The 257,723-nt window shown below is 38.7% G+C and overlaps 2 protein-coding genes and 1 long non-coding RNA gene across 8 annotated transcripts; 2 read left to right on the top strand and 1 right to left on the bottom strand.

Moving 5' to 3' along the window:
- The first annotated feature begins 394 nt into the window (after positions 1-394).
- NFIL3 (nuclear factor, interleukin 3 regulated) lies at positions 395-14,794 on the top strand. 4 transcript variants are annotated; one of them, XM_071580031.1, is made up of 3 exons: positions 395-590; positions 1,521-1,646; positions 10,893-14,794. In XM_071580031.1, the coding sequence occupies exon 3, from the start codon at positions 11,079-11,081 to the stop codon at positions 12,450-12,452; it is 1,374 nt and encodes a 457-aa protein (XP_071436132.1). In that variant the 5' UTR covers positions 395-590; positions 1,521-1,646; positions 10,893-11,078; the 3' UTR covers positions 12,453-14,794. The 4 variants fall into 4 exon arrangements, with proteins under 4 accessions (XP_071436132.1, XP_071436130.1, XP_071436134.1 ...); XM_071580029.1 differs by lacking the exon at positions 1,521-1,646; XM_071580033.1 differs by lacking the exons at positions 395-590; positions 1,521-1,646 and adding an exon at positions 2,158-2,307.
- Positions 14,795-45,139: 30,345 nt separating this feature from the next.
- AUH (AU RNA binding methylglutaconyl-CoA hydratase) lies at positions 45,140-158,677 on the top strand. Of its 3 annotated transcripts, none has more exons than XM_071581587.1 (10): positions 45,140-45,422; positions 54,028-54,095; positions 54,193-54,280; positions 83,860-83,946; positions 98,866-98,958; positions 99,881-99,937; positions 152,930-153,007; positions 154,753-154,803; positions 156,558-156,605; positions 157,494-157,581. In XM_071581587.1, exons 1-9 carry the CDS (start codon positions 45,206-45,208, stop codon positions 156,584-156,586), a joined length of 768 nt encoding a protein of 255 aa, XP_071437688.1. In that variant the 5' UTR covers positions 45,140-45,205; the 3' UTR covers positions 156,587-156,605; positions 157,494-157,581. The 3 variants fall into 3 exon arrangements, with proteins under 3 accessions (XP_071437688.1, XP_071437687.1, XP_071437686.1); XM_071581585.1 differs by having other exon boundaries at positions 45,143-45,422; positions 152,930-153,117; positions 157,494-158,677; XM_071581586.1 differs by lacking the exon at positions 83,860-83,946 and having other exon boundaries at positions 45,142-45,422; positions 152,930-153,117; positions 157,494-158,677.
- Positions 154,436-165,972, bottom strand: LOC139685066 (uncharacterized). Its single transcript, XR_011700019.1, has 3 exons — positions 165,945-165,972; positions 155,903-155,986; positions 154,436-154,508 (listed from the first exon to the last, which is right to left on the bottom strand). It is a non-coding gene; the product is annotated as an uncharacterized lncRNA (long non-coding RNA).
- Positions 165,973-257,723: the final 91,751 nt, after the last annotated feature.

Below are 257,723 nucleotides of genomic sequence, written 5' to 3' on the forward strand. Positions count from 1 at the left end.
GGCAGCAGCCGCAGCGCGACCCACGGGCGCGCGCCTCGGGAGCGCAGCTCCCACACGCGCGCGCGCTCCGGGCTGAGGGCTCTGCCCGCGCGCGGGCACGCGCCGGCCCCCGCGGCAGGGGCGCGCGGGCGGGGCGGGGCCGCGAGGGGCGAGCGCCCCCCAGCGCGCGGGCGCCGCGCCGGTTACGTAAGCGCCGGCCCCCCTCGCGCGCCCCCCCCCGCCGGCGGTTATGCAATCGCCGCACTCAGACCCGCCGCGCGGCGCGCCGGCCCGCGCCCCGCCCCGCCCCGCCCCGCGCGCTCCCATTGGCCGGCCCGGCGCGGCGCCCGACGCCCATTGGCGCGGCGGCGCCGCCAGTCACGCGCGGCGCGGCGGCACGCGGCTATGAGCCGCGCAGCGCAGCGCTGACCTACTAACACACATCCCTCCGCGCCGCCGCCGCCGACGCGCGCACGGCCGCCCGCTCCGCCGCCACCGCCCGCCCCGCCACCGCCACCGCATCGCCGCCGCACCGCTCCGCATCGCAGCCCGCCTACCCCCGCGGCCCGGCGCGGGGCGGGGGATGCTCGGCGCTCCGCGGTGCGCTGCAGGTAGGAGGGCAGGCGCTAGTACGCGCGGTGCGCGGGTATAAAGTTGGGGTGTCCGCCCGGCGCATCGCTTCGGCCCCGGGCGGGGGGCGGCTCTTACGTAAGGCGAGCCCCGTCGGCCCCGGCCGCCACCGGGCGGGGAGGATCCGCCGGCGGGCGGCTCGGCGGAGGGGTGTCGGCCTGGGTGGCAGCGCGGGGGTGCGGGCCGGAGGCTTTCTCTGGCCGGGCGAGCTTCTTCCTGGCGTGCCTCGCTGGCCCCCGCGTGTCTCCGCAGCGATCTCGGGCAGCGCCGCCAGAGCGGCTCGCCCACGTTGCATAATGTGCCTGCGGGGAGCAGAGCTGCCCCGAAGGACTCCGTGCGGGGCGGAGGACTGGATCCCGGGCAGCGCCAGTCGTGCCTCGGCCACAGAGCCACCGGGAGCTGCTGCCGGAGCCTGCCGGCCAGAACTATCCCCCCGCTCGGACGGCGTAGGGCAATGTTCCCCGCCAGCAATCGGGATCAACGGCAGCGACCCGGGACTGGGGCTGCGGTTGCCTCTGCCAGCCCTTTCCGTCACTTTTTGTCGCTGTTTTTTAGGCGCTGCGGGACCGATCTCATAGTAGTTCCTGGAAATGTTGCATTATGTAACGAAGGAATTTGCTGGCAGCCGGGTTGGGAAGAGAGAGCTAATTATGCGATTTTATAATATCCCTACAAAGAAACTAGGACAATCTCACCTCGAAAAAAAAAAGCCCCCCAGACCCGTAACTGTAACAGGATTTGTTAAAGTGTGTTTAGTAAGGGAAGTAGACAACTGGATGAGTGGGGAGACGAGGCGCGCTCGCTGGGTGCGTGCCGGGTGCCTTAAAACGAGATTTGTGTTGGGTCTATATTTAGCCCCATCGCGTTTTAGCAATTGTGGCTTCAAGTGCTATTTCTGGTCTTTTCTCCAGAGCCGTGCATGTGTAAGACGTTCGAGGCATTTGCTCGGATTTTTAACTCTACGCTTTCGGAGGCGTTTTAGATGAGGCTGTATTTTTAGAGAAGGCGTTCCACCCAGCCGCCCTGCCATCTCTCCGGTACAGGTTTTCACTGGGGGGGGGGGAAAAAAGAAGGGGGAAGAAAAAACCAAATAAATAGGAACTGCTTAATTTAAGGAAGGAATGCGTTTATAGGACATCATCTCCGCCGCGCTGGAGGGGAGCGGCCGAGCCGTCCCTGCCGTGCCTGGCGGGCAGGGGGCCAGGTGCCCGGCTCCCCTGGGGCAGCGAGCCGGGCCCCGGGGGCAGCCGCCGGCACTAGGTCAGTGTGACATACCCGGCGGGCGGGGGAGCGGAGCCGGGGCGCGGAGCCTGAGCATTCCTCCTCGCCCACCTTCTCCTCCCCGAGGCTTGCGGGGGTCGCCTTGCCTCCCTTCCCCGGCGGCCGATGGGGCGCGGCGGCGGCGGGCGAGCGAGAGCTGGGGGCGCTGGCGCTCCCCCTCAGCTCTTTGTTCTGGCTGGGGCGGCGGCGGCGGGGCGGGCGGCGGGCTGAGCTGATAGCGGGGGCCGAGCGGAGGGGGAGTGGGCCGGGGCCATGCGCCGCCGGTCACGTAGGGGGCCACGGGCCGGGCCGAGCCGAGCCGAGCCGGGCAGGGCAGCCTTTGTGGCGGGGCGAGGTGCGTCCCCACCTCACTGCCCATCACCCCCTCAGTCCCACCGTCTCCTGCAGGCAGAGATCGCCAGACAAAGGCCCTCGCAGGTAGGCAAGAGATGAGCGGTTTCGTTCGCTTATACATAACGAAAGGCAACAGAAACATCATAAAAAAGAAAAAAATATCGCGGTTGCCCAGTTCTGTTATTTTTCCCAAGTCACTTCGGCGTCGCAGTGGCAAAGCCGTGCCTGGGTGTTCTGTATTCCTGGGTCAGCTTGTGCTTGTGTCCTCGATGGGACCATAGCTTGAAAGTTGCTGGCGTTAACTTGGCTTTCAAGATTAGGTGATCGTTTGTGGGGGTTTTTTGGTGGCTAAAGCGATTCTTCTAGTAGGTAAAACTAACATCACTGTGCATCTGACCAAAACCCTCCAAATTGTGTACTCCAGCCACAGTCTTCATGTTCATTGTACCTGACATACGTAATAGCAGCAAAGTATTTTAAAAATTTAATAATCTTAGTATTTGCATAAACCTTTTGCTACTTGATTATTGAGGTCAGGTACAGTCTTGATTGTGAGGCTGTTTTGGTGGTACTATTATGTTAAAACACTTTTCCCCCCCTTTTCCTTGTAACTTGAATGATTACACCCGGTTTCATTTTGTTTGCTCCTGTGTATGTAACCTACTTTGAGTCATCTTTGACCTCCTCAGTAATTAAGTCAATCTAGAGCCTTGTTTAAAATACTGCTATGTGCATTGCTTTTATGGTCCTTATTCAATCAAAATGTTGACTTAGATAGGAAACTCAAATGAATAAAAATTTGGGGTTTTGGCCCAAAGACCTGATTTAAAGCAACAAGCTCAGGGACTGCTGAATAAACATCTTTAATAACATTGGCACTAACAGTTATTGTTACTATAATTCTCACAGATGTCTTTTTTGAAGTTCTAATGCTCTTTAGATAGAATATCTTGGCTCTACTTTCCATTTTTATGTACTTAATATTTTTAACTCATGTTCCAAAGGAGTCTTACCCTAACTTGTAAAGTATCCTATTTCCTGGATTTGAATCCAAAGCCACGAGTTTCTGCTGTTTTGATGCCTTTTTTTTCCTCTCTTCTTTATAAGAAACTGATCTCAAGGTGTCAAAAAGCTTAGTCTTCCCATGAGCAGTATGAACTTACATGACCTCCACACAGCTTATCTCTTCTTAAGAAGGAACAGTATTTGCCTTGCTTTGGCCAAAATTTGTAGAACATGCATTCTTTCTTTTGCAATAAAGTATAAATAGAATCTGAGAAAGATATCAGTACAATGCTGCTTTTTTCCAATCCTTTATCTTAAAATAAAACTCATGAAAATAAACCATTAGCTCATTTTAAATTAACTTATTTTAACAAATAGTTATGCAAACTATCCTTATGCAATAGGTTTTTTCCAGACAGCAATCTTACTGCTGTTATAACATCACTGTGATGCAATAATATGAACAATAAAATCCTCTGTTTGAGTCTTATTACACTGTTAAGCAATGTATCTGACTCATCAGCTTAATTGACTCTTCTAGGTGACCTTGCCATGATTATTACAGCCAGTTATGAGATATAAATGTGCTTAGGCTATGTAATAGAAAAAAAATGCAAATAGATGGCCAATTCCTGCAATCCATACTAAAAGAAAGTGACAGTTTACTTCCATGTTAGTATTTTACAGTATTAAAACATTATTTTACAGTATTTCAAAACAATTATTAAAAAAAAGCCACAAGGTAATGTGACTGTGTAATACTGATGATAAGCTGTACTGCCAAAAATAAAATTGTGTAAGCAAGGGCATACTTGGACTTGACTGAAAATGTGATAGAAACAGAAGCAACATTCTTCAAAAAATGTATTAGAAGGTAGATCTTCTTTACTGAAGTCACCTTAGATACCCTGTATTTTTTCCTAATTCACAAGTTGGATTGATGCATGTCCAAATTAGCATACTATGAGACTGCATCTGGTGACAGATATTAAACAAATTCATTTTCTATCAGAAATAATGCCTTGTTTCAGATAGAACGTTGTTCCTTTTCTGGAGTTGCTCCACCTTGGTGTGATTTTTCAGTCTGTCCCAAAGTATTTAAATAATTAACTGTTTTTTGCTACAGAGGTGTCTGCACAGCAATATAGGTACCACTGCTGCAAGACCTTTTGCAAGTGGAATGTAACCCAATAAACAAAATTATGCTCAGTATGGGCAGTGGTTGGGGCCTTCTGACAGAACTGGATCTCTAAAGATTGCTGTTTCTGTTCCATTTGCAGTGAGTGATAGATCACAACATATTACAGTCGGTGTCTATTTCATGTATTTACTTCAGTTGTTATATAACAAGATGCATGTTTAGAGCATCAGTTTGGATTAATTGACATAATTCTTCTGCCTTTAAATAGAACCATATAAATTTAGGTCAGCTGAAGGTCTGGTCCATGCTTGGGATTTTAAGAACACAACTCAATAGGAGAGAGCTATTTGTTGTCAGAATAATTAATATTTGATTTTGGGAGGGGGAGGTGAGGGTTATGGCTTGTAACTAGGGCAAGGCTGAGATTGTATTTCCAGAACATGGTTGCTATTAAGTTACAGCTTTTTGCAGTTTAGTTCTTCCTGCTGTCAAGTAGCTACTGAAATGAGAAACATACTGTCATAGTACTGTAACTTCACTAACAGTTGTTGCTATTGAGGCTTTAGTAAAAGTACTGGAAAGCGATATGATATTTAAATTTCATATTTATATGCACATACTGTATCTATTACATATAAGTAATGAAATAGTTACCCAAGTCGTATATACATTTCATTTACTTCTCAGTTTTAAAATTCTTCTGGGTGCTTTGAGTGATATTCTTAGGTCTTGTTTTGCACCCTTTAAAACAGAACAATAAGCAGCTTATTTTGGGAAAAATAAACAGATCTGATAAAATCATACTGTCTTCATAAGGGAATGGAAAAAAATACAGGGCAAACTTGCACCTATTAAGCTTGACCAACCTTTTGAGCAACAACAACCCTTAATATATATTTTGTGCTCTCCAAATAATAATTTTATTTGCACAATTTGTGTAATTTACCTTTGGTATGCAGGCTGTACTTTAATGTGTTAATAAGTACAAATTAAGATAAACAGTAACTTAAGTAAATTTTATAACAATGACAGTTTTTTGTAAAAATTACATATGAGATCAGCTTTCTGGGTAATATGAATGTACAATAGTGTTCCAGCTGGCATGACAATCTTACTCATTTTTTCCTTACATTTGATTTAACAGCGTTATAATAAATGATTGCTGGTGTTCCCAATGGACTATATTTTGTGGACATAACCTGTGTTTCTTTTTCCTTTCAATAAGATGATCAACATTTTAGCAAAAGTGGGTCATCTTGTACAAAGCTATCATCATCATCCAGTGTTCCACTGACCTAATTACACATTGGTCCTGAAACAGTAAGCACTTAAGATGTCCATGAAGTTCTAAGAAAAGGTAACTGTGTGTAGGATCAGGATCAGTAGTTTTGCATTGCTCCATGCTGTTGTAATGGATTCATGGTCCTTATGCACATGACTATATAACAGCAGTGAATGGTGGTAATGTTTGAAGTGTAAATGCTTTTCCATTTTGTGACTGTCGATAACCTGCCATCATAGCATAAAATGCAGTCACCTAGTTTTTGCCCCAAAAGTTTTAAGTTCATTTGCTCTACATTGTCCAGACCCTTTTGCCCACAAATCTGTCCTAGGGATAATACCAATCTTTCAGTGGAGCCAGCAATGAAAGCTTTTCTTCAACAGGAGCATAATTTTACAGATTGTTTTAGATATAGGGCAAGAAGGATTATGTTGCAGGATTTCAGTGGGCATTAGTAAGCCTCTCTGTTGGAGAGGGTTTTTTAATCATGGGAGACCTCAATGGTGCAGAATTTCATCACATAATTTTGTCTGTGAGAAGCCGTACAGGTAGAACATGTCCCAAACTTCTCAGCATTGTTTACACAGGCTGCATATGCACTGCCTGAGCTTAAACGCAGCCTCCTGTCTCACGTGTGCAGTGAGAATGGTATTTTTTCTGTGCCTCATAAAAGTATCAAGACAGATAGCAACTGTTCTTAGAACACTTTGAAGATAAAGTGCAAACTACATCCTTCAGTTTTCCAAAATTTGGAATGCAAACTGGTTACTGGAATGTACCAACAACTTCTACAGGACAGGAGCTCTTTTAGTACGTAGACAGGTGTTCAAGATCAATACTCTGTGGCAGAATGGTGGCAGTAACATAATAATGATACCTGTGCAAAACATGGAGAACAGAAACTAAAAATAAGCAGAGGTGTCAATACAAGCTTCAATTGTTTTTCTAGAGTGTGCTGCCATATAGTGGTGATGGTGATAGAGGTGTGGTTCTTTAAAACATGAAGGTGTACTTGGGTATTATTCTATTTTTTTTAAGGCCTGAGATTTTTTTTGAGGACATGGTAACATAAAAGTGATTTGTGTTTAAGCATCCAATGTTAGAGGTGGGATTTCATTTAGTTTCTTAGAATCGCTCTCAAAATGTTGGAGCAGTAGAATTAAACACTTATTTTGTACTAGAATATGCTTGAAAAATTAAGCGTGGAAATAGCATGAATTATTTTGTTAAATGTGCAGTTATTCTGTGGGGAAACTTGCATACATGGTGAGACCTACATGCATTCTCTAAAGCAGAAATTACTTATGTAATTAAATTATACAGAAGAGAGAGAGGAAAGATTGTGGCTCTGTCCTTCAACCTTTGAGACATTTCAATTATTACAGTGTGAATGCAGAAGTCCCCAGGATCAAATCTTGAATGTGCTATGTTGTCACTTAAGTATTTTTTAAGTCTGTGGATAAATTAACTTTTTGTGATTTCTGCATACATAATTTCTTGCTTTAATAGCATGAGTCCTATACAATAGTGTCATTAATATTTGGATCTGGTATTGTGTTCTGCTTCTGTTGAAACCAATGGCAAATTTGCTGTGGGAGCAAGACTGGCTCTGTAATTAAGTTAATAGGGTCGAGTGTTATTACACTGTTGAATTGGCACTCAGTGCCATTAACATCAACCAACCAAATGTTGGTTTTATAACACTTTATGAGGGAGTGATAAAGCAATTGAAAAATTAATCATAAGGGAAAATATTGGAATTTGAAATGTAGTCAGAGGAATCATTACAGTTCATTAATTTATGTGTAAATACTGATGTTTTCCAGTGGAATTATAAAATTCAAGTGAAGTGGCGTGACTAGTTCCATTAAGGGCAGGTTGCCATTATCATCAGATGGAATTTAATTTGTTTGCAGACTCAGCATTGGGCTGATCCACATGGAGAAGTATTAATAAGCAAGGATTTCTACTCCTATTTGTAAAGCTGCAATTCCAGTTACCGTGATATGGAAAGAGTTAAAAATCTATTTTTGTTTTGTTAATTTGCTAAAGTAATAGCATTAGCTCTAACTGCATAAATAGCAAACTAGTATGACTGTGTCAGTGGGTTACATGTCTGTCCTGACAGCCTTTCTGATGGACTCTGGCAGAGAGCAAAGTTGAATACTGCATGCAAAAACATGGTAGTTTTGATACATGCTTAATGTTTGCTGTAGATTGTATTCTACTTACGTTCTGTCTGTGCCAGGAACAACGTGTACAGGAGGGAGAGTGGCCAAAACAGAAGTATCAGTGCTACAGTGAGCAGATTGTGTGCTGGAATGGCCCAATCTGCTGATGTCCCATGGAACGGGGGACATGAACCACTCTGCAGCTTTTTGTGCTGTGTGCAGTTCAGTGGTAGTGGTTTACATGCAGTGAGTTTTTATTGATGACAATATTAATGAACAATGTCATTAGTCTACATTCATTTAGGAAAAAAAACCCCTCAATCCAATAATATTTTCCTAATTATTATTACCATTATTAGTATTTTTCCTAGACCACAGTGTTGGACAAACACTGATGTGGAATCACTTTCAGCTGGAGACCATTACAGCTTGACAGAGTCAGAATTCTTATCCTGAAACAGTCTTGTTGAAGACTAAACATACTGGGTTTGTATAGGTATGGTTTTGTTCTTCTAAAGCATCCACTGATTATACAAGTCCTTTCTGTTGCTGGCATTTCAAGTACATGTAGATGTTCTAGGGTATGTGGCATATAGGTATAATAATGGATGCATACATATGAGCTTCTGTTCTTGGAGAATAAATGTTTGTGTTTGGGTTTGAATTTAGCCATCCAGTCTGTTAAAAGTGGCAAGAGTTTTGAATTGGTAAGGACCTGAAATTTCACAAAAGATGTTTTGAACCCTTTTTACCTAAGTGAGAGTTGGCTGAGATGCGTTCTAAGACACAAGTGATGATTTCCGAGGTATTCTTACATGTTACACTGTTGCCTGCTGTGTGCCATAGAAGGTGTCTGCAGTTCCTCAGAGACCCAGTAGTTGCTGCTGGTATGAGTGAATACAGTAATTGTAGTATATCCAGACAAGTTACTGATCAGTAATCGTGCATTCCCACTGCTACAGAGTAATGAAATCACAGCATTTTTCTGTTAGTGTAAAGTGATGTTACAGAGACCAAATACTCAACAAATGTGACAAAAGGTCAAGTGGCCTTGTATTCTCTCTCCTTTTTTTTTATTCCTTAAATTCTGTATGTTCTACAATGACTTTTTAAAGTGTTAAATTGCAGTAGGTTTAAAATGGCTTATATATGAATTGAACCATTGATTACACTTAGCAGAGAAATGGACAAAATGGCTATTCAGCTGCTTCAGTAAATCAAATTGTAGCAAAAGTTTGACAAACAGATGTTACTTTGTTGTGGAGCTTATTTTTGTTTTGCAGTCTGATCCAGCTCCTATGTAAATTGAAAGAAAACTCCCTTTTACTCCAGTTAGAATTTTGGATCAGGGTCTAACTGTGTAATTGCTTGTGTCTTAGAGGTACTTTTCTTCTTTTCAAACATGGCAATTTGTGGTGCTGCCTTTGCACTAAAATGTTAGATGCCGTCTTTGGTGTGGCTGACTTCTAACTCTTTTTCATTAAGGCTGTATTAACAAAGACAAATAGTTACATGTCAGAATTAACCGTGGATTTTAGGAAATTCTACTTAGTTGTTCTTTTAAATGTGCTAATTTTTTCATGACAGAAGAGTTGGCATGGTTTGATGGAACAGAACACAGCTTGAAACCTTAGTCTTTATGACCCTGCGTAATTGTTATTACATCACTCACTCCACTTTGCCTTCTGGAAAAGGCAAGAGAAACTGGCAGAATACAATTCATTAATTCTTTTATAACTTTCCTGACTGATAATCTTAAAATTAGTTTCATTAGTCATTGTAAAAACATTCCCAATAAATAGAGACATTAATCTGAAGTGGCTGGTGTTTGTGTGTGGGTTTTTTTGTTGTGTTATTTTTTTCTTTTTTTTTTCCTTTTCCTTTTTGGTGGTTAGTTTTGGGTTTTTTGGTTGTACAGGCAAGAATGATTGCTGATTTGATAATCAGTTCTATAAAAGCACTTGGCATGCTACATTCATTTTACCGGGAACATGACTGACTGGAAAATGAGATACTGAGAAGTTATATCTCAGATCAAGACCTAATGATCTTATTAGAATAAATATTTTTGCCTTAAGAAGGACTAAATACAGCAAGTGCTAATTTAAATGCAAAATTCATATTTAATGATTAAAATGTCTGAAGCTAAAGGTTAGGCTAGTCTCTATTAATAGTAAGACTTTTAGGTTTAAACTTTCACTTCAATGCAAACACAGTTTTCTGAGGTGCACACACCTACCTTAATGGTATTAAACTTTACTTTTGGCAAATTGTCTTATGTCAATGCAAATTATGAATTAAATGTTATTTCTTTAACGTATTTTTCAATACTGACTTTAAAATTTTCTTTCTAAGACACATGAAATAATTATGTAATTTTTTGTCTATATTTTTCAATTAAGTATTTGCTCAAATTATGTGTGTGAACTTGCTAGTTTGAATTGATGTGACTGATCTGAAAGGCATTTTAAAGTTACATGTGGGTATGTGTAACCATATATATACACACACACACACGTATATATATTTTTTTACAGGTTTCAAAAGCAGAAACCAAATGTTTAATAGCTTGAATGGTGGTATTTTAAGACAATAGAAAGCACTCCAGCTTCTATAAATAAGCTTATGTTACTTTTAATGTATGAAGGACCCAAATACATTGCATTTCTAAGTCATACCCGACAACTGTTTCAGAAGAGATGCTTTAACGGGGAACAAGATATTTTCCAGTGCCGCTCATCAACATGCCTAATGTCTTGCAGCATTAAGTGTTGGAAGTTTGTTTGGTCAGTGATGCCATGGAAACTTCTGTGACAGCATTACAATAGGATCAAACTCAAGTATTTTTGATTGATTTTTTCCTTGGATCATATTGCATTTGTCTTGAAAGCAAATCTACTACCTAGGTATCATAGATTTTAGAATATTAGTTACTTCAGTGTTGGAGTGTCTTCATATTGTAGCAGGTTTAATAAATCAAGTGCTAGTCTAAGCTAGTTATCGAAAGCTACTTTTATATATCCCAAACCAGCAATTCCTATGTAGTAATGAAATTCTCTATTTATTCCAGGTTTTTAAGAAGATTCCCATTGAAACTACTAAGAAAATTGATTCTAAACAATTCTGTCTGAGATGAAAGAAAAGGAAGAATGTGTGTGGATTTAAAATTCCTGTATTTATCACGTTGTGGAGTAAGAAGTATTGGGGAGATAACTTTCTCTGTTGCTTATTGTAGATTTACTACAAATTGTTTCTGATGCAGCTGAGAAAAATGCAGACCCTTAAAAAGGAGCACGGACCTGTTGACACAAGTAGCAATGTGGACAAAATCATGGTACTTAAGTCCACCTTAGCAGAAGTATCTGAAGAATTGTCTACAAATGAAGATATACTACTTACTGAAGCAAGTAGTGGAAAAAGCAAATCTTCAGCTTGCCGGAGAAAGCGAGAATTCATTCCAGATGAAAAGAAAGATGCTATGTATTGGGAGAAAAGGCGGAAAAATAACGAAGCTGCCAAAAGATCTCGTGAAAAACGACGACTGAATGACCTTGTCTTGGAGAACAAACTAATTGCACTGGGAGAAGAGAATGCCACTTTGAAGGCAGAGCTGCTTTCTTTGAAGCTAAAGTTTGGTTTAATTAGTTCTGCAGCCTATGCCCAAGAGATACAGAAACTCAGTAGCTCAACAACTGTGTATTTCCAAGACTATCAGAGTTCCAAATCAAATATTAACTCATTTGTAGATGAACATGAACCATCTATAGTTGGTAGCAGTTGTATTTCTGTCATTAAACATTCTCCTCAAAGCTCAATATCTGATGTGTCTGAAACGTCAACTGTAGAACATACCCAGCCAAGTCGTATACAAAGCAACTGCAGAAGTCCTGAAAATAAGTTCCAGATTATAAAGCAGGAGCCCATGGAATTAGAGAGAGAGCCAAGAGATGACAGAGGTTCCTATAAAGCATCCATATACCCAAACTATGTGGGAGCTGCCTTTAATGTGTACTCACATTCTCCTCCTCTCTTGCAAGTTAATAGGTCCTCCAGTAATTCCCCAAGAACGTCAGAAACTGATGATGGTGTAGTTGGAAAGTCATCTGATGGAGAAGATGAACAGCAGGTTCCTAAGGGTCCAATTCATTCCCCAGTTGAACATAAAAATGTTCATGCAACAGTTAAAGTTCCAGAAGTGAATTCTTCAGCTTTGCCTCACAAGCTTCGAATTAAAGCCAAAGCCATGCAAGTTAAAGTGGAAGCAATGGATAATGACTATGATGCAACACAGAAATTGTCATCGCCCATTGACATGTCCTCAAAAAGACATTTTGAGCTTGAAAAACATGGTGCACAGAATTTGGTGCATTCTTCTCACACTCCTTTCTCGGTTCAAGTGACTAACATCCAAGACTGGTCACTTAAACCAGAGCTCTGGCATCAGAAGGAACTCAACGTTAAAATTCAGAGTGGTTGCAAAACTGGAGTTATTGAAATAAAAGACAACATCTACAATGTATCTGAGTCAGAGAACCTCTATTTGAAGCAGGGCATAGCAAACTTATCTGCAGAGGTTGCTTCACTTAAAAGACTTATAACTACACAAATCTCTGCATCAGACTCTGGTTAAGTTACTACTGAATCGGTTTAAAGGATGTCATTTGCAGTAGATCAATATGTTTTGTATGATGCTGAATTTTCACTGGACTTGTGATGTCATTTCACTGTAATGTTCACATAATGTCTGATTGGTGTCTTTTTGTGCACAAATTATTATGAAGACTAGGTTGTGTTATGATCACTATGCCTTGAGTATAGTCAATTAGCCTGTACAAAGGCTGTATATAGTGAACTTTATTTTCTTTTTGTTCTTCTACTACAAAGCGTGCAAGTTACCAGTTACAATAAAATATTGGTGACAAACACAGAACATCTACTCCAGTTCAGTTGATTTTATGAACTTGTAAATAAGTTGTTAATTAAAAACTGGGTTTTTTTCTTACACTGTGCTCAACTTCACTTACATTTTAGGTTTTTACAGCCTAACAACCAAATTACAATTTACAACATGTGTGATCCTTCTGGCCACCTTTTTCCTTAATATGTTTTTGGGAAGAGAAGTAAAGTGAATATTTATAAATGAAACAGTACCAGTTTATAGCCTTAGCCTTCTTTAACTTATTTATTAGAAGAAGTCAACTAAACCCATGCAAATTCTAACCCAGTAACTAAGATCACCAACCTTTTTTTTCTCCTTCAATTTTAAAAGAGACAGTAATGAGTTTCCTGAATGTTTTAGTGTGAAAACCAATTTTTTCAATATTATAACTTGGTGTTCTAGGTGAAATTAGTTAAGTCAGATCTGTGCATCTGCAAAGTTTTCAGAGCCTTCCAGTGACAGAATCAGACAGCACCACCTTTGCATACCTCTTGTATACCAGCGTTTTTCCATGGTAGGCTGTGGGCCACCTGTAGGTGAAGGATAAGGCTACTGCATCTGTAAACTCTGAGCTCTACTAGGCAAATACACAAAGGCTAGGCAATAGCAGTTGAAGAGGTAGAGGAGATCATCTGCTATTTTAATTCCCAGTATGGGACTTAATTCAATTATGTATGAAGTAAGTCTTGCCAGCAATTTGGCCTTGGTTTCAATGGCTTAGTTAACTGAACTGGAATACTCTTGCTAAAGGGCATTTTGCTTAAATGTAAAACAGCAACTATGTGAAGAACTGCACAATCCAAATACTGCTAGCCCTTTACAACTTATGCAGAGAACATGTTCTTCACTTGATGACTGGACAGGACTGTGGTGCTCTTTGCCTTTCAGAACAGCCATTCAACCATGGAGTCTAGAATTGCATCACATATCCTTGGTTTGGCTTACCAAAGTCTTTCATTTTAAAATTAAAAATAAATTATAAATAGACATGGCAGAGATTCTTTTCATGATACTTCCCCTTTCTTTTAACATACTAATAAATCAGACTTAAGAAATAAGCTTTTTCTGAAAAGGCTTTTTATTAATTTCCATAGTGTAAAATGAATGGAACCTTTCCGTAGGCTTAAAATACTAATTAACAAAGTGATATGTAGGTATTGTTTTTCAAATTCGTACTTGACATGAGTGAGAGGAAGTATGTCAATTTTTTGGGGATATGAAGAGGAGTCTGAGTCACTCCTGATAGCTCTGAAGCTTGGTCCAGCAGTCAAGGCAATGGCAGAACTCCCTGATGTCAGAGAGGCCAGGATTTGATTCTGTGCCTTTTCAGGAGCTGATGATTCAGTTGTGTTCTGGGAGGACCTTTGCACAGAAATCACTGGTACTTTCTGAGCTTTTTTGAGCCTTCTAACTGCTGTGCTGTATTTGTGGCATTCAGAGTTAATAAACTGCTATTCTTTTTCCATGCCTTAATAATACAATAGACCCCATAGCTGGGCTCTGTATGTATTTGGTAATTAACATAGATGACATTTCAATGTTACTGAAAATAAGCTCAGGATTATTGCATGAAATGTAAAAATTTGCATTGAATGATGGGGATATAAGACATGAGGCAGTGATTCTACTGTCTCTTTGCTTGCTAAGTATCTTCTGTAAGCAACAATAAAGTTCTTTAAATATTTTGCGTATTATTTATCACATGTAATGTGTTCAAGGAGAGGACTTAAACTCTCAGTGTTGCCCTCTGTGAAAGCCTAGATCTATTGGGTTTTTTTCCATTTCTTGTTAGAATTGTTTGTCATAATGGAAGAATGTTGTCCTCTTTCTAGCTCATTATATATTTTGTGTATCTGTTTTGTGCAATTAATACTTAACAGTAATGATGTAGTTGATTTGTTGAAGGATGTCATTGCAAGAAAGTTATAGCATGGAGCTTAGGAGCACAATCAGATGTTATTTATACTCCCTTTATACCTTAGTGTTATGCTTCATTTGAAGAAAGAAATAAATAATTTGTCTTTTGTTCAAAACCAGTTCTAACTACAACATGCTTTTCTATTATGTTCATTGTCATGGTCCAACACAGGGGTGATAGCTAAGTGGATGACAAGTCTTCCTGTGCTGAAGTTACTGTTTCTGCAGCTAATATTTGGAATATCTTCCCCAGGCTTGTTAAAGTTACAAAAGGCAGGAGTATTGGTGGTACCTATGAAGCCCGTTCTTGGCTACAGTTGCAAACCTGAGCTGCCCAGCTGCTGTAAATGAGGTGTAGATGACCTCCTCACTGGGAGACCCTCACCCTCCTTGCCCATCTTTAGCCTGCTTCCCTTTAGGATGTGATATGGGAAAGACAGTCACACTGAGGGTGGAAGGGAGAGAATGTAGCGGGACTCCCCTGCTCCAACTTTCAGCTAATACATAGTGTATGACTAGAGGCGGTGTGGAAGCTGTGCCCAGTGACATCAACTGGTGGCTAATGAGCACTGTGAATTGTGAGTATCAAGTCCTTTGTTAAATTTGCATAACTTAATTGTATATAAACAGGGATATGTTCTATCAATACCAATATTTTGATAGATGTATATAGAGATGATGTGTGAATATGCCCATGTGTATACTGAGCCCATGCATTATGATTTTCTGAATAGCCTCAACTTTCTGCCTTCAGTAAAACTTACCTATTACATGAGATATATTTAAATTTTATTAATAAATGTGCAGCCAAATATCCCCTTATTCATGATAGGAGACAGCCAATTCTCATTATTCTTGTCTCATTGTATCAGCTGTTTTCATTATAGCCCTAATGTCTACTTGAGCAGTTTATGAGACTAAAAACATTTCTGTGGAACTTGAATGTAAAATAAACATATTTCTGAAGTTTGAGTAAAATACAAACTTCTAAAAAGCTTTTCTACTTGTTAGTATGTAAATGTGCCATTTAAAACCATGTACAAAGAATTTAGCAGGAAACTCACAGAGAATCCAGCTAATATGGCCTTTTTTTATACCATATTGTTTTGAAAATACGTATATAATTTATTGCACAATACAGGTTTGGTAACTACAAGAGTACAACAAAAGAGTTATTGGTATTTCTTGCGTAAAAATGAATAGCACATATTGTTCCATTACAGTGTCAAATCAAAAGTTAAAAACACTAGGCCAAATCCTAGGGATTTTAATTCAGTGTTAAGTTCTACTTTCCTTAATAAAGTAAACTTTTTGTGTGCAATAAGGGACTTACTCAAGATAAGTAACGTTACCAAGATAGAAGCTTTACAGTTCACTCCTGGCATGGACTCCTAAGACTAACTCCTTTGTGACACAACAGTGGTGTAAAGATCACTTTATTCATATCACTGGAGTTGTAGGGATCTTATATATGGAAGAGAAGGCAGCCAGATACTCAACTATTATTTATCCAATGGCAACTCTAAAAGACTTGGTGAATTATTAGCAAAAGGTCAGAATAGAGGCTTAGTGTTTATTTGCTTGAAAGAGAAAGGCTCAGAAGACATTTTGTTTTATGACTCCAAAAAATAGCTGGAATGCATCTATGCTTTTTATGAGTTGACCAGCTATTACCTGTGTGCCAATCTTGCTTGTAGTAATTCTTTTTCCTATGGACATTATGGAGCATCACAAGATTACAAACAAGTGCTTGGAAGGAACAATTGGCAAGGCCTGTAGCTCTGCCATGATTTTATGTGAGTTTTAAAATCTCAAAGGCAAGCATCCTCCCTGCTTCTAGTGCCTTTGAAAGAGATCTGATCTGAAAAACCTGCATCAGTCCAAAGGTCCTGAGGATGCTAAATGGCAATCTAATACTACCAACATTCAGATAACACGGTCAGTTTCTCGTCCACTGTCTCTTACTCCCCCTATAAATTGATGTACAACTCAAAATGTCAGCCTATTGTTAAGACTTACCCGTGCTATTCAGGTGCAGGGATATGCAAATGCCTAAATGGCATTTGTAAGTTAGTAACTTACACATTTAAAAGAATCAGGCTACCCTGCTCTCCTTATATGCTGGCATTGGTATGCATTATGTCTGTATTTCTGAGGATGGTACTGAACAAATTTCTAACAATTTGGATCTCCAAAAATTCTCATAAATTTAGTATATAAATATACTGAGGACACGTTGCAGTCATTTCCATGGCAGTTGTGTTATACAACCCTGAAAGATATTAATGATTTGTATAACAATCAGAAAATACCAAAGCATAATATTCTATCACATCATATAACTGAAAAGATGATAAAGTCCAATGAGAGCCATTGTAGCAGAACACATTTCTCTGTGTTCACGACACTATACACATCAATAGACAATATGTGCGTGAAGTATTTCGTTCTCATTGTCAAAAAAAGATGTGGTGACATCTTTTTAAAAGCTTTGTAGTTAAAAATGTGAACAAGCAAACATCAAAAATCTTTGTGAAGCAAAACAATGTTGGACAAGTGACAATAACAGTTAACCAACATATATGACCTATCTATATTTTATAGGGCTGAAAGGAATTGTTTCTATTTTCTCATTTTCTGTAAAACTAACAAGGTTACTGTCAGAAATGCAAATTTTACCTTCTGTAATGAAATAATATTTAAGTCACTGAAAAATACAAAAGTAGGAAAAAGGCAAACAGTGGTTACTTGATGGAATGACATGCAGTAGAATGGAATAAATCAAGCTGTCAAGGACCTACAATGATTATCTAGTCCCACTGCCTGAACACTGCAGGGTTGACTAGAAGTTGAAACCCATTATAGAGGTTATTGTCCAAAAGGCTTCTTGTAAGGCACTGACAGGCATGGAACCTCCCCAGTGCAGCTTTGAACGATTCCCACATGTCCTGTCTCTGGATACTAGGCAGTAAAAATCAGCACCTCCCTCTCCATTTCCCCTCCTCAGGAAGCTGTAGAGAGCAAGAGGTCACTCCTCAGCCTCCTCTCCAAACTAGACAAACATAAAGTCCTCAGCTGCTTAGCCTTTCATCTGCCAAGCATCTGCCAGAGAGGAGATGAGCAGAAGAAATACCAGCACCAATGCTGGATCTGAAACAACATCAGTAAAGACTGTGCTCATGGGCCACAGCGTGGTTGCCTTTTCCTGGCTGCTCACCAGTCAGGCAGCCCAGTGCATGGGCTGGTGCCTGGTGGTGTCCTCCCACAGGAGCAGAACTTTGCACTTACCCCATTGAACTCCTCAGTGCTCTTGCCTTGTAAAGGTACAGACCCAGGGTGATGCAGAAAGCAACACCAAATCATGACTCCAGGCAGGAGGACGGAATTGGCTGCTGCCATAACAAGGCTGCGCCAGGCAGTGCAGGCTGTTAGGAGAGCAGAGACTTAGAACATGAGGGCAGAGGGTGGCATGAGCAGCCTGGCATAATGAATGGTGGGGCATAGGCTGTAACTAGAGACCCTCGCTTCATCTGGAAACCTCTGCCCTGTGGCCAGCTACAGAAATGGGGGTGGAGCTGGGCAGCACTTGCCTTTGGGGAGAATAATGAGGACAGCAACACCACCTGCACTGTTCATAATATTGGGACTTTTTCTGAGTTTCATACATTTATTTTATTTGGATAGTTAGCTCTCAAGGGCTGAGAGCCTTTGGGGGCTGGCACATGCCCCAGCTGATGGCCCAATCCCAATGTGGCCAATCCCTGAGGCATCCTCCAAGGTCACCCATGGAGTACCGTCCTCTTGTTGGCTGGAGAGCTGTAGGGCTGCTGGCCCATTCTTTGGGGGTCACTGTGGCCACTTGGGGAGGGCTCACTGCCCCATTGGGAAACGGAGGGCCCAGGAACAGACTCTTTTGGCTCCTGAGGCTCTTTGTGCTCCAGCAGCAATGGCAATGGAAGCAGATAGGGGTCTGCTGGGATTCCCACCCATGGCAGTGAAGGAGGTGTTGGGGACCTCATCCACGGTGCAGCTTGCAGGGCTCTCAGAAGGGCTGGAACCTGGGCAGGAAAATAGAGCTGCTGGACCAGCAGAAGGCTGGCCTGCCTGTTGCACCTTCGAACAGCAGCACAGATAAGCTGTTGCAAGAATGTCACTGTGGTAAACTCATTTTCATCAATTACATGGTTGTTCTGGATGTCCATGTCAGTGTCCTTCACTGTGGCTGCTTCCATCCAGTTGTTCATGAAGATCTGCCTCAGCCTTGTTTGGACCCAGGGTATCAGAGTATCTAAGAGGCATGGGTACTTCTGGAATAGCATCACCCATTCTTCAGGCTGGAGAATGCTCACAGAAGGCCTGGGCAGTCCTCCTGCAGACAGTGGTTGAGGTGCTTCAGGGGAATGGAGGTCAGGGATACCTGGGTGTCTGGGATCTCCTCTCACCTGGTGAATGATGACTGATGGTGTCTCAGTTAGTGCAATGACATGCTCTATAGAGTAATTTTCTCCCCCCACTGAGTGTAAGGTGAACAGAGTCTTCCTTTTGCTGAGGGGACACTCAGGTGTATTCTCTGCCCACCACAGGATGCAGGTGTAACAGGACTGGTGGAAGCATGGCAGTATGTAGCTGACCTCCTCCCAGTTGTCCAGGCAGATGGAACAATGGTTTTCTATCTCTGTGGCCATGCTCTTCACTCATTGAAGTGGGCTAGGGGGATCCGGAGTTATGAGTTGCTCACTTTTAACAGCTCTGCATCAGCAGATGTCACTCTAGAAAGGGAGGAGGCACCATAGCCATTGCCTGGATCCAGGAGTAGAAGAAATGCCCCAGTCCCTCAGCAAGCAAACCTTCCCAACTCTGTGGGATGAGGTTTCCCTTCCCAGCTCACCTCTGCTGTTGTGAGCACACTCCCTGTCTGTCCTGCCTGCCTGAACCTGGCAGGGAGGGGGAAAATTCTCAGATCGCTCTGGAGTTGAGCACAGAGGAGTGACAACTCTCCTCACACAATGTCAGCATCAAATGTCTCACTCAGCACTCCAAACCTCACCAAATGTTCAGCTGGAGTCATAGAATCATAGAATCATTGAATGGTTTGGGTTGAAAGGTGACCTTGAAAATCATCTAGTTACAACCTTCTGCTGTGGGCAGGGACACCTTTCACTAGACCAGATTGCTCTGAGCCCCATCCAACCAGATCTTGAATGCTTCCATGGATGGGGCATCCAAAACTTCCCTGGGAAACCTGTTCCAGTGCCTCGCCACCCTCATAGTAAAGAATTTTTTCCTAATACCCGATCTAATCCTACACTTTTTCAATTTTCACCCATTCTCTGTTGCCCTGTCACTATATACTCTTGTAAATAGTCTTGCCCCATCTCCCTTCAGGTACTGGCAGGTCACAATTAGGTCAGCCTGAAGCCACATCTTTTTCAGGCTGAAAAATCCCACTTCTCTCAGCCTTTCCTCATAGGAGAGGTGATCCATCCCTCTAATTATCCTGGTGGCCTTCCTCTGGACATGCTCCACAAGCATTCAGAGCTGGATGCAGTGTTCCAGTTGGGGTCTTACTAGAGTAGAGAGGCAGAATCCCTTCCCTCACCCTGCTGGTGACACTGCTTTTGAGGCAACCCATGACACAAGTGTCTTTCTGGGCTGCAAGAGCAGAATTTCCAGGGCATGTCCAGCCTCTCATCCATCAGCACCCCCAAGCCCTTGTCAGCAGTGCTGCTCTTGCTCTTTTCATCCCCCAGCCTATATTGATACTGGTGGTTGCCCTCACTCAGATGCAGCACCTTGTACTTGGTCTTGTTAAACAGCATGAGATTTCCATGTGCCCACTTCTTGAGACTGTCTAGGTCCCTTTGGATGGCATCTCATTCTTTGGATGTGTCTGGGCATGAGCTGCTTGAGTGAAACTTGTTACCCAGTTATAGGCAGTGAGGGATGCCAGGTCACAACCCACCCCTGCAGGGGCACAATCTGTCACTAAGAGACATCACAATGGGCCATCAGTGTTCATGGATTTCTGTTTCAGTATATGTATCTGAGCTTACTGCCACACCACTACAAACTCCATCCCCCATCTCTTGCCTTATACTTGGTATCGATGTCTAATGCCAGTCACTGAGGCTTTGGCTGTGTCTTCTGAGGGTCCTGTCAGATCACTCTGGCCATGACAGACATGTCCAAGCATATGCAGCAAGACAGTTCACTCAGCAACATCTTGTGCCTCCCTGGGAGGCTCCAGGCCAAAGTCCCACAGGCTCCCCACACACTACACACTGCTGACCAGTCCTCTGGACTCCCCTGATTTCTCTCATGATGAGTCACAGAAAACACTTGGCTCACTTTGATGGGTCTTCTGATATCTTTCTTTCCTAGACAGAAGGCACAAGGGTGATTCCCCCTGCTCAGTACCCATCAGACCTCATCCAGGCACTGAATGGTCTTTCTGGTCCCAGAGAAGATTGACCAAGAAGAGGGGCTCAGGGCTTTACAGCAAAAATGCTCAGTTGGGATGTATCTGGTTCAGCCTGCAGCAGACAAGGCATTGGGACACCTCATAGCACACCCTGGTGCTTCTGGAAAAGGCATCAAGGGGATAGGGACAGCCTCATGAGTGGGTGAGAGATGGTATATGGTAGGTAGGTATGGCCAAACTTTGCGAATGAAGATTTGGGCAGGGCTGTCCCCACGTGGGTGTGCCCTTCCAGCCTGCACAGTGGATTTTAGGTGAGGCTCAGCGTGCGCAGAACTGGCCCCACCGTTTAAGTCCTGAGGTTCATCTGCCACGGCCGAGCGAGCTTGGACGGTGACAGTGAAGTCCTCAGGACTAGAACCTACAGAACCCGGCATTTCCCAGGAGGTCTCCCATCCAAGTACTAATCCGGGGCCGACCCTGCTTAGCTTCTGAGATCTGACGGGATCGGATGTCAGGGAGGCATTTAACTGCCCGTGAGAGATGGTGGCATCTCCTGAAACTACAGAGGTTCACACTGGAGATAAGGAACCAAAAACAAAATTGCTGTGAAAATCACAAAGCACTGAAGTGTGCAGCCTAGAGAGATTGTGGGATCTGTGAGCCTGGAGGTCTTCATGATCTAAGTGGCCACAACTCAGTCACAAGCCCGTGAAAGGATGCTGGCTGAAGTTCTGGAAGAGAAAGCATTGACAGTGGAAAACACAGCAAAGGTTTTCAAAGGAGGAACAGCTTCCAGAAGGTTTTGACTTTCTGGTTTTATTTGTTTCAGCAGCTTTGACAAATTTTTAATTAGTAGGGTAATGGTCACTAACCAGAGGCAAAACAGCTCCCCAGTAAACACTTCACACTCAACATGGGGGTGAAACCAAAAAGCGCTTTATTAATGAAAGCGCTGACCTATAAATGGTCGGTTAGGGGAGGTACTTGGAGCCGGGTAGAAATTTAAAAGGGATTGGGTGAAAAGGGTTTCAGCAACCATTAAACATCCAATAAGAACAGAGTCCTGGAAAGAGGAGGGAAATCTGAGGGGAGGGCTTTGGAATTGGATGCAATAGGGTGAGGAGAGGGACAGAACGGATAACTGACAACCTGAATAGCCAATTTGGAAAATTCATCAAGTGACAACAAAATTAATCAATAGGGACTCAGGGATTGGGGCAGGACGGGCAGAAAAGGCAGGGATATTTCTGGGGCAGTCCTGTGGTGTAAAGGAGAGCACTCCGGACTCTGAATCCCAAGGACCTGAGTTCGAGTCTCAGTGGGGCCGTCCCCTGGCAGTTCAATGCCTCCTGCCATCTGATCCCGTCAGATCTCGGATGCTCAGCAGGGTCAGCCCTGGTTAGTACCGGGTGCTGTGACAGTCCCGAGGACTTCACTGTCACTGTCCAGGCTTGCTCTGCTGTGGCAGATGGACCTTAGAACTTAAACAGTGGGGCCAGTTCTGTGCATGCTGTGCCTCACCTAAAATTCCACTGCACAGGCTGGAAGGGCACACCCACATGGGGAGAGCCCTTCCCAAATCTTCATACATGAAGTCTGGCCATATATACATTTCTGGTGGCTGTGCTGGCAGAGTCACAGGGACTATTTCCCTGGGCAGGGCCACACTGATCCAGACCCCCCGGCAGTCCCCAGACCTGCTGTGTGGCAGCGACTCTGGCAGCAGTGGCTGTGTTGGCAGCGTGGGGCAGGGGTTGTGCCAGGCAGGGCTGGCCGAGCCCTGGAGATCACCCCAGCGCCTAAGCAGTGCCATGGCTCATGAGGAAAAAACATAGGGGGAACACATGGAAGGGGAATGAATGTGGAGTGTGGAAACCATAGGGGAGTACAGAACTTTCCTGAAATCAAAACCTGTTCTGGTTTAAAGGTAAACTGCCAGGAGAAGTGAACCCAACACAAAAGGGATTATAAGTCAGAGTAACAATTTAATCAAAATATTACAATAAATGCAATGATACAAAGGGAAATTAGTTTTGCCTCAGAAAAGCCAGAAGTATAACCCAGCACCCTGGGACACAAACAGAATGGTGTTTGTTAGCCCCTCTGCTGAGACTCTCCCTGTGGTTTCCCTGAATCCAAAGTACAAAGAAGGGAAAAACCTGTTGGTGCAGATGAAGGTCGCAGTCTGGTCAAGAGTGGTGGTCGCAGTCCTGTTGAGGTTCCACTCCTCCTCTGGATCCAGTGAGTAGTCCATTGTAAACAGTTCATGAGAAATGGCATAGAGGGTTTAGAATACACAGCTTTGGTCACACCCACACAGTGATAAACTGGGCCCAACTTCCTGAACTAGGACAAAACTGTACAGAGAAAATGCAGAGAAAACAAGTCTTGTAGAATCCAAGATGCGTTTCAGCGCTGTCTTTCCCTGGGGTCCATTTCACAGCGTTTTCCCACAGGAGGGAATAGGATAGTTCCAGTTGTCATGGACATAGAACACTCATCTAGACCAACTGCCTGATCACAGCCTACTAACAGTTAAAGGTCATTATTAAGGGTGTTGTCCAAATGCTTTCTTTTACGGCACTGTCAGGCATGGGACATTCATCACCTTCCACACAGAGAAGAGAAACACTTCTGGAGTCTGAATTTTTTATAAGCCACTCTGTTTTGCCATGTCTCTCATTTTCCTAACAAGGTGTCTTGGGTTGAGCTGGCAAAATGCCAACTGCCCAATACAGAGTCAAAGTCTCCTTCCCCCATCAAGAAAAGGGAGAAAGGAAAAACAACCGGAAACTCAAACCAGGTTTATATATTTATATAGAAAGGAGAAAATGAAAAGAAAACTGCAATATAGCACACACTTACACACGTTAAATACAACAAAAATTTTCTACCTCCCACTGAAAAGAGATTCTATCACTCTAGATCCATAAAGTTCCTCAAAAGACACTCAGCAGGGCAAAAGAGAGAGAATAACAATAAAATGTTTACTTCCCTGAACTCAAACAAAAAGTGAAGTAGCAGTGGGCAGCAGCCAAGTGTCCCTTCAGCAAGACAACAGCTGCATATCTTGCCTCTACTTCAGCCATGATGGAACAAAGAAACTCCTCCTACTCTGGCTTTTATATTTTGAGATGATGTCGGAATATCATATCGAATACCATTGGCCAGCAGTAGTCAGATGTCAGCTGGGCCAGCCCAGCTCAAGTCAGCTGATAGTCTCAGGCCTACTCTGAAATCCAAAGCCTAAATTTAGGCCTACACCTAGCTAAACGCATAACACTAGTGCAAGAGTATGATTGAGAAGAAAACTGTCCTTGTTAAAAAATGCTACAAACTTCTCACTTTTATGTATTATGATCATACTTGATGTGATAAACAGTTAAGTAGCATGTCATATTGTACAAAAATCTTCTGGCTCTAAGAAGATTACAAGGAGGATGAATTCTAGTTGTAAGAAAAGCCTGAGAGACTCCTGGTGCCATTTTATCACCATCTGTTTCAATCTATGTTACATTTACTAATCTGATATTTTCATTCACTAGTTTGCCTCATGTTTTTGTTAACTTTATTTTTCTTCAGATAATCCTGGTCACATCAAATTTATGTGATAATGCTCCTTAAGGAAGATACTTCTTTTCTGTTCACAGGTGGCCTTGAGATTACAGAGACACTCCAGAGACTACATGTCAGTCTCCTCTCTGTTTATAGTGTATAGACATCATGTCTTCATAAGTGACTGTAAATGATCTTTTTCCTTGAGAGGGCATTGGAGTATATCAGGACTAAAACACATTCCTGCTGTTCTAGAGTGATTAGCATCTTCCCCAACTCTTGACTAAGAGGCTTTTCTTTCCTGTCCACTCCCACAGGCAGATGTCCAAAAGTTTCCCACTGTATCAGTAGTGAACTACCTGAAGCTGTTTCATTTTCCCACCCATTGCAGTTAGTTCAGATTCCAGATGCTCAAATTTTTCACAAGTTGCTAAAGCTAACTCCTGAAACAAGGAAACCTCAGGGTCATTAGTTGAGTCCCAGGAGCAACCTTTGACTAAAATCTGAAATTGGGTAAGGCCAATTGTCTTCACTTCAGCATCCTTGCTGAGTTTGAAATGTATGTTTCTTCAGCTACTTGTATTTTTATTGTCTTTATTGGTATCTCCTCAAAGAGCATTTACGTGTTCTAACCATAAATGAGTAATCCTAGTTAAATTAAAAAATACAAATACAGTTGACCTACTTGTTTTTTCCTGTCCTACAGACCATATGTCTCAATATGAAGTTGAATATTACAATGTGTTCATGTATTAATAGAATGCCTTCAGTCTCTATTTTCTCCTGTGTAATGAGATAATCTCAATTCTACTCACTTACTGTTACTTTAATTTGACATAAATTTTCTCGCAGTGATGTATTACCAGAATTTACACCAGATTAAAGAAAAGAGATCCAGCCTTTAACATGGATCTCATTTTGTTATGGTAGAACCTTTTTGTGTGATGTAATAGGGGTGCCAGAAATGGGAGAATGTCAAAAGGGAAAGCAACAAGAGCGTATTCTTCATTGTGCAACTGCGGTTTCGCCCCTTGGGCTGCAATTGCTATTTTTTATACAAGTTTTCCTTTACAGAATGTGGTGTAAAAACTGGCTTATAGTACTGTTTTCTTGGATTGTCTGCCACATGTTTGAAAATGCTTGGCTCCAAAAATTGTTAGTTAATTATCTTGTAGTTACTTCATAGGAAAAAACCCCCACTTCAGTTAGAACAGGAAGCAAAATGTGCTGCTTAGAGAGGCAGGTACTCCTTAGAGAGGTACTCAAGCATTTGGACACAAAGCAATTTGGTTTTTTTTTTTAGAAGACTGTATGTGCACAATTTTTTCACTCACTCATTTTGCAAAGATCCCTCATTCAGCTGAAGCCAGAGTCCCAAAATATTCACAGGGCAGTTGACCGCATGTGGCAAATGGTGGTTTTCCTGAAATGCAGCAGACTTTCTTATTGGAGTTTCAGTCAGAACAACTTATGGTTATTAAAGTACTCAGGTAAAGGAATAAAGAAGTAAAACTACAGATGCCAACAGTTTTTGTTTAAATTAAAGGATGAATAGAAGTCCAAGGACAGTCTGCAATTTAATAAAAAGATTACTAAATCTGAGACATAAAAAGAATGACAGGTTACTGGAATAGATGTTTTTCTTGGAAATGATAGTGTAAGTATTTGCCTGTCTGTCTATTTATAAGATGAAACACAACCCAAGCACATTCTTGCTGTGCAACATATTAAGTGTTGCACAGCTTTTCAATACATAGGTAATTGTGAAATACATTCAAAAGCTGCCATTATGAACTGACCCAGTTTTGCCTAAAAACTTGTCAAAACTGCTTAGGTAACTAGTGATAATTACTAAAGAGGCTTGTTGTTATATCAGGTTTTGAATATGTGTTGAAAAGAAAGTGTTTTGCACACACTGGTGAGTAATTTTTGTAAACTGAAAGTGCATTTCTGTAGCACTCCGAGCTATTTTTTCAACAGTTCAATGCAGAAGCAGTGTCTGTTCAAAACTTTTGCTAAATTTATGTGTTAGTACATGTCTGAAGCATTCACTAGAGAAATAAGAGCTCTTCTGTTCTTGTCTGTGACCATTTTACCACTCAAAGGTTATGGGAAAGAACATTTAAATGCAGTAAAGAGCAACAGAATTTTGCAATGAAATCAAAAGAATTTCCTTCACTGTAGCTGATTAAGTACAGCATCAGTCAGAAAGTTAAGTAAATATACAGTCATAATAAAAAAATCCTACACTGGGGGAAAGACTCTTTTAGTTCTTCTTATAAAAAGAATTGCTAGATGGCAAGTCTCATTCTCTCAAGAACTTTGTTGCAAACTTGTGCTCAACATTTGGAGCTTATCCTGTCAAGTAGAAAGTACAGCAAAAGGCAATATTAGAGAAACATTTCAGTTGGTATGAAAAATGTCACTTGAAAATGGGCTTGGCTTTTAATTTAGAACATTGTAAACACAACCGGAGAAACTAGTTTTGATCATTTGCCAAATATTGCAGAAGTATTTAGACTAATAAATAGCCTTCTATAACAGGAAGTGTACTGTATATTTTATGTGTTCCCACAATTTTTAAGAGAAAGTCTTATCCCTTCTGTTTCACAGATGTTTATAGAGAAAAAACCCCAACATATACTATTATAAAAAAAGCATTTAAATCATCAGCTAAAGATTTAGGGAACATAAAGAGTATATTACAAATAAGAGTACATTTTAATTAGAAGGTTTTTCTCAGTGATTAATCTTTCAGACCTCAGGTTAAAGTCGTGCCTTACTGAATAAAATAAGATGTATAGTTAAGAAAATAATAATAGGATCCATCATCTCATTATTTTCAAGGTGCACATTGCAAAGTAAGGAATATTCCAGCTATGAGCAAAACCTACTAGTCTAATTTCCTATGCCATTATTGCACTCTGTGGATCAGATCTATGACTATACGCTGCACACTGTATTCTGTCTCATGCTGCTGTTACCAAGGATATGATGTGGATGTAGAGCTAAGGGTTTTGTTTTCTAAACTTTGCACTGGACTCTCCCTTTTGTATCCAAAATGTGCCAGGAAGGAAGCAAGCCCAAACCATTGGAGAATTGTGTCTTTGTGAACTAGGACGTCATGACACCAAACAACTTCTATGCTTTTTAGATATGACAAAAGCACTCTTACCTATGTTCCCTTACCATTGGACTTGAAGGGCTGATAGTATGGAAGAAGAAAATAATAATTCCAAACATGAGAAGAATAATTCTACCTGTAACCCTCCAAACAAGTTGTGGGGAGGGGCAGGAGAGTGTGGAGGTGTGCATGTGTGTGGTGCTTGTACGATCAAGGAATGTATGATTATCTGTTTTTCACATGACAAAGATGTTCTATGGCTAACAGAGGTAACTTTGACTAAATTCTGCAGAAATTTGGTGCTACTTTGGAGAAGTTACAGAACAGTATGCAGACTGCTCATCAATTTTCTGGAATGTGTTAGTAATAAAGTCCTGGTGCAGATAGCAAAGTATGCACTAGTGAAAGACTCTTTAAAGTTTGATTCTTACCAATGAGTTTGAGAACCATGAGAGTGCAAAGCAAAGTGACTTATGGAGCATGATGTGACAACTGATCACATTTAAGAAGAGATGAGTCAATATTGTATAAAATCAGCAAACTGGAAAGAAAAAAAAAAGCAGAAATCAGAATGAAAAGTCAGAAGAAGTAGAAGGCTTAGGAGACCTGGCAAAGAAGTGATACTGAGGACACAAAGCAGAACATGTAGGAAGGGAGCAATTTGCTTAATGATGGGTTTCACTGGCACTGAATATAAGAAAAGCACACGGAAGTTGGAAACTAGGCTCAGTAATGCAAGAACATATGGAGGTCTGATTTAGAAAATGATCAAGATACATCAACAGGAACAAGAACATATATGCACATCAGCACTGTAAGGCTGAGAATTGAATTACTTCTCTGTAACAAGACAAAAAGGAGGAAATAATGATAGATAATGCACACAAAATTCAAAGGTTTAATATTTTTGGATTAGTATTCTCTAATAAAGTTAAGGCAAGCATGAGGCCAAGACAATATCTGTGCAGGACAGTTTAAGAGTACATGGATGATCTGGATGCGTTCACGTTGGCAGTGACCAAAGAATTTCACCTTTGGATTCATACAAATTTAAATGAAGGGTTGATGAGATTCTTGCTCAAACAATCAATTGAAGATATCTCAGATATTGCAGTAGCTATTTTTGAGAAATGAGGGGAAACAATCTATATGCAAACACTAAAGTTAGTGAGGAAACTGATGAGAATAAACAGGAGTTCATCATGAACACAATCTGTTTTACTCTACTACAGTGCTTGTTGGTCTTGGGGCAGGGAAGAATAAACAGGTGGTATCTATCTCGACTATTGTAAGGGTCTTTTGTCTCACAGAACAGATGCATAGTAGGTCATGGGGGTGTGATCAAGATGAAATTGCTAAAATGAGGATGCATAAGCAGTCACAACATGGTGAGTTGTCAGTTTTCAATCTAAATGAAAGCTGGACCAGTTGGGATTTTGCAGAGGCCTGCACCTAGTTACATCTGTTAAATATTTTCAATAAAACTATGAAACTGTAATAATGTGCTTACTGAATTTGCAGATAATCTGGAACTGAAAGAGACTGCCTTTAAAGTGGAAGACAGGTTTAAGATTCAAAATAGTGTTGGAAAAATTGGATATGCCACTGAATGGATGATACTCAACAGTAAAGACATGATAGTATATTCAGCCTAGAATGTTCCATGGCACAATGTGTAGCAAGTGGCTTACAAGAGATCTCTGTGGGGGTGACCTGTGATTTGTAATGGATTACCAGTTAATCATGAGTTAACAGTATCATGATGTTGGGAAAAAAGCATACTGGGACACACAAAGAGAACAGTTTAAAAGACATAGATTGAAATTATGCATTATTATGGCTTTGGTTGTTTTCAGTTTTGGACACTATACTCTTGAAGAACACAAAACAAAACGCAAATTAATAGCAGAGTATCCATAAAAGGGCCGTGAAAATGATCTGCAAGAAAAACTGGGAAAATTGAGGTTAATTATCCTAAAATAATGGAAAGACTATTAAATTATACAGAGAAGATTCTTCATGCAAAAAAAATGTTGCTGCAAAGATTAAGGTAATTCTTGTCTATTCAAAGGGGTTAAGATGAGAAGGAATATGTTTCAACAAAAGCAAAACATGTTAGAACTGCACATTGAGGAAAACTCACAGAAAGGGCTGAAAAACACTGGACCAGATCACTTGTGAAGGCTACTAAGTCTCCATTGATTGACATTTTTAAGAGCACCTTAGATGAGGATCTGTCAGGATGGTCGTTTTTTGGGAAAGGGGATGAATAGGTCTGTCCTTGAAGTTCCTTTAGACCTTCCTTTGTGCAGTTCTGTAATCTGTCTTGGTCCTTGGAGTTGCTATCTCCTTAGCAAACCTCCTCTGCCTCAGAAGCCATGTATAAAAATTAATCAGTATTTGCAAATGTACTCGGGAAGAGTGCTGAACAGATTCCTGTCTTATGAGTACAATAAAAGAACTAATGTTTAGATAATGGTCAAGGAATTCAAGCAGTTATCTGCAGTTACGCAAACCTTGTGTCCCTACTTAGGAAAATACAAGGCTGCATGTGGATTTACCACAGCCAGCAATGCCACAGACTCACAGAATCACTCAATATCTGAAGCTGAAAGTGACAGATAAGGATCATTGAGTCCAACTCCCTGCTCCTTGCAAGACTACATAAAACTAAACCTTATGACTGAAATATATATAGTAGTGGAGATGCCACAGAAGTCACTGGTGTGTAAAAAAAGGAATCATATTCCCAGTCCTTACTAAAACAGGGCAAGATGGTTGTATTACTGACTGCCTTCCATTAGAAGTCAGTATTTTACTCATCCCCATCTTCAGTTTATCAAACCTTTTCTTCATTGCAACTTACCACTATCATTACAAACAAAAGTTTAAAGAGTGAAGTTTAATATAATTGGATGACATGTTTTATTTTTATAGCGTATAAAAATACATATAGAGCCACTATGATTTGCTCTGGGCCTGACTTCAGCCGCTACAGAAAATTTACTATGCTCTTATAAAACATGAAAATGTCAGATAGTAGTTTAGCTACTGAATGCTTTTTAAATTATGGTTCTATTTCAGAAATATACATTTATCACAATCACACTTTTTGGAACGGATTATTTAATGTATAAATTATTTTCATCAACTTTTAGGGTTCCTATCACATTGTGACCTGTATCTTATTCCTACCCAATTAAATGCTTTGTCACGTCATCAATTCCTTTTTGAAATGCCACATCATTGCTACTATTATTTTATTGTATAGCAATATGGTAATATGGGAAGAAGATCCAATCTGTTGAACAATCTTGAGCTCATTGGATCAAAATTTGCATACAGATATAAAAGCAAACTTTAGCTAAAAAATGCAGAGAAACAGAAAATTGTTATATTTCATATTTATAATGTGAAAAATGTGTACAGTCCAACAAAGATGTTTGTGAAACATTAGCTGGATTGTAGTAGTAAAAATATACATTAATTAATTTGGAAAATACAATTATAAAGACAAGACATTTTAAATTCCTCTCAGTAGACAATATTTTATTTTTTTCTGAGTCTTTTCCTTACTTTGATTTCAGATAATGACCCTGGAGTTGAAAAAATACAGTTAAGCTGCATCTGCCATCAATGCAAAAGGATATAGTCTTCAATATTTTTTCAGGCTAACCTAAAAATTGTTAAAATATTGGGTTTTTCAGTTGATACTGTAGTAATTCCCTTACTTGTTTCCACTGAGATGAATCTGTTTTTTTCCTGATAATTAAAATACAAGTTTTCTTTTTCTGCCTGTACTACATACCACCATAACCACAGATCTGCCTGGAGTCAGTGTGTTTCCTTGCTAGTTATATGTCACCCTTTTTCAGTCACCTTACCTCTTAAGGAGCATTGGTTTCTCAGTGTGAGAAACTGAAATTTTCTAAAAATAAGACCTTTTGGTGTACTCAGATGAAAGCAGCTAAATTCCATAGTCATTTCCAAATGCAGGGGATTGAAATTGCAATACGTCTTTTTAGTAACACTATTTATGAGCACATACATCTAAATTAGCCTAAAGACAATGGAGACAGAAGAAATATGCAGAATTCAGACTAAAATGATACACAAAAAAAAAAAAGAAAAATTTTTTTGGGGGTGGAATAAAGTTAAATTTGCTCCTAATGTAGTAAAAAGGGGTATAGCCATTGAGTCCAGTGGTACCAGGATTTCATTGTGTTTACATTTTGAAACATATTCAGTAATTTTAACTTCATCTGAAGGAACTGTGAAGATCTTCAACTATTTTTTCATAGAGTTGAATGAATAAAAAAGTTGTCTTGTATGAATTGACCAATAATAGTCCAATTTCAGTTGCCTGAATTTTTTAATTTAAGACCATAAATTAATGAGTTTACAGTGTTTTGTAATAAAAATTCCCAATGTACATAAAAACTGAAAGTATGTATTTTCTGTCTTGTAAGTTTAAAGATAGCACTCCCCCTCTCCCTGATTTTTTGCTGTTATCTGCCAAGTCTTGTAAGAAGAGTTACTTTTTTGAAATCTTTGAAACTCCTACATATATAAAATAAAATAATTCAGTAGCATTACAGTCTAACAAAAATTATAGCGCGTAATGTTAAGGCATAACTTAGGAATTTAATCTGAACATGTTATGAAACCATTTAAGGAAAAAAATTGTTATAAATGCATGTAATTTTGCCTGTGTAATTCGTCATTAGAAGAGAGAAATAAATATGTAGGCCAGAGGTGAAAGTTCAGTTGTACAGAGTCCTTTCCTGTATTTTTAGCACTTACTCGTAGGGGAAAATGCCTAGTTTCGTGGCCCGTACTGGGAGATCAAGGACCTTGGCTGGCTTCCCAGGAACTTGGCTGTATTCCTGGGAATTGTTACATAAACAACACTGGTTTATCTGTATTGTTTTGGTACATTCTGAACATAAACAAAAACAATATGGCTTCCTACTGGATGCATGTATTAACCCTTCTATTGACTGTCTTTTTGAGTTCAGACAGCTTTCCTGTGCCAAGACCTCAGGAAAATGAGTACAGCTACTTTTCCTTATCTGAGTTTGATTTTGGTTTTGATTTTGATCTTGATTTTGACTTTGATTTTGAGGCACATGACCTCATAGAGTAATTACCAGATCTACCAGGGTTTCATGCTAACCCAGTTGCAAACTATTTATTAATGACGTTGGTAGCTAATACTGTGGTAAACCTAAGGGAACCTGGTAACTATATTTTTTCTGTTGCTTTTTTGTAGAACCAGCCAAACTACAAAGGTGACCTCATGAGGACATGCCTTAAAGAGGGCACTTCCTGGGGGCAGGGAATATGGAGTGACCTGGGCAGGATACTAGGACGGTTGACACCCCCTATCACCTGGGATTTCACCCCAGAACAGGTGCTCAACCCTAACAGACTGATGTGTCATTTGAGGAATGGATGCCTTTCCTATCCTGATCAGAACCAGCAGCTGCTTGCCCTCTATTGGGGTTTGGCCTGTGCATACCAAGCCACAATACAATACTCCCAAAAGGTTATGGGGGAGGCAGAAACCCAAACTGAAGAAGAGGCAAGGGTTCAAACTTCAGAAGAGGTAGGAGCCCAAACTGAGGAAGAGGCAGAAACTCAGGTTATAGAGATCCCGGTTATGGAAGAGCTAGGGACACAAAACGAGATGGAAGTAGAGACCCAAAGTGTTGAAGTCTCAGGGACCCAAACTGGGATGAAGGACACTAAAGATACTCTCACTGAGATGGGTACCCAGACCATAAAACCTGGAGTTGTTATTGTTCCTGTAGTGAAAAAGAACTCATGGACAAGGAGGTCTACAGGAGCTGGCTGACTAGACACAGAAGGAGCAACAGCAGGAGAAGGTGAGGGGTTAGGGCTAAGTCCTTTGACAGGTGATGCAGATGCAGAAACTTATCTCTTTTGGAATTTCCCTGGGAGAGGATGACAAAGTGTTATGCTCTTTGTAGTAACAGTTTTGCAATGATGTCGCAGCTTTTGAGATCAAACTGCATTTGTTTCTTTTCATTTGACCTCATGAAAACCCTGTTACCTGTGATTCCTATATACAAGGTTTTCTTAGAGAGTCAGACTAAGGGAGACAAACCAGGTCACCTACAAATTACCCAAGAACTTTACAAGTCACTTATAACTGACAAGCCCAGTGCCCCGAAGAATTAATTGATCTTTCACCTTGTTGCTTGAAAACTTTTATGAGGTGTTTGGACAATACAAATTGAGAGTTTAAGTGAGTTTCCTAATTCTCTTCCCTCCATCCTTGATGTTTCTCATAGGTTGTTATGCCACCTCAAAGCAAAAGATTTTCCCACATTTATCTCTAAACTCAAGCAACTTCTTCTTGTGAGAGGACATGACTGGAACTGATGCTAATAGAGCATACAATGTTATTCATATTATTTCTGAGAATCTTGGACAGCTTGAATTAATAACTTGTTACTTTAAAGCATCTCATTGCTCTGCTGAGGAAAAAACCCAACAATGTACAAAGACAGCACTTTGTTTTGGTCCTAGTCAATATTAAGAACGTTTAGCTTTAACTGCAGTTTCAGAGTGGAAAAAATTAAGAGATATTTGCATGGACCTAATTGCTGCTATGACATTGCCTCAATATTACCAAATGTCACCACTTTTATCCAAGACATACCTGTATTTTATTATGGCTTATTTCTAAATCATAGGCCCTCCAAGACGAAAATACTGTATCTTAGCCAGTTTGCATGACTTTTGACAGAAAGGTGAAAAGTCAGGAAAAGCCACATCCATGACATTCCAGTGATGACACGTAAGTATAGCTGGCATATCTTTCAAGGCAATTAATAGCCTTCAAGGCAAATCCTAGAAATTACTGGGCCATTTCAATTTAAACTTGGACAAAGCCAGAGGCAGGCATTCACCATAGCAAATCTTAGTCTAAATTACAAGTGTAAACCTTTTTATAATGTGGATAGGAGGACAAATGTAGGCAGCATCTGACTGTAACATGAAATAGTTTTCTGCTTTTGCCCTCCAAATATGGAAAAGAAACAGTGTGTCTGGATAAATAGCTCTGTGCCAAAGCCATCCTCCAAGTAGTTAAATGTCTTTCATCTATTCTGAATCCCACACAGTTGTAAATTTAATAAAGTGATTATTGAAAGAAGTTTATTCCTGGCTTCCAATTAGATACTAGTACGCTAATCTTAGGTAGCATAAATGTCTATTATGAAGCTGGCATATGTTTGCTATCAGCAACTTCTGACTGCCCAACTTTATAATATTGCCAATAGTTTCTTTCGGTGGGATCCTCCATTCCAGTGGGTTTTGGATTGGGGTCTTAGATGTGCAGCCATTGCTAATACAGGCTAATTATTCATATACTACACTAAAAGGAACACAAAGTGGTTTATAAATTTATATTGTACAATAATCTAATGCAGAGAAACAAGAGAAGACAAGAGTATATTCCTTTTTCTTAGATCTCCCAGGTCACATGCAAACGGTGATCCTCCACCTATTCAGGTGCACATTCCAACTATCTCCTGGCTCCAAGTCTAGGTGAGATCTGGACATTTTTACCTGTAATAGAAAAGGGTTACAACAGAAAGGGTCTAGAGTATTCACCTCCACCTCCATCATTTATGAGGTTCCTCTGCAAGATATACCTTTAATGTAAGCACTTTTCCTCTGTTACTATGTAGAAACAGTATATTCATCAGTTTTCTTAGACACAAAAAGTGAACTTTACTGCTACAATCTTCAAAAAAGTGAGCTGGATATCAAGACAGAGAGCCTTTCAACATTTAATTTCAAAGACATCTCTTCACTCTGCTCTTGGAATCTCCACAAGAAAAGGTAGAGATTTTTAAGACTGGAATATCCAAAAAAAGCAATGTAAGTAGCAAACAATCCAAGCTAGTCAATAGGGAAATTGTGAGGAAAACAATATACTTTTAAAATTTTATCCTATTCACAAGGCTATTTAGTCCTACTATGAAGAAAGAAATTGCTTTGCTACTTACTGGGCATTGACTAAAATATATTCAGAAAGTTGCAGCAACTCTTAATTTTTTTAATTTCAAAATTGCTATCTTCAAATTGTTGTCATTTATCTCTTCTTTACCTTTGGTGCTAGTTTTCCATTATAAACGTTGTAGCAGCTGGTTACATTCTATATTGGGAGTGGGAAAATAGTTCACTTGGTGCCATTGAGCATCTTACAAGCAAATTTTTACTCAAAGACATACTGTATCTGACAAGGCTGACAGACCACATAATACAGCCAGTGGGAAATTTTCAGCCAACCCATGTAATTGAAATCTTAGACACAGTAAAAATTACTAAAAAGATGCAAAATCTGATCTCAGAGAAATGTTCTTTGTGAACATGCCAATATTAATTTGGATAAATCTTTAAATGGTATTTCAATTAACGTTTCTGGTAATGAATAAAGAGTGTATGTACCAACACAATTAAAACATTTGTTTTCCAATTCTTTCTATTAAGAAACCCACTTATCTTCACTTTTTTTCCGCTATTTTGTCTGCGTTGGTGTATGTGATAGTTCAAGGTATAAAGGTTGAGAATGTTTGGTTTTATGATACACTTGCACATGTATTTTATATACAATTCTAAAGACATCACTCTGTATTTGAAAATTTCCTCCAACACACTTAATTAATAAATCACTTTACTCTTTGTATATCCCTGTGTGCTTTTTCCTTTTAACTTGTTACCTAAGCTTTGCTATTTGAACAATGATTATCTCTAGCCTCATTTTTTAAAAATATTTAAGCATGTCATGAAGTTCTGATTTTGTGACATCAGTCATTTCCATGGCAACAAACAGATGCTTTAAACATAATACGATGAATACACGATTGAGTAAAGGGGAAACAGACCTATGGGCAAACAAGATTTAATTAGAGCTTTTGGTGTTCTGTTAAAATGATGGAGAAAGGAATAAAAATGATGAATACACTTCCACTTTTTAACATTACAGTTCTACATGATGGTCCATACACCACGGTTATTTATTTCAGATGTTCACAGTATTTGACGTAACCTCTGTGGAACTCAGACATTGCCAAAAGTTTCAGACATATTCATTAGTCTTGTTCCTGCGTATCTAATGCAAGACATGGTGGGTCTTCATGACTTGTTGCAGTTGCACATAAGGTCAGTAAAGATAATAGGCTCTCATTGGCTCTGAAAAATCATGCTTAAAACACTTCAGGTTGGACTCTGAAAAACTGGAACGCAGACAACTGTTGGGAAATATGGCTGTAGATTAATTTGTCTTAGTAAGTTTATTTAAAAAATGCCACACATTTAATATATTGAGTCAAACACCCTTTTCTTTCAAAAAATATTTTTAGTCCAGCACAAACTTACTTATGCATTTAAAAAAATGGTCTGTTATCTCTAAATGATATTCCTTTTATCTAAGTTCTGTTATTATGAAGTGTCTTGAGTATAATGCAGACATACGGATGTGGATATCTGTTGGGTCAAATTCTCCCCCTGTGTTTCTCAGGCAAAAGGCTACGGATTGCATAAGAAATTTTACTAAAAATCTCATTCCAGGGGCAAAACAGACCTCAGTGGTTCCCTCTGTTCCCACCTCATGCCACAGTGCGTAGCTTAATTGATGCTATACTTACAAGGCTCCTGGTGACACTGAGTGCACAGATGCTGTTGTAGTATCAAAACTACAGAGAAAACTACAGAAGTTTTATGCTGTCATTAAGCTGTGATATTCTATACTTCTGTGCAGTAGCTACTGGAAGGATTGTCAATTCTAATCCTCCTCTGCTCAAGATGCATGAATCCAAACAAGTGAGCTTCACTGGCAGAGGGTGCTGGATGAGTTCGTAGAAAGATGCCAAGGATACCTCTGTATCTCCATTGCAAGAAATATCAATCTTGATGTCCTAATTACAGCCTCATTAATACATGGATTAAGTAAAATACAATTAACTTTCCCAATATACATAATTGCATTAAATATGTATTCAAGTGTTCACAGTTTGCTTGCTCTTAGAAACATCTTGGGAATTTCTTTCACTATGTAATTTTACAATACTGTTTGAGAGCATGGGAACATCCCATTCTTGTTCATAGTTTTACTTCTTCCACCTATTGGTAGACAGAATATGCCACAGGAAAATGACATGTTTGAAAGAATTCAGTGAAGAAGGAAACCATACCCTTAATTTTTTTCAGGTATACTGTTGAAACAGCATATACGCTGCAAAATTTCTGAAAGTTATGAGCCATTTCTGAAGTAGAAGGCTGTGGGCAATATTAGTTTAACATTCTGGAAATTTGTCTTGAAAATCCAGTTTATGTTCTTTTAAGTCTTCTACTTCATTGAGGTGCTTAGACACAGGTTTTTTTCCTCTTTGCCAGCTGCTAGTAGGGCTTAGAAGAAGGATATATTGTGTTCTGCTTAGCAAATAAAACATACTTCACCAGGCATAAGACAACTGGAATATAGTTTCACCTTCCAGACAAAGTGACGTATGCAAAAAGATGCTAGAAATAAAATGTTAACTATGACTCTGCCAACAGGTTATAATTTTTTGTAGATATGTTTTCTTTAATTGATGTATAATTTTCACAAATTGCAAAAACTGATTCCTAGATAAGATCCTATTTTTAAGGATCTATAAAAACATGTCTTTAAGGAATACTAAGAAATTAGAAACCTGAAAATTACTGTGTTGGAAATGGCTTTTCACTGACACTGGTGAGTAACTATATCTGACCAGCCACTTAGTGTATGCTTTTATTTTCACATACTAGTTGTTAGGTTCATTTTCCTTGATCTTAAGGATTCTGTTTTTGTACACAAATGATTTACTCTGAGGTGACTAAGTAGAAATAAAACTATAATGCATCCATTTTGACAAAACAGAGTCCCTAGCTTATGTAGTTTCCCAGTTCATCTATGCTTGAATCCATGGAAGATGTAAAGACTGTGATTATTTAACCTTTTATTCTGTCCTGGAAATTCAGGTCATAAGGTCAATGCATATTCAGGACATTAGAAGATTTCTGATATAGGACTGAACAAGCCTTCACTGAAAATGCTTATTCAGCTTATCACAGTATCTTAATTGCATAAATATCTAAAGAATGAAGAACGCAGGAAAATATAGTTAAGGTTATCATGTGAAATGTAACCGAGTCTAATGAAACCAAATAGAAGATCAAAAAAGGTTCCAGTGTTTATCTCATATGGCATGAAAATCAATGTGAGGTTTTCTTAGGAAGAACGAAATAAATTAAGTAGAACTTTGCACAGCATACTGCTAATTGTAAACAACTAAAAGGAAAAAGTAATGAATGTAAACATGTTTTACATCATAACAGCTTACAATTTTTCTCCAGAGTTATTTGTACCTAATGCATCACACTTTTCAAGCAGTATGTATGCAACTGATCTTCTTCAAAAATGCTGCAACTTTTAACCAAAAAGTAACCCCCTTAAACTTAATATAATATATACAGAACATTGACTCTCAGCTCAGTTTTGTGTATAGAAAAAAACCCCTCAGACCTCTCCTACCTTCCCTTCCTGAAAAAAAAAATTAACTGAAGAGAAGGGAAATGTAATTATGCCATACAGAAAGGTAATATACACCTTAACTCCTGGTTTTCTTATGGAGAGTAATAATGAGTTACTACTAACAAAAACAGGCTATGAAGTGCTGTTGATTTTTCTATGACATTTTACTAGTTCAACATAAAATACCAGGCTTCTCTTTGCTCCTCCTCGGGACCTGGAGGTCATGACAAATACACTGCCTTCAAACAAAGCAGACCTTCTAGGTAAGTTCTTTTCACTAGAAATCACATTATGTGTGGACAGAAGCATTACAATATTTTTCATCTCCTGATTGAAATGGTGACAGAAATTTTTGTTTCATTGAGAGTTCTACTATAAATGTTATTTATCACCTTAATTGAAAAACTTTTAAACAAAATGTTATTCAGATAAATTTTGCCTTTATTTCACCAAATGCTTGTTTAGTCAAAAACCCCACTCTGCATGTAGATGCTGCTTTTATGAAGAATAGTAATTCTTTGTTCCTTAGTGCTTCCTTCTGTGGGCTAATATCTGTTTCATCATTCTAGATAGCACGGATTTGACAGGAGTGTTTTACTGCCACCTTAGCAACAGCCCTTCAGCAGCAGCCTTTTACCACATAAAGGCCCCCTGAAAAAATTGGTAAATCCATTTTCTACTAGAATTTCACATCAACTATCTTAAATCAAATGCCAGCTACATTAGAATTGTTCTGTCTGGTTTCTCTGCTTCTTTTGCAGCTTTCACTAACCCATATATACGACAGGAGAGCTTGCCCTGTCTATTGCCAAAGCAAAGATACCTTCAGACAAGATAACATTAATGCTGGCTCTCGAGTTATTCAGAAGGATACAGATATGAAAGGAGAGTATTACTTCAGACAAAGTTTTGTCCAGAAGCCTGATCATGAAGAAAACAAATGATTTTCACAATCTTTATAAATAGCTGAACAGGGTGCATTCACTGTAAGCTCAGTGATGTTGCAGCTGGTGTGCAGTTTGCCTGAAGGCATAGTTATTTATCTGGCTTGGTAAATGTCTGATGTGTTGAACTACTTTGAAAATACAAGAAAGCTTTTTAAAAGCTTTGGCAGGAGGAGACATATCACCATGAAAATACATGGGAGCTGTAATTAGATAGATTCAATTTTAAAGAATTTTCACTGTTTGTAAATTCTCTGTTTTCAACAACTCTTCTTTCATCTAACTCCACAGAAATAAATGCTCTTATTTCATGCCCATTTGGGATAAACTGTGTGCCCTGCCTCAAAATAAAGCATTCTGTACATTTTCATTACTAAATATCTGCCCAATTCTAGTTAGAAGAACCCAAGGTACCTAGGTTCTGACTTTCCAATATTACAGTTATAGCTCTGTGCTCATTTACACACGCAAGAGGCCTTGCTCAGCCTGTTTATGTTCCTGTAATTCTTTTAGCATTTTGTCACATTTGCCATTTGAAGAGAATGGGCAGACAGTTCCCATTCTCCTGTAATTGGCTCATGTATGCCATGTTCTTGTCCACTATACCAATCCAATGCAATTGCCTCCATTTTCAAGATGCAGGAGTGTAAGCATGGAGCTGACATGAATGCAAAGCCAAAATCTGCCCTATGCTCCAAGACATGAAGGACAAACAGGTAGAATATTCAATAGGTGCTGGGGTCAGGTAACAAGTGCTATGTAAGGAAAATTGTAAGCATACTCGCATAGACTGAGTTTAAGAAGACTAATTCCTGAAAAGTAATTTGTAAAACATCATATGTCGTGGCATTAGAATTTCAAAGCTGTACTGAGAAGAAAGAAAACAGACGATGTAAGCAAACAGCTGCCTGCAAAACATATAAAATAGGCGCAGTGCCAAAAAGGGAACATGCTGTCTGTGCTACATCTTTACTACTATTAAATACATAAAAATGAGTGGCATTTCTTCAGCAATCTCAGTGTTAAAAAATCTAAAGGCTTTAAAACACCTTAAATATCAAGACTGGAAGGTAAAGTATGCTAGTTGCATAACACAGTAATCAGGAAAACCCTGCCATTAATAAAAAGCAAATATGTGAAAACTAGAAGAGACAAATGCTCCTGGTGGGTGGTGTGAAATTGAAACAACCTTCATAAAGCAAGTTAGAGAATGAGTAGAGGTAACAGACCTCACTCTCAAGTATAATAGTCCTTTTAGAAAGACAACTAGTTTTGAATTTGCAAGAAAGACAACGATTCAGTTTGAAAAGCCAAAATTGGGTGCTACATTTTTCCCCTAAAACCTGTTCCCTTTCCATTTTATGCATTGACACTGCTATGCTCATCCAGAGAAAATGAAACTATTTGTTACACCTCATCTACATGCATAAATGTAAGAAAATTAAGGCAACGTAGAACAAGGTGAGATTCCTTGTGTTCTGCTTCATTGTACATAATGTATGCACCTTTTCATTGTTAACTGTAAAATTGCAGATTAGTATAAATACACATGCCTTTATTTCAATTATTTATTAGCATTTTTAAAAACACTAGATCCCTAACTGAACATCCACAAATAGTTTCACTCTCTTTCGTTTTAGGTACTTAATTTAGATCTAGAGTTTAGAAGCCATAGGCCTCTGTTATACTTCATTTAAGAGGGAGATTGCTCCTCTAGAAAATGAATCATGGCAGGTACCTGCACTGAAGCATCCACAATAATGTTATGAAGAAACTTCTCTCCACTAACCACACAGACAGTCTCCCAACTTCTGCACCTCTGAACGGTGCTGCATAACTGTCCTCACCCCAAACCCCAAAACCTGCTCCCTTCTGGGTCAGTTGGGCTTGATGATCCTGATGGGTCCTTTCCAACTCAGCATATTCTATGATTCTATGTTTTCAAACAAAAGCTGTAAGCTAAGCTAAAAACATATGCTGCACATTTCCCCTTTCAGTTTCAGTCCAGAGCCCTGTGAGAACCTTCGGTCTGATTTAAATGGGCTTTCCAAGGCAACTCCAAATGTAGAATTAGGGTGAATGACCTTCAAGTTTTTTCCCTTGTATGACTGAGTGACCATATTAAATCTTACATCTGAGAGCAGAGAATTTGATGAGCTATTCTCCATCTACACTTGGTTCTGTTTTCATTCATGCTTCTCCGGGCATAAGGGAGGCCAAGACAAGATTTATACAGTTGTGGTAAATCAATTTATTTTACCCATCACTAAGTATCACCACATTTTGGATTTTTGTGTGCAACAGTAATCAGGCTACCAAACAATGTCATATGTTATGTACTTTCAGTTGCTCCATTTTTTTTCTAATTAGGATACATGTTTACATAATAATCTGTATGTCAGTAACACATTCCCTCTGTAACCAAATGGGCTTTCCATGTATTACTTTTACTTCAGAGCTGTGGTGTTAGAACCAAACCACAGTGAAAAAATCAGAGGACAAGAGAATATGGAAAACTTTGCTTTTATCCAAGTCTGAATCATGTTTGAATGTCAGTGGAATGAGAGGAACCGAATATACAGTATTACAAAATACAGTGTAATATTAAATGACAAAAATAAAACAAACTTACATGCATATCATGCAGTTTTACGCATTAACAGAGAAAAAAATACATAGAAATTAATTTTATTTTCATTTCTTACACGAAGAAAGTAAAACCAAACAGTGGCATGTAAAAGAAGCTTGTATTTCTGAAATTCTTTCAGTTTTAAAAACAATTGTGGGTGCTTTTACAACAGATATGAGGCTGTTGGGCTTGCTTTCATTTACTGACCTCTGCTCAGGAAAGTGTTCACTAGTCCTTGACTCTGGGAACCATTCCAAATGACTACATGTCTGCCTTCAATTTAAAGGCAAACTTACAGTGCTTCAGTAAATTTAGTTCTGCTTTTAATGCCTTTTTATCTTCTCCTGTGTCTTTTAGAATAGAGTTGTCTCTCTGTTTCTATTGATGTAATTGGATATGAAGTTTCAAAATTCCTACTCATAAAATAAAATGTTCTTCAACTGTGAACAAATTTTCCAGGACAGGCACTCTTTACTTCTTTCTACTGGAAAAGTCTTTAGCATACTGTGGGCACTACTGGAATGGGCTGTGAATCACAACCTATAGCCCTGTTGAAATAGTAAAATATAATAAATGCAGACAATAGTCTGCCTGTTCCTCCCTGTCCCCCCTTCTCCATTTGCCCTTCATGGTGTTCCACAAGAACAAATAGGACATTATTTTTAGACCTCATTTCTCCAGAAGGGATGCATGGAGGAGGTGCTGAGCAACAGCATGGAGGAATGCTGTAGCTAGTTTTCCAAAACAACAACCAAAGTGGCTCCATCTGAGCCTCTGCACAGACGCAGTACAGCTTTAGTCCTTTGATTAAACACACTGAATTATGTCAATGATAGGGGGTGGCTCAAAGGCACATTTTCAATTCTCAAGACCTAATTCTTCAAAGGAAATAAACTTGAAGAAGACAAACTTCACAGCTTTAAGAGCCTCATTACTGTCCTGAATAAACTGTAGCTGTAGCAACCTTTCCCAAGTCCTATGTAAGGAGTCAACTTCTTTTATATCTAATATATGTACACATACTCTGACCCAACAAATGTTACTGTATTGACACAGGGATGAGTGAAATTTCAACTGCTGTTTTGCAACAGCTCGTAACACAACTCTAATCATCAAACCATACTAATATGATCCTTGGTTTTGCAAGACAGTGGTAAGTCTGAGTGCCCCAAAAGAGGAGTGTGGCCAGTCCAAGCAGCCTTTAGGAGCTGCCTAGTTTCTGTTATTTACCATAGTTACTTTGTTCAGTGCTGATGACACGACTGGGCCTGGCCATGGATGTGATGTGGGGGAAGAACCAAGTGCTGTGAAGTACACATACATTCACTCCGCTGCCACCTCACACAGTGAAACAGAGCCTGAGGACACTGCCATGGTGGGATGCTCCTGAGTTCACTACAAATAAGTGTGCCACAAAACTTCCACTAGCATCACAAACTGCTGGCAAAACTAAGCATCTGCTTCCACCAATGATAAATCTGTCCACACATCTGTGTATTTCAAGGTGTGTGTGCAAAAACATAGAATCATAGAATGTTAAGGGGTTGTAATGAGTCTTTAAAGATCATCCAGCCCCAACTCTATGCCATGGGCATAGACACCTCCCAGTAAATCAGGCTGCTCGAGGCCTTACCCAGCTCGGCTTTGAACAGTCAGCACCGAGGCATCCACAGCCTCCCTGGGCAACTTGTTCCAGGGTCGCAACCACTGTCATAATAAAGACTTTCTTCCTAATATCTAACCTAAGTACATCATCTTTCAGGTTTTACCCGTTACTCCTTGTCCTATCTCTACGGTTCCTGATGAAGAGTCCCCTTCAAGCACTGGAAGGTTGCTGTGAGGTCTCCACACAACCCTCCTTCTTCCAGAGTGAACAGCCGCATCTTTCTAAGCCAATCTTCGTAGGGGACGTGCTCCAGTCCTCTTACCAACTTCGTGGCCGTCCTCTGGATTTGCACCCACGTTCCATGTCCTTCTTACGCTGAGGACCCGACAGCGGCCCGCAGTGCTCCCGGTGGGGTCTCACGAGCAGCGCAGTGGGGCAGAGTCCCCTCGCCCTGCTGGCTGATGCAGGGGAGGATGGAGTTTGTTCGCTGACAGTGTCGGGTCTGCGCCCCAGGGCTGTTCGTGCCCGTCCGTGCCCGCTCAGGCCGTGCCGGTGCCGGTGCAGGCGGCGCGGGGGGGGCGGTGCCGTGCGTGCCGCAGCGGGTCACGTGGGCGCGGGCCGGGGCCGGGGCCGGGGCTGAGGCGGCGGAGCAGCCATGGCGGCGGCGCTGCGCGGGCTCGGCCTCCTGCGCGCCCGGCTCAGCCTCGCAGCTGCGGCCGCCGCGACCTCCGCCGCCCGTGTCCCGACAGGGCACCGGGCGCTGCCGCTGCGCGGAGGCGCCGCCGCTCTCCCCTCGGCCGGGAGGAACTTCGCCTCCCAGGCGAAGGAAGAGGAGGAGCTGCGCGTCCGGTACCTGGATGATGAGCACAAAGGTAACGAGGGGAAAGCGGCCTTGGCCCCGCTGCCCCCCCGCCCGGCCGCGGTGACCCGTGCGGGGCAGGGACAGCACGGCCCTGGGGAAGCTGCCCCGCGGCGAGGGGCGGGAATGGAGCGGCGGCTCCGCCTCCGCCTGTGCCCGCGGGCGGGGCTGCGCCGCGGGATGCTCAGAGCTGCCAGCAGCGCTTGGCAGAGCTGGGGCGGCCTGGGACGGCCTGGCCCTTCTAAGAATCAGTGAACGGTTTGGGTTGGAAGGGTCCCGTGCCGTGGGCAGGAACACCTATCACCAGACCAGGTTGCTCAAAGCCCTATCCAGCCACACCTTGAATACCTCCATGAATGCGGCACAGCTCTCCTGGGAAACTTATTCCAGTGCCTCACCACCCTCACAGTAAAGATTTTTTTCCGAATGTCTACTCTAGACCTGTGCAGTCTTTCAATTTGAATGCATTCCTCTTGTCCTTTCACTAAATGCCCTTGTGAATAGTCTTACCTCATCTTTCTTGTAAGTTCCCTTCATGTAATTGAAGGCTGCATTTAAGTTATCCCAAAGCTTTCTCTTTTCTAGGCTGAACAATCTGAATTCTCTTGTAGGTGAGGTGCTCCATCCTCTCAAGATCCTGGTGGCCCTCCTTTGGATTCACTCCAACAGGTCCATGACCTTCCTGTGCTGGAAACTTCAGAGCTGGATGCAGTGTTCCTGGTGGAGCCCCACCAGAGCAGAGGGGCAGGATCCCATCCCTTGCCCTGCTGGTCACACTGCTTTTGATGCAGCCCAGGATACAAGTGGCTTTCTGGCTTGCAAGTGCACATTACTGGGTCATGTCCAGTCTCTGACCCCCCAACATACCCAAGTCCTTGTAAGGGTTGCTCTCAATCCCTTTGTTGCCAGACTGTATTGATACTGGGGACTGCCCCAACCCAGCTGCAGCACCTTACCTTTGGTCTTGTTAAACTGTATGAGATTCTCATGTGCCCAGTTCTTGATCCTGTTTAGGTCTCTCTGGATAGCATCTCATCTTTCAGGTGTGTCAACTGTACCAGTGTTCTTTTTCAGACTATTGCAGTGCACGTATTGCGTGCATGAGGTGCACCATTCTGAGTTGTCATCTGTTGGCCCCTCTGATTGGGAGACAATTAAGTTCAGCACCAAATGGCCGAAGTTGCGCTGCTTCTCACAATGGTTTTATGCTTTTGTTCAGGGGCATACAAGGGCACAGAAGTTGTATTGATATTTTCTGTTCCAAGAATTGTGGCTTTTGCATTCTCTCCTCTCATACCTCTTTCCTAATAATCATCTTGGCCTCCTCCTTGCTTTTAATGTTGCCAGTTGCTACTGACCTTATTCTGTTCAACTGTACCAAGGGTCTTGTTTTACCACCTGGTTAAACAAAGAAGGAAAATACGTGCTTCACACAGTGATCTTCAGTCAATGCATCCCAGCATGTACACTGTACTTCCTCTTTTGGTTTGGTGCTCACTAATTTTGAAGGTGTTCTTTCTTTGGAGGTGTTTCACCTCCTTTGGTGTTTGCCACTTCCTGCCCATTTGGGTGCATCAGGGCTAGGAGTGCTGGAGAAGAAGTAAACCCATGCTCTGTTCCTGAGGATTTATTTTTATATCCATGATAGTCTACCTACTTTTATGGAGAGGGAAATAGTGTGGAGTTTTGTTCATCTGCAGCACATGAATGTCTTTATATGGAACCACCGTGTGTGTTGAGATGCACAGCGGAGTTTGCATCTTTCAGCATGTTAACTCAGCTATTTCAGACCTGCTGCAAATTCAGGCTAGCATCTGTGAGCTGAGTATGCCTGTATATAGATTTGTACTTTAAAACTTTGAATTTTAGCATGTGGCTTAGAAGATTATTCTTTTTCCAAGGGAAAACTGAAGTTTTGCTTTCATCTGAGGGCAGGTTTTTGTCATTATTAAGGGTTGATTGTAAAGATGATGTAATCTGGTCCTGAAATCATTGGTTGTTTAATTGCAATTCTGTTTTCAGCACTTTTCAGTTCCTTTAAGATGTACTACTTTAGTTATGTTTTTCCAATCAATTGTGGAATTAAGTCTTCAACTTCTGTTTTGATTTTTTCAGGATTATTTTAAGTTGAGGAAGAGGCAAGACAGGAGTGAAGAAGAGTTTGTAAAATGTTGGAGGAGTTTTTTCCCTTGTTTATTTTATGCTTTGCCAAGAAGTGGTGGAATATATAATGATCTTACATGGTACTCCGTTTTTATTTCTACTGTTACACAACAAACAATAGTCTTAGGTAGTGTGTTCCAGCTGTTGAATCAGCTAGGGATCATTGTTTTTGTAATGTTATGAAGGTGTTTTGTACTGAGAATCTAACCTAACGCCCCGAAGCATGAAGATAGTATGTTAGGTGATAGGTGTTAAATCAACTGTGGCTATTGTAAGACAGGATTCAGTTAATGTGTTTTTAATTCATGAATTCTCTTCAGCAGAGGGGATTTTTTTTGGCATTAACTTTCAGAAGGACGTAGAAACAAATACTGGTTGTTAGAAAGGGATAAGAACAAGGGTCTAGAAATAAGCCAGAAGGAGGCATAAACTTCATATGCCTCTTTCAGCTGCACAAAGAGCAGACGTTTCTGCAAAAGAAACATGTCTCTGCTTCCTCCCTATGCTGCACACCCTCCTCCTCATCTTGTATGCAAAGGTCATCTCTCTGTAATATCCCTGCTCAAGGAGGACACGAACTCTTTATACTCTGCTGCGGTCTTTTTTCCTCTTCTCCAACTTAACATTCCTTTTTCTGCCTTTTATGTTTGCCCAAGAGGGACCTCAGTGCTGTGGCCTCATCATAATTTCCAATACATACTTCTGGACTCCACTCAGGGTGAAGCCTGTCCCTCTGACTACCTTACACAGCACATACATGCTTGTTCATGCTGTTGTTTGCTCTTGCAAATGCCCAGTATTTCCACACTGCTTGGAAAAGGATGTCCAGGTGCTTTTACAGCTGAGGATACTGCGGGGGTGGGGGGCAGGAAAACTGCCGGTAACTGCCTGATGTACAGGCACATGTCTTGTAGCTGTAGACAGATCTTTTCCTGCAGACAAAGTAGCAAAGTGTTCTGCTTCATATCACTTTCAAGGGATTTGTATACCCCAGGTTTTGGGAAGATAAACATAAACTAAAACGATACTATATTTGAAAGGGTTGGTTATTGAAATTTTAACTCAAGACTTTCCAGCTTCCAAATTTAAGCTGAATGAGGATACGAAAGATGTGAGATTTTTGAAGAATGTGATTGTAAAATACCTGTGTATTCTGCACATGTTGCGACCTGTGGAGCTTTTGGTATCAGTTGTCTGTGAGTAAAGATGGCTGTCAGTACATTAGTATTTTTAAATTAAGTATATATTATTTACTTTATTTGAGATGCTCTTTGATTATCAATGCATTACAGCTGTTGACATTTCAGAACTTTTAGCCATGTTGCATTAGTGATCCCATTACAAATTTAAATGAAAGCGCTTTTGCTTGTTAAGTTATAGATGGAATTATAAGAAATATCTTTTTAGTCTTGACTCCAGTGTTGTAGTATCACTTGCTGGAATGTGATATTTGTAAAATTTAGGTTTTACACTAGATTGACTCATTACGCTTAAATTTCCCAGCTGGTTTTAGTTCACTTTAGAGTATGTAAGACAGCTTTTGGTCCTCTTCAGTTAGAATTTTAACATGCATAGAATGAGCAGAACAAATATGGTCTCGGTTGAAGTTGTTTGCTTACAACAGCAGTTGGAAACTAATAGCAAGCTGATAAATTGGAAATACTTCCCCTTCTTCTGATATCTTTAAAGCAGGGCTGAGCAGGTGAGATCATCTAATTTAAAAAGTACAGAGAAAAATTAAAGCAGTATTTAGAGATGAAACAGGCCCATAAAGGGGATTGCAAAGAGTGTTTTGATGTTTTTAGAAAGTGCTATCTAGTAAACATCTGTGTGATTTTGCACTTAAATACTTTATGATAAGGTGATTAATGGAAGCCACCAGAATTGTGCATGGTAGGCTCACTGTATGTTCTTGTTTTACTTAAGAAACTCTTCTAGAGTAATAAACATCTAAGACAACTTGCCTGGCTTGGTTTATCTGAGTAGTTAACTCAAAAATAACTTAGCTCTCTTTGGTCCTTCTCTGACCTTCTATGTAATTCAGACTTTTTTTGACTTTTTTAATTGTGAAAAAATTACATTTGTGTGTATATTTAATACAAATAAATAAATGCAGTTAAGAATTCTTTAAGTACTTTTTATGCCGATGTAGTGAATCTTTCTAGCTCTGACAAAATTACTAATATGAGTGTAGAGACAGGATTTATTTGTAAGTAATTAAGCATTTATGTGTTTCTCCCAAATATTGAGGAGGAATATTTTGATCACTAAAAAGTACATGACAGAAGAGATGAAAATGATTATTTTAAGTAAGATTTCCTGTGTGTTGATATAAACTATAGTTAAACCATGATATAATCACTTCATGTTTTGCAAATCTTCAATATAGTCCCCACTATGAAATCAGGATGTTTCTGGGATTTTACAGGTATTTTGAAGCTATCTTTGAGATATAGATATATCTTTATTTCACTAAAAGACATTTTTTGTTTTTATTAAGCATTAATTTTGTATTTTTTTCTATTAAACATGGAGAATTATACCACAGGCAGCTTTTTCTTTTGACCAAGGTAACTTATAAGCAGAGAACATAGTGTACATTTGCACGTGTTTCCTCTGATGGTTGGCTGGGAAAGAAGAATACAGGAATATGACTGCTTATATTAGACAATACTGGGGATCATCATTTTGGAGTGCCTAGGCAGTATGGATAAAGTTGGGTTCAGTATGTCGATGTAATTTTTAATAGATGCACATTATGTGCTGAATTGTGTCCCAGAAAAATGCGGGGATGGCTCCCAGGAAAAACTATGAAATGAATACTGAGTTTAGCATTATGTGAATGCTTAATCCTTCTTAGTGTATCTGCCACATTTCTGACACCAAACGAGTACTGGAATTATTGTCATATTACTACTACTACTACTGCTTGTAATGGTTACTTGTCAATATTTTTTCTTTCTCAAGTAGATTTTTCAAACAGGGTTTTTTAAAAGATTTTGGAAAGCACATCTATATGTGTGTACTTTAGAAGGAATGAACCATGATTAAATGCTTCACATGACAATGTAACTGGTGTTATCAAAAAGTCCTGGCAGTCGGGTGACTGGAAGAAGGGAAACATTATGCCTATCTTTTAAAAAGGGCAGAAGGGAGAATCCTGAGAGCTACCAACCCATCAGCCTCACCGCTGTGCCTGGGAAGGTAATGGAATAGATCCTCTCGCAAGCTGTACTTAGGCGCTTGGAGGACCACGGGGTGATTCCAGACGGACAGCACGGTTTCACCAAGGGCAAGTGCCGCCTGACCAACCTAGTCATGGACATCAATGGCAAGTGGTGTCCCTCAGGAGTCTGTATTGGGACTAGTCTTATTGACTATCTTCATTGATGACATAGACTATGGAAGTGAGTGCAGCCTCAGCAAATTTGCAGGTGATACCAAGCTGAGTGGTGCAGTTGAGTTGTCACACCTGAAGGATGTGATGCCATCCAGAGGGACATGGACAAGCTCAAGAAGTGGGTCCATGGAAGTCTCATGAGGTTTTAATAAGATCAAGTACAAGATGCTGCACCTGGGTTGGGGCAACCCTCAGTGTCAATACAGGTTGGGGGATGAACTCTGAGAGCAGCACTGCCAAGAAGAACTTGGAAGTGCTGGACATGACCTGGCAATGTGCACTTGCAACCCAGAAAGCCACTTGTATCCTGGGCTGCATCAAAAGCAGCCTGACCAGCAGGGCAAGGGAGGAGCTTCTGCCCTTTTGCTCTGATGATGGGACCCCACCAGGAACACTGCATCCAGCTCTGAAGTTCCCAGCACAGGAAGGACATGGACCTGTTGGAGCAAGTCCAGAGGAGGCTGTGAATATGATTTAGGAGCATGAAGCGCCTCTCCTATGGGGAAAGACTGAGGGAATTAGGATTGTTTAGCCTGAAGAAGATCAGGCTTCAGGGTGACCTATTGTGATTTTTTGGTACCTGAAGGGGGACCCTATGAGAATTCTGGACAGGGACTTTTTGCAATGCCATATAGTGATAGGACAAGGACTTTAAGCTGAAAGAGAGCAGGTTTGGCCGGATATTAGGAAGAAATTCTTTACTGTGAGGGTGATGAGGCATTGGAATGGGTTAACCAGAGAAGTTGTGGATGCCCTGTCCCTGAAAGTGTTCAAGGCCAGGTTGGATGGGGCTTTGAACAACCTGGTGTGGTGCAAGGTGAGCTTGCTCATTGCAGTGGGCTTGGAACTAGGTGATCTTTAAGGTTCCTTCCATCCTCAGGATGCTCAGGTCTTGTAGTAGTGACATATCAGAACAAAACTGATGGAAATGTGAATTCAAGGAATGTCTTTTGTATACATCAATGCAATATGTAGTTTTCTCTTGCAGACCTTTTATGCTTTTCCTCTTGCATTTCTTGCTTCATCTTTTTTTTCCTCCTGCTTAAGAAATAGAATGGCTGAGTAGGTGCTATCTTTATCTCTTTCTTCTGGAGAAGGAAGCAGAAGTAAGAAGAATCAACTTGTAAGGATCACCCCTTTGTAGGAAAAAACATTGAATGTGCCTTAATGTTAATCACAACTTTCTTCTGAATAGATGATTGTTGTTGTTGGAGCAATAGTCCTTGGTCTGTAGTGGGGAGAAGAAAAATTCAAGTGTCATTAAGTGTCAGTGCTGTTAAAATTGATGTGCTTTTGAAAAGGACTGTATTTCCTCACAGCAGTATGATTTGGGATAATAGCATCTCTAGTTTTTTCAAACATGGGGTTTGTAATGTGCCTGAAATTTTCAAAGCAAAGTGAGGTCAAGGGGTCTTTTTGTTGCTTTAAAGTGTAGTGCTGCACATGCCTAATTTACTTAAGTAAATTTACATTTACTTAATGTTTGAATTTGGAGAGATTCTCCTGAAGAAATTGTGGCAGCAGAAAAATACTGCACCACCTCTCCTTTTTGCTTAACAGAACAGATTATTCTGTAAGTGCAAAATAATGACCCTTGCATGTGGTCCTGTATGAATACCTCCACCCATGGGGATTAACAGGTGGAATTTTGGTTTATAGAACAAGGGAGTGAAGCTCATTTGCCTTAGCCTGGCTCCTCTCCCCTTTTTGGAGGTATCTGTACATAGGAAACAAGAAAGAGGCACGTATGCTTTATTACCTGCATTTGACACCATTTTTATTTGAATCTTGAGAGTGATAGCTGGCTAATGGAGGACTTTATTTTTCGACTTGGTAGCTGCAGAAGGAGTAGGAGCTCTCTTTGGTCTTGTCTTGTGTACATGCATATGCACATAGACAGAGGAAGAGGCAGGGAAAGGGGACTCAAGAACTCATGGGTCAGTCCTTTTGGAGGACAGGTTTTCCTGAAATAAAAGAAGTAGTATGCACTGAGATGACAAGGAGACTCGGAGAGCCAGATTTTGTACAGATTATACGTTCAAACCTGAGTGGTGAAGTAGTAATCACCTGGGCAAATACTGAGTTTGTGGAATTTGTTTTTTCATCTTGTAAGTACTATGGCAGTACTATGGGCATTTTTTTTAAGATAGAGCTCCCTTTTTGCCTTTCATTTCTGGTCCCTGTCCCAGTCCTTTTTCTCTCTTTAGCCCTGCATTCTCTGCACAAAAAGTCCTGATGGATAAAATCTTATCAGGGCTCGATCAGTCTAATAGGATTGTGTTCTGGTGTTTCAAATTCAGGAATTGTGTTGGGTTCAGACAGTAATTGTCTAAAAGATTGCTATAGGCTTAGTAAACTTAGACATTACCAAAATAAACTTTTCAGAATTTTCCTGTTTTATAATCATGCCTCTTAAGCTGAGGGGGGCTAAATAAGGACAAACAAATCATATTTGTACTGCAACGTTCAAACCAATGTACGTGTAATCAGTCAGAGAGACAACCGATCTGTCCAGACTAAGGGAGCTGTGAATAAGTCTTTGGAGCTGTGTACCAAGGATTGAACTTGGTTTTCATGTGTTGGAGGAGAACTACTGTACGATTTTCCCATTGCTGGTATTCTTTTTATGTTTGTGACTTCCTGGTACCTTTCTCATAGTTGCTAGTCTTAGTTCAATTCTTTAAGAAGTCTCTGAGGACATGTTATCTAAATATGGAAACATATGCTTTAAAATTGAGCATCTTTCCTGGTTACATGTCACCACTTCACACACAAACATGAAATTTGTGCATGCAGTTGTGTAATTCGACATTCATCTTTTGTAAGCACGGTTTCCATGTGAAAATGTTACAGCCATATTTTTGTTCTTAAAATGTGTAATATCTGTTGAGCACTGGAAAGTTTCTTTCCAAGAGTCAGTAGTGATTTACACTAGTTTTATTTTTTCTTTGTGGTCCTTGATGCCTGTTGTGTAATTTCAGAATAATAGTAATTTACATAGATGAAACATACTTTACTACATTGTAACAATAATGCAATTTTTCTTCCCCTCCAGGAATTGTAGTGCTTGGATTAAACAGGTCTCATGCCAAGAATGCACTTAGCAAAAATCTTGTAAAAATGGTAAGTGAAAAGAATAGTTTTTAGTATAAAGGTGAAATACTGGAATGAAGCACTTTAAAAAGTGTTTGGTTATTCCCCTTCCTCCTTTTCTCTATAGATGTCAAAAGCTGTGGATGCTTTGAAATCTGATAAGAAAGTACGAACTGTTATATTCCGGAGTGAAGTCCCAGGGATATTCTGTGCTGGTATGCAAACTTAATTTTCCTGAGAAGCTGGAAGTCTGTATCTCTTATTGCACAAAAAAAAAAAAAAAAAGAAAAGGCCCAGATTCCAAGGAAACATGTCTTTTTTTCTTATACAAGTCTCAGTAGCAAGCAAAACATTTTTGTATGATTTTACTCAGTTGTTGACAAAATCCGAATATTGGTTTTGTTCTTTCTGTGTCATAAAGTATTTCAAAATATATAATAGTTTATTCATGGTGGTGAAAAATCATCTAATTGAACTCCTTGAAAATCTTGCATGTACATGAGAATAACACTGCACGCCATACAGAGGCTTTGTAGAAAGCTGTATTTTAAACACGTTAAATTGAGATGTTAATTAAAGAAACATACGTAAACTTAAAATTTCATTATGAATATGCATATTACTGCAGGCTGAATGTTTCCCAAATTAAAAACAAATCAAACAGGAAAACGCACACCCCAAACCACATATCCAGTAGTACATGCATCTTGCCAAAGTGCTCAGGAAAACAAAAGCTCTCAAGTACCAGGGGCTGGGAAACAATTTGTTGGTATATCAAGGTCAGTTCATGCAACAGTGTTTTTCGTGGATATCAAGTGAATAGTCTTCTTATTTTCAAATGTTTCAACCAGTTCTTAATTTAATTTAATTTAAATCCATTTAAAACTGAAACCAGAAGTAAGTTGATTTGTCCTTTCTAATGTAAAAATAGAAGTGAACTGTCAAAAAAGATACCAGTTCTGAAATTTTTCATTTATCTAATCATTATGCTAGATAGCACCACAAAACATAATTATTTCAATTTTAAATACATAATAGTTCTCAAATTTTTTATATATGTAACATACTTTAGCACTTTAAGTTGAATTTAAAATTTTTGGTTGCTTTCAATAAGTCTGTTTTCATGTGAAAACAGTTTGTCACTTACAAGATTCGTGAAAAGAATTATCTTGATAAAACAGAGTAATCAATTCTGTACTTAGTAATACAGATAAATAGGTTAAATGTGTACGTATTAGTCAGCATGTTTAATTTAAAAATGGTATTTTGTTTCAAACCAAAAAACTTTAAAAATCACTTACTCATAATCTGAGGATAAAAGGTTTTAAAACTGTAGTTTTTAAAGTGATGAAGAATGCAGCATCAGAGCAACATATGCAAATGGGGTTTCAAGTTAGGTGTTACGTACTTCAAATAAAAAGGTGGCTGCTAATTGACATTTATTATCAACTGTTGTGTTGTTTTAACTATTTTTTTATTGAACATTCTTGAATTTTCTGATAGTGTTATACAGGAAATAGGAGAGCAGGAATAATGATTTTGAGGGAGAGAATTTCAGGTATGCTATTAATGTTGTATTTATGAGCTCCAAGTACTTTTCCGGTATTCTTTGTTGGCTGACTATTCAGAGCTGATTTGGTATTAAGTTTTAACATAGTCATTGCTTCCTTGTTTGGCTTAAAAAGAAAAGCAACTAGAGTATGTTCCCCCCATTTCCCCCAATATTTTCCCTTTTTTTTCCCTGATTTTTTTTCCCTATTTTTCCCCAATATTTCCCCCATTATTTCCCCCAATATTTCCCCCCATTATTTCCCCATTTTTCCCAATTTTTTCCCCATTTTTCCCCCAATATTCCCCCATTATTTCCCCCAATATTTCCCCCCATTTCCCTCATTTTTCCCCATTATTTTCCCCATCTTTTCCCTGATAATTCCCTGAATTTTCCCCTATTTTTTCCCCTTTATTTCCCCCCCATTTCCCCCATTTTTCCCCCATTTCCCCCCAATATTTTCCCCCATTTTTCCCTTGATAATTCCTCAAATTTTTCCCTATTTTCCCCCCATTAGACAAGATGCAAGGATGTTTTTATTGGACATTAGGAAGGAAAATTAGCCCTGAAAAGGAAACTGTGAAAGACAAGGACTGGATAGCTGTATGTGAACCTTAATCCGAGGAGTAGAGATGGGGTGTGGACTAGGTGTCTATAATTTTTAAAAAGTAATGGGTAAAATGAGGGTCCTAAGATAGGAGATTCTGGCAGCTGAACCACTGAAATAAAGAATGTTCCAATAGTGGTAACTGAAATTCAGTGTGAACCAGAATATTTGAGTCAGGCAGTGAAAACAGGCAGAAAAACTCAGTGGATGGATGGATTGCTTCAGTAGATGACTACAGAAAGTGTAGTGGGCAACAGCTTAGGGAAGTAGGATGAAGGGAGAAACATGCTGGATGTAAGAAGACATTTTCTGGAGGGGACTTGTTCAGGAAATTCATTGGAACAGAAGAAAGTGTTTTCAATCTTAAAGGAGAATGTGTTGTTTCATGAACACTTAATTTTCTTTAAAAATGCCAGGATCATCTTGTGGAAAAAGTCACATTTTCTTAGGCATTACAGTGCTATTCAGTTAGGCTAATTCTGGAATGTTTATTTTTTTGTGTTTCCTCAATTATGTTTTGCTTGCATGTATGGGAATGTATGTTTTTAAAAATACATTTTTATGATTTTTTGGACCACCATCTCATGTTTTACAGACTGCATATTGAGAAACTTTGTCCTAGAATGTAATTCCCTTTCATGTGTGAAATGAAGTCCAAGATCATTAAATCTTGCTATTCCTCAGCTATCAACAAAAATCTGTGAAAACCACAGACCAAGTGTCTTGTTTCCTTCTAAGGCCTAGTCCAATAAAAATGGCATTCAACTGTTTTTCATCAAATAACAGTGTGGATGGTTAATAGATTTAAACTCGGTTGATGCCTGATGTGGATTTGGGTATGATTCCAAATTACAGAATTGTCACATGGTGAAGTGGGAGGGAAAAAAAAGAAGGAATTGTATAGAAGAATACAGAGATGTGGCAGAAATCATATCCTGTCATTTCTACATAAAAAGTCACTTTGAGTCTTTTACTACTGTTTTCTCTGAGTCTCCTTTTTTATATTCCATACATCCATGGATGCAGAAAGTTCCTCATTAGTGCTCTAGTGCTGATCAAAAACCACACCTGGAAGTCAAAGAATTGCTTGGCTAGGGTTAAGGATGTCTGTCTGTGAGGGAACTCTTGTCTATGAGTAATTATATCTATGAAGGCTTCTTTTGCTTCCATTAGAAGTGCTCTGGCACTGAGTCACATCTTGGCTGCTTTTTTTCTCTTTTCTGAAACCAAGTAAAAGTATTGGCCTTTCTGGAGTGAACATTTATGACCAGTCCTAACCTATGTAGGTCGAGTCTGTGTACATGTCCAGTTCTGCAGCCAAAGCAGGTGAGTCTGTGCAGGAGTCTTTTTATTTCCTGTCAGTGTTCCATTGTTGAGGAAGGCACAGGCTTGTGCATGGAATAAGGCAGGTATCCCGTGGGTAAAATGTCAGTGGTCAAGTAGTCATGGGTTGTGCTGTGTTCATGCAGGGAGCTGAGTTACATTAAGATAGGCAGTTTGAATAGCTTCATTTTTCATTATTAATGCAATTTTAATATATGTATATATTAGTAATATTGCTTAGGAACTTTTTCTGAGCAGATTTTCAGGATTTTTCACCTTCAAAAAAAATTCTGGAAGTGTGCCATCCCAATACGAATGGGAGATACAGTACTGAGAGGAAGGGAGGAGGGAGTGTTCACAAGTTGTTGCAAAATGTACTTTTGGAGCAGAAGTGTGTTCACAGAATGGGTCACGTTAAAAGGGACTACAGAGGAGTCATCTGGTCCAACCTACCTGCTCAGTCAGGGTTGTTCTGGAGACAATCTTACAGCTTTTTCTGATTCTAACAATATGAAGTCTGAAAGAAGGTAGAAATAAAATACATTGCCCAAAAGTTACTTTTCTTGGTTTCCAGTATTGATAATGGCTTTGGTCCGAAGAGTTGAACAAGCTAATATTGCACCTTAAGACTTCTGATTTCCCAAGGTTTTGAATAAAAGGCAAAATAATAGAACTTCTAATTTTTATAGAAATTTACATTTGGAAATGTTTTGGCAAGCTGAAGCCTGCTGCTTTCCTTTTTTTTTTTTTTTCCTCTTCTCTCTCTCTCCCACTCTTGTCAGGGTTTTTGATGATGTGAAATGCAGATTATGCTATATTTTGCAACTGGAAGTTATGGGTACTTGAGATCAGGTAACATTCTTTTTAAACAGCATTATGTGTTGGTGGTTGCAGTGATTAAAGGAACAGACTACTTTTATATTCTTTTCCTTCAGCCTTCACTCGCTGTTCTTCCTTGTGCTGTTGTTTCCCTTAGGACTGTCATGTTCCTTCAGCCCTGTTTTCATGTCCTGTCAAGAAGGCAGTTGCATGTGTATTGAAAAAAGGTATTCCTCATGTGTTTGTCTCAGACAGTAACTTATTGGCCCATATTCATTGGTTCAATGTACAGCTCTTGCTGATAAATAAAATACATGGTTACTGTTTTACCATGAAGAATAGATCCTCTGGTGCCTGGCCAACCAGAACAGTTGCTTAACTCTTACTGTCCCAGTCCTGTCAGAGATTGTTTCTTTCCTAGTAGTCCACATGTGAGTTGTCCATTTCTCTACATCCATCCCCCCTCTATTGATACACAGAAAAATTTTGTCATCTCATACAGGAGAAGAATAAATTGTTGTGATTCTCCAGAGGAGCACACAACTTCTGGATTTCTTTTTGTATGGCAGAGTTAGAAGAGCTTTCTGCGACAAGAACTTGTAACTTGAGATGTTTGTGGTAACTGTGTTTAGAGTAAAAGTGTTAAGGACTGTCTCTTCCATGTTGCTTTTTCAAAGTGAACTGGACTAACTGCTTTGTATATGGGTGCATACAAAGACAGCAAGCTTTGGGATCGTGTTTATTTGATGTATTTCAAAAAATGTTCTTTGTAGACCTTACTTCAGGAATCTTTGAGTCATATCAGAATACAGGCAGTTAACATTTTTTTGGTTGTTTTTGTAAAAGCTTTTCAAGACAATTTGAAAGATTGGGGTATTGCAGCTCTTTAAACCACTTTGACCTAAAAGTTACTGCAGTTTGGCCAATAAAGCCCTCTCTTGGAAAAGGAGAAGTAATCTTTTTGCCAGCAAAAATTCATCATTTGAATCTGTGGTGTGAGTACAGCCAACTCAAATGCGTTTTCTGTTGTCACAAATTGTCTGCATCAGAATTTTGTTTCCAGCAGGGCTGAATTGGCTGTATGCTGTCTAGTTCCCGGCTGTCACTTCTAGCTGGTATCGTTTTTCTGGCAGAAGTTTGTGAGGCAGACAAGCCTGGTAAGACAGATCCTTGAAGAGTTCTTTGTTTATGAGCTTTTGAAGTGAAGGAGTAGAGGAGTTCCATTATAGCTCTTAAATGCTTGACCTACTCCTATTTTCATAGAGCTAGCTGGAGTAGTAGGGAGGTATTGCTGTGGGTGTAGTCTGCTTTTTGCCTGCAGTCTCTGTTAAGTGAGCAAGGAGAGAGTGGGTATTTTCTCAGGGCATATTTTGTCCTCCATATTCCAGCTCCTAGATAGACACATAAGAAAGTGTGTGTATTACTTCACTCGTCCCTTTTGAGGATTCAGGTCACACATGAAAAGATTTTAGTGTCTTCTGAATATTTTTATTGCTGTACATACATTTCATTCCCTGAAATAAATGCCTTCTGATGTAGGCTGTAGTTAGGTTGTTTCCTCTGTTTTTCTTTCCAGGCTTTCACCAATGTTCAGATTCAAACTGCTGCTAGCTGCTTGTATACTACTGGGCTCAATGACAGTTGTGTTTCCCCTAGAGCAACATCAGTTACATGAAATGTGGCAAGTTGGTTGGCCTTGTGTCAGCTGTGTTTTGTGAGTGTGTGCATAGTAATCTGTTAAATTTGGATTCTACAGCTTGCATTTGTCTGACATAATGTAGTCTACTTCTTAACTTTGTTGTTGTTTTTCTTAAAGGGCTAATTCTTGCCATGATTTTCTAGAGCACGTGCTGAACAACTGAACCAATAAAGAGTGCAGTTAGGATTGTTGCTTGATCCCCAAGTCTATAAAAAAAAATCCCAGTAAGAAAAGCTGGTTTAGATCTTTCTTTAGGAAGTACCTCAGTTAACTCTAAATACTCTTCTACCTTCTACCCTGACAACACATACTGAATTTAAGAGGAAATTGGAATGACAGTGGATTTTTGCAAGCTAGAAAAGTTAAACAAAAGTTTCCTCTCAGCCCTCTGTGTGTCAGAGCTGCTATGTACGTAGGTGATCACTTACATGATTCTAATATTGGAATGTGGTTCATATCGCTTTAGCATGTTATGTCATGCATGTTATTTTGCCTAAGTTTACTTTAACCTTGTGATTACCTTGTAGAATGAGCTATTGGAAGATTAGCAAATAAAAATCGCTTTTAGCTAATGCAGCAAATGGTGGTACAGTAAATAGCTGTGTGCTAAGTTATGCTTCAAAAATAGAAAAATATGCATACACCTTTTAGTTGCTGAAAAAGTAAAAATGGGAGGTTTTCAGGAAATCTTTCACTAAGAATATGAGAATATAACTACGTTAGTTTTTTTAATCTCCAAAAGACTGGTCTGTTCATGTTGAAGAGGCAGGCACAAATAATGGGATGGGAAGTTGGTTGGGACTGTTCTCAACAGTGCTGTCCTTAAATCAGCATCTAATCAGCTGTGGATTTTGGGCTAACAATCACTAGTCTGCCTTCTCATTGGTCATTTCACTTGAGAAATTTACAGAAATGATAGAATTTTTGTTTTTTCATTTGTTTGGCTTTCTGAAAGTTATTCTGTAGTTGGTAATAGTTTTTAAACTAGTGTATTGAGTTTGCATGGACCTTTCTGAGAAGAGACCAGGAGCTGTCCTGGTACTGGACACCAGTGAGCTGCAGCTGACTCCAAAACAAATCCGTGATTGTCCAAAGCTGAATCTGTAAGTGGTGCTGTTGGCAACTCTGTGATAACATATATTAGAAAGGGTAGAGAGTCATGTGCAGCAGCCATGAGAGAGCAGTGAGAAAAAATATGAGGGTAACAGGCCTGCAGACACCAAGATCAGTAGGAAGAAAGGGGAGGATGTGCTCCAAGTGCCAAAGCAGGGATTCCCTTGCAGCCCAAACAGAAGACCGTAGCAAAGTAGTTTGTCAGCCTGGAGCTCATGATGGGCCACACTAGAGCAGATAAGAGCCCTGTGAAGAGCAGTTTCCTGGCAAGAGCTGTGACCTGTGGAGAGCAGCCTATACAGATTTTCTGACAGCTGTGGCCCATGGGAGACCTGCGCTGGAGGAGTCTGTTTGTAAAGGACTGTACCCCATGTAAAGGATGTCTGCTGAAGCATCTCTTGAACTGTGTCCCATGCTTGTGAAGGACTGTATCATGTCGAAGAGATCCTGTACTGAAGCAGGGGAAAATTGTGAGGAGGAAGGAGTGACAGGCACAAAGTGTTTATGGTCTCACTGCAAGCCCCATTCCCTATGCCTGTTGTGCTGCGCAGCAGTGGGGAGAGGTAGAGGAGTTGGTAAAGTTAAGCCAGGAAACAAGGAAGAGTGGGGCGAAGATGGTTTTGTTTTGTTATTTGTTTCTCGCTATCACAGTCTTATTGGCAGTAGATTAAATTTACCTTTCCTAAGTCCAACCTGTTTTTCCCATAATGGTACTCCCATAATCACTCCCATAGTGAGTGATCTCCTTGTCCTTATCTCGATGCATGAACTTTTAATTGTATTTTATCTCCTGTCCTGCGGAGAAGTGGAATTGAGAGACCATCTTTGTGGGCACTTGGCAGACAGTATAAGTTAACACTGTTGTTACGGATTTTCTAAAATAAGACTGAGGCAAGACCTCTATTTTTGAGGAACTATGAAATTGGGGGTGGACTGGTTATATACAGTCTCAGAGAAACTTGCATAAAAATGGGCTAAAGTAAAAGTAGTCAGGAAGCTTTCCATATGAGTTGAGTAGTGACCAGTACTGTACAGAAGCTGAAGTGGAATGATTTCAACAGAAGACAATAAATCTGTAGCTGTTTTGTTCCTTTTTTCTGTTCTGTAGATGAGATGTAGGATACTTCATCATGCTTGTGCATGCCATCTGTTTAGATGTCTCCCTTTTCCTGCATTGTGTACTCTAAAGCCTTGTCTATGAAATATTGTGAATAATTCTCTAATTTTGAAGTTCTCTAATGGCAAGTTTAGTTTAGTTACTCCTTTAGTACCAGGAGAAATTTATAAAAATATTAAATTTCTATCTCAGAGGGACTTGATTCTTTCACTGAATGACAATAATTTCAGCTGAAAGTGCTTTCACCTGCCTTGTACTTTGCTCCCATGTCAGAGTTTTTCTTAGGACCTAGTGGAAGTAGAGACAACTTTATTCATAGCCATATATTTATTGCGATTGCATAAAACTTAAACAAAAGTGTTTCTGGTAATTGGATGTATTCATCTGGGATGCTAGTTGTGGATATATCCGTGCAATTTTTCTTCCTTTTTTTATCTTGAATGAGCTGTAGACTGTAGCTAACTGTGATTTTTGAGCACAAAATAAATACCAAATTTAAGATCAAGCCACTAAAGAAAAATAAATAATGAAATCCAGCTAAAGAGACATCTTTTTAGCAGTATTTTTCCTTGATTGATGAAACAGAACATCTGACCATTCCTTCTTTTGTGTCGCTTGTGACATCTGATTAAAAAAAGGAAATGTAAAGGTTCATTTATTCCAATAATTTAAGCATTCTTTTTTCTCCTTCCTCAGTAGAATTGAAATCTTCTTGAACTTGAGATGCATGCTATTGCTTAAGATTTATTAAAAAGACCAAATCTGTCAGAGTTGACCCTGCACTTATGTGGTGAGACTTGACAAATAGAATCAACATTTTTGTGGACCCTGACTTAATAGGAGTGATTGAGATAGTACTTTACTCGTATAATACTTACCAAAGTCTGGACTCTGTAATGCAGTCACATGGAACTACAGAATCTACTTCAGTTACTTGAAATGAGGGGTTATTTTCTGTGATGGATATCTGTATTTAGAACTAATTCTCAGCAGCAGAGAGCTACACTATACTTGGCTTAAGTGGGCTGGGAAGTATAAAAGCAGAATTGAAGTGTATCTTTGGATATTGCAGAACATAGTGAAGTTGTGGTAGGTTTTACTTGCTCATTAAAATAATATAATTTTCAAAAAATTGCTCGGTTTTAGTAATTTAGCGAATTGTCTTTCGCTTTTAGTCCATTACAACAAATGTACACAATGCAATACTTTCTAGAAATACTTATTCCTGAAAGCCACCTAAAATATGGAAAACATTAAGTTGTAGGTAAAAGAGATATTTCTGAGGAGATGGCATTTGATTAATTCTTTAATTTGTCTGGAGAATGGTAACAGGAAAAAAGAACGACTTTGCCAGTGCCATTGAAAAATATAAAAGCATAGGAAAAATGGATCAAATTGAATGCCTGTAATTGTTGTGTTGACATATTATGTATTAAATAATTTATGTTCTGGAGAAGTAGTCACAAAGCATAAATATACTGGTGATAAGAAAAATTTGTTTAGTTTCTGTGTATGGCAGCTGGAGTAGTTCTCACCTTATCCACTCTTTTGAGTAGCTTTACAGAAAACCTAGGGAGACAAATTTCTGAGGGAAACACTTGGATGTTTTTGAGTTCCCTTCCTACATCTAGTTCATACTAAGTTGTGCAAAAATTGTGAAAGTGCAGCTTGTTTTTTAGTGGAAAATAGAGAGTGTCCTAGTTCATCAAGCTGGGACCAGTTTATCACTGTGTGGGTGTGACCAAAGCTGTGTGTTCTACACCCTATGTGTAATTGCTCATGAACTGTTAACAATGGACCATTTGCAGCAGCTGCCCAGGGCACACCTGACCACTCAGTATGTAAGCTGGGTGTCAAATAAGCCTGTGAGATAGGAGCTGTGATAACTTCCCTCTGAGAAGTCGTTAGCACCTCCACACCCAGCCTGAGGGGTCGTGTCTGCTAATGAGCCATCAGCGATTCCAAAAATATGCCATGACTCACAGAGTCAGATCACCCATTGTGGAACTCCCCGCCCTCGGGTGCATACTGGGCATTCCCACCTGAACCTGAGGGTGTTTAATCTTGGAGTTTGGAGACTTCTGATATCACTTGCAGGATCCAGAGGAGGACCAGAACCTCTACAGGACTGCGACCACCACTCTCAACCAGACTGTGACTGTCATCTGCACCAATGGGTTTTTCTTTCCCTTCTTTTGACTTTGGACTCAGGGAAGCCACATGGGGCTCAGCACAGGGGCCAATGAATATCATTGTGTTTGTGCCCCAGGCTGCTGGGTTATACTTCTGGGTTTTGTGCATTAAAACAAATTTCTTTTTGTATCATTGTATTTATTGTAATATTTTTATAAATTGTGACTCTGATTTATAGTCTCTTTTGTGTTGGATTCATTTCTCCTGCCAGTTTACCTTTAAATCAGCGCAGAGGTTTTGAGCCTAACTTTAGACCTATGACTTTTATAGCAAATGACTGAAAATCATTTAATTAATGAGAATAGATATTAGCTTACAAATGAGCAAGTCAGAGAGGAACCCGAACAGCGGGAGAGCCTCTGCAGTTTTGTGAGATGCGTGAAACTGACACAATACTCAAGAGCTTTTGGATTGTTACAGAAATGATATATAAATTTTCTGAGTAGAAATTTGTAGTGACTTGGTGTGCAAACTTGACCCAGACTGGAGCTGTGGAGAAGGACCTTCAGCATTTAATCAAAGTGACATTTTATCAAAATCATTATGAAGCAGTGAAAGGTACCTCACTTGAATACCTACAACAGAGAAACACACATACAAACCTTACTGAGTGTTACAAGAAATTTTCAAATAGTGAAATTTTTTTGGAATGGATTTTTCCAGAATAGACTAAATTAAAATGGAACAGGTACCAGATGGATGCAGAACATTTACACTGGGAAAACTGTTCAGCAGTGGATGACCTTAGGTAGTTGGACAATTTGTTTTCCCTGTTGCTCTTATAAAATGACTTTGCTTTCTGGATATAAAATATATAAAAATTTTTATTTCAATATTTAGAGAATAACCAGAAATAGTTCTGCTCTGTATTTCTTTGTCGTCTTTTTTTAATATGCTTCTTGAGGGCTTGGTCCACAGATGTCTTTAGTGGTGTCACTAGCTCATTGCCACTTTTGTTGCTTGGAAATATGTCTTTAATGGCTATATTATGTATGTGCTGCAACTACAATGCAGTTAATTTTAATTTAAAAAATTGTTCTGTAGTATTTCTATCACATTTATCCAAACCCACATTTTCTGGGTTACATGGGTAGATGAATTCCTGTGTTTCATATTCTTGTTACAGTTGGATTTGACTTTTGGAATATAGTCCTTGTGGCACTGTTTAAGAGTAGTGCTAAATTTCAAGTATAGTTACTCAATGAAATGTATCACACTTCCCTACCTCCCCCTTGCCCCTTTTTTATCCTGTATCACTGAAGCATGAAATTAGATGACTATTGGCATACATGACACCATCTAAGAAATTTCTCTTATAGCCTGTGGGTTAGAGATGTGTAGATGAACTTGACTGTCATAAAAAAAAGACTTAACTGGAAACTTGCATAACCATCACCAGACTGCTCCTGGTGTCTGGATCAGTGTGTGAGGACTGTGGGCTTCAGTGCTCCTAAACGTTTTGATTCAGTAGGGTAGACTAGTGGGTAGGATGCTGTATCTGAAGAGTTTTATTTCTTGAAGTGAACAAAAATTGTCTTGGTTATGATTGGGATTCTCCTGTTCTGGAAAATCCTTAATATGGCATAATTTGTCCTCTTTAGGCAAGCTATAGGCTATATTGATTCCTGCAGGTGTACTGAATCTAGTTAACTATTGATTTAGTATTTAAAGCTACAGGAATATCTGTGCAATCATCATTGATATCTTTTGGCTCTGAAGTCACAGGGCAGTTCAGGTGAGTCCTCTGATATCCTTATGTGTGTCAGCTTTCTGTACCTCTCTGTAGGTATTTTGAAGTATTGGAGCTGTTCTGCTTGTGGTTGCCGTGTGCACTAACAAATGCCATAAGTACGAGTGGTCTTATCTCTAGAACTTTTACTGGGCACAGCTGGGGCAGAATTCATTTTCCATATAGCAGCCCATATGGTGTTGTGCTATAGATTGGTGAACAAAACAGTGTTGAAGAGATACCAGTGTTTAGTTGTCAGCTGAACAATGCTTGCACGACATCACAGTCCTCTCTACTTCTCACTTTGCCAGTCAGTCAGCTGAGGGTTGGCAAGAGGCTGGGAAAGTGCACAGCTGGAACAGACAATTTGAATTGAGAAGGGGAATATTCCATAATGTATGACATCATACTCAGCAGTAAAATTGGGTAGTTGTTTTTCCAAAGTAGAACTTACTCAGGACTGGAGAGGCATTGGTCTGGTGTGGTGAATGATTTCTTTTGCATCATTTGTTTTCTTCCTTTTTTTGCCCCCGTACTTATTAAACTGTCTTTATCTCAATGTGCAAGGTGGTTTTTCCATACACAGCTACTCCTCACTCCCTGCCCTTGCTTTGCTTTTGTTGTTCCTTTTGTCTTCTCCATCCTGCTAGTGCACAGTGAGAAAGCAGCTGAGTTAGGGCTTATCTGCCATCTAGATTCAAAACTATGGTTTTGTCTGACATAAAAAATGAGATGTGGAGTCATTAGCTGGATTAGTTCCAAAAATGTCCTGTAATGAATACCAGCATTGTTACCGTACTCCTTTTTAGCTTTGCTAGAGGGATGCTTGAAGCATGTTCCAACAGGTGTTGTAGCGCTGGAAGGTTTTTCTTTTTTCCCATTCTGTTTTCAAAGTGCAGTGATGAACTAAGAATATATTATTTGGGGAGGTGCTTCTTAGCTATTTTTAACCCAAAAGTACCTTTAATACTCTTCAGATAGAAACACAGGTTTTGGAGAAGTGCTTTTTATGTCCTTCTAGCCCTTCATGGTTAGCAGTTTGCATAAACTTTGAGAGGTTATTTCTTGGGATTGTTATCCTCACTGTTTTACATGTGTACATGTCTTGGTTTGAGATAAGCAACTGCCAACCCCCCCAAGCACAGAGAGAAAAGCCTCCCTCCTAACACCAAGGAAAGGGAGGAAAAGAGGGGGGAAAGGAAAAAAAAACACTTCAAACCACGTTTATACTAAAACTACATATATTTTTACAGAAAGAAAGAGACAATTAGAAGAGAGTACAAATAGACACTCACACAAGTCTGGAACAACAAGTTTCCCACCTCAACTTCATAACGAACACAAATTCTACTGTCTTAACTACACATTACTTAAGAAAAGACTTATTCCCCAGGGAGACAAACTCAAGCAGAAAGGAGAGACCCAGAACAACACATTTTACTTTCCTGAGGTACCCTGTGAGCCAGTGATGGGCCTGGTCCTCTCCATCCCCCCTGGGACAGCATCGTGCATCCTCCCAAGAGGAGGGCTGAGAAGCAACTGCCTTAACCACTCCCACACTGGTTCCTCCTTCCCTGGAGATGATGTCATAATGTGGTATGGAATACAAAGTTACTGGCTAGAAGAGGTCAGCTGTCAGCTCAGCCCAGCTCAAGTCAGCTGACAGCTTCGGCCTAGTCCAAACGTCAGAGCCCAAATCTAGGCCCACCTAGGTGAACCCATAACAGTACAATTCCATTTTTTACTGGAATCTGAAAGGACCTAAGAGTATTAGGTATTAGATTATGAGTTCGAGATGTATTCCTAAATTACAAAATGTTGTTTGTCTGTCTTTCTTTATAGGCCTGCATCAGCAGTGTGGTTTTGCTTTAAGCCTATTGTTTCAACTATCCTCATCTGAAATGGAGAAAAAGTTCTCTATATACATTTAATTTTTTATCTTTATTTTTTTGGGGTGATCTCTTGAGAGCTGAGTTGGCATCCTGACTGGCATAAAGACAATTCAGGAACTTTATTTTTCCAAGCCACTTGCACATCTCTATAATAAATACATTTTTATATTCCCAAGACAACTTTGCATATTTATTGCCCAGAAAACATACAGGACTGTATTAGATAGAATTTTTTTAGTATCAAGTTGTCTGTGGTTTGGTGATTATAACAGGTTAGTAGGGGTGTTTGATTGAGTCCAAGATTGTCCCTGAAGATGTTTTAAGACATGTGTAGATGTGGCACTTAGGACATGGTTTAGTAGTGGACATGGCTCTGTTAGGTGAACAATTGGACTCCATAACCTTGGAGGTCTTTTCCAGCCTAAATGATGCTATGATGCTATGATGCAGACCCATTTTAATATGATTGTGGTGGAGAATAGCTATTTTAGTTCATTTTGGTTTCATTATTTTCATCATCTTCAAATCCCAGTTAAGGGAGAGCAATTGCTTGTTTATTATGTATAAATTCCATGTCTGTCATAGACTGTCTTGCACCTCCTCAATAGCTGCAAGCTTCTTTTCAGGTGTTGGCTAGAACTTTTACTACACTTTCAGGACTAGCACATGGATTCATTTTTTTGTCAGAAATTACACTCAATCCTCTGTACTCCATATAAAATGGTTTAAAACCTTGTGGTTTTGAAGTGACTGAAACACGTGAAGATCACTTTAACAGAAAGGAACAGATTATTGATATACCCTGGTCATATTAAATTGGTAAGGGTAACTTTTGGCTGGCTAGTCCTTTGCTACCCAGGACATTGCTGGTAAATGCATTTGTTCTTAGGTGAGGAACTTAATTATTTTTACCTTCTGTTATGAACTTCTGGACTTTTGACTTTCCCACTGCACTGTCTGAGGTCCAGATCTCTTCCATAATTGTTAAGTCAAGTTGAGCAGTCACTTCCATTTGAAATACTCATGTCATGTCTGCGGGTATTTGGCATGGTGCTTTGTGAAGAAAGGATGCTGTTTTCTTCACAGTTGTCTGAGGCAGGTTGTCATTGTACACAGTGTTAAGTTAAATAACCTTTTACTCTGGAGTACTGAGTGCCTGTGGCACCTCATTTCTTTACTGGTGAGGAAACTGAGCCTGCTTTGCCATTTATATCCTTGGCTGAGAAAACCTGCTGTCAAAAATAATTTGATCTCATATGCTTGGTGGTAATGTGTCCTGGAAATAGAATGCATGTGTGCAACACATGGAAAAAATAGTTATTGCATGGTAAAGAATTCTTTTCCACTTGCTCTTGAAAAGAATAAATAAAATGATCGTGTGACAGAAGTATTTAAACACATCTGAATCTATGGCACTTTTCATCTTCAGAGAGTTTGCAACAGTTACTTTCATACCTGCTTTTATAAATGGTGTCAAATAGGTCACACTGCAAAGATATGTGTATGTGTGTGCTAATTGTTACAAATATGGAAAAAAACGTCCAGTAAGTAAAAGAAATGCTGCGACTTTTAGTCAGATCCTGCCTGTTTTGACAAAATGCAATCCTCCCCCCCCTCCAAATCATTTAATGATAAGAAGTTGCAGGTAGGTAGGTAGCTGTTTACAGTGTCCCTCAGCATCTTACAGTGTAATGTAGGTAGTTTATATTAATTGTGAAGCATCAGGGGTTTGTAGCATATAAGAAATTCACATCTAAAATAGGATTTTGTTGGTGTTTTACCTTGTCTTTATGGGATTCTTTTCACCAGCTGGAACATGCTGAATGTGTGTGGGTGGACATGGTTTTTAAGCGATTGAGCTCTGAGCGCAAATATCACCAGTCTATATAATTTGTTAAGCCCCGCCAGGTGGCAAGTAATATTCCAGTGTTGTATCTCCTTTCATCTTCTTTCTTCTTTTCTCTAAAGTAATTTGCTGACAAGTCTATTGGATCGTCTTTTAAAAATAGAAGAGATCAAATATCTCTGGAGTATCTTAAAATAACAAGCCCTTAGAAAATGGAATTGAGTTTACAATATTAGTGCTGAAAATATGTTCAGTGAATGGGAGATTTTGCTATTTGCAAGCACTTTGATTTATTTTTCTTACTCAGGTTGAAGCCTTTGGTGACGTTGGGAGTAAGGGGAAGACCTGCTTGTGAGCTGCTTAACGTGGTGGTGTGAGAAATAGAATTACAGCTGCTGGTTTCATGTCTTGACTTTTGTGTCAACAAAGGATAATTAAGAGGTGTTCCTACTCATGTAACTACTTACTTGTCATTACTTTCACACAGTACTGTTTAGAATGGCAAGACTTTGGCCTTAAGTGCTGACCCCGTATTAATATGAGCCAGAGATGTTTGTACAGCAATACCAGCCATTTTAATGCATTTTTTTTGTAGTTCTAGATTTAAGCTTTCCAAATAGACCACAAGTGGCAAAAGCTGAGCTCTCTATCTTTTACTTTGAAGACTTTTCTTCTTCAGTTTGAGTTTTCTCACAAATATCCTTGTTCTTCTTACTTGCTATAGCTTGAAAAGGTTTCTAGTCAAACTCAGTTTTGTCATCTTACAGTCTTTCTAAGGCCATTGCTTCAAGTCTTTCCTCAACTTTGTTTGTGGTCTGATGTATGCATCAAGAATGATCATTTTGCAACTGGGAGACAACAAGACATGATTATTGTTGCAGACATTCTTTACAAGATGTCTTTATTTTTATGTATATATGTATGTATTATTTACATGCTGCCTTAAATGTTCCATTGAAAGTATCACTTGCTGCATAGCTGCACAGAATCCAGTGTCATTGGATCTTGACCTGCTGAAGTTTCCAGCTAGTAGACCAATATAACTACGTCTGCCAAAGAGATACTGGGTGATGCCCTCAAAATTAAGGGGTGGAATGAAGGGTAGTGAAAAAGAAGAAAAAGGCTTTCGCCTATGCCTTTGTCTGCATTCAGGTAATCTCATGGTTCAAACTGTGGTTTTTCTCTGGAAGAACTCCTCCTTTCTTTAATTGGATGTATGCTTGAGTACTAACTTCAGGAGTTCTTTAGAAGAAATTCTGACTTTCTCCTTTTTTACCACAACAACACACTTCCTCCTTTTCTATTTAGAGCTCGTAAAACTGGGTGTGCTGGTGTTAACTATTTTTGTACTTACTGTTAATCAAAATAGATAAACTTAGCAATATCAATTTCTTTTAACATTAAAAAACCCTATATGCAATGATGAGATATATGATATAGGCAAAGTATTTGAATCAGTCATCTGTAATAGTGCTATGAAAGATGTCCTTTTGCGTTTGATTACTGAACTTACTAGAAGTCAAAGTGGAAGAAACAGCAGGTTGCTGGAAATTTTGAGTGCGTTCATGTCTTTCTTGAGATGAAAGGCTTAGTATTATTTAGTAAGAATGTTCGATCTGAATATTCATTTAAGGTTTGAGAAGAAGGATAAAGAATCTCAGCACTAGCAAGTTTCTTAGGAATGTCCTGTTAGGAATCAGAAGATAGAAAACTGTGTGTCAGTTGCCATTATAGGTGTTAGATATTAGCAAAGCTATTGCAGTGGATGCGCAGGTGTGGTAGTACATTAATACTACTTTTTCAGTAGGTAAAATAGCCATATATTCTATTAAGTAAATTAGTTTTAGTTCTTTGTTTAAAGAACAAAAACTCTATTGCCGATGTCTTGAGAGGATTTTGTCATGGAAGGTGTAGAATAAATAAAATCACAATTAAGGATTGCACCATTAGTTTGGAGCAAAATAATGAGTAAACAATGCAGCTTTTATGCTTGTCATATTTGAACTTTGCTATTCTGTGTAAGAATTCAGTTATGTTGAATGTAAGGGTCCTCCTAGTGAAGGTTGAATTTGAAAGCAAAAGGTAGTTGGAGGAAGTTTGGTGTTCAGACTACCAAAATGACTAAAGAAGAACTTCTGTAATCCTGTTATGGAAATAACATAGAAAAATAAATGATATAGGAAATAACTTTTTTGTTTCGTTTCATTTAAAAAGAAAATGCTCTAAATTGAATAGTAATTGCAACATATAGTGTTTTTTATTAAATGCTGGTATTTATCGTTACCATGATGTAAACTCATGGTCTTGTCCTGTAGCTGGGATGTTTTATGGGGAATTATTCTAAGACTGGGGCAGACAGGTTTGTCAAGATCTGATTGTTCTAAAGGCCTGTCCTTGTGACTCCTGGCCACTTACTAGCTGGCCTTCACTACTGCCACTACTGTCTTCTCCTTCTGCATCTTTTCCACTGATTCTATATCTATCTGCAGTCTTCGTGCCCGTCTTCTTCTAGTCCTGATTTGTTAGCCTGGCAGAAGTCACTAGAAGTGAGACATAGCACAGAATCAAAATTAATATTACCTTAATCTACTGTTTGGAAACAAGTAGCTGTGCTATTCTTGTACCTTTCCACCAGTACTGGTGTCATCTAACCCCAGCTAGCAACTAAGCACATGCAGCTGCTTGCTCGCTCCCTCAACAGTGGGATCAGGGAGGGAATCAGCAGAGTAAAAGTGAGAAAACCTGTGGGTTAAGGTAAGACAGTTTAGTAGGAAAAGCAAAAACTGGGCACACAAGCAAAGCAAAACAAGGAATCAATTCACTGCTTCCCATGGGCAGGCAGGTGTTCAGGCATCTCCAGGAGAGGAGAGACCCACCAAATGTAGTGGTGACATGTGAAAACAAACGTGATCAATCCAAACACCCCCAACTTCTTCCTTTTTCCCAGCTTTATATAGTGAGCATAATGTCATAATATGGAATATCCCTTTGGTCAGTTTGAGTCACCTGTCCTGGCTATGTCTTCTCCCAGCCTCCCATGGAGCCCCAGCTTCCCTTCCCAGCGCAGCGGTATGAAAACCAGAAAAGGCCTTGGTTCTGAGTAAGACCTGGTTAGCAATAGCAAAAACATCTCTATGTTAACAGTGATGTGTTCAGCACAAGTCCAAAACACAGCCCCATACTAGACACTGTGAAGAAAATTGACTCTTCTCCAGCCAAAACCAGCACTACTGATCTCATTCACGTGTCATGGAGGAAAGTTCATGAAGACCTGCTGTGGTAGGGCTGTAAGAGGATAGAAACTAGAGGGTGTCTGAGACAGGTACTGGATGATGAAAGTTTCACAAAGAAAACTGATTGATGTTTGGGAAAAAATAGACTTTGTTTTTAAGAGGTGAGGTTAATATCCTTATAATGATTCATTTTTTTCCCCCTTCTGCAAATGAAAATGAATTCAGGAAAGGCATGTGAGGTGTATGATGCCTTTTTTTTTTTTGCAGTAGAAAAGGTTAATAGGAATATTGTTGGGTGTGTCTAAATTTAGAGCTGGACAGACAGGATGGAAAAAGAGCCAGCTGACTTTAATCTGTATCTGGTCTGAATTAGCATAAGCATTGGAAGGGGATTCTAAAACTTTTGTATATCACGTTAGTAATTTATGTTCAGGATTCCTGGATTTGAAGTGGAAATGTGTGAATTTGCACCTGGACCTTTCAGAAAGGCTTAGAATTCAAAAGCTTAAAAGAATAAAAAAAATAGGGCAAACCCCTCTTCTCCTCCAGAGTTGTACTTCCTGAAATATCCTATTTGTGGGAACTGATATAGCAGGTAGTTCTCTAGGGCTTTAAATATGCTGCTCTCTGTGTAAATTATTCCAATATATGTAAGATAATATATAGTGGTAGAGCTATACCACTACCATTTTACCAGAAGGAATGTTTAGTACTGGCATCCTGCCACAGGCTCAAATACATAGGAATTGCAGACATTTTGTTTGCTCTTCACAATTTGATGATTCTTAGGAATGTTTCTGTGACACAGAGGGGATACGTCCGAAAAGTGCAGATATCAAGCCATGCTGAGAAACTGTGAAAGTAAGTCTTAGATGGAAGAGTATCAGTATCAGTTTTGTCTTAAAAATCATGTTCACATTTAAGTAAACTTGAGGAATATACAGTCTTACATTAAAAATATTAGTATTATTTATTTAAATTACTCACTTACGTAGGAAACATGCGTGGCATCGTGCATGCCAAACTGTGTTTCCCTCAACTAAACTGACTGCAGGGAGCATCCTTCTCATTTCATTTTGAAATGTAGAATACACCTTGCATTTTATCACAGTCACATGCAAGTGCATTTTCTTTGTACTCAGTGCAGGTTGTGTTTGCAAAGATTTGTGTCTGTTCAGGTGTGCAACAGAATTGGTGGTTACTATTCAGTAAAGCAAATGATTATGATAGAAAGTAGATAGTTACTCTTAAGTTACGAAAGGTGGTTTCTCTTAAATTACTAAAGATGCTTTGAAAACCTTGTGCTAACCATATGTTATGAGCTAATTTCTTAGCTGAAATGTTATTTAACAGGCAGTTATGAAAAACATATCATAATCTCCTTAGTAGGTTTGTGTAACAGTACCAAAAACTTAAGAGATAACCCAGTTAGATAGGCATAGGTTTGTGCTTTCAACCAGTGCTGTTTAGAGCTCTTTGACACTTCACAGCCAGCTCTTTAGTATATTAATTCACTGTTACAGTGGGTCTCGTGGTAGTGCACTGCCTTTACTTTTAAAAGTACAGTGCATACTCAGATTTCTTCCTAATCCCCAGAAGCATATGTACACTTACTTGTAGTGATTTTGAATAATTCTGGATTTTTACAGTGTGATGACTTTCTAAGTAGCTTGCGCATTTCAAAAATTGATTTCTGAATACTTACACGTAACTTGGAGTTCTCCATTGTGTTGTATATGAGAAGATTTTCAGCATTTGCTTAGTATTTTGTAATATATTACTAACTTCTTTACTGTTCTGTTTTTTGTTTCCTGCCTTTGTTGAAATCATTAAAGTTTTTTTTTCCTCTGGGACAGTTAATATTCTTTCTAGTAGCTGGTGCAGTGCTGTGTTCTAGATTCCATGTGAGAAGAACGTTGATAACACACCAATCTTTTTGGTTGCTGCTAACTAGTGCTTACCCTAAGTCAAGGATTTTGCAGGTGCACAAAAAGCTGGGAGGGGCAGAGTCAGAACAGCTGATCCAAATTGACCAAAGGGATATTTCATATTCTGGAACATCATGCCCAGTATATAAACTGGGGGGGTTGGCTGAGAGCTGCCAGTTGCTGTTGAGGGATCATCTGGGCATTGATTAGTGACTAATGAGCCATTGTGCATCACTTGTTATTTTTCTTGAGTTTTACTTTTCTCTCTTTTTTTTGTTGTATCAGTTATTGTTGTCATGATGATATTGATGATGATTATTCTTATTTTCATTATTAAATTGTTCTTAACCCTTTTTCTCATTCTCATTCTCACCCCATTGGCAGGGGAGGTGGACTAAGCAAGAGGCTACGTGGTACTTAGTTGCTGGGGTTAAACTGCAACAGAAATATGCTAAAATGCAGAGATTAACATAAAAATGGTTGTCTTGTCTATTTAACTTAGAATTAAAAAATAAATATTAAGGAAAAGTTAAGTAAGAGAAGATGTGAGAGTTTGAATAAAGCCCTGTGAGGACTTAGACTAAATGTTGTAGGGTCTTTCTTCCAAGGAAAGTTTCAAGGTTTGCTATGGGAATGGCAAAGTTTATGTGAATCTTAGATTTTTATTTATCCTTAATAGCAAAACAAAGAAAAAGAAAAGATGTTGTGCAAAGCCGTGTTTTTCCGATAATATATTGTTCTCTTATCTTTGAGAAAATGATTTTTTGATATAAATTTTATCTGTTACATGCACGTTTGATTTAAAATTTAAATATAAAATCTCAGAGAACAGAAAATTTAGAGTTAAGTTGTAATGCTTTGTAATGTCTTTTCAGTAATACTCATAAAAGGAGCTGATTCTTTGAAGCAAGTTGCTGGTTGTTCTTCTTTTAGTTCATATTTTGGTACTATTTTTTTCACTTTTTATCCTTAATTTTCAGATCTCTCATACCTCACAACTACAATAAATGACTCTTGATGAAATGATGTGTTATTTCTTACAGTTCTGAATTTGTAACTGATTTACAACTATTGACAATTTGAAAATATTTAGGAATACACTGGAAAATATTTAGGAATACACCGGAGTATATTCCATACATTTTAAGTTTATTTTGTGTGTTCTGTAGCTTTTAAACATTTTAGATTTGAATATCTACTTTTTTCTTTAAAAAATAAATATTTTTGTGTTTTTTATTCTCTTGAATATCCTTTTGTATTTTTGGAGGAGTTATTTATTCACCTTACGCTTACAAAATGAGACAGACTTTCTAAGTGCTTAGTTAGACAGAGGTATACTAAGGATGGAAGAAGCTCAGCTGGAGTTTGACTGGGCAAAAGGTGTCAAGAGTAATAAGAAAAATTCCTCTAGGTATGGTAGTAGCAAGCATAAGGTCAGGGAAGATGTAGCTCCACTGCTGCACAGGACTGGAAGCTTAATTATGAACAACACAGGAAAAGTAGAAGTATCCCATTTTCTCTTTGCTTAAGTCTGCTTGGGAAAGGTCAGCTCGCAAGTCTCTGTGCCAAGAAGCAACAGCAAGTAAGCAGCAAACCACTCACACTAAAGGAGGACTGAATTAAGGTCCAACTGTACCAGTTGAACACATACACATGAACAGGATCTGTTTGGATGCATCTGAGTTGGTCCACCATCTATCTTATTTGAAAGATCATTGAAGTGACTGGGAAAAGGCAAATATTATACCCATCGGCAAAAATGAAAATTTGGGAAACTTCTGACTTCATTCTCAGGGCAAGTTATGGAATGGGTGTTTATGGAAGTTGGGAAGGCATGTTAAAGACAAGGAAGTGTCTGGGAAAAAACAACTCAGATTTACCAACTGTGAATTGTACTTTACTAAAATAATGCTTTCTGTGATGAAACCACTATTCAGTGGATGAAAAAAGAGTTATGAGTTCTGTCTGCCTTGACTTCAATAAGGCACTTGATGTGTTCACCTGTAGTATTTCTATAGACAAGTTCTAAGGTACACTCTGGACATAGAGGCTGTGGAAAGTGGCTCACCTGTAAAGATCAAAGGATAATGTGATGTTAATGGCTCAAAGGCAAACTGCCAGGTGATCCTTGGAGTGGAGCTTCTTGAGGGTCAGTGTGGGCTCTGGTAGTGCTGTTGAATATGTTTGTAAATATTCTAATGACAGGATCCAAACCCTTGCTTGAGTTTGCAGATGACTTCAAAGCCAAAGTGAGAGAGAGGGAGATGTGTGGGAGGGAGGAGCCACCATTTGTTCAGCAGAGCTTGACAGCCCAGAAAATTGGACCAGCAAAAATTGCATGAGTTTTAACAAAGATAAATAGGAACTGCACCTGGAGCTGTAAATTTCAGTGGCAGAACAGGCTGGGAACAGACTGGCTAGGGTATAGCTCTGCTGCAAAGGAGACCTGTGGGTTCTGGAGGACAGCGAGCTTAACATGAGCTAATAGTGTACTGTGGCAGTAAAGAAGGCAAACAGTGTCATAAACTGCATCTGGAAGAGAACCATCAATGGATCAAGGCATGTGCTTATTCTACTCAGCACTTAGTAGACCAGCATAAGGTGATTAGAGGGTTGGAGATTGCTGAGGAGGGAGACAGAGCTGGTCTTCCTGTGCCTGGTAGATTCAGAGTAAAGTACTCTTTTTGCAAGGGTGTATACAGTGGTGGAAGAAGAGGCAGTGGGCACAGGTTGCTCTAGGAGAATTGCATCCATATTAAAGAATAAAAGGAAGATTTTTCCATTGTGGGAAGGTTAATTAAGAATTAATTAAGAATTAAACATAGGAATAACTTTCCCAGAGAAGTGGTGGAATCTCCCCTGCCAGCAGTATTCAAAGACGTGGACTGACACTGGATAACCTATCTAGGGCTGGGCATTTAACAGAAGGTTGCAGCAGGTGATTCTCTAGAGATTCCTTTCAGTTTAGATTTGTCTGTTATTCTACCAAATGGGTGGTAATTTCTTTTGTTGCTTTTTGAAAGGTTGTCCAAACAGTCAGTAGTTATGATGCATTCTGTCCTTGATTGAGCAAACTGAACCCATTTGTATTCAAGATACTTTGTAAAGTATAAAACATTTTTCCTTTATGTGGACTACAGATTTCTGTAGTCACTGACATTGTTTTGTGCTGTGATTTGTCAAGTATATAGCTTTACACACAGAAAAATGTTAGTTGAAAGCAAAATAAAAATAATTAACATACATGGTGACATTATTATAATAAAATGTTAGTTGAAAACAAAAAAAAAATTAATCTACGTGATGAAACTATTATAATAAAATTTAAGTCATGCTTTTTGGATTTTTAGAAGGACTTTAAGGCTATAAACTGGAAGCATATAACAACTAAATAATATTCATAACCTGTTACTATGTTAACAAAGTTTTACTTGTGTTAGACTAGACACTATCTCTAGAATAAATACAATTGTTTTATGAGATGTTGCAGTTGCTGTTAGTTGGGAGTTAAATTGTCCTAAATAGATTTCAGGATGTAAAAGCTTTATGTCTGAAATTCCTGGAAATTTGGACAAGTATAGGTAAATCTTCCTTGTTTTGAATTTGTCTACAGTGTATGTATGTACAGCTTCCTTTTGGAGTATTCCTAACCCCATAGAAGTGTATTGAGATTCTACCAATGATTTCAGCTGAACTTGGATTTCTTGCAATGAGTTCCCTAAGAGATGCACGTATCTTCCTTTGAGGAGAGATATTTATAGGTACCTTAATGGAATTTTTTTTGGTAGTGGTTATAAGTTAATCTGCAATTTATGTCAAAGTTGGCCCTTTGCCTCAGTATTTTATTTACTTATATGTAGAGAAGGAGCGATACTAATTCACAGTCTGCTAAATTGCTTTGTGTGGGATTATGATGTGGAGTTCTTAACCTTTTAATTGGCGAAGTAGTGCATGTTTTGTACTACTAGCTGAAAGCATTGTAAGTTGCCTTCCTAAATTCCTTAACCTGTGTGTTTGGATAGGGGATGCCTCTGCATTTTGCTTTTTTCATTGTTCTTATTTCTGGGTGACAAGATACAGAAGAATTGGGTGTAGTGTCTTCTGATACTCTCTGATGTCACTTCTTTATTGAAGTTTCATTGTCTTGACAGAATTGGTTGATTTGTTTGGTAAGATCAAAGGGCAAGCTCAAAATAACATTGCTACGCTAAGAATGTAGTACTTTATTCTATCTCAAATGTCTGTGCATGTGTCACTTCCTTTTCTCAGACAGAAGACACTTCAGGAACCTTTTGACACTTGGTAGAATAACTTTACTGTTTAATTTTGGTGTGCCAGCTTTCTAAAAGGCTTATTTTTAAAAACAAATAATGTATTGAATAAAGTTAATTTTTTAAGTATCACATATAAACCATTAAATTTTATGCCTTTTTTGTTTTGAGATTTTCTGGTGTGTTTTGTAAGTAATATAGAACAGCGTATACAAGAAGATTTCTAGGCATTTACAGTATTTGGAAAGTGAGGCTTATACAAAGATGTTGGAACATATTTTCCAAAAACAACACGTAGCTTTTCAACAGTATATAAATTCTGTTTAGAAAGTTTGTGAAATATCCAAAAAAGGCAAGAGTCAAGAGAGGTCAGAGTAATCACTGTAAAACTTGATTTCCTTTGATGTGTTCTCTAAGTTAAATAGCCATCCTTGTCATACATACATACAGCTGGAAAAATGCTTGTGAATAACAGCAATGTGCCCATCTTGCTGCACTGCCCTTCGCTTTCTCAAATAAGCATTTTCTCTTGTATCATTGTGAAATGGAAGTCAGACACATGCTGTGAATACTCTTTCGACTGACAGTGTACAACAGCCAGCTGTGGAGAGTAGCCTAATGTTTAAAACCATGGAAAAAGAAAGTTATTCTGACAGGGTTTTCATGCTTAGAAGAAGTAAGGTAAAAAAACCAAAACCACCCAACCTTACTATTTTCTTCCATTATTGGAGAAGGGAAGTAAGAAAGTGATGGATCAAAGTCAAACAGACATTTTCTGTTGGTTTGACAAACCTCAGTAGAAGTGTAGGTGGCCTTAAAACAGCATACAATCCTCCTCACATCAGTTTCAAGCCTTGATCTGGAAAGACTGGTGTAGGTACTTGCTGCACAGCAGGTCTCTGAAAGACTGCTGTTCATGCTGGTATTTTTCAAGCAGACTCCTACCAGTTTGCTGTGTAAATCTGAAAGTGATACTTCTGTGAATTAAATTGATTCTGTAAGAGTTTATTCATAAGTGAAGAGTAACTGACCAAATCCTAATGTAAGCTGATGACAACAGTCAATGTAGTCTTCCGCTGTGACGCTTCTCTTTTGTCCTATAATAGCAGACAGTAATTTGAAAATGGCATTTCATGATCTTTAGAAGGGAGTTAATAAAATGCTGGGAGCAGAAAGGTGAGAATTGGGAAGCATGACTCCTAAAATCATCGTTAGTTTTGACTAGCTTTTGTTACTACTTTGAGCAGATGAGAATCAATTAGCATCGAGATGCCGGAAGATGTCATGCGGAGAGAACAATCATTCATGCTCCACTACAAACTGGATGGATATAGGGACATAATTACACTGTGTAATCAAAACTGCAACAGTTAGTTTGCCTCAGCTCACTGGTAGCTCAAGTTTGCCCTTTCTGTCTTTGGTAGAAGGGCTTAGAGAGCCCTGTATTCAGTGTGGTTGGGAGTAATAGACCCACAGTACAGCTCCTGGAGTCTGCTGGGAGTAGATGTAGGAAAGCAAATGAGTCTGACATGTCCACAGATTTCAGCTGTGGCTCATGGGAAAGTTGCAGAGGTTCATTGTGTCAGAGTTTTTGTGGTTTGAAAAGCTTATCTACTTTCTTGCTCTCAGCAGTTGAGCAAATACTATTTTCAGCTACTTTGAAGGAGAAAACTTGTGGTGAGAGGAGAGGTCTTTGATTTCAGTAGCTGAGAGAGCAAAGTCTCTGGTTCAATCTGCAGCTTACTTCGTGGCTATCCTCAGGAACTTCAACTTTTCTACTGCTGACTTGAGAACAGATTTTGAAGAAGTTTATGAATAGTTCTCTGCTATATGGGTCACAGAATTCTTCAATAATTCTTTGACCAGTAGTCAAATCTTACAACAGGAACAAAAGTATTAAGTTGGTGGCAGTTCTTCTTCGTGTGAACCAGAGGATTCCAAGGCGTATGTTCTTTTGGAGTGTGGTGAACGGCTTCTGACTAAAATTCTCCCCTCTGAGAAAGCTGCAGTTACCATTACTGTGCCTTGGAGAGCTAAAATAGAAAAAGGGCTACAAAAAGGACTCATTCCACTTCCTTGGCATTTATACAGGAGAAACACTCAGAAGGGGAAATGTTAGATTGTGAAAGTTAGTTATGGTACTAAGATCTGAAATTTTTTCACAGTAATTAAAATCACTACTTTTAAATTAAAAGGTACATTTTAATCTATTTTTATGCACAGTTTTTGTTGAAAATGTAATAGATTGCTGTAAAGGTCTTCAAGAAAATATATATTGTAACTGAAGAAAGAGGGCTGCAGTTTGTGTGGTTTTTATTTTAGAAGGGTTGAGGTTATTTTGGTTGAGTCCTATTTTTCCATTAATCTGAATAAATAAAAACTTAAAAATTGTCTTAGTCTTATATTAACAGAAGATTTTATTAACAGTAACACTAGGTTCTTCTTTGTAATGCTTTTCAAGGGTATGCCCAGTGAACAAGAATTTAAGTGTGTTGGATTGCACAACCAAGTAATTTTTTTGTGAATAAAGCACATGGTTTCTTGTTGTTGTTATATAGGCAATGATTTGGATGGAGGTGCAAAGCTAGACCCAGACATTAACTGATATAAATAAATTATATGTTTTGCCTTTGCACAGTTGCTTATGTAACTTTTAAAGCAGGTTTTGACATGACATTTCATAAAGCTCCTTTTAGCTGCAGAACTCTATACATAAATGCATTTGTGTAAGTTGCTTGCAGTTTTATGTGATTCAGAGTTCTATCTGGTTTTATGGATGCAAATTTTCTTTGCTTTTCAGGCTCCTGGCAAGATGGTTTTATGCAGTGATTGTGAATTACTGAGATTGCAGTTACAATTTTGCTGCAGTGCAGACTTGACCATAGTAATTCTGGTTTTCTACTCATAAATTTATCGATGTCTGCTCAACTGGCCTGTCATACTGTCTTCATGTGAGGCACATCCTAGAAGGTTGTTAGTGCAAATTGAACTTGATGTGGGAAACATGGAAATGCAGCCAGAACTGACACTTCGTTGTTTTTGTATTGACATACATAGAAGCAGACTAGAAGTCCTGGTGAAATAAGAAGCTTTGTTATGATGGAAGTAGAAGGGGAAATGTAGAGCTGCATTATTGGGCATGGTGCTTTAAACCAACAGCTGAATGTCCATCAGAAAATGTCAGATCAAGATACTGGTTTTCACAGAACTAGGCTGGAGTTGTGAATTACAACTAATGCTGTCAACAAAAGTATGTTTAAAACTTACATTTGTTGAAGAGGCTCAGGAGGGCCTGGCAGGAGTTAAGTCCGTAAAGGTAAAAGGGGAAATCTATGACTGCATATCTTGAAACTCTGAGTTACAGTCTTAACTTAATCTGAGTTCAATGCATCTTCTTGAATGGATGGTATTTTGGTTCTCAGGGTACAGAAACACAAAACTGGTTTTTTTAACGTTGGTGATTGGCCTTGTTTAGCCTTTTCACACATATGCCAAGAGACTAGCACAATAGATCAATTTTTTCAAAATGGAAAAAATGCATGCTAAGTTGCCGTGTGACTGTTTCATCTGTTTGGAGAATAAATGTGTCTGTCTATGCAGATTTTGTCTCTTTTATGTATTCTTCCTCTGTAAGAAATATGGACTTGTGTATTAGCTATTATTATTATTATTATTATTATTATTATTATTATTATTATTATTATTATTATTATTATTATTATTATTATTATTATTATTATTATTATTATTATTTATCTTTTTGGGTTTTACATACTCATGAGAGAAAATGTCAATTTTTCCTATAAGTGAATTTTTAAAAACATGTTTGTATCTGTGTCTAGTTATAGTATGCTTGTTGAACAGAGTAATTTTCATATATTCATGATGAAATAGATAATAGTTTTCAAGCTGTGGCTTTTTTTAAGAACAAAAAGGATGATGGTATATAATTTATTCAAAAATACATTTCAGTAAATGAGTTGAATATGAGTTGAAAAATGGTACTAGGTCTACTGTAGGATTTTTATTTAGATAAATATAGTCTGTAAATGTAAAGCCATGTACCCTAGGTATTGTATGATATACCAATAAAAAATAACAAAAGCACAATATGAAAAACAAGACTTTGTGACACAGTTGGGAAAACAAAATAGTGTGTCAGATGAACTATAAGCTTAAATGCTATTGTTCAGACAATTTTGATGAGAAGATATGTCACTGGGAAGAATATACTTAAAGAAAATCTGATTATGAATAATTTATCTTTTTGTTTGTTTGGTTTTTGTTTGTTTGTTTTTCTTGACAAATAGCTCATGTTTTCCTTGAAATCTGTGGAAAATTAGTGTGACCAATTTAAACTCCTTGTCTAAAAGTAGACTTACATTTTTTATGAATGAAGAAATATTTTCCTTTTGAAAATGTATTAACAATACTATATACAGCTTGCTAATGTGTATGTGAAATGTCACTTACAGGTGCTGACCTTAAAGAAAGGGCAAAAATGCACTCAAGTGAAGTTAGTTCTTTTGTCTCAAGAGCAAGAGCAACTATTAATGAATTGGGTATGTAACTTCTCCCTTACTATAATTTTAATCTGAGAAGGGTAGATCAGAGGAATGACATAAACATGCATAGTTAAATCTTGTCAGGTAGTAGGATGGCCATAATTAGCATCATATCACCCTTCCTGGAGTGGAAGGAACTCATAAGGATTATTGAGTGTATTGATAAATATGAATCATGGTGCATTTATTCTTCTAAAATGATCCAAATTGAGTTGGACTTTTTTAAAGAATGCTAGAAAAAGCTAAGTCTCAGCTGAAATAGAGATGATTTTTCCTGCTGGTTTCATAAAGGATGGATTATTCAGTGACATCCAAGTCCTGTAGAATTTAATTTTTACTGTTGAATTCTTGTGGTCAGTACAGTTTGTATGGTCTAATACATTTTATAAACATATCAAACATCAGCTGCTGGTAGAAATTTGGCTGCTAACGCCTTCTAAAATTTTGTTTAATATACACTTGCTCTGGTCTAGTAACTTCTTAATAATTTGAAGCTTTAATAAACTTGTGCCAGTTTTTAAGGAACATAAGTTTTGCATTTTGAATTCATGATCAGATAATTATATTTTTACATCTCTGATGATCAGTCTTAATATAATTGTTTTTCAACAGGTTATTATCAATATGTTCTGTTGAAAAGAGAAGTGTAGTCTTCCAAGTTTGAAGCAATTAATTTACATATGAAGCATTCTGTCACTTTAAATTTTGGCACAAAACTCTGAGGATGAAATAATTTCTCAGAAAATGTTTTTAGATACATTTCCTTAAGAACACTGTGTCAGATACTGCTTTGACAGAATGTTATGAATGGATACTAGTATGTTTTTTCAGATAAATGACAAACTGCCGAAGAATGAATCTTTGATTAGGTACCTCATGGAAATGCTTGTGCCCTCAAATAAATGTCATGTCTTTGAAGTGAAGTAGACCCTCAGGGCTCTTTAAATTGGTAAAATCTGTAAGATACCTAGAAGTGCATAGATCATTAATTTCCTGCAGCTCATACTGTATGTCATGCTCCTGTTTGCCCTTTTATTGGAATGCCACGCAAGTGGCAACGAGTTGATCCATTCATTTACTTTGTAAGAATTTTGGGAGGCTTCCCTAGCATTAAATAATAATTTTTCAGCCTTCCTTGCCCTGAGGTTACTGGAGATACTTGGGGCTGCTATTAATATCTAAATAGGGGCAACTGGTTTCAAAATTTTGCTATGATTAGTAAATAGGGGGTTTTAATTCAAGTATTTTCAAGTTTTTAACTGAGAAAATTTCTGAAGTCTAAGGAAGTATTTGAATTTGGCAGTCTACACGGAATGACTGGAAAATATTCACAGTGATTTGATGCTTTGTTTTACCTCAGAGTTGAAAAAACTTTGAGAAAAATGTTTTATAGTCTTCATCTTTATTAGATTCCTATTAGAGTGTTTAACCACTAAATATCTAAGGAAATTTTCAATGTTATCTAAAAGGTTTACAGTGGATCATTATGCTAACAGTAAATTACTTGAAATTTAGGAAACCTCTGTGACTGCTTTTATTCATTGATCTCTAGTCTCTTTCTCAAGAAAGAAGCGTGACTTGTGAGCAAGTGAAATTAATATTTGAGAATCTAGGTCAGTGAAGCACCAGGATAGAAGGGTTTGTGTGGGGATGTAATAGCAATGAAACATGCCACTGGTTGGAAAACAGGAAGAATTTGAACATACAGCCCTTGTCTGATACTGTAACAAAACTTTTTGCTAAGTTGATTAAGTGTCTCTCCCATCTTTGCCCCTTTCTCCACCTTCTCCCTTCCCCGTTTTATTACTCCATCCCTCTTCCCATTTTACCATTTCCACTTTAAAATAATAAACAGAACAGTCATTGGAAGATTCTTCAAGTTAATTTCCAAAGGAATAGAGAAGAATATTGAGTTACCACTTCTCATATTACTGGTCTGTTATCATATCATTATGTTTGACCATGCATACTATATAAGTAGCTTTAATGTTTAGGTCACATGATGTATTTTATAGTATATACATCTTTGTTGCATTGTGGGTTTTTTTGAACACATTATAACAACAGAAGGTGTGTTTATACGATGAATCTAACATTTTTCTGAAGCGTCTTTGCAGAGCCTTTTTTTTCTTTAAAAGTCATAGAACTACAGAATGGTTTGGATTGGAAGGGACCTTAAAGATCATTTCATTCCAACCCCCTGCTGTGGGCAGGGACACCTTTTAGTAGACCCGTCTGCTAAGAGCTCCATCAAGCCTGGCCTTGAACACTGCCAGAAATGGGCCATGCACAGCTTCCCTGGGTGACCTGTTCCAGTGCTTCACCACTCTCACAGAAAAGAATTTTTTCCTAAAATCTTATGTAAATCTACTTTCACTTTGAAGCCATTTCCCCTTATCCTGTCACTACGTACCCTTGTAAAAAGTCCCTCTTCATCTTTCTTGTAGGCTCCCTTCAGGTCACCCTAAAGACTCCTCTTTTTCAGGCTGTACAATCCCAAATCCCCCAGCCTTTCCTTAAAGGAGATGTGCTCCATTCCCCTGGTCAGTATGGTGTCCCTCCTCTGGACTTGCTTCAACAGGTTGATGCCCTTTGTGTGCAGGGGATCCCAGAACTGGATGCAGCACTCTAGGTGGGATCCAGTATGTCATTGTCTGTAAAAGGAACTGTTAGAGAATATAAAACAAAAATTATGAGGTTAGGTTAGGTGAGTGCACAATATGTCCTGATGTGTGATGCTGTTATAAATAGAGGTGCAAGTCAAAGGCTCTTAGTTCTTTTTTTTATTATTCTGAAGAAGTGATCTGTCATTGCAGAATGTAATTTTTGTAGAACTATGAGGACATTTTATTTACATTTGGTTACTGCAATGAATCTGTGTGTTGAAAATGATAATGATATTTTTCCTGCCTGGCAACGACTAAAATGGGAGATTATTAATGAAGAGAAACAATTTTCAAAGTAGTATTTGCTACTGCAGAATCTTATATAGCCAGGCAACAATATTTCCAATCTCCTACTTTGTTCTTTTTCTATCTAAGTTTAATGCTGTAATCTCATTTAAAATGTATTCTAGTTTTTGCTTTTCAGAACTAGGTCATGTTTTGATAATTGCATTTGTATTCAGATGTGTGACCTAGTAAGAAGATGCTTCTTTTTAGCTATATTTTCAGAAAGAAGGCCATTAACTTATCTTTATAGAAAAAATACACTGAAGGTTAATTACATCTTGAACAACTAGATAAACTTAACTTTATAGCATGTTTTGGCTTTCTTTATTTTCTGTCAGTTTCATTACATTTAAAATTCTTACTCTAGTGGTTTTGTAAAAAACTGTGGTATCTTTTTGGATAACAGCTACAGAAGAGAATTTTCTGGAAATGAAAAGCATACTGTGCTTGTTTATATGGGAATAATTTATAACTTCTGGCTAAATTTGGATGAAGTAGTAAGACTGAAGTAAATATCACTTGGTTTAAAAATAAACACATGAAAGTGCTGAAAAAACTGAACTGAGCCATTAGTTGCAGCACTTAAGATTTTGAAGTTATAGGGAGGGGAATCAAACCAGCCTCTATTTATAGCAGTGGTTGCTTTTGCTAAGATTATAGCAGAGCGGTGAAGTTTTGTTTGGGGCTTGGGGTTTTTTTATATGTGTATGTGTTTAGGGTTTTTTGTATTTTTTTTCTTTTTTAGTTCTTTTTTTCTTGTTTTTTTTTTCTTAAAGTAGAATTTATAAGACTACTTGTTCTTCAGTATATCCTGCCTTGAGGTACTTTGTTATAAGCTGGCTCTACCCTCAAGGGATAGAAGAGTGAAGTCTTAGTAGATATCTTGTAACCATGCACAAGAAAGAATATAGACCTGCCTAAATTAAATGAAATTATATGGCCTTCCAGCCGCCTTGTTTTTGATACTTCGGAGGGTAAAAAAAAGCTTTCTCTGTGGGTCAGATCTTCAATATGTATTCTGTAGCATGACTCACATGAAGTCCATGTTCTTCATACTGTCTCTGGGGTCTGGGCTGTCATGCTTCACCGTTGTACATATGTTACCTGTTGGAATTTCAGTTGCAAAACATACTGAGGCCAGGTGTGGAGTGCAATGTGATAACCACACTCCTCCATAAAAACACCGTGTTTAACAGAAAGAAAAAGTGAAGCTGCAGAAAGAATTTCAACTTAGCAAATATATATAATTAGTTAGAGTGGCATTTGGCCCCAACCTCTATTAAATGAGAAATGTACTGATTATCAAAGCTCTCCCAAAGAACATAGCCCAAAATCCCACAAACAGGGAATAAAATCTGGAGACTGACATTCTCGATTACTTTTAAAAAGTGTGGTCAGGTTTGTTTTTTATTTCACATTTGGAGACAAAACACCTCCCTCATGGCCTGATGGAACCTAGATATGCAATAAGTTTTACCAAATTTATCTCTAGTTGCTGGAGGTAGATCCGGCCATCAAAGATGTAGTACTCTTGTTAAGATCTGAGGATTTCTCTCTTAGGGAAGAGAGATACAGACTATAACTTGCATTTACTGGAAAGTTGAATGCAATTTCCCAGCTATCAAATTTGAAAAAGGACAAATGTAGAGCTATCAGCCGGCCTCAGACATCATGGTCTTTTGTGTTGCTTTTGTTGACCATTTCCTCACCTAACTTAGTTTTGAAATTGCATTTTTCAGTCTCTTGAGTGAGAAGAAATTGTTAACTCTTTTGCTGTCTTGGTCTCTGGCTCTGTTCCTAGAACCAATTGATATTCAAAGACAGCAACTCATGGCATTGTATTGAAAGCATAATGTTGCTCTTCGATTGAAGAAATCCTAAGCCCATTGCTTGGCCCTAGCATGAGGCTTTGACTTCAAAGATGTTCAAGTCTTGTGTTGAACATGCCTTTTGGCGAGGTATCCACTGGCTTGATGATATTACCAACCTAGTTTATAAAAAAAAAAAATTATGCTTACTGTGCAATGTTAGGGAGTGTTTCTTCTGTAGTGGTCCAGGAGTGAGCGGGCTTGAAAGTGTTATTTGATACATTATGCTAATTTAGAAATAAAAATAGCTTAGCACTAGACTGAGGAGTGTGTTGTGTCAAAAAAGAATGCTAGTGTTATCTTCATGCTGTTAATCAGACAAGTAGGCAATAAAAAAGTGAAAAACATACCCCATTTGGCTCTCTTAACATTTAGAGATTATGTTAGAGACTATAGTTGCATGTATATAGTTGTGTGTGTATATTATATAAAGACTATAGTTTGAGTTGTGTTTTGTGGGCTCTTTGATAAAGAAAAAAATATAGACAGAAGCAGAATGTAAAAATGTAACTGAATTCATTTAACATTGGTGTTATCTTTTGTGTTGCGTAATTCACTGCTTGATTATTTTGCTGTGTTATTTGTGTGAGTAGTAAGTTCTTAAATCTATTTAGTAAGGGTAAAGAATACAACAAATAATTTTCATTTGTCTTTTATCCAAAGCTTTTACTTACTTGCACAGAAGGTAGATTCTGTCATCTGGGTTTTACTTCATTGTTGTCTTACTAAGGGCGGAACAAGACTAGAAGATGCAATATTAGAAAATACAAAGAAACGGAGGAATCTGTTTCTCAAACTGAAGTCTGTTACTGAGGATGAATGAAATATCCAGATGATTTTATATAACACAAAAAAGACAATAGTGGAAGAGTTGGCTATAGAAAACCATAGCTCAATGGTTTGATTAAAGCTCCTCTTTCCTTCCTATTAGTTTTCCAGTTTGTGTTTCTATTATTGGAAATGTAACACACAGTGTCTCTTATACCTGTCCATAATAAAGTACCAAATAGAAAATTTTAAAATTAAGAATATAATATTCATCATATGCTTAAATTAAGATTGATTTTTTTTCTCTCAAAAATATTTTTTCTAAGTCATATAAAAGCGTGAGTGAGCACTGGAGGAAGCTGCAAAATTAATGGGATTGAGTGAAGTGTGGTTGTCATACTAGCAAATGTATGGCAAAAAATTGTGTAGATCCAAATGCACATGCAACCCATTCAGACTTAAGAGTGTGGTCATATATTTTTAAAATATGTGTCGATATGTAAGTTATTTTGAGTGATTACTTTTTCATTCCTTTTGCAATTATGACAGGCAAAGCTTTGTAGCATTTAATTACTTGCCTTGTGCAAAAATAGTTTGACCAGTCTACTTTCAGCTTCATATAGGAAGCTTTGACAGCCATTTTCATGTTTTGCTACATACATTGCTTGGGTTTTTTAACTGTTACAGAACTGGTGAAAATACTTCCTGAAGTATTTGGTTTCTGTTAGCTTTTTTTCCCCATGAAAGTTTGTTTTTTTCATGGTAGTTCTTGCATGTGAAAATGCAAACAAACTGTTGTGGCCGCTGACCTGGTAACAGATTTTGTAGGATAAAATAAATGCCTGAAACAAAACTGACATTGCAATGATAATATGCCATCCTCATGTTATTATTTTTCTTCAGGAAAAGGTCCTTAAAGATGAAATCAAAGTTGTGTACCCATTATTTTTGTGATTTCCTGTGACAGAAATTATCTAATATGTAGGTGTAATTTTGTGATTATAATGTTACTATTATAAGAATATTTTGGTTATCAAGATAGCAAATGAACTGCCTCTACTTATGACCCAAGGGGCATAGTTCATGTCCTTTTTTTCCCCTTAAAAAAAAAAATCTTAGTGTTTACAATCACCAAGAGAGATCAAAAACCTGGTTGGTACATGGGTGGAAGACAAGTCTATTCTGAGTCACAAGATAAGAATATTTAGATATAAACTGGATTATTTTAAAACCTAATTAAAAATCCATTCCCAGTTATTGTGTGAGTTAGGATGCAGTTTTAAATAATCATTACTGCTGGTTCAAAATTCCTATTTGCGTCTGTGATCTTTTGAAAACAGCTTTCTAACTTGTAACAAGAAAACTTGCAGATTTAGTGTTTATAAGGAGACTTTGTAAAGTAACAGATCTCAAACCTTTCAGCATTGTTGGTGTGGGAATCAGCTCACAGACTTGCAGTATTATATAGGATTAAGCTATTGTTAGTTGAAATATGCACTGAAGATAAATAGCATGTTAATAAGTGCATTGTTTTGTAATAACAAACCTAAAAATTGTTATTACAAAACAAACCTAACAAACCTTTGTAATAACAAATCTAAAATTTGACACTTTCACTCTTTAGATGTGACTATTTGTGCTGGTTTAAAGGTGAACCAGCAGGGGAAATGAACTCACCACAAGAGAGATTATAAGTCAGAGCTAAAATTTAATAATAATATTACAATAACAACACTGACACACAAGGGAAATTGCTTTCAACTCACAAAACCCCAGCAGTATAACCCAGTGTCCTGGGGCACAAACCCAAGGGGGTTTGTTTGCCCTTGTGCTGAGACCCCTGTGGCTCCCCCAAGTCCAGAGCAAAAGGAAATGAAAAACCTGTTGGTGCAGGCGAGGGCTGTGGTCTGGGCGAGAGCGGTGATCTCCTCCTGTCAAGGTCCTGCTGCTGCTCTGGATCCGATGAGAAGTTCTCAAGGTCTTCTTACCCACCACTTATGTACCCTCAGGGAGCACCCAGTCCCTACCCCTGGGCGGGGACTCACACAATGGGTGATTAACTCTGGGAGCCAGGGGGTGTTGAGCTGTTGATGGCCCATTAGCAGCTCTGCCCCCTCAGGCTGAGTGTGAAGGTGCTAATGGCTCCCTGGGCAGCTGCTGTTAATGGCCCATTGTCCTTGGGGAATGAATAGAGGGGGTGGAATACACAACTTTGATCACCCCCACACAGTGTCAGCTGGTCCCTCCTGCTCAACTAGGACACTATTGTTTCTTCTTTCTTGCTTTCCTGATGGCTTGCCCTTCAATTATGGAATCAGTTACGTGCCTGGTTGTATATAGACATTCTGGGGACATTTGATCGTTCTTTTTATTAATTTGAAGGTTCCATTTTTGTTACAACATTTGAATAAATTTACTAAGAAATGGGGAGAGAACTTTTTAATCTGTAGATTAAAATTTGTCCTTGGAAAGATGCTGGAACTACTAAATGTGGAAACTACTACTGGGCACATAGGGGACAAGAAAGTCATGAGGTGTAGTCAGCATGGATTAACAAGAGGAAAATCATGCCTGACCAGTCTTACAGCCAGTGAAGAAATGACTCGTTTCATAGATGAGGAAAGAGCAGTGGATATTTTCTGCCTTGACTTCTGTAAGGGTTTTCCAGTATCTCTTATAAGATTCACATAGAATAACTGCTGAGTATGGACTGGGTGAGAAGGCAGCAAAGTGGATTGAAAATTGACTAAATGAATGGGTGAAGACTCTGGGTATCAGCAGCATGAAATCTACTTGCAGTCCCCCTAGCCAGCAGTCTGTGTCCCAGAGGCCTGTGCAGGGTTCAGTCCTGTTCAACATTTTTAATACTCTGAATGAGGGGATAAAGTGTACCCTTAGCCAGTTTGCTGAGACATAAAAGCGTAAAGAATGGGTTGGGCCGTCATTCAGAGGAAACTCAGCAAGCTGCAGAAATAGGCTGGCAGGAACCTCATTAAGTTTAATGAATGAAACTATAAATGCCCCATGCACCAGTACGTTCTGGGAGTAATGATATGAAAAGCAGCTGCACAGAAAAGCCTTGCAAGTCCTGGTGGACACAAAGTTGAGATAGGACAGCACTGTGCCTTTGTGGCAGAGAAGGACAGTAATATTCTGGGCTGTGTTAAGATGGGTGTTACCAGCCTGGTGAGGGAGGTGATCCATTCCTTCTCATCAGCACAGGTGATGCTACTGCTGGAGTACTGTGGCCAGTTCTGGGCTCCCCAGTAGAAGACAAAGATGGAGCTCCTGGAAAGTACAGTGAAGGGCCATGAAGGTGATGGATCTTTCCCATGGGGAAAGATTGAGCAAGCTAAGGCTGTTCAGCCTGGAGAAAAGAAGGCTCTGGAGATGATCTCATCAATATATTTAAATATCTGTAGGCGATGGTGCTAAGAAGGTGAAGCTAGGCTATCTTCAGTTGTGTCTAGTGACAGGACCAGAGGCAATGGGCACAAACTGGGACACAAGACATTGTTCCTGAGGATCAGGAAGACCTTATTCATGGTGAGGAGGAGTGAGCATTGGTACAGGTAACCCAGGAGGTTTTGGAGTTTTCCTCCTTCAAATGCCATTTGGACATGAACTTGAACAACCTGCTCAAGGTGATACTGTTTGAGCAGAGGGGTTGGACAAGGTGAACTCTTCCAGCCTCAACCATTTTGTGATTTCAAGGTTTCTCATGTGCTGCAGACATATGTAGACAGATACTTGCCACACTTTCTGAATCCATCAGATAATGAATTGTGGATCTGTTAATCTGTTCTTCAATTTATAGCATACTATGTAATACCCACAGTACGCAGAATATTTTTAGGCAGTTCATCCTCCTTGCTTTAAGTTTTTTGAAATTCTTTATTCAGAAGGAAAAATGAGCTGCTAGAAATGACCCCTAATGTTGCTTGTCCTAGTAATCAGTAATCAACCTTATTTGTCAAATAATCAGAAATGCACATATGGAATAAATTAAATAGCTTGGACAATCTATTTTTTGTTCTGTGGGAATTCAGTTCTGCTGTCACACAGAGCTGAATTCTCTTGCTACTTCTGTCTTAGTTGGACACTCACAGTTTTTGAAGCCAGTAAAGTACTCTCACTACTTTCTTTTCAGTCAGAACTAGGAAACAAGAATTCTTCTGTTCGTAATTAAAGGTAAATTAAGCTTATGAATCTGCTTCAGTAGGTAGTAGAGGTAGTAACTAACTTCTGATTTATTTCTGAATAGCTGTTCTTTCTGATCGTTGATTGCCAGAGGTCACTGAAGTAAGATGAGAGATGAACAGTGAGGTCTTTTTTGAACATTGTCCAGGTATAGGACAACACAAGAATAGCAGGGGAGGTTATGATATCTGTCTTTCATTTTAGTGTTTCGTGTCAAATGTATAAAAAGGCAAGCTTTAAAGTGAGGCTTCATTCAAATGTTCCTAAGTACCCAATTCTGTTAAATTTAGTTTACTGAAAATACTTGTCCTAATCTGTAAAAGAGTACTTCAGAAATAGAAGTCTCTAAGGGACCATATAGAATTTGTGAATTGTTAGGGCTTGAGTGGGCTTTTGTGGAATTTTCTGATTCATGGGAAACATGAACTGTTGCTGCAGTAACAATGCAGACCTTTAAGAGCAACTGAGTTCTAAATCTGTTGAGCTTCAGTTCTTTAATGGTGACTCCTATATTCTAGCTATAGGAAAGGCATACTGCAGTTATCCTGCAGGGTGATTGTAACTGCTAGCTGGCTACAAATGTGTGATTCTCATACACTTCATTGGCACTTGAACAGTCTACATCTCAAAATCTTGTGCCCAGCGCAAGAATGGGTTTTTTTTCTTTTTATATGAATATGTGGTACAGTTGCTAACAGAAAATATCACAGGTATAAATTTACTTAGCAAGCAAGGAAGACGCTCCTGGAAGGTCAATCTCTTTGAATTTGGTACATTCTCTGCATCAGGAATTCTGTTTTCTGAGTGCTATGTATTTTAAGTTAGTCAGTCTGGACAAGTTCTTGTACGTTGACCAGGAACACGAATCACAAAGTCTGAAGTTCTGGAAAACCATATTATTTCTCCTGTGCCCATTTCAGAAACTCTTAGTATGGGACCAGTATTAGTGACAGGACTTCCTTTGAGTCCTTGGATGTCATCTAAAGAATGTGGGTTTTTGTTTTGCCTGTTATGTAAAATTTACTGTATATAGTGTTTCCTAGAAGCAAGGCTACTTTCCTATATAAATTGTTGCTCTGTAGGTTTTATGGTGTGTATTCATTCTTTGTACTTCTTCCTTCTTTATCAGTAAAAGTGGAAAGTGGATTTTTCCTAGTTGATCAGACTTTATTTTCTGTCAATAGTGAGAAAGCGAGGCTGTGAAAAAGACTCTTGAAAGTTATTGACAAAGTATCACGTGTGATTCAGTTTGCTCTCAGCTATTATGTTTTTTTTATATCTGTAATTTTAAAAGAACTTTCCTAATGAATTACTCAGAGGACTAAATAGTGAGATATGGTTCAGGTCAGTAGAATCCAGGCAATTTCTGCTTTCTATTTGGGGAATATAAATGTCCACAATAATATGAATCAGACGTGTGGGCTTTGTGACACACATCTGAGAAACTCTATAGTGGTGCTTGTATTTATATGCCTGTCATTCGTCATATTATCATCTCTAAGCAGAAAGGAAATCCCTTGTTAGTCACCAGCAGTGGACATCATGTGAAAAGTCACTTAAAGATGAAATAACATTACCTGCTTCTGAACAACTCCGATTCTTTGAAATTGCTTCCAACACATTACTTGTGTTTTTATGTGCTTAATTGCAAAGTGCTCCTCCTTTGACATCCTGTACTGATGGCAAAATTGTGGGAGAGTTTAGCTTACTCTGTTCTATGTTTTTCGGTAATGGAGAATCACAGGAGAGCAGAAGTATCCCAAGACTACAAGATGCTGCTGATCAGCCTAACCTAAAACTATGTGTGACATATCTATTTACCAGGAATGTGCTCCTGAAGTTGAGCGGAAGATTCATGGTGCAGAATAGGAAACAGGCCCATTTCTTTATAGTGATGTATAGGATATTTTCTAACTTCTGTTTGACCCATTTATGGGTTTATTTTAGCTATATAATGTTACTGAGTTTAATTTCTCCTAGTGAAGTTCTTCAGTTTACCTGTTGGTCACTCTACCTGTATCATGTCTTCAATGTCTATTTCTTGGGACATGTTTTATATGAAGAATTGAGGTGTATTTACAGAATATGCAGCATGTTTTACAATACAATACATTTGTGAAGGAATCTTTTATGAATTTATTGCATCAACTATCTTATTGGTGTCATTCATATTCTACGCTTGGATGTACTATGGTAGCTCAGTGAAATTCTGTGACTGGTTTAATGTTGCTTATTACTTAGTTTTTTTAACCATTTCTAACTACATTAATCAGTCTATATGCATGGTCTGGTCTTGCCTCTGTTTTGCACACTTCCATTTACTTCAGGTAATTTGTTTTTTTTATATATAATTCCTTTTTGACTTCATTGTGCAGCTCATGATTACGTGTTGTTAAACCCCTAACAGATCTAGAATTTAGCAGAAATGATTAGTAGTACACCAATAGCCTGAACTTTATATGTTGTTGTTCAAAGTATGGCAAAAATATGGAATGTAAAAGAATGAAACCACTAGGCTTCTGGACAAAGCTTTTAAGTATTATTTCTCATCAATAGCAAATGAGCCTTGTCACATAGAATCATTGTAGAGGTTGACCTGGCTATTTATGTAATTTATTGTTCCTAAAATTTGAGTACACTTAAGTCTACAGGGCATTATTTATCAAACATCCCTCTTTTTGTTACAGGTCAACAGTTTTGAAACTTCTATGTGTAAGTTATTGAAGTGTCTCATGTGCTAGAAAATATCAATATTCCAAGAAGCTTTGCCCTTGGTAACAAATTCTAGTAGCCTAGAAACTCAGTTTACAATCCTGAGCAATTACTTACTCATTTCTGTGTTACTTTTTTTGATGCCTCACAAGAACATGTTAAAAAGATTAATTTCTTCAATTAATTTGGTAGATATTCATAGAGCTATTATAAAGAATTTGTATTTTTCCTTTCATTCATTGTCAAATTCCATGTCAGAAGATCCTTTAAAATTAATATCCTTGGGAAGTGATGATTCTAACATACTTTATCAAACTGCTTTTTCTCCCCTTGAATTAATGGTTTTTGTTATTTCCTAATAGCAATGCTGACTGTAATTCTTGAAACCAAACTGGTTTATAATACTTATTCTCTAAGTTTCATTTCTATGTGTAATAGTCTACTTGAATTGCACCATAGCTAATTCTGAAACTTGCTTATCTTAGGGGAAGTATTCTGCCTTGGAGTACTGCAAACTCATGCAAATAGCTCTCAAGATACTGTTTGCTACCCTGTGATAAAGGGAACATTCATACAGGCAGTAACTGCTGGAAACTGCAGTTAACAATGACCATGCCTTTGTGCTCAGGGAAATTATTTTCCATTTACCTATGACAAAGTCACATTCCTTTAAGAGAAGGGCTGGCTGTGTCAGCTATCAAGATTGGAAGACTGTTTGCAAATTGATTGTGTTCGTGGGGTTAACTAGTTTGTGTCAGCAACTTGGCCCTGCCAGGAATGAAAGTTGTCTTGCCATACAACCAAGAAGTGAATAGAGAAGGAGCAGATTTTGCTCCTATTCCTCTGTCTCCTGTGCCTTCTGTGATAGATGGCAAGTGTAATGGATACCTGGAACTCTTTTAAGTCACTGAAAGAGCTTGATGTTGCAAGCAGTAGTCAGTAGCCTCTTTTTGGCATTGAAATTGTCATGATCTAAACCAGAAACCAAGGGACTTTGGTTTAAATCATCCATTACTATCCTGAAAAGCAGTGCTATGTTTTTGTTTTTTTCTTAATGACAGTTGGATTTTCATTAGTTGTTAATCATAAAAACATGTCGATTTGCAGCTAAAATAGCCTTCATTAATTGCATGTTTTGTTTGCTAACCAGTGAGATACTAAGAGTCTGTATACTAATTGTCATGCTACACTAACATTTAATTGAATTTTTTAAAAATTAAATTATCTGAAGTGCGTCTGTAAAAAAAGAAAAACGTAAGCTAGGTAGCACAATTTCTAAAATTAAGAACTAGCTAGTTCGCTAGGAAAAGGAAGTATTATTTGTAATGAATACATCATATTAATCACTCTTGTTATATTAGATTTTAAAAGGAGATAAGTCTCTCATACCTTGTTTTCATTTATATGTTGACGGGTCTTTCCTATTGCAATTTCCAACTAAGACTGAATGAACTGTCATTGAATTCAAGTAGTTGAAACATTAAAACAAAATATTTTTTAACATCTACAGAAAAAGGCGTTGCTGTCAAGACCTGCTTTAACATTTCAACAAGCTGTACACCCAAGTGTCCAGCTAATGAATTGCTTTTAACTGTCTTTGAAACTTAGTAGTAGCAATGCACTACTGAAATATTGTTTGAATATAGTTTAAACAATAAATGTTCTGGGAAATGTAATTAAAGCTTTAATATACTTGTTTATTTCTCAAGTGAAAATGCATATTTCATCAAACTTTGAGTTTGTGGTGAAAGGGAAGGTGAAGGGCAATACTTTAAGCTGAATATTTAAATGAGTCTCCTTTGTCAGAACACTGATGATAAATTCCATACAAACCATGCCATGGTCGCAGGGCCCTCTGCAGCCCTGCTGCCTGTCATGTTCACTGGCAACATGTGCATCTGAAGAATCTGTACTTTTTTCAGACTTAAGATTTTCCCATCTCCATTAAACTCTTAGCCCCTGCTTTACATGAGAAAAGGGGCAATAGTGGTGACCACTGTTGCCAGTGGTGGTCAGGTTATGGGAAGACACAGAATGCTTCTAGCTATGCTGGCATCACAGGTGATTTAGTGAAGACACCTGCATTTCAGCTGGGACTGTCTGTGTAAGTGCTTTTTCTAAGTATTCCTGTTTATTATTTTCTAGCTCTGCCATCTGTGTTCCTGGTTTACTTTCCAGATTTTTGTCAAAAGTAAGCTTAACCCAGAGAAAAAAGACTTGAAAAACCTATTCAGCCAGAGAGTGATAGGGAGGGCCGTTTTTTTTGCCAAAGCATTATGACCAATCAGTTTTTAGTCACAGTTTATTTTATGATACTTTTTCCTATAGTATCACTGCACCAGGAACAAAATGTAACAAAATGATGTTTCAGAGCTATTCTTTGTGAGGCTGATGTTAATTGATGCTTTCTTTTTCAGCCAATCTGCCTGTACCTACTATTGCTGCAATTGATGGAACTGCCTTAGGTGGTGGCCTAGAACTTGCATTAGCCTGTGATATACGGGTAGCAGGTAGGTCTGAATCCTGTTTACAGAATATAGAATTATTAGTGTTACAGATAGCTTAGCTAATCCATCTGTTGGCAACAGTCTTATAAAATTTACTTTGAATTTGACATTGTTTATAACTCATAGTTTTAAAGGGCTATAGCAGAAACCTGTGTAAGTACTTGCTAATGTTTGATTTCAAGCAACTTACCACTGATAGCTGGATTGGTTTTATTACATGTTTATTTTATTCTCATGACCCTAATTTTATCAGTATTGCCAGGAGGGTTATGCCATTATTATCATATTTTACTTACGCATTTGATGTGTTCTAGATGGAGATTTGATTTTAACTAAACAGGGGGCAGGGAAAATGCAAAAGTTGCAAGTGAGAGTATTATTACACAAGAAATTAAATTATAAAAGTGACGGCAACAACACTTGAAAAGGGGAACCTTGAGATAATAAGCTTCAGAACTGTAAAGCCAGTTGGTGGAAAGTAAATGGAAACTTCATCCTGAACTGTTGCCAGAAACTTAGGGTTTATAAAGCTATTTGACCTTAGAGGATATTCTGTCACCTCAAGAATTCAAATAATTAGATACAGAATTCTATCCCATTTTAAGATGTTAAGTAATAACAGCCTTTTTTGTTTAGTATTTTACATTTGGAAGGAAGTGTCTATTACTCACTGCAATTGCTTACTTTCTATGTGAAAACTAATAAGGTACAGAACTTTTCTTGATGGAAGCAGTTGGATCTTTTACTAAAGACAGAAAAGTTGAATCTCTTTGAAGATTTTCATAAGCAAATGCTTGTTAAAGTGATTTTTTTTTTCGAAGGAAGTGTAATAAATTTAGAAACTTGTAGGTCATAGTTGCATATTTTTCATAGATTTTTGTCTCTTATAGTTATGGTAAGAACTCCTTTACATTCTGTTTTTTAGCCTCTTCTGCAAAAATGGGCCTAGTTGAAACAAAGTTGGCAATCATTCCAGGTGCAGGTATGAGTGTTTTGCTTTTGCTACCAGAGATAACTAAATAGCATGTGCTCATGGTATTTGATTTTGAATAGGTGTTCATGAATTTCTGCTTATTTTTATACATCCATTGAGGATCATAGCACATTTTACAGCTTATTACTGGTATTATTTACCAAAAATTAATTTTAAAAAGTATTTCTCATTTTCAGGGAGAAACACTTTTATATTGTGGTTTTATCAAAGTCTTCTATAATTAATTCAGTATTGAGTGATTCTGTAAATGACATTTGATATCTTGATCTGGAGGCTGAGTAAGTTTCTTGAGGGTCAGGCAACTCAAGAAACTGTCAGTGTACAGAAGCAGTAATTTAAATATGATCCACTTTGACCTAACATTTGGTACTTTAGGATTCAAATTCTGTTTTCATCTTGTTTGTAAACTGGTTGTAAGAAGTTTAAGAACTGAAAGTGTAGATGTGAATAAATCTGTTGTCAATGTTTTTTGAGATTTTTGGAGTAGAAAACCTCTTATATTTGGAAGACTAGTTGACTGGCTTTTCCTGGACTCAGGGTGAATGAAAGTTATGTAATGAATATTCAAGGAGGTCTCTGCGTTACAAAGCTTTCTGGTTTTATTTTATGTATATATCCTTGTTACTTGAATTAAAATATTTGTTGATCTGGGAGTAGGGCAATAATTTGGAAAAGCTTGCATTCCTTCGGCCTTACTGAAAGTTCTAGTGAACTACTATTTCCTTGCTCCTGTTTTCTTTGTAATTGGTGGAACCTGTTTTGAAAGCATTATATCAAATTCTAAGAGCTACCATTGCAGGTCACGTAGAAAGAACTGTAAAAAAACCTATAATGTGTACACTGGTATGAACTTTGTCTCTAACACTGTCCCATTCTCTGACTAGTTTGGACAATTACTGTACAATTGCTCTATTGCTGTGGTTATTGTTGAGATGTGATTTCAGTCAATACTTTTTGTCCTCTAAGCTTCATTTTACATAAGTGAAACAGAGTTAAGATTGAAGACTGGTGTTCTTTTAGCAATGGATAAAGATAATAATGCAGATGATTTTAAAGATTTATTTCCTTATAGTGGTGTTCTTGGGAAATAATGTGCCTTGGCAATAAGTCCCAGTGAAGAAGAAACCAGAAGTTTATGTTTATCTCTGCTGTGAATTTTTCCACTCTGTCTTCTTAGAAATCCTGAAGAACAGTATTGGAGACATACTCTCCAGTTCAAGAAATTCAAGTCCAATTCTCCATGTATTCTCAGTATTCAGGTTTTGTAGGTTGTCTCATTTCCTCATCTTCAGTTAATTAGAGATGTTTCAAACTTCTGTGCTCTTACCTTAAAATGCTAGGTAACTGACTCATTATGAGTTTCATTTGAAATATTTTACTGCTATTTGAAGACTGCAGTTCGAAAAATCTTTTTCCTTTTTTTGTCATCCTAAAATAATGATTGTGACATATGTATTCAGCTGCTTGAAAATATGTCAGATTTTGCCATGTTACATTATCTTTTAAACTTAAAACATTTTTGGGGTATGTTCAAAGATGAATTTTCTTTGCTATTCATACCAGACTTTCTGACGACTATTTTTACTGAGTACATTCAAGCTTAGCATAGCCTTTTCCTGATCAGCCTGTACTTGCCTGAGTCCTGTTCTGTTGAGCAATCACAAGGTTTCAGCCCTTTTAGTTTTTGTCATCCAGAAAGTAACTCATCATGCATTTTGTCATCAGAAAGTGAAGACTGAATGGAGAAATTTTGCATGTGTAATTTAGGTAGCGAAGCCACTTAAACCATAGGTTTCATGGGCTAATGGAATATTTTCTTATAGTGTTTACTTCAGGCTGCTCTGAGCCAAAACAACTGGGAAGTGCAGCTGAAAAGTGAACTGTAGCCATTAAGATGCCTCCATAGGTTTCTGCTGCTATCTAGTACTTCTGAACCTTTCTGACAAACTGTGTTGCTTCTTTGAATTAGGTTCCTATACTGTGGCAAACTACTGTTTTTATTCTGCTCTGTCAGCTTCCAGGAATATGTGATAGATATAAAAATTTTAACTTGAATAATAATTAATGTGGGCTTTTGAGGCTATATGGAAAATGTATTTGTTTTGAGGAAGTCTGCTTTTTAAAACCCTAGAAAGTTACAATCAAAGAGCTTTGTTAGAAAAATGTTATTAGAATAGTATTAAAACATAGAGTGTATCAGCTATCACATTTTGGACCTTGTTTATGTTATTTTTTATTCCATCCCATTGTAAAATATGGTTATCAAATACCCAGTGAGGTGCTGTCTAGTGATGAATGATTTTCAACAGAATTGGCCTCAGCTGGAATATTGTGTATAGGTTTGGTCGCCACTATGTAAGAAAGATATTAAGCTATTAAAGAGCGGCCAAAGAAGGGCAACAAAGATGGTTAAGGATGTAGAGGGGAAGCTGTATGAGGAGTGGCTGAGGTCACTTGGTCTGCTCAGTCTGGAGGAGACTGAGGTGAGACCTCATTGCAGTCTGCAGCTTCCTCTGTGGTGAGCACTGACAGAACGCGAGGGAACAGCATGAAGTTGAGTCAGAGAAGGTTTTGGTTGGACATTAGAAAAAGGTTCTTCTCCCAGAGAATGGTTGGGCACTGAACAGGCTCCCCAGGGCAGTGGTCACAGCACCAAGCCTGATAGTGTTCTAGAAGTATTTGGTTGAAACTCTCAGGCACATGATTTGACTCTTTGGTCCTGTGCAGGGCCAAGGGTTGGATCTGTCCTTGTGTTCCAACTCGGCCTTTTCTGTGATTCTGTGAAATATCCCAGGTGCAAGAAATCTTGCTTTGGAATAAGCACAGAAGTACTGCAACCTTCTAAAGGCTAAGTGTTAGTGGCAGTAAGTTGAATTGCAGTTATCAAAAATGAATCATTCCTTCTAAGTATGCTCACGGTCTTGACCAAGTAGACATTTATAGAGCATGCTCTATTGGTGATAACTCTATTGCTGATAGCAGGTTGAATCTCAGGAAATTCATCCATGGCAGACAGCACTGAAGACCAAGTAGGGTGACAGCAGTGCCTCCCTTTTTACCAACTTCTGTTCACAGACCAGCTGTTCAGGTTGTGAGGGAACAGAATTATTCTTTTGGCTTTGAATATTTAAGTCCAGTTCTCTCCACTATGGAAAAAAGCTTAACTGTCAGAATTTGAGCTAGGAGAAGTAGAAAATCTTTCTGTTTTTCCTGTTCAGTGCATCCCAATGTCTAGTAAGGAAGTCAGGATTCAGAGAATAAATGGAAATGTGTAACAGAGAGAAAATTTCTTGGTAGCTTCATGGTGGAAAAGTTACCTTAGAATGAATATTGATTTTTGTTTTCTTAAAAAAGTCTGCCAATCACTATTCATTACACATGTGGTCTTATGCCAGCCCAAAGAACATGCATCCTAGAATCATAGAATCACTTAAGCTCAAGTCCAACTGTTAATTAAGCATTGCCAAGTATATCACTAAATCATGCCACAGGGTGCCACATCTACATATGACCGCCACTTCCTTGGACAGCCTGTTCCAGTGCTTGACATCCCTTTAAGTGAAAACATGTTCCTTTCATCCTATCACTTGTTACTTGGGAGAAGAGATTGATGCTTCCTTTCAGATACTTGTAGAGACCAATAAGGTCTCCCCCTGAGCCTCTTTTCTCCAGACTAAAACATGTCTGCTCTCTCAGCTGCTTCTCACAAGACTTGTGTTTTAGACCCTTCCCCGCTCTGCTACCCTTTCTTGGACACTCTCCAGCACCTCAGTGTCTTTCTTGGCACTGAAAGGCCCAGAACTGGACACAGCATTCAAGGCATGGCCTCACCAATGCTGAGCAGAAGGGGACAATCACCTACCCAGTCCTGCTGGCCACACTATTGCTGATAGAAGCCAGGATGCCCTTGGCCTTCTTGCCCACCTGGGCACATTGCTGGCTAATGTTCAGCTACTGTCAGATAGCACCTCCAGGTCCTTTTGTTCTAGTTAGCTTTCCAGCCATTCTTCTTTGAGCCTGTGTCATTGCATGGGGTTGTTTTATTTCAAGTGTCTCTCTTTTTTCATACTGAGTTTCAGAAAAGCTTTCTGTTCACCCAGGCTGATCTTCTTTCTCATTGACTCTTCTTTTGTCACATAGGGACTGCTTGCTCTGGTACCTTTAGAATTTTCTTCTTGAAGAATGTCCAGCCTTACTGAAAACCTTTGATCTTCAGGACTGCCTTCCAGGGAACTCTGTCAATTAGTCTTCTAAATAGGCCAAAGTCTGCCTTTTGGAAATCTGAGGTGGCAGTTCTGCTGAGCGACTTCCTTACTGCTCTGAGAATGAAATACTATAGCCACCTGTGTCCTAGATGGCCTCTGACCCTCACCTCATCCTTCTCTGTGCACAAACAGCAAGGAAGCACCTTGCCTCTTGGTTCATGTACCAACTATGTCAGAAAATTATCTTGTACATAGTCCAAGAATCTCTTAGACTGATTCTTCTCTGCTGTATTGTATTTCAGAGTGTATATTTGTTTATCTCCTCTCTTCCTCAGTCTTCTTGCCTATGAACTTGATGTCTCTTAGCCTGTTGTGGTCTAATTTGTGGTTTGCAGGGTAGAAGTTGTAAAAAAAGATAGTCCTTGGAATTCTATTGAATGTACGTGGCCAGAATGAAAGGAAAATTTTATTGTCTTCAGATGAGAAAGTTTCAGCCTGAACTAACCTATTCTTGGGCATGACAGAAAGAGCACAGGAGAGAGATGCCATGCATGTCTTAGCTGTGGATAATGCTTTAGTTGGAATACTTATCTCACTGGATAACAATGAGTTTGTATTAGACAGGATTTCATGAGAACACTTGTGTCAGTAGATAATTTGACCATGATAAAAACTTTAGCTACTGGCCTGCATACATAGAGATGTCACTCTTTTTTCTATTTGTTTTGTTTATGAAAGCATTTTGTTTAGCAGGACTTAGATGAATTCATCATTATTTTGCCTTTGTTCTTCCATGCTCCTCCCTAAAACCCCACTACTTCATTACCAAGCTGTCTTTTCTGTTATTTTATTAAAATAAGAACCCAGTACATAATCCCTGGGATCATGTTTTCCTTAATAGTGTTCAGTTTAAAAGCATATTTTATGTGGAAGACTTTAAAAATAAAAAGGAAAGAAACAAAAAGCAACTCTATTAACTCTCTAAGAAAGTCCTTGTAAATAATCTCTATCTCTTTCTACATCTTAAAGTTGCTGTGAACCCTTTCTTCCAAAGATGAAACTGAAGCTTCATGCCATAGCACACTGGACTGGTTTTGTCATTAAAATATAGAACAAGGGAGAGATTGAATGACAGCATTTCTGTGTTCCCCTCTTTCCACTTCAGTAACAGTATTGTTTAGACTGTTTTTTGAAACTTGAAATTGTGTTTGGGGAAATTATAAGACGTGTAGATTGCAAGGTTATAAAATACGATGGAAGCATGCTGAAATACTAGTTTTCTTTGCACAGGAAGAAAATTAGAGTAAGAATGAAAACTGAATTTATATAATTTTAGCATATTTTCCTTATCTCTGAAAGTGTTAACTGTTTGCTTTAAAAACAATCATACGGTCTCTGTTGTGATATTTATTTTAAAGCTGAAAACAAATTTTCTATTTTGGATGAGAAAGATGTCAAGGAAATTCCCAGATGTGAAAGTTTGCACAGAATGTGATCTTGCTTACAGCAGTAGTTGTCCAATTCGTCCAAGTGTAAAGGTAAAACTGAATGTCAGACATTTTAAGTTGAAATCTGATACATGTAACAATAGATTGCTAGGATATTCTTTAGATTTCTCTACTTCAGTTTGAAGAGGTAGGAATAATTGCATTTGGCAAATTCTGAAAAAAATCAAGTGTCACTATTTGTGGTAGTGTCTGATGCAGAATGTAAAGGCTTCTGCATATTTAATGTATTTTTTCTGTATGTAGGGAGTACTTGATAGTACATCATTACAGAGATACTTACAAACTAAAATCTGCTTATTTTGTATAACCTTATGGATCTTACCTGGGTAATGCTGCACCTCTCTAGGCATTTTTATTCCTACCCTCATTAGCCTAGTCTTTTCTTCTCCTTTACTTTTTCATATAATCTCCTGAGTTCTTGAGTAGACTTTGCTTTTTTTTTTCATTACATCGTGACACCTGTGTAAGAGTCTTCTTATATTTTTAATGTTCAGCTTCAGCAAATTTCGAGCTTGTTTCTTTTTTTATTTCAGTTAGTCCATGAAGTCTTTGTGATTTCTATTATTGTTTCTATTTCCTCATCTCAGTTTTATGTCAGAGTATTAATATTGTAAAGTTAACAAACTAGATACTACTGTAAGACAGTTTCAAATCTCCTGAGTCAAGGTCTTCAGCATCTCATCAATTTTGTGCTTAAAATTTATTTACTGTGGAAAAACCAAGAAGATGCATTTATCTCTTCTTTTTGACTTACTTTTCATTTTTTTTACTGTGCTCTAACAGTGACTGTTGAGCATTTAACAATCCTATTATTATTTGATACAGTAAAACCCCTGAATTAGTTCTCTAAGAACATTTATCTATTTTTCTTCAATCATTTGAGGACTAGATAGCACTAGTTGCATTATGATATTTTTAATATTTATTTTATGAGTTGTGTTAAATAAATGGCCTGAAGTAAGAAATTGTTAATAGTGTAGAAAACAGATGTCTTAACATCCACTTTTTCTTCAAAGTAATTAAACGCAATATATGGAATGCTTCTAGAGGATGGTAAATTGGTTCTACTTCTGTAAGTTAAGGAGAATTGTGGTTCTTCCAGTTTCCTTTTCTTAAATAAGAATAAGCTGATTTTTATTAAGTGACGAATTTTCTCCCAGGGTTTGTGATCAGATATAATGGTGATGATGTTGAGGCAATACTGCAAAATGTCTTGCATTACTAACACAGCAAAATCTTCATACGTAAAGCTAATGTTTTGCATGTTTTGCCTACAAAATATTTCATCTTTTTAAATGGTATACTTAACAAGAAGTAGCAACATACAGCAGAGAAAGAGACACTGGATATCTGAGTCATCGTAACAATTCCCAATATCTGCATGAAGGAGATGTCTCCAATAATTAACTTTGCAGAGTGATCCTCAGAACAATCTGTGCTTTTCCGTTCGCATTTCAGTCACAGAACACTTTCCAAATTTGTATTAAAAACACAACTAGTATTTCCTACAGAAAAAGGGGATATCCAAGGCTAACTTGAGTGTCCCAAGTGACTGCACTTGTATAGAATGGTATTTGAAATGTCAAATTCAGTGTAAGAAATTGACCACTTCTGACATTCTAGTTTATTCTGCTAGCAGAGGTGGCAGAACATTTCCTCCTGACCTAAATTTGGAGATGTCTTGTTTATAAATCAGAATTAACATGAGATGTTTGAGAAAATTCAGTATCTTAAGTGTCAGCACTGCCTCTCCAACATACTGTGTCTAGTTAAAGTTAGTCCTCTGATGCTGCAGAGGAAGGAGGAAGTACAAGGACAAAAGAAAGCCCCAGAAGCCAAGCTGAGCATTAGAGGAAGTGTAAAAGCAAAGAAGGGAAATTCTCTTGATCTTGAAAAGCAAAGCATAGAAGTTCTGAGATGAGTGCAATATACCAGAGGAGAAAGCAAATCTTAGCAACAATGTCTGAATGTTCTTTAAAACTTTGTCGTATCTTGAGTGAGTAAAATCATTGCTCTTTTTATCAAGATGAATTTTGGAATACTGTTTTTATACAACCTAAGCAATGCTATCAGTTGCTTTCCTCATTTTTATAGGTATATGAGAGTGCTTCTATGAGTTTTAAAGTTGTTGTATGAGATTGATAGATTGCTCATTCTGGAATGACAGGCAGAAAAATAAAAAAAAAAGGCAAGAAATTATTTTTTTTCTTCTATCCTCCTTAAATAAGGAAGATTTAAGTCCTGTTCAGGTACTGTTCCAGTGAGCGTGGGTTGTACTATCACATTTATATCTATTCCAGACTATTTCTGTGCTGTAGGTAACTAAGGAGTGACAATTTAAAAAGAAAGCAAACCCAAACTTTGTTTTTGCAGGTTGATTTTTTTCACAACATACATACCTAGAATAGTATGACACTGAATAGACATTATTGTTTAGTCAGACTATTAAGACATGAATGGCATTTACAGTAGGTTTCATAGCATAGGTGCAAAATAGGTTATATTCACTTGGAGTGCTCAAGTCAAGAGGACATAGAAAGAATAAAGTAAATGGAGAAAACAATGATCTAAAATGCTGCTAGGTAAGGAATCCTTTATTTTTTCAAAGTCAGTTAAAATAAAAGAAATTATACACATATACCCTATCAGGTAAGTAAGTTTTGTATTCACTCATAAGGATCTGTCAGAATTCATGAATGCCTTTGATGAGATGGTTTTCCCCTTGCACAGCTGGGAATTAATTTTATAAGTTTCACAAAGGCTTGTACTCTGTACAAGACTACCCTTTTGATCCCCAAACATGTCCTGAAACCAGCATCTAGTGTCCATCTCAAGCCCTCTTGTTCACTTGAAAATCATAATAAAAACTTAGAATTTCGCACTTCCAAGTAAAGTTTTTGTATTATTTTCTTTCCATATGTCACTAGTAAGCTGTGGTAGTTTTACCTAGGCCTCAAATTAGCAAGCTCAGAGAATGTACATAGATTAGGAGAGGCAGGTATCACCTGACTTAAGTAACTAAAGAAATATTTCATACCAGATGATGCAAACCAGAGATAGGAATACAGGAGTAGAAGGTGTTCACTCAGTTCCATCATGGCCGAAATGGAGGCAAGACATGCAGCTGCTGCCCTGCTGTCTTGGGCTCTGCTGCTGCTGCCACTACTGGCATTTTGTTTGAGTTCAGGGAAGTAGAAACATTTTGTTGTTGGACTTTGTTTATTGCTGAGTGTCTTTTGGGTTGCTTTATTAGAACTAGAGTGATGGAATCTGTTTTCAGTGGGCAGTAGAAAATTGTTGTTATATCTAACTTGTGTAAGTGTGTGTTATATTGTAGTTTGCTTTTAATTTTCTCTTTTCTATATTAATATATATATAGTTAGTTTAAGTTTAAATCTAGTTTGAGGGGTTTTTTTCCCCTTTCTCCCTTTTCTCAGCTGGGATGGGGAGGGCAACTGACTCTGTGTTGGGCAGTTGGCATTTTGCCAGCTCAGCCCAAGGCATAAGCTTATGTGAACACAAAGGAAGATGAAATAAAAATAGCTGATGTTCCTGGGGAAAAAGTGGAACATAAGAAAAATAAAAAATTGCTGCATATGGGAAATACAATTGCATTAAATTTTCCCTTAAAAATTGGCTTGCTGAACGTTGTTTGGTTTGGTTTCTTAAATTAAAAAAAATTGCATTTTGAAAATAAACATTATACCAATTAAACTCTGTCTCTGCTGACTTGTCTTAACCTCTCCTGTTGGACTAAGGGCTAAAACAAAACTACTCAGCTTTAGAGGTCTAGGCTCAGCTTCTTCCATAGGCAGCATCTCTGAATTTCAGTTTTCCTCCTTTTCTGATTACCTTTCCATTTCACCTATTTTGACTCATTGCTACTTCAGCTCATTGTCAGACATTAACTATTGTCTCAATAGTGTCCTTTCTTCCTGTAGCTTCACTTATGCACTCTATTGACAAACTCGTTGAGATTTTCTGTATTCTTCCTATTTCTACAGTAGCTCAAGTGGTAAAGAGAAAGACTTCTTAGGAGTTTTAGGAAACACAGAGAAAATAGGCAGGTGAAATACAGAAAATTATTAACCTTAAAGAATCAATGATGAATAAAGATGAAAATGCAAAAGCAAGTTGGTCTGGGTTGGAAATTTGTTTTCTAATTCCTTGAGGTGATGAGGGGTAAAGTCTTATATTTCTTCGTGACAGAAGCAGAAAAATCGCATTACCAAACTATCAGTATGTGTGCATGAAAATCATACCAGGGCACTGGCATACAGCAAAATAAAATGAGTAAAGAAGATTACTCATCCAATCTCGGCAATTTTGGAAGTCTTAGTTGGTGTCCTGTCTCTCTGCATTGACAGCCCAAGAAACATAGACTCCTTATTTTAGTTCTTGGTTTGTCACTAAATGAGATGTGTAAAAAGGGTGATGAAAAAACTCCTATAGTATTACGAAGCTTGTTAATCTGCAGAGTGATAGACACAATTTAGTACAAGATGGTGAAGATGAGACATTGGATTCAAATGTATGTAACTGATCATGTTACACATCTCTTGATAGTTTTCAGTAGTTCTGTAGAAGTGATGACCAAATATAGTTTTCAGCTGTGATATAAAAAAATATGTTTAGAAGACCTGCATGGTTCTCACAGGTGAGATAAGCAACATTCATACATGAGAATCAAACAGCTCATAGGCCACTGTTAAGGTGATTTAAAGTGACTCAGCTTCTGTGATGTATCCCCCATCCCCATCCCTGCCCTTTGTTAAGTCTAAAGTTGACAGCACGTAGTTGTGATACTGCCACAGGTTGTACAAGTTAGTTGAGATGGAGTCTACAAAGGGATCATGCATAGAAGCCAAACAAAAGGTGTAGGGAAGAAAAAGGAGGGAAAAAAAATGCACACTGATCGGGAGGTTACTGACAGAGAAACAAGGCAGGTTGGAGATATAAATATCAAGACTTAAGATTTTAATAACTGAGGAGAAAAAAATAAGATGCTAAAATTTTCCTATTGATTCTCTTAAAGAAATGATTGGTTAAAATAATTAATACATATTTTAGAAACATATCCATGTAGCTAGGTTTTTTTTCTGTTTAGTTTTTTTTCCCAAATACTCCCACAGCATTTTTGAAATTTAAACAGTGGGTACATCCTTCCAAAACTGAGTCACAAGTCTTCATGTTATTATTTGCTCAGAATTTCCATTGACATCATTATTTGCAACAATAAAGCCTACAAAAGCTATGGTCATCCTCTAGGAGTTTTTCAGCAGTCATCAATCTAGAAGGAATATGGAGGATAAAAGAAACTCCAAAATTTAGAGGTGGTGAAATGAGCCATTGCATAAGTGACCCTCACTGCATCTAGCACACAGAGAAGAGTTGCAGTTTTGTCATTGCCATGTGGTAGTAAGGACTTGTGTAAGCAGGGATTGCTGGGTGAAATTAATTGCATTGCACTACTTATGTCATGTTCAAGTCTGACTTATGAAAGAATGTTCTGGGATTTTTACCAGTGCTATAATAGTTTTGTTATAGTATTTCAGTTTACTTTCTGCTCTTCACTGGATTAATGAATGGAAAGCAATTTACAGAAAGCAAGAGGCTTGGAAAGATAAAAAGATGAAATATTTTCCACTCTGTGTCGTTATTAAAATTCCTCTCTTCAAAATCTCTTCATCTCAATATAGATGTTTCTGTGGGAGAAGGTCTGGGAGTGGGGCTCTGGTGGACCAGCTAGTGTATAAATGGGGGCCAGGATAGACGCAACAATACTTAGTAAGTTCCTAAAAATTATATTGACAGCTGTTGAGCTCATTCATACTCAGTGTGTTTTTTGAAGAGAAGCCAAGGAATTTTTAATCACGGTAGATTACTGAGCAGATTACTGTGTGCTTAAAAATAGACTTACTTTTATTAGTAAAACTCTTTGTTTAAGCCTGAAGTGTTACATTTTTCACTGAAAATGCAAGAGTTGCTTTGATCTAAAACAATATTAAATTATTATGAATGAGATGGAACGAAGATACTATTTATTCTGTTTAATTGGAATGTTGTGTAGGAATGTCAGCATGAGTAATTTTACATTTTAACTTTGAAATGTAATGCATCTCAAACTGGCATTCTGGAGGGAGAGAAGGTTTTCAGTGACCTGTTAGGTTCAAATATGTCTGATTTAAAGAAAATTCTTTATGGAATGTTTTTGTGTGAAATAATGTTGGTAATCTCCTCTCATAGGATGAATTGCTAGTCTTTTCCCACACTAATGAAACTAGGTCACTAGTTTTTGGCGCTCATCCAAATTGTGAGATTTATTTGGTGTTCAAGCATACTGTCTAGAAATAGTGATGCCATGTCAGCAAGGCCACTTTTCATTTCATGAACATAATTTTCAGTGCCCTGGAATTAATTTATTCACTGACCTGTTAATAACTGCAATCTGTCACTGGCTTAACAGAGGCTGAAGAAGTATCTGGAAATAGTCATGGTCACCCTACTAGGTGATTAGTTAGAACGTTTCTGTTCAATGTAACATTATTTTGGTTTTGATCATGTAGAATAGTCTGACTGTTAATGAAAACAAACTAGTAACTTAATCAAAAGGAAAATATGGGCAATAAATAACTATTGGATAGAGAAAACTGACTGAAGTGGTGGTTTTATACCATATTATACCACAATATACCTGACAACCATTCTTGCTACCTTTGAAAAAGTACAGGAATTCAACATGTGTAGGTGATACATAATTGCTTGGAAAAGCATATTATGATATTACTGTCATGCTTGGTAAATAGAAGGAAGATTAGTGATTTGAATTTGCTGGTGTTTCAGGTTTATTCTCACCCCACCCCCATAATGTTTTTGTTGAAATTAGGATTGTCTGTTTGCCACAAGCATGGCAGGCAGGCAGCAGTCCACTCATCGCAGTAGGTTGTTCTCAATAGCAAAATAGCTGTTCGCCCTTTTCTACTTTGCATGGGTCACAGCCCTGCTGAGTCAAGCTTGCCACTGTTGTTGAGGAAGACGTGTTCAGCGATCAGAAAACAGTTGTTACTGAGCGGTGAAACAGCTGGCATTGTTCTGCTGCTGATATCTTCAAAGTTTCTGTTTCTGCTGTAGGGAATAATGAAGCCAAGCTCTAAAGGAATATGCCCTCTGTGTCTGTGTCCTAACACTGAGCTTTTTACCTTACTTTAGATCTGAATTTCCCCTGTTCCTCATTTACCATTCCCCATGGTACAAAGTGCACAGCATCATGGCCCTTAATCCACTGTCTTGAAAAATTAAGTTTTGCCAATAGCAATAAACTGGCTCTGATTAAATGATCAGGCACCATCACTGCATGTAGCAAACCCTACTCTTGGTTTTGTATTAGGAAAGGATTTTCTAGACTTGTGTAAGACTGGTCTTTGGTCACAGATTAAAGCTTAATAATGAGAAGGGGGAGGGTTATTGTTGTTTGCTGATCTTGGAGTTTTTTGGGGGGGTCTAATTTATGACAGCTCAGGAGCTTCTGAATTAGGGTATTTCATATGATATTAGAGAGATTAAAATTTCTGATGGCACTTTCAGCAGGGCATAATGCTGATTCGTTATCACTGCTGTTGCAATCATGGAAAGAATTGCTGCTTTTTTGGTCTCAGGTTTCATGATCAGTAGTGTTTTTCTTGAAGCTTTGGTTTCAGAAGACCATTTGTGGCTTGAACTTCCATGGCTGAGCAGTGGTAGTTGAAAACATATCCCTTCTGTGTAGTGCCTTGGAAAGTTGGTGTAAGTGAATGGCTGCTTTCATTTCTGATCTGATTTTCTGTGAGTTGTGCTTAGATGTCTAACAGCATTTGAGAGTGAAAACCACTAGAAATCTTTTTCATGGTACATTGAAACAGAGTATCTGTAAAAGTTCCAACTTTATACGGCGTATCTGAAGTCTCCAGACAGGCCAAACACTTATTTTGGAGCCAATTGTGGTGTCCATAGAAGTATCATCCTTCACCCCTTTACTGCCGTAAGAGAATTTATGAAATACAGTGTGAAGGCTAGTTGTTAGGGATTTTGTTTGGTTTTTTGTTTGTGTGTTTGTTTTCTTTTTTTTTTTTTAATAGGAAATGCATTTTTTTTAACTAAAAGTACCAAATAGGACAAAACTGAGCAGCTTCCTCATTGAGTCTTCCTAAAACCAGCATTTTCAATGGAAACTTTACGTACCAAGGGCAGTAGCTACTTGTGCTTTTTATCTTATCAGACTGCTAACTATTTGATTCCCCTGCACGGAACAAGGAAAGGTCTCACTGTTTTGCATAATATCCAATCTTTCAGTGTATGAAATGTTAGCGAATTTTGTTGACTGGGCCCAATTCATCTTTTTATGTCTCCTTTGTTTTCAGATTCTTTCAAGTGACACAGTAAATTAAGTGTTCTCTCTTCACTGCATCTGCTGACTGTCCCCCAAAGTCTTTGTCATAAAAAAGAGAGTAAAAACAAAGTAAATTATTAGTGAGTCATTTATTAGTGTGATAAAACACAAAACCAAAAGTGAGGATAAACAAAGTAAAGCAACATTTTGATCTAGGAAATCACATAGAAGCAGGACATGCTTACTTGTTTTTTCATGCCATTTTCAAACCAAGTTAAAATGATTTGGATACATCTTGTAGTGTTTCAGACATGTCAGTGTTTTTCTTTAGAACATACTATTGAAGTATTTTTTATTGTATTAATTTTTAATTATTTTTAAGGAAAATTCAATTAAAAGTTTATAATGTTTTTATACTATTACACTGTTAGGACATAATGTGCTCATGATTCAGGTTATTGTTTTGGGGCGTGAGTTTGTCCCATTTTTTTGTGTTTCAGCATGAAATAAGGAAATGGGTTAATGTTTGGTGACTTTCTAAACACATAGCTGTTTTGGAACATTGAAACTGGAATGTTTGGAAAATCCCTCAGTCTGAATGACTAGTTCATCTCTATTGTAAGATGCATATAATAGACCAGTTCAATCATCTAAACATTTGTGAGAATGTTGTTCTTGAAAATGTCAGTGTACAAGGCTTCCCTGACAGTCATTACTGTGAAAGGCTATTTTTTTTTTTAATTTTGCTGAGCTTGGCATCTGATATTTGACTGTTTCAAATATATTTCTAAGACATTTTTGCCAAAGGTTTGTGTTTACCAAGAACTTAAGCTAAGTACACTTTTCATCTTCTGTCATTAGATAACTTTTTTCACCAGTTTTTACTGGGGAAAGTTCTTTGGAAAATATCTCTCTTGCCTCTCTGCTTGCTTTTAAAGAGTCAGCAGCTTGTACTTCTCTCAACAGACCTAGAATAAAAGTGCTACAGAAAGTAGATGAGTGATAACCAATTAAAAATCTTGAACGTGTTCATAGATTTGAACATTTTACATGTGGAATTTTCACTGTACACTGTAGGGCTTTATTATTGTAAGTATCACCTTCAAAATCATCAAACCATTTTCAGGTGCCTCAATCTCAAATAGATTTAAAATTTTAGTGAGTTCACGTGTCTGGTAAGCAAAAGGAAAAGATCAAACATCTGTTGAGTCACTTCTAGTATCTATGATGAAGTGAGGTGTTAGGTGGATAGTAGCTGAGTCAGAACAAAAAATTTTGTGGTAAATTCATGTTAGATCACAGAGTTCCCCATCATTTGTTTTATGACAGTAAACAGGGGAGCAGTTGTCCTCTTAGAAAAGATCAGTGAAGAGTAGCTACTTTAATTGTAATTTCTACCACTCTCTTTCTGGAAAAGTCTTAAAGTGCTACTGCACCTGGATTCAAACATAAGTTTAAGGTAAAGCTTCTCTCTGTGTGCCCTGCTAACTGGCAGAACAATTCTGAATTCAGACATTCAGTAACTCGATATTCATCTTAAAGATCAGGATAAAGGCACACAGTAGCAAAAGGACACAAGTGTTCTTGAGTTTTTGTACCTTAAAGCAGAAGCCAACCTTTCTCTTAAGACAGATCCTCAAAATCTGTTCTTGCCAGCAAAAAATAGCATGGGCAATTTAATTCCCTAAACATGATGTCCTGTGCCCTGGAGTTTCTGGCTCAGACTCTGGTTACTTCTGTGGCCTTGCTCCCAGTGCAGAAGCTATACATATCCTGTGATGTCCAGGAGTGTTTCTCAAACTTAGCTGTGGTAAGTTGAATCCCATGCACAGAAGCTTTCCAGGGCAGATTTTTTAACTGGGAGGTACAGGCAGTTTACAAATACATGCATGTAAGTTGCGCTGATAACACACTCAAGCAGATGTAACGACTGTGAACAAATAAAGCAAATGATTGTGTGTCCACTTGCGAAGAAATACCAAAGCTTTGCAGATTACCCTAACAATGTGGCACACTGTGACTGAAAGGTACAGAGGTACAACATGGCTCTGTACATAGCCATCATCAATGTGCCAGTAAAATCTGAGAGGAAAAAGTGTGCCTTAGAATGAATATTTAGTAAGTGTGACTTGCATGATATTAGCCAGTCATTTCCATTGAATCTTTGTAAATAAAAGCTCACATAAAAGATTGTAGCAAGTCTTCTGTAAGTAAGAAGTCATAAAAGCAGAGTAAACATTCATATTTTTATTCTTTTGTTTCCCAGTTCAGTCTTTATTTTTCATAAAATTAAAAAAAATAAAAGAGTGATAAAGAGTTAACTGCTGTCAGTATGGAAGAGAAATGTGACAGTTTGAAGACCAAATGCTCTCTCCTATAATAATTCTACTTGACAATTATTAGCAGGTAGCTATTGATCTTTTATTGAGAGTCCTGAAGTTTGATCCTAGATACATGCAGTAATTGCCATGAGTTTGACAAGTGGCAAGGCAATACGTAGCCCTACCTTAAAGTCCATTCAACTGAGGAATTGATAGACTGTTTTACCCCAGATATATTTGACTGTCAATTCCTGCAGGACTGGACTCGTAGTAGTGAAAGATTTCCTATTGCTTCTCTGAGGTTTGCTGCCAGAGGCAGAAATAAAGTGTCTGAATTTTGGTATTTTAGTTGTTCATAAGGATGTTATGCCTAGCTAGCTTTGTAACTACTAGAGATGATCAAAAGTCTTCATGCTGAACACTGTAGAAGTAGCAGCTATCTTTCTGGATATCCATCTCTTCAGCAGCATAGAAGGTCACCCAGACCATAGCACTGTTTCATTAAAAAGCTTTATTTTTTTCAATCTTGAAGTGAGAAATAAGAGTGGAAGAAAGAAACACTGAGAATACAAAAATAATAATATGTAGAGCATAGGGAGCAGCTCTGGTCCTTGCTCATTGTTCATGTGGAAAAAATTAAGCCCCTGTGAATTAAGAATCACTTAATGTAGTCTTGAGAGTGTCAAAGGTCCAAATAGTGGAAAAGGCTGATATGTTGTCAGTTCTGAGGTCTTCACACTTCTCCATTCTAAAATGAGTTGAACCCAAGTAAGTTGTTTCCATGTTCTGTAAAAGATACGTCCTAAATTAGAGTTGAAGCATAATATATTGTAGCTACTGATTTTCTGATACTCTTGGATTCCTTGCAATTCATACATAGGCAAGACTTTTGTTTCAGGTGAGAGAACTCCTTCCTTTGGCCTTTACTAAAAGTTTATTTTTACAATACCTTTTTTATTTGAAATCTGAATTTAGTTTGGTATGGTTGAATGTCTGCAAAGACAACATTTTATATGTTTTTCTATTCTTAGACAAAAAGATGTTTATATATAATGAGACCAATGATAGTCACAAAAACTTGCTATTGTAGTTTCTTGAAAAAAACCCAACCCAGCACCCTTGCAAAAAAGTACCCCTCCAAATCCCTAAATTTCATTCCTCCAGGAAACAAGTGTTTGTTTAAAAATCAGGGAAAAAGAAATTAAAGAATCAATGAAAGCTATGTTTTATATTTCTTCTTCTGGTGGGCAGAATAAAGTAATTGTTAGACTGTTATCTGTTTCAGATTTGTCAGGTGCCATACATTTTAAGAGTTTCTACAGATATCTCTTTACTCATCCTGTCATCCAGAAGTTAGCTACAGCATTAGAAAAATCTGGTCTTCAGAATTCCTTGATTTGGACATGGCACTGAACAACTTTTTCTAGGTGACCTTTCCTGCATGTCAGACAAGATGATCCCCAGAGGTCCCTTCCAACTTAGTATTTAGTGATTATGTGATTTTTAGAAGTTGCATGAAGTATTGAAAGGGAGTGAAACATGTATTTTATTGGGGGATTTTTTGGTGTTTTTTTTGTTGTTGTTGTTGTTGCTTCTCAGAATTGGGGTAAAGTGAGCATGTTTTAAGCACAAGTACTCGCACAAGACAGAGAAACATGTTAAATGTGTATGTGAGTCTAAATCTAGTTTGGTGGTTTTTTCTTTCCCCCTGCATAGAAAAGGGAAGTAGTACTCCAAGTGGTGAAGTATGATATGTCAATGGAAAAATTGTTGAATTTCCTGAAAACATTGTTAGTAGAACAAAATATTATTGCAGTCTCATGCTGTTTTTCTGATTTGTTACCTTTTCCATTCTCTTGTCTCCTGATGTTACAGGATTTTATATTATTATCTCTGATAAGACCTTTACTTCACAGGTTTCATGACATGTATGATTTGTCTTTAAAAGAAAGGTGTTTTCACACAGGGGTATTTTGTTTGGTGTGGATAGTCAACTCACTTTCGTAGACCCAGTGCAGAACTTTAGTTGCATTCCTGCTTAACCAAGGGTGAGGTATGTAAGATGTGTCCAGTTAATGTGTTGGTGCCAAAGGGAGTTTCCCATTGGGTGTCATATCAGAAAGACAATTTGAGTAACAGAAAAGAAAATGGAGTTACGCTTACAAATAAAATAATGAAGCAATAGTACTGCCAGAGTTGAAGTTGAGATGAATTTACATCTTTAGATGGCGATCTTTTACATGCTCTAAAAGAAAAAAATATGTTCTGAGATTATTTTAGAAGTATTGGTATCTTACTGAATGTGGGATTATAGTCTCCAGTCACATTTAAGAAACAAGAGGTCTGCAAGGTACAGTGATTCTTAGCCCAGAGGGTGGCAGGACAGGAGGTTAAAAGGAACAGGGAGTCACCCTTGTACAGTATCTTACCCAATTCTGATTTGAGTGAGTGTAAGAATGTAGATGTAAGGATCAAATTTTTCTAATAGTTAATTTCAAAGTATATCACTAAGCTGTAGAGAGCCTTATGGAATGCTTAGAAGCATTCTGAGATTCGGTTGTGAATTTCAGGAGTCATAGCTTTTGTATGTGACTGAAGAAGCATTTACCTGAACTGAGCATTAGTGCACTCTAGCATGGCTGAGTCACTGAGTTGCCTTGGGGGGTTTGTTCCAGGTTTTGGTGGGTGATGTTGAGTTGTTTGTTCTAAGTTTTGTTCCTCATTAGGACAAAGCACTGAGTAGGAATCTTCAGCATATGGCTCATGTCTCTATAGATGCAAAGAATATATGAAATTATCTTAAGTACAAGGTTATGTTTTCAAAATAATGTTGAGATAATTGCTTTGTTTTGAGATTCAGGAAAAAATGAGAGTGTTCCTTTTAGTTTGTTTTGTTTATTCTTGTAGAGGACATAGTTTAGCTGCTGCAAAGTTTTTGTCATTCTCTGAAAGAGCCATTGATAGAGGTAATGCTCTGCATTGGCTTGAGAACTGAAACTAAAGCCCATCTAGAATGCTTAAGTAAACACATATTGAAAAAACCTCAAAACTAATGCAAGTGCCAAATTTTCTTTGCTTAAAGGAGTTGTGATCTCTTATTTATATGTACACAGTCTAATTCTGTCAGGGACTGTGTTTCTTTTAGGCATTTACATAAACACATCAAAAAACACTTAGGGGAAGTGCATTTTCAAAGTCACAGATCTATCATTTCTCTATGTGATTATGTGGATTTTTTCCTCACAGAGAGAAGTGAATGTTTATTAATATAGTGAGTATTTCTATTATTCCTTTAATATCATTATCAGCTTACAGGTTTCAGAATAGATACATGTAGATAGTATTTTACAAGGAATCTTTAGTGCACAGTTTAATAGATTGTAAAGTTACACTAATAGTGTATTTTTAGTAGAATAGATAATAGAATCATAAGCACATACCAAGAGTAGAGCTCGGTTGGCTGACTCTACATGACCAAATACGAGTTTTGACATGTATTGAAAGAGAGATCTCACAGTTTCCTCAGTTGTGTACATGGCCTTTACTGTCCCTTTCATCTGCAAAATAATGAAGCTCACTATAATGGATGTAATTTCTGGAGAAAAGTTGAGATGGTGTTGATTTTCTTTCTTGGTATTTCCTTTTTATTTAGAGATTTAAGCAGGTGAATGTAATATCTTTGAAGAATTTCAGCCATGAGAAGTCAGCTTTAGCAAATAATATAGTTATTTTGTCTTAAATAACTATAGCTTATGAAAACTGTTGTTGTGAAAAGTATTTTAAATAATATGTAAATTATTTTTGCATAAAAAGTGTTACTGATTTATTTTTGATTTTCATATATGTGTGAATATAGTATGAGGGATTTTTTTGCCTATTGCAAATAAAAAATAACTCTGGACTAATCTGCACTACTGCAGAAGTGAGACATTGGGATGTAAACTATTCAGTGTAGCTCATTGATTTTTGAGTGTCTGATTAAAGTAAATTACATCAATCACTGGGGTGGCAATGTAGAAATATGGAAGTGGTGTAATAGTAGTAATCATTTCCATAATGAAAGTCAGCTTTAAGAATGTGCGTAGGAGGAAAATGTTTTCCAAGAACTAACTGCGTTTAAATATCATTTCATCTAAACAGAACACACCTCCATATGACTGATATTTTCATTTTTCATAATCATTGACATTCTTTGTCACAAGTTGCTTTTGATTCCATCTTCTTGAACCTGGCATGCTAAGTTTTATTTCTGTACACAAAAAAAAAAATTAAAAATAGTATGCCTTATTCTGATTTTCATTAAATCATATGCTGAGTCAAATTTTTTCAGCACTTGTTTGTTGGTTATTGCCATGGATAGTTTGGCAGTTATCTTATGTCCTCTTTTACTTAAAATTTACCCCTTCTAAACTCACCCAGAATTAATCAACAAAATAGTTTTCTTAAGGTGTTAGGAACATTTTTTTAAATGACTGATTTATTGTATTAAGGACTCAGAATACTTTGAAAAAGATAAAAACCTCTCTACTTAACTAAGGCAGTCTTTTACAATATGTGGTTAAGAAAAGTCCAGATTGATTCAATGATGCATCACACTTCTCTTTATATCTTTCTGGGGAAGAAGTCAGATGTTGAATATGAAATTAGGTGGAATCTGACTTGATACACAGTAGGTAGTGTATTGTTGTTGCAAAAGCTGTTGCTTAATGCTTTGCCGTCATACTTCTTGTTTAATAGTACTGAAGGAGAAAGTAAACAATGAACTCACACATTAGTTTGAAAATCCTGCATCTTGTAGAAAATGCAGATGCTTGAATTCCTCTTCTTACTTAATTATTCTAGCTCAAATTCATGTTTATGATATGAAAAAGATTTAACAAATGTACTTACAGTCTTCTACTTACAGTCTTCTACTTACAGTCTGCTTAGAAAACGGACATCTTAAGCTTCACTGTAATTTGTCAATAGAACTTTGCAGGTAAGAAAAATAAGAATAAATATGCCTACCATGAAGTCTACACTGTTTATCTGTGCTTGGCGTCACTGAAACTTTGATTGCTTAACCTGCCCTGTGATGGTAGGCAAGTATGAATGATTCAAAAAAATTAAAATTTAATTTCACACAACTGCAGACTAACATTTACTCAGGAGAGGGATTTTAGTGAACTATTTAACCCAGGCTGAATTCATAGAAACTGATACTTTAGTTGATTTGAACATTTTCATGAATGCAGCCAAATGTAGACTTACAAGATAACTTAGTAAAGAAAATGTATACATAACATTACATTGTAGCTAAGTAACTTTAATGGTATGAAACGTACGTATACTTTTAACTTCAACTGTTCCCTGCCTTAGGGCCATGCCCCAAGGTGCTTGGCTCTTTCCACAGACTGCTGCTTACTGTACTTGCTCTTTCAAATGACTTTAAACAGAGCTGATGCAAAGTCGTTCGGTGAATGCTTAGTGAAATCATAGAGTCATGTATGTTGTAAAAGACTGCAATATTCTAAAAGGATGGGGTTGAAGGGATTGGTACTATACCCGAAAGAGTTTTATTCATTGTAAATTTAAGAATTAGCACTTTAAAATAACTTTTATTTTCACCTTGTGCAGAGGGTTGTATACATGTGCATGTATGCATGCACTAGTGTTTTTGGGTGAATGGCAATTCACTACCTGCTGTAAGAGCAATTTTGTTTTTCTACTTGTTTTTTTAACATGTATTTTTCTAGATGAATTTTATGTAATTGCAGCTTGAATGTTTTGTTTTAGAAACAGTTTGTGGAACTGTTTCAAAAAATCTAAATGATGATGACTCCAAAATTCTTATAATTGCTTTGGAAAACAGTAAACTACCTAAGTATCTGGTTGGTAATAAAGAAAGTGGAATTTAGGGAACAAAAGCCTGTAGTCACCAGCAGCAGCTTCTGTTGACATTGAAGAAATTGAAATAATATCTTTGTTTAATTCCTGACAACTAAACATTCAAAAAGATTAACAAATTGTCTGTTTTGACTACTGCTGAATGATATTTGTGTTTCTTTAAATGTTTACCTGTTAAAATTTAAAAAAAAAATGAATAAAAGTGTTACTGATGTTTATCAAACATCTGTCTTTTTTTCTTTTTCTGTTTTCTTTAAGGCTACTAGTTGTAGTGAAAGTATTTGCTTTCCTTGCACGCAGGATGTTAGTAGTGCCATTTGCCATTGTTATGTATGGCATGCAGGTTGTTTGTTTGTAGTTGAGCTGTAATCAATGTTCATGCTCCTGGTTACTCTAAGGCAGTGGTGCTACACTAGCTTTAAATTTGAAACGTTTTACTCAATATTTGATAATATGAGAGAGAAAGGATTGATTGGTCTCAACAGGTAGCACCAGTTAACTATCAAGTTACTACACTGCAAAAAAAAAAGAATTCTTGAAGACCATCAATGAGGAAGCTCAATGGGATTTATAGTAATCTCAGAAACAACAGAAGGTGTTTTCTCACATTTCAGGTCTGACAGGTGAAACTTCATGTATTGAAATGGAGGAGCTGAAAAACTCCTGTACATCTTGTAGAAAATGAAACATTGTCAGTTTTGTGGGCATCAGTGGAGCATAGCCAATGTGATTGTGTAACCCAAATAGCTCTTACTAAAATCCCAGTTTCTTTTTATCTTCACATTTTAAAAATAAGGCAAAGGTATTTTAGTGACTGTGGCAGAATGAGAAGTGAAAACTGTTGAGATTTCTGCTAACTACCTTTTGTGTTAGAGCACTACTTTGACCTTAGCATACCTTTGTATGTCAAGCCTTCTGGCCAGTTAAGGATTTGTATCATACTTTAAATCCTTCTTTTATGGAAGAGTTAATGTGGCATAGTTTCTCACTTTAGAAAATGTCTATTATATGGATCACTTTGTATCAATGGAATAAGAACTCACTGAACTGTGGTCCACATAAATCTCTTGTTTTATAGAGATATGAATAAGTGTTTGGGTATCATATTATTCATACTATGAAGCTAGTGCAGTGGAATTAGGCAATTTGGAATATGTTTGTTTTTTTAAAAATCAGGCCACTCCAAATCCAAATTACTTGTATGTTCTACTTTATCTTTGTGACATTTGAACAAGTGATTTAAAGGAACTTTCAAGTTAGGTTTTGTTTTTTTTTTTTTAAAAAGGCTTTCTTCTGATAACTGTAAAACTAACACAGTAAGAGTAAAACTGAATAATTGAGAAGATTTTGTAGAATCTGTAATAAGTCCTTTTACAATTACTTGGTATCATTAATTTGGACTATTGTAGGACAATAATACTCTGGCAATGGATGAGAAGCCTGGTTTTTAGGGGAAGGTACAAAGAGGAGCAAGGTGATTGCTCCAGATGAAAAATACTTACAATTTAAGTGTAAGTATAAGCGTAGAAAAGATGCAATGTATGGTTTCCAAATATAAGGAAGTGGTGAGACTGCGATATTTGATGTGATGTGTGATTGTTTGAGTAATACTGCAGTCTCTTCAGTTTTCTTCAGGCATCACAGTAAAAGGAAATTTAAGGCCTCCGTTGAAGAGGATAGTGAATATTCTATACGACTACTTTCCAGCAGGAAGTGTATAAAGGAATAAGACACAAAGGTGCTTGTTTCACAGCATGAGAAGTGAATGTTGAAGGCTGGCATTACTAATTCGGAGTCTTTCAGTAGAGAATGAGACTTCATGGATAGGATAAAATTAAAAAACTAAAAGCATTGCACTGGTATTTTACTCAGTAGAAGCAGAGTAGGGTCAACAAAAGATGCAGAGAGAGGGATTTCAAGAGCAGAAACAGAGCAGAGGCACTGTCTTTGACATTTAGAGAATGAATTGTTTGCTGAAGTTTCATCCTTATACATTGATCAGCAAAGGTGTGAAGGCTAATTGTATGCACCATAACCTAAAGCCGTTGTTTCTTTTAACAAAACTAAAAAAGACTGCCATTGGCATTCCCAAGATATTCTAGATGGAGAGAAAATAGTATGTCTTCAATACTCTATCAGTATGTTACTTCTGATCTTTATGACAAACCTTTTTTGATCTGCAGAATAGTTGATTGATGCTGCAAATGAAGCTCAGTAGGAATATGCTGTGGAAATAAGGTTTTGAACTGGCAAAGGTGTTGCAGGAGAGTACTAAAGAAATAAGAATACACTTGATGGAGTAAATATAGCTTGAACTGTGAATCTCTTGTGTGTAGTTTCCAATAGTTGAGGTAACTGTGCAAACCATTTCATGGTCTCCTCCTTTTCCTCTCTGATGTCTTAATGATTCTATTAAGTCATAGATAAAGGTGTTACTAGAATTTTTGTCTCTGACAGAGATTTACTATTTGTAAGCTTGTCTAGTTTTCTCAATATTAAAACAACAGGGAAATTCTAAATCAAACAAAATTCAAAATGCACTGTTAGTGAAACTTCAATAGACTAAATATTTTTGAGTTTGTTGTTTTATCTCCTGATGTTCATGTAGCCTAATAATCCTCAACAGTTGATTGGTCCACAAAGTTTAAGAACTGGTTGAAGTATGTCAGCTCAAATTCAAACTTTCAAATACAAAGGTGAATAGGGGCTATAGTTTTCCGGTTATGATTCTCTAGTTTACATGTTGGGATTATTTGAGTAAGTGAGACTTTAGAATCAGAGAACTTGTATTGCATACCCAAAAGGTCTGTCTAGTCCCATGTCTTGTCTCCCACAGGGCAAGTGTATATAAATGAAACCTCTTTTTATTACTTTATCAGTCTTTGTTTTTTTGAATAAGAATTTTCTGAGCTGAATGAGGTTTATATATTTTTAATAAGTCTCCATGGATTTTGCTTCCATGAATTTGTCTAATCTTTCCTCCCCTTAAGCCTCTGATTTGTTACAAGCTTTGTTTAGAACTTGTACCACTGAGCTGATTTTGCACAGAGGGATCTGTAGATTCTAACATGACAGTCACCTGATATTTAAGTGATGTTCGAATTATCTAAGCACCATTTTTTTAAAGGACCATTACATCATTACTAGTGTCTGCAACTGTGGATTCTCTGAGCAGTAAGGGAAGTGTGACAAAACTTGTGCATTTTGTTGATTATCTTCTTCCTCAGTCCCTGCTCCTTACCTCACTCACACTGGCTTATTTGAGTCCCTGTGTTACCTGACAAAGAGCATTGCTTCATTGAATGCTTGTTCTGGTGACTTAGCCAGAACTTTTTCTCCATGTAGTTTGTTAAACAATTTAAATAACTACTGGGAAGGGTGTCAGCATATTACGAGCACTGTTTTGAGAGAAGAGATTACTGCTTACTATCTGACCCTCAGCTGCCTGTCTTTCCCTCCTGCCAGAAGTCATCACTCATTTATATTTGCTTGCAGAACAGCCTGTTTAAACCTGTTATAGTCAAAATAAAAAGGTCTACCAAAGAGCTACAATTTAAGCTGTCCAGGCTGATTTTGGCTACAGCAGATTCAGGGAATATGATTCAGAGTCCAGGGATCAGTTGTAGAAGCAACCACAGGGGTGTTTAGAGAAGCAGTAATCTCTGGCAACAGCTGGACCTGTCTAATTGACTGAAGCTAATATCATACAAGATGAAATTCTCTTGTATGTTCTTGAATGATATAACAACTTAGGTTGGACAGGCACTTCTGAGGTCAAATATTCCATTCCCTGTTCAAGTTACATCAGGTTAGTCAGGGCATTGTCCTGCCAAGTTTTGTATGTCTTAAAGGTTAGTTATTAATCAGCCTGGTTCTGTGATTTGACCACCTTCCTTGTGAAGACTTTTTTCATTCTATTTTATTATAATTTCACTTGTTGCTACTTGTGCCTTTTTCATCTGAGACTCTTATTGTGTGTCTCTGAGATGAGTTAGTCTCTGTCTTTTCTATAATTATTCTTTAACTAGTTGATAATAACAACAAGAACACTGTGGTAGGCTTCCAAAAAGTTCCTAAATTTGTGGTAAATTACAATCTTTTGTCTCCCTTCATCATTTGAATTACCCATCTCACCGTTAGGTTAGTCAGGCACTTCCAGTCCTGTGAATACAAATGACTTCCAGAAAGATTGGCACTGTAGTCTTCCCATGGCCCTGGATTCAGCTGAGTGGCTTGTAGTTCCCTTTGAGCCTCCTTCTTGAAGGATATGACATTTTTATTTTTATAGTCTTCACATCAGATACTTCACCTGATTGTTGTGACCTTCCAAAGAAGAGATTTATTACAATGACATCAGCCAGTTTCCTTAGCACCCTTGGATACATCCCATCTTGTCCCTTGAGACCTGGAAATGTCCTGTTATGCTCATTTGGTCCCTGACCCAACCATCCTCTATTGTGGGCAGTACTTCAGTCCCAGTTTGGGGAATTACAGGGATTGCAGTTAATATCCTTATTATAGAGGCTTTATTAGCAAACATATTTAATTTTCTTTCATTGAAATGTTGCTTTGTTCATGAAGAGTTATTTTATGGCAATAAAATGCAGCAAACTTAATTACAGAAATCTGTAGATGTAATGGATATGTGTTTAACACAGTTCAGGGCTCAGTAAGCAGTTTAATGGGCTGATCACAATTTTCTCATAATGTTTTTTTGTTTGCAGCACATATCATGTACAATAATTGTGTATTTTTCATTTTGTATGATAGATGAAAAAGTACAGTGCTTTTTTTTTCTGTCAATGTTTTAAATTGGGCAGCTCTAGTGGTTTTTAAATGAGGAGTTTAACTGCATCCAAAGCCATTTAATCATGCCCTTCCTAAAAAGAACTCTTTTCCTAATATTGCCTTATGAGATGATGACTTGTTTGAAAAGGCAAATTGTCCTGTTGGTGTAAAGGAGTTTGGAAGGCACAGATGATGTCTTTCAAACAGTTTGATATGATAGTATACAGAAATACAGAATGTTCAGTGACAGTTTCAAGCTTTATGTGGTGAAGTGAGTTTTAAACTCCGATGACTTTATGGTGAACAAAGTAAAATTTCAGCGTTGACATTCAGGGATGGAATGTGTACGATGATTCGCTTGCGGTTCAGAATATGATGGTTTTAGTAACTTGTTGGATGGTGCTACATGTTGAGAAGTCTGTAGGAGTAAGTGAAACACCTTTTTGTATTATATTCACAGTTCAGGTAATTCATGTTTTAATGGCTGATCTTACCCTTATATTCAGCCCAAATTGAATTTTTTTTTTTTAATTAAAAGCCAAAGTATTATGTTTCAAGGCTTTTAAAATAGTTGTTCTTTCTGTAATCTAGGCATATTAGACTATTTATAAAAGTCATTTCCTGATGATCTTTCAGTGATAAAGGGACAGTATAATTATTATAGAAAATTGCTTTTGACATGTTACAAAAGGAAAAGAAGACCCACTGTATGCTGTTTCATTCTGCGGCTTCTCGTTGAATGTAAAATGTAATTATTTGTATGCTGGTCAAAAGCCTCTTCAACTAGGTTTTTTCTTGAAGTACGACAAAAATATCTTTTTGGCAAGTTACCTTTAGAGGTGAAATAAGAAGGAAACTGGTGACCAAAATCTTACTGTGCAGTTATCCATTCAGAAACGTCTCAATTAGGATGTAAATGATTAGTAAAGTACCGACATCTGCGACTACAAAATTCCAGTTGGTGTTTCAGCACTTCAAGTCCTGTCACTTTTGAATACCTATCCTTTTAAATTCAATTTTGCCTGTGGATTACAGGAATAGTTTTAGAAGTTACATTCAGAAATACAAATTACGCTGCAGTAAGGATTGTAATGACCTGGAGAAAAATCTTGGGCGGGTAGAGAATGTAAATAATATACAGCTATCTAAAATATCCTCTCAGTTGTTGCTTTTCTGTAGAAACTGCTTTTATATATGTAGTAGATGATTATGTGCATTGTATCTGTTATAAATCTCAAATGATTGTGGGAAGAGTAATGATGTGTCAAAATTAAAATTATATTAGAAATTATCTGTGGGAATAGAAAAAGCTGCAGCAAGTTTATCAGAGAGTTGAAAACTGGGGTGGGATCAGATGCCTCAAGCTTTTAAACTTCTCAGCACAACTCTGAGTTCTGGATTCTCACAATTCCTGGCCTGCACATCACCCCAAACAAGCTCTCACATTGCTCAAGCATCCTGACCTAACTGTGCCACTGAGGGACTCCCTCCACTGCAACTTTGCCTAGCTCTGAGATGAACAATGCCCTGGATAAAAGTAATGAGTCCTAATCAGAATTGGATTAAAATGTAGTCTACCATCAAAGATGCTGCTCTCCAGAATTTTTTCTTTGTCTCTCTCTCTCTGGCATTTTTTGTTTTGTTTTTTTTGGCTGTGAGAGCTAATATCCACCATTATTTATTTATTTAGGTGTTCTGGCTACTTGACTAAGACTCTCTCCTTCTGAAGTCTGTGTGCTTCTTAAATTTGTAGTAAAGTATGTAAGATTTTGTAACTCTGCAGCAGAGAGTTTGGATGAATTTGACACCTCAGCCATGAAAAGCCTAGAAGTTGTATGCCAAGACTTTGCAGGAGAATAGATTTTGGAGGCCTTAAAGGCAGTAGTTAATCTCTGTCATTAATATATGACTTGATAGAAGACTGGGAAGTCTCCAGGGTGCTCACTGAAATGCCATTGGGGACTTTTGTGTTATTCAGGTATATGAAACTAAAGTTAGAAGATACAAGATAAACTCCATATCCAAAACCCAGAGGGAATTGCTAGAAGTCTTCCAGACACTTTGTGTTTCAAAATGCATATATTTCCAACCAGAGAGATTTTCAAAATGTTCCCTAATGACATGTCAAGAGAAGCTAAAAGTTTGAAGAGAAGGTGTTTGACATGCAAGTATTGGAGCATTTAAAATGCAGACGGATGACATTTTATCCTCAAACTGCGTTACTGCAGATTGTACCATGCAGGAAAATATACTTTGTATAGCTTGTTCTGGAAGATATTTAGTATCTTCTGTTCACGTATGTATCACTATACCCAAAGTTATCTAGAGCTTGCCCTTTTAAGTTTCTGTTCCGTTTAATAATAAAATAGTTGGAAAGCCCCCGCTGCTGAAAAATTCTATGACACATACAGAATTTAAGCGTGAAAGGTTATCGTACCAGTAGGTAGATGTTTTTATTAGCATAAATATATGTCAAGATATTACTAGTGGCATGATATATTTAAGTCTGACGTTAGCATGTGTTATTTTTGCTTTGAGTCAGAGAGCAAAATTTTGGAACGTATCACTGTGGCTCAGCTTCAGACACTGAATTGAAATGCTTAGATAGACACAAATCTGTACATACATACTAACGAGTGAACCTTTCTCAGCTGAGGTTTTAGAGGAAACTCTCTGGGAGACTACTTAGGGAGGAGAAGGAATTGGGCCTTACAGTCTGGATTTGTTGCCATATTTTCAGTTTTCCAGTTGGAGGTTCCTTGTTCTGCATTTCAGGACTTTTATCTTATTTGTGTTCTACAAAGTTCACATTTTTAAGCACTCTGACGATTTAACTGTGGTGCTGTTGAGGCTGTAATGTTGTAAAGCCTCATGTCAAACACTGATGCACTTTGCAGATGAAAAGGGTAATAGCACTTAGCAAGTACAAACATGATGCTACATTTTTCTGTGTAGTGTTGTTCACTACTTTGCATTGAACATAAGTCATTGTTTCTTCATAAATGTCAACAAAAATTGCAATTTCTTCTTGGCACAAAAATCTTCAGAAAGCCAGAAGGAGCTCTTTGCAAACCTAATCACTTACTGGGGTCACCTCTTAGTCCCAAGCAGGGGCGCAGCGTGGATGGCAGTCAGAAGAGCTCAGGCACAGCAGACATCAGGAGGCTTAGATCAGAAGGCTCACAACTTAGAGAGTTTATTTAAGATAGATAACAGACAGTTCTCATAGCTCATAGTAGAAGAAGTACTTCCTAGAACTTCCTGTTGCATCATCTCTCATTCCTAGTAGATCTAACTCTCACTCAATAACATCCACACCTTTTATGCTCTCTCACATCCAACATGCCACTACATAATTGGTTAACCAATTCACTTACATATACCACAGCCTCTCATTGGTCACAAGCCACACACACACACCAGGTAGCTCTGTGCTCTTTAAGGCTGCACTCCAAACAGCTTTCATTAAGGGATGCACTCACTGTCACCCCCACAATCACTAATGCTATTTTCAATTGACTTAAATATGAATATATGCCTAATGTGTGTATATATTATATATTTATTGCAGCTGTGACTTTCTAAATGTGGAAATACAGCCTCATGTACTTAGGAAGCAAAGGAGATTTTCTAATGTCTCAATGGCACTGGTGTTGAAAAACTGATTTTGAAAAGTACATTACAAGTGAAGTAATTTTGTTTCAGTTTTAATAAATTAAAGAAATAGTTATTATTATCTCTGTTTTAACTTTCTTTCATCTGAAACCATTAAAATGGTATGATGAAATAAGTATGTATATGAGTTGAGGTGTTTTCTAAAATAGGCTGTGACACTGATTCTGATTGCAGTGCTGTGAATGATGAAGAGGGATTGGTTTGGTTTAGTTTCTTCTCTAAAAAAGGCAGATTATTGCAAGAAATAACACTGTAGGTAACAATATAGAGGACTACTGTATAAAAAAAGAAAAACTTAAAAGGTAGTTTGGACTTCGCCTCTCTCTGAATGCTTTGAGATGCTCAGAGGAGGACAGGAGATTCCTTGTGACGCTTTGCACTTGCTTGCCTTCAACTACAAATTACTGTTATTCAGAGCCTTCTATGTAACTTCCTAACTTCCAGTATTTTCTCATTCTATGATTTCTTTTCCTAAAGGAGAAGAGGCCTTGGTTAGTTTTTCTTGCAAAAGTCTTAAAAGAGATAAAACATGTTATGAACTCCTACTTTACAGATTTCATTTTTGAGAAATAAGATAGAGTATCTATTGTTCCAACATATATTGCAAAATATCAACAAAACAAGTTCTGCAGTAGATTTAGAAATTAGTTTTAAGATTTTACATGGAAATGTAGTATAAGTAATTATTTTTTGTGTATTACCTATAGCCTTGAAAGTGACAGATTATAATGAAAAGGATGACAAAATTTATTCCAGATAATGAGGCTACTAACATCACTGTAGAGGTTTTTAATCAGCGTGAGTCTATCTATGGGGAATTAATGCCATTCTCTTAAATATTTAATATATGCCATTATGAACTAAGCATTTGTAGGGTTATGTTTCTGCCTGAGCACTTTTATTTAAATGAAAAATAAATATTTTGTTGTCAATCTGCAATCAATATAAATAAAACTTAGCAGTATAAGTGAAGAGTTCCAGAGGAAAGGAGCAACCTGATAGAGTAGTTTAAGAATTTGGGTAGTAAACCTGAAAAAGCTCTTTAGGTAGGTCTTGTTCAAAATGGTAACCTGCCACATCATAACATGCAGCAAATAAGAAGCTAAAAGAAACCCCAACCCCCACCCAGGAAAATAATAATAATGGTGATAATACATAGCCAACAATCTGGAATAAAATACTGAGAAGAATCACTTAGTGCTCTGAGTTAATAAGCTCTCAATTAATTTCATCTAGATTTCATTGTTGTGGTTTCACTGAACTAAAGTCTTTTCTGCTCTCTGTCTTGAAAATCAAGATACAAGAGATGATGGCATTGTATTACTGGTTATTGTTTAAAAAAATAATGTGGTTACTGTCCATTTAAGTATAAAAAACATTTGAGAGCTGTTCTGAGTTAGCAGGAAAACTTTAAAATCATATTTCACACACCAAGGCCTGTAAAAATATGTTTAACGTATTTCTTTTATGCTGTATGAGGTTTATGTTTTATTTATTTCAAATATGTTTTAGTTAAGTAAAAATAACTCCAGAAGACAATGTGGTGTTCCAGGTAAGCTTACAGTTCATATGATGTAGTAATTAATTATGTAAGAGTAAAGATCTTCACTTTTAAACAATGTCTTTTGATTTTGTCAGATTTCTTTTGTGTTGTGTTTTTTGTCTCTGCAGCCTTGCAGGTTAACATGTGTGAGCTGATTTGAAGTAAAAAAAAAGGAGTGCAGGCAAGGCACTGGGCTGCTCAGGTTTCCTCTGAATTTCACACACAGTGAAATTCAGCTGGAGTAAGCTCTGGCATTGTGTGAAGCTCTGGAGTGTGGCTTTCACTGTAGTATGGATAGAGTTAATGGGTATTTTCTGTAGATAACATTGTGTGTTACAGGGTGTAAAGCCAGCCAGACACCAAAATGTATGGAACATGGCTTTTTCCATAGTTCTTCAGGCATCTGAATAGCTTGAAAGGCTTGATAACTCAGGTTGTTCAACTGCTACAACAGTACCTGCTGAGCAATGTGGCTGAATTGTTCATGAATGTTTGGTCCAACACTAGCTGTGCTGGATTCATTGGACATGGCCAAACTAACTCTACTGTGAACATGCCCTAGTTCTGAGGCACTGACTTTGCTGTACGTATGCAAAGCTGTACATGTATGATTCATCTGATCAGGATTGTCATAGATTTCAACATATAAAATCTGCCAGGGCTACTTGGATCTGGGGCATCATTACCATGGTGCTTTAAAATGTCTTAAGGGCTTAAGTGCAGTTTAGAGGGAAAAAAATCCCTGCAGCAGGTCCCTTGTAGTGAGGCAGATTTCATGTTTCATCCCAAAATGCTGGATAACAGTGCTTTTTTTCTTAATGAAAGATGTGCTTTCAGATCTTTGTCTTTTTCTTCCTTCTGTTCATATGGAAGTTTTTACCTTTGTGCCATGTTTATCACATCTGTTGAATAGTATGAAAGAAAAAAGTCTGTACTGAATTAGTCAATCTTGTCTTCAATCACTTTGACACTTTCATAGATGAAGTGATATTTGTAGGTTGCCTATGTTGTATAGGATGCTGCATGTTTAGGCCTGGAAAGATGTCAATAACATTATCATAATACTTGTGATGATTAGTGTTTCTATTAAGTAAATTCAAAGATCAAGTGCTGTGAGTATCTGTACATGCTTACATATATCTATCCATCCATACATATATGAATATCTCCACTTAAGTGCATAATGCCAGTGTCTGCTTCTGAAAGCTCTTGTTTTGCTGAGGCTTCCTGAGAAGATGCACATAAGAATGCATAAGAATTCCTTGGTCACAAAGGTCTTGGGGTGGATTTATAAGCTGACAAGTTCCAGTTATTCGGGCTAAAATTTTTAATGCTAGCTGATGTTTTCCAGATAATTTTAATGAGAATGTGAATGAAAACATAATGGGTTTTTGTTTGTTTGTTTGTTTGTTTTGGTCTGGAAAGGTTTCAGGACTTTACAGAGGACCCCTGTGTTTAAAGGAACATCTTTTTGTATCCAAAATTTGACTAAGCATTATTCTTGGAATTATAGAATGCTTTGAATTAGAAGAGACCTTGAAGATCATCTAGTTTAAACCCCCCTGCTAGGAACAGGGACACCTCCCACTAGCCCAGGTAGCTCAAAGGCCCATCCATCCTGAATTTGAACACTTCCAGTGGTGGGACATTGACAACTTCTCTTGGCAACCTGTTCCACCCTCATTTTAAAAAAAAATTTTCTTCTTTTTATCTGGTATAAATATACCCTCTTTTTGTTTAAAACCATTACCCCTTGTTCTATTGCAATAAGCCCTACTAAATCTGTCTTTTTAATAAGCCCCATTGAACTACTGAAAGGCCACAATAAGGTCACCCCAGAGCGTTGTCTCCTCCAAGCTGAACAACCCCAATTCTCTCAGACCTTCCTCACAGGAGAAGTACTCCCTCCTTTGGGTTATTTCTGTGGCCCTTCTCTGGACTTGCTTAAACAGGTCCATGTCTTTCCAGTGCTGAGGACCCCAGAGCTGGTTACAGTGTTCCAGGTGGGGTCTCACCAGAGCAGAGTGGAGGGGCAGAATCACCTCCCTCACCTGTTGGCCATGCTGTTTTTCATGCAGCCAAGAACACGATTGTCTTTCTGGGACAGGACTGCCTTTCTGGTTTGCAGAATTGCCAGGTCATGTTCAACCTCTTACCCACCAGCACACCCAGGTCTTCTCAGCAGGGCTGCTCTTGATCTGTTCATCCCCCAGCCTGTACTGTTGCCAGGGGGTTTCCCTGACCTGGGTGCAACACCTTGCCCTTGGTCTTCTTAAACCTTAGTTTCCCATGGGTCCACTTTTCAAGTTTGTCTGAGTCCTTCTGGATGGCATTCCATCCTTCAGCTGCATAAACCTCACCATTCAGCTTGGTGACAGACTTACTTTCTGTGCACTTGATCATGATGTCTGTATCATTGCTGAAGATACTAAACAACAATGGTCCCAACCCAAGCCCCTGAGGGACACCACTTGTCACAGATGTCTGTCTGGAGGTAGAACTGTTGACCACTGTTCCCTCTATGTGACCATCCAACCAATTCCTCATGTGCTGAACAGTCTACCCTTCAAATACATATCTCTCCAGTTTAGAGAAAGATATTTTGTGGGGGACTTGTCAAAGGCCTTACAGAAGTGTGGATAAATGGTATTTATAGCCCTTCCCTTGTCTGCTGATGGAGTCACTCCATCATAGAAGGCCACTAGGCTGGTCAGCTGCCACTTGCTTTGGTGAAGCTCTTCTGGCTGTCTCAAATCACCTGGCTGTCCCACATGTGCCTCAGAACTTCTAGAAGGACCTGTTTCATGATTTTTCAAAGCACAGAAGTGAGGCTGACAGGTCAGTAGTTCCCAGATGGGTACATTGTTTCCGCTTTTCCCAGGCACCTGGTACTTCCTATGACTGCCCTAACTTTTCAAATACGCAGAGTGGCTTGGCAACTACATCAGCCAATTCCCTCAGGACTCAGGTCCCATATGTTTATGTATGTTCAGGTTCGTCAGGTGGTCATGAACCTGATCTTCTCTTACAGTGGGAGGGACTGTGCTCCCCTAAGTTCCTGTCTTGTGGTCTGTCCACTGGAGAGGTGTGGAAAGAGAGGTTGAAGACTATTGAAGACTGAAGGAAAAAAGTTGTTGAGACTACACACACTGTTTAGAGATTTAATGTTTAGAGCTGCATCTGCTACTTTCCAATGACGTGTATTTATTTCTGTTCAGATCTGCGTGGTATATTCCTTGTATTGAGAGGCTGATGTTAAGCTCCAGGGCAGGACTCTTAGGCCTTTTCCTGGGCTCTTGGTGATCATTCTGCAATGCCCAGCACATCAGACCATGTGGGTGGCTGTGGAGCACCCCAACACCTTAGGGAGATTCACTGCTCACAGGGAGAGTGTGGAAGGAAGATATGGCTCTGGACTTCTTTAGGTGTGGTTGTTTTGACCTTGGCAAAATGCCACGTGTTCACCCAGTCAACAGCAGCCCCCTTTGCCAGAGGGGAAAAGAAAGAAAAAACCTAAAAAACTACAATTTGGCAGTTTTACACAGAAAAAAAATAAATAAATCAAAGCAATAGACACACAAATACAAGAGTAACACTAACAGAAAAGTATCTACTTCCCCACAAGATCAGCAATGAGAGTCCCAGCTCCCTGGCAAGTGGCAATGGCACTCGCTAAGGTCGGCAGCCATGGTTAATTAAAGTCAGCTGACAGCCTGTATCCCTTCCTATATCTGCTCATACAGAAACATAGGGTCTACTATGAGAAACTAAAACCTGGCCTAACTAAACCTATCACATTAGCACAAAGCGGTGCTTAAGCAGTAAGCAAAACTGGAGGAGAAATTGGGATTTGGGAGGAGTTGCTTTAGGTTTTTTAGGTGGAGAAAATTGGTAGGTGATCCTGGAATTTCAAGGACAAGGTGCTAAGGCACTAGTAGCTAAGGCTGAAGAGAGAAAAGCCTGCCGAAGAGCCATAACACTGAGGAGGAGACTAAGACTGATGAGTCAACAAGCAAATGGGGAAAAGAGCAGGGCACAGTTTGAGTGTCCAAATGAACAGATGGTACATGAAAAACATTTGGATGGGAACATACCAAAAGTGACTGTGCCTGCTAAACTGCAGTCCCATACAGAGTCAGGAATGGAGCCAGTGTTTTTTAAAGACTTAACTATCGTGGAAGAGGAAGCTCATTTCAAAATTTATTTGTTTGAAGTGTAACTTAAGCTATATTAATTTCAGAGTGGATACAAATGATTCTCAGTTAGAGTAGACTTAACTTGTTTTAATTCATTTTGAAATTTAATTTTCTTACTTCAATATAAATCAGTCTAATATTTTAGAATGCTCCCATATAGTCATTCTGCAAGTCATATTATTCCTCTGTCATTAGCAGTCCCAAGTGCAGCATACACTGTGCTCTACGTGGTATTTGAAACTGCTGGATGAAGAATTTGCTGTTCGCTTTCAGCAGCAGAAAAATCCAGGACCTTGAGCTTAAGGTAATAGATGGTTTCTCAAAAAGTGTGCCTTCTGTAGTTCCTCATATGGAGCCTGAAAAAACAGGAGCACAGGCAGCATCTCAGAGATTATACAGACATATGTAAAATGTATTTTGGCAGAAAGTAATTGAAAATCGAAGTGTGCAAAAATAAACTACTACTACATGCAATTTTGCACAAAACTGCACAATATAGCTTGCAAAGGTTTAAGCCAGCTCTGTATGCATTATTCTGTAAATTCTGTCTTGGGCATATATATTGGTGCTTTTTGTAATGAGAACTTTTTTGAGACTGAAACTTGCCCTAATATATTGTGTGGATTGCAAATGACATTACTACCAATGACAATCCAAATTGAACTCTGTATTCCAGAGCAGAGATATTAGAATGACTCAACACAAGGCTCTTCTTCATTTCTTTTTTTTAATTTTTTTTATTTGAGATAAACACCTTTTTACATGAGTTTTATTTTTAGGTACAGTTAAACTGTTTTGACTGAATTAAAAAAAAAAGGATAACATGAATAGCCTAGCGATGTGAACTGATTGCTGGGCTGTTTATAAAGGGAAGAGCTAATAAAAAGCTTGAGTGATTATACTCAAAAGTAACATTTTATATTGAGACATGTTATATGATAATAAAATAGGTGATACTAGCAGCACTGCCTGAAATGTATGAATGCATCATATTGCTAAGATTCTTTATATTAAGGGTTAACTTTTGAATGGATTTTAACTTTTTTATATTTGATTTAAAAAAGATGAGGCCTGTGATAATCTGCTTACCCTACTGTTTCACAATAAGGAAATTAGTATGGATGGGAAATAAAAGCTGATTACACAATAGTGTAAAGTGCAAGATGGTTAGTGCAATAGAAAATGAAATATGTATCACCATAATTCTGAGAATTCACAAAATTCCATTTTTATTTTTGAATCCTGAATTCATCTTAAAAAGATTAGTTTATACTTGAAGTAGCTAAGCTAAATGAACAGTCAATTTTATCTACTTGACCACAGGAGTGTGAGTAGTCCGGATAACTTGATATGAATGTGAGAAAACCGAAAACAATGAAGACTATTAGGTATAATCCCAACAATAATAGCAGGTAGTATAGTATTGTGCAAAAGGTACTGTCATTTCATCAAATTAAGGAGATGGGTAAAATACAGTCAGAAGTCCCTTTGGTATTCTCCTCACGCAGAGGCTTAGAAATATTTTATTAAATATTAATAACAAGATAAAAGCCCTTTGGTATTATTTTCATTTTAATTAGTCAAGATATATATGCCATTCACTTTGAAGCCAAATGTTACTCCTTTGTATTAATCTGCAGGGGGTACTAGAAAATTGAACCAAGTAGTATTTAGCTATTTCTCCTTCTGCCATGAGATAATTAACATCTATTCCTTTGCACAGACTTTCTTACTATTACCTCATTCCCATATACAGGTTTCATCCAAGGTCTGAGCAGTAGATGTGAAATGCTGCTTCAGCCTGTTTCTTACAAATCACCAAAACTCAGGAAATTTATTAACCCTCAACTTTAACCTGCTAAACCTTCAAAGGAAAAATAATCTCATAATGAAATCAGACTGGAGAGACAAAATGGGCAATAATTCCAGGAGCGAGGCAAAGCTGTATGTAATACACTGAACCCATTTTGTATTGTGTTGAATGATAAAGACAACTGAAGAACCTAAGAACTTAATGATAGCTGGTATGGCAGAAAAGAGTAGGAATTTTTTTGACACATAAAACCAAAGCAGGAATCAGTAAGTAGCAAGTGAAGATAAGTAGAAAGAAATGAATTGTATGAAGTTTGTGAGTTTCCAGACGCCTCGGCGAGTTGTTTATGCAATCTTCCTACTTCTTACATAGATTTTCTGCTCCACATATAGTGCCTAAGAATCATATTAAATGAGGCCTTGTAGCTGCTGATCTAGCAACCATTAATCCTGGGACCTCAGATGGAAGAGCTGCCAGGCTTCTTGGCTATCTTTTCCCTGTAGATAATGGTCTTGGGCATTCACTTTGGCCAGAGCTTGGTGTATTCCTTGAGTCTATGGGGGTGGACACTCCTCATGGCCAAGCTTCCCAAGAGTGAAGAGTCTGGTGAACTTAAATGAGTTATGTGCATTAACCGATAGGAAAGAGAGCTGTTTTCAGAGGAAACTCACCTGTGTTCCACTCAATGAAAACAAGTATGTTTATATTGAATACTACACTTAATGATTAATTCATATTTTCTAATGATTATCAGAAAAACTGTAACAAGTTTGACAGTGACTGTGATGCCCCTTGACTGAAATGATCTCCTTTGTACATAGACATTATGAAACATGATAAATTGCATCATCATTTTTTTCAGTGACCCCCTCCTTCATAGAATCGGTGGTTCTTCTTTGATTGTCTAGTACTCAATATTTTGTGTCTTTTATTCCCCATTACATAAAATAACATCATTCACTATTCCTTTACATTTTTCAGCTTTGTTCTGGGGACCTAAATAGCCATTTCTCTCTATAAAAGCACATGAAGGTAATAATACTTAATCTTACAGAAATGTTACGGAAATAAATTTCAGTAGTATCTATGAGAAATGTGTTCTGTCGTGATTGTTAAAAGGGTTTTTTTCCCCCAGTACTCCTTTGGAGTGAAGGAATATAAATAGCTTTGTTTTATCAACAAAGTGAAAATCCAGCCAACAACAGCTTTTTTCATCTTTGCCTTAATTTTTAGACAAAATGTTAAACAGTCAACAAAAATATAAATCTCTACTTTTCTTTTTCTAAATAAATCACATTAGTTGCAATACAGTGAGATACTTTGCTGTGCAGTTTGCAAATTGTAACAAGTGTAATCAGATTTGCAAATTTAGAAACTTCCCTATCTGCTGTAACATGCCATCTTAGGTTCCACCCCTGTGGTGGTAGAAAAACCAATTTAGTCTGTTACGCAGTGGTTACCAGACTTGGATTAGTAATGACCACAGAGGTTGCAAAGCAAAAGTTTCTGAAGTATCTCATTTCCCTTGTTCTCAGATATGTATGTAATGTGTCAGAGCAAACTGAAAATATTAAACCTGTTTCATACTGCTAGAGCAATTGGTTTGAATTTGAAAATGTTAATTGATCAAAGAAATCCACTTGGGAAGCTGTTATGAACCAGGAGGAAATGGGTAGAAGAAAGGCTTTTGTTAGTGCATAGAAGTTTTCTGCATTTTTTGTGTCAATAAATAAATTCAATGAGCAACCCTCCCAACTACTAATTTATGAATATCACAAGTGGACACTTTCAGTGTATAAAGAAGTATTGTTTAGCAAGAGTCTTGAGGCATAGAAAATAAAAAACTTAGGCTTGACTTTTTACTGAATGTCTTAGTTTGAGGGAAGAAACCAAAATGTTTGCCAGAGCAGAGGAGAGGATTCCTCCACAATAATCACGTCACTCTTTATTAAATTTAAGGAACTTTATTTAGAAAATGGATATAAGAAGGACAACTGTTTTTAACTACTATATATATATATCTATCTACATATATATATGTAGATATAGATATAACTGTAAACAGACCAGAGCAAACTACTCCCCCAACACCACAAGTAAAACCAAAAAAGAACAACCCCCAGAATGGTAGGCTCCTCCTGGAGCAGCTATATTTATGGACAGAGTCAGTGTCACACCTTGGCTGGCTGCTAGGTGAGTTCTCAGTCTTTTCCCAGTGAGGCAGAGTCGAGTGGTGAGCACTCAGATGAATTCTGTCTCTCTCTCTCTCCTTGTCCTTTGTCCCAAACGAAGAAGGAAAGCTGAGAGTGAAGAGCTGCAGCGTGTCCTGAAAGGCAGCTGTGACTCCTCTTTTCTCGAGTCGCTGCCGCGGTGGCGTGGGCGACAGTGACGCTGCCGGCAACGGTGAGGCCGGAGCAGCGACCGGGGCCCCAGTGCCGAAACCAGGAGAAACAGCAGTGGCAAGAAAAAAACTAGCATGCTCCACAGGAGCAGCGAGGAGCAGGAGAAAAGGTTTCTCTCTCTGACAGCCAGCACACGCAGCTCCGACCTTCCCCCAAAGCTGTGTGATGTCCCACCAGTAAAAACAAAAGAGACATTGCAAACCCGTTCTTTGCCACACCTTCCCCCCCTTCTCCGTCTGCCCCCACCCAAAATGATCAAGAAGGAATTGGTAGTAAACTACTTCTTTTGTTAACTAATGGCATGAGGAGTTAGTGGCAGGGAGAGAATTGGCATCAAAACTGCAACACTGAATAATAAATTGCTTAAGGGTTTTGAGGAACAGAAGTTCAAAAATGTTCATCTTTTATTTCTACTCAAAAGAAGAAATCCAACCAAATGATTAAGCTTAAAAGGTAATTAAATATATTTCTTCCATGTGTTCAGTAACTGAATTTAGGATACTGATGTAAAATATAGTCACAGATCATTTATACTGTAATGTATAAAACACAATTACTTAAAAATATTTGAATTATATGGTTACTGTCATGGTACTGTAGAACACTGTAGGGTTTCTCAGAAAAAAAAAAAAGTAAGGCAGCTCCTGAACTCTCAGTAAAGATAGTGTAAAGCATGAATGAAACATCTGTTGCTTCTCTGATAGTGAAGCACAGCTTTATAGTTTACTGTAGCCCCATTTCAGCTGTCATGGGGTTACAGACCATGGAGTAAGTAACATCCATGTATCCGGCCAAGGTAAGATAAAACACAAAATCCATTCTACTTATGGTCAATGTTGTATTTGAAGCAAAAGAAAAATACATCCTTCGTATCAGTATAAATAGTATAACTCCATTTTTAATTGAATAATTTACTTATTTGGAGATCCATCAGTACTTAATAATGGTACAGAGTCCCATTATTTCCATTTGATATTTTTGACTGCATTATGTGAGAAAGAAAAATAGCTTCCAAACTCAACGAATTCACTGTATGTCTGGCATTCTTCGTCAGCTTTTAGAAAATTAAATAAATGAAATGACAATTGTATAGTTTGCCTCTAAAGAACAGCTGTACAAGTTAGTTCGCCACAAAACAAGCTGGATAAAATGATTTATGGAGTACTGTTTCCTTAATTATTTCACAAAATCTCTCTAGCTCTGGAGACTTATTTGAGCCAACTATTACAAATCTCTGAATTCCAGAAATAGTAGGTTCTTGTCTTTTCTTCTTTACTTCAGTTTTTTAATTACATATTTTCAGTTTGTGACCAGGAATGACTTCCTTTTGCCCTGGTTCTCAGACACAACAGAAAACAAGTTTATAGGAAAAGTGCCCCAAAAGTTAGTAATCCTTTGTAACTTCATGCTAACAAGTCTATATTAATTTACTTTATATTTGTATATGAAATTGAGATCTCAGAAACTAGTGTTAATCAGATGACTGAATTAATCTAAGTTTTCTATTAGGAGTTTTGTGAAATTGTAAAGAAAATTGGAACACAATGTGCAATGTACTTGACATGCACAAGTGCTTTAAGAATTCTCTCTCTCTCAGAGGCCTACCTGGTGCATTTTGTACATTATTCTGCATCTGGTCATCAAGAAATATAAATGACTGAATACTCTGAAATTTGATTTATTGAAACTAAAAGGATGAAGGACATTAGTTTAATTTTGACATTTTAGTTCTATATGCTAATGTCAAGAATACTTTCCAGAAGGAATGGCTGTTTGTTAATTCATTATGAGCAGTGTGAAATTCTGCTTTTAGAACTTGGATGGTCCTAAGAATATGTAGAGGTTTTGGAGTTTGGGGTTTTTTCCTTATTTTTTTTTCCCTAGAGGATTCTAGAAAATAATCAAGCTAAAGGAAACCCTAATTTGCCCAGTTTCCAGAAAATACAGTGATGGTCTTGCACAAAAAGAAGACAGGAGGCTTTGCACAAGGTCACTGGAAACTTGCTTCCTGCAACTTCAGGCTTATGCTCTGTACCCTTACTTTCCCAGAGCTTTTTTCTTTAAAAAAGGTCTTTTTCCCTATACCATGTCTTCATTTATATGTGCCTTGATTATCAGCTATGTGTAGTTTATATCTCCAGAAAATGTTTCTTATTTTTTGAGGTGGAAGTAGTTGTTTCATTCCCATCCAGTATGTTTACAAGAAACCACTGCTCTAATATTTAGGGAGCTAAAATGAGTTAAAGCAGAGTGTTGTGGGGAAATCATGACTGTGTTTAGTCAAATAAGGAGGGTTTCAAACCTACCACCCTGAGCTCACAGCTGTGCACCTAGCCCTCTCTTCCATTATAACCCAGAAGCCAGAGGATGTATATATTACCAGGGCTGGGGGATTATCAGTGCAAAACAATTAAAAGGGTTTCTGCTCAAGGATAATCCACATGTACAGTGTGAATACCAAGTGAGATCACCATTTTGTTAGTGGTCTCATTTTTATTGATTATTTTCATCAATACAAACAACCAGAGGTTTCCTTCACACAAGTTCTGACTGGTAGGAAATAGTTCGTGGCTTGAGTAAAAGCAGCAGACCAGAAAAGAAGGATAAATTTTCACTTAAAAAATTTTAGGTGTAGATAGGTCTATTAAAAATTGTAAGGTTCAGTTCAATCACTGAACTAAATTATCACTCAGATTCAAGTTGCAAAACCAAAATCTTTTGTTCCAGATTAAAATTGGACTTTTTTTGTTTCACCAGAAATGTTTCAGAATCTTAAAAATCCCCAAGAAAGTACAGATATATGAACAAGGAACCAGATAAAAGAGACTGAGATGGCAAAGTAGACTTTCTCAAATCATATTTATGTTTTGTAACATAAAAAAAAATAAGGGCCATGCTTGCAGCACATTGCAAGCTTATTCTGCTATTGGTATTCCATCAGATACCACCACAGAACACCTACAGCTTGCTGTGTGACCTTCAGTTGTATTTGTATGGTAAGAAACAACCCTGTTTGACTAAGGTTAAATAAAAATGAAGGTTTGATAAGTGCTTTCCGTTTCTGAACTGTCTCGGTGGTCTGCTTCCAAGAAGAATAAATATAACAGCTGAGTCTGGCTAGGGCAGAAGCCTAACAGTACTTGGGGTGAAACACATGAATGAAAGACAGGTAGGAAGTCTGTTAAAAAATAGCAATTTTTCTGAGGAGAAAAGAGAAAAGAAAGTGAGGCCATGAAGGTGATAAGGGATTATGTTTGCTCATCAAATTTCTGGTCTGACAGGCAAATGGAGTCTACAAGGCATTTCCTTCCACATATTTTTCCTAAAGATTATGTGATTCTCTTCAGATTTCAAGGGTAAAATGTTCTTTATTAAAGAAAATACTTTTTTTTAGTTTCTTGCTTATATGCCACGTGTTCTCCAAAGGACTTAGGCAGAAATAGAGCTTTTGGTATCTCCAGGCTGCAATATAGTGTTCCTAACCAGCTGAGGATTTGGGAGAGCTCTAGCACTGACTGTTTAATCAAGTAGATGGATTGCTGCCAGAGAAGGATCAAAGGATCTGTATGTTGGAGTGCCTTGAGAGATCTAGAAACTTACGAGCAGCAGCCAGGCTGTAGCCACACCTAGAAGCACAAAGGGTTCAGCAGTGGGATCTGCTCACATCAGCGTGGTCCTGCCTAAAGAGCAGGATGAGACCAGCTAGTAAGAAGTGAGTGGTGTTCCCTGTCTTGTGGAATTTTAGTAATTTTTATAAACTATTTCAAATTACTTATGTTAATTAAAACATATTTATATTTTTATAAGTGCAGTGCAGGGCCTCACAGATGCAGGGCTGTTGTCCTAGTTCTTGCTGTTGATACAGGTTTATTTTTTTTCTACCTTATGCCTGTATAGCTCCTAGAATTTGAATGTATGATGTAAGGAAAATAAAATTTTTGTCTTTGATCCTTAGAACTAAAGGTCCATGAACTCCAACTCAAACGCAGCTGATTAGGTGACAGAAGAATATAATTAGCACTAATTTCTCCATCTATGGGGAAAGACTTGCTATTGCATACAGCCATTGCATGCTGAAAACAATGAGTTCTGTTCTGTACTGCTAGGCCACAGCAGCAGGCAAGAGGAACTTAAAAGGTGTTTTCTCAATGTAATCAATTTCCTTAGTTTTGTAACAGTCTGACAGCAACAGCTTGGGTAAAATTGTGGGTTTAGACTCTTTCCTTGTTGATTTCCTGTCACTTACTTCTGAAGGTTTTTTTAAAAATTAAAAAAATGTTTAGAAGGTAATAGAAGAATGGTAGTTTTCTGTTAAGAAAAAACATCTCAGTAATCCCAGACAATAAAGTGGTTTTGGAGGTAGGTCCACTGTTGCGCAGGAACTGACTTAAAGCTGAAATTAGTTTAATAGCTTTAAGCTGAAAGTGAGTGGGTTTATGTTAGTTACTAGGAAGAAATTCTTTACTATCAGCAAAATGAGGCACTGGAACATGTTTCCCAGAGAAATTGTGGATGCCCCATCCCTGGAAATGTTTAAGACCAGGTTGTCTGTGGCTCTTAGTAACCTGGTCTAGTGAAAGATGTCCCCGCCTGTGTCAGTGAGGTACAAATGAGATGGTCTTTAAGGTCCTTTCCAAAGCAAACCATCCTATGAACTGCCCTAGGAGAAAATCTGTCCCATATACATTTAAAGTTGTTATATATCTTTACACAGAATATTATACAGATTAAATGTAACATTTTTAATTAATTTGGATTCTCAAAATGTTAACGATGGGTATTACATTACATAGTGTTTACCAGTCAAGGGAGAAGCGTAATTTTAAATGTACCATCTGTTATCTGTCCCTTTAATAGTATTAGTCCTACCCACTCTCTCAGCTGATCCTGAACAGCAATCTATGGAACCAGGGGTCAGTCAAAAGTAATAAAGAGATGTGATTCCCTGGTAAGGACATGAACAAATAAGCCATTTGGATCTTCTTTCAGTTGATTTTGTTTATATTGAGTTTGCAGTGTTTCAATCTTCGAATACCTGATCTTTTATATAGTTTATATCTACTGCTTTCAATATAGACCAGTAATGACTGAATCATATTTGTATAGTGACTAAAGAAGTTTTCTGTAGAGTCTGTAAAGGATGATCCTGCTTTTGGAAGAGGAGCTTCTCTCAGAGTCCATGTCGCAGGTTTCTAACCTGATGTGTTCAGTTTCTTAGGTGGCAGTTCACTGATTTTAGTTTTTTGGTAGCCAGCTGAGTTACTGAGCATGAAAACCTGAATCTGAAGTCACTAAGGCTGTTAGCATCTCTGTAAAAAATGTCTTTCATTGTTTCAAGATGTGTGCAAATATCCAAATGTTCAAAATTAGCACATAGAGGATATCCTGTAACTTAGACTGAACCATATTTATATTTACACTTGTGCTGAATTATTATAATTGTTAATTTCTAACGTAAGTAAGTTTTATTGATTCTTGCAGATAGCTATGCTTACTAGGAATAGCAAATAATATAACAATCAGAATACAAATTTAACATGAACAAATAAAAGTAACATTTCAGTTATTCATGTGACAGAGAATTGTTAATAATGATGGTGATTATTTCATCACGTGTCAACTGTTATGTAAAATAACAAATGGAAGTGTCAATATGGGAAGTAAAAAGAAGAGAATGCCCTTCTGGCACTTCTAGGTAATGCTATTAAATCTAACGTATCAGGCCAAAAGAGTTAGTATTACTAAGTATCAAAATTGCTATTGCAAAATCAAGTTCTGATTTAAAGAAGAGTTTACCTTTTGCATTGCAGATTGCTATATTAATGCGGCCAGGTTTGAATGACTTGGCTAGTTTTATTGGTAGAGTTTATATTTTCAAAGCCCCCCCAGGTTTGTTTTAGATGTTATGTTATAGCCTAAATACTAGGTGACGTTCAGTGTATCTGTCAGTATCTATGGCTGCCTCATCTGGGAGGACATTCTATTAAAGCTGAAAAGTGTGCTTCATATGTACAAGTTCATTTTACATATATTTATTTATCAGTAGAGAGAGCTCTGCCCGCTTGTGATTTGGCAGTTGAACCAGCTGGGATTGTGTCTTCCTACTGTCTCATTGGTTTTCCTGTTTTCCCTGGGATCCCATTGTATTAGCCACCAATTCTCCTTTTCTTTAGCACTGCTCAAGTCAGAGAGCTTGAGGGATGAATAATTTCAGACATGAATTCTTAAAAACCAATTACTCTGGAAGAGTTGAAAGCAGATTAATTTGGTAGTAGTCAAAATGGGAGAAAGCATAGAGTTGGAAATAGGAATTGGTTTGGAGGGTTTAGCAGATTTCTTTGGTGTGTGTAAGAATAAAATGCACTTTAGTGAGGAAAACATTCAAGTCGCTTATTAGCAGTGAAGATTTCACATTTAATTGTCTGGATTTGGCTTTACTTGTTGTTTCTTCATTTAAATTCTGTCCATTAAAAAGTATAGTAATTGTCCTAATTTCAGACTATGATCTCATTAAAAATGTAGGTAAAACTAGGATACTGCTGTGGGAATTAGTTTTTCTCTTTCACTTGCCCTAGGTAATAATAATAGTTTTTCTCATGTCTGTTTTTTTTTTAATCTTGATTGTCACATTAAATAAATTTTAGCTGTCATAGTCAGTTCAGAAGTGTAAGAACATGTAAACTTACTTAAAATACAAGTTAAATAAAAGTTCTTACCTAATATTTCACATATATCCCACATGATTTGTAAAGCATGATCATATGGAGCAGCACTGGTCTAAACCTCCTACCTGTTGTTACAGCTGAGTAATGACTTCATACATATGTAGGTGTAACTTTGAAACTGGAAAATGCCTTCTTATGGACCATTAATTTCTGTCTGCAGCAAGTAGACATATTTAATGTGTATGGACTTCTGAATTTTGTTTAAGGTGACTTCCCATCATCTCAAATGAAATACCGAGTTTCTATTTGGAGTAGTAAGAAGGCTCGTGGTTTTACCACCAAATATCTGTATGTGTTCATGCTTGTTGCATCTGTTTACACTTAAGTAACTGTTAACAACAAGATTAAAAGTCTTAGGCATTTCTCTTTTTTCCCTCAAGTAATTTCAGTTTAATGCCAAATAAGGCAGATTGTCAGTGTGCATTAGCAATACTACAAGTCCCAGGAGTCCATGGATGGTAATGCAGATCCATCCACTGGCAGTGGAGTTGTTTCTACTATGCTTGTGAGGGAAATGTGGAGAGAACTTCTTACATCAGGTGCAGAATCCCTTTTGATGTGAAGTCCATTTTATAAAATTCAGGTTCCAGATGCAGTTTTTGTTTCCATTCATTTCACATATGCAGCCATCTGCTAGGAAATCATCTTCTACTTTCTCAATCTACAAGACAATTATGTATTTTGAAAATAAATTAGTTTTTCTAAATTGCGTGCCCATTTCATCTTTCAGTACGAAAGCTGTGATTATTGGTCTGCTAGTGTATTCTTAAGGTGTATTTACACTTCTTCTCATGCATTGTAAGTCTCTGTATATTTTTTAGCCAAGTCCTAAATTCTTCTGATTCAAGCTGCCTCCTTCAAGCCACCCATGCATGGCAGTTTGGTATATTCTAGGTGTTTTTCAGATAGGTTTTTAGCTAAAACAATCCACAGGCATAGATAAATAAAATGGATTCTGAAAGTTAAGGACAGACTTGCAAATTAAGTGGACTGTTTTGGAGATGCCTAAATAGCAGGTCATCCTGCCTCTTGGACCTCGGGTAGAGAGGTTTTGTCTGATGTGCCTGCACGGCTTTCTTTGGCTTGACTGACAAGCCAGACTTCCATGAGGTCTTTGGGCAACATAATAGTAAATCTTCCTCAAACAATTTTTTTAAGTCATCACAGACCCCAAGGCAACCTCTGAGTCAGCCTCTGGCCACTGCCTCAGGCTCCTCAGATTTGCAGTCTTCTTCCAAACAATGACTTATATGGCCAGACACAAAGAGTGGCCTCACCTACCACCTGCTCTTTGTCAGCTCAGTGCTTTTTTCCACTTGCAGAGAAAATACTTTTTCTCTTTCCTTCTCCATTACATTTTCACTCTGTCTGCGTTTGTTTGTGTCTTTCCTGGTCTAAACTGGTTTTGTTTGTTAGTAAGTTTATCTGGTTTGTGCTGCTGAAAGGTGTTTCATGTTTTCTTCTTATACAAAATAGGGGATGTCTAAGCTCACAAATATTTATACCTCAATTGCTTAAACATGCACACCTTTGAAGGATCAAGGCATAATCTTGGAAATAATGTGTTGGAAACTCAGTGTTAAATATTGTCTAGGTAGAGTGTTCAGACTTTTAGCATGTTTAATATTTTGAAAATTGCTCAGTGTAGCAGCAGATGGCAGGTACTTTAAAAGAGTTAGGTTTGTTACAGTGACTTTGAAAATATGACTTAACATGACTGAAAAGTGTTATATTAAAATAATAATTTTACCCATTTTAGTTGCTTTGTGGGGTCATATTGTTAAGAATTGAATGTTATGAGCAGCAGGTCTCTGCATTCCATATTTTGATGAGTTTCAAGGGTAGGAAGAAAAATGTATTTACTTCTTTCTGCAAAAGAATCATAAGGATACATTTGAACGGTTTGTCAACTGACTTGAATAATTAGGTTTGTGGCTGACAAGCTTTGGTTTTACCACAGATTATTAATAAAACATAAGAAGTGCACAGTAGCCTTTAAAAGAAGAACTCTAGAAACCTGTCATTTAAATCAATCTAATATGAATCAAAGCAAAGGATAGGCTAGGCTGGAGGGGAGGGGAGGGGAGGAGAAGGGAGGTAAGGAGGGGAGAGGAGGAGAGGAGAGGAGAGGGAGGGGAGCAGAAGACTGGTTTTTACTTGACTTAATAAATAGCTTTATTACCAAATTAAAGTTTGGATTTTTTGTGAGAACACAGTTTTTTCCAGTATCTTTTGACAGAGCCCTCAGCTATGAGAAACTACTGACTGTAGATACTCTCTGCCAGAATGATGAATCTATTTCCAGTAAGCTAGTTGCTTCATCTTCTTGCATATACTCTGGGGCATTTATCACATAACTCCCTTAATCCAAAACAGTTGTGTACATATTTTGTAATTGATGAATTGCTGACAGTAAATAATATTCAAACAAAATCAACTATTTGTTAAATAAAAAAGTACTGTATAACAGTTTTTGTATCACAACATAACAGTTTTGTATTTACTGAGTCTTTTCACATGAACTAGTGTCATATAAAACTGTTGTTAACAATTATGACAACATTGACTATATAGCATTTCAGGTAAGATCACATTTACATTGCACTGTGTGTCAAATACTTTTGTCAATACAGTGAGTAATACTAGATCACTAGTCCTTGAAATAACATGTCAATAAATGTGTGAAAATGAAGCAACTATTCTCCCATCAAATTCTGCTCTGCATTTAGATGAAATGTCTTGGTTATGTCTTTGAAGATTGGGTGTTGCTTCCTTTAGCTCTGATTGTAGCTGGCAGGCATTACATGTTCTTTGTGCATTACTTAAAGAGAACATCTATCTGCAGTGTATTCTCTGTCTTGTCTTCATAAATGGATGCAGCTTTGGTGGGTTAGGCGTATTTTAGTATGTTGTTTGCATTTGATTAATTTGGTCTTACTGCTCTGTGTGTACATGTATCTTACCCCTACTACTGAAAATATGTGATAGATGCAGTGAATTGTTGGCTTCTGTTCTGTGAATATTAATCAATGAATATGCTCGTCTGCTTAATGGCTTTGCAGTGTAGGAGGCAGCCAAACTACTATAGCCTGCTTTTTTTGCTCTTTAATCATTATTGTGTAAGACACTGGCAAGAACAGTTTTTTCATCTATAAACACTATTTTATGCTTAAACATATCTGTTGTTTGGTCAAAGTTATGAAATGTTGTTGCTTAATGAAATCCTGTTTTCATCATTTCCTGGTAAAGCAGTAGTAGAAGAGATAAAACACAAAAGGAAGGGAGAGATAATTAAGCAGAAAAAAATATTGGACATAGCATGTAAGGAGGAAGCAGAATATGCAGAGTCAGTAAATTCAGCTTCATATGGTTTCAGGTCATATGATTTGGACAAATAGTTTTCTTTAATGAAAAGCCAAACTGGACACTTTTCTAGATTCCCTGGCTGTGGTGAAAGGAATAATTTGTGACTAAAATATTCTTAAGGAGAATAAGAATAGACATTTGCTATGTTCAATGTATACTTGAAATGTGTATGAAAATAGATGTTGGTTAGAGTGTGACAGCTTATTTGAGTGAGAAATTAAAAGACATGTTCAATATTTAAATATAAAAGCACCAGTAAATGTGTGTTTGTGGTGATGTTGGTACAGCTCAGTATCAGAAGCAGAGTTTCTTAAAAACACAGCTCACATTTTTATGGCAAGTAGGTCTGCTATAAATTTGATAGATACAGCTTTAGTCATTCTCCATGAATCTTACCAGTGACACAGCCAAAGCTAATAGGAAGGCTTATGCTTCAGGTTTTATAGCATTATTTTGGGGGTTTTGGCAGGGGGTTGCTTTAGTGTGCATGCCCTGCCCCCTTCATAAAAATGCCCTTAGAGTGGGGCCTTTCTGTAAATTGTGCTGTTAGTGAAATTTTACCTCTAGCATTATCACTGCCTTAGCTCCACAAAACTAACAGAATTAACAGAATTATTGAATGGGAATTCCTCTTGCTGTTGTCTGTTGCCCTTGACTTTTAGGAGAGTCTTGCTAAAAGCTTCTCAGACCTTATAGGATCATAGAGAATATAACATTTTTTGTATTTACTAACATTTTGTTCTACAGGGGTTTATTTAATTGTTCTGAGTATAAGCATTTCTTTTAATTCCTCCAGTTTCTACCTGAAAAATATATATGTTTTTTTCACAGATTTTGTAATATTCTAGAAAGGTAGAAGGCAGAAATCCTCCAAACCATTTGCAGTGTTGTTTGATACATGTTCAAAGGCAGATCTGTTTTTATGGGAAGGAATACAGTAGTACTGAAGCTTGTAGTTTTTAAAAGTCAATAGTAGAAAGCTGAATCATTGAATCAAAAAAACTATTTCTTTGTTTCCAGTCAGTTTGTTTATCTCAGAGATGTAATTATAGTATTTTCAGGAAACATCAGTAAGATGATTTTATTGAATAGCTTCAATAAAATACTGGCTTAGTCCACCATTATCTAGTGGAAATTAATATATTTTGTTAGTTGAACACACACTGATTCAGTCTCGTACCACCTTGCTTTGATCAACTCCTATAAATATTTGTCTTGCATATATACATACATTTATATTTAATATATTAGCATGGTCAGAAATAGCTATTTGTAAAGAAAATTTTACTTACAGACTGTTTGTATAAATTGTGTATTTGTTTCAGATCCAGGTCAAAATAGTAGACCTTGTGTATTTTTAAAATCCCTTCTCCTGGATAAAGGCTGTTTCCACTGTTTTAATTCCTACAAACATCTGCTTCTGAGATTTGAATCTGCATCTTCCATTTTGATAACAATTAATTTCCCATTCTCATTCTTTGTTAGTTTTGAAATGTTAATTGTTAGTCCAGCTAAGAAATGTTCTGCTTGTTGACCTTCTGAAAATGCTGATGCGACATGGAAGTTTTTAACATGCTAAGAACAGCTAACCTGCCAATGTCCTTACCTAGTTTTTGTAATCATGCTTTAAGATTGCAACAATATGGAAGTATGAAGAGACAAAACCACAGCTTCTTAGAGACCTCTTCTAGTAGTAGTTTTAGTTCAGTTTACATAAAAATGTTGTCCCTAAGGTGCACATTCTAGTATGTAGTACAGTCTCGTTAGGGTATATATTCCTTTTTAAGTATAGTTCTTCAAAAGAGGTGGTTGATATCACAAAAATATACAGTGTTAAAAAGAAGCAGAGGTTTTGGATATGCTGATTACTGTCAAGTAGTTTCATTCAGCTTTTGCCTGATATGAGTAAGGTAACTTGTCTGTAATAGAATGAAATCTGTATTAATAGTAACTCTTTTTCAGTTACTTATGTGTCTTTGTAAGAAACAGGACAATTGATTTCAACTAAGATGAAGTTTAAAAAACTGAAGAAGGCTTTTGGTTATGCCTTTGTCCTAATGTAATTTCTGTATGTTCATGTAATTGTTTATGGAATGTAAAATGAAAATACTTAAACTGGACAGTGCATCTGCATTTGTGGGAAATGGGAAATTAATACCTGCATTTTTCTCTTTTTATAAACTGTAGGTGGGACACAGAGATTACCTCGCACAATTGGAGTGTCATTGGCAAAAGAACTAATCTTCTCTGCACGTATTGTAGATGGTGAGGAAGCAAAATCAATAGGATTGATTAGCCACGTGGTAGAACAGAATGAAGCAGGGGATGCTGCATACAAAAGAGCATTAGCTCTGGCAAGAGAATTCTTACCTCAGGTATAACACGATATTTTGATTTGGGATTTTAGTTTTTACCAAATAGTAAGACTGAAAAATAAACAACTGTATTTAAAAAACTGTCTTGAAGTTATATATTAAAAATCCATGCTTGCTAAGTCTTCTAACTGGTTTATTGAGTGATGTTATTTGGTACTTATTTCATAGTGAAGAAACCCCCATCAAACCTCTTCTCATCATGATCTGGTCTGTGTTTTCATTGCATATTTTGGCTTTCAACTTTTAAACAAAAAACCACACAGGTTTTATTTTTAGTATAGCAATTGCCTTAATAGGTTATTCTGTTGCTGTTGAACACTTCAGAAGACAGGTAAAAAAGTCCATTTGAGAGTGGATGTATTTCAGTGTAACTACTGTTTTGAAAACATAAAGCTAAATGGAATTTCAGTAGTAAAATGAGACCCATTTACTTGTGGAAAATTTGCTGTCTGTTCTTTGTGTATATGCTTGATGAAAGATTCATGCTCTTATTATCATTCTTTCTAAGTGACATTCTGTCTTAGTCTTTCATAAAAGAATTGACGTGGAATTTGCTGAATTCCTGTGCTTTAAAACTTAAAAATTTTAGTAAGAAGTGCAAGTATGATCTTTATGGTAGTAGCTGATTGCTACCTGTTCCCCTGTTACCATAGTCTGCAAACTGTTAATTCAGAGTAGGGATGTGAGTTTGGAGCTTTTGATAAACCTACTTTTCAGGTAAGGGGTCCAAGGTAACAAATACATAGGAGGCAGAAGAAGAAAATAATTAGTAAAACCACATTATTGGATCACAGCTGTAATGGCCAAAATTTTTCATTGAAAATGTAAAATGTTATAGCTTAAATGTGGCATTTAACAGTGGTTATTTCTGTATTAAACATCATCATAGAAAGACAAATATGAAAAATACAGTAAAATTTTTAACATACAGTGAATCTGGAATGTTTACTAATAGTTACAACTTTTCATTGGATCCAGCTCAAAATCAATTGGCTTTTCCCAAATCAGAACACCATTTTTCTAAAGCAATACCTGAATGTCCAGAAGCTGATGCTGGTGAATAGGCACAGGACTCAGACCATCCCAAAGATGTCTTCTTGTTTTGCAGCACACTGGAGGCAAGTGTGGCAATCCCTCTGCTCACTGCGGACTTCAGTTACATATAGAAGAGTGTCAGCACTTGTCTAGTGCAGGTTTTGCAGGGATGTACTTCAGGTTTCAAGCTGCATCAGTTAATGTTATTCCATTATCACATCTGTCTCCATTGTGTGATAGTAGGGACATAGGGTTGACCTTGTGAAGACCTATAATGATGTATCTTAAGGTGGCCATTCTGAGCCTTGTTTTGAAGGGGATTGATGAAACTCTGCAAATGTGGATGCACTCAGCACCTTTGAAACATAAGCCAAACACAATGCTTTAATTAAGTTCTTTTGAAAATAGTATACTTGTGCTTTTTCTCAATATTTAGGCTATCAGCTTGGAAGCAGAAGACTACTATAGCAGTGAAATACAGGATATTTAACCTTTTAATGAGAGTCCAAAATCTAGGTCCCAGTATAAGAAATTGATGTGCACTGTCGAAATACATACCTTGTAGGTATGATCATGACTAAAATTCTTCTTTCGTTTTAGGGACCAGTAGCAATGAGAGTTGCAAAACTGGCTATCAATCAGGGAATGGAGGTAAGGATCTGTAGTTGCCATGAGTCTAAGCAGAAATCAGGTTGGCAATAGTTCTATTTTTTTCTAGAACTGTTTTAATTTCTCACTGTGTAATCTTTCAAAATCTATTTGGTCAAAACTTTCAAAAGGATTAAATGCAACTTTTTAAGATCTCAGACTCCTGAGATGCTGAGGTCTGTAACAAGGCTTAGTAACCTCATATATGTCAAGGAGTAGTGCACTCTGCTAATTATTACTAGAAAGTAAATATAAGCTAGTATGAACAAACTGTATTTCAAATCCTGTGTGGGAAAAATGATCAAAGTTATATTCTATCAGGTCTGTCAATGGTTCAGTTTAGTAACTAAAAAAATAAAAGGCTGAAGGCATATTATTTGTTTTTAATAGTTACATAGAGCTTAGCATTAGAATTGTATCTGGAGCCTCATTTCATGTTTGATTCTGATTGCCACTCCTTTTTGTACTCTATTGACTTATGTCTAAAGCACACTAAAATCCAGGCCTAAGAACATCTGGGCATGTGGTTTGCTTTAGGCATATGGATCCTCTTGCTGAGTTCAGCAGGACTGTTCATACTTTGTTAGGCTCTGCAGCAGAACACCCTATGGCTCAACCTGGTAATAGGGAAAGGGATCACACTGTATGTAACATCTGAATTGAAGAAGGCAAATTTAAAAATGCTCCTTTTTTTCTTGTAAGTCCCAAAAGGAACCAGCAATATAATTGAGTTCCACCAGTAAGTTGTAGTCTGAGAACCAAACTCGAGTGCTATTGTGCAAATAGTATGTTTGTTAGGTTTCCATAGCAAGTAATTATGGAATTCATGATTTCATTCAAGGTTCAAAGTGCCACAAGATAAAGTATCTGGATACTAGGTATAGTGGACTGAAAGGTCAAAATAATGATGTTTATAGAATTACAGACATTAGGGTTAGAAAGACACTGAATAATCATCTCTAGTTCAATCTTGAGGCCCCAAGACAAGATCTACTACATCAAAACGTAGCAAGCTAAATGTTCTTCCAAGCTGTTGTTATAAAGCTTCTATGGTACAGATTTCACAGCTTCCTTTGGCAGCCTATCTTGTATCTTATCTCACCTTGAAAATTGCTTGTGGTGCATGGTTGGTTACAGTCCTTCCAGTGGTCAAGTGGAGAACTACTGAGTTCTGCAGCAACTGATTCTTAGGACAGATGGAGAAATAGTGAGGACAAAATTCAGCTCTTTCAACTGTTCAGGCCAGGTCACACAGAAAATAAATGTATTAAAACAGATGATGATGCAGGATGGCCATTGGCCTCTCTTTTTTTACTATTTTAAATCCCTTTAAGCTTGGGTTTGGGTTTTCTGTGTCATGGCATCATGTTTTTATATGACATTTTGAAGATAACTTGTTTCAGAACAATTTTTAAATAATCTTGTAATGCATGTCTTCACCTGTAGTAAATGAAATTATTACAAATGTGCAGGTAGCCAATGGTTTTTACCTAGATGATTCATAGTAAAGAGCATACATTTTTGAGTGTGTTATATACTAATTGTATTGCCAAATAAGGGAGCTGTTACAGAAATACTATCCACTGTCACCACATGTCAGTGTAACATTTCTATGGTAAAGCAGCATAGAAAAACTTTGCAGAAGTGTTTTAATATGTGACATATAGAAACACAGTAGTATCTATGTTAGGTGTCTGGAAATAACATATAATAAACACAAAAATATTCCTTTAAAAACATTGTATTCTTTTCCTCAGGTCGACTTAGTAACAGGTTTAGCAATTGAAGAAGCTTGTTATGCTCAGGTATGTAAATATGATTACATGAAAAAACCACAGAAAAGAGGCTTTGTTGGTGCCTATTAGGAAATATGAACATTCAAGTAGAAATTGCTCTATAATTTCTTTTGAAAACTTTTTTACGTTGTATTTAGAGTTTCCATCTATTTATTCTGATTTTGTAAGGAATTTAAGGAAGGAGGTGTAGTTCAGGAGGATAACATTTCTGTGCCAGGACTGTTATGGTGAAGGTAGTAGGGCGCTACCAGCCATATACCTACCCATTTGTACCCTACCATGCATCTAGTTCCAGAACTGCCTTGCTTTTGCTTTGTTTTCATTTAACATGAAATAACATACAAGACAGTTCACTAACATGCCACTAATGGCATATGTGCTAGTCAATAGAAAAATTGAGACCTGAGAATGATGTGTTTGAGATTGCACGTTCTAGGACTTTGAGGAAGTTTTTGATGGTGGAAATAGAAGCATTAACATTAGATGCTTACTTAAGACATATGGTGATCTAGTGAATAACCTTTTTCCCCAAAAAAATCTGAAAAGAACACAACAACAACAACAAAAACAACAACCAAACAAACAAAAAACCCCACACAAAATTAAAACCCAAACAAAGAAACACACCACCGAAACATCAAAAACAAACTTTAAAGAGTTTCTTACAGATGCCTGTTTGGAGAAAAAGTATTCCTTTCTCCTCTCAAATTGTTTCTTGGCCTTATGTCATGACTTTGAAGTGTCTGGTGCTTTCCTGTCTCTGACTAGATAGCATTAATTTTTCTGCTGTATTATATGTTGCATCTGGATATATTGAAAAAGAAGGATTTGTATGAAAATATTTTTCTTGGTATTGTTTTTGGTGTCAATAATGAATTGTTACTCTGCTCATTGCAGACTATTCCAACAAAAGATAGAATTGAAGGTCTTCTTGCATTTAAGGAGAAGAGACCTCCTCGCTACAAGGGAGAATAAAAGAATCTGATGCCTTTAAAATACAGGGGGATAAAAGTACTTCTATGAGGACCATTAAGGTGCACTTTGCATCCGCGCCTGGAATATCACAATCACCAAAGTAACAGCAAATTATACAGATGTTACATTTTGAATGTGTCCATGCTTGTACAAGGCCCAGATAGAAATGTGTGTCAATTCATGCTCATTACAGTTTCTGATGGTAGATCTGTGTGCTGACAAGGTCACAGGTTCATGCAGCATTTTTAAAATTTTGCGTGTGAAACATACCATTGCACAATTGAAAAAGTTCTGTAAATTCTTTACATAGACAAAACATATATGTGATGCTACGCATAAATCTATTGTATGATTTTATCAAAGCAAAAGCAACTACTGAACACCAAAAATAAGCAATTGTACCAAATATGCATTTAAATTACTCTGCATATCAGTAAAAAATATATTTGAGTATTCTACCTGAATGTGTACATTGATAATAAAGCTAAGGGAAATGAAAAGGATTATTGTTTGGAAAATTTTAAGCTTAGTTTATCTTATTTACACTATTCTAAGTAAAATGAAATCCACTTTAGCACATAATGGTATCCTTATGATGAAGTCATTGCCATTATATTAATTTAATTGTATTAAATGAAGACATTTTTGAGGCTAGCCTTTAATTATGCATTTGTATGTGTTAAACCTGTCTTTGTCTTGCATTCTTCCAGTGTATCATCTGATCAGCACTGTCAGCTGAAGGAACTTTATTTCACTTGACCCAGTTATTTCAAAATTTTATGTTTGTATTAAAGATGGTTGTGGAGGGATGTGACTAATGCGCTGTTAAAGAAACCAGAATTATCTTAATCTCCAGAATATTCCTTTTGCAGATTCTAAGAATTTATATTTATATACAACAGGGGTGATATTGAAATGTTCTTTATTCTGTGGTGGCCTCAGAGTATATTGAAAGAGAAATGCAGTAGGTTACCAGATGAGAAAACTGTTGTGATTCATACTGTATATTGGCAGAGGACATGGCATATACAGCAAATGTCTGGAAATAACCTTGTAGAAAGTATTTTTGTTAACTTGACTGGAAAATAAACACGGCTTAGCAGTCAGAGGCTGTCTTTTTATATGAGAAGAAATTTATTTGTGTTTGGTTACCATTGGCTCATGAAACTTTTGAATACTTTGCTGTTTCTGCAACATTAACTGTGGTCACTGTTGATATCTATGATGATAAAGCAGCTCATCAACATGAAATGAAAAGAACTCACTTACATTCACATTTAGACATACCATTACATGTAAATTGATTATAACTGGTAGAGCTCACACTTTGTTGACTGGTAAACTTGCTGAGTCGATCATTTCATGCACAATAATTTGCAAATAAAGTACTGGTGCTTGTTTTGATAGTCAGATAAAGCCTAGAGGGTCATTTTCTTTTGTTTTTGAAATGCTAACATGTCATTTTCATTTTTACTGACTAGGAAATAATTATGTTAATAGGAAAAAGATTGTTACGTCTGTGCTGATAGATTTTTGTTTTATAACTTTGACATACAGTCTGGTTGTCGAGCTGCCTTTTTTCCTAACAACCATCGATTAAGTAACTTCTGTGAATATCTATTTAAAAACATCTAATCCCCTTAAATACTGTGGCATAAGACTGTGTAGATTCATGCCTTTAACTAGTATTTTTGATTTCAAAAAGTAATTTTGCTGTCACAGATCTCTCCATTCCTTTTCTCAGAAGGTAATGTCATATCATAGCAATTTGAGTCCCTTCTTTGAAGTCAGCAGTTTGAATAGTATTACAAAGTGAGTGTCAGTAGTGCAATTTTTAAAGGTACTTTGGAGTGATGTTGAAATAGTTCTGAAGGAACAATATTTTAGCAAAAGCTGTGTTAATCACTTTCTCTGTTGCTAAGTGATGTGTTATGATGGCTGTAGTTCTTGTGATTAATTGCAATATTAGAACTCTGCTTCCAGAAGAGGGTGACTTGTAACAGAAATGCTCTTATAAAGGCTGACTTTTCCATGTGAAAGGTATGATCTGGCAAATCATCCTTCAAGCACTCATGCTCCACTCCTTCAGTTCCTGGTAAAGCCATGCTTTTCTCCACAATACTTCATGGATGAGTGAGCCCTGGTCCCTGCTCATCTCCTGAAAGGTTGTCTCATGTCCCCTACACATAAGCATCTCTTTCTCCTGCTCCTGCTGAGCTCAAGTGCATAATGAGTTCTTCTGTGCTTCGCTGAGTTGGATATTGAAAAGTTCGAAAACAGGTAGGTCCATTACCTTCAGCTGAATAACCTTTCAATGGTGTAAGTTTAACTTAGTAAATTGCCTAGAAATTCTCAGTTTCATGCAGAAGTTATTCTGTGACTTTATGTAACACATAACCCTAGTCTTCAATCTATCATGCTATTTGTATTTTCAATATTATTGAAGTAACTCAAAATTCTTAGTAGTTTTACTAAATTTCTGGATAGATTTCTAGATTGTCTACAGGGCTTAAATCAGTTCAATACTTTTGAGTAGCGCACCTGCTATGAAGAAAAGTAATGTTCTATTTATTCTAGGGTTATGTAATGATACAGTTAAGAGTTCTATGGAACATTCCTATGACATTTGCCAAGCCATTGGTACCCAATTGTTGCTGAAATTCTGTTCAGTCTATGTGCAATTACTCCTAGTTCATATCAGTGCTTTTCTAGAACTGCATTTAACCAGCTGCATTCAGAATAGTAAACATCAGGATGTATCATTCTCAGCTGCATCATATTTTACTTGGTCATTTCTCTTTGATGCATTTAATCATAGTCCAATTTGTTGAAGAAAACAACACAGGAGAGGGCAGAACATCATGCTATTTGGAGTCTGGTTTTGGGAGACCTTGGGAGTAAAGTAAGATGTTTGATCGCAGGGTCACTTCACATACAAATCCAACTCATAGATGCAATGTGAAAAGAGTAATTAAAATGCCTTAATTTACCAATGCGTAGTTTCTATTTCCTTCCTTTTTCATGCACAGAAATCCCTGAAAAGGTGTCTGCTGATGTTAGAGAGAGGATTTATTTACAATTCTTAAAAATGTGCTTGAAAATTACTGTTCTTTTGTGTGGAGTGCATTGAACAAAATGTGCTTTCATGTCTCATTTGTGGAATTTTAGCCTTGTTCGTGTAACTTATGATGCTGCTTTAAAGCTATAGGGCTTCACTGTCTACTGAGGATGATACAGTCAGTATACTCGAGGTGTGATAATGTTCGTGATGATATGGTTATTTTAAGATGTTCTTTTTCTGTACACTTTTAGAACTGTCTCCAAAAATGAGAAAAAGCGTAATTGCAGGCAGATAAACTAAAAGGAGAGTGGCGTTCAGCTAAAGGTAATGAAATTCCTCTTGTGTAATACAATAGCTAGTTTTTTGTTTGTGCCCTTTTTTTCCTGTTGGCTTTTCTTTCCTCTGAGTCTGGAGTTCAGACATGACTGTGCAGGGAATACTTTGAAGTATTTTTATGGGTTGTTTTCACTTTAAGAACATTGGTATTTTATAAGCAAAGTTAGTAAAGTTTAAAACAATTTCCTGAAAGGTTTTTGAAAGATGTAATTAGAGATTACCATGTTATCACTAAATATTAGGTGATATACCTTTTTATTGTATATGTAAATCATGTTCAGTTTCAACCTTGGAACAGAGTTCAATAGAAGTTTCTTTAGATATGCAGAATGTGCTGTGTTTGCGTAGTGTACTCATTATGCTTTATAATATATGTGTGTGTATATGGACATATGCATATATATGCATGCATTTATATGTGTATATGTATCTATATGTGTATATGCATATGCATATGCGTACATATAAATAAAATTATCCAAACTGTCAGGCAAGACCAAATGCCTCAGGATAGGATACCCCTATTCTGCTCCAGGAAGGTTTGAATTTGTTTGTGCAAGAGCTCTATCAGCAGAGTACTTGACCCCACACACCGTGTACCATGACTGCTATAAGTGGCCATACCTGCCATGTGTTCTGTAGCACAGAAATTCTGCCACAGAAGCAGCAGTCAAGTAGTGAGGGGTTGCACGTGTGTTGCCATGTCTTGTCGTGTACATGTGGTAGTTCAAGGCTAGACTAAATGTAGCAGGAGTCAAAGTGAGGTAAGTTTCAACAAAGGTGTGGCATCCAGATAGCACATTCCTCCCAGTCCTGTAATATCATTTGCTCCTGCAGGTTGGAGAGGCCTACAGCAATCTTGAGCAGCTCATTAATCAACAACTGTGGTAGATTATAAGATCAGTCTCTATCCTCCTTAAATAAGTCTAGACTGAGATTTCATCTTCAACTTTTATCTAATAGATAATTCTTCCAAGGACACTCATTCACATGGGAAGAAATATGAAGTATGTTAAAAGAATTTTTGCAAAGGGTGTGAACATTCTGTGTCAAAGCTTAGTCCTATTGCAATAGTTGAGTTCAAAATAGTACATTAACCCTCTAGGGCATAGTCTGTACATGTGTGTTGATAAACTTCTCAAAGTTCTGGCTAGTGACTACTACCCTTTGATTTCTGAAGCACATGCTAATAAAGCTTTTGTAAGACTAAAGAGCTGAGAATATGGTGCAGTTTTCTTGTTGCATAAAATAACCACTTTCAGAAGAACATGAGAAATGTGTTATTTTCTTTTAAGGAACTTAAACGTCAAATTGTTGCTTCTTTATTCTGGCAACTGCTAATTGATTTAACATTTTCCCTTAAGCATAAGGGACTTTGTGATATCATCTTTGGCTCTATTCTCCCTAGCATGTTAAAAATTCTGATGCCAGTTGTACAAATTTTTAAAAAATGTATCTCTTTCATGCATCTTACAAACTTAAAAATTTAATTGTAAGGATAGAGTGGTAAGGATTTTGTTTTCATTTTGTGTAAATGTTAATGATACATCTCAATGGTTGTGTGGAAAGAGTTTTAGTGTAATAAGTCTGTACTGCTGGGACTGTTGTCTTCAAAGCTGGTCTGTAGCTGAACTATTTTTGTAAACACATCTAAGTATCTCTAGCTAGTGACCCCTCAGGGTCTGTGGTTCATGTTGTCCTGTAGTTGTCTCTTGGCTGCCTCTTCCAAGCAGTGGTGAAGGAAGAAGAGAGCCAGGGACCATGCTTCTAGGAAGAAGTGGGTCTAGGAAGGGTGGATAGGAAAGAGGTTTTGTAGGATGGGTTCAGGCTGTGTGTTTTAGTCATGGTCCAGCACAGTCATTTCTAGTATCTTCATGAGCAGCATCATGAAATGTGTGTTTTCTGTGTTGGTTGGTTATAGCACCTGACTCCTGTACCCTAGTGACTAGTAGAGTTCATAACATCCAGACATGATTCCTAGACTGTGTTTAACATATGAAAGGAGATGGGAGCTACAAAAATGGCATAATGAGGAGTTTAACTTACTAGTTCATAAATGGACTCCTGGATATGGCTTTTTTTTTTCACTTTTGGTAGAATGAAATTCCTTTTATCACTTTGGATTCTTGCAGTTTTTTACAAACCTTATATGAAAAAACCTTTAAAAAAGTAAAAATTATATGCTGTAGCCTCCATCTATATAATTGCTCAATAGGTGGACTCATGAAACAGGAAAGCAACTCAGTTTCTGCTCTCTCCTTTCACTTTGTTGACCTGAGCCAAACTCTCCTACAGTAGTGACCTGTGTGGATGCTCTGCAGTCACTCCTAGTTAAATTTTTCTACTTTAATTACTTATTCTACAAGTAATTTTATTGAGATGTAGAGACATTGACTTACTAGTTTAGAGAGTCTTGTGGCCCCTCATGCAGCAAGTACCACTCTGGCTTCTTAACAGATGACGTAGTAAGGATGAGGATCCCACTCAGTCTCCTCTCATGCCCAGCATCTCCTTTGTACTGTGTGGAGTCCTGTCTGCTAAACATGAAGATACCTACTGAGCCAGATTCCTTAGGTGCAGAAGGTTTAATTAATGGATCCAAAAAGGCCTGGATATGGCAGTTTCTGACTGCCATTGCCTAGTATCATGACTTCCTGATGAAAAATCTCAGCAGGAGTTTTGAGAATCTAAGTTTTCAACTAGGATAACTATGTCTATGTAGAGACATAGTTGTGTGCATTTTGTGATTATGCTTCTCGTCTGCTTTATTCTTTAGGATTCTTAGTTAAACTTGAAAATACTTCCTTTAAGTAGGGAAGGGGTATCAGAAGTCAGTTTAGACACTGGTATCCCCAAAGTAGTCGGGCTGTCATCAGTGAGGTAGAAGGAAACAGAGGAGAGGTTGTGTAGTAGCAACAGTGGCATAGCTATAGTTGTCAGTGCTAAAAAAGTTGCATGAAGCGGGTTATTCCAGCTCAGTAGCCTGATTCTGCCAACAGACACAATGTAGCTGCATAAAGGACAAGCTTTTGATCACACTCTGTGTGTGTGTGTATAAGCATAATATATATAAAATGTGTGTCCATGTGTCCACTCTGCTTCCAGCACATAGTTTTAAGGTTGTTCATAGAAGCATTTGAAGCACTGATTCCATTGTTAAAATAGCTCACTAAAACCACATGGGTATGTGTGCTTAGAATTACAAAAACATTTTGTCCTATGCATGTTTTTATATTTCATATAATTACAGCATATTTATCTGAAGTATTTCACAAGTATACTTTTGTGTAATACTTGTAGGAGATTAAGTAATAGCTGCTTACTAGCAGTATTGCACAAGAACGTCAAATGTTATTGTGATGTTCTGAGATTTGAGGTACCAAGCATGCTTTTGGTTGCTTTGTTCCTGTGACCTTTATGCTCTTGTTAATACAGCAGTCCTGTAATGATGCACATGTTTTCCTTTACACAAATGCCAGTAACCACTTGAGCAGGGCACTTGATTCCAGTTTTGATGGGCGGTGCCTGTAATGGACAATGGTAGTGCATCCAAGCCAAGTTGGCTATCTTTGTGCTTTACAGTGCCAAAAACTTCAAAGCTTCTTCCTTTTAGAACTCTAAAGCAATGCAAGTTTGTGTTTCTTCATATCATCAAACTTAATTATTGGCAATAAGCAACTGCTGGCAGGAGCGGCACATCACATGGCTCCATTTCTGCTTTAGAAAAGGTCAGCATATGGCATAAACACTTTGCTGTGTTATGCAGCCTTGTACTCTGATCACATAACACATGCTTGAGAAAGCATTATGCAATGTTAGACTCACTGATTAATGACTGCTTGCACAAGAAGTTTTTCATTACCCCAAATGCTAGCATCCTGGGAATGATTAACTTTGTGACATAACTCTCATCACATAAATATGGAAGCTTCAAACATAGCCTCAAAATAACATGTTTCAGAAATAACACTTTCCTGCTTAGTACTCTGTACAGTACTTGACTCAAAACTGCTTTAAACCTACAGAGTTGAATAGAAAAGCCTGTTTGTGAAAATTGAAAACAATTTATTTCTGGGATTTAAAGTTCTACCCAAGATGATTTTTTTGCACACAGCAGCATCACATTTGCAGTGTTTTTCCTCTGCTTGTGTAAGTTTGAATTTCCTGAGAAAAATCTGTGCCAACTATTTTCAGTGTTCAGCCAGTGAGTTAAACAGAACAAGTCAAATCTAGCCCTTACTTAGACCAGCAACTGCATGTATGTTAAATGACTCAGTCCACTGTGTTCAGTAGTACAGTACATACGGCTGTGTGCTCAAATCAGCATAGTTAGAGCAGATTAAATTTCCAATAGTTGCTGATGTTTCTGCAGGCAGAGTAAGAAAGCAAAATGTGGTCCCTGAATGAAGTGTCTTGCATATTTACAGCCTGAACATTGCTACATATTCACATTTAACATTTTCATATTGTGTTGATTAATCATTCCGTGTTCAAATTTTGCAGATTCCTCTGTTAAAAAGCATGATGATAGTGCATCACTCATATTACTGTCTTCAGAATATGCAAAAGAGGAATAGCCTAGAAAAAGAAATGTTCTTTACCAAATTCCTTCACATGTGAAAATTCATGCTTTGGTTTCAAGTAATTGCTACAAGTTATCTATGTTCCAACAGCTTTATTGAGACTTGGTTTGCCTGCTTGAAAATTCAAGATCACAAGGAAGTACTATATTAGACTTCCACTTACTAAATTGCCATTAAATGTCAGACTAAAAAAAAAAAAAGAAAAAAGGACATCTGTTTTTTTATGATTCTTTCTTCTGTAAGTAATCCTGCTCATGAACAGCCACATTAAATAAAGCTATTTAAAGTCCTTGTACTAGGGGGATGGTTTAGGTTGCCACCACGTTAATGCATGTGTGTCACTGCTTCAGAAATAATCTTCATTTAAAACAAGTAAAGAAGGTAAACACTGACCTTCAATATGTCCACTTTAGTGTTTGCCTTTTCCTGCATTCCAGTTGCTACAAGCAGTAGCAAAAGCTAAAGGAAATGGCCTCTGACTAAGCATTAGCTACCAGCATGCCCTCGTTATAGCTGAGGGCTCTGATTCTTGCCTAGCCTACGTGCAGAGGCAGCTAGTCTTTCAGCTGTGATGACGAAATGCCATGCATTTCTTCCTGGAATAGTACGCCGATAAGAGGCCACTTGTTATGCTGAGGTTTCAGATGAACTCCACTAAGGGTTTCAAAACACTCTGTCACAATTGTATCAAGTTTCTTTAGCAACCAATTCATTTCAGACACTTTTAAGATAAAAATGGAAGAGATGTTAGTTTATTTTCCCTTGTGGTTTCACTTTGTAAACCTTTACAGGATATGACTGGATAGTTTATATATGCCCTGAATTTATTAATTTCAAAGAAAAATAGCAAATTAAATTGGATCTGTTCCTTTCTTGAAATTTGCATTATTTGTAGTCCCCTATGTGTATCTATAAATTGAGAGAAGAAACAAAAAATCTCATGCCTGTGATATGCTTCTAGAAAGGTCCTGCTATGCAAACTCAGTTGCTGAATGCCTTGAACTTACTCTGGGTCCAGCAAAAGCTGATAGTTTTCAGAACCTTGAAGAACAAAAGGTTAATCCTTTATCCAGGGGTTTGGTTCAGATGCTAAGATGTGTACAGTATGAGCCTAGTTGACCTGGCCGTGGTAGGAGAACCTGTTTGTGAGATAGTTTTGCAGCTTTGATACTTGTTTAGGTGTTCTCATGCACTAACAAAAGCAACTTTAGTTCACACTTTAGATCAAACAAATCATGAAAGCATCCAGATTGTAAAAGAAAGAGGAATCTATGAATTGTTTGTTTCAAACTGAGAAATACCTTTAGAACCAGCTATGTTCATTGTATGTTACTGTGAAGAAAGGAATGACTGTCTGCAATAACCAATGAATCTTGTGCAGGTTATGCAGGACTCTTTGCTCACCTATAGTCTTTAATGAGACATTTACCATCAGTGACATACCCCATTTCCATTGTCTTTGAATGCCACTTTAGGTAGATGTCATCGTTAGGAGGGAGAGTCTTATGACAATAAATCTGAGTAAATCAGAACCTAAATAAATAATGTGAAAAAACCCCAACCCAATCCAAAACGGCATCTGTCCTTCATTGCTTCCCCTACAGTCCTCTACATTTACTAGTGTTTCATTAACTGGGAACTAAAAGTTCAATTCAATTTCCTTTTAAGACAACAAATTTTTCTTTTTTTCTGTTTACATAATGGAATTTGGATCAGATCTTACTTCTGTAATCTTATTCCTTTAATGCCTTCCAAAAAAATGTATAATTCCCAGTGAGATCACTAGGAATGTTGGCTATTCATAGTCTGTTCTTCCTTTTTTGTTCTTCTGTGAAGATGGTCCCCTTTGAAAATGTCCAGAGAATACAAGAGTTTTCAAACCCAGCACTTCCCCTAATGACTTTCTTTTTTCCCCTTTCTTGGAAAAATTCCTTTCTCTTGTTGCTGACTATTGACTCAGAAAAAATAGAAAAATAAATTCCCCTCTCAAATAAAATATTTTTATAATTACTGGAGGTAGATGATTCTTGCATGTTACTATGAAGAAGTTCTTCCTTGTCAAAGCAGGATATAACAAAGCATAGGTTTTTCCATTATGTTTCTGCTCTCTTTTTGTCAAAAGGTGAAAGTCAGCCTAGATACTATTGCTACAGTGGTCACTAGCAGGTCTTTAAAATGTTAGACAGTTTATTTCACAGCAGTTATGATCCACCAACTACAAATATGCATAATTATGGGCATCTCCTTTTTTGAATTGTTGTTGTTCTGTTTTGATTTTAAATAAATATCATAAGCCAAATTTGTCAGAAATGGTACTTGTTATATACCACTGCTTCCACAACTTCTTCATTTTGTAAACTTGGTTGTTTATAACTCATGTTACGTGAAATACCTTGCAGTGTTTTAACTAATTTTCTCTCTTTAGAGGATTTGATCTTAATCTCTGAAAAAGACACTGTTTTTTAGTGGAATATCATGGGAGGAAAAACCAAACCAAAGTACCTTTCTTGAAAATGGTGCTAAAAAGAAAAATGGTGCTCTGTGGTTCAAAACCTTGAAATGTTTTAAACCAAAATACTGTAATTGAAAATTTGTCTTTACTGAAATCACAGAGCTAACAAACACAGTACCGCCAGAACTCATATTAGTGAAACCTATTTTCTCCTCCTCTTTGGCCTTTGCTACCTTCTGCCCATCGTTTCATACAGCCCCAGCTCCCACTTCCCTGACATTCCCTGCTGAGGAGAGAGAGTGTGTACCACCTAACTTTCAGTATGTGCTTTTTGAGGCTGAAGCTGGAGCCCTCACAGAAAGTGTGATGACCAAGTCGTGCAAGTTTTTATCTAGGACGGAGAGGGGATGAGGACTTTAGATTGAGAATTTTTTGTTTCATCCAGCCACTTTGCATAGAAAAAATGGATCCTCCTTCTCTATCTCTTTCAAGCCCAATTGACAGTGTGTAAGGTTGTAAAGATACAAGGGTGATAGCAATAATAACACGTTGTTTTCTAAGGCTATTGATGTATGGGTAGAGCATAGAAGATAGGAGCCAGGCTTTGCCTTCTTGTGCAGTTATTTGAGCTGTCAAAGGCATAAACTCTGCTGAGGATTGAGAAACTATGGTGACAGGCTTCAGCCAGTGAGCAAGTGTCCAAGTCCTGGGCTATCTTGAACTGACACAGTGATTCCTTTTTAACAGGATCCAAACTAGTTGGATGTAAGCCAGTTCAAATTTCTTTACGTGCGTTTGCAAATACTAATAACAAAATAGCTGTAGTAGGCATCAAAAACCAAACCAAACCAAACCAAAAAATCCTACAAATTAGAATCTTTCCCACCTGAACTAAATCAAAGTTAAAGAAAGAAATGAGGAGAGTCTTTACTGTGCTGTAAATATTAGCAGCTTTATTCTAAGTCACAAAAGCAATAGCAGTAGCACTTGCAAGTCAGTTATTCCTGATTGGAATGTAACAGTTTATGCTGGCAGTAACTGATAAGTAGGTATATTGAACACTTAGATGGATGTTGTGATCCTGCAGTATTGTTTAATAGAATAAATAGTGCTCAAAATACGTAATTGTGACTTTCAGTCTTGCTGTGGAGAATGTAAGAGTTGGGGGTGGACTTTTTATGCCATTATCTATTCTTCAGAGAATTATTTCATTGCTAGAAGCAGATGGTGATTTTTAAGCCCACTACTATTTTGGTGTACTTAAAAAAATAAAAAAAGCCCTAAAAATAAACCTAAGTTACCATATCCAGCAAAAAATATGTTGTCAGCTCTTTACTCTGCTGGGCTGAAAACAAATCTGTCAGCAATTTCTTTGGGTTAAAATATCTGAACACTTCGGAGGGGAAAATTTTTGTTGGGTTTTTGTTGTTTTTTTTTTTTTGTGTGTTGAGTGGTTTTTTTTTAAGAAAGCATTTTAAGTGGTTTTGTAACAGAGTACTTTTAAAGATTTTAAGTATCAACAAATAACCATCTGTTGTTATAAAGACACTTTATCAAATCGATTAAATCTGTACTCCAGTTAATGCTGTGGATCAACTGCGTGAATTAGACTTCAAAGTCTAAATGAGTCTGAAATCAACACCTTCAACTCTGCTGGAACAAGCATTAAAAATCAGACCATCTTCTGTAATTACTAAAATGAAAATGGGAGTGACAGTTATTCATGCAGAAAAAAAAAAGCACTGCTAGTGCATCTGAGTCAAGTAGGGTTCTTATGTTTGCCTTGCAACCTTTTCTTGGATTTAAAGTATGGTTTGACAGAGTTACTGAATGGGAAAGGAAAAAGACCTTTGGATTCTCTATGCACCTACAGGTGGTTGACAGAACAACAGACTGACAGTGCAGTGTTTTCAGAAGTGTTTTCAGTATTAGGTAATTTTGGCATACCTGTTGACACAAGGATGAAATGTAAGAGTTTAGGTAAGAGAATGATGGATGCAGAAAACTGAATCAAAACCAAGTTTCTAAGGTAGAGATTTCATTTTAATAATCTCAGCGCAAAATATTTTGTCTGACAGGATTTGTGTGTCTGAGGTACAGCTCCTTAGCATCAAATCCTGTGAAATATTAATTATTCTTATTATTTGTTGGAGATAGTCAAGATCATTAATTCCCCAAATGAATACTGTATTTTACTGATTAAGTGATGTGAATGATCACTTCCTGTCTGTAGGTGCCCAGATAGATGTAAGTGTGCTAAATCATACTTGCTGACAGCATCAACCCTTTTCTGTTGCCTCTAGAGATAACTTAGGATTCACAGTTTGGTCTTCATTCACACGAAGTTACATGCTTACAGCAAGCAGCGTGGAACTTCATGTCAGATTGTTCAGCATATGATCTGTATCATACCTTCCTTCAAGGCCCTTAGACTTCACTTGCAATGCTCAGTTTAAAAAACTGTCTTTCTGTAAGTGTATTGTTAGTAATATTGGCAGCTCTGACACTGAGGCAGAATCCACTGGGCTTGAAATCAAATTGACTGAAGTACTGCTGGAGACAAACTCTACAGCATGCAAGCTGTCATGTAAGGAAAGGTGGGAGAGGAGCCTGATACACATTCTGTTGTAGTGTGCCCAAGACCTTAAGCTCTGTGCCCTAAGCTTCAGCTGTCAGATTGACTTCAAGATATCTAGCACTGACTGTACAGCGCAGTATGAGATCCTTCCCACAGGAGCCTGATGTTTCTTCCTACAAGGACAGGTAGATCGTATGAGCACGATATCAGCAAAGTGTGCCAGAGTCATGCAAGTGCTGTAGATTACAGACCATTTTTTGAGTGGTTGTGTCTGGTATGGTATATATGTAGATCTTCTCCAGGGACACCCCCTTGTCGCGGGGGAGAAGCTTGCATGCCCTCATGAGGTTGAGAGCTACGCTGGAGGTGGTTTGTGCCACCGGTAGGGTCTCCCATGCCAGACAGGTCTCAGCTGAAGGGTCAGACAAAGTGTGTCCACGGGCAGGATGGGCTCGCTAGCCGTCTGGCAACCATCCTAGGAGAAGGACAACTCCAACCCCAAACCCGGAGAGATGGAGCTCATTTAGTCCTGTAAGGCCATCCATCTAAGAGAAGGATACTCAAACCAAACCTATGTCCTGAGGTATTCGCTGTCGCCGTCCAAGCTCACTAGGCTGTGGCAGATGAACCTTAGGAGTAAAGGGTGAGGCCAGTTCTGCGCACGCTGTGCCTCACCTAAAAAATCCATTGCATAGGCTTGAAGGGTTCACCCACATTGCAAAGCCCTGTAGTGACAGGTGAGGGTCGAAAACGGCAGGTGATAGGAAGCAGCTGGAAGCCGCAGACCCAACCCTGCATGCAGGCGGTTCAGGATATGGGTCATTAGAGACTTGACCCTGGAGATGACAGTCTCTTGTGCCAGCATCCTGAATGACCAAGCAGGCTTTTCTAGGGACAGCACTGCTTGCTCCACATGGAGAGGGGCCTAGCAAAGGTGGCCTAAACAAAGCTCAGAATCCTGGGTCATCTACCGCCACCACCTGCGGCTTCTCGAACGCTTCCATCAGTGCTGCCTCTGTTCAATCCTAAACATCCACTGGTCTGATTACGTGACCAGTGTGTCTGTTCTTGAACAGGCAGGGGTCAGCAGTATCGAGGCCACGCTGATGAGAATGCAGCTGCACTGGGCAGGGCACGTCTCCAGGATGGAGGATCACCGCCTTCCGAATATTGTGTTCTATGGTGAACTCGCCACTGGCTGCCGCAAGAGAGGAGCCCTGAAGAAGAGATACAAGGACTCCCTGAAACAACACCTCAGCCTTGGCCATATTGACTGCCGCCAATGGTCCACTCTGGCCTCCAATCGGGAATCATGGAGACACACCATTCATGATGCTGCTGCTTCCTTTGAGAATGCACGGAGAGTCAGTCTTGAGGAGAAAAGACAATGCAGAAAGAACCGTTCCTTGCCAATGTCACCTAGGGAGACGTTCCGCTGTGCCTTTTGTGACCGGACCTGCCTATCCCGTATCGGCCTTTTTAGCCACCAGCACGTTTGCAGCAAGCGTGGGTAGTGCCCTTCTCAAATCTTCATTCGCGAAGCCTAGCCATGATATATGTAGATGCTTTGGTGTCAGTTTGTTGCTCTGTTTCAGATTTCTAATTGTGCAGGAATTAGTGTCAGCCATGTCTGTGTGTTTGCTTATGCAGTGGAATTGCACTGTGGCCTGTCCTGGGTCTGGCCCAGTGCTGGACTCAAGGACTGGATGGGATTAACTGTGAGTTAGAGAGAAAAGGAAAGCCACATGGAAACTCTTTCTATAGTGGTGAAAGAGTAAAATTTTTGTTTCCAGAAAACCTGTCTCTATCTTTTAATCTTGCACAGGCTTGACACTTTTTGACAACAATTCTCATTGTCTCAGTATTATCTTCTAACTAAGACTGATCATGAACCTTCTTGTCATCTTTCTTATCCCCCAAACATTGATCTTTCTGTTCTATCTCTACAGTAACGGATTACTTTTCTTCTCACACCAACTTTTGAGTATTAAAAACCTACCTTTCCTACCAGTTTTGCTATTCCACAGTCCTGAGATGAAAGAATCTGTGGGATGATGGAAAGTGTGAAAAAATGCCCGATGCTGTCACAAGAGGCATGTGATTTACTGTGATGCTTGTGCTGAGGCAACCAGAAGTCTGATGTTTAATTCCACTGATGGTGAACTTCTCTAGGCACAGCATGCAATGATTTTGAGATAAACTTTTGGTTATGCAAAGTCAGCCACTGTCTTTGTTGGAATTTACGAAGGAAGATGAAGTATGGAACTTTTTCATTAGAATGATGTCTTACACGTTATCTTAACCCAACAATGATAAAGGAGAAGGAAAAAAGTCTCTAAACAAATTAATAATTATGTTCTTGGCAGTACAATTGGCTTTGCAAACATGAGCATTTGGCAAGTTTCTACATTTTTCTCCTCAAGCTAAATAGAAAGTTGAGGAAAAGATTAAAATCAAAATTCAGGATATTGAGTTTCCCTGACCTTGCTGAAGTCAACAAGGTTTACAAGTTTTAGCAGAAGAGAAGGCAGGAGATCCACCTCCCTGAAAAAGAGGCACAAATTTCCTTTCTTAAGGTTTACAAAGGGATCTTTATTTGAGGAGAACAGGAAATGAGCAGAAATTAAACAACACATAACTTACTGGACCTTGTATTTTTTTGTTAAAGGATGTAGACAGATGACGTGTATGTCATTTTGTACGTATGTTTATCTGTGTGTGTATATATAAGCATAAGTGCTTTTCAACAGCTCCAAGTTGCCAGCATCTGTCAGTATCTCCAGGTGCATGTAAGTCACCTGAATCCTACAGTGATAATTGCATAAACCAGATGTATTATGAAATATTACCACACCAAAATCATTTACATTATTTCATAACAAAAAGAATGCTATTACAGAACATTTTTACCCTTAAGGGAAAGCTACTAATTATTTAAAACATTGTCTGTATGAGTGTTCATGTGATGTATAAGGGTATATGAACCTCATTAAGGAAAATTGTAGGGGTGGATTAAAGCAGGATCTGTGGGATACAGCCCCAAGGTCAGAGGACTTTCGACAGACAAAAATGTCAGAAGCTATGCAGAAAGTACCAGTGTGGCTGACTATAATTGGAGTGATATGGACCATTTAACGGGAGAGAAAAGCAGCTCTTCTGGAGGCAAAGTGGCTGCATGAAAGGCTGTCACAGGCCTCGTTGGAGGACTTTGCTGGACAGCAGATATTTGGGTCTCTGAGTGGAATCCAGACACTGATGTTAAACTTTGGCATTCTCAAGACTGCAAGTGAATTGCTGACTTATGAGACAAATTCATTCAGTTACCTCTCTCTTCTGTTCAAATCCACATTTGATTCTTGCTGCAAGGCAATAGTACAATTACATGGCTACTGTCTATGCCCTTCCATCCATGTTAGACATTTTTTTCCAATGTATAAAGTTTTATTTTGTTTGTCAAGACTGGTAAGAAGAAGACCTGTATTCTTCCATACTTCATTGATTGCTTCCTTACTTTATTTGGTGACGAAAATGGAGGGCTCCGCACCCTCAAGGTTGGTGTCCCAGTTTCCTGACCATGGAGGCTCATTTTTTTAGTACATGTGTTTGTGCAAATACTGGATCCACACCAGTAATTTGGTGGTCAGTAGTGCAATTTCAGCAGTTTTGGAGATTCAGCCCTCTAGGCTGAGGCACCCAGGATGCTTTTCTGTGGAAGGAAGACCTACAGCTCTTCAGGAAGAGAAGTAGTTGATTGTTCCATGGTAAACCTGTATCAGCTTCAGCTGTGCTGAAAACGAAAATTATGTCTATTATTTTTTAATGTCTGTCTGACCCCATGAGTGGAGTAGATGTATGCTGATATATACATATTATACTCAGCCCCTTCAGGCCTGAATGAGGTGTTTAACCAGCCAGACTCAGAAAATTTTATCTTGTTTCGGAGTGCAACATCCAACACAATCCTGTAAGAGAGTTCAGGTGCCTTCATAGACAGACAAGGGCTGAGCATTTTGACAGTGATGTCCAGTGTACCAGTGGGAGATACAGCGTATTGTGGCAATGGACTCTTGAGATTCTTAAGTTTAAACATGCATGTGGTGTGAAACATAATTTTTTGAAGTGCCCTTTAGGGTCTTTTATTTATCTCTCCAGAATTCTAGGTCAATACTGTAAAACTTAAAAAAACCCCAAAACCGAAAACAAACAAACAGTAAAAAAACCCCAACACCCTACACAGGGTAGTTGGGACCTTCTATCCCGCTATCCTTCTTGGGACCCTCTGTCCTACTTGGGACATTCTACCCCTCTTATGGAGCACGAGCAGAAGAGAATGTTTTCAGAAAGCAAAGCAGGCTCTGGGTGACAGACAAGGAGACGTTTCTTTTTCATAATTCCATTGTCCAGCTTGCTCAGCTGAAACAGTAGAGTTAGTTTGGTGGAATGGAAACTGTGGTATTGGTTAGAGGAATTTCCCTAAAGGGTCAGGAAGTCTCTTCTTGATGAGGTGTTATAAGGTGACTTGGGAGCAAATGTGCGCTCTCCTGCCATCATTCTCCTCCAGTTGAACTGTGTCTGTTGAGAAAGGGGTCTTTATGGTATGTAGATTTGGCCTAGAGCTTAACAGGTGACACCATCAATCAGAATACTCAAGATGCTTCTGAGCTTGCTGTCACATTGCATATGCAAAGAAAGCTTATCCTTCATCCCTGTGGTAGTTTAGGCCTTAATTTTAGTAAGCCTCAGTTCAGTAGGCCCTGAAAATGCTACATAGATTAGAGGGGACAAGCATCACCTGACTTAAACAACCAAAGAGGTATTTCATATCATTTTGAGATCAAATCAAGTACAAAAGAAGATGTAGGAGGTGCCTGGCTCTCCTTCCCCTTCATGGCTGGGTAGTGAGCAGACGTCCCATCACAGTGCTGGAAGTGTTAGGCCTCGTCACCACTTCACAGCTGTCTGGTTCGGAAAGTGAATATTTCTTTGTTGTTTGTTTTTCCTCCTCTCTTGCTGGATGTTTCTTGGCTGGAGCGGTTGAATTTGTATTGGGTGGGCGATTCGGTGGTTGTTGTTGTTGGGTTTTTTCCACATTTGTATATATATGTATTATATCATAGTCTGGTTTTAATACTGTCTCTTCTATGCAAAATATGAAAAGCTGCTATTTTAAGTGTTACTTCTAGGTTTTTTTCCTCAGGGTTGTGGGGGTTCTCTCTCTCACTGTGTTGCACAGTTGGCATTTTGCCAACTCAGCCTAGCACAGTCCCAGAGGGATGACAGGACTCAATTCCTCCATGTCACCTTGAGCCTTTCTAATTCAAAGAAAACCAGTAAATACCGTTTTACAGGGCATTGATGGGAAATAATTCATAGTTGTGCTCATTCACCTGCTTCCACGATAGGCATCTTGTGAAATACATCAGAAGATATTATAGAACTGCACCGCTAAAAGGTCTGTGTGATTTTGACAGACTTAAACTGTGTGACAGCTAATGCCATCCAAATATTTCCCATGTCTCTGATCTATGTCCTGCAAGCATTGCTTACTACCTTATGAGTCCCCATACTGCCTTCTTCCTTCTGCAGTTCCTTCTAGGTGCTCTTGTATTTTAGCTGTAAGACAATGTGTGACTGACTAACCAGTCAGAAGACATGTGGCTTCCATCTATCTGACCATGCAGGACATATTTTCACTTGGCAGTGGTGTAACTTTTGGTCACAGGTGCCTGACCTGTTTGTTTTTCAGGCATGGCGTGCCACATCTTTCTTTCTTTTCTCACCCTAAACACAAGCATACCTTTGCAGGTAGAAGAGAATACAGAGCTCCACGGTTAGTGACTCATAGCTACTAACAGAGAAGTCTTTGTAAAGAACTTGTTTCTAATTGCAACCACAGCTGGCAATCAGCTGGACATAATTTGTGAGTGACTGAAGGGGTTACAGATGCAGCAGCTGAGAGGGGTCTTGCTTGTACAGCACATACGATGTACCAGCACATGCCCCCTTCATTATCTTTCCTAAGAGCAGACTTGTCTTACAGTATTTTTTGAAATAGGCCTTTGTCTTGTAGGGCTGCACTTGCCAATTATTTCAGTAGTGAAATAGATGATACCTTTTTGTACCAACTGTTTATATTATCAGAGTTTTCATCCTTGAAAATGAAAATAAAACAGGTGTGTATATTAAAAAATGTCATGTAATATACCAGCTGTCTACAGGGGCAATGCATATATGCCTATGTCTGTTTAATTACAGTAAAGCCAGAACTTGCACAAACTGATGCTGTTCTCTTGTTCTCCAAGTCATTTTACATTACAATTTTGCTAAACTCATAGCTAAAGTTTACTCTGCAGATTATGAAATGGTTCAAATTGTCCATGTGCCAGTTTGTGGCTGTATGATACTAGACTTCTATTACTGGCTTAGGGTAGCACAGCAAAAAATAGACCCATTTGTGCTTATGCTGTATGCTAAACTCTGTTTCATGGAAAATTTTTATTAAACCATAGATGAGTTCTCCATTGTGATTGTTCCTCCAGTCACAACCTCTCCACACCAGCTCCCCAAGCTGCTGTAGGTGGCATGGTATTACTTGAGCTGCTGGCAATACTGTGAAGAGAAGTGTCCTGTGAAGAGCACTTGGATCTCTTTTCTATCTCTTTTCTGTGTTAGATAAAGGGTCTGTTTAAACAGTATAAGTGCTGTGTGATACACAATGTTCATTAGTTTTAACAGGTATCAGTGGCTTTAATATTTTTATTGTCATGTTAATGTTAAAGTCATAATTAACATTAAAAATTAAGTGTACTTTAAATTTAGCACTAATATTTTCAACATAAATTTAAAAGAACTGGCACGAGAACTCTTTGGGTGAGCAATAGCTGCATGCATAACTCAGATGTTGATTATAGAAAGAAATCATATAAATCTGTGAAAGATGTATGAAAAACACATAAATATACTACATTTATATGTATTTAACAGGTCTCTGTATAGTCACATATATACTTTTATAGTCATCACACCCTCATGCATGAAACATATTTTAAACATTTTTTATGAAAAGAAGGCAGTCTTTGTATCTCACTTCTAAACTATCTCATTAGGACGAGGAAGTGAATTTGGGCCTCATGTGTGACTTGTCTAGTGTAATTGCTGAGCCTAGCGTGCTACATCAACACCAAGGCTGGCAGCACAGGAGTCATTAATTCCAGCTTTGCAGAACAGCTCTTCCAGTGTGACCCAGCACTGCCTCTGGGACTAAAAGAACAGTTTCTTTCCCATTATTATCCTTTTGGGCTTGTCAGCTCAAGAAGGGTGCCCAGCAGTGATGCTTTTTAGTCAGGAACTGATTTACCTAATCTGGCTGAATTGGAAGAGCAGAGTGTTTCATATGGTAAGCATCTGGTTCTTGTTCAGAAACCTCGTGAGTGTGAGTTACCAAGTTCCAGCTATCAGGCTTCACATAGACTGATATTTTGCAGGGCTAGGATATCTGTCTTCTGAATTGGGCCAATCATTCAAAATTTGAAACTACAATGTCAGTCTATGAATTACAGCCTCAGCTAAACCCCCGTGCGTAGTCTGGAAGCTGGACTGTCATCTTCAGAGAAAACATGCTTTTGTCCACTGCAAATATGTAACAAAATTTCTGAGTCTTTACCAGTTTGTTTTACAGCCATCATTGCTTCTTTGTGCTCATGTAGTCTTACAATGAGTTAAGTGATACTCCTGCTCTTTATCCTCCTGCTTAGAAGGAAGGAAGATCATGAAGTTATAGAGAACTGGTGAAGAACACAGGATAAAAATTCCTACTTTCTCCTAGACTCAGTGGTTTAACTTAATCTGGCTTCAATTGATAGATTCTTGCCTGTCTCTTAAAAGAGAAGCTGGGTGTAGTAGTGGTGGTACCTTCTGAAAGGAGAGTCTGTACTTCCTAAAAATAAAGTTAATTTCTCAGTGTAAGCACTGCGGAATACCAGCATGTAATCTTCTCCATCTCCAGTGGAATTCAGAGCTCCTTGTCATTGGTCAGGATGAAGTTGTGAAACCCAAGTAGATATTTTTAGGAGATTTTAGGAAAATAGATTCTTGTAAAACTGAACTTTGTCCTATCTGACAGGGCATTTTGTCTTTGTCCTCTATCATGTTGTTTGAAGGACAGAATGCAAGAAATAAGCTGTTTTTTTTTTTGTTTATGGCTCTATTGAATTACAAAAGTTGAATGGAAATTCAAATAATATTAATTGTTCATGCCCAGTGTTCTGGCTTGTATTAGTCATTCAAAATGATTCCTTTTCCGAAAAGTCTAGCAAGAAAAAATAATGCATTTTGCAAAAACTTATACATGATTTGACTTTATGTGACTTGACAAACTGTGGAAATAAAGTTAACTACCAACACAAAACTTGGCAGGACTAGAACTTTCCTCTGTTTTATTTTATTCCTGGGAATAAAAAGGCATCCTCAGATCTGAATGGTAATTTATGTGAACTCTGATGGAACAGAGTGGATAGAGTTAAGATTAGAGGATAGGTTTGTGTCATATGGTGTCTTTCAGTCCTTCGTTGTGTCTTTCTCAACCATAGTATTGTTCATACCAGTCAAGCTGAATTTATCAATGATTATGCACTTAAGATCCATTAATGCACAGATTTGTTTGTTTGTTTTAGCTGATAACATTATATAATTTCTGGACCTGGTTTAAGTGGCACAGTGCAGCACAAATGACCCATGCAAAGCTCTGTGTTGCAGTGCTAAAAGTTCCTGGTACCCACAGCAACTTGTTTAAAGCATGTTAAAGCAGTCAGCTTTAAGAGACCACATCTGGTGTCCCTGGAATATTTTGCAGTGGTTTTGTTATTGAAATTTGTTTCATCAGTGTCTTACTGATAGGTCTTTAGCAAGACATTGGGTATTGCAGCTGGCTTTCCACCAGCTCAACCTGACCCTGCACGGACCCAAAGTGTCTTGAAGTGGAGGACAGAGCCATGCAGTTGCTGACTCAGTATGATACCTGGAAGCCTTTTCTGAAACCAAACATAGGGTAGTTTTCAGTTTTGAAGGGCATTTCACCCCAACACCAGAAGCATCTTGGCAAAGTGGAGTCCATGAATGTAGCTGCTTTTAGCATCATTAGCATTAAGTGAGATTAACTTGAAGGCAGTGGAACTGTTGATTCTGCTTTGGGCTGTCTTCTAAAGCAGGCAGAACTGGCTTCTGAATGCTGTTTCTGTGGCTGAGGCAGTAGTGCAGGCAGATTGTTGAGTTACCAGTATGCTCAAAACCTGTACTTCAAAGCTGATGTACTGGCAACAGTTTCAAACTGATGTCCGATTATCCCTGAAAATCAGGGCCACTTTCTTTGCTCTTGTGACAGTAAGAATTTGTTTATCATCTGTTGCACCAACTCTGTAGTTCAAAAAAATCCTTATTTTCTTCAAATAGAAACTGTTAATTTACCACAAGACCAAAAATGGTATTTTTCTAAAGATATCTTAAATAACCATTGCACTGTGTCTTGTGGCCTTAAAGTCTAGGCTTTTATTTCCTCTGAATATACTCTGTTCTTTTTTCTGTGTCTGTCATGTTGAATAAGTAACAGGCAGTGGGCACAGGATCAGGGCTCATGTCCCATGCATCCTGTAAAACAAAACAGGCAGCTCTTTCAATTCTGAGACTAGTATGCCATCAAGGGCTTCTTCTGCAGTCACAAAGCTGGAGTGGAGGTGCTGAAATCCTGAGACAGAGTTGCAGCTTCTAACTCAAAGTATGCTAAGAGTTTTCTTCTTTCATATCATATCTACTCTCCTGGTGCGTGCCTGATGTCCGCAGTAAAGCAGCCTCACCTTTCAAACTTCTTGTTGCTCTGCCTTAGGTTCCTTCTGAGCCATCCGCTAGCCTCCCTCCTCTGTTCCCTTCTTTGTTGCCTTTTGCCAGTGCAGCATTCTCTTCCATTCTACTCCACCCCACCACGTCCAGGGTCCTCCTGCCTGCCATGGCATTGCAGCTCTGCTCAGCATTGGAGACCGAGGCATGAGCAGTGGGACACTCAAGTCTGCCACCTTTCCTCATGCTGAGCAGTGCTCCAGCCTGTGAACAGTCCCCAAGACTTGATGTTGAGTGCACCCTCAGCAAGTTTGCCAGTGACACCAAGTTTATGGTGCAGTCAACACACTGGAGGGAAAGGACCTGAACATTTGAGAGGTGGGCCAAAAAAACTTCATAAAGTTCAACAAAGAGAAGTTTAGGGTCCTGTACCTGTGTCAGGGCAATCCCAGGCACTCCTGCATATTGGGCAGAGAAGTGATTGAGAGCAGACCTGAGTAGGCTGATGATTGCCAGCATGAGTTGGCAATGCACTTACAGCCCAGAAAGCCAATGGAATCCTGATCTGCATCAACAGGAGCATGGATGGCTAGCAGGTCAGGGGAGGTGATTCTCCCCCTTTGCTCTTGTGAGACCCAGCTGGAGCAGTGTGTACAGTTTTGTTGCCCCACAACATAAGAAGGGTACGGAACTGTTGGAGCAAGTCCAGAAGATGGCCACAAAATTGCTAAGAGGACTGGAGCACCTTCCCTGTGAAGACAGGCTGAGAAAGGGTTGTTCAGTCTGGAAAAGAGAACTTTGCGCGGAGACCTCATAGCAACCATCCAATATCAGAAGGGGACCTACACGGAAGCCAAAGAGGGACTCTTTCTCAGGAGCTGTATGATAAGACAAGGGAGGATGCCTTCAAACTGAAAGAGAGGAGGTTTAGATTAGATCTAAAGAAGAAACCGTTTCCTGTGAGGGTGGTGAGGCACTGGAACAGGCTTCCCAGAGAAGCTGTGGATGCCCCAGCCTTGGCAGTGTTCAAGGCCAAGTTGAATGGCGCTCTGAGCCCCCTGGTCTAGTGAAAAGTCTCCCTTCCCATGGCAGAGGGGTTGGAATTAGGAGATCTTCAAGGTCCCTTCCAACCCAATATATTCTGTGATTTTCAGGTGCTCATAGGATCCAATGGCTTATCAGTCACATGCCTCACCTGTGTGCTTTGTGTCTGTGTGTTGTGTATGAGAGAACAGGATCTTTTGAGAGTGAGTGGACTCATATAATTTTCTGGCCTTATCTCATAAGCAGTAGATTTGAATAATTTACCAAAATAATTCTATTACTGCAATTAAAGGTAGGATTATTTGTAAACACTCTCTTAAATTATTGTGGATCACACTTCTGAGAATACTACATTAGAAGGTTCTTTTCATGCTACACCTTCCTTAATTCAGGGCTTAATTTATCTTTGTGTCCATTTCAAAGGCATGATTTGGCTGCTCTCAAGGTTGGTGTGCCAAACTATTGATACCTTTTCCACATCTGAAGTCAAACAGCTATGTCTTATGGGCTGATCAGGGATGCCTTGTCCCTGGGACGTGTAATGGTTATTAAACCGCTGAACAGTGGCACATGTGCTTATATTCCACATGCTCATGTCTCACACCTATTGTCCCTGCTGTCTACTGCTGCTTCTTTCAGATAAGAGAATACACCTGCTCTTTACCAAGAGACATGGACTTGGTGCATATCTAAAGAAACCAACTCCTGTGATGTCATCTGCCAACAATAAATATGGGTAGAATGTGATGGCTTAGAGGAATTTCTGAAAGACTTTTTTATAAGATTGCATTCTTTTCAGGTTGCATTATTATAATTACCTACCTGTTGAATTACTAAGTACCTAAGGGTGATATTTCAGTGAGGATTAATTGGATCCCCTTCAAAATCTAGCTCTTGATCTCTCCCTATTCAGGGTTGTTTTACCTGGAATGAATGCCACTTTTCTGATATTTTCTATTTTGACTCTTAAATACTGTGATAAATGTTAAGGTCTGCTAATTTCAACTTTCTATTTTTATCTATTGGTAAACTCTACACCAGATGTGGGTGTAAAGGACCCTGAGAAGCTGAGGGAGTTCTGCTTTTATTCAACAATTTTAACTTTCATAACTGAGAATTTCAGCTCGTTTTTTAGGGTTGTGTATGTGCTGTTTTGGGTTTTTTAAGAGCTGAGAAAAACAGGCTTACGCAACTTAGTTTGCATAAGTGCAGTGAGTCATTCACATTTTATTTTTATGTGTCTCTGTGTGTGTGTGTTGTGTTGCTTTATATAACCTGTCTTCGAAAAAGTACTACTGTGAATAGTAAAGATATATTTTTCCTGTAAGAAAAAAAAAAAGAAATATGCTGATTAGGAAGATAACTGGTTCACAGTGATATCTCCTTGTAGATACTGTTCTCCCAGAGGGCACTTTGGTGATTCTTCTTAAGGCTGTGGTTAACCAGTGGCAAAACCCATGTTGGTACATGATAGTATAAGAGGGCCAGGTAGCTCTATCCTTTCCTTTTCTTGGGCAGAGTTGAGAACAACTCCTCATGATAATGTTGGTTTTATACAGGGGTTTCAAGTGTGTGTAATCCTTCAGCATATTGTATCTTCTGTTTTATCACATTTCTTCCTATCATCTAGGGAAGAGTGGATTTTTTAGAGCAATGTATTATTGAAAGAAATTTGAGGCTTAAACCCTTCACATAGCTATCAGACGTGGGTGGCAAACCTCCTTCATAAGGCACACTTACAAAGAAGGCCTCTGGAAGTCTTCATTGTTTTTGACTCTGCTTCTCTGCTCTGTGTGATCAAGTGTACTGTGAATGTCTGGCTGCTTGGAGTTTATTGTTTTGAATGTAGTTATAGATATTAGATGTCAGTACACTTTAACTGCTAGAATCACCATTTTATCTTATGTTTATGTGTTTTCTTTGATGTCTAATGGGTGGTGCTGTAACTGCTAGTTTTCCCAGAAAGGGGGAGTGTGGTTTATGGTGCAGAGATGAGTGCACAGGTCTTCCTGCCCTATGGCTCTGTGAGACTTGCTACTTTTCTTCTCAGCTCTCTGCTGTATCATCCTATTTTCTGATCTGATGTGTAGGATGCAAGAAATCTCTCCAAGCATGGAAAGTTCAACACAACAGATTCATACTGATTCCTTCCATGCACCCTCAGAAATCCCTCCACTCTGCTCTACTGTCCTGTGTTTTACCAAATAATGTTCAAGACTTCTATTCTGTAACCCAGTTCTTATTTCCTTTAATACATACCACTTTTTTTTTTTAATTTCAGTGGTATCCTATATTTTATGCAAGTGGCATTGTTCATTGTTGTGGCAACGTTTTGATGACTCCAGTAATCACTATAGAAACTGTGTTTTTTGTCTGATGCCAAGATGTTTGCAGTTGCAAAATAAGGCAGTATTCTTCTACTACTTTGCTAGCAGATTAGCAGTATCTGGGGTTCACAGAACTGCCATGAAACATGGGCACTGCCATGATCAGGGACACCTTCCACTAAGACCAGGTTGTTCAGAGGCCCATCCAAGCTGGTCTTGAACATTTCCAGGAATGGGGAGCCCACAGCTTCTCTATGAAACCTGTTCCAGTGCCTTACCACCCTCACAGTAAAGAATTTCTTCTAATATCTAATCTAAACCTACCCTCCTTCAGCTTAAGGCTGTTACCCCTTGATCTGTCACTACATGCCCTTGTGAGAAGTTGCTCTCCAGCCATCTTGTAGGTACTTTAGGTACTTGAAAGTTGTCTTCCTGGAGTCTTCTCTTCTCTGGGCTAGGACAGGTGCTCCAGACTTCTGAACAACTTAGTGCCTCTCCTCTGGACCCACTCAACAGGTCCATGACTTTCTTTGTTGGGGACCCCAGAGCTAGACATAGTACTCCAAACTGGGGTGTGGGGTGTACTGAGACACCCCATTGCCAATGAGTAATCTGTTTATTGACCATTACGAGAGAGCATATAAGCCCCAGGAAAGGGGCAGTAACATGTTCAAATAATGCGCGCAATCCTTCCGCAAATTGCTTGCTCCTTCAGGTGGCATGTGCAGTCATTAGCTCCTCCCATGGCAGTACTGCTTGCTTCTGGGAGGTGTAGTGTTGCTTTTGGTGCAGCCCAGGATGTGATTGGTTTTCTGAGATGCAAATGCAAATTGCCATTCGTATTGAGTTTTTCATCCACAAACACACTCAGGTCTTTCTCCCTGGGTCTAGTCTCAATCCATCATAATTAAGAAATTGGATTCACATACGGAATTGTACTTGTCTAGCTTCAAAAATGTGAGCAGTTTTCATGAATATGCTTACATGTGTAAAATCATGTGTATACTTAGATTCCTTGTTGAATTGATGTTCAGAAAAGCTGCTCAACCAGTTTGGGCTCTAATACAATTAATGTGCCCAAAGACAAAAGTACTGAGTAGGAGTCACATAGATATAACTGTTTCCTACAACAGCCGCTGAGAATAAGGCATCTCCTTCACCCAACCAATAATAATTGGCTTGACATCTGGAGATAAGAATTATATTTGAACTTGTGGAACCCTGTACAAATAAGAAAAAATCCTACTCACACACACAAAAGCTATAATTGAGAGCTGTAACTCCATATTTAATCCCCTAAAAGAGGTGTTTTCCTTTGGCACACAGTTATGGGAATATCTCCATGGGCGTAGTCATTATTCTCACCATTGCTTGATTGTTTAAAATGACCCCTTGTAAAAGCAGACAAATAACTAAGTTGCCTATGCCTTTGTATTAATCATGACCTCAGATCTTAGATGTGAGAAATGGGAGGCTCTTAACAGTAAAATCACAGCAATTCTTTTAATGTTCATTCTTGTGCTTCAAATACAATTACTTAAATTTGCTGATCCTCAAGGCAGTCCTTGAAGCACTGTTTCTAATCAGTCCTTAGTCCCTAAAGGGTATTATCCTTGTGCCCATTTTTATGCCCATGCTGCATAAGTCTATTACAGAATCACAGAATGGGTCAGGTTGGAAGGGACATCAATGGGTCATCTGGTCCAACCTTTCTGCTCAGTCAGGGTCATTCCAGAGCACATTGTACAGTATCTCATCCAGATAGTTCCTGAATATCTCCAGTAAAGGAGACTCCACAACCTCTCTGGGCAAATCTGTTCCAGTGCTTGGTCACCCTCTCAATAAAGAAGTTCTTCATGTTCAAGCAGAACTTTCTGTGCATCAGTTTCTGCCCACTGCCTCCTGTCCTATTGCTCAGCACCACCAAGGGGAGCTTGGCTCCATTTTCTTCTCATCCTCCCTTCAGGTACTTATACACATGCATGAGGTCTCTCTCAGTTGTCTCTTCTCAAGGCTGAATAGGCCCAGCTCCCTCAGCCTTTCCTTGTAAGAGAGATGCTCCAGTTCCTCAATCATCTTTGTTGCTCTCCACTGGACCTCCTTATCTTTCCACATCTCACTTGTGAGGAGCCCAGAACTGGACACAGCATTCCAGATGGGGCCTCACTAGTGCCAGGTAGAGGGGCAGGATCGCCTCCCTTGACCTGCTGGCCATGCTCTTCCTAATGCACGCCAGGATAGCATTGGCCTTCTTGTACCCAGGGGCACACTGGTGGCTCCTGGTCCACGATGACCCCCAGTTCCTTTTCCACAGAGCTGCTTTCAAGAAGGTTGGCCCCAAGACGGTGCTGGTGCCTGGGGTTACTCCTCTCCAGGTGCAGAACTCTGCACTTGCCTTTGTTGAACTTCAGATATTTCTGCTCTTCTGATCCCTCTAGCTATTTAAGGTTCTTCTCAAGGGCTGCACAGGCCTCTGGGGTGTGAACCACTCCTCCCAGCTTTGTGTCATCAGCGACCTCACTGAGGAAGCCTCTGCCCCTTCATCCAAGTCACTGATTACTAAACAATACTGGGCCTAGTGTGGAACTCTGGGGGACACCACTGATCACAGGCCTCCAACTACACCCTGTGCCACAGATTACAACCCTCTGAGACCTGCTATTCAGCCAGTTCTCAACATACATTGTCCACAGAAGTCAATAATATAGGTCAGCCATCTCAATGTACCACATACAGCAGATGTATCAGGAATTTTAAAAGTCTTGCTAGAAGGTGAATGATCACTTGGATGAAAGGATGGTCCTGTAATGGTATACTTGTGTGCACTCTAGACACAAAGATAAGAGTCTAGGGAATTGAGGTGGACTGAGCACACAAGAGATCATAGGATTTATTCAGGGAAATACACCCTCTGTTCTTAAAAGTCATTGAGTTGAATGAAACACTCTCTTCCTGCTAATGCCGTTTTGAAGATTTTGTCACGTAATTTAGTGAAGAACTAAAGATTTTATTACTTACAGAAAGTTATATTAATAGGCAGGACATTAAAGGAAAGAACAAAAGCTTTACAAGGCTCAAATAAATCTTTCTCAGTCAAATAAATCTTTCTCACTATTGCATGCTCATCACACTGCTTGAACGCCACTCCCTAGAACTAAATTTTTAGCCTACTGAGTTTTAGGAATTTCACAGAAGTTCAGGACAAAGCAAGTTACATTTCTATAACCATGATAAATTAGGAATAATTACACTATAAGTGATCCTTATGATAAGTTTCCAGCTGCCTGGAGTAGAAATCTGGGTCACTACTTCACTGAGCAATAATCTAAGATATCAGTACACTGCTTATTCCAGGTAAATTGCCCTCTTTCCACCAAAGTCAAAGCAGTGATCCTTCTCGTGTCCATGAGCATCTTCTGAGCTTGTCTGAACTTTGTCAGTGATATGTTTTCTGTGCATAAACTAGAGATGTTTTATGTATTGTATAGAAAGCTTTTTTAATGTTATCTTTATTTACTGACTTGCCTTTGCCTCTTATTAATTTTAATGGAATTTTTTAAAGATTGCCTTTTATATGGCAGGAAAACTGACTCAATCTATTTTGGATATCAGAGAGATGAAATTTATATGAAACACAGTATGTCCTTCATCTTAACCAACTAGATCCCCAATCTGGGGGAATTCACTGCTACTACTACTAAATGCAAATGGCCAACAAGTCAGCTCAGTAGCAGAATAGCATGGGTATCTGCTCGTATCTAAAGTTTACTTATAGATCTGCTTCCGAAAAATTCCAGAGAATTATGGAAATTTTCCTATCAGAATTGAGGAGAAGATCATTGTTTTGCATACTCTTTGAGTGGTTTTTTTTGCATTAAGGTAGCCTGGATGTACAAGCCACTCCGGGCCAAGCTCTTGCAAAGCTATCAGCTTACATTAACAACATATTGGGAAGCAGGTATTCAAGCCTACTAGCCTTGGTCTGTGTCGCAGGAATAGGCTTTAAATAATGCTTATGAAAAATCCTTTTTAGAGGTATGTGGGACGGGAAAAGTAAGCTTCAGCAACCTATTATTGGAGACTTTTCCTTGAATAATTTTTTTATTTGTGAGCCAAATACTGCAGTAGTTAAGCTGCAAAATTAAGGGAATGTGCTTTGCTTTTAGTGGAAATTAACACTGGTTTTCTCCAGGCATTCAATCACTTAACTCAGTTGTCTTTTTATATTATTCAAATGTGATACGCATTAGTTAAACATAAGTGGTGAAAGAATCGTGTTGCAGAATGTCTCTCTTGAGAGAAGTATGTTATAAACATTTCTACTAATGGAATATTTATGTTAATGTAAATTAACTGCATAAGTGTGGCAAATCCTTTAAAAGGTGAACATGAAGTTCCTGCTGCACAGTGGATGCTTCTATTCTTTCATTACTTGTACAGCACGAAGAGTGGTGCGCAGGCTTCTGCCGTAGCCATCAAGGAGTTTGCAAATGCAACTTTTGTGACCCTTAAGAATCAAATAGTGTCATACAATGAAAATATAGTGCAGATTTGTGTGATGCTGAGACAGGAAGGATGTTTTGCAGAAATAATTGTAAGAACTGTGATCTGAGAAAAAATGCAAAGTGAACTGTAGGACAGCAGACTCTGTAGGACAGCAGATTAAAACAAAGTGGAGATAGTTCTCATTTCAAAGTGGGTGATCAGTTGCCAACATCATTAGAGATAATGACAGGAAAAACTTCAGTTATTGTCTCTGTTTCCTATTGCTTAGAGTCATAAGATCAGACACTGTTGGGGTGACGCAGGGGACTGGTAGCAGACCTTGCTTGGAAAACATTTCCAGTGTTATAGCTGAATTCAAGACCCAAGTGCTTATCAGAGAGAGCTTTAATACAAGCTTACCTACTGGAAGCAACTGCTTTGTAATTCCCTCCAGATAACCTTACTGCAATCTCTGAGCTTCTGTTTTTGTATATGTATAGATGCACATATGCATAATCTATATCTATCTATATCTATATAGATATATGTATATGTGTGTGTGTGTATATATATATACATATATATATATATATATGTATAGTGCACCCCTGAATCCTCCTATGAGGAAGGGATTGGGCACAGCAGCTTCAAGGATGACAGAACAGAAGAGACAGTTGCACCATCCTTTGGAAGACAGCACAGCAGTCAACAGAGCCATGGCTGTTCTAATAGTGTCCATCACTCTGCCTTTGCCCTTGTGTGTAAGGTAAAACAGAATCCCTAGAGGTTTGAGAAGTGCAAAGTCCAGTGAAGTTGTGCCCAGGTTTTCCAAGCATATGGGGATTTATCCAATTCCCTCTTTTGAAGTCCCCTAACAAATTTGAGGACCGTCCACTAAAAAAACCTTCTATTCTTCAGTGGTTTTGTTTGTTTGTTTTTGCAGGATGCAAATTTGTTATCAAAATTATTTGTATTACACAAAGTGCTCTTTCAACTGTGTTTTATTAATTCAGGAATGGCAGTGATAAGATCTAGTTATTTCTAAGGAATTTGGTATGAAACATCTCCCAAATGGGATCAGATTACAAAGTTAATTCAGTTCCCAGTTAGGCTTTTCAGTGAAGTGGTTAGATTTTTGACAGCACTGAGGCTCCAGTGGGCCTGGTATTCATTTTTAGGAATGGGAGCTGGTGAGCACTTCTGAAAATGTAACCTTTTCTACTTAAATATTTGTGTGTTTTCTCCCAATCCCATTTTGAATGAAGTTATGTGATATTTTTCCATTGTTACTTTCAGAGACTGTTTCCTTGTTTAATAAAGAAAATCAAATAGTTCTACAAGAGTGCCACTGCATTTCTGTGTATTGGGGTTTTCATATTTTTGTGATTATTTGTTTGTATTTTGTGATTTTCATTATATTTAAACCCCAAGTGTTCATAAATAGGTGCACAAAAGAAACTGCAAATACCAGAATGACTTACACAGTAGTAATAAATCCAAGCACTAAATTTAAAATACAAAGTTGTTATTTGTACGGGCAATTAACATAAATGACAGTAAATCCACAAACACATGCCAAACTAGGATTTTTGCATACGTAAATCAATTTGCCTTAACACCTTGTTCCTTGGATAAATATGGCAGTTTTATGTAACTTATATCTTTCCAAGGACTACAGATTACTTTCTTCCTCTGGAAATCAGTATGGTGGCCTAACCACATTAAATAGTCCTCTCATCCAGATTTTTCTTTCATTATGATTTTATCTCTTGAAATATCTTCCATTTTCAGATGTTGTGAAAGTTGTTAGGTTTCAATCCCTGATGGATACCTGTGAATACTTACTAAAATACACACCATGTAGCCAGGCTGGTATGCTGCTGATGCCAAATGAGTGAAAGACTCCTCTAAATCTTTGTCACCAGTGTCACCTAACTCGTCGAATTGTCTCTATAATCATCTTCCCCCTAGCATTGTCTTCGTCCTGACAGTTCTGCTTCCAGCCTTCATGATGCACACCATGCCTCTGGCATTGATGCTTTGCATCTCTCCCAGTCTCTCCCTACCCACTGATGCCATTTGTGAGTTTCTTATTCCAGAACTTCACAAATACCTGCTTTCTATGCTGTGCCAAGAAGGCACTAATGCCTGCATTAAAGTGTTCTCAGCAAGAAAAGCCAGCTTCACTAACGATTTGTATTGTTCTATTCTCCTTTGTTTTGTCATCTGTGTGACTTTTAGCACATCACCTTTCTCCTCCCTCTGTTTGTCAAGTTGACTTCTGAATTTTGGATGTATTTCTGAACAAGTAGAAAAATATTTTCCTTGCCACTGTAGCATGTCTGGCATATACTGGAGTGTTAGTTTTGATATAGGTAGTTATTAATAGTTGCAACAATTCATGAACTGCTACTACTGGTCAATGTCAACTGTCATAATAGTGACCTCTATTTAAATCTTATGAATCACTACCTAGTGAATAAGCATGGTTAACTGCAAGTCAAAGTGAAGGTGAGAAATAAGCTGTGACTTCTCTAACTTCTTTTTAAGTGTTACCTCATCTTTCCATGCTACCCCCACACCCTTTGGCTATTCACAGACTCATTGCCTTTTTGGTCTGACTCTGAGCTCAGTGTGTCAGGGATTCTTCATGCTGTTGTTTCCTACTGCACACTACTAGCACAGTGGTCCATAGCTTGCGTCCTTGCAGGATTCCTGATTGTGATGTTAGTGCTTTGCTATATAGGATATACTAATGTCAAAGATGGCATGAGATGGAGAGGCATGGAGGCACTATGCTGATCTTTGTTCCTTGGAAGTGGTCTCTGGTTCAATCTACAGAAAAGGGTGGGTGGGATACAGGTGGGATGGGGGTCTTCAGTTCTCCCCCACCTCAGCTGAGCTCTGGCCATTTCATGTCTGTTCAAAGGGTTCATTCTGCAGACCAGGCTGTCTGGCCCTCTTTTGCAAACACTCAGATCAGTTTCAGCATATGAAAAAAGAAAAGGTCTGGTTGCATGGATGTGGGGAAGAGGCAGCACTGTTTAGCTCCAGCAGAAAACTAACCTTTCTTTCCATCTTTCTTCTTCTTTTCCCCCTCCTCCCCCGAGCCCTGCAGAGAGATTAGCAATCAAACTGTAAATCCCCCAAGTACAGAAATTAGTAAACCTCCCATCCCCTCCCCAAGAGGACATGTTTGCTGACAACAGCCTCATTCAATCTGACACCTGTTTCACTTTAAAACAGACCCCTATAAATCGAGTGACTGTAGTCCTAGGTGGCACTGCAAAATATTGTGGAAAATATGGCTTACAACCCCAAGAAGAAGGGGGAGTAGAGAGAGTGGGGGTGGGCAAAAGGCACTATCTACCATAAAAACCTGGCAGCTTTGTGCAAGTGCTGTTGCTTTTAATTTAAATGCTCATTTCTTATTCTATTTTCAGATCCTCTCTGGGATTTTAGGAATGTTGAGACGTGCTGGTTATAAAGCCCTGAGTACAAAATGGTCATGGATGGCTGGAATGAGGCATGTTCTAGTGGAAACAAATCACTTGTCAGTAAGCAGCCTTCAAACTTTTGAACAAAAACCCAAAAGGGTCAGGGAAAAAACATGTTCGTTGATTTAAAATGGCTGGATGCAGGTCATCAGAAAGACATAGGCATCAATATTATTGAGGACTCTTCAGATCTATGTAAAATTAGAGTTTTAAATGAGGTTAAATACTTTGAGGGCAACCACAAATGGAATGAGCAGCTTACATTAAACAAAAAGGTCACACATTATAAAGTGTGGTTAATACCAAAATGTAAAGCCTGTACATCACAAACCAGTTGCAGAATGGAGCTCAGTTGTGAAAATTGCATTTAGGTGTATTTATCATGGATGTTTATGAGGAAGACTGACTATGCTATATCTACTGAAATTTATAAGGGTGACCAGTATTCCTGTAGGTGTCTGTGATTCATTAATAGTTTTGTTAGTTTAAATAGTTTAGCTTAGCTTTATAGTGATTTGTTCGTAAGTCTGTTTACTCAGCTCTGTGTTGGTTTTGACTCCAAATGAAATTCTGCAATGCAATTGTTAATTTTTTTAATATTTGCTTGCAAGACCCATAATGAGGTTTGTGACCCATGTACCAATGATGATGACAGATCAGCCCTTCTTTTTTCTGTATAATATTTCGTGTTTCTGTGTGAAATGAATAATGTTGGTCTATAATAAATTGTGTAAGGTGGATGGATTATAATCTTTGTGGGACATCATGTTAAATCTCCTACTGTAGCTTGGTTTCATAAGAAAACAAGGCTTATGCAATCTTTCTTTATGATCAGTCTGTCTGTCTGCTAGTCACCCTCACAAGCAGTTTCTGAGCTTGTTCAGTCTTCAGCTGGATTTGAAGAGTGTTTGCGTATAATTATGTTTTGACTAGATTTGTTGAAACTGCTTTCTGGCTAAAAGAAGAGAGGTGGAGGCAGTGCCACTGCAGAGGGGAAGGCAGGTAAACCAGTTGTCAGATAAGTAGTCAAAATGGGGGTCTGTATTATAGTACACATTGTTTTGTGCATTCAGTGGGGACTGATGAGACAGCTCTGGACAGAGATGACTGGGGAAAGAAATCTGAAGGGACAAGGATTTGACCTCCATTAAGTAACCTCGTTTCATTTCAGTGTTCATGGAATAATTTCATTTTCATATGGAAAACAAAAAAAAAATAAAGGCAATGACTCTGTGTGGTAAAATGTGAGCTTCAAAGATTGTGTTCCTGAGGTTTACTATGCTAAGTGAACATTGTTCTGCTTTCAAAAGGAAGAAACTGAGACACTTGCTTCACAGAGTTTTGACTTGCTCAGAGGCACTGTGTGACTCAGCAGCAACCAGGTACAGCATACAGACATGTTAAGGTATCTTAAAATCAGAGAATCATTTAGGTTGGAAAAGACCCTTAAGATCACTGAGTCCAAGCATAACTCTTAACAGTGCTGAGCCCACCACTAGACCATGCCCCTAACCACCACATCTACATATCTTTTAAATACCTCCAGACACAGTGATGACTTTACCACATCCTGGGCAGTCAGTTCCAGTGCTTGATAGCCCCACTCCTGAAGATATATTTTCCCCAATATCCAATCCTTTCCCAAACCAAGGTGCAGCTTGGGACTCTTTCCTCTCATGCTACCGCTTAAAACCTTCACCTGGCTACAACCTCCTTCCAGGTAGTTTTAGAGAGTGAGAAGATTCCCCCTGAGCCTCCTTTTCACCAGGGTAAACAACCTCAGCTCCCTCAAGCTGCTTCTCATCAGACTTCTGCTCCAGATCCTTCACCAGTTCTGTTATCCTTCTCTGGACACATTCCAGCACCTCAATGTTGTTATTGTAGTGAATGGTCCAAAACTGAAAACAGGATTCAAGATGCAGCCTCACCAGTGCTGAGTACAGGGACAAGATCACTGCTTCTCATCCTGGCCTGTGTGGCCAACAGCTTGCACAGACCTTCAACCACCACATGTCCTAGCCTTCCCAAATATTCTCCTTCCTTGAGCCCTTGGAACTTATCAGTGGTCCTGATTCCTGCCTTTCGGGTTGCTCTTTGGGTCATTTAAATCTGCATCTGCTTGTATTGCAAGAGGAGACCATTTCTTGTTTAAGAGCAATCTCTTGCCATCCACAAAGGCAGTTGTATGTGTTGCCATGACAAAGAAAATGTCTTCCAAATGCCACTGAAGAAGGATTGCAAATTTGCCTGAAGAGAGCTCCAGGTGTTACAGACAAAAGCACTCCTGGTGCCTGAGTTAGTTTTGCTTGGAGTTACATTGGAAGTTGTCTGTAATACCCTGCTCTGCTCACCTGCCTTAGAGAGGGCAGCTGATATTCATACTACTCTTCTTTCCTGACCTTTCCATCACGTGAAGGACATTCTGAGACCATGGGGAGGAGTAATTGTGGGAGACATTCCATGTCTTCTCTTTAGATGCTACACTGCCTGGATGCAGTTTGGGTTTCTCAGCTTTGGTGCAGATATGTTTAAAAAACACCTTATATTTGCATTAGGAATGGCATTGCCCTTACATGGAGAGTGCTGTTTTAGTTCCTTCTGCGCCACTCAAGTTCTGTGTTGAAGGCAGATGATCCATTGTAGGCTGCTCTGGGTGCTGGGGTGGAGGAGTCAGGAGGCAAGGAGTAAGACTTGCTCCTAGTGCCTTGGTTAGTTTGTATATAGGAGTGCTGAGGTTCTGGGAAAGTGCTAAAGGGTGAGGGGTAGTGAGGAAGGCAGATGTACTAATGCAAATTGCTACTGCACCTTCCAGTAAGACAAGCTGATTTCTCTATGCCCAAATGAGCATCATATGGGGAAAGGACCTGTAGAAAACATAAACCTTGATACTACATTCATTTCTGGGACAGAATTAGGTTAGCTGCTCATGTGACTTGAATTTAATGTACGTGCACACACACACAGAGGTTTTGATTTTTATCACATGGCTGCCAAAAATAACAGTGAAACATGTAAGTTAAACATACTGTTACAACACAATGGCACTTCATTAGTGTTCAAGGCAGCTCAGGTTTCCTTCTGAGCACATCGCCAGCAGCCAGTAATGGAAGAGTCCAGAGGGCAAATGAAAGAACACTGCAACTTCATGGCATTTTACTCTAAACACCAGGTATGGTCAAGGTTCCTGGTGAGTTCCTCAGTGTGTGGATTTAGAATCTTCAGGAATTATCTGTCACAGTGTTCAATTTAACTTAAATATGGTAATACCAAATTGTCTGCTCCTGGAGTTTCTTTCCAAATTAAACCAGTTTGCCATATAAATAATTTCTCTCCAGTCAACAGAGTCTCTCCTCTGTAACTCTTATTCTAATCTTATTTTCATAACTTACTACTTCTCTTTCAATTAACACTTCATTTACATTCTTTAGTTAGACACTGTAAGTGTAGCTTTTTGAAATTCTTCCCTAATGCGACTTTAGTGCTGCCACTTCAGTTAGGGGCATAGTAACAACTAATCTCTGCTCCTGTACTTCTGTTGCTATCTTGCATGATGACTTCTCAGAAGTTCTGAATTAATGCAGGTCAGTTAATAATTTGGGGCTACATGGCGATACGATGCCTGGAAAAAAGTCCATCTGTAATCTGAAAATCTTATGGGACTGTTGCATAACTTGAGGAACATAATAGCTCGTTATGTAGAAGTCTGTAGTGTGAGGATGAGTAAACATGATTAGTATCACTAAAAAAAAAAAAGGCTGTATTTCTTAAGCACTCTTCTCACCATACAACCTTGTTGTTGCTCCAGGTACTGGTAGATGTTGTAAGGAAATGCTTCTGCTCTGGAGTCCTGTTTCCAGAGTCCTGTCACTTACCAGCTCATCCTACATATTGGCATAGTACAACCTCTGCTCTGAGTTTCCTTCCTAAATGTGGCAGGTGTCCTGCTGCTGTAGAAACTCTTGCTATGCTGTTTTCTCCATTCTGGCCCATTTTAGCCTGTATGTCATTCAGCAGTTGTCAACAGGAGAAGAAGAAAAAGTAAATCCCATTATTTTCTTAGGAAGTATTTTTTTTCAAAGTTGATGGAGTAAAACACATCAGCTAATATCTATAAATTGTGAGTATTTGTCTGTGTGAAATATAAGATTTTTTCCACCCTGCCAGCAAGGTATTTTTTTTAGCTCATTATGTAATAAGAATTCAAGATGAGATCATGATAGCAAGACCACAGCAGTTATCAGGGAGTGTCCTGGAGCACTGAGCAACTGGCATGGTAGAGAGGGTTGTTACAAAATTGTTTTTAAAAGTAATTCTGGAATCCTAAACATCTTTCTGCTTATTTTAATGTTCGTATGCAATATGTTGAATGTCTATGTCCTGAATTATGCTGCTAGTAGATCCTCACAGCTGGTCTGTCCAGTTACTGTTGACTAGTAGGATCAAGTTTCTGTGTTAAAACTTTAAAAATAATTTAGTGATAGCTATGTTTAGTGACATCACTTTAGCACCAATATAACTTGACTCTCCCTTGCACTCTGCCTGAGACCATACAACAGCTGTGTTGTACCCATATATGTCCCAGCACTTCAGGCACAGTCACAGTCAAATTTTTAGAAACAAGGAATTACAGTGTCACTGATTAGTACATCTCCCTCAGCTCTGAAGGCTCTGAATTCACTACACAGATTCTTGAGCCTTCTTCAGTCTTTACAGACCTTTGAAGAAGTGTTAAAATTTTCCTAAAAGAAAGGCTGGGCTATTTTTAATAATGTTGTTCCTTTTAGGATGAAAAACAAGAATTGGGATGCAGAGCACTTCCTCCTAAAATACTGTATTGCCTTTATCATCATTTAAGTGCAGCAGGGCAACATTAATAGGTTTACGTATTAATGAAGAATAGTGTTATTGAAATAATAATAGAAATACACTGATCTGCCCAGTAGAAAGGTTTTGCATGGAGAACCTTAATTGTTCAGGGACAATTATTTCTGGAAAACCTCCCATCACCTGTCTTCCCTACCTACCTGCACTGCTATTTTCATGCTGTTGTGATTTGGTATCACTTGGCACTTCTGTTTATTAGTAAGATAAAATGCACCGCAGTTACTGGCCAGAGTTTGCTCTTAGCTACGTTACTGACAATTTAGAATAAGTTGGCTAGTGTCATTGACAGATGCTGAGCTGTGAACAGAACTTGTCTGCCTTTTTCTATCAGTCAGGGATTTCTTTTTACTCATTTAAGAATACATTCTTTTCATATGTAGTGAAATAGGGTCAAAATCAGAATATTTTCCCATCAATTAAGAAAAGCTCTTGCTGCAGATAATGGTGTAATCTCCTGATATGAGTGGAAGGGCACTCCATAAAAAAGTAATACTGTTGTCTCATGTGTCTCTAACTGGCATGTAATGCTATCCCTTATGTTTGTATTTCACAGGACAGCTAGTTTAGAGGATGCTGGTCAAAGTTTTACTCCGTCCTTACCATGGGAGGGATGGGAGAGCTAGGTTTTCCCACTCCAGCTCCAGGTCGAGTATAAAGCTGTCATTATTGTAGCCTTCAAGTCTGTGTGGCAAAGATGTCTGAGCAAAGTCCACTCAAGGCTGTGCATGAATTTAACCGTCCCTGCTGGCTCTCCTTTTGAAGTCCAGGTTACAGAGGGATTCAATGGGTAAATCTGGCTGTACTGTCACTTTCACCCTGGAGAGGGTGATTTTTTTTTTTTCAATCTGATTTTTGTTGCAGACATTCTTGAAAAACCTGTCTGAGGTCTCTGGCGGTGGTTGATAAAGTTGAGGTATTAATGAAGAGAAGAGGTCATAATGCAACCTGTGTGATTGATCCTCAGAGCTGTGGTCTGCTTTCTCAGAGGGACAAGCCACTGCCAGTCTTCTAGGAAAGCTGTGTGGTCTACCAGAGCTGGCTACTGGCTTCTGTTCCCATCTTGTTACAAAATTCATTCTGGTTAATAATAAATTCAGTTAAAAGCTATCTCAATAAAATAGTCTGACGTGGCTTATCAGACTCAGTATTGTGTCAGGAAGCCAAAAGATGCTTTTGCTCCCAGTTTTCTCAGTCTTCTTTTTTAATTGTAGGCAAATTTCTCCCACCTCCACTCAAATCCATTCTCAGTCCTACTTGTTAGAGACAAATTTCTTTGGGAAGAGGCTGTATTTCAGGGTGTGCTTATAGGTTGTCCAAAGAGGCCATGTCTGAGACAGGAACCTCTGAAATATGTGAGCCTCTGTGCTACATGTCACTGTTACAGCCCTAAATGAACCAGTGTGTCCTTGAATGATGAGTCGCCTGCTCTCTCTGTAACCTACAGTAGGTTTGGGAAGTGGCTCACTAAACCCAGTTTTCATAGAAGAAATCAGATCTCGAAGGAAGAGAGTAAAAGGAGAGGGACAAGAAGGTTGATGCAGTTGCCTGAGTTAAGATGATGAAACATGGTAAGAGATGTGTGGTAGATGTAAGGTAGAGTCTGGTTTGGGAGCAAAAGCACAACGGTTGCAACTGATACGGCAAATCGGTGAAGTGGCTCAAGTAAGGGTCCAGATGTTTTGCCTGTCCTCTGCAGCCATGACAAGCCCTAGCACAATTACTGGGTCTGAGTCTGCAGGCCTTAGGGATCATAGTGCATGGGGCCTTTGCACTCCTCTCAGTTTGTGACTGACCACGAATGCAGAAGTGATTTCCTCTCCTGCTATAATTGAACTCTCCCTGGCTTGATCCCAAGCCCCATGGGAGAAAATTGAAAAGCAGATAACCAAAAAATTTCTCCTCTTCTTTACCAAGTTGTAAATGTAAAGAAATTCAGCTGCAGCTGGAGTTAGGATATTGCAGAAGTGGTGGTAGTGAGAAGAAAATAAGTCCAATATGTTTTTCAGTTTAAACAAGAGGAAAAGCTTGGCAACTTCATGAGGGCATTTGCTCAGTTTCTTTTAAAAATTTAAAGAGTCAAGACAAGAGTGCAGAAAATATTTTAATAATATCAACACTTCATTTCATAGCTACCTTGTTATGTTCTTGGTCCTCCACTGAAGGTAAAACTTTGAGAACTGACAGTCATTAGTGGTATATTGCCATTTGCTCTACTAGGAAAGTGGTTGTAAATGACTGATAGAAAGTGGTGTGAAAGGGCCAGTTAGCATTATGGATGGAAGCAAAATACAGATTTATAAGATTAAGATTATTTAATTGCCAGGCAAAACAAAATGTAAGATACATCATATAACAGATGGTTCAGTAGAGAGGTGAGGATTTAGTCACATCTATTAACTTTTCTCTAATAAAATCACTGCTTTACATACCATGAATTTTAAAGGTAATCTTTGCAAAGGCAGAGAGGAAAAAAAGATACTTCAATGCACTGCAGAATAGTGATATAGGGCATAAAAGTTAACATAAAGCCCTTAAAAATAGAAGATTAGATGTGTCCAAACAAACAGAAGCAGGCATTTGAGTTCCATAAATCAAATGGGCACTGCAGGAACTTAGCTACGTTTGTGAATTCTGGCCCATTACTGATACTAAATGGGTGATTTCACAAAATAAGAAAAATCATGTGTTTTAGTTACCCCACTCACTTACCTGATTTGCCTGTGCAACTGTAGCAACCTTGCCAGTTGGCTGACCTGCAATTCTAGGTAGCTAACACTCAGAGCAAAATTCTAAATGTGGCAGCATGTGTGACAATGAGCAAAGGACAGAGCTTCTGTAGCCACGCTATCCAAGCAAGCATTGCTTCATAGCTTTAGTGGATCACCTACTGACTTCCTCCTTCATATTTGAATACAGGTTACTTCATGAAATAGGATACTAGGGATTGTACATGTATCCAAAAGCAACATCAATCTATTGCAGATTGGTTTTCCTGTTTCAGAAAGCATGTTCACATACACAGTCTTGAAAGAAGGTGGGAGTGAAGCCAACGTAGAATTAACCACACTGAATAACTTGCACATTTTCAATGAAGTCTTTCATGTATTCTCTGCTTTTCAAAAGTGAACAAGGGCCAAAACGAACCACATCACTTGGATTTGCTATAATGAACTCCTGCTTCTCTGCAGTCTGAATCTAAGCCAGTATCCTACACTTACCACATCATAAGAAACCACTAACCTTAACCATGAGGCCAGTACATTCATGTCTCTACAATATGTTCATTACATTTACATTAATAAATGAATATAATGTTACAATGCCTGTGCCATTAAACAACACCTGTTCCATACAATGGAAACAAGGCACTCCATGATTAAATATATTATCTTCTTAACAAAGAACTGCACAACTGTTTGGCTAGAGCTGTGAAGCAAATGGTGTATTTACATATGAAAAGAAATTTGTGTACATTTGATGAATGACAGAATAATTGCTATATATGGCAAGAAAAAGAGATGTAAAATATTCTGTAGATTCATTACTGCTATTGCCAGTAAGTTGGAAAGGCCTTGATATAGCTATGAATGTACTTTTCTTGACCACTGGAGCTAGGCAAAACCTACACAGGGTTCTGGCAGCATCACAAGAGTAAATTTTAACCCTAGCAGGAAAAGGTTCAGGATGATGTGTTCAAAATTAGTTTTGTCCACTTGATTTTCAAAGGTCTCAAGTGTTTATCTTCCACCATTGCACTTAGAAGTCTGATCTGGATTTTGATAAATTGCTGAAAGTGACAATTTTTTTTCTTTTTTATTCAGTGAATATTTTTCTTTTCCCTTGATTTAATTCATGTTAATCTCACTATACCCTTTAAACCACTCACAGTTATAGGTCTTGCCCCTACTAGCTAAGCAACTCCAGCTCAAAGCTTTAAAGAGGGTAAAGCATACCAGGCAACAAGCTGCAGGATAGAAAAATATATATGATCAAAGGGTTATAGACAAGACACTAGATAAAGGCAAGGGAAATTGATAGCATTCTGTTTCCATTACCTCTGCTACGCACACATGCATGCACATACATAGACTGTGAAGGAGAGACATTTCACTGTAAATTTCCCTTGAAATTGCTGCTGGCAACAACTTCTTGGAGTTAAAAACTAGACACAGGAGTAGAGATGCTGCTCTTCCTGCTATCCAAATCTTAACTGACTTGATAGGAGGAGGAAGATGGCAGCTTTGGTAAGTCATTGAAAGGGTGAGAAATAGCAGGTAAATAGAAGGATCCTGCATGGGTGGGGAAGAACAGTAGGTTCTTGATTTAGGACTATCCATGTTTAGAGGTGTTGATTTGATTTTCAGAAATGCTAAATCCTCACAGCAGAAATTGATTGCAGCAAGAAGCATATTCGGCAAATATAGAGTGCTCTCCAGTACTGTGAGTTGTAGCTGGCAACTCAAACTAGTCACACAAATTAGCTTACAGTATAGACAAATTTGACTTTTTTCTCATTTGCATCTAAAAATGGTAATAATGACATCACATTTTTAGTAAATGCATTCAGGTTTATCTAAAGAAAAAATAAACAGGAAACAAGCCCAAGGAAAGGAAGAATTCTCTTTGCTTGGAGGGTTTGAAAATCATGTAACAAATGACACCTGAGATTTCATGCTGAATGAGTATGATAAACTAAAGTATTGAGTAACTGCGCATAGAGTGGAATAAGGGAAGGTTTCAGTAGGAGAATGTCTGACCATGTTTTGTATTATGTACTCACCTATAGGTATGCAATGGGTAACTGAATGTGGCTGCAAGAACTGAGCTTGGGGAAGGTTGGGGAGACTCAATTAAGAGCCAAACAAAAACCTTAATCCTGTTGCTTAATTTACCCATATTCAAGGGATTCATTTTGTAAGTCTAATTATTCTTTTCAGAGTTTTATTCTCCAGTGCAATTCATGGGTATGGAATACAGAGCAAGCACTTTCTGAAAGACAGCTGGCACAGCTGGTTCCTCAGAATACATGACCATAACCCAAACCTCGTCTGTCAGCCTGCATTAAACTTGGCTTGGCGTGAGTAGAGTAGTGACCCCTCAAAATGTGGTGGTGTGTATACCAATGTTTTCTTCTATAAACAATTTTCTCACAACTGATTTTTGTATCTGGACATCATACTCTAAGTTGCATAAATATCAAGCTGCTTGTGGTTCACAGGCATACCCAAGAAATAGTGATTGCTTGGTAAAGCTTTTTAGGCAGGTGACTAGGGATCTCTGTAATGAGATCTTGCATGTTTGTTCATTCTTAGATAAGAACGTTCCTTGCCAAACCCTCAACCTTTAAGTGGAAATAGGATATATTGCCTTTCCAAGAAGACATGGATAGGATGGTGCAATCCTTGTAATACAGGCAGAGGCAAGGAGGCCTAAAAGAAGCAGGTCTCCTCATTTAAGAAGGTGTGTGACCACAGTTTTTCTCTTTTTACTGACTCTTGCCAGCAAGTTTTTGTGTTTGTGTTTTGGAACATAATGGATAGCAACCAAGTGTGGGCAAGAAAGAAAAGCTGCAAATACTAGTGCTTTCATACCTGGTGAATAGAACTATAGCTCATAATAATGTTATTTGGTCTATTTTCAATCATTCCTCACTTTATTTAGTAACAAATGCAATTTCTCACAGTAACAGTAATAACTCTGATTTTTAAAAACACAGCATTTTATCAAAACTAGAAACTGTAGATATGCCAAACAAATGTCCTAAATATGAGAAGAGAAGCAAAAAGGAGTGTGGCAGGAACAGTTAGAATAAAAGAAGTGACTGTACTGATTTCTTCATGTTATTTTTTCCTGGTGTTTCATTTCTATCCCCATTTATCTTTTCAAGGTTATTGACATTTGATAAGACTGGTAGCAGCACAAATGAGAAGGGTGGATATTCTTAGATTATTCCCAAATTCTGATCATCACGCAATGATGCAGCAAATGACCTTAAGAATAAAAGAGGGTAAAAGGAAGATGTTCTGACATGAAAAAATTTGCAAATTAAAAGCATAAAAAAGTAATTTTTTTCAAATTGTCAATTGCAATTTTTAAGTGTCTCAGCTCTGCTTTTGAACAGTCAAGGTTTAGTTTATGGGCATGGTTTAAGTAATGTTGCACTGTGTTGAGATTACTATCAGATTCAGTATAATATATGTACTAAACTCCCGTTCTCATTTATGATTGTTTGTCACTGTCAAAAATGAGAATAGCTTTAAAGGAGGAAATATTCAGTAATTGGTTTACCTTTAAATGAGATCCATTGCCAGAAAAATTTACCAGGATAATACAATTTCTCCTGCAAATGTTACTCTTCTTTTCTGTCCTTAGTTAAACAAACTTTGTGGACCTAGTGAAAATATATGACCGTAATTCAGTGTAAAAAGGTTTGGATATTTTGTTAACAAGAGAGGACATTGTGTTTATTTCCCTAGATTGATGCAGAGATCCAATATCACAAAGTAACTCTTGTTATGTTCTGGCATCTTTGGCCACTTTTTCCTTGAGTACACAGTTATTAGTAGATGGTGAAGTAACTCTGTTAGTAAACAAATGAACAGAAAGGATGTTAATGCTAAGATGAGCCAAGGAGGCCAGCTAGAGGACAGAAAAGGAATTTTTGTCCCCCTTCTACTTAGGCCAGTCAAAACTGAAATCCCAAGATTTACGTGGTGAAATATCAGATATGCTTAATATATAGCATGATCATAGCATGGTAAAGCAGCAGATGTTATGACAGACAGCCTTCAGCTGAGGTTGTCAGAAATTTATGTGGCATCAAAGCATCCCTATCTCACCAGATGTCCTACTCCATGAGCCAGATAGGCACCTACAAGCTGGCTCCCTGGCTGGCTTTTTCTCTGAGGCCCCAAGCAAAAGACAAAGCTGATTAGCTTGAGATCCAAGCAGAATGCAGTACTAAGCACTACTGATAAATTAAACTCATTTACATTCTGCTCATAAAGATTCTTCCTTGAAAAGAAAAAGTTTCAGATATGTTGTCTGCTCCAGATGTATTACACAATCTCTCCCCTGCCCAGTTTAGGTTTTAGTTGAAAAAGAGAGTAGCTGGAAAACCTAGATCTAGACTTTGAATTACGGTGCATAATGTTGCTTTCCCAAGTAATAAAGACTGGGCACACCAAATTTGGAATGGAAACAACAGGGAGTTTCATCCCCTTACAAAACTTACCCAGCAACAGCTCACTTAGAAGTCTGGCAGAGTGGAACACAGAGGATGACTGCTACAGAGCAGCATGTACGTGCTCATCATTTGTAGAAAGTTATGTGTCTTACGTGGCACTCATGTACTATAGTTTTCAGTCCTTCTTCCCCATCAATTTTTACTTGAAAAAGCAGAAGACTATATACTTCATCTTTTTCATTGGACAAATATTGTTTCTTTCTCCTTTCTGTGTTTCTCAAGGTTATTTAAAATAGATTTTAGAGATTTTAACAGACATAAGAGATTTCATGTTGAAAACCTTGACAATGAAGTTCTCCATTAGTTTCATGTATGAAATGATGACACAACAGTATAGTACACAGACTGCAGCCAGCAGACCTTCAGAACAAGTCAAAGGCATGTTCTACGCACATGAAAGTAATTCAGAGGTTTTTGTTTATTTTCTTTTGAACTTTCTTCTAAAGCTCCTAATGATGGCACTATTTGCATTACCGTGATACCACAAGCATGTCTTGGTAGGGTTTATGTTGTACTCTGTTTAGCAATTATAATGCCACTCACTAATGAGCTACGATAGCTTAGTGCACTATTGAGTGCATTTAAAAGTACATATTAATTAGATTAATTAGATAATTTCCCCAAAAGTAGTCACAAATAAAATCATAAATACATAAAAATTTCTGTAGCCCCACATACACTTATACACAGGTATGTACTTCTGTATTCATACAATTCCTGGTGATGTGGTGATTCTTCCAGTGGGCATAGTGGTAAGATACTTGCTAAGAAATTAATTTCAGTTGCAGTAAGTGACAGTCTATCTCTTTAAGTAGGTTAAGTAAACAGCTTTTAAAGATTACTACCCATGTTTTTTAAAAATCATCTCTTAGGTTTTTCAACTTAGGAATTAAAAATCGTGACTCTTTTAATGTCAGTTTTTAAAGGGCTAGAAAAGCTGCAAATAGTGTGTGGAGTAAATCTGTGCCATGGCAGAAACAATCAGAAGAGTAAAGAGTAATGATTAAACATTTAATCAGAAGCATTATACTTTGTTGTGTTCTCATTGTAGCTGCAGGAAAAGATGCTGTAACAGATCTTTAAATAGAAAACCTGAGGCTAAATTCTACTTCATCCATCAAAAGCAGCTGCTAGGAGATGACCTAATTTTAGTGGCTTATCAATTCCTTAGTGCTTGTTGGTTGATGTAACTTTGATCCTCTGATGCTAGATGACTTTTGTGCTGAATATAGCTAGAATTTAATGTGAATCTTTTGGATGGCTGCCCAGCCAAGCTGGATAATCCAAACAAAGAGAGCAAGCAGTACATGATTCAAGCTACTCACGTGTACAATAATACAAATATATGTATCCAGATTCCTTTGAGCAATCAGCTTCATGTCACCAAGCACGTATTTCAAATACAATGTCCTTGTGAGGTTTTTGGTCGGGTTTTTTTGTTTGTTTGTTTTGGTTTGTTTCTTTTTGTTTCTGTTTTTGTGGGGTTTTTTTTTCCCCAAACAAAGATCTGCTTTTCATTGGAAAAATAACACAAGATGCAATGAGACTCAGCTGCTGCCAAGAAATAATGATAGAGTCAATAATTGTAGGACGTTTTTAATGAATGTTTTCCAAGCAAATCATTGCCATTTCAAAGGGCTGTTATTTCTATTTATGTAGAGATTAGCCTACAGTTATCAAGGAGAGGGAATGGTTCTATGTTTTTTTTCTTTTGTCATTAGTTTTTGTAGCATTTTTAAGTGATTTTTTTTTAACACCAGAAAATGTCTTTGTCTCTCTTTCTAGCTTACTCTTTATCTGGGTTTGCTTTCCTTTTCCTTTCTCTCCTTCTCTTTTTGGCTCTTCACTAAAACCATCTGTGACACACATGCAAGTTGATGGGTGTGTGAGCAATGCTTCACACATACTTAGTTGCCCTACTTGGCATTATTTGCTAGTCATTAAGATTATGCAGGAGTACTTCATGTCCCATTTTTTTATTCTCTTAGCAAATTAAGGTAGGAATAAGGGTGTGATCAGACTATTGCACATATTTTTTTTCTTTTCATTTCTTGGAGAGACTGTGTCTAGAGTTTAGACTGGGAAGGATTTAGGCTGGGAAGATTAGACTGGCAGGATTTCTGGGTTTTCTTGATGGCACTGACAATCATGCATTGTGTGAGCTTGAGCCAGTCACTTAGGGCCCGTTTTTCACACTCCAGTTGAAATAAATGGAAACTGCATGTGCTCAGCACCTCTGCAAACCAGGTCATTTATCTCTCTTCCTTTTATTTATGCACTGATAAATGTAACAACCTTTGCCTTTGCATATGCAAACTGGATAGAGGGATACAAATATGGGCAGTTAAACATGCAAATCCCTCATTTTGATGCACAACCAGCCGTTTCATACAACCAAGGATTTTACATTTGCAGGCCTTGGGTTCTTTTTGAAAAAATGAACCATAAATAACAAAATCCATACAAACTTGTCAGGAAGGCACAGCTGAAATTAATACGTTTGTGTAGCTTCTTTTCTATAGTTTCACTTCTGTTAAAAATACTATTAACTATAGTAATCATTTTAGCCTACTTTATTACTGGATTAAACCTTGTTATCAATGTGCAAATGCCTTGGGCATTACATGCTAATTTTAGGTTATTACACAAGACTCAGTGTTAGCTGTTTGACACACTTTGGGATTCTTAGGTGGGCTTAACTATCCTTTCACGATACCTGCATTTCTTCAGTGACAGTAAGGGTGTCCAAAGTGGCTGGCCAGCAACTCAAGATTGTCCCAGTGAAATGCCTGTAGTGCCTCAGTATGCCATCTGGACATATAAAAAGGGCCAGATCTGTTAAAAAAAATGGGAGAAAGTTTGTGATAAGCAGTCAGATTGATGCCCATTTTCACTCTGCCTACCACTGCTCAAAAAAAAAAATATTAAGAACAAGTTTCTTCAATGGAAATCGACATGATCTTTAGAACGCTACTGTTCCTGATACAAAAATGTCAGTGGCTCCCAGCCTGGCTTCTCTGTCCTGCTTGTGCAGGAGCTCGATGGGAGTCAGAAGCACTGAGGTCTTTCTTGCAATCACAAGATACTGTCCACCAGCTTCAGTGCTGCTCTGCTGCTTTAAAATGATCCAATTTTGGTGGATATAGCATTTTAAAAAATAATTCTTTTCTTTAGCTTTGTTGTGGAAAAAAAAAGTTTATGTTTTGCCCAAGGTCTCACAAAAAGACTAGAGCATGAAAAGGTTGTCTTACCTGGAGCTTCAAATCTGGATCCTCCTTGCTAGGACAATCTTTCTGTCTATGCAACCTTATTTTCCACTTTCCCTAGAACTCCACAATGTCCCCTTTCTCATGGGATTGCCAGCTCATCACACAACTGAAATGCAGATGGATGTCCCTACATGCCAGAGGAGGCCTTTTTCCCCAAGACAAGATGCTTTCACATCTCCGATGCATGTGTCAGTCATGGGCTGGGGAAATACTTACCTTTTCCTTGAAGGAGATACACAACTATAGTGATGGCATGGAAGGATACACAGCATGTATGCAACTCTCATCTGCATTTCAGGTGACAGGAATTGCCCTGGCCACATGGTCGACCACTCTTGTGGCAGAAAAAACAGCTGAATGAACAGCTTTTGTGCTTGTGTCCCAACCTTCCCAGTGTGCCAGTCAGCTTCCCAAACTGAACCTGATAATTAGAGTTGTTTGTAACCATGACCTTGCCAGGAGTCTTTGGTGAAACTGAACCAGCTTCAACATTTATGACCCAATTTTGTTCTCACTGGACTGCACAGATTATTAACTTCAGTGGAAATAATCTTCGATGCTCTATAGGCATCAGAGAACAAACAGCTGTTGCCTCTAGAAAGGAGCGATGTATTTTGAGAAAGAGGCTTGCAGACAGGCATTCCAACTCCTCATGCTGGCTTTGGGCAGATTCTGTGTGCTTGCTGCCTTGTCCTCCCAATGGAGCACAGACAGAATTGTTTTGCCTTCCTTCGTTGTCAGTATGCATGAAGAATAAATAAATCACCTAAAAATTATGAGCATTAAAGTTACTATTATTTCATACAAATATCAGAAGCCTCTTGCTTATAATCAGTCCCCGGGCTTCTGATGTTTCAGTTAAAAATTCATACTTGTATGATGTTTTCTGCTGCATTCATGGCTTTATACTTTGTTGAGTGTTTTGCAATCCTCATTATTAACTAAGAAAGCTCCTACCTTATGTGATATTCTAAAGATTAATTTTGTACTTCGTGGTAGTGAATTGATATTGCAAAATACCAGGCTTTACAACTGTCAAGACTGTGTAAGTAGTTACAGCTAATAGCAAAAGTGCCCTGCTTGCAAGATGAGCTGCTAAGCAGTATCACCCACTGGCCCAGTTGCCTGGTTTACAGAGGAAGCCAGCTGAGGCAAGGATGAGCTGGGAACCCAGATGCATCTCATTGACCTGGATGTGGCAGCTGTACTCTTCTACCTGGACTTAACCCACATTCTGGATATCTCTGGATGTGGGTTAACCTAGTTGCTAAATATCCCTGTGCATTTTTCAACCCTCTCTCAGTGTTTGTGAATACAATGTAAATGAGGCTACGGTACTGTACCTGTGTGAAAACAGGCTTTTAGATCCATCAGTGTCATAACATAGTTACAAGATCAGATGCAATGGAAAATGTGAAATGACCCTGAAATGTTCTTTGGTGGCCAAATTTTTCTTCCAGCATGCTTGAACTTCTACTTTTCAACAGTCTGAAAGCCAGTTTAAACATGATTACTTGTTATAGAGACATAAGCACTGAGTACTAAACGATCACAAATGAGCAGTTAGCAATTTGAAAGCACTCAAATTTTGAGATGTTTATTTAATGGAGCCAATATCCTAACTAATGTCTGCTACAGGTCAAGTGAAAAAAAAAAGTGGATACAGAATCAGATATAATAAAAGTAAATACCAACTTTTACCCTGCTTTCTGATGTTTATGTTTCTTTTCACTTCATTCATGAAGTGCCATGTATAAGAGCTCATCTTTATAAGCACTTATGCTTTGCAGCACTGTAGTTGCTGTGGTGTGCTCAAACTGAAAACTGAGTTTTTCTTGCCCATAATACTACTGTGTTTTCCTGCAATCAAACATTTGCACATGGAACAACAGTATAAAATACCAGTTTGCTTTTCAACAAGCGAACAGAGAGTTTGGGGCATTTTTTGGCACCTTCTGAAGAAATGATCTCATGTATTTATGAACTGTCTGAATGTAATACTGTGCAATGCGTTCTAGGATGGCCCTGCTTGAGCAGAAAGGTTGGACCAGATGACCCACTGTGGTCCCTTCCAACCTGACACATTCTGTGATTCTCTGATGTGTGATTAAAGTACCAGACATTGATCACAAGTGCGCAGTGCCTGTGCTAGTAGTCCATCAATATCCAGCTGACTAACATGACTTTTGGAAAATACTTTGAGCAAAAGAATGTGTTTGTTAGTCAAAAATGGGACTCCAAAAAATACCTGGTCTTGACATTCTGCAACATGTAAAACCCACATGACTGGGAATACAGTGTCAGTGGTGATCTTACTTCACTGAAGCTTTAGAGCAAACTAGTTCATGGGTTTTGCTGTAACTGGTGTAACAGTCACCATTAGCACTGGTCTTGGGCTAAAGCCTAGAAGCTCATGGTTCTTCCTTGGGCAACAGAATAAGATCAATGAGAGCCAACTGTGACCTACAAGGGTGCCTCTAGACAGTTTACTGGAAATAGCTTTGTATGGCTTTTACATGATCCCACATAATAACCATGGGTGAGCAGGGAATGAGCCCAGGTCTTCCACATCCTTGGCAAGGTAATGCACCATTTTCTTCCTTTATTTTTTTTTCTGATGTTTTAATGCACAGAAGAAACTGGAACTGAAGAAACAGCAAATCTGCTACAGCCCGTGTGACTCAGACAACTATGAATTTCTTTGCTGTTCCGGTGATCTGCTGTGTTTAAAAAAAAAGCAAAAAACAAACCATATTTCAATTATGAGGTTTGTAACAGTTAGTTGCCAGGTCTAGGTTTTCAAAAGGATTTCTTTAGTTCATTTCAGTGTATTTTTTTTGGGGGGTTGGGGCTTTTATTCTCCTCCTGCTTGAGAAAATACAGGAAACAAGATCTGTGTTATGTAAGAATGCTCAGTCTCTTTTTTTGGAAGGAAGACCCAGACTGTGCTACATTACCATCAATGGAAATGAGAGTTAGTAGCCTAATTCTTTTGCAACAGGGGAGATTAGAGCATGTTGTGGATATTATATCAGAATATATACTGAATTTCCCAAAGGTTTCTCATCAATGGCAACTTCAGAAGTTACTTTTATGCCACTTCCACTCAGCTGACAAGAACACTTGACATTTTGAGAAGGTTTAGAATAGAAAACATTAGCAGTTCGTGTTGATCATGTAACTCATTGGCAAAAACACTACTGCTTAAATATCATGTTCAGTCATCGCTGGATTGAAATCTAATGAGCATAAAAGAAGAGTACTTCTCAAAAGTGACTTGTTTTGTAACTTTTACAGTTACAAACTTTAAAAATTAAGAACATGCATATTTTCTTCGCTCCAAATACCATTTCCAAGGACAGTGTCCTTTTGTGGTTTGGAAAGGCATTCTAAAGAGCTGCAAATAAATTGTGAAGGTTCTGTACTTTCTGCTTAGTGAATCCTCAATAGAAAATCTTCATTATTATGAACAGAATGAGTAATCTTGCTAAGGGTATAGTGACCAAGTATGTTCTAGCTTGTCTTTGAACACCTCCAGCTTTATGGATATATTTAGCCATTATCAACGAGTAGCATTCCAGGTAAGTTCTCGAGTAAAAGGAAATATGACGTCCTCTTTCTTCCAACTGATATAATAGCTGCTTGACTTTTCCTGTAATTGAACCAACTAGTGTTTAGAATTCACTTTGGCATGGATCAAGGAATGGGATTGCTGTTGCCTTTAACTTGCTTGTTTATTTAACTTCCCTGTACATAATCAGTTGTATAAAAATGACCTTTCCCTAAATATATCTCAGTGGCTATGTTATATTATACTAATGACTGCAACATGCAGAAAGCCAAAACAAGCACTTTGCCAGTATCAACACAAATTATGAAAACACAGTTTACAGCAATGTATGAATTATTGCTGCCAGCTTGCAGTTCCGAAGTTAAGTCCTGATGAAGTTATAAATTGCAACAATGAGTGTTGTTTCTATCTTGAGTCATACTGTGGGCCAATTTCAGCTGTTGTAAGTAAAGACTAAAACCATTACAATTGGATGGTTCTATTTCTGTCCAGCTAAACTCAGAGTTATCCTTCCAATATTCTCCAGTAATGATGGTGTGAGATGGACAAAGGCATACATGGTAATTTCTGTGGTACGGTTTCAGCCAGTTCAGGTAAAGAGGTGAAAGATAACTCAGTAACTCAGTCTGGGAGTTAACTTGCACCATGATGTGCAGTTCAGAGCTTTGTTCACTAAGAAGGAGGTAAAGGAAATCTAATTTCAAGCTCTGTTGGAAATGGAGGGGAAGCAGACAATATCTGAGAGATGGCAAGGAAAACTTGGTTAAGGAAGGCATAGGATAAAAATTAATGGCAGATATAAGAGGTGGGGAGGGAAATGGAATTATTTATTTGAATCCTCCCTTAGTGTCTTCAGAGACTTCATTCCAACCCATCCTAGTTTTAGCTTTTTAAAAACAAATCCTCTCTCTTATTTTAAATAGGGGTATGCTAGAATTAGAAGCACTTACCCAAACCATCCAGGCTTTAACTCTCAGGGCTCAGGAAAAAATGGAACCTGGAACTGAAACAGCTTTGGTTTGGCTTTTAAACTCAAACCACCATTATTTTTCTCGCCCTTATAGTTAGGCTAAAACCTCAATCAAAGAACTAGCACTGAATGTATAAAAACAGCACACAGTAGGAGAATGAAACACTGAAAGAACAACTGCATTTCAGCTACTTTTCCCTATGCAGTGCCAACTTACATGGTATTGGAAAGATAGTAGAATGTTTGCGCCCAGAAGCAGTTATGAAAGGAAGTAGGATCATTTTGGGAGCATGGAGCTATACTGATGTAGCAGTGAGACTGTCACCACAGAATTCCACTGATGTTACATCCCAAATCTATCTGTGATAGGTAGCTTATATCGTGGCTTGAGTATAGCTAAAAGTTTGAAACCATTTCCAGTGTAGTATGTGTATCCTTTATCACTTTGCTTCATTACTGTGGTAATCTGCTTCACTGGAAGTGTTTATAGAAAGCTTGTTCTCGAGGTTAAAAAACAAAAATTGCTTTCATCATTGGGCTTCTTCCAAACTCCATCATTAATTGTAAATATATCTTCTTAAAATCTTTTTCACACAATCTTTTGTTTGAAAACTTCACTATTTAAAGGCCTTGGTAACATCACAGTTTGCCAAAGGCCATATTGTCTAAGGGGAAAAGGATCCAGGATGAAATGGTTTTCTTCTTTTTCCACTTGTGCAATGTCTCATTACTGTTAATATTTGCAAGAGGGATGATTTTTCTGTTATCAGCATATCTTCTGTAGTGCACTTTCAGCATTTAAAAGCTGCTAAAAGAAATAAATTTTAAACATGTTTTGCTACAGATGAGTTTGGATTAACTCTCTCTCAACTTCTAAAATCCTTAGGACTTTTTTAACAGTAATTTGCTGGGACATCTTTTTAAGTTTCTGGAGCCTAGGTATTCTACTCATAATGTAAGCAGTATGAGAATAATCCTTAATGAGGATATTCCCTCTGGAGATATGTCCACTAACAAATTATGTGGAAAAATTATAAATATCTTAGAAAAATTCCAGGCAATCTTTGTGCATTTGTCATGAGATAAATCTCCCTTTTATGAGCATTCCACTGATCCTTTCCACTTCTTATTATCTTCTTTTTTGTAATGTTTTGTTAGAGAATACTTGCAAACTATTTTCTCTTTTCCAGGAACAATATGGAATGGTTGTTGCATCTACCCCAGTGCATCTTGTTCAGAGTTTTTATTGGAGAGAATAGAAGTTATACATACTTCAACTCTTGTTCTGCACAAGGTCATCTGGATGCTCTAAGACATGTTTTGAAATAAAATTGTAGAGTAAAATTTTTAAACCTACCTAACAACAACTTCCTCACCATGGAAAACTTCTGTAAAGAACGATGATGTGTACTGAACAGTGATTCAATATTAATGTAATTTCCTGTAAGAGAGAGCCAAATTTTAGGACACTGCATAAAAGACAAACATCTTCTACTGACTCACGCTCATCTTGCTTCATATTTATATGTTACAGTATCTCTGGTCAGTATCAGCCTTGAGTTGATGCTGCTGCTGACACATCAGTCCTGCTTTTATTACCTTCTATGGAAGGGTCTTACAACCAGCATAAGTGAGACGTGAAAACAGGTGAAATGTACACCTGTTCTTTTACAGTCTTTTTCCTGTGCAGGAAAGTCTGGGATTTGGGTTAGATTGATTTGAGGGTTTTTTAATAGTTTGAGTTAACATCACAGAAGGACTCATGGGTGGCTATATATCCAATACATATATTGCTCCAAGAACAGGTGGGAATAGCTGGAGGGACTCAGTTTTATTGTTCCACTGCTGCTAGAAAATTACATGCTGCTTTTCTCCAGCCCATATTGAACTGGAAGAGCTGCCAGAAGCTTACCCACTGTTTTCACATAAGTAGTATATTTTCTGAGAGCTGGCACATCCATTCACTCACGTGTCTGAGGGTGAACTAGAGCTATTTGATTTAGCCTGGAGAAGGGGGCTGTTTAGACTCGCTAGGGAAGAAGTGCAGCAGTGGTGGCAGGAGACAGTATAGTACAGGATTACTTGGTGGCTTACTTTCTTGAGAAAGTAAGGTCACTCACTACAACTGGAAAATAGTTACTGCAGTCTACAAAAGATTTTGGCACAGAAAAGAATTGTGAGGAAGGGACTTCAGACATTTCTGCTGTTTCTGCCTATCCTCTTTTTCTGCTCTAAGTGTTGGAGTATGCTGTCTTCCTGGCTTACAACAGCATTTCTTTTCAAGTGAAGCATCTAAATCTGTGGTGGTCTGGTGGTCCTAGGGAACAGAATGTCTTGTGGGAACTTGGTGTCACCCTAAGCGAAAAGAGTGGAGATGTTGGGTTTGAGGACAGGTGCTTTTACTGTTGCTGCTGTGTCTCAGTGACTCAAAAAAAGTCCGGTATCACCATTCCCAAGAAGTAGAGCAGCTCAGCTTGGTGGGGAAACACAGGCCATCCTCTACTGTCCCATTTTCTTGGCAGAGAGGCTGGGAGTAGTGCCTTAAAACAACAGTCACTGACCTGGTTAGTTCCTAGAAAGGAGAACACCTCGCTCTGGAAGGATACAAGAGTTTTTGGAAGGACTCCAAAGTCAGTCTGAGACTGTGCACACCACCACAATATAAGAAAGAAATCAAGCTATTAGAGACTGTCCAAAGGAGGGCAATGGAGATGGTGAAGGGCCTTGAGAGGAAGCCATATGAGAAGTGGCTGAGGTCACTTGTTCTGTTCAGCATGGAGAAGAGGAGACTGAGGGGAGACCTCATTGCAGTTACAACTTCCTTGTGAGGGTAAGACAGATAGGCACTGATCTCTTCTCTGTGTTTACCAGTGACAGGACCCAAGGGAATGGCATGAAGTTGTGGCAGGGGAAATTTAGGTTGGATATTGGAAAAAGGTTCTTCACCCAGAGGGTGGTTGGGCACTGAACAGGCTCCCCATGGCAGTGGTCACAGCACAAAGCCTGACAGATTTCAAGAAGTATTTGGTTGAAACTCTCAGGCACATGGTGGGAATCTTTCGGATGGTCCTGTGCAGGGCCAAGAGTTGGACTCAGTGATCTTTATGAGTCCTTTCCAACTCAGCATATTCCATGGTTCTGTGAATCTGAGGGAGGAAATGTAAGATGCTGTTGAGTCTTGGCTTGAGAGTGGAAGAATATTTAGCAATGCTAAATCTAGTTTGTGTGAAATGTTCTTTGTTGTGCTAGATAATTTAGAGAATTACAAACTGCATTTATAAATAAGCAAATCATAGCACTGCTGCAGGCACAGGGAGAACAAATACACACATGTGATTGTTATGTAGTCAGTAATGGGATGTTGTCTTTACGATATTGTGGCCACATGCTTTGCATGGAGGACTTAAACATCTACTAGAAGCAAAATCCATTAGGAAAGGCAATTGTTTCCTCATACTGGCTTTATCCAAGCCAGCACATTGAAAATAGGGTGTTTTCTTTTCCAGTCCTTCCTTTTGAGATGACAGGAACTCCCCCCACCTCATCCTTAGCACAGGAACAAACTGACTTAATGCTTTCCTTTCACTAAAAATTTTGTGGGTTTGAATTTGTTGATGCACTTCTGCTGCCATCTTAATGTAGATCCTAAATTGATCTTGAATTTTAGAGAATGGGAAATCCTGATAAACATCTGGGCTGCTGTGAAAGCAGAGGACAAAGTCTTTGTAATAAAATGTCTCTGAAATATGCCCATGAGAAGTGTTTGATGTGCTGTAAAAGACGTCTCTCTGGAAAAAAAATGTTTTTCCTCTTTGGCTTCGTTGATCAGACTGTGGAAGTAAATGACACAAAGTAACCCTTCTTTTCCTCTCCTACTGCCCCCCCCCTTTTGTTTGATCTTGAAGTGATGTGATAATGGTGAGTCTGTAACTTGAAAGTAATTTCTGTAAAGACTTAGAGCATGAACAGAGGGGGTTTTATTTTCTGCTGCTAAAGGGAGAGATCAAAGTATGATCTAGAGATTAGACCTGTTTTTAGAGAGAAAACCGAGCAGCCTATTTCTTCCTTTGTCACTGAGTTGCTTCATCAGACTGGGCAAGTCACTTAACTTCTCTGTGCCCTGGACCTTTGCTGTGTACTGTAGCATTCAGCTCTTCTGCTAGTAACAAACATTTTGCATGGCTTAATCATAAATGACTGCCTGTGTGGTAATTAGCCTCAGTCAGTGCAAAGTTTATTATACTTGTTGTCAACCTTTACACCAATTCAGAAGACATGAGGGCTGGTTTTTTATTTAGTTTTGGTCACAGCTTGCAGGAGGTGAAGAAAGAAAGCACTAGATCTGCAGAAGAGTTGAATGCAATGGCACAGGCTGTAGGCTGACAGGAATTTCTTGGCTCAGGGCTGTACTTTACAAAGGATGCTGACATCAGAGAACATTATTACAGTATTTTATATTGGCCTGAATGAGTTTAAACAACCAGATGAGCTATTAGCAATGCACACAGTGAAGGCCAACCTTCCAAATAAGTCCTGTGTCTCACAGTGTCTGCACTTGACTTTTGGTCACCAGGCTTTTGGTGTTTGCTACTCAATCTAGTTCAAATAACACTAATTGAAGTATGCTGGCTTCCTCTTACAGCTGTAGTTTGGAGATAGTGCTTGCTCGTAAGCTCAAACTGGCAAATGATTTGTAGTCTGCCAGTGTGCTTGCATCTATACCAATGCACAATCTGCTGAAAAGCAATCAACTGGCCAAACCCTCCAAATACTAGGATAAAACTGTGTCAACAGGTGTATCCTGGCAACCCTGTGAGCACTCTTATATGTGGAAGAAATCAGTTAAAATCAGTCTAGAAGGAAAAAACTTGTGGAAATCCCTTTGCTCTAGACAAGGCTGCAGTTTTTGTCATCTGTAAAGAGAGAGATGTCCATAGTGTCTCATTCTGGGGCAATACTGGAAATTTAATCTGTAAGTACATGCAAAGGGCATGTGATTAAATCAGAGGTAGCAGGAGTAATACAATAGTATTCTGTGTGTGAAAGCAGTCTCACATCAGTTCTGCATTTTGTATACAGGCAACCTAAGAGAAGAAAATCTCTGCTGCAAAATGTCTGCAGTCTCTGTCCCTGGAGTATCAGTAAGAGTTGAAGAAAACTTCCAAATGTTGCATACTTCTGTGAGGGAAACAGGAAAGCTGCCTTACCACAAGGTATCAACAGAGAAACCCAGGAACAAAGATCTTAACAGGCTCTGGGTATGGTACAATGTGATATTTTTTCTTTATTTTGATACATCTGAGAAAGAAGCAAATTCCCTAACTTTGCATGACACTGCAAAGCAAACTCTCATGAATCCCTCCAGCAGTTGCAACAGTGTCTTCTTGCCCTCTGCCCTTTGTCCTTCTAAGGGAAAATGTTGGGTGGCATACAACATTTAAAAAGTTAATGACAGGCTAGCCTCTAAAAGCTAAGACTTGTTGCTTTGCGTTGCAGGAGCAGACAAATAGGAGGGCAGCCTTTCATACCAAATGTCTGAGAGTACCTTATTCAGGGAAGCACTGGCAGACTATAAAGTACTCTGTTAATTATTGTTGACATTGCATAGAGAGCTTCATGCTGTTCTTTCTCTGCCTGCTTTGACTTAATTTGTTTGAGAAAGTACTTTTTCTGTGCTGCAGATTATGTAAATTCATATACTCTACTGCACTGACAGATGTGTCTTTGTTTTAGAAGAAACCATTATTTTTTCCAGGACTGAATGTGAATGGAGCATTTCACATTGGTGGCTTCCAAAAATATTTATAAAGTGAAGCTGTGCGGCTCAAAATATTTTGCCCTCCTACACTGACATTCACAAGCCTTTACAGCAGTCTTATCAAAACCATTTGCAGTGGGACGTGCATTGGTCGGCCACAAAGACTGCGGTAGTCAACGAATGACTGAAAGCACACATTTTAGTCAGCTCTACCCCATACAATGTGTAGCAGAACCCAGATAACACAACTGTAACTAACAGGGCAATTATTCTGTATTGTGGGTCAAAGACTACCTTATGATGATCCCTTGCTCTCATAAGTCTTGCATATCTGAAGAAACAGGATGAAGAAATAGAAAGCAACCAAAATTCCTCTTTCTTCCTCTTTCTGCTGGTAAAATACAGTTTCACTGTTCACTGACTGCCACAGGCAGAGCTTGTTCTGAGGCATGATAGCTGCTCATGGTGTTGACAGTCTGGCTGTAAGTAATGGTATTGTTTGCCTTACACATTTTCATTCTACTTCCACTGACCATTGCCTAGGTGTCCTTCAGCTCACTCTCCCACTCACTGATACTTCCTAAATGTACTGCTAAGAAAAGAAGCATGCTGCATTCACTTGATTAGAGAGATATGCTCCCTGTGAACACATAAATGCATCAGACTTACTCATAGGTTTCATTATAAATTAAAATTACCTCTGCCAATTGATTGTAATTACTTCCATAGTCTTTACCACTGTATTGAAAGCATGGCTTCCCACATATTTCTTCTGACAAGGAGTCAGTCATCCAAGGGAACTACACTGGCAATCAGTGCCCTCCAGCTGCAAGTAGAAGAGTATGTCTGACTAACTTCATTAGCATAGGGAATTGACCCATAAACCCATACATATTCCATGTCCATTCTCAGCTTTCTGCATTGTCATCTTTAAAGTTATAAAATATATGATGAATAGCAGTAAATCCAAGGAATTCTACTTATAAACCCACTAATTAATGTTAGCTCCATTGGCTTTGGTCAGCCCATCCCTGTTGCAGGGAACTGGGGACAAAGGGGCTATGTGCCATGCTGAAGCCCTCTGATTCTCCTCATGAGGCAAATGAATAGAAAAGACATTTTAAACAATGTGAAGTCTCCCTTGCTGAATTAGTATAGCAGAAACTCAACAGCAAGAAGAGGGAGAGTCTGTCCTACACTGTCCTGCCTTCCTAAATATGACCTTGTGATTATGAAAAAAAGGTGAGTAGTTTCATTCAACAATGAACAGGAACTCCAGCTAATCTCCCTTCTTCATTATTTAGGAGATGGAATATTAGTCTAGTATGCTCAGTGATTGCACCCTGGGTAGGATGCCATTTCCCTTTAATGGGCATAGAAGTTTCTTTCCTCATAATCCTTGCATTGTTTGGACACATTCCTTTTTTGTACATTTGCATTTTTCCATTGCTAGATGATTTTTTTTAATTGTTGGTGACTGTGTGACTCTTTTATGTTAATTATGTGGTATTTAAATAAGTCAAAATGATAACTGTCTCAGCTGAAGATCATTTTCAGTGGAGATCAGTTGATTTCTTTCTGGTAAAAAGCCACTTATTTGGAGGGCGGGGGGGTGTTGGTGCCTTTTGGAGGCTTGTGCATATTTTCTACCCTGGTATTATAGTTTGCAGCAGGTGAAAAAGCAGTTAATGGGTGAACAAGATTGCAATAAAAGAAAGAAATTTGGAGAACAGTAACAGCAGACACATATGGTTCCTTTTATCTTATAATTTCCTTTAATGAATTTGTAGATTAATTTAAAAAAAAACACACAAAAACCCAACCATAAAACAAAAGAACAAATTCAATTTTCCCTGTTGGTCAGTATGAAGTAAGAGAATACTAATCATTTTGATTAAAATATTAGTGAAGAAGTTAGTATTTTGTGAACTTGACTTGAACAGAAATGAGATACAGAGTTTAATATAACCATGGCAAGGGAAGAGGCAATTAATATGGCAGATCATTTCAGACTATCTGAAGAACTGGATTATAGGATGAGGGTTGACAGGGATGTTCTTCTGGCATGAGGTAGCCCTCCAGAGAAAGGATGACATGTACCTGAACAGACAACATTTGTTTTTGATGGCCAAGCCATAACTGTGAAGTAGGTTGCCTTTCCCCTGGGAACTTATCTCAGATTTCACCTGCTCCTACTGCAAGCGAAGAGCACCTTTCTCTGACCTTGGCATTTTTGGCTTAAACGTTTAGACATGTATGTAAAATCTCAAAACAAACACTCCTCTCCTTGGGGAACAGATAAGTGAATCAAATATGTGACAGATGATAGTGACGTTACCTAACGCATGACCGATTTGCATGTATATTCTGCTCTCACTGAAGTTGCAAGTGGCTACAGAATAAAAACAGGTCATGTAATGACACCGGTGTGCCTAACACATTAGTGAGCAGGTACACAGGCATATGCCTTGACACAGACACAATGTTTGAAGATGCTGATTTCCCAAGAAAGGCCTGAACTTGCATCCAGAAGTCTTGCTAGGGCTTTGAAGCTTTGTAAAAATTCAGTTTCAAAATTCACCTCCGGCCCAAAAAGTACAAATGAGTTTTTGCAACCAGCTCGTGAAATGTTCATCTTCCCATTGCAACATGGTGAGTCTGTCTTGAGAAAGCCTTTTTTGGAAAACATTACTTCAGATTGCATGATTATGATTGGTATGTTTATAGTCCCTTATGTGAACCACCTTTTATTGAGAAAAGCCTTGCTACTGTCCCTCATCATGTGTGGACAACAGATACCTAACAGCAGCTGCAGGTGTGTAATGCTCACCAAGATGCCCAACTGCATGGAGAGAAGGGAGAAACAGAACTGGCGAAACTGGTTTTTGAGGCTTATCTAGGGGCTTCCTGATGCTGAGTCTTGTTCAGGCAGGCTATCAAACCTGCTGTGACAGGGTGGCTTCAACTGCAGAGGGTCTTGCACTCCTGTTTTTTTAATCTTCTCTCACTTCCTTTTTTGACCTAATCCCTTCTCCCCTTTTTACAGTGTTTTGTTTGAAAGAATACACTGACAATTCTGAGTACTGCATTGCAGAAGGACGCAGTTAAACTGGCTCCAGACGTGCTTGAACTGGCCTGGCTGTGTGCACTGAAGAGCAAAGCCTTGCCCTTTCGGCTGGGAGTAGGCACCCATGTGCCAGGCGATGCACGTGGCTGGCTGCCACAGTTACTAACCTAATACTAACTGCATAAATTGTGGACATAAACAGTGTGTAGTGCCAAGCATGTCACAAGCTGATTATAAAAGCCATAGGCAGAGTTTCAAATTGTGCTTCACTTTTAAGTTCCAGCGCCTTTCTCTACTCTCTCCCCCTCCCCCTCTAAAATTCCTTGAATGTGTCTGTGTATTTACGAAAATACAAACGTGTACCGAGCGTTAGAGCTATCAGGTTGTAAATACTATGAGTACATGCGGATGGCTGGGAGCGAATTTTCTGTAGACGCCTGGAGTCAGGGTGGGAGTGCCGGCAGCCCCGGGCATGGAAGACCCTCCTCCGTCTCACCCTGCCCCCTTCCTGTCCCGTCTGGTCCCGCTCAGCCGCTGGGCGCACTGACCTACTTTTTCTGTATTTCTCCCCGCACTGCCCAGACCCCTCCCACGCATGGGGCTCGAAGGCTTTTAACCCTTCGGAGAGCAGCAGCAGCGCCCTCATCCCGCTCTGGCGTCGGAGGTTGGAGCCCCGGGCGCGGCGGCGGCGGAGCGCGTCTCTTGCCTTGTCGGGCACAGCCCCGAACCGCTGTCCCCGCAGCACCACCCACTGGGCAGTGTGCGGACACTACCAGCTGTATCGGTCTGAACAACGATTTATGTTCGCTCGGTTACTCCCCTAAATTTCCCTAGGATTGGTGCCGACTCGGTCACCCATGATTCTCCCTTAATTCTCACAGTAACGAATCTTTAACAAAACAAATAATATCCATCGTGAAACACGATGTAACTAAAGTTCACAAAAATGGTGCTGTTGCCGTTTCTGTGCAATGCAGCCTCACCTTCCTGAAAGGATCATCACAGCATTTTGGAAGGGCTCTGCCTTTTGTGGCTTATGCTGTGGTACTTTGTCAAGGCTGTATGATTATGGTGACAAAATGTGTCTGACATATCGTACATCAAATACTGGCTTGGTGTGAACAGCACACGTAAGTGCTTTGTATTTGACCATGTGCTTAGCATGGTCAACTATTGTCCAGTAAGATATTCACCTGATAAATTGTAGCTCACTTTTGGATTGAGCTTTACTTTCTTCATTTTTGCTAGAACAGTGGGGTCTCTTGCACTTTTTATAAAAATATTAGAGGAAAACCCCTCTAGTTGGACAGAAGTTTGGAAAGAGGATAATACTCACACATTTTTAAATATAAAACTCTTCCTTAAACAGGCCAGAAGTTCAGAACATTTCAGAATGTTCTGAAATTAAAAATTTGGCTTGGGTGTGCACCTTTTAGTGTACAAAAATCTTTGTTTGGTTTGAAAAGTGCCTGCTGGGTTTTAGTAAAGTATATGGGACAACTACAAAATTTGTCAGCAAAGCATTTCCTCAAGTATATAAACATGACAGAGTATACAAAAAAACTGCGTTCAAGTACATGCAGATAAAGGACTGGGCACTTTGTCTGAAAAAGTTAAATCTTCCATGGTGCAGCTGGTAAATCTTGGAACAAAAACAAAAGTGCAAAAGTGCTGGGAAAGGACTTTCGTGGTATCATGGATTTCATAGGTCCAGGACCAATGGACAGCCATGGAGTAATCAAGTTCTATGGATGCTGTGACCCCAGAGTAAGGGCTATGGGTCACTCTTTCGGCTCTGTGTCGTTGAAGGATGATGTGGATGAACAATGGGCCCTATTTTTGTTCTAAAGTAAGGCCACTTAGAACTTTAGTGACAATATTCTCCGTGTTTTGAGATTCTACTGTCTTGTATGCTTAGCTGTGCTCCATTGCTTCAAGATGTTTCCCACTGAGAACATCTTGGATGCTAGTGGCCACTGACCTACTTGTAACCTGTGTTTTGCAAAGTTTTATTCTTAGTGCCTAAAGTGCAAAGTTGCAAGGACATCTGGGCATGATCTTCCGTGTCCCACAAAGGAGGGTCCTTGAGTCCAACCTTGGGCTATCTAATGGTGTTGGATTATCCTTAGTTAATATAATATTGTCCTGCTGTTAAGGGTAATAAATAAATCCCCTATTGACTGTCAGATCTTTCAGCAGCCTTAATAGAAGTAACTGCTAAGTGTCAGTGATAAGACTGTGATCCTTTGCAAGACTTTAGGGTACTGTCCATGAGATACTGGAGTAATTCCTGGAGAAGTATGACTTTATAAAGGGGTTATAGATATTTGTTCATCGAAATGGGTAAAGGTGCTACTGCTTCCCATATGTCAAAACACAGTATGAGTATTGGGTTGCAGATAGCTGTCATCTAGAAGTGTAAATTAGAAAGACTACTGGGAACAGCCAAGTGCAACTCTCTACTTAGAATCATAGAATCTTAGAATTGATTGGGTTGGAAAAGACCTCCGAGATCATCGAGTCCAACCCTTGGTCCAACTCCAGTTCATTTACTAGATCATGGCACTCAGCACCACGTCCAATCTGCGTTTAAAAATCTCCAGGGATGGTGAATCCACCATCTCTCTGGGCAACCCATTCCATTACCTGATTACTCTCTGGAAAGAATTTTTTTCTGATATCCAACTTAAATTTCCCCTGGCAGAGCTTAAGCCCGTGCCCCCTTGTCCTATTGCTGAGTGACTGGAAGAAGAGACCAACCCCCACCTGGCTAGAACTTCCCTTCAGGTAGTTATAGACAGTGATGAGGTCACCTCTGAGCCTCCTCTTCTCCAGACTAAACAACCCCAGCTCCCTCAGCCTCTCCCCATAGGGCTTGTGCTCCAGTTCTTCGCCAGCCTTGTTGCTCTTCTCTGGACTCGCTCCAGCACCTCAATATCCTTTCTGAACTGAGGGGCCCAGAACTGAACACAATACTCAAGATGTGGCCTCACCAACGCAGAGTACAGGGGAAGGATCACTTCCCTGGTCCTGCTGGCCACACTATTTTTGATACAGGACAGGATCCCATTGGCCTTCTTGGCCACCTGGGCACACTGTTGGCTCATGTTGAGCTTCCTGTCAATTAGTACTCCAAGGTCCCTTTCTGCCTGGCTGCTCTCCAGCTACTCTGTGCCCAGCCTGTAGTGCTGCAGGGGGTTGTTGTGGCCAAAGTGCAGGACCCGGCACTTGGCCTTATTGAACTTCATCCCATTGGAATCAGCCCATCTCTCAAGTCTATCCAGATCCCTCTGAAGAGCCCTCCTGCCTTCCAGCAGGTCGACACTCCCTCCCAACTTGGTGTCATCAGCAAATTTGCTGATGATGGACTGAATCCCCTCATCTAAATCATCAATAAAGATGTTAAACAGGACTGGACCCAACACAGACCCCTGGGGAACACCACTGGTGACCAGCTGACAGCTGGATGCAGCTCCGTTCACCAGCACTCTCTGGGCCCGACCCTCCAGCCAGCTCCTAATCCAGGAGAGGGTACACTTGTCCAGGCCATGGACTACCAGCTTTTCCAGGAGTATATTATGGGAGACAGTGTCAAAGGCCTTGCTGAAGTCCAGATCAACCACATCCACAGCCTTCCCCTCATCCACCAGGTGGGTCACCTGATCGTAAAAAGAAATCAGGTTGGTCAGACAGGACCTGCCCCTCCTAAACCCCTGCTGGCTGGGTCTAATCCCTTGTCCATTCTGAAGGTGCTGTGTGATTGCACTCAGGATGAACTGCTCCATAACCCTGCCAGGCACGGAGGTCAGGCTGACAGGCCTGGAGTTGCCAGGGTCCTGCTTGCAGCCCTTTTTGTGGATTGGGGTGACATTGGCCAACCTCCAATCATCTGGGACCTCCTCAGAGAGCCAGGACTGTTGGAAGATGATGGAGAGCGGTTTGGCAAGCTCTTCTGACAGCTCCCTCACCACCCTGGGATGGATCCTGTCTGGTCCCATAGACTTGTTAGGATCCAGCTGGCTCAGTAAGTCAGTAACTATTTCCTCCTGGAATACAGGAGGGCTATTCAGCTCCCTCTCTCTGTCTACCAGCTCCAGAGGCCAGTTGTCTTGAAGGCCACCTGTCCTACTGGTAAAAACTGAGGCAGAGTAGGTGTTAAGTACCTCAGCCTTCTCCTCATCTTCCTTAACTATATTTCCCTCCAAGTCCAACAGAGAATGGAGGTTTTCCTTGCTCCTCCTTTTGTTATTAATGTGTTTATAAAAGGACTTTTTGTTATCCCTAACTGAAATAGCCAAATTTACTTCAAATTCCACTTTTCTTTCCCTAATTTTTTTCCTGCATGACCTAGCTCTATCTGTAAATTCTTCATAAGTAGTCAGCCCTTTTTTTCCATAGTCTATAAACTTTCTTTTTATCCCTGATTTCTTTCAGAATCTCCCTTTTTAACCAAGCTGGCTGTTTTCCCCTCCGGCTGCCCTTTCGGCACACTGGTATAGCCTGTTGTTGTGCACTCAAAATTTCCTTCTTAAAACATGTCCATCCCTCCTGGACTCCCTTGCCTTTAAGGGTTTTTTCCCAGGGTATGCTCTGAATCAGTTTTTTGAATAGGCCAAAATCTACCCTCTGGAAGTCCAGAGTAGAGGTTTTAATGATGGCTCTCCTTACATCCCTGAGGACTGAAAATTCTATTATTTCATGGTCACTATGCCCCAGGTGGCCTCCAACCACTACATCATCCACCAGCCCCTCTCTGTTTGTAAACAGTAGGTCTAGCGGGGCCTTACCCCTGGTAGGCTCATTTACCAGCTGATGAAGGAAATTGTCCTCTATACACTCCAGGAACCTCCTAGACTGCCTCTTCTCTGCAGTATGAAGCTCCCAGCAGATATCTGGCAGGTTAAAGTCACCCACAAGAACAAGGGCTGGAGATTTTGAGACATCCGCCAGCTGCTTGTAGAACAAATCATCTCCTTCATCCTGGTTGGGCGGTCTGTAACAGACTCCCACAATGGTGGCAGCCTTGTTGGCCTTCCCCCTGATTCTGGCCCACAGGCACTCAACCTTGTCACTGCTGACCTCAACTTCAACAGAGTCAAGAGACTCTCTAACATATAAAGCCACCCCTCCACCTCTCCTTCCCTGCCTGTCCTTTCTGAAGATCTTGTAGCCCCCCATAACAGCACTCCAGTTGTGTGAGTCATCCCACCATGTTTCTGTGACAGCAACTGTGTCATAGTTTTCCTGCTGCACTATGGCTTCCAGCTCTTGTTTGTTTCCCACACTGTGTGCATTGGTGTACATGCACTTCAGCTGGGCCATTGATTTCATTCTCAACTCGGGCTCTATGCCCTTAGGCCTATCTCTGGAGAGCCCAGTTGCCATCCCTTCCCCCTTTAAACCTAGTTTAAAGCCCTCCTAACCAACCCTGCCAACTTATGGGCTACAGTTCTTTTGCCCTTCCTGCAGTTGTCTTTCAGTAACTATCCTGGTTACCAGATGGTAACCAGGTTTGTTTCTTTAGTGTTTGTTTTCAAGCAGCAGTATGCAAGTTGCAGTGAACAGTAATACATAGGGAAGAAGAATTTGCCCTTTACACAGGGAATGTTAGGTACCCATCCAAGCAGAAAAATGAAGATTCTATAGAGTAATTGGTAGGAAAAAAACATCTCAGCTCAAATTTAGTGATCAGTTTACTGCCATAAAGTGATCTTTAGTTTTCTTTTGCAAGCAAAAATTATTTTTTACATCATTAATGATTAAGTCAAAAGTGAGTAATGACTGAAGGAGTTGATCTTAGTGACAGAGTTCACAGGATAAACTTACTAAGGGGAATCTTTTGCATGTTTTTAGTTTAACCCAGAGAATCTGTGGTATGGGAAATAAAAATTATGTTGAATGAGTGCCACCAAGTGTCTCCAGTAGTATATGAAATCCCAGGTCTTAAGTGGAAGAAAAAACATTAGATCACAAACTAATTTTGAGAGGAACATCTCAGAGGCAGCAAATTCTGTTAGAGAGAGAGGATTTAAAATTATTTTTCCATTGAACTGCAAGAACAATTTCTGGAGACCCGATAAAGGTGAAATGTCTGTGGTAGGGGAGAAATACAGGCATAATGCTCGATATCCAACCAGGTGGTCAATCTGTTTCATTTTGCTTGTCTTCTGAGACCTCAGCATTGATACTGCTCTATCTGTGGCTGTGCTGTGTTGTACCAGATGATGGTATCACACATCTGTTCTCTACTTAGCAGGGCTGGTAAGTGTCATAGGACCTAATATAAGTTACAGATTCAGCAACTAACATCTCCATTTTGGCCCTTCTTCTGCTATTATTGATTCCAATGTCAGCCATATCAATAGATGCAGTGGGAGCAAGCTCAAGACTTGTCTGTATGAGAACCAGAGGTTCAACAAACAAAATAAGTTAAGTGTTGTCAAATGTCCTACAAGATGGTTTCATCCTGGCTTCTCTGTAGGTTGAAAGATTCTTATGGATCTTTAGATTTTCAGTTCATAGAGTATGACTAAAGAAGGAGGATTTATATTAGTCTTACAGTTCCTGAATTTCAGCAATGAATGCCTAAGTGTGTCAAAATTCCTGTTGCATTTCTTGATGTTGGTGCAAAAGAGTGATGCCCAAAAAGCCATTTTACAATGCACACAATAATAGCCACCCCTGGTCATGCTGGTTCCACACTGCAACCAGAGATCATATTTAAAACAGCTACACAAAGAGTTGTGGTGATTGGCAAACTGATTGTGTCTCCTGAGCAGTGCGAAGTGTCTTTTGTTCTGGTGAAACAGAAGAAGGGAAATAGACTAAGACAAGGGCCTAGCCAAAGAGACTGTTTATTACAGGGTCCTGGAAATTTGCTTATTTGGAGATGGCAGAAATATTTTAGGTCACAAAATGTGCTGAAACCTGCATTTAAGCATATTTTACTGGAATATATTTGCATATGGACAAACTGTTTAGTGCTGTGGTACATGACACCTATTAAATCTGGAAGACTGCCAGAGAGCAAAAGAGAGCACGGTACATTTTGAGGACTCTAGGCAGTAAGTGAGCAGGAGCAGAGTTCTCTGTTTAATCAGCAGCCCGTTGAGTGTCTCAGGGCCTTTCCACAGAAGTTAATGGGTGAACAGACTTCTGCTGTACAAACTTTCCATTGTAGCACTCTCTGTCCTTCTCTGTTTTACTATTTCACTATAAATTAACCTAAAAGAGTCATGTGTACCACTGTCTGAGCATGCTGTAAAAAAACTCACCTTTGAAACCACGTGTAACTCTTCTTTGCAGAAGGAGGGGTGGAACTGTAAAGTACAGAGACAGGAATCAATGCAGTGGCCTTGAAGTATTTGGAAGGACTTTCACTATTTGAATGGGTGATGTATATTTTGAGGTAGTTATGGTGTCCAAAAGGGGCAATGCTCAAGGCATCTCACTACATGTAAAATATATGCTATTGATTTGGTACTTACCAATATGTAAGGTTTGCTAAGCACCACTGCATGGTGTGCTAGAAAGCAGAGTACCTTCTGATTCAGATAGGTAAGGCAAGGTGCTAGAAGTATGTGAAAAAAACTGAGAAGTACCTTTGTAGGTTCAAATAAATATCTAAACTCTGGTTTAGTCAAAATTAACTTCCTGTACACCACCAAGTAATTAGCTGCCCTTTTCCTCTTATGTCCTTGCCAAGTACAATAGACAGAGTTATTATTCTTGCCAGTAATTCACCAGTTATCTCAGTTTAAAAGTATTTATTTCTTCCTGGAGCAGGTACTAATATATGTGAGAATACTTCTGTCAGGCTGTGCTATCTGGGCACGATCTCACCATTCATAGAAGAGGAAAAATAAGAAACTTTTCTCTGAAATGACCAATGTTACTACAGCTTTAGAAGCACTCTGATCAGCTGAATAGAAGGAAATGGCAAACTAAAGTGTTGCTAAGAAACAAATCCAGATGCTTCCAGATTTTACTGAAAAAAAAAAAGGACACACACACTTAATTTAGACTAATAATTTCCAAAAGAAAACTATCAGATAGATGTTTGTCTATTAACCAAGAATGCACATTTACTAAATATGGAAATAATAAGGAAATAAGAGCCAGTATAATTGATAAATATGAATGAGGAGGCTCTCCAGAGGAAAAGGTTTGCACAGGACCTGAACTTACAGTAAAATTTCTACTTTAATAGCATCTGTGAAAAATCAGTTAAACAAGGTTCAGAGTTGATTGGACATGTTGCATTGGTGAGCATCAGGTGGAAAACCCATGGTAATGGTCTGCTTTGACGCAAGGAGAGTTCATGTTGTCATGGTGACTGATGCATGATATGTGCAGATGTGCCCTGCAAGGTAATTCCACACTCCCAGTCACTTATCTGTAGCAAGAGGTACTTTCAGCTTCCATTTTTCAGCTATTCAATAGGTGCAAGAGAACAACCTCACAGCTGTAGCTGGTCGCAGATACATTCCTCCTTAATGCACACAGCTTTAAATGATTGGTTTCCTGTGTTACCTATCAGTATTTCTCAGTGTTTCTACTTAGCTTAGCTGGCTGATGAGGTTTAGTTTTCCTTTCTTTTCTTAGCCTTTTAGCAATCTGGGTTTTCTCCTTGCATGTATGAAGGACTAGGTTAATATCTTTTAATATCTGGCTACAAAAGATCAGAAAATATTTCCATTTTTAACTAGCAGCAACAACAATAAATGTTTAGTTTGTTCAGGACAGCTTTACCAGCACTGTGCTGATTGATGCTTAATGCAACTTTTGAAGTATTTCAGCAAAAGGCCCTTGGAATGGACTCTGAAATACTGGTTCATATGGAGGATGAGAGTTATTTTGACTTTTTTTATTCTAAGGTTTATTGTACCTCCCTTTGACTGCAGGGTGAAAAAAGTTGGCATTCTTCAAAGAGCAGTTTCCTTTTATTAAAATCTGCAGTCAGAGAAACACAGCTTTCATTGTGCTTTATGCTGTCTGAGTCATGTTCTTGATGGATCATTGATCCACACTTTGTCAAGCCTGGACATGGTAAACTACAAAAGCGAAATGATGAATGAAAGTTAAAATATGTTTCAAAATATTGTTGCTTCTTTATGATTAAAATGAAGTAAAATATTCCACCAGCATCTCTAACGAAACATAAAACTAGCAAGTGAAACATGACAAAGTCTAATTAAGATTATATTCTGTGTGCCATCTAGACACTGAAAAGTAAAAAAAAATAAGATCAGCAAGTGGACAATGTTACACTAAACAATGTTACTTTTGGGTCTTAGCATTATTCAAGCACCTTGAAAAATAGAAAGTTATGGTATCTGATCATATTCCTGTGCTAAACTGACTCTCCTCTTTCCATCTGCCTCAGCCCAGGTCTTCATGGGCAGTGTCCAAAAGGAAGAAAGAAGTTCTTCTGTCTCCTTGAATGTGAAGTTCCTAACTATTTTGATTTTCTCCTATATTCAGGCTTCTGCTTTAATTATATTTACCTTTATTTTTAAAGAAACTGCACCTGGAGGTAAGATGATATTCCCTTAGATCCTTTTGTTTCTTTTGTTTTGTTTTGTTTTTCTTCTGCTAACCTCATATCTCACATTACTTCCTGAGACGAGTACCTACATTACCTTCAGTCCTATGTGTACTCTTGTAGTTTTGGACTATAGGCTCTCTGGAATAATTCCTTTCCCCAAAAGCTGGTGAGTATGGTCTTGAGGAAGTTGTTAAATGTAATAGCCAGTAAACAATGAATAATTAATTAATAACTTTTTAAATCTGTAGTAGCAAAGATGAATTGTAATGTGACTGTTACTTAAAGTAGGGATGATAATATTTTACAAAGTTACTATCAGGCAGCTGTTGTTAACTAGTGGCCTGGCAGGAACACCTTGTGATCAATGCCCTCAGGAGTGGCAGTTTCAAAGGTATCCATGGCAGAAACTCAATTTTTTAAAAAAAATATTTCTTCTGGTTGATGAATGCTGATGTCTTAGCACTGAGACATGTGCTTTTAGTCATCCATCATGTACATCCTGTTAGATTATGTGATTAATTATGTGACAATGTGTGGGTCTCCAGCCTGACCATATGCCACTAGAATGGTGGAGTAGCCCAAGAAACCTGTGAGAGTCCCTGCCTCATATTTCTTGGGCTTTTCTGGAGTCAGCTACTGGAGGGATTCATATTGTGCATATGTGTGTGTATATATTTCCCACTCATGGACTGTCATCCTGACTAGCCAGCAGGGGAAGAGGATGGGGTTGATAGTGTTTGTATGAGGGCTGAGCAAGGCTGTGTGTGTGGTTTGCCTTGTGGGCACATACGTGTGCTCAGCCTCACAGCTGTCTGGACTGAGGAACATGGGGTCATGTCAGCCTGACCTATCAGGCCACCAGCTCTGCCAACCCCAAAGTTTCGTAAGTCCTTTGCATGTCATTGTACATGTCTGCTATTGACAAAGAAAGTGACCCTATACAGAAACTCCAGATATTTCAGATGTCTTTAAAATAACATGTCTGAAAGCTTAAAAAGTAACTAATGTCTATTTATAAGTTTTGTTAAAAGTTTTAGTTTGCATGCATAAGGTTACTGGAAGTATACTCTTGTATCTTGATTAATGACTTTTTAAAATAAGTGAGGTTTAGAATGAATGATGATAGTTTCCTTGAGTGTGTGCTCAAAGGAAACTTCTTGGTGTTTACATAGACTAACCTAACTTTCTTGTATCCCAAGAAGTCACACATAAGAAAATCCTTTGATATTGAGATGCACAGTATTTTGTTTGGTGGATACTGTTGCCCCCTGGAGGCAATTCCTCAATTATCACAATATTAGATTGGAACTTAAATTAAAACTTAGTAATGTTTGCTATTATAAACAAAATATTCCCTTTAGCAATTAAAGATATTGTGACTTTAATTAAAAGGGTTTATAAGCTTATCAGAGAAATAACTGATTTCTTAGTATGCTAATTATTTTTCTACATTTGCTGTTTAGATTTGCAAATTGCTAGACAGTAAAATTTAATTGCTTTTTAAGGGAGATGAATATTTAATTTGAATACAGTACTTGGGAAAAATAAGGATTTTGTGAATATGTGTGTGAGTTTTATACAGTGTAGATAATCAACCTGGGGAATGTTAGTGTCTCCACATGCACTGTAGACATGTTTCTATGCAGTGCTACTATTGTTCATGGAAGGGCAAGAAAAAGGACAGTGCATGGTTGTCACCAGAGGCAACACCGGACTTCAGTCAGGCTTTATATGTGCTGTATTGCCCCTCATTGGAAACAGCACTAAAGTCTAAGACTGCTCACGGAGCTAAGAACTTTGTGTGCCATTGATAACAAGGATTCAGCTAATGGCCAAGTAGGCAGTGACTCAAACTTCACATTCCAGCTCCTACTCCACTGCGTGGCCTCCTGGCAAGGGAGCTCTACTGGGCATCATTCTGGAGGCACACAGCAAGGGCTATTGCCCCAGTGAGTCTCACAGACCTTCTAGAGTGGAAGTGAGACTCCTGTATATGTATAAAAAAAGCATCCTCTTTTTCCTTCATTTCTGTTTCTGCTAGAGACTTTGGGCTCATTACAACAGTTTTGGTGCATGGCTATCTGCAGCTGACATTCAGCCTATGTAGCAATGAATGTCAGTTGCTGGCCATTGCACTAAAATCTGAACTACCAAGCAAATTGCATTGGTAGTAGTTAATTGGGCTGCTCATGCAGAAAGATATTTTTCTATCTGAATACAAGCTTATTTCTAAATATGTAGTTCTTACAGACATTACTAATCACTACCACTAGTGCTATGAATTAAATATTTAATTTATACGTGTCAAATTGTTTTACTTTTGTAATTAGTCCCTTGTCTACCCGTGTAACAGAGCTTTTTTCTTCATAGATGCTGTACCACTCAGACTTTTTTTCTCTGCTGGTGCTCTGATTTCTGCTGCCTGCTCAGCCCTTCAGGGTGTTGGAGTTAGATTTGCTATTCTTCGCTGAGCTTCCTTCCCTGGTGAGCACCAGCATTTCAGGAGACAGCTATGCCAGCAAAGAAATAACCCTGTACTAGTGTTTGCAGCATGAGTGTCTATGAAGGAAACAGAATAAGGGCAATGCTGGGTACTGCTTCTTGTATGTATTGTCTAACCCCAGTGAGGCTGATGTTGCTGGTGGTTAATGGACCATACACCAGGACAGACTCCCAGTTTTAGACTCCTTGGTATTTAGCTGTTGCTTTCCATCCTCATGTCAATCCCATGCTGCAGGAAGGCTGGCAGCTTCCTGGACAAGCACATGGAGAGTATTTCTTTTTCTCTGCAAGCTCTTGTCTGAAGGCTTTAAGCATCCCTCCTTCTCCCACTCTTTCTTCTTTTCCTCTCCTCACCATGGGTTCAATATTCTCTCTCTAAGTGCGATTCACTTTATGTGTTGTAACTAACCTTTATGCAAAATACGATCAAATCTGCTGCACTGAGCTTTACTAGCACTTCATGTAAACTGCTTTAAAACTGCTGAAAATCAAAGGAAGGTGCCTGTTAAAAGAGTGCCACAACTGGGCTTGATCTGATTATTTCCTATCAGCAATACCAGTACTACATACAGTAACTTCAATTATATAATACAGCAGGGTAATACCAGTTCAAATTATTACTGTTTTTTTCTGGGTGCACTGGAGAATAAAGGTTGCATACAATCTGAGATGCCAGGAATTTGATATGCTTACTAACTAATTAAAATAATTAAATTTTCCCCCTGTGGAAATGTTCAGTTCATGACATAGTTCAACAGTGTTGTTATACTGAAAAAAATTTTAAGGACAATCTGATGGTTTGAGTCTTTCCCACAAGATTTCATACAAATGCATCCACCTTGTTTTTACATTTCTCCTGCATACATTAAAGTTCAAACACTCATATGTAAGCCAACATTAACTGTCTACTACTGTTCCTTCTAAAATTCTAGCTTTAGAAGTAGAGACATATGCAGACAGAGAAGCATTGAAGATACCCATTACAGTGAATGGAAGTCTGGTCTCCTGACAGTCTGCAGGTTCCCCCTGCCATCTCCCAGCCTGCCTCTACGTACCTAATCCTCCAGCCAGATTCCTTCATATATTATTTTCAATAGATAGATTTTTTCCTTTGTCCTGTCATGCCCAGCTCCTGAATGACCATACACATTGAGTAAATGAGGTTACCCCTCAAATACCTCCTGCACTCCTGCTGCAGAGGAGCTGACAGAGCCTGGGCATATGGGGATCTTGGCTGAGTCCCCAGATCAAGGTATCTGAGCAGCCTCTTTCCAGACAGTAGCAGAGGACACCAGAGGAGCAAAAGGTTGTAACAGAGAGGGGAGGAGGGCACTGCAGAGACTTTCACCCTGTAAACAAGCCTCTTCAGGGGCAGGTGGGATATGCAGTTCATCTTCAAGAGAACATTTGCCCAAACTGTCAGAATAGCTCTGGTTGGTGGACCTTAGATTGAGGTGAAAATGGGCTTTTAAGATAAGTTTCATCACATTGAAAATGGATGAAATATACATCTCCTATCCTTTTGTAAAGGAAAAGTACAAGTCTATGCACCATTTGCAGGCAGGAGACTTAAAATGGTGAGCAAATGTTTAGGTTTCATCTGTGATACAGTTAATTTTCTTCTTAGTAGCTGGTACAGTGCTGTGGTTTAAATTCAGTATGAGAATAATGTTGATAGCACAGTGATATTTTGGTTGTTAAGTAAGGCTTACCCTAAGTCAAGAACTTTTCAGTTTCACATGCTCTACCAGTGAGCAGGTGCACAAGAAGCTGTGATGGAGCACAACTGGGACAGCTGACTTGAACCAGAAGAACGTCATATCCAGTATATAAACTGGGGGGATGTTGACCAGGAACTGCTGATCACTTCTGGGAGACAGGCTGGGAATTGCTCAACAGGTGATGAGCAACAGTATTACGCATCACTCGTCTTTTCTTTCTCTTTCTCTTGACTCCATTTTCATTACACTATATATTACAATTATTATATTTTATTTCATTTCATTTATTATACTGTTCCTATTTAAACCCACAGGTTTTACCTTTTTTCCTTATTCTCCTCACAATCCATTGGTGTTTGTGGGGGACAGTGACTGAGTGGCTGTGTGGTACATACTTGCCTACTGGTGTTAAGTCATGACAGGGAAAAATTATTATTTTTGCTTTCAAAACATCATTTTTAGCCTTGGTATGCTTGAGACTTTGCCATGACAACACTTGAGAAATAAAGTCTGCATATGAAATGAGGCATCCTGGGAGAGAGGGCTCAGGCTTAGGACTGAAGCTGAAGGAGAGTGGCCAAGGTCAAGGTGGATCAACAGCACCCCCTGCAAGATAAGCCTACTCAGCTTACTCTCTAATGAATGTGAACAGAGAGCCTTCAACATAATATTTAACACATAGAGAATGCTTTCCATAAAAGTCTTTGAGAAACCTGAACAACTGTTTTGGGAAAGATGAGGCACGAAGGAAGAATTATGTGTCTCCCCACAAGGCAAATGCAGTCTCAGAGGTAAGTAATCTGGGTGTACTGACTTCTGCTATGTATTTATTCTGTTGGTTAAAAAGCAGGGGAAGAGGGAAAGGTAGATCTTAAAGCTGTATTGCTTTAGAGAGGAAGTTAAAATATAATAATTTAAAATATAATAATTTCAGTTTGAAATATATCTCTTTTTACTGTTAAAACTTCCACTTTTAGGAATGGTGCTTTAACAGTAATCAAAGTAAGGTTTAGGCTAACCACGGTAGCACTGACAGTTAATCCCACCGTCTGTTTCTGCTACGTCCCAGAATGCAAACCCTAAGTGGCCTATGGGAAATTATGAGGTGAGAGCTGTGTGAATGCTAAGTGATATTCACAATTACAGAAATATGACTACAGTGTGCTCCAGAGAGAGGTGTTAATTGCTATCAGTTACAAAGGAGAAGAGGGGAGAACTAAAACCAGTGTGCAGCTTCTCGTGTTGCTGGTGGAGGGCATGTACAGCCACTAATGGAAGGCTGGTGAGAGAAAAGGTATCTGTAAATAACAGCAAGGAAGAACTCTGAATTGGAGCAACCAATGCTGACCACAGGGCCCTGAGGCCATGAACACTGGAAGCATGGCAGGAGCTTGGCTTTGTCTGCCATGGCAAATGGGTGGATAGATGGAGGAGGATGGAGGATGTGTATGTGTGCAGGGAGCATCTGGCCAACTGGCAGGACTTCCAGCACTTTTCTCCCTAAGAGAGAAAGGGAAAAAATTAAAAATCAAAAGTCTTACTGAGACAAATATGTGTCATGCTTGCAATTGCACTAACATCCCCATCCTAAAAAGCCCTGAGTATCACTACTTAAGTCTTTCTCTTGCTGGGCCTAATTTACTCAGCCCAGTAACACCCAAGCCTCCAAACAGCTTCCTGGTCTAAGTCTGTGTGACTGACTGGGGGAGAAAAACACACAAGACCTTTGGAAGTCCCTTCACATAAATTGTTTCTAATGAATTATTTGAAGTTTACATTAGCAGACACACTCTACATGATATCATTAAACTTGACAGGTGTGTGAATTAACAGCTGCATCTCACACAATATTTTCTCGTCTTTGCATGTATGACTCAGGTCCCTTCAAGGCTGTCCTTTAGGCAAGTAACATTATTGTTTCATTCAGTCACAGGGAAAGCTGCCATGTTTTCTTGCAAAATTGTATCTCTCTGTAATTTCTTCTAAGCTAGTTTACTTTGGTCGTACAGGTAAGGTGTGTGTGGGCAACTTGCTCTCACAATAACTCAGAAAATTAATTTATTTCAGAGTTATGGTTACAGCTTACAGTGTCGATGACTCATAGCACAGAAATGTTTTGGTTAATGCCTGTGGTGGAGAAAGCTCCCTGCCTTCATTGTCATATTAAGGTGGGAATTTATGAAGCTGATAGATCAAAGACTTCAGGACCTGCCCCTGCTTAGATGTTGCAGATGCTTCAAGCTTGGGAAAACTTAGTCTGGTAGGGATATGGTGTTTAAGTCAGTTTTGTTTATGTGAAAGCCGGCACAACACAAGGTGAGTTGGTACCTGGAATCTGACTGGATTTACAGGGCTTTCTACATATAGGAGATAAGGTAGGCAGGGTCTTCTGCAAGGGACTTGAAAGGAGTACTTGTTGCACAGACACACCTGTCTGAATGTGAAGACCAGTCAGGACAAAAGTGACCTCGTTTTTTTCCTGTAGTGCTAAGTATGAATATGTTAACTGTAATCCATATGCCTGGATATGATGACTAGATAGAGTCAGGCATAGCAGATGTACCTAGAGCAATGTGTAGCAGCCACACTTGGGCATCTGCCAAACCCGTAACCTCTCTCGGATTTCAAACCAAGAGACAGAGCCTGGCAATTCCTCCGCATCTTGGCACAGCTTCACAGCAGAAGGGATATGCCTGTACTTCCCATTCTGGACCCCTCCTTCTTGAAGAGAGATGATTTCCAAACCAGAGGAAAGATCAAAAAAAGGTTATGATTCACTTGCGAGAGAGGTTGAGGGGCAGGAAGAGATGGACAACTGCCATGTGTCCAGCCCTAGGGCACTGTTAGGTGGCTTTTCCTAATCTGTCTTGCACATATGGTATTTATCTTTGACTTACACTGGTGCCTCAAGAGGTTTCTGATTTTTGATTTTTAATTTTTATAGATTTTAGAAGCAACTGTTGTGAGTGTAGATTTTAGCATACTTAATATTACTAGTAGCTTAATTTCAATGTCTTTGCATGCTAACCCTTATTCCATATCAGTTCCTCAATGTTCCTGTAACTGTTTAGACTTCTTTTCAAGGTAGAAGGCTGAATAATATCCCAAAGCCTGTGCTATGAGACATAAACATGGGCACACTGACCTCAAAGCTCAGAACACTGGAAGGCCTCCAAGTATCCCTGCATGCTATAAGGGAGATGAAGATGATGAAGATAGGGTTCCACTCTCTCCCAGTCTCAATTCCTGATGGAGTGTGCTGGGGGCAGGACAGGGCAGGACTGAGGGAATGGGTGAACAGGGGATTGGATAGACATTATTATAAAAACTATGAAACCAGTGTTGGAGGAGGGAGGCACGTCATCATGTATTCCTGAAGGCCTTAGGCCTGGACATTAAAAAGTTCTGCCCTTTTATCTTATCCTACACTAAGTTTGCTTGGAGTCCTGTTTTCTGTAGTCTCTCAAGGCTTCAATGCAAAGAAACAGCACCCAAGTGTGTTTTGTTAATTGACAAATGACAAGAAATTGCGTGTCTGCTCTTCTGATTTTTCTTCCTCATAAGCAAGGCTTCCCTTTCCCCCTGCTGCTTAGCAGAAATAAACAATATTCCCTGGGACAAAATTTAGCTTTCCTCTAGCTCTTCATAACTTAGCTCATGGCAGTTGATGCCATTAGTCAGAGATCTCCAATTTAAGTGTCATAAAATACTAATTATAATAAGACAGTTGATGTCTTTCACTGGGTGTACCTGCTCAAGATGCTGCTGAAGTCCTGTTGGGCACGTGTTACAGGGACAGAATGAGAAAGGGGTTTTTTCATCCTATGGAGGAGGTTAATTAGAAAACTTCTCACATTATTGGTGAACCTAATTAATTTCATTGCTTTAGAAGAGAGTTCTGATTACACCTGGAAAAGATAAGCCCAACAGCAAATTATGGGTAATTTAATAGAAGACCATTGAAGTTTATGATTATACAGCAACAGTATGTTTTGCTGCCTTTTCAGTAAGGGTGATGACTAAGACCAAGGCAGAGAGAGCGGCACAGAATATCCATGAGGTGGAAATTGTCTTGTTCTGGTTTCCCCAGACAAACTCCTGAGAATTTGAGGAAGCAAAAGAGAATGTTGCCATGGAGGAAGACTCACTGCTTGTTCCCTGTTTGTTCCTAAACAAATTCCATTTGGAGAGCACGTTCCCAATGATACTATTTGTCAAATCTTACTTGCTTGCCCTATGTAAACTATGCTACACAGTATTAATGAGCTGAATTCTTTTATTTTCTCTGTAGGTCTATAAATATATAGATTTTGTCAGAGATGTTATGCTCATAGGCTTACATGAGCTGAAAGTTAGTGTGACTTTCAGCCACCCTTATGCACCTATCTTTTGTGAATTTCAAAAGCCATTGTCCTGCCTGCTGCTGAGCTGGTAATATATGGGATTTCATTAGTAAGGTAGATAGATACAAGATGACATCTCTATTGAATCAGTTATTGGTGCTGGGGGTTAGAGAAAATCTTTAGAAATGCATGAACAGGCAAGTTGTTAAAACCACCAAGGAAAAGAGAAAATATATAATAAAGTCTTTATCTTTGCTATTGCTGAGGACTGTGACAGTTGTCCCAATGGTTAGGCTGGCTTTGGAAGTACTGTCTGAAGTAAAGAGAAACACTCTTGAGCTCAACACATGCCATTGTTTTGTAGTATTTCCTTCCTTACAACACATTTATTAAACCTTGCAGGTTAACGTAATAAATACACTGTTACATCTGGCTACAGTGCATTGCTGCAAGTGACTGGGAGGCTGGCAGAGCTTTGTCAATGCTGGGAAGTCCTACTGAGGTTTTTGGGTCATTCCTCCCCTGAGCTGCCAAGCCCAGTCTGGGTTCTGCCAGCAAAGGGTGGGGAAGCAGAGCCTCCTGGGCATGGACTTTCCTGGCCATTGGGACCTGCAGCAGGGCAGTGGGCACAAGGCCTGGAATGCCCTATATAGTAGTGAGGTTGTATGTGAATGTCTACTGTCTTGAATTGCCATACAGGTTCCTGTAATGAAACAAAGGAAAAATGAGGATGAAATCTCTGCTAGGGACCTCAGTTAACACAGCAGGGAAGTTTTCACATATAAAATATTTCCTTTTGGCTGTGTTGGCAATTTTTTAGATTGTGGTGTTTGGTTTGTTGTTTTTGGTTTTTGGTTTTTTGTTTGTTTGGTTTTTGTTTGGTTTTTTTTTAATTCCAACTTGATCTTGCATCTAGAGTTTTTTTCATTGTAAGCATGTCAGGGAGGGAATGAAAAAGAAATTAAAGTTGCACTGACAGTGTCTCTCAACACTGATGAGGAATCACACACAGAGATGGGACATGAGTAAGAGACTCAAGGCTGTGTTTTACTTGAGCTATGCAGAGACAATATGCTGAAGAACAATAACATGGAGTAGTTTGCTTAAGAAAGTCTCTCCGAGCCGTGTGATTTTGGATATGTGCCCCCATTCTTTTGGAAAGCAATGGCATTAAGTCATGGAGAAGAGAGAGGAAGACACATACTCTTCTGGAAAATGGTCTATGAAGTGTCTGGCTTTTTTCCTTTTAAGTCCAGGGAAAATATTGTGCAATACAGGTGATGGATGTGTTGCATTTACAAAATCAGAAGATGAAAAGTCAGTTCTTGCAAAACTCAGACTCAGGATGAGTTGTGTAAGAGAACAGACATGGCACTGCACATGATCTGACCATGAATAGAAAGTTGTACATGTGCTTCCATGTGTCTATAGCTCAGTGGCTTTTAGCAGATTGTATCCTCTCCCATCAAACCCTCATGCTGTTAGTAGAGTTAGGTGATGTGAGAGCAATTTCTGTCAGGAAGGTTTGGCAATTAGAGTGTTCAGCTACTCTGGGTGTGAAGCATCAATGTCCATGAGTGTTTGTGACATGCAGAATTTTGATCTACAAAATTTAAGGTGTTCAGGTTTTCACACAGTCTGGTAGTCTCATCTTGCACTCTTGAGTAGGATCTCAATAAAAGACAAATGCCAAGCCTTTGTATGAGCATTATTACTCTTCATTGGATATATAATGTAATTATTAGAGTCTGAAAAGGTTCTGTCCACTTGAAATCATCAAAACCATTCCTATGTCAAAACTTATTTAACATTGAATATTTATTTGTTATTAGTGTCCTACATAAATTTCAGTAATATCACCTTAAATATGTTCTTTTCAATGCAGAACTGACATGATTGTAAAGCATAGGGCTTTTTTTTTTTTTAGTTCAGTTGCTAAAGATCTGGCTGTGCTGTACCTACTAACAAGTACTGAAGTGTTTATAATCATGCCAAGCTGAAGGCCTTCTTTCACAACCACAAGATGTTTAGGAACACATCCAAAAAGAGCTGAGATCAGCCTACATATGGAGGGTCTCCTTTAGTGGAGAGTATTTCTGTAAACAGAGAAGGAAATCAAGCATGTCAATGTTTGGGTACAAGTTTCTTAATTTATGGAAATCACTGCTACCCAGCCACAGTTGGTGAAGTTATGACAGCTCATTCTCTGCAGTAAATCTGCCCTTTGGCTTCTGCAAATGTATATTTGTATGGAAACATGGCACAAGCTGAATGTGGCCATCCATGCTAACTAATGTCCTCCCAAGAGAATAGGACACCACTCTCAAAAACATAACTTTCGCAGACTGTGTGCTGTGTAGAAACTGGTTTCTTTTGGGCAATGTAATACAAAGACTGCAATCTGCACTCAGACCCTATTTCTTACCAATTTCTCCTTAAAAGGTCTTAAATTACATCCTGTTGCTTGAGAGGAACTATCTGGCCAAACCAGAATACACCTAAAAACTTTGGCATGTGTTCCTACACATAAGAATATCAAATCACCTTTTGAGGTGTCAGCACTGAAGACCCCAACAAACCTTCAGGTCATGCTGATTCAGTCCTCTAACAGGAACACTATTATACAGGTTCAGGAAAGATTTCACTACTCATACCTATCTCTAGATTTCTATGGATGTTTACTGTTAAGGGCATCTTTTCTGAAGCAGATCATTTTGCCATCAGTGTGCATGTGGAAATGAATTTGGCCTAAACAAACAAACAAACAAACAAAAACAAACAAAAAAAAAACCAAAAAACCCCACAAAAAACAGAAAAGAAAAATCCATAGTTGTAAACCAGAACTACTTACAATGAACATGTAGAGGAAAAGTCTTTTCTATCTCTTGTTCAAAGCACAGTGTAATTTCTCTGGATTGATTTCTATAAGTTTCCTTGTCCCCGGTGGATATGACATGAAGACTCAAAGTAAGGCAAGAAAGATTTAGGGAAGGCATTAAAAGCAGAGATAGTGAAGTCCTGGGACATACTGCTTGGAGAGGCTTTGGAATCCTCACTACTGGTGATTGATTTTTATCTTGTCTCAACTAAGATTAAACAAGTGTTTGTAGAGAATGACAGAGATGATTTTGTCCTCAGAGAAAGAATGGATGACTTGAAATCTGCCAGATTCCTACCATCCTCCCCTCTACTTTCCCTGTGATTTATGTTTCCTTGAGGTTTCTACCTTCGTTCTCCTATTTTCTTAATGATATATCATGGAGGACTGATGTATAATTGTTGGACATTTGAGTGTAATAAGCTGGTTTTCCTTTTCTTTGATTTTCCAGCTACATTTTGTTTGTTACATATTTGAAATAGCATATGAGATATGTTAAACTGCACTTCAGTAAACTAGTTGGAACAAAGGATACAGATTTGGATTTGGAGTTCAGCAAAGAACATGCCAACCTCATGTTACTGTCCTGCCAAAGAAAGATCCAGTATGTTTGAGTTTAAGGCCCTCAGAGGCCAGTGAGCCATCTCCTGAACCACAAAGTATATGGGTTGGATCATAGGATGATGTTAACCATAGAATCATCTGGGTGGTCTTCATATCTCAGCCTGGCTGATTTGCAGACTATGCAAATCCTCACTCAACAGATGAAAAAGTGAAAAGATGGAAGAGTGTTTCTTTCCATGTTAGATAAACAAATTTCCCTCCACCCTTCAATCACGTTGCTTGAAGCCAAGCTTCTGTTGACTCATGAAGTCAAAGTAACCACTGTGTTCCCCTGTGAGGCTGTAAAGCTAAGACCCATTCTCCTAAATAATAGTTTTGCATAGAGACATTAGGATGCATTTTCTGAAACATTTTATGAAATATCTAGAGTAGTATTTGAAGGTTATTCTCTCTTTAATGCATATATGCATACATATAAGGGAATATGCCCACAGGTAAGTAAGTCTACAGGCCAGATCTGAGTGCTGCCTCCCTTACACAGGCAATCCCCTGACTTTGTTTTGTATATTTGCCACAGATAAAGCAATAAGACCCCAGGACTTATAACTCTTGACTGCAAATTACGTTATTCCTGCCTGAAACAGCATTACCTCTGAATACAAAACATCTGTGTGTTTTGTCTCACCGCAGGCACAAGTGCCTTTTCTGCAAGCAGAAGAGCAGTTAGACTGTTACAAGGTTTTTATTCTCCTGTAAAAAATGAAGTGGGTCAATCAAAAAAAACCAAGTACTTGTCTCACCACCCTTTGTATTTGGAGCATCCATTAATGTTGACAGATGCTGGTTTAAGAGTTCAGGTACCTGGGTTAAAGACTTTAACCCTAAGAACTGGATTTCATATCACAAAATTGACGCTAAGAATCAGCTGTGAAACTAATACAAGAATTAAAGTGAAGAAAAAGGGTGAAAAAAAAGATATTTCAGGGCTATTACAGTGGTTATTTATATTGTGTGGTCATGTAGGAACCAGTACCTGAAATTGGCAATTGAGCGACTTATTTATAGAGAGTGAGTGTAAATGTGTTTGTGTATGGGAGGGTGTTTTTTTGTTAATACAGATTGGACTCCATTTTAATCCTTTAATCCGAGGTTGCAGGGAATGAAGTCCTGCTAAAACCATGCTTTTGCTCTGTCTCCTCACTCAAAAATAAGACATGGGGAAGCAGAGAGGATCTGGGAGGTTGTTGCAGGTTTCTGGTTTTTGCAGGTGTACCTAACATAGTAACACTGAACATGATTGATATCGGTTTAAAGCAAGCTGTTTGGTTTGGGGTTTTTTTCTGTCCTTTACCAAACCTGAGAAGTAGTTCAGAGCAGAGACTTCAGCAATCAGCAGCATGAGGCTGGCTGAGCTGTGTAGACCCCCCCAAAGGGTGTCTGATTTCCTGCAGATATCCCAGATATCAAACCATCAGATCCCACCACAAAATAGTTGCGTAAAATGTTGTGCACTGGCTCTGGCCTGACCCTGATGTGACTGTTTTCTTTCATTGGGTGGGTGGAAACATCCCTTTTGGCTGTGGGATGTATTCAGCAAGACTTCTCCCTCCAGGACATGGAGAAGAATGAGAAAGGGAAGGGGTAAGTGGGAGTTTTCCCTTCACTTTTACAGTTGTGATTTTAAAAACTAACATACATTTTCCTAACAGACTGTTGGCACTTAGATTTGCTGCCAGAATGTATGGGAGAAGGAAAACAGAAAGGCCTAAGGCTTCTGACAACTTCTGGAAGTGTTGCTTGCCTTCAGTAAAAGAAGGACCTACAGCCAAACTCTCAGCTGATGTCAACTTGTGGAGACAAATGACAGCAGCACTGGGAAGTTAATTTACACCAGCAGGGCATCTGGCTCCATAGAAAGGACTGTTCTGCACTTCGGAATGTGAGATGGTGAGGAGCCTGCACATTCAAGAGCATGGCTAGTGTCAAGATTGCTGTTGATCATCTTTCTCTTTTCAGTGCCATGTTCTTCCCACCTGTGGGCTTTCCTAGCCTTGCTAAGGGCAGAGCTCTGCTTTCCACTGCTGACCATCACATACTCATATTTCCTAGCAAATCTCACCATAAAAATAATGCCCCAAATTATCCCAATTCCATAAAATTATCCCATGTGAGTCAGTCAATGAAATCAAGCAAGAATGCTGCGTTTGAAAACAAAATGTTCTTAGCCAGAAGAGGCTGTATGTTATGTTCAAGGGGTTTCAGACCTGACTGAAATCTGGCTCCGCCTGCCTTGTCCTTCATCTTGATTTTTTTTTTTTTTTTGCATGTGTAATGTCAAACTGAGCTGTGAAAATAGGCCAGGCACACACCCAGAGAAGCAATAACCTGACACCCTCATCAGCAAAGTAACTACATCACAGCCCAGTTTTTCCTGCACCTCTGCACATGATAAAACCCACACTGCCTGACTTACAGGGACAGTGAACTTTCCTTTGGGAAGTTCAAATGTATTGCAGCCACATGAGCTGCCCCAAGCCTCTGCCTGCATAGTCATGCACCACTTAAATAATGCCAACTGTGCAGAACAGATGCCAGGCTTTCTGAAGCAGTTCTGACACTCTTCTTGCTTAAGTTAAATGTAAGTTCTTTTATAAGCAGTAAAACAGGGGAAAGTGAGCACTTGCACTCTTGTTTTTCATTACCTGTCCTCTGTCAGTTTCTGATGTCCAGGACTCTGATAATTCTCTTCAGTTTGGTTGCAAATGTGATCAGAATGCCATCTGCATATGGCATATGGGTTTTACAGCCATCACAGCCTAAAAGAAGCAATATTTTGTGGTGTACTAGAAGTTTGTTTCTTTGTTTCTTTTATAAGAACCTTTACCACACCAGATTTTTCCATTTTCTAGGTGAAACATTGTAGGAAAAAAGTGAAAGCATAACCACTGGGAGAAAAAAAATAACAAGTTAATAAAATCTGAGAATCCCCTAGGTCAGAAAAGAACTTTAAGATTGGATAGAGCTATTTATCTAACACTGCCAAGTCCATTACTGGACCATTACTGCACCATGTCTTTTAAATACCTTGAGGGATGGTCACTCAACCATTTATCTGGGCAGCTTGCTCCACTGCATGACAACCCTTCCACTGAAAACACTTTTACTAATATCCAATCTAAACTTTCCCTGGTAGAACTTAAAGCCATTTTCTCTTGCCCTGTCTCTTGTTACCTTGAAGAAGAAACTGACCCCCACCTCATTAGAACCTCCTTTTGGGTAGTTGTAGAGAGCAATAAGGTCTCCGCCGAGCATCCTTTTATCCAGGCTAAATCCCAACTCCTTTAACTGCTCCTCATAGGACTTGTGCTCTAGACCTTTCACTGGTTCTGCTGCTCTTGTCCGGACATGCTCCAGCACCTCAATGTCCTCCTTGAAGTGAAGGACACAGACCAGCACTCAAGATGTGGCCTCATCAGTACTGAGTACAGGGGGACAGACACTGCCCTGGTCCTGCTGGTGACACTATTACTGAAATAAGCTATGATGCCATTGACCTTCTTAACCACCTGGGCACACTGCTGACTCATGTTCAACTGCCTGTCAACCAGCACCCTCAGGCCCTTTTCTGCTGTGCAGCTTTCCAAGTCTGTGACACTGCATGGGCTTGTTGTGACCCCTGTGCAGGACCCAGCATTTCACCTTCTTGAACTTTATACAATTGGCATTAGCCCATCGATCCAACCTGTCCTGATCCCTCTGCAGTGTTCTTCTACCCTCCAGTGGATCAACACTGTGTTATGACCCACCCCAGAAGGCAAGGTTCTTGTTAATAGCTCCCTTGGGATGAATTAGACTGAAACAACACAGAATGACAGCTGTTTGTAAATATATATACGTGGTGTTTATTTTAGAACAATTTTCTTGCAGAGGTATGTAGCCATTTTAGTTATCATTATCTATAGTAATTATCATGGCTGGGCTTCACAAACGAAGACTTGGGAAGGGCACTACCCACACTTGCTACAAGTGTGCTGGTGGCTAATATGGCTGATGTGTGGTAGGCAAGTCTGGTCACAAAAGGCACAGCAGAAAGTCTCTTTAATTGATGAGGAATGGTTCTTTCTGCGTTGTCTTTTCTCCTCAAGACTGATTCTGCGTGCGTTCTCAAAGAAAGCAGCAGCATCATGAATGGTGTGTCTCCATGAATCCTAATTGGGGGCCAGAGTGGACCATTGGTGGCAGTCAATATGGCCAAGGCTGAGGTGTTGTTTCAGGGAGTCTTTGTATCTCCTCTTCAGGGCTCCTCTCTTGCAGCAGCCGGTGGAGAGTTCTCCATAGAGCACAATCTTTGGGAGACGGTGATCCTCCATCCTGGAGACGTGCCCTGCCCAGCACAGCTGCGTTCTCATCAGCATGGCCTCGATACTGGTGACCCCTGCCTGTTCAAGAACAGACACATTAGTCAAGTAATCAGACCAGTGGATGTTTAGGATTGAATGGAGGCAGCGCTGATGGAAGCATTCAAGAAGCCGCAGGTGGTGGTGGTAGATGACCCATGATTCAGACTCATATAAAAGAGTAGACAGTACAATGGCTCTGTAGACACTAATCTTTGTACTTTTCTTCAGGTGTTTATTGGACCAGACTCTTTTATGGAGTTTTCTGAAGGCTTTGTATGCCTTTGTCAGCCTGTTGTCTATTTCTTTGTCAATCTTACCGTCTGAGGAAATGATATTTCCTAGATAGGTGAACTGCTGGACTGATTTAAGCTCTGATTCACCTATGGTGATGTGGGGATGATGGAAGACTTCCTGAGGTGCAGGTTGGTAGAGAACTTCTGTCTTCTTCATAGTGACTTCCAGCCCAAAAAGCTCAACAGCCTTTGCAAAGTAGGATGTCGAGCGCTGCAGAGCTGGTTCTGTGTGAGCAATGAGGGTGGCATCATTGGCAAAAAACAGCTCACGGACAAGGTGATTTAGGGTCTTAGTGTGGGCCTTCAGTCGCCTCAGGTTGAATAGGTTTCCATTGGTATGATATCAGATGTAGATGCTGTTTCCTTCATCGAGGTCTGTTGTGGCTCTTTGGAGCATCATGCTGAAGAAGATTGTGAATAGAGTTGGTGCAAGAACAGAACCTTGTTTTACACCACTGGTTATTGGAAAGGGCTCAGAGAGTGCATCGCCATATCTGACTGGTCCACACTGATCCTCATGTGGCAGGATGATCATTTTGAGGAACCTGAGGGGACATCCTAAATGTTCTAAGATCTGCCACAGGCCTTTTCTGCTCACAGTGTTGAAAGCTTTGGCAAGGAAAATGAAGGTTACATACAGCCCTTTTTTCTGTTCCCTACACTTCTCTTGCAGTTGTCTGAGAACAGATACAATGTCTGTGGTGCTCCTATTGACTCTGAAAGCACACTGGCTTTCAGGTACAAGTTCTTCTGTGATAGCAGGTACTAATCTGTTCAGAAGTATTCTTGCAAGGATTTTACCAGCAATGGAGAGCAAAGTAATACCTCGGTAATTTGAGCAGTCTGATTTTTCTCCTTTCTTCTTGTACAGGGTGATAATGACTGCGTCATGGAGATCTGGTGGTAGTTCCCCTTGTTCCCAGCAACGCACAACAAGCTTGTGGAATTTGGCATGGAGTGCTTGACCTCCATGCTTCCAGACTTCAGGAAAATTCCATCAACCCCAGCTGCCTTGCCAGTTTTCACCTGCTGTGTGCCCTTAAGTGTCTCTCCCATAGTAAGGGCTATATCCAATTGGTTTTTCAATGGTTGTTGTGTAATGAGCTAAATTGCTGAGCCTTGAACTACACAGCTGGCACTGAAGAGAATCTGAAAATGTTCAGACCATTGATACAGGATAGAGGTTTTATCTATGAGAAGCATTTGACCATTTGCACTGAGTGGGAGGTTTGAACCTAGTGTGTGGGTCCGTACACTGCTTTCAGGACCTCATAGAAACCTCTATGGACACCCAAATCTGCACATACTTGGGTCTTTTCTGCTAGGTGGAGCCACCATTTGTTCTGGATGTCTTGAAGTTTCTGTTGGAGCTTACTACATTGTTCTGGTTTAAAGGTAAACCAGCAGGAGAAATGCACCCACCACAAGAGAGATTATAAATCAAAATTACAATTTAATGAAAGATATTACCATAAATACACTGACACAAAGAGAAATTGCTTTCAACTCACAAAACCTAGCAGTATAACCAAGTGTCCTGGGATACAAACCCAAAGGAGTTTGTTATCCCTTGTGCTGAGACCTGCGTGGTTCCCCCAAGTCCAAAGCAAAAGGAAGTGAAGAACCTGTTGGTGCAGGTGATGGCTGTAGTCTGGTTGAGAGTGGCGGTTGTAGCCCGGTTGAGAGTGGTGGTCTCCTCCTGTCGAGGTCCTGCTGCTCCTCTGGATCCAATAAACGGTTCCTGAGGTCTTACCCACCACTTATGTACCCTCAGGGAGCACCCAGTCCCTCCCCCAAGGGTGGGGACTCCCATAATGGGTGATTAACTCTGGAAGTCATGGGGTGTCCCTGAACTGTTGATGGCCCATTAGCAGCCACGCCCCCCAGGCTGGGTGTGAAGGTGCTAATGACTCCCTGGGCAGCTGCTGCTAATGGTCCATTGTCCTTGGAGAATGAATAGAGGGGGTAGAATACACAGCCTTGATCACCCCCACACAGTGATAACTGGTCCCATCTGCTGAACTAGGACATACATGCAAGACAAAGGGCAGCTTTTTTCCATGGCAAGATGGCTGAGCAAGGACTGCTTGGTGATCAGTTCTCTTCTTCAACAATTCCTGGATCTATTGATTGTTTTCATCAAACCAGTCTTTGTTTTTCTTGGAGGAGAACCCTAAGAATTCTTCAGAGGACTGCAGGATGAAATTTTTAATATGTTGCCAAAGTGCGTCGGGAGAGGGATCTAAGGGATTACCTTTAAGTCTAGTTTGAAGGTTTACCTGAAATCTGTCTCTCACTGTAGCTGTTTGAAGATTGTTGACTTGAAGCCTTCTGTGTGGAATGCTGCCTCTCTTAGGTTTGGGCTTAAAGTGGAGGTTAAGTTTGCAATGCACAAGGTGGTGGTGTGTTTGACATTCTGCACTCGGCATCACTCGGGTATGCTGGACATCACCATTTCTCTGTTGCACTAAGACATAGTCAATGAGGTGCCAGTGCTTGGATTGAGGATGCATCCAGGTTGTCTTCAGTCTGTCTTTCTGCTGAAAGATAGTGTTGGTGATGGTGAGCTGCTGTTCTGCACAGAACTCTAGTAGGAGCCGTCCATTGTTGTTTCAATTTCCAACGCCATGCTTGCCCAGGACTCCTTTCCGGACTTCAGAGTTCTTTCCTACTCTTGCGTTGAAGTCACCAAGGATTATGATCTTGTCATCTGCAGGAACGTCTTGGGTGAGGTGGTGCAGGTCGGTGTAGAATTTCTCTTTTTTCACTGGGTCAGCTTGCAGAGTTGGGGCATATACACTAAAAAGAACAACATGTTGCTTTTTGTGTACTGGAAGGCATAAGGAGATAATGCTATCAAAATGACCTGTCGGCAAACTTTCAAGTTTGGACGTGATGGAGTTTTTAATCATGAAGTCAACTCCTGAAAGGTGACTTTCAGTTTTGGGTTTTTCTGACCAGAAGAGTGCGTAGCCAGCACCATGTTCTTTAAGGCTGCCTTCCTTATGAAGATGAACTTCACTGAGAACAGCAATGTTGATCCTGAGTTGTGACAGTTTGTGGGCAATTAGAGGAGAATGATGCTCGGGACATCCACTATCCCCAGTATCAAGCACAGTTCTGGTGTTCCAACATGGAAGTGTCAATTTGAACACACCTTTGGATGTAGGTGTATGCGTTTGTCTCTTTGTCTTTGTTTGACTGCATTAGAAGTTGCCCATTGGCCCTAGTTAGCCAACCGGATGAGGAGTGGAGTTGAGCTTTGGTTAGGCCACCTTTCCTAGGCCCCTCTGCATGTGGAGCAAGCAGTGCTCTCCTTGAAAATATCTGCTTGGTCATTCAGGATGCCGCTGAGCTAGACTGTCATCTCCAAGGTCACTCTTGAGCGACCAATGTCCTGAACTGTCAGCTTACAGGGTTGTGGCGTGGCTTCCAGCTCTCCCTCACCTGCTGTTTTGACCCCTGCCTTTCACTACAGGGCTTTGCAATGTGGGTGAACCCTTCAATCCTGTGCAATGGATTTTTTAGGGGAGGCACAGCGTGTGCAGAAATGCCCCACCCTTTAATTCCTAAGGTTCATCTGCCAGGGCCGAGTGAGCTTAGAGGGTGACAATGAATACCTCAGGACATAGGTTTGGTTACAATATCCTTCTCTTAGATGGATAGCCTTACAGAGCTGAGAGAGCTCTATATGTCTGGATTTTGGAATTAGAGTTGTCCTTCTCCTACAATGGTTGCCAGAGGGCTTGTGAGCCCATCCTGCCCATGGACACACTTTGTCTGACCATTCATTGAGACCTGTCTGGCATGGGAGACCCTACCTGAGCACAAACCACCACCAACATAGCACACAACCTCATGAGGGCACGCAAACTTCTCCCCCATGGCAAGGGGGTGTCTGTGGATAAGTGTATAGTAATATAGCAATATAAAAGAATAAAAATAACACTTAGGAAAATGTATAGGGTGATGCCTAAGGATTTTAGTGTTTATTTTGTAGCTTTTGAGGATTATATTGTTTACAGGGATTTCCCTGAGTTGCTCACATACTAGGTGGTATTAGAAGTTACTGAAACATTTTTTCATACATTCTTAAGCTCTCTCAAGGACACACTGTTTTTAAGAAGCCACCTGCAAGATAGCTTGAAGACAAAACAGAAGAAGAAGGCCTAGAGGTCCAAAGCTTCTCCAAAGGGCAGTTCTGAAGACCTCTATGGGTGGCACACCAGGGGAAATGAGAATCACGGTTGGTCATAGATATCTCATCTGTTAATTTCTGGAGGTTATAGAAACTGAAACATCCCTGGTCACAGGTGTGCATGCCTGTGTGCATGTGTGTATGGGTGCATGTCTGGGTGTATGTGTGGGCCTGTGCATGTGTGTGCGCAGACCTGTGGTGAGCACCTTGAAAGCCTTCAATAAAGGTATATCGTCTATCTTTCTCCATTAATACTGTTTTCTGAGTGTCTATTTTCACAGGAACTTAGGCAACAGGCAACAAGGGAAAAGAAAGAGAAAAATTATAGAAGTAGAAAGATACATAGTCACCACACATTGGATGTAATGATGAGACTGGGTTGTTTCAATGTCAGAGTGTGTGTGAAAGTTATGTAACAGGTTGCTGACCATTTCCCTTTGGATTATGAAGCTTCATTCTGCTCCCCACCCCCTTCTCCCAGTTTAGAGGGCTGGGTACTTGGAGTACAACCGGTCTTACTATTAAAGACTGAGGAAAAAAAGGCATTAAACATCACAGTCTTTTCCTCATTCTTTGTCACTCTTTCCCCCTTGCATTCAATAAAACATTTAGACTCTCCCTAAAATTATGTTGCTACTGTATTTATAGAAACAATTTTTATTGTCTTTTACAGCAGCAGCCAGATTAAATTCTAGTTCGCCTTTGGCCCTTCTCATTGTCTTCTCATTCTGTATTATCTCATTGGGTCTGAAAAGCAAGGAATCTAAACTGACTGTTAGTACAAAAGGATCAGAAGAAAAATTCATGCACTCATATGTCCTGTCTTTGACATGTACTTAGACCGGAAAAAGCATGTGGTCCTACAGCTTTCTCCAGTATAAAACTTCCTGGCTACCAGTCAGGCTCAGAGACTTGCCATGCTGGAGGTTGTTGCTCCTCTCTCTTCAGCAGCCCTTTTAATGATCTTCCATCCCTGGCTTTCCCTAATAGTTTATGTTTCTATAGCACAAAGTATCTCATGGTGGTGAGTTCCTCCATTTCACACTGTGAGGACAGAGTAAGGAACTGTCATTTCTCAGCCTGCTTGTAAGAGCATGGTAGCACAAAGAACACAGCGAACCCCACTGAACTGTGCCAGCACCAAGCACTGATGTGAAAATCAGAGAAGTCAGATGGAGTGGGATTTGTCTTGTGCCATGGTGCAGAAACATCTATTACTCAGCAATTATTCTTTTTAGCTTCCATCCAGGTTAGAGTGGTACAGAGGACTAGTACCAGGCCTGGATCTAGCTAGGTGAGTTCCTGTCTGCTAGGATATCAGTACTATTGATTAGTTTTATTCCAGAAGAATCTAAAGCTCTTCGATTTGATCTGCATTTTTTAAAGGCAACAAAAAGGCAGCTTAGCTCACCAGAGCTGCCCATTGAAATATTTTGTGAGCAAGAACAGACAGATTCACGTGGGTGCTGTTGATAGCCTCTACCATCTTTTACCACTTCTGTATTTGCTGGATTCCTAGTAGACAGTGCAGGTTTCAGGAACAGTTGTCAGAACATAACCAAAGAAATAAGGAGTACCAGTTGGTTTCTCCACAACTTATAATGCACTTTGAATCATCCTCTGCCCTGGGACAAAGTGTGGGGCTGTGTCTGATGCATCTGCCAGATTAATTTCTGCTCTTGATATGCCCAGAAAATGTTAGTTTAGACAAAACTGAGACTCTTTTCTTGTTAACATTAGATGCTCTGAAAGGCAAGAAAAGTGTGTATCTGTGTGCTAGCAAACACAGGGCTTCTCTGTGCAGGTATGTGAAGAGAAAGGTGCCCAGATCCCCCTCTTTGCCCTCTCCAAGATGTTTGAAGTCCAAACGATTGTCTGACAGTGAAGAAAAGACAGCCTCTTCCTCTGCTAGGTGCATTGTGTTCTGAAATAAGTTGTCAATTTCCTTACTGGTGATACAAATATAATGCACTAAAGAACTGAAGATACTGAAAAGAAATTCCATAAAATATTTTTACATGAAACAGCTGTGTATCAGATCTCTTTCTCTTTATGCTAATTTCTGACAAGAAGTTCAAATTTCTCAGTGCAAGAATCTTTATTTTTCAGCTATTCTGTAAAAATTCTCTTTTAAGCTCAGGCTTCAACATTCCTTTCCTTTCTTCTCTTTCCCCATACATCTGCATCAGACAGATTACCCATTCATCAAGAGAGCTAAAGTCACTGTGTTTCAAACTTGTGCTATGGAATACATTCTCTTTCTTGACTCTCATTTTAAGTAAAACTGTGTGCTTCATCTACTTGGAGACAGGAAAAGGAAAATTTGGCAGTAAAAGAACATATTTTTGGGATCAAACAAGGCAGTGGAGCAGGGCTTATGAAATGGGTACAGCTCCACATCTGAATTTCACCCACATCTTCCATCCTTTGGGGTTTTCTAAGTCTAGCATTAATCCAGGCAGGTAATTTTGACAGATTTAGAGTGTTTCATGCATTAATTGGAATCTCACTGCTTTAATGTCTTCATTCAAACAGTTTTTCTGATCATGGCACTGAAAGGGAAGTCTTATGTTATACATAGCTTTATGTGAAAAAACTCCAAGTTTATGTGATTATGGTAATAGTTCATAAAATCTAGCAGAAAAAGAATAGTTTAAAATTGATTTATTCATAACAGCATAAGTTGATATTCTTGCATACAAAGAGTTTCAGATAGTAATCTTTTCTCCTGAATTTCTGCTATTCTGCAGAGGTATTTCAGATTGCTTTGCCATTACCATTGCTCTAACTTTTTTTTTGTGTGTGTGTCCTTTTTAGTTTCTTCAAAATACTGTTTTTCCTTAAATAAATAATTCTGTTTCCTTTAGGATGGTATCAAAGCTGTTTTTCAGCTTTTCTATTGATTTATGTAAGTATTTGAACAGAACACTGAATTCTGTTTTGCAGCTAAGCATTTTAATAGTACAAAATAAATCGCTTCCTTACAACTGAAGGTTTAGGATTTAAGCAACTTAGCATATCCTTTCATAACTTGCGAATTTCTGTTAATCATGCAAATTTACTTTGGGAAGAGAGGAATATTGTGTGTGCATATCTGTTTATATATGTAATTTCTATTATTTCAGTAGAGTATGCTTTCTTTCTTCTTTTTTTTCCTGGTGATCCTTTGTTTTTTCAGTATCTGTCTTATCTAAGATGCTTCAAACCTCCCTAAATGTAATTTTGAACAGAGCTCATAAAATGCTGGCAACAGCTTCAAATACTTAACTAGTTACTTGGGACCAAATTGTGAACTCCCTTGGCCTCATTTTGTTGAAAGCCATGCCACTGAAAACAAAAAAAAATTGGCATGTAGCCATGAGAGAATTGAAGAGTGAAGACCATAGGGACAGTGACTCAGATTAATCTTTGTATTAACTTCACTCAAGCAATACCTCTGGAATGTATTAAAACAATTTTGTTGTATGATTTGTTAGTTCTGTGCTATCATTCTAGAGGGAAGCACTTAAAATATCTTTCCTCCAGGTTAAATGAATTTAGCAACTGCAAAATGACATGTCACAAGAGTTGCATTTCTTTCAAGATGTCTGTGGGGAGAATATGCTGTTTTTGTGTTAGGCCCAATGTCTTTTCATGATTTTATTGGAGAGTCGAAAACACATGAAATATTTTTTGTATATAAAATTTGCAGATGACAACAGGAACAGAGACTTGCTAGAGAAATAATAGATTAAGACAGAAATTGTCAGAATCTGATCTGGCCATTTGCCTTTTTCTTAAAAATGCATGTTGGCTAGTGAGTATCCCTGAGCACACATGCCTTTCTCTCTCTCTCTCTCTGTGTGTGTGTGTGTGTGTGTGTGTGTGTGTGTGTGTGTGTGTGTGTGTGTGTTCAAACCCCCAAACTATGTAGTCTCAGGTCCAGGTGGGGAGCACCCAGTACCTCCCCCGGGGCAGGGACTTCCGCAATGGGTGGTCTAACCTCGTGAATCATGGGGTATTTCTGGAATCGTTGATGGCCCATTAGCAGACATGCCCCCTCAGGCTGGGTGTGAAGGTTCCAATGATTTCCTGGAATGAGGTTATCACAGCTCCTATCTCACAGGCTTCTTTAACATCCAGCTTGCAGCCTGAGGGACCAGATATGCCCTGGGCAGCTGCTGCAAAACTATTAATTTATTATTAATATTATTATTTATTAATTTATTGAATTGTTAACAGTTCATGAGAAATTACATAGAGAATGGAGAATAGACAGCTTTGGTCACACCCACACAGTAGTCCCAGTTGCTGAAGTAGGACACATACAGTTCTGCAAACACACAGAAGAATGTGTTATATTAAAAGTTGTGTTGTTTTTTGGTGGTTTTACTGTTTGGAGTTTTTTTATAGCTGGCATGGAAAGTGCTATGGGAGCATTGGAAACAAACTATGAGCTTTGTACTTTTGTAGCGTGAGTTCTGATTTGCATTAACTTGGGTACAGGTTGGCACTGGAGAGTGAATTTCTGAGACATGGTTCAATCTGTACTTTTCCCTGTAATCTAATTTGTATAGCACTCCAACACTGACAAGAATCATATTTATCCTGCCTATTCCTTATAAATAGAAACCACAAAAAGGTGATGAATACTGTAGACACTCCCTATGGCAGCTACAGAGTAGACAAATTAAAAGGAAGTCATGGCTGATTGAGAAATTTAAAAATAGTACATCATTACTGTATGCCTCTGGTGAAGCAGTAATACCAGTGGACATAAGGTTTGAAAATAGCCAAAGACATGCATATGTGGATGACAGAGTGAACAACATATTTATAAAAGAAAAAAAAGGATTTTATGCTCTATTGCATCAGAAGCCTGCAAAAAAAATGAGGTGGCTCCTCAGTGCAATGTGTTCGTGTGGGTCCGATTACACCAATGTAATCTGATAATAAAAATCTACACCATTTTGTATTTGCTGTCTCAAAGGGGCTGATAGCGAAAAATGCCTTGAAATAAATAATTTCTAAGAGACTTTTTTATTCTTTTAGCAGCAAAAGTATTTATTAACAATGTTGGAGGCAAGCCAGTTCATACTGAGCAAAAAAACTTGCCTAGCCTGTTTGTGTAAAATAAGCCATTTATGCAGTTTGGAGTTCATAGGTACACCTTCCAATTTCCATATTAATGACTAGGTGAAATCTTTGGTAGAGTTTCCTTTTGGCTTGATATTTGGGTAGTGGTCTCCTGACTTTATCTCTCAGGTGGTTGTGAAGCATCTTCATCACTGTTGGAACTTATGCCTTTTCTTTGTTCAATAACATGACCTGTCAAACTTGTAAAATCTTGTCTTTAACTCTACAAAATCTTGGATCTTTACCATTTCACCCTATTGAAGTGTCTAGCTCACCTTAATTTATGACTCCAAATACATGGTACACTGGTCTCTATAACTGCTAGACAGTCTGTGCCAGAACAAAGCAACTCATGACTGCATGCTGTTTCATGAGCTAAGAGTTTTTGCTATGAAAGCAATACTTTGCAAAGCAAAATTCAAAATTTCACGAAACTAGGGGTTTTTTGAACCCTTTTCTCTTTCAGTGGCTATATTGTCTGAAAAAACCAGACACATTGAGAGAAAGAGATTGGGAGCCTTCCTCTTGGAGGTCACTGAAGGTTGCATTGCATGTCTGCATTGTTCTTTGAGGGTCAGAGAGAGCATGAGGGCTGTGGAAGAGGGCTGTCTGTCGGTGCTTCTGTTCTAACTTAAGCATGTGTTTGTATAGTAGTCAGAAGAATGAGGCCCACGGAACCTGTTAGAACAGAAATGTAGCTCTACACATTTAAACCAGCCTAATTTGGCAGAGTTACTGTCAACAGTGGAAATCTTTCTGAAACAAAATGACATTGATAATCTAAGTGTTTATACCCAACTGTGGCAAAGATGTGTGATTACTGAGGAAAAATGAGGAAGTATTGACTCTAAATATGTGTCTTTTGAGAAAAGAAACATCTAACCAAGCCAAACAGCCAATTTACAAGTGCTGCAAAGTAGGGAGGAAAAATTATCCCTAAGTGATGCTCTTTGACAAACTCAGGAAGTTTGCTTCTCTTGTGCATCTCTTAATGTATCTCTGTTCCTCACAGCCATTCGCTTCCATCTATATCTTTCAGCTATCTGCTAGAAACATCACTGAAAACCAACATCAGTTATTCTTTGCCAGCTGGCCACAAATTTAGGTTACTGGAGGTGGGATTTAATACACCAGTCAGACAGAAATCATTTGGCGATATTGATGAAATTAGAACAAGACATGATGATACAGCTACAGAGAATGTGCACTAAAAACTCAGGACAGGGTATTACTGACCTTAAGTAGGAAAAAATCATAAGAAATTACATGCACATTTGTGCATAAGTGTGTAATGTTTTTAAAGAAGAGTCCTTTAGCAGTGCAAGAGAAAGCTGTACAAGTGTTCTGCTGCCTGTTCTGCTGCTTGGTCATGCATTTATATTTATGGCACTCTTGTTAAAAGTGGCATGATTTCACTTTGTCAAAGCAGGAAGGAGAAAGAACAGATGTTGATGACAATGCAACCACTGCCTGGTGCAATGTAACAGGACAGTGCTGTTGAATTTTATTTTGCAATGTTTTTTCTATTTCTTGTTGTTGTATATTGCATTTCTAACATGGCAGAGGCATGAGGTGCCTGGCCCTCAGCTTACCAAACCACTGTCGCACAGAGTGTGGTAGGTGGGCAGCTGTAGC

Source organism: Pithys albifrons, chromosome Z (genome assembly GCF_047495875.1).
Source record: "Pithys albifrons albifrons isolate INPA30051 chromosome Z, PitAlb_v1, whole genome shotgun sequence".
NCBI classification, from domain to species: domain Eukaryota; kingdom Metazoa; phylum Chordata; class Aves; order Passeriformes; family Thamnophilidae; genus Pithys; species Pithys albifrons.

Excerpts from the sequence above, each read along its gene's own strand:
- AUH (XM_071581585.1), top strand. The coding sequence starts at position 45,206 with ATGGCGGCGGCGCTGCGCGGGCTCGGCCTCCTGCGCGCCCGGCTCAGC. Across the intron at positions 54,281-83,859 it reads CCCAGGGATATTCTGTGCTG|GTGCTGACCTTAAAGAAAGG; the intron begins GTATGCAAACTT and ends TGTCACTTACAG. Across the intron at positions 83,947-98,865 it reads AGCAACTATTAATGAATTGG|CCAATCTGCCTGTACCTACT; the intron begins GTATGTAACTTC and ends TTTCTTTTTCAG.
- NFIL3 (XM_071580031.1), top strand. The coding sequence starts at position 11,079 with ATGCAGCTGAGAAAAATGCAGACCCTTAAAAAGGAGCACGGACCTGTT.